The 288,358-nt window shown below is 41.2% G+C and overlaps 2 protein-coding genes across 2 annotated transcripts; one reads left to right on the top strand and one right to left on the bottom strand.

Moving 5' to 3' along the window:
• Window positions 1-56,602: 56,602 nt before the first annotated feature.
• On the top strand, window positions 56,603-86,810 carry LOC132999816 (band 4.1-like protein 1). The gene is made up of 18 exons (XM_061069591.1): window positions 56,603-56,730; window positions 57,788-57,955; window positions 61,643-61,747; window positions 65,898-65,940; window positions 66,130-66,205; window positions 66,632-66,850; window positions 67,259-67,346; window positions 67,471-67,623; window positions 69,290-69,387; window positions 70,321-70,496; window positions 71,085-71,305; window positions 74,231-74,380; window positions 81,014-81,142; window positions 84,282-84,341; window positions 85,267-85,362; window positions 85,773-85,853; window positions 85,972-86,088; window positions 86,637-86,810. The coding sequence occupies exons 1-18, from the start codon at window positions 56,686-56,688 to the stop codon at window positions 86,640-86,642; spliced, it is 2,031 nt and encodes a 676-aa protein (XP_060925574.1). The 5' UTR covers window positions 56,603-56,685; the 3' UTR covers window positions 86,643-86,810.
• A 5,571-nt stretch (window positions 86,811-92,381) lies between these two features.
• cntn4 (contactin 4) lies at window positions 92,382-239,032 on the bottom strand. The gene is made up of 22 exons (XM_061070085.1): window positions 238,978-239,032; window positions 204,495-204,627; window positions 190,913-191,088; window positions 174,629-174,724; window positions 154,315-154,518; window positions 151,034-151,136; window positions 149,731-149,915; window positions 143,591-143,730; window positions 138,423-138,552; window positions 137,191-137,341; window positions 118,188-118,315; window positions 101,854-102,029; window positions 99,372-99,492; window positions 98,768-98,926; window positions 97,838-97,987; window positions 96,825-96,895; window positions 95,120-95,354; window positions 94,737-94,852; window positions 93,666-93,852; window positions 93,462-93,574; window positions 93,202-93,370; window positions 92,382-92,473 (listed from the first exon to the last, which is right to left on the bottom strand). Exons 1-22 carry the CDS (start codon window positions 239,030-239,032, stop codon window positions 92,382-92,384), a joined length of 3,090 nt encoding a protein of 1,029 aa, XP_060926068.1.
• Window positions 239,033-288,358: the final 49,326 nt, after the last annotated feature.

Here is a 288,358-nt window from a genome sequence, read left to right as displayed (position 1 = left end):
TATTATTATTTATGCTGCACTTTATGCACACACAAAGTCGCAAAGTGCTTTACATGAATAAATAATGTTTAAGAAATTTTATGTAAAAGTCAAATAAATTCAGGCAATTACAAAAATACAGAAAATCTGATGGAATAAACCACCAACAGTAAAAACCATAACAATAGATAAGAAACAAAGACAAAGAAAATGAAGAAAGAAGCCAACAATATTAATTAAATAACAATAGAACAAATAAGACATGTTGGCAATCCAACATTGTGCTAGAATTAATAAACGGCTTCTTTAAAAAAGATATGTTTAAGAAGTGATTTATAGAATGTCACTGATTCTGAAGTCTCAGATTGTCCGGCAGTGAGTTGCAGAGCGGAGGGGGCCTGACTGCAGAACCCCGGTCACCTTCAGTATTGAGTCAAGAAGACTTAGGAACAGCCAGGAAATGCCCGACCTGAGGATCTGAGGCTGAAATCTGGCTCACAGAGTAGCAGCAAATCTGCAATGTAGCTGAGGGTTGACCCATGAAGGGCTTTAAAGGTAATCAGTAAAATCAATTTTAAAACTGAATGGTAACCAGTGAAGAGAGGCTAAATGTTTGATGCAGTATTTTGTCTCAACCCTGAATACAGCGAATTACAATTATCTAAAGGAATTGGAAAAAAAAAACTAAATCAGGCCGAGAGAAAAGACCCGAACTTTAAAATTCTTCTCAACTGATAAAAACATGAAGACACCACATGAGGGATTTGTTTGTCAAATGATCTTTCAAAAAAGACATTCAGAAAATGCAGCATATTCTGATGGACTTACAGAAAAACTTACATCAACCCAAGGGCAATTTTCTTTCTTCTGCTGTCAACCTTTTCCAAAATTGGGTAAGTTTGTACATTTTGGGAGAGGTATAGTGCGTACATGTAGACAATAGTCACAGATCAATAGAGAAAAACAAATAAATGAATAAAAACAACCCGAACAAAAAACAACAACATGTTAGGGGGTGACTTCAGAGAGAATGGGATAGAGGTCGGTGAGGCTTGCTAAATCAAGTCAACATTACAGGGTCATTCATTGAATACCTCCACAAAGTCTGGCCTTAGGGGTTTTACATATCTCACCTCTGATGGACTCTTAATGAATATGAGGAAGAGAGAACATACTACATTGGTTACTGCATTGTATGCTTATATTTTTTTTAATTTATCTTTTGTCTACTAGCAGGTTTATACAAAGCTCTCAATGGTTTGGGGGAAGCTCTTACATCATGTATTCTCTTGTGTGTGTGTGTGTGTGTGTGTGTGTATGTGTGTGTGTGTGTGCACTTATCAGGAATGGAGCTGCATTTGAGGTTTTTGCCAGTGAATCATCAGACCACGTATATTTCCATCCATCAGCCACTCAGTGCACACTGGTCGACAGTATCCTCAAGTGCAGACTGTACCCTGAACAAAATGTCTCAGTACAGAGTGCACTTTGCTAAAAATTCACATCAAACACTTTGCATTTTTGTTTGTGAGTGCATTTCATTTATGTTTTGTAACAAAACAAAAATCTAAGAATATAATGTAAAGTTTGAATTTTTACAAATCTTTCACAGAATTTTCATACATTCCAGGTAAATTATTGTATTTTCATCATACAACACAATAAAAGGTTTGTTAAATGAGTAGTGTTTGTAATAGATAATTCAGTCTTAAATTTGCGACTATTGAGATAACCATTCATTGTGTAGATATCGTTGGCACCTTAACAGATCCAGCAGTGACCATATGTGGTATTCCACAGGGATCACGTTTTAGGAACCTTACCTTTCCTTCTATGTAAATGAAATCAGAATTGCAGTTTGTGTTGTTTTGTATGCTGACCATTCCGCTGTGTTTGTGAGAACACAATGTGCCAGAAAACCAGCTTAGTCAAGAAATATTGAAATTAAGTAGTGTGCAGTCTAGCTACATCTGAGTATCTCGATCAAAAGAAAGAGTTAGGCCTTTCTTCCTTAGCCTGTAATTGGGAAACATGAGCACATTCCATTTCGTTGCTTAACCTAAGAAATCCTATCTGTTCAAAAGTTAAAAAGGCAGCAGGCCAAAAAGTCACTGTAAAACATTTTTTTTTTTTTAACATCAAGTTTTTTTCAGAGCATGACAGTTGTTTGCAATGTGGCACGCACACAAGACAATCAAGGGAAGATCCCTTCCAACCGAGGTATGTAGCAGATTAAGATCAAAATATTGTTATAAGAAAATGTTAAGAAAAAAAACATCATTAAGGCCGGTGTGAATCATAGCATCAAGCCTTTAATTCCAAGACATCTGGCTTTGGGAAATGCAAGTTGGAATATCACCTCCTCTGATGAGGTCTCCTGTTTCAAAGGGAGTGAAACGAAGGGCAGATGGTAAAATGGCTGCACCTCATGGTCCTAATGTTTTCTTCTGATTGCTCTTCTCTGCTAAGAGACAGAAACAGGCCTTCGTGGCTCTTTTTGGTTTGTGCCATATGTAGACTCACTGCAAGGGCAGACCCCATGTAGACTTTATTTGTAGAGCTGCAATTTTTGAAATGGCCATTTGAAATCTTTTTGTTTAAATGGATGTTTAAAGCTCTTACACTTGTAGATTTGATTACATTGATTGCGTTGATTACATTGCTATGTCCACATGTGACTTTATATTTTAAAGAAGTGACACAACATGAAAGTTAAGGCTTCCGGAAATATTAAACTAATGGTCTCTGAGGGAGAGGGGTCTTCTGTAAGAGAACACAGGAGGATATTTACAAATCTCTTGGAGCAAATTCTCCACAAAGTGACAATTCTTCAGTAACCTCATCAGGTGGTAACTACATAGTTATAATACTGTCCATACGCATAATCCCATAACTAAAACATTTGTTAATTGTGCAGTAACATTAATACTGACCTGTTTGAAAACCTTTAATATTTATATATTAACCTAATGCTTATACTCTACACTATAACTTAATGCATTGTAACTTAATTCAATTGACATATAGAGGATATATGGCTGATTGCATTAGGTATTGTGGTTAAAATATAATATGCTTACATATTGAGTATTTTTGTGTCTGCCTACTTCAAGCCGTTTTGTGTTTTTATCAAGTGTGCTTTATATGTAAGATACAGATGTAAGATTAAGATACATTTATTTGTCCCAAACACATGCACAGACAATCACACAAGCACACTCATGCAAGGAGGGAAATTTAACCTCTGCTTTTAACCCATCTGGTGCCAGACACAGATGTTAGGGGAGTAAGGTGCCTTGCTCAGGGGCACTAGACAGGGTAGGGAGAATCCTCTTGGATTTTTGGACAGATCAATCCAGGTACGTCTTTTTGTTGTTTCTCCGTGGAGTCTAACCAGAGACGAACCAGAGACCTTTTCTGCCCATAGTCCAAATTTCTGCCACTAGTCCACCGCCTCTCCCTGAGAAATGTCTTTCTTAACCCTTCAAAGGAAGCCCTTGACTGATAAGAATAAAGATCATGGTACAGCCTTCGTGTTTTATATCAAATTACACTCTTGACTCTTTATTAAACAGGTCACAAATGTTTTTTAATTCATGGGAATATTAAAAAGATTAACATTAACCTCGTCAAAGTCTGTACCCACTGGAGTATTTTTCATTTTGTCAGCCAGATGACTTAGAGATGCCCGAGTGTTGATATTTTCTATTTATTTGTGAGAGTCAAATTATCAGCATTTGTATTCCTCTGCCATCTGAGGAATGGTTTAGTTTATTTTAAATCACATTAAAAACAACCAGAGGTGACCAAAGTGCTGTACATATACATATACATATACATACACATATACATATAAATATACATATACAAATAAAGTATATATGTTTTATATGATGTTGATTTATTATGGTCCTTCTGCTTTTTTTTCATACAATCTTCTGTCTGATTAATATGAAATATTTGTTTTCTTCTGGTGCCTCGTGATGCCCCTTGATAGTGAAGATGTTGTGTGAGTTCATGTCAGGGAGCTGTTTTTGTTATTGTTGTGATGACCAGATGTGGGCAGGGTATGTGAAGCCCAGGATGACACGGCTGGTTTCCTGTGCAGCTGTAAGGGAGCCGTGCTGCCATCTGCAATCATTGAAGCTGTCTGGGCAGCACATGCATGGCGGAGCTTGACAGGTGGGTTCCCTTCTGACCCCTAGCATGTAAGATAGGGCTACAGATGGCAGAGGAATACAAATGCTGATAATTTGACTCTCACAAATAAATAGAAAATATCAACACTCGGGCATCTCTAAGTCGTCTGGCTGACAAGATGAAAGATACTCCAGTGGGTACAGACTTTGACAAGGTTAATGTTAATCTTTTTAATATTCCCATGAATTAAAAAACATTCGTGACCTGTTTAATAAAGAGTCAAGAGTGTAATTTGATGTAAAACACGAAGGATGTACCGTGATCTTTATTCTTATCAGTCAAGGGCTTCCTTTGAAGGGGTTAAGAAAAAAATTTCTCATTTGTTTTAATATTATGTCATCAATCCTTATGAATGAGCCCCACCTTCTTTCTTTGTTTAAAACCCTTAAACCCTCTTTAAACACAATCCATCGACACTTAAGTCCCATTACTAGCTTTTTGGGTTTTACTCCGTTTTGATTCTGCAGGGGTTGCAGTTAAAATTTTAGCGTCTTAAAGTTTGCATTTTAGCCGTAGCACCTTCCACCGCCACAAAGAAAGGTCATGTGGTGGTGGAACAAATGAAGAGAAGGAAATAGCCATGTCCTGGCCAATAGAAAAAAAGGGGGGGGGGGGGGGGAGATCAGACAGGGAAGAGACAGGATACTGCAGCTCTCCTCTGAGTCTATTCATAAACAGTGTAAATAACTTGGACGGGCCCACTTTATCATTTCACGCCAGACTTTGTCACATAGGGAGGAAAAATTGTTTGGAATGTGACTGTTTTTCATAAACAGATGGACTAAGCGCTAAATGTTGGTAGCGAGAATGATAGAAAAAAATGGGATATTTTCCCAGGTGCTGCTGAAAACACAGCTCTTTTATGGCTTGTTCTGCATGAATAAATACTCAAGGGGAGTTAATACACTGTCGAGATGAAGCTGTTCAAGAGGGGCACGGTGGCTCAGTGGAGAGTGCAGCAGATTTAATTCCTGGCCTGCGCAGACACCTGATAAAAAGCAAAACAAATTTTGCCTTCAGGGAGAAAAAACTGGCGGATATGGGAAAAAGCTCAATTGAAAAGTTTATTGATTTTATTTAACATTATTTCAATTTGGCATTCATCAGATAGTCCAAACAACAGAGCGGAAAAGACTGAAGAAAGAGAAATACTCAACAACCTTCCCAGCAGCCTTCACCATGTACTCCAGAGATGAATGCAAGCTCAAATTGTTTTTAAATAAATATATAATATGAAATAAATAATTGCATGACTACATTGTACAAAATGTATGAATAAACAGAAATTTGTTTTAAAATATTAAGGAAATCTTCCAATTCTTCTTCAGTTATTAAATCAGTAATGGAAAAGTTAATTTTCATGTTTCATGAATCTTCCACAGGAAGGCCATTATTTCATGGCCACTTTTAATAACTTTTTTTCCCCAACAGCTTTATTCATTGATGACTTGCATAACATATGTAGTGACACAGGAACACATAATGAACCGACAACCCAATGTTCCAACTGCAGCTAAGAACTGAAAAGCTATATTTAAGGCTGTAGTTTGTAGCTTGTGAGTCTGGCATGTTTATATGCAGTGCAATGAATTTGTTTTGCTCATCATATGGTTTATTTATGTATTTACTGTCCATCAATGTTTAATGTTAATGAGATATCCTTGTAACCTAATCAGATGGGCTTTGTTTCAGCCTCCTGGCTGCTTTCAGACAGATTGTGTTGTCAGGAAAGTGAAGAATTAATTCACTGCACGCTTTAAAAAAAACATTTAATAATGAAATTGAAAATGTTTAGTCTCGGAGGACATCAAATAGTACTACCTGAAAACAGTCTGAACAGCTGGATAGAAAAACACTGATGCAAAACACACACGCACCACACACGACATGAAGGGCTCACAAATTAAAAAGTGTCTCAGCAGATTGCAGGTGGTCGGGTTCATCCTTCATCAATATGCACCATGCATGGGCTACTACAGTTTGGAGATGTTCACCGGCTCTATCAGACTGGCAGTATAATGGCAAATCTCTTTTTTTTCAAGAAAGGGATGTGTGATTCATACATCTGCAGCTAATATTTTCTCTTTATACTTGTAGAGTTTCTGGACCTGGGTTTTTTAATATTCTTCTCCTGCAGCACAGCTGTCAGTCCCAGCCCCTCCCTTTGTCTGGGTGTTGCCCGAGGACTTCAATTCACCTCTAAGCTATAGATGTTGTTGTTACTTCACTGGTTGCTCAACCAATAATTCTTCTGCAGGGGAAAAATATAGCATCATCTCATGAGCGCTGGCTGGAGGATGTAATGGCACATCAGTTAAAGTAAACCATTCAAGGCTGATCCCAAAACTTTTATAAGATCACTACGAATCATTTCTTTCCCAAAAAAGGACCTGTTTCCATATTTAAGATAGAGCTAAAAGTAAAATCATTGTCCAGTTTGCCAGTCAAATCTGAAATCATACTATATGGATGTAAGTTTCCTATTCCCTCAAAGTAAATCTCATGTTCGGTTCAGTATTTCTCAAGTCGGTCTAAAGACTCAGTGACTCACTGCAGTGTCCTTCAGTATGAATGTGTGCATCTGTCTCTTTGTGTTTGCTGTGTGGTGCACTACCCACTTGTGCTTCCCTGCCTTCCACCCACTGCCTGCTGGGAAAGAAAACATGTGCAGGTGAGGAGGGAGATGAGGTGGATGAAATAATTATGATATTCCATCCTACTTAAAAACATCCCCGTAAGCAGCACATCCCAGACAACATGCAGTGGTCACGCTGTCCTTGATTAGAAACCTGCAGGTAATAGCAAATGCCAGCAGAATTACAAAAAGTCCAAAGCATCTCTCATAGATTATCCATCAGTTCTGAGATTTAGGAAACATGGAAACAAGCTGGCCTGAAGCTGAGTGAAAGATGGATTAAATGTGTAATAACAGAGTAGATGATGCGTGACTGGTATTTATGTGGTTTCAGCTGTTTCTGTTGTCCGCAGTGCGTCCACTGTCCTGCCAAGTGAGTGTTCACCTGGAGCCAAAGAAATCCTGCTTCATCCTGAGTCATAAACAGACAATTAGTTCCAAATACAGCATCATTGAAACGGATGCTATAGTTTTGTGGCCTAAAAATGTTACCATAAATTGGTGTCGAACCTTATTGGAGGACATGACAGCTCTCCAAAAGTGAAGCCAAGTCATCTTGATCGGCCCCCTGGGGACTGGCTGCTTTATTGGATCAGACATGGATCCAAGTACACAATAAATAAATGTTTCTTTAAAGACAGTGTCGGTTATTTTTGCGGTTTCTTATCACACAGATGTGTGTTCAGTAGTTTGTTTTTTTCCAGTTAGTTTGGTTTTCATGCTTAACAGTTGAGACTGACCTGTGATTGGTGGAGGGCATGTATCAGTGAGACCTAGATGCCATAGCTCCACACCATAAGTCCTACTGTGCAGACTCAGGCTCTTAATGAGGGCAAGATGGCAGCAGCCATATATGGGATAGTCTAGCTTCATTTTTGTTGGGGAAGTCCATCTTGATATACAATCTATGGGTTGAATGTTTCAAGCCTCTGGGTGTGGTGGTGTGTGGCCAGAGTTGTGCTGCACCCCTAACCAGACCCAACAATGACAGTTTAAAAAAGATGAGTGGGTGAAATCTATTAATACTTATATACTCAAGACTCTAAAGCCACAATAATAATAGAATGTATGTTCCACCTTGACGCCACCTTGTGGTAGAATCCCAAAGGGTAACTGTGGCAGGCACAACTGACCTGACCTTAAGGTGTGGGGATATGGGTTAATACTTCAAGTATTCACATTTTGTTGGCTTAAATAGCATTGAGCATTTTGAATATCGATCGTGCTGCCATAGAAAAATGTCAAGAGCAAAACAGGAATAATTCTACTTCAATACACGTATGTCCTTGGAGTAGAAGTGCTATAAAGGCACAAAGCTGCTGTATTTTTTCAGTTCAATAAGCCCCTTAAAGTGATAAGAATAATGTGAGGAAATTATACAAATTAAATATTTGTCTTATTTAAATAACTTGTCTGGGGGAAAATAATCACAAATGGACAGGTCAGTGCAGATTGCAGGTTTAAAAAGTCAAAGAAAAACCCAGAATAAATGCGTGAACAGGGATGAGCAAAGTACATACACCTTATGTATTTTGAAATAAACTACCATATACTGTAAATTATTAGTGTATCAAAATATATATAGTGTTGTATATATATATATATGCACTATATATATATAAATATGTTTGTAATGTTTCAGAAGTGCAGCAAACTTACACCAGCTCAACTCCCTAACCTCTTCTCATCTTCATCTGTGTTCTTACTCATGTCTCTCTCTCCTTGAGGCGTGCACCCACGCAGTCTTGTTCAATAGCACAGAGTTATAAAACAGCCCCCACTAAGTTATACACTTAGAAGTTGTGAGCTACAACAAACAGCAGTGCTGGATGGAATAACAACCTGTTGTTTCATGGCTTTGCAGCACAACGTTATTAATGTCGATAAGGCACAAAACACATTTGCGTTTCCAAACCATCTTGTGGCATAGTAACGTAATGTTGTACAACAACTCTGAAACTGTTTACAGTTCTTCTCTGTGCACAACGGACGAAAGATTAATACAGGCTGAAAGTATCAAGGTAGCATTAACTGTGAGAGCTGCTAATGTTACTAGTAAGCTAGAACACTCCTATGATACTTAAACAAACACAAAAACCTAACAGGAACTGTTAAGAAATGTAGCAATTTATGCAAAAAATCGATGCAAAGCTGGGAAGCAACACATTTCTCACCTTGTGTTTCTTCCTCTTTGGCTCTCGCTTCGTGCTGGATCATTAATTTTCAGAACCTCAATGTTCCGATCTCAATAAGCCTTGGAAAATAACTGAGCAGATACCAATTTATTTTTAAGTGCACATCTCAAAGAAAGTATTTTACAGCATTTATAAACTACAAAAATACCAAACACTTTTGACACAAAATATGTCATAAATACTTCCCATCCGTGTGCAATGCAGATGCTTCAGCACAGTGCAGCAGAGGTCACTGAATGGATGTGCAGCTGGGTTGACTGAGCCCCAGGATGTTCGATTTTCCTTCATTTTGTCATCCATGTGTAGATTAGAAGCTACGTTCCTTCCACCTCCTCTGGAGTGAGAACAGTTTTTCCTCACTTGGATATGACCTGACCCTGGTTTTACTGAGTTGTATTCAGTGTTGGGAAAGTTGATTTAACATTTTTATCAATTTATTCATACTTTTCGATGGAGCTGCCTCAAAGGTGCTATAAAACACCTCCACAACCACATATCACATATTCAGTTTTTAATACAGGCAGAAACAGAAAAATCATAAACCTTGGATTTCAACAGGCTGCTGCTTGGAGTATTTACTGATCATTAACAGCAAGCCTTGCCCCAGGCCCATAAACTGGTCCACCATTGACCTCTGAACAAAACTACCTGATTTCTGAATGTATCCTGTAGTTAAAGTTCCTAATAAATAAAAAATGATCAGGGGTCATATTTCTACTGGTTTGATAGAGGCTAACTGCCTGGCAGCACCTTCAGACACACTTGGTGCAAACAGTTTAAACAAAGCATTATGGGGAGTTCTTCTACTCATGAATGAATGGAAAGTAATCACATTACAGTAACAATAGCCTTGTACATTGCCCAGCACTGGTGGTATGTTTGTTAAACTTGCAATTACTGACTTTCTAGACAATATATAGCTTATGAATACAACACTGGAATCCGGGGATCTGGAATCTGGTCACTTCAGCTGCTATGAAGAGGATATGGTGTGAACATTTTGTATCATGATTATAGTGACCAAAATGATCACGGTATTCATTTTCGTGGTATTGTTAAAAATGTTTGAAACAGTTCAAAATGTATGGATGCACGAACTGAAATAATTTCATTAACTTTGTATGTAGCTAATACATTTATTATTGATATAATATGAAAGCACCAGCACTATATCAAAATTGCAACGAACATTAATGAAGGAAGGACGGCTTTAGCTTCCTCAACAAGCTTTTTGTTTTATCATGAAGACCTGTAATGCCGGTTTAAATGAAACCTTAAAGATCCATTGTATAAGATTTAGGGGAAAGGGATCTATTGGCAGAAATTGAATATAAAATAATCCTAGTGGTGTAATTACTACTGTATTTCATCTAAATTGTACTAATATTGTTTTCTTTTCACTAGAATGAGCCCATTACATTGAAATACGTTATATTTACATCGGGAGGTGGTCCTTTCTGCGGAGACCACCAAGTTTTTTACAGAAGCCCAAACTGGACAAACTAAACACCTTGTGAGTTGTTATGACAAATGAATGCTAACACAGGTTCTCTCTCATGTTTTGAAGCAAGCGGAAGGTGAGGTGAACTGACAGCTCAGGCTGTTACAACAACAACCAAATCACCCCGGTAATTATGGTCATTAAATGGTACAACTAACCATCAGGGGGAAAAGCACGGTTCACTGTGAAACTAGTGACGTGACATTCCATTTTAGCAAAAACACAAAGTAGTTGACTCACAATAAGCCTAAAGCTTCTGAGGGCCCTGGAGCTCTGGTTATCCATACATTGTATATATAGGCCTGCTTTACTAATAAAATGACATTGTCTTATCATGCGGTGCTAACAGTAATGTGACCTTCTGTGTTTTGTATAGAGGCTTTGGGTAATTACTGTACAGCTTTATCACACATAAAGCCCCGCTTTTGTGAGGCACTGACACGTTTTAACACAATCAACAACAGAAACCCCTGATCAGTGAAATAATTATATCAAACCCAGCGTGCCTTTCAAAATAATAGGCCACCTTGTCTCTCTCACAGGCACAATGGGGGGAACTGATACCTCCCCATTATTGCTCTCCACACAGGAGTTCCCATCATTTGTGTTTGCAGCCGTGCTGCGACACAGGGTGGGCTGGCCTTTGTGCCAGTAAATCCCATCAGCTCTGTGTATGCTGAGGTGAGGGGGGGGCAAGGGCCGTGTGTTGTTAAAAGACCGGACTTGAAGTGATGAAATCAAAGGGATTGTGCCACCCTGACGACACTGGAGGAAATAACATCCTCTCTGATGTAGTTGCAGGGCTCTTTAAATATTGCATTACAAAAATCAGGAGAGAGGGAAGCTGGCCTTCAGGATGCTGTGTTTTCACTTTGCTCACCAACATTGTGAAAGCATTTTGATGGTGGTGATTGTGTTATCGGTCTCATCTCATATCTACTGTTTTGCATTTTGCATTTCACTTTTACTTCACTTTTAATATCTTTTATATATTTTTATTACTGCCATTATTACTATATACTGCTATATATACTGTACTATTTTTATATACTGTCTAACAATAACATTACCATCGTATCATCAGTACTATTACCATCATCTTGCCACTGCACCTTATCTACCTATTTTATTTTATTTTGTGCTTCTGTTTTTTTATTCTTTCTACCTCAATATTTATTATTTTATTCTATTGTATTGTATTTTATTGTATTCAAATATACCGGCTGCTATGACAACTTAATTTCCCTTCGGGGATGAATAAAGTACTCTATCTATCTATCTATCTATCTACCTATATATTGTTTTTTATTATTTTTCTTATGTGTGTTGTATTTATTGTGTTGTTTATATGTTTTTATGTTCATTGTATGCACCAACAACCAGATCAAATTCCAGGTATAGGTTTAAACCTACTTGGCAATAAATACCTTCTGATTCTGATTCTGATGTTGTTGCCTTATTTCATGACACAACAGTCCCTGACACATGGGCCTAACGCAGTTGCTGTGGAAACACTGAAGGATTGTGTCACCTTGTTGGCATTTCCCCTGCATGTGTGTATTTATGTTGACAACTTGTTGACGGACAGGGACATTTTTGCAGGACACCGACACCAGCTTTTGTGTTTTGTTGTCTGGCTTTTACGCATTCATCCCTCCCCCGGAACACGCTGACTGTACGCGTGCATGTGCGTCTTCCTCCTCCTGCCTCCCTGCATCTGACAGCGTCCCTCCCTCTTTCTCTCGCTCCCTCTCTCTCTCTTCCTCCTTCTCCTCCCTGTGTCATTAGGCTTTTCGCCGGCTCTACACACCGACACACACTCCCTTCCCCTTAAACCCGGAGAATAAACACGGAGCGGCGGCAGGAGCAGGACTAACCTCCCCCCCCGCCACCCCCCCTCGGTGCGCACCATCCATGGTCCTCTCCTGCGAGCCTGTCTGACAGGAGGGTATGTTGAGATATTCATATTGTCTTCCTCCCAGTGCCAGTTTGCTGCTGTCGGAACCAGCGCAGCATCGACTATGTCAAAGGATTTGTTGAATGTGGGGGTTTTAATTGTCGAGGTATTTTATCATTTTTACGCGTAATAATTCGTCTCTGATTGCGGCGCGTTGATCTTATTCCCTCTGTGCGTTTGGCTGCTGCAGTGAGCGGAGCTGGTACGTGTTCGAGCTGCAGCTCCTCGGCACACCATCATTTTATATGTGGACTTTGCCCACTTGCTTGCCGACCTCTACCGGGGGAGGACTCACACTGTGGGACTGGAGCAGGAGCGAGGTTTTGTGGCCCAGTGGTTCCAGTGGCTCCAGTGGTTCCAGTCAGGGTTTGACAGCAGAGATCTGTAGACCTGCAGCCAGGCGGTCAGACCTCCTCCTGCTCCCTCTCTTACAAACAGGATCTTATCTCTACACAGCAACACTTGCATCTGGGAATTCCCAGGTGCCTCAAAGTTGTGGTTTTAGATATCCTCTGTTTGGTGTCTATATGTGTGTGTGTGTGTGTGTGTGTGTGTGTGTGTGTGTGTGTGTGTGTGTCAGGGTGCTGTCAGGGCAAACTGGATGCCATTAGCCTAGTCACTGTATCCACACACACCCATCACTGTAATTATGCAACGGCCACACTGAGTGATACACACCAACATGAGGACTTGCACAATGCTGCCATCGTCACACCCTCTCTCCAGCAGCTCCTCTGGCACAAAGTGGTCGAGCTTTTGCTTTTGTCCCAAACTCAAGCGGATTTGTAGTTTACGTTTTTTTTTGTAAACTCACTGTGACTCAGGCTGTCGGTGTAAAGGTTGTGAAAATACAGACTTCAGCTGAGGGCTGCGGAGATATTTAGCAGCAGAGGTGAAGCAGCAGTGTTGTCGTTTTTTGTCCTGCATGCTCAGACATGCTTTCCACTAGTTTTGTGGAATTACATACGGTACTGAAGAGCAACGTGTCTGTCAACTTCAGGATGCTTTGCTACCACTGTTCTCTGTGGCTGTGCATCAAGTTTGCCCCAACTTTATTTCAACCGGAAATGTCTCTTTAGCTGCTGTCAGTCATGCATTGAACTATTCTCTGACATTCTGTGGAGGGGCTTTATGTGAAAACACAAATCATCAAGTCAGTTGTTAAGGACATTCTCCGGAGTTTCTCCAGCAAGTCCCCTAATAATGTCCGAATGAGCCCATGTGAGGATATATCCTATATTTGTCTTTTTGTCGCCTGCATGCTCAGAAAGGTCCATGTATGGAAATGGTTTCACCTTTGCTCCCCTCCTGGCAACAGCCAGGATCCATCCTCTGGAGGCCGCAGGTGAGTGGGCGCGTTGATTACGCTTCTAACACACAGCAGATGCAATACTGTAGAACACAAAAAGGAGACAAAACTTAGGATAAAGAAGTGAAGCCATGCAAAGAGACGACACAGACAAATATGTCAACTTGAATGGACAACAAGATTTGTGATTCTGTTGGTTATAAAGTCAGGCGCTAATGCAAGAGTACATCATCTCTGCAGCGAAATGTACACGTCAGTTATGTCCGGCTTCCTGGATGCTGCACCACAGAAACATTTCTTGTGTCGTCTCCTGAGGATGTGAAAGGCAAACTTAGGAGAAGGTCCAGAGGAAACATTATCCGGAGTTCGTGCTGTTGAGTTCGAGGAAAGTCCTACAAAGAGTTATCCTAAAAATGTCTTTGGACATGTCTGACTCTTAACACAGCCGACCATGACACATTTGTATTTGTTTGTGAAGGTGCCAGCATTGGCTCAGCACCTCTGCAGCGTACTGGTCTTCGATCTGTGGGCTCGTGATACTTGGTCACACTCTTCGCCCAGGGTACACACTTCATCAGCCTCAGCTGTCACACTGCATCAGTGTCGTCAACATAGGACACACTCCTGAGCCTGCTGTGTCAGCGAGCCATCCCGCTGACTATGACCTGATGCTTCTTCCCCCTCCTAACAGCCAGGAAGCCATTACATCATCTCAGCACGAGCATCAGTTTCCCCCCCCACTGTTTGCTCATCAGTGCTTCGGCACAAATTTGTGATCCCACAGAGTTCAGACACACTGAAGTGATTCAAAGTTAAAGATTCTGTACGGCTTCGATCATTGTAGTCTAGCCCATACTGTATGAACACAAAGTCTCGCTGCTGTAGCGTGTATATGTTAGTGTTTGTGCGTGACTTCCGATGCCCCAGGGTGCTGCTGGGATTTCAGAGCCCAGCATGCTGCGTACCACCATTTGCAATTCAAATGAGCATGCATGAGGCTTCTATTGAAGCTGAGCAGCCCTCCTCCTCTGTGTCTCATTGGAGCCAATCACTGCCTGTACTTGCAAGTTGACTCAACCATTTCTTATTGACTCTTTCGCCGAAAAATCCGAGCAGTTGTTGCTTAATTTCATGACACAGGACGAGAGGAGAAGCATATTTTGTCATCTTGTCATTGGCATGGAATAATGCAAATATGTGTTGGATGACCCTGATGTTGCAGAGGCATGCAACAGGCACTGTGTGTGTGCGCGTGTGTGTGTGTGTGTGTTTGTGTGGGTGTGTGCGTGTGTCTGCGTGCGCGTCTGCATATGCTGCTGTCAGAGCTGAATGTTCTTTGACCCGTCATGTTTTTGTAGCTTGGTGACCATGGTCACATCACTTCCTGTCTGCTGAACTCCACTCGAGTCACCAAAAAATGACGCACACAAAGACACACCGACACAAACCGACACACACACCAACACACACACACACACACACCGACACACACACAAACACACGTGCTTCTTTACTAATGTGGACCTTCACTGATACAATGCATTCCCTATCTCCTTACCCAAGGCATTACCCTTTTTTAAACAAAATTATGTGTGCCTTTATTTCACTGTCAGTTGTTTTTTCCTCTTTTAAATCGTACTTGGGATATTCTCCAGCTTGTCCTATGTTCTATAATGGGAAAGTGTGTAGTTTAAAAAGGCGAATAGGTAATGATGTCTGATCTACTGAGCGGGCCACAAGGCTTTCATAGGACTGCCATACAAGCCAGTAGCCAGTCAGATTTACCTTTAGCCTCAGGTTCGGCCTGTATCATTGACTACAAGGGTGAAAAACTTGATGACGCTATGGTGCACAACTGAGGTTCAATCCTCTGATGCCATGAACCTGTTTCACTGTATTAGAACACAACTACTCTCACCACCAGCAACCACGGGTCTTGCTGGATGCAAGACTGAAATCTTTGAGGGCTTGATTTGCTGTTGCACCACACAGAGCAAACTGCTATGGCTAACATATCCTGACTGCTAGTTCCTATCATAAGTAGAGCTTCAGAAATGCTGGTTCTTATATTTACTATAATGCATTTGAGTTGTTCTTTTTTTGGGACCTTCCCTTCCGGGTGAATGCCCTCATCTCAATCCACCATTCCACCATGTGGTGACAGGGCTTTTTCAGGTGCTTCTCCTTCTCCACCATGGCTCGACGGTTGTTCCCCTTGTTGCTGTCGTCCGGGCTGATTGCCGGGCTGTATCCAAGGGAGTAGGGGCTGTACGTGGAGCCATTAGGACTGGTTGTGAAGTGTGTGGGTGATGTGGCTGGATGGATGCATGGTTGAGGTTGTGGAGCAAGTTGGGAAAGGATATCTTAAACCCTTAAACCAGCACCAAGTCCAAAATGTAACCTGTCTTCTGAATGATACAAGTAGAGAAGGACGTCCCGAGGGTTTGCCGTGGACCACACATGTATCATTTTATATATACATTTTGACACAGACACCTTGGTATTTACAACTTTTCATAAGCAAATGGATTGTTTACACACCATCCCTCATAACTGAAAGCTGATCACTTGCGAGCAGCCCTGTGATATTGATTGTCGGCTGATACAGCTGTGATCGCCGCTCTCCAGTGGCCCAGTGCACTGCAGCGTTATGTTTGTTTACCCGATGAACAGAGACCTAATCTTATTCTGTTTTACACGCTCTCTTTTCATGAGCTTTGTTTAGAATGACCAAAAGAGGATCACACAACATTACAGCAGCTCAGTCCAGCGACAGCTCTCATTGTGGCCGATGTGCTTTTGTTTTGTGTGGATTGTGCTGAGCCTCGATGGGATGCTGCAGCCACTGCAGTCCTGTCAAATCTTGTTACAGTGCAGGCTCAAACATCATATTGCCTCTGTGCTTCAATAGTGAGTGGGGCCACTGCCAGCAGCAATGTCCATAGTTATCTGGTCCACCACCCTCCTTCTATTGAGGATCTCTTCCCAAACCAGTTGCAATCCTGTTGCCGTCTGTCTGATCAGTGCTTTATTTTTAGCTTTGGTTTTTACTCACACAGCTTTGGGCGATTTGTTGCCTTCCTCACATTGCATCATTCTGTCTGCACTCGGTTGTGAGAGGAGAGAAAGAGAAGCCATTCGTTTGCCATGAGACGGTTTTATTCCACTGTTCTGTTTCCCACTTTCAGTCGTAAAGCTTTCACCTGACGGGAAGCATCACTTTGTCCTTTCCGAAGGGGAGACACAGAGCTTTTTCCACGAGCAGCGGCTCAGCTTGCCTCAGCCTCATGATAACAGTGAGTCAGCAGGTTCTCTCTTTCTTCCTCCCTCCTTTGCATACCTACACTCGTCTCCCTCGCTCCCTCTTGCTTTCTGCCTTCTTTGAACAAATCCCCTGACTCTCACAGATGAGACCCATCATGTTGTTGTCTGGCTTTGATCTGGCGCAGGGATACCCATAGTGCCACTCTTCTTTCTTTTCTTTTTTTTCGCTCCCCACAGAAAAGCAGAATCTATATTTTTCAGGCAAAGTTGGTTCATGTGGGGAAAGAGAACACTTCTTTTCAGGCTGATGGGGAAATACTTCACTCCTGCTATTATGCTGCAGTCTTCCAAAAACCCAAGCCAGCAGCTATTGTTTTCTTTTGGCCACTTAGCATTGAGCAGCATTAATTAGAGCCTCTGAATTCAACAGTTGTGGAGGAAGGCTAATTCCATTGTTGATCTGTGCCCATTTCCCCGTCGATTGCAGAGCGCAATTGGCTGAGTCTCTCAAACTGGAAAAAGCTGGTGGATTGAGGAAAATATTCGTATGTAAGGTTGATCTTAGTGCAGATTGTTTATAATTACATAAAATAAGACACAAAAATGGGATTTGGAGAGATTAGTCTTGCAGAAAAGCAACAAAACAACAACAGTACTATGCCTCCTTCTGCAGGATAAATTGAGTTGTTCAAAAGGGTTATTACTGCCTGATGCAGGTAAAGTGAAACTGACTCTGGCCTTTCAGGGTGATGCTACACGTTGAGCCATGACATTTACTCCTGCTGCTGTGTGGTTAGTATGAAAATGTGTTTTTGGCAAAGGTCTGATGAGAACACGCACAAAGTACTCCCAATCCCCTTGGGCCTGTCGTTTGGCTTCTAAACTGGTCAGACAGGTTGGAAGGCAGATCCAGACACAGCCTCAGTCATTGGTCCACACTTTGTGCACTCACTCTAGGTGTGTGTGTGTTTGCTGTTCTCAGTTATGATCTGTGGAAGCACGTGACACCCGTCTTGTTTGTTTACTGTGTGGCTCATGCTTATCAGTTGTTGCACCAACTCGTTTGTTGCTTTGTCTTGCCACACAAGCATACACACACACACACATATACACACACACACACACACACACACACACACACACACACACACACACACACACACACACACACACACACACACACACACACACACACACACACACACACACACAGTCTCCATGACATTACATTGACTTCAGCTGTGTTTCCACTGCAGGAACTTTCCCCAGGAACCAGGAACCTATGCAGGAACTCTGTTTTTCCACCACAGGGACCAGAGTCTGAATTATGTCCCCTCAAAAAGGGGTTCAGTCAACTCACAGTCAATCTCTTCATAAGCTCTAAATCCTTACTTTATGTTTATCGTTTTGGGTGTTTTGAATTCCCTTTTGTCACTAGTGGAAAAGATAAATCTCTGAAGACTTTCTTTTAGCTCCTTGAAAAAGGTTCCTGTGTTGCAGATACATTTGTTCGAAACACAGCTTTCCATAAATTTCCTCCAACCTTAACCATAAATTAAAAAAAAAGAACCTTAACCTTCAATCATCTTCACCTTTAGATTTAAAATGTAGTAATTTTTCATGAATAGTAAATAAAATCAGGTTATAAAGACTAAAACCTTGTTTCTATAGATAATCCATCAGAGGGATAATTCAGGTATGGTTGCATCATGGTTTTTCGCTGGGATTAAGGGATCATGTAAGTGCATTAAATGCTGAAGTTGTTAAAGTACAGTTAGTAAAGTGCTGTGGGGGCGAATGGGAGGCAAAGCAGCTATTTGAAGAGTTGAGTCAGACAGGCTGAGGCACTGAGGAAAAACTGTGCATATCCAGATCCACTGACAAGGGCCAAACCACCATGGCACGTGTCAAATCACTAGAAGTGTATGGTTACACATCAAAAAACATAGGTGTGGGTGTTTTGATGGGTGCCTTATGCCACTGTGGTCGACCTGCCCTTTGGCAAAATCCTGAAAATTCGATGGTGCATTCACGTGTTGTTCAGAGCACTAGATACTTTAATATCTGCTCAGAAAACATTTTGGTGCAAGAAACTTTCTGGCTGTTGTTCCGAAAGTGGTGCAGGCCACGTGTTTGGAAGGTTTGTGGTGCAATCCCTGAAACCTCCAGTCTGCATACTGAAGTGTCCTTGTGCAAAAGGTTTCAAACCATTTCAAACCATCATCCCTAATGGTTGCATAGTCGGTGTTTGAGTGAGTGTGTGTGTGTATGGATGAATGCCATGAAGTGTAAAGTGGTATTATCGATTAGACTAAAGGCCTAATAAAGATAGATAAGTGCAGTCCATTCACCATATAAAAATCTGTTTACGAGTCCCATACCTCAAAACAGCATTGCTTACTAGTTCAGTTCATTCAGGGTTTGACTCTCAGTGCAGATAGTGAGGTTTGTGAGCACGAATATACACTTTCATCTGCACTTTCATGCAATCATAACAGCATTTAAAAATACATTTCATTCAAATAAGTATTACACTGAGGGTACAGATATAAATATCATCCATTATCTGTACTGCTTGTCCATTGAGGGTGGCTGGAGAGCTGGAGCCAATCCCAGCTGACGTTGGGGCGAGAGGCGGGGCACAGATTGCCTCCGAGTGAACCATGTTAACTCACATTCATAGCTATAAGTCTCCAATTAGACTAATTCCTCTATCTGCATATAGATACAAACAGAAAGACCCCAGTCGAACGGGTTTTCAAACCGGGAACCTTCCTGTTGCATTTATGTTGGTCGTAGCTGAATCAGCTGCTGCTCTGGTGTTCCTCTCTCTGCCGTGTTCCTCAGTGAGCTAATCTGTGTCCTCACCTCATTAATAAGGCTGTTGATTTATAATCCGAGCAGGTGCTCTCTTCTGCAGCAGGTCTCTTTGAAGCCATACACTGGTGTTGTTACAGCGATGTCACAGTGTGTGTACCCTGCTCCAGTTTGTGTCAATAGTAAAACTACTACAAATCCCAGTCCTGCTGTTCAACACAGCAGTAGTGGTTTGTAACAGAAATGTATCGCTGTTGCATCTTTGGGGGGGGGGCTGGTCCACTGGTGACTGAAACCTCGGTGTGTTTGCGGTTGATCACTCATGCATGTGTGTGTGTTTGTGTGTGTTTGTGTGTGTGTGTGTGTGCGGTGTCACGTCCCAGCACACTCTCACTTCTCTCCCTCACCTGCACTCAGAGAAGTTGGAAGGATGTATGGCAGCTCTTCAGTAACGCACTCGTTCTTCTGCCGTCAGCAGCTCCCCCTGTGATTGTCAGATGTTTGTGCCGCAGGCTTTTTCTCTAATTGTTTCGCAGTTTTTTAAGAGCTTTTCCCTTGGTTCGCCGTTTTCACTCAAGGCACGTGCCGATCATTCATGGCCTCTCTGTCACGCATTGATTACTTTTTCTCTCTTTTGTTTTTGGGGTTGGCAGCGATAATGCGCAGCTCCTTTATAATTCATGCTGTGATTGATGTCCCTCCGGTTGCAGTTTTCATGCTGCAATCTCACCAGACACTTTTACCCCAGCAGCACTGATCGCTGCCAAACACACCACAGTCCACAGATTAAGATGCTTGGTGTCGGCTTCCGGCTGCCATTCAAAAAACCACACACTGTTGTCCGCAGCAGCAGCGGCGGTGCTTGGCAAGTGACCGATCCTGCTCAGAAAAGTTGAAAAGACAAGTTGCTGGGCGGCAATTGAAAACCTTTACAGCCTCCTTCTTTCTCTGGGCCTGTTGCTGTCTATACCTAAACAAATACTTCTTTAGCATCTTTACAAATCCTCTGACACTGACACCAATAACACAGAGAGCTCCAATAGCTTCCTTTCAGCCCCCAACACTGATCCTAATAAGGAGATGAATGGCTCTGTACAAACAGTCGAGTTGAGCTGGGGACTGGATGTATGCCCACGGCTTCTCTCTCTCTCTCTCTCTCTGCGTGATGTGTGTGAAATCCTGTTTCAGTCTCCTCTCGTCTGCCTCTGGTCCTCTGATGAGTTCCTTCAGAGGTGAGTTCAGGTGTGGACAGACACGACAGCTCCCACCCGTTCTGGACTGGTGAAAGTTAGGAGTTCACTACACATGAAAGCCTGAAAATAACACTTGAATAAAGCTTGGTTTGTTTAAGAATAGAGTGGACGTAGGGATGCACCGATTTGAGAGTGATATCCGATATTGGTCCGTTACTGACTCAAATATCTGGATTTGGGTATTGGTTTGTGTTGGGTACAGAGAGTAGTCCAGTTTGCCTTAGCAATAAAAAGCCTCTCTCCATTGTCAGCTCATCGTTCTGTGCTTTTTTAAAAAGGGAAAAGTATCAGTTCTGGCAATGGAACCGTTTAAAAAGTATCTATTTGGCACCTGTATATGATACATCCCAAACAATATCCAACCTAGTATTGTTGACAATAGGGCAGCTGATCTCTATGATTCAGTTCTATAGTTGTACTATGTTTTATTCCATGTGCATGTGCTACATCATGCGTAGCTGCTCTGCCACTGCTTTGTTCTGTATTCTTGGGAAATATCACAGTGAGATGAGCTGCTGACAGCACTAATCACACACATACCTGAGGACCTACTCACCATCTGTGTGTGTTCTGTTTATGTGTCGAAATATGGATACTTGCAACATAAAATAAATGTTCCTCTCAGAATTGATACACCAATATGAGAGGAAATTTGTGAATTCCAATTTGAAAAAAAAGGATCAAGCAGAAGACTGTTCCATATGCTTGTGTATGTGGGCCTAAGATAAAGGTCTGCAACATTGCCACATGAATAATTGATGTGGAATAATAAGACAGAAAAAGTCACCTCTACTGTAAGTTATGCAAATGCAAAACGCTTTAATGCAAAAATAGGTAACAGAACTTTTCATAACTCCTTTGCCAATTTACACCAGCATTGTGGAAGAGCAATGAAACTACTAACCTTCTTTAATGTGTAGATGTCGAATATGCTGTATTGTATAATTTAAATGCATATCGGATTATATCGAATAATAATAGAGTATGCTGGTGTATAATAAAAAAAGGGATTGATTTGATCCAATTGTTCAGATTAAATCAGCAGGGAGGGTGAAAGGGAAAGAAAAAGCCTAATTGAATTCTCCAAAAGTCAGAGTGCAGTAATGAAACAGATTTATTGACTGTATGGACATCATGCCACACCCTCAGCTCTTTGTTTTTCATACACAGTGAAAAACTAAATTCGAATCCCAGCACTGGATGCTATAAAAGTTCTGTAAAGATGAGCTGTGCAGGAAAGGAGATTTTGTACCAACATACGACAGGAGACAAGGCCATTGTTGGAAATATTTTCTTTGCACGAATTTGAAATTGGTGTGCAATAGAAAGCCTCAAAATGCTTTAAGCCACCGTCTCAGCTCTTGTTTATTCCTCAGCAGAGAGTGGGAGGCTCTCACCATAAACATTTACCTTGTACATATGCACATGTTGTGTAACAGATAGGAAAATGTGGGAGTGAAATGGAGCACCGTTACAACATTTCTGAGATTATATGTATTTTTGTTGTTCCTTGGTAGCAGGCAGGAGTGCATTTTATTTTTTTTAACCAGCTTATCTTCACACTCTACACTTTAATTTGACACAAAGACTATAAATTAGCTGTGAAATGTAGCCAAAGAAATAGAAGAAGTCTCTCCCACGGGGCCGGGTTTACACAGAAAGACTTCTTAGGGCTGTAAAATGTGTAACTGTTTCATTGAATTTGGCATTTTCCTATAATGTGTTAGTCTTTCACACATTACAAAGGCCGCCCAGGCTAATGTGTGTTTACAGAGAATTTACTGCAAGGATGGAGAAGGGCTTGTGGTCACTCACTGTTTAGCCTGAGACCAGAATGGAATTTTTCCTCTACACCTGAGTCATCACCGCTCACCATTACTCAGGTATTTGCTTATAAACCGTGTCATAACAGCAGCCTTATTTTAGCCTCTGGCTGTTTCGTGGATTATTTTCATGGCCAGACTGTCCTGCAGCTAAACCGTCTGTTCACAACAACGCAGCCACAATTATTTCTGCCTGCTTTCGCTCAACTGCAGAGACAACAAAATTACAGCAGACAATCCGAAGGATGCAGCTCCTGAATTGAGTCAGAGTTATAGCTGTGCTGTCTTTTGTAATGGTTTACTAGTGCCTAACTGTAGATAATTGTGCCACCAACTGCTTATATTGATGGGCTCAACTCATTTTATCCACATAAATAGAACTGGACGAAAATGAACATTAATAAAAAAAATGTTTTGCCAAATCTGGCTGAAATGTTGGATACAACGACCTTTTCCAGGGTGCACCCCTCAAAAGGGGCAGCTGTATAGATAATGGATGGGATGGATGGATTGACGTATGGATGGATATGCATCAATGATAAGCAGGTTTCGTTACTTTTGGACAGAGCCAGGCTAGCAGTTTCCACCTGTTTCCATTGTTTGTGCTAAGCTAAACTGTCTGTCGGCTTTGGCCTGATATTTGGCATGCTTATACTCTTTTATGAATATACTAATCAGCTGTACAGCATTGCAACTATCAGCCCTTTATGTGAGGTTCACATCTCATGTAATGACACTTGAACACCTGCTCTATACTGGCAGAGCCCCAGCCGCCCCTTATATGTGACAGACGTGTTTATTGAATGTTCCTTTATGCTGTAAATGCTGATTCTCGTAAAAAGAGGATTTGTGCAGTTGCTCTTCCAAATGCCTCCACACAGTCTCGGCCCAGATGAGCTGCAACGCTGCCATCTGAATTCCAAAACAGGTAAACAACAAGGCAAATTAGATAACTCCAACACTGTCTCAATGACACATTGGACATTTCAGTGCGATTGATATGCCATTGCTGTGACTACAGTTGCATGAGCCCATTAACCAATGTATCCTACATTGATGGGTGGAGCAGGGCGGAACTAAAATCAGTCACTTCCCTGTGGTGCTTTGTGTCATCACTTCATACCTCACACTCAACCTGAAATCCATATTTATTACATCCAGGTTTTTAAATATTTCATGTTCAGGGGACCATTTCTCACTTATTGTAACAATCCATCTTAATTTGAAGTGTTGGCATTTAACTTCTCTGCATTAAGAGATTCTTTTGATTCCGGGTGAAACACAGATGGATTTCATCAGGAAGACCCACTGTTTAGATGTTTGAATAACCCAAATTAATATTCACATTCAGTCGTCAGTCTGGACTGTCCCCTGGAAATAGATACTACTCCAGAGAATGAGCATCAAGCCAACCATCAGTCGCACATTCAGGCTACATCCACACTGCTATGTTTTCATTTGAAAACAGCGCTTTACATCTCTGTCCACTCAAGGCTAATTTTTCTGTATCAGTTTTAATCCCCGTCCATATTAACATGTCTGAAAACTCACATCATGGGCCCACTCGTGTACTCTGGACAGGTGAAGACTTTAGCGTCCTGCTGGACCCAGGAACTGTCACAGATTGCTTGAATAACATCTCGCCTACCACACTATACAAACAGTTGTGTCATTGTAAAATGCAGAATTTAACTATACAGCAGCTGTTAGCAATGACAGCATAGTCAGCAACACTTATAATTGATTATACATTTTAGAGGTATAAAAAGACTGGAGTAGTGTGGACACCAGGCGTATCAGCAGCAAAGTGGCCTCAGTCCAGCCGCACACATCTTGAATTTGGTGCTTTACTCCCACTTCCACCAACCCCATGTCCTACCAGTGCTGCCTGCTGCCTGTGGAAGCTCCCTTAGATTCACAGCCTCGGCGATGGCGTAAGGATTAATAAAGCTGCACCCCTGTAACTCTAGTCCATTGTCATGTCTTAACAGCTATGAGCTCCCTTCCCTCCAGGACACTGTTCCACCTGCTACTGACCAGCCTCCACACATGATCCCCTTTCACGGACCCTCACAACTGCAGCAAGTGTGAAGTGCTCCATTTTGACATAGATTTAACACATCTCATTCAACAGTTCCACTTTAGGTCAGATAGACTAACGTAAAAGGACATGCAAATTTGCTGTACGCATTTCAAATTTACAACACTGCAACCTGTGTCCATTTAGCTCTTAATTTACTGAGGCAGCAGCTCATTATGCAGTCAGAGCCTGGGACTGAGCTCCGGGCCCGATCTCCGTATGAGGGAGAGAACAGTAGTCGGGAAATGGGATTCGTCCCAGATTACCAAACTCTGGGAAAAAGAAATGATAATGTGAGGTGGAGATACTAATGAAGCAGCTAAAGATTCACGAAAGAGACGCTGAAGCTGAGAGCAGAGCAGGTGGAGGGTGGAGATGGTGTTGACACGGTTGATGTCTCACCAGATGACTCAGGGAGATATACAGCCACAGTTCACCGAACGTCATGCTCAAGCTAAAAATTTAGAAACACAAAACAATTTGCAGCCCCACCGTCCCTTGTTTTTGTTGGGTTGTGACAATCTTAATCATTCTTTGTCTTTTTGATGCAGTTTAGTTTGCTTCCCCTGCTCTAGAGCTGTCATTGCAAAATTGGCCTTAAAATATTTTCTTTGAGCCTGAGTGCAAAATCCATTATTTCAAATCATTTAGCGTGATCATTTCTCAAATGCATCTGCAGCAGGAAGAGATGTGTGACTCACTGCTGACATGCAGACACACAGTAGGCGGTGCCAGAGCTTTTTTCCTCACTGGGACAACATGGGGGCTAAATCATTTATAGGCAACACCAGAGGATCTACTGCGGCATGCCATCGGTGGTCTCCTGTTGTCATACTTCTTTTCTTCCACTTTCTTATAGATTCTGGTTGACATTGACAAGTTGGTGACGATGCATTTTCACCATTCTGCTGTAACACCAAAACAAGCGTGTTTGTGTGTCTTTCAGTTGTGTATCTTAGCTTAACATCTGGTTCTGAACATGTGACATACGGTTGGTTTATGAGAGATTTTTCACTGAAACAGCGGCCTGCTTGAAATGATGCTATTAACAGCAGTGAGACCCAATCCCAGCAGTTCAGTTATGAGCTGCACAGCCAAAGCAGTGTGTCAGAGAGAAGCTGGGAAGCTCTGTAGAGCTGAAGGGGAAGTGGAGTCTGGTGATAATCCTCAGTTGGTTCTTCTACTATAGGCTACCCTTTCCACTTGACAAAAAGTAGAGTGATCCATTAATAATATGAAAAATATTGATTGTAGGGACTTAAAGTAAACATGAGCAATGTGAACTCGCCTTAAGTGACTCAAGTGCAGAAGAGGGCGTTACTGGATTGAGTGAACTGAGGAATTAAAGGAGCAGCAGCAGAGTTAAAGTAAATGAGACTGGGTTTGTCAAGCGTCGGTTAATTTCCCTGTTTGGCTTCAATAGAGCTGTGTAATTCTTGGTAAGGCTACAGCCGCGCCCGCCCCGCCCTAGTGCTGCCTGTTCATGCAGAATGAGCCTCAAATATTCAGTGGAATGAAATATTTTTCAGTTGCAAATCTGTTTTTTCCCCAGTAACTGTGAGTTTTGTTTTGTCAGTGGAAAATATTTGCAGCTCTGTGTTTTCGAGGGCCTTACCGTAGCCTTTGGCCACATAGTCCTAGACTCAGCCAACAGGGCAACATCCTTTCATTTGAATTCTTCAACTGGTAAACAACTGGAATATGAAATGTTTTTGTTGGGACACATCACACGCCAGCACCATGCACTGCAGGATGGTAGAAGACGAATGAGCTCCGCTGGGCATTCACCTCTCTGTCTGGACTTTATGTACATCATTTATTCCCTTATCAGTGTTTATCACGCCCACATTCATAATTCATGCTTATTACACGTTCTGCTTGTGCATATTTTATGTTTCAGGGTGATTATCCATTTTTCAACGACTCCTGTCCAGTGTGGGTTTGTTGCCTGTTTGAATATTTAATATGTGGGGATGGAGGGTACACAGGCTGCAGCACATTAAATGTTGTCATTCACATGATTAATGATAAGAGGGGAAACAGCAGCATTTCGTTAGTGCGGATTTGTTCTGTTTTTGCCTTTGAGCGATGTTCAGCACAGAATGAAGTACAAGCTATTTATCTAATTCATATTATCATATCCATGAAATTATTCCGTCAGAAGTTCAGAAAGTTGCAGTGTGTATACGTGTGCATGTGTGCATGCGCTATCAAAGATTATTGTTCTCCAAATCTGTTAGATTTGTTGAAAGAACATTTGGCTCCATTTTAGACTCATAGCCATTTCTTTACCGATTCTAAATTCATTTCTGGTATAGTTAGTACAAGTGCGGAAACGTTCAAGTTTAGTTATTTATAATTTAAGTGTCAAACATTTCCCATACTGGCTATAGAGTGACGACATGCAGAATAATCTATGCATAAAGCAAAAGATTGGCCCGTTTTTAATCTCTTAAATCTCTTCTCATAAAAAGCAGACTTTTCTTATTAATCTGATACTTTTCAGTTTTTCAGGATGTAAAACCTCCCAAGTTCGCGTGACATGTCATTGGTTCAACATCTTATATCCTGTGTGTGGTGATTCATAATCTCTGCCAGCTTTTTCGAGAAACTTTGATGAATGCTGCCACACTGCAAGTGTCCCTATCACACAAGTGTACAATTTGTACTTTGTGTCTTCACACTCCATATTAAAAGTATTTGACCCATTAGAGTGTAAACCATGAGAGCAGACAGACAGTGAGGCGATAGTGTCTGAACACAAAGAAGTTCAGTTATCCTTGAATACCAAATAACAGAAGCTGGGTCAAATAGACGAGTCTCAGATGAAAAGTACGAAAATGTGAACTTTAAACAAACTAATACATGACACATCATAAATGTCACATTATTTGTCATTGTTTGTGCTTTGACTGTTGCCCTTTCAGTTACACCATCTTATTGCACCTTCCTGTCCTGCAGTGGATTAATAGGATTGTGCCATCAGCTGTTTTTCTTGATCCGCCCAACTCCTAGCATGGAAAATGCAAGCAGATACATAGATGTCAGTCAGTCTTAAGTTGTCAGACATGACTTTTACATATAAAGTTAGCAGTAGGACATTGTCCGGGTCAGACACATATACAGCAACAGTAAATGTGTTCACATTAACCACTAACCTCTAAAGGAACAGAATGAGTTTGCAGGAGGCAGGACATTTGTTTAAAGCACATCACTACCAGCAAGTGCTCTTGAATCTTCCATGGCTTCTCTTTTGCATCCAGAGACATTTGTAATCTTCTCGTTTTATTTTCATTTTGCATCGGCCACGTGTTAGAATCGTCTTCAACATGCCCACTTGCTCGCTGTGAATCTTTCTGGACTTTATCCTGAAGCATACTCACATGGGCTCACTCGGAGGTTATCTGGACATTTTACTAGGAGGCTGGAAGGAAATATCTGAAGCAGCTGACCTGGACATTTATTTTCTCACATATAGCCTCTTTTCCTTGGTTTCCCCATTTTGGTTCAAAATTGTATTAATGGGAAATAGATTTCCAATATAACCTTTAATTTGCACTTAAAGCACTTTCATATTAAAACGCAAACTTAGTTGACTCTAAATCAGGCCTACATTTATAATTGTAAACGCTTTAACCTTTATTGATGAATGCTGACAAGATGTTTGTCCAGTATTGGATTCTGGCCTTTGTTGTGTTACTGAACCATCAAGAATTTAAACATATTGAACTGAGAATAAATAAATCTGGAAGTCGGGTTGCAAAGGAATGACTCAGCACTAATAGATTAAATAAAAGATTTAGCTCCTAAAAAACAGCAACAACACTGGACACTTCTCTGTTTAAATCAGCCATGCCAGTTGCACTAATTTTAAGGATACTTCATTCAACCACTCCTGGTCTGTTTTGTCTCTTGGCGTTCGTCCCTCTTTACTGCATTTTCCACTCTGAGCTCTCTCTGGGCAGAATCCCACTTCAGGTCAGCCTGCCAACCTTCTTCCCATGATTTCTCCTGTTGATGTGATGTGGGCATCTTGGCCAGACGTGGAGGGTGCATTGATTAAACAGGGCAACAGGTTATAAGACATCTCTTCTGTTTACACAGCTGAACAGACCTCAGCCCAAGTCGAGGGCAGGAAGCTGAGCGAAGATCAATGTCAGATATCTAGCGAGGCCTTTTTATCACGCCGCATCAATCACAGGTGTCTGCAACTGAGTCATCCTTCATACTTATTTGATAGAAGCTCAATTTAGCCATCTTCTCAAGGTTATTACTATACCTCCGCAAACAGCCAGCGGCTTGCAAGCTTCTAGTAAAAATGTTAAACTGCTTCCAATTGTCAGCGGCTCATATGTGTCAGAGCTGTTTATTTAGTTCAGAATGAGCTGAAGGCTGATTGCTGATCTTATTTGCCAGTTGGAAAAAGTTTACTTTTTGACACTTGTGGGTTAAAGTCGTCCTCTGCATCTGAATCACCCCAACTTCCCAGCAGCAGAGGTCAAACATTCTGCTATTCAGCCAGGGGAGGAAGTCCAATTCAAGGCCTGAGCCAATAGCAATGGTAGCATTATTTTTAATTTCAAGCATGTAGGACTCATGGTGTGGGAGGAGACCAGGGCAACCAGAGGAAACCCACACAGACTCAGTCCAACTCCAGACTGACATGGCTGGGGTGTGACCCTAGGCCTGAAAAAACAGCAACCCACACACCCAACATGCTGTCGAATAATACAATACAGCTTTATTTATATTTACCTATGGTACTGTGCAAGGGTGTAAGGCAATGAAGATGATTACATTCTTAATTTTGTTTTTGTATTCATTCAGCACGTCAGTGACCCCAAACATTCAGACAGTGCCAGAACAATCTTCACAGACAAGACAAACAAATAGTCTTGCAGCAGATGCAGGACTGGTCTCTGGAATGAAGAGACCAGGTCGAAGCTACCCACCCTGTAGTTAAAAAAACAACAAATGTTTTCCGTGTAGAACTGGTGCTTTTTTAAAAGGGAGGGTCGTCACTCAACTTTGAGTGTCTTAATCCTTTGCACAGTTACTGTATGTCTCCGTAGCCGTGTTAGAAAATGGTCTCAGACCTGTGGAACCAGCTGTGTATTTCCTAGGAGTTGTTAGTCCAGGAGTTGTGGGACAGAGAGTGAAAATTACATATTGGACATTTAGTAATTAGCAAGAAACACAATATAAAGTTATTGCAACGATTACTGGATGTTCAAATAAGTTCCAAAAAGGACAGTATTTAAACATTATATGCCAAAACTTGTGTCACACACATTGTTTTGTCTATTATTAAAATAACCGCGACTGAGCTTTATTGTCTTTTTAATTGAAAGATGACTGATAACAAGAGCATTTGAATATGTTAATCCATTTCCACTGAGGACCTACATTCTTGAGTAAAATGCACGAGTTGTATTCCTACAGGGGATCTTTCAATTAATTTCGGTGCAAAGTATTTCGGTAACTAGCATCGTCTGTGTCTCGGCTCTTTTAAGTGCCTGTGCACTGAATTCAAATTGAGCAGTTGTTGATGTTAATGTGTGAGTGAATAAATTAATATAGGATTTTCATTCCTCAGGTATTTTAGCTGGCTTTGTGTCTTTTTTGTCTCTTGTTAAATTATTCTTTGTGTCTTAGTTAGTTTTTAATTGATATTTTGTTCAGAATTAGCCTCACAGCTATTGATTACATGTCTGGATTTTTTTATTATTGTTGTCCTCTGTCGGATTCTGACTGATTTCTTCCCTTAGTGTTTCCGTCTGCACACGTTCACTCCGAGGCTTCTGAATGTGACTTTGAATTGAAACTTATGCTTACAGAGCACTTTTTGTGCCATAGACAGTCAAAGTCAATATATCATTGAGTTTTCCCCACTTTGTTATCTGACTAGTATCGGAATTCTGGTTACTTCACAACAAGGTTTTATTGTTTACTTCAGATTCTTGTTTAACTGGAAAACACAAACAATCTGAAAACAGAATGTCAGACCATCATGTGACACTCAAACTAGCAGAACTCACTGTTCTTTTAATGGCCTGGCTGTTCTTTGAGTTGGACTGAGGCGGTTTGACAGACTGACAAACAGCCTGCTGGTTAAATATTCCTTCATGCCACATTATAATAATTCCTCTAGTTGGCCTTCTGCAATAAAAGCAATTGGAATAACAACATATCAGGGTGTAATTCTCGGTTAATTGTTCACAAGTCATAGGATTAGGCTGGAGGTTGATTGATATTCCCCGAACTGTGTGAGAAGAAAGCATAATTAAAATGCAAAGACCAGTCGAATTTGCAAACGGTTGTGTTGGTCTGTGCTTAATTTATACAACAGTCATGCAGCTTCGCTTCTGTTTCATCAGTGGGGCAGACTGCGCCTGGAGGAAAGTCTGGCTAAAATATTGTTTGGGGAAAAACGTCCACTTAGGTGATTATGTTTGCATTTCTCTCTGCCAGGCCCAATGATCTACACAGCTAATACTCAAGGACCCACTATCGAACAGCGTTTTGTCCGCATAGGAGTGTGCGCTATTGTGTACGTGTAGGAGAGAGTGAGAGTGTGTACCAGCGGTCAATCCTCTCCACGGACGAGGCTGACAGGACAGATAACCATTTACATGCAGAGTGCCTGGTCAGCGGATTCAGCCTCTCCCATTTCAAGTGGGCCGGCTGCCAGCCATCCAGTGGAAAGGAGGAAGGAGAGAATTGTAAGGCGTTTTTGTTTTGGTGTGCTGCTGCCTCTTCTCACCGTGCCAGACCCAGTATTTCCAGGTGATTTACAGTCAGCTTTTGTTAGCTGGCGCCCTGGGCTGACAGAGATGACTACTGACCTAGTGCTGCAATATTAATGAAAACTGTTGATTTTAACTCCAAAGTAGCAAGGCCGCTTGTTAAAATTTGAAGTCTTCTGGTTGTAGCCTTGCATTGTTTTTCAGTTAATTTATGTGGAAAACCTCCGGTGCAGATGGAGCCTGGAGGGAAGTGATGTCTAAATCATGATCCGCACCTCTGACTGGTTAAATGCTGAGTCAGTCGTTGCAAATTAATCTCATCTGTTGCTGCTGACGATGCCCTGAAGCCCAGACCGGTTTTTCTAACGAGCTCAGTGAAATGCGTGTTTGCTTTGAAAGGCTGCGTGTATCAGATACAGTCTACACATTTAGATTATTCCTCTCACGTGACACCATTGTGAAAACCAAAAATCAGCATGGTGTGGGGTTGTGGCACATGTATATCCCCTTGTTATCTGAACACCAGCAGCTGTCACTTTTGGCATCGATGGTGGAGAATCAGTTCCACAGCCATATGTCTGTTGTGAAAGACTTGACTGCGTGAGTTCAAGTCAAGGTGTAGTATTTATCTTTAAGTTTCTTGTTCTTTTTATTTCTTGGCTTCAATACCGTTAGCAGCATCAATATACTTGTTTCTGAGATAGAAAAGACACAAATTATTAAAGGTCCAGAAGATTAATTCATGGTTTTATTGATGGTTAGTAATTCAATGACTGATGCTACATCAGTTCCAAGCCACTATTGAGAATAGGCTTTGGGATTCTTTATCATTCTGCCTTTGCTTTGCTTCACTTGACCCCGTACAGTTGTAAAAACCCTGTATCAATGACATTTATAACATTTAACATTTGCTGTCCTTTTGAAATACACCTGCATATTTGTTTATTACTACTTATGAATGACTGACAAACAAGATGGTGACTTCTAAGAAGGGCCTGCATTGAAGGCTTTCTATGTTGCTTGAAGTATATGAGAGGCCTCATTGCAAACATGCATTCGAGACGTGGCTGCTACATTTAACACGTGTTGCATCCTCTAAAAATATCATTGAGCTCTGTCATTTTGATATGGCTCCCGTTTGATGACAGACTCAAAGTTTTGGTCGAGATGGGGGGCCAATTGTCTTCCATAAGACACAGAAGTTTCTTTTAGTTGAAGGATGCATTATTCAGCAGGGTGCACACGGGAATAAGGAGGGGAATCATAACCAGCTAAGGAGCCGGTGATCGGCACATCCTCTGATAGCTCCTAATAAACAGGGACAGAAATCAGCATGAGTGTGGAACATCAGTGCACGCATAAGGGACTAGAGCATCAACAAGTCGCATCACATGATAAGTAGCTTCTTCTGCCGCTGAGAATTATTGCAGATAATTTATGGAATTATGGATAGTGTGCTTGTGGTGCTCAGACCCTCCTTCCCTCCTCATTTATTCATCCACTCAGGTTCCAGGTCAGCCTTTTGTTTAGCACAGACTGATAGATTTTTATAACTGGCAGGTTTTTACTTAAGGTTCCAATTATTTTCTGCTGCTCAGGACAAGCATGTTAAACAGGAGATTATGTGTGAAGCTTTCTGCTATTGATCCATGAGGGTCTCTGAGGTTTCAGACCGTGTGTCGACCCGTTCTTCCCCTGCACTCACACACTCACACACACACACACACACTGACACACACAGAGAAAAGATGTCGGGCTCAAATTTTTGCCGAGGGCATGGTTTATGGTGCATTAGAGATAACCACCCACCTTCAGGTCAACCTAATTGAACATCGTGGGATTTCTATCTTCAGCAGACTGTGGCCCAGACCCTGTGTGTTTTAGATATAGGCTCTTTAAGGTTGTACATTTATGCAACAAAAAGTTTTCATTGTTTTTCTTTCCCTCAAGCTACAAGTTATAAAGCTTGTTCAGTTTTTTCAATGACTCTTGGGAATTTTAAATAGCTGGTTTGCAATTTCTTTGTATGTGTTGTTTTCGTTCTCACAATTTCGCAGTTCCTATTATTGTACAATCTGCAAAGAACCACCTTGACAAACCAAAGTCAATATTTGAGTCTTTATGGAAGAGAACCCCCAAATTTGAAATGAATTAATAGTTGTTATTGGCACCAGCTCCCCTGTGACCCTCAAGGAATATGCAGTATAGATAATGAATGGATGGATAATGATATTCTTATTATTATAATAAAACAAACAATAAACAACTGCATTAATACTAACACATTATGCCTTTATTTATTGAGCACCTTTCATACAAGAAGCTCATACTGCTTTACGGTAAAGAAATGTCAGGCATGTGCTTCACATGAAAACACACAATGTGACCACTGACATGCATATACAGTACATAAACCAGTTTAAGTTGATGTGTCAAACTGAAACTGGTTAGTGAGCATTTGTGAATTTATACATCTTGTAATTACAGAGGAAAATAATAATTTGGAGTTGTAGTGAATGTTAAGCCCATATTCAGTCACTGGTATGTTTTTTTTTACCAACTCCATTAAGATAGATATGAGGCTCCCCAGCTGCTAAATGCTCCTATGTTCACCAGCTGCTCTCTAAGTGTGTCAGTCGGCTGTTTGGGGCTGAGCAGGTATTGGACATTGGGCTTTTTAAATAAAGTAGTAATGTTGTGGGCTTCAAAACATGAGATGATAAGCTGAAACTAACTCAAGCTGAGAGGAGCTGCAGGTTGAGATGATAATTCTCTGCAGGTTAATTGTTATGAGCGACCCCTCTCGCATTGTTGTCACATCCTCATTTGATGCCCTGCTATTATAAATATGGCTCAAAACGACTTTAAGCTGTTGCACTAAAGGCTCATAATAATTAATACTAATTATAATATAATTTGAAACAAGAGCCGCAATTGAATTATATGTTATTATTACCAATGTATTCACAAGGTGATACTTATATATATTTAACACCTTAGATACACTGTAAAACCTCCTATAACCTGAGGGTTTTTGCAAACACTTCACTAGGACCTTTATTTCTCTGCCTCTCTAGCAGAAAGTTGCATGCACATGAAAACCATTTAAAGCTTAAACCTTTGCCTTGTTAACCATTGTTTTTGTCATGCACCTGGATATGGCTAAAAACAACAAGGGCATTTGTCAAGTTCAGTTCATTTTTTTGTTTAGGTTATTATGTGTGTTTCTTTTTTTTTTAATATAATTTACAACTCACTATAAAAGCGAAAAGAAAACCCCAAACCAAACACATTTCCCATTGTGCTTTTCGCCCTTCCAGAGTGAATTTCAGTGAATCATTATGCATTTAATGGATCACATATCTTAAAAAGGGAGAAGCACTCCTCTCTTATTGAGAGCTGCACACTTACATTACATCTGGCCTTGACAGGATATTGACGAACAATAATATTTCCAGCTACAATGGCGTCTGTGGAGGGAAAATATAATAATCTGTAGTTGAGAAGCATGGCTTCTGTTAGTTAGCTTCACAACAGAATGAAACTGCTAAATGGTTAGTATGCTCTGTGTGTGTGCGTTTTATCGTCCGCTCTGGTGACTGGGTAAACAATGGGGTTTGTCCAGAAAGAAATGCCAGCTGTGCTGAGTTAGTGATTGTGAATGGTTCATAACAACATGTTTAACACTAGAACTGCAGATCACTAAAACAAGTGAAGACTGTTTAATGGAGTGGCATTTACATAATATGTATTAACCTAGTGTTTCACTCTATCTGCACAGAATGACAGGTTTATATGCTCTGTGCTTTTTTGTTATTGGCTCTGATGCTGAACTTGTCAATCATTGGGCTGCTTGACATCAAGTACACACCTACGCACACACACACACACACACACACACACAAGCGCACACACACACACTGATGCAGTAAGCTTCCTGTGCCGCAGTGGCTCTTGACGTGCCCTTAGTGGGAGGATAGCAGAGATTGGATGAGCATTTGTGCCTTCATATAAACACAATGCAGGAAGCAGCTGACGTGTGAGTGTGTGTGTGTGTGTGTGTGTGTGTGTGTGTGTGTGTGTGATCTGCAGTATAAAGGTTATGCTAGCCCAAGTGCGGTTGCCTACACTGATGTGTTGTTTGTGTGTGTGTTTGGACAAAATCTGGATATTTAATTGTTTCAGCTTCAGAACACGGTTGTGCTGTGTGTATATTTTCTGTTTTACTCTGGGTGTGTTTGTGAACACCTCCCTTGTGTCATTTCCCAGTGGACATGCATGCTCATGGCAACAGTGGAGAGTCTGTCCCAGTGTGAACCGAGTTTCTGGAGTAACTTCATGTTGCATAACTGTGTCACGCCGTGGATTATTTCTCCTTCTGGGTTCACACTCATACTGTTGCTTCTCTCTTCCTCAGTCTGTAAAGTGTGGGACAATAGAACACTTCTTCAGATGACGTGGCGATGGGAAGTGAAACATGGTCAGAATAGGACAAGATTGTTTGGAGAGAGTGTGGCTGGAGCTTTGGCAGAAGTAAGTGCAGGGCCAACCTCGGTGGTGAATACAGTGAAGAGACTTAAGGCTGCTCGGAAATCCTGCATAAAGGGGATTGGGATGTGAGTGTGGGGAGAATTCTCCCCGTTCCGTCTTAACTTGTCAGCCTGTAGCATTTGCAGTGTGAACATCTAACGCTGCAGATAATAATAAGAGTCAGTGAACGCAGCATCACATCGCTCAGTAAATGTCTCACAGCTTGTGCGAGGACGCCTCGCTCACTCAACAACATTTTTTTTATTTTTATTGTACAGTATTTGAAGGGCTCATGAACGCTGCTGGCTCAAAGCAGAACAAGATTAGTCATGTGACAGCCAAGTATTAAGTTTCTGAATATGAGTGTGTTGTGATAGTGGTTAATTAACTGGAGTTAAATTGATACATGGACCTTTTAGATAGCTTTCAATTATGTTATTAGATGTTATTGTTTGAAACTAGACAGAATATTCATCCACCAGAACAATATCAAATCAGAACGTTGCTGCTCAGTGAGGTGTTCCTTTCATCACAAAGAGACGCTTTGTTCTTTCAGCAACTTCCACGCATGTTGTGTTCCCATCTCCCACATTTAAAACAAGACTTCTTCCAGTGATTTTTAAAAATCATACTGAAGAGACTTCACCCCTATAATAATTATTAGCATTTATCCATTATCAAAGTAACGGTAACATCCTGACTCTGGGCTGGACTTTTTTCAGATTTCATATGTGAAGTGCAAATGACAAAACACAACAGAAAATCATAAAACATAATGACATGGTACCTGCTCTCAACAAGGCTCGTCCTCTATTGGATGGCTGATATGTTCAAATTGTTTGTTTTTGCTGTTGTTTTGGGAATTCCCATTGTATTTTGTTGTCGTGTTTTCTTATTTGCCATTGTGTGTTGTGTTAACTTGTTTGCAGTTGTTTTGTTGTGTTTTCCTATTTGCAGTATTTTTTTTTTTTTGCTCTTTTCTTTTTTTTTTGCCATTTTGTTTTGTTGATGTGTTGTTGCGTTTTAGGATTTGCTGTTGTTAATTGCACATCAGGGTCACCGTACTTTCGGCATTATTTGTACCTAAACAATGCAGACACTCTTTTCCATGAGCACCGTCCTGTGTTTCCAGTGTGAGATCATTGCAGTGCACAAGGCTGAACCTGCCTTGAGGTCTGCATGGTTGTAAATCTGAGGCTGAGCTGTGAAAAATCGTAAATCCAGTAAGTGCAGGAGTGTGTCTTTCACAGGAAGGAGTAAAAGCACCTCTTCACTGTCATAACAACACCACTGTTCTGGATTCACTCATCTCTGGTGTTCTCCATGAGCCACACGCCTCTTGCACTGCACACATTTCACTCATTCCGGATGAATACCACCTCAGTGTGCGAGCTGACAACTGTACGGGTTGGTTTCCTTAACATGCTGCACACAATAGATGGATGAATCTCTGTGATGGATAGTTTCGGTCAGCTTGTTACAGTTAGATTAATTTTCATGCAGCATTTTAGACTTTGTGTCTCATTCTGGACACTGCAGAGAGACACCAGCTTTCTTTCTTTATCTTGATACAAATAGATGAAGGTAGTAGTGCAGGGTTGACTTTGAATTTGAGCTGCCTTGGTCTTTGTCTCTGTTATAACCAGGCTGCATACTTACAGAAGGAAATAAAAGGTTAGGTTTGGAATGGAGAGTAGAAGACCCAGAACGCAGAAGCTAGGTGAAGGAGAAAAAACAAAAAGTGTCCTTTAATATGGGCAAAGGTATCACAACACAAAATTCAAAATAATGTACACTTCAAAAACAAAGTAAAGAAATATACTATGCTATACTATACTACCAAGATTATCAGGGAAACCACAATGAACCAACGAAGCGTGACAAGGTGACAAGACGAGCTGACCAGGACAAAGAGACTTATATACTCAAGGGAGGCAGGATGAACACAGGTGAAACACATTGGGAACAGGTGCAGACCATCACAGGGGCGAGAAACAGGACAAAGACAGGAAGTTCAGCTACAGACACACAATGAACTTGATTTCAAAATAAAAGAGGAAGTGGAAAACACAAACCTAAACACATTGAAACCCCGGTAAAAGTCAATAAACCAAAGAGTCCATAAAACAGAACAAAATAGTATATCAGTCTTATTTCAAAAGATAGTGGAAGCCAGGGAAGAATCATGACATGAATGGGTTGTGGCATCAGTCTCGTCTTAAATTTGCAAAAAGAGATGCGAACAAACATCTAAATGAGACGTGCAACAGTCTCTTCTCTGTCCTCTCTCCACAATACCCGTTTTCCACCTCTGAGGTTCTTCTGAACAATGACCAAGATGCGGTTTAGTCAACCATGAAACATAACAGTGGCTCAGCTGCTCTTTCCCTGCAGCAACAGAAAATTCACCTCTTTACAATTTTGCTAATTGATTAATATTTTGAGTCATCTGTCAGCCAGTAATCCCAAACATTTCCTTCTCGACTCCTTCTTAAAAAATAAAGATTTTCAGTTCTTGTGTTTTGACACTTAAGTCAGTCAGTCACAAACTAAAAAGATTATGAATTGGCTTGGGAAATAATACTTGCAGACTTAAAGTAGGATTAGTGTTTAATAGCCACATAATTACCCACGCCATACTGCTTCTTTGAATTAATGTTTTCAAATTGCATGTCTGCTGAAAGCTACTGATGTTACATTCTTCTTTACGGTCATTGCGATTCCATAATGCTAAAAGACATCTTCATGTAAAATACACCCAAAGATAAATCCTTCTGACAGACAGGATTCCTCTCGACTGAGTTAGCCTGGTGTGGAATTGCTGTTGGTCCTGCAGCAGTTTATGAGGCTCCTATCCTCTGACTTCAGTGTGTAACCTTGTGGAAAAAATGCTCAGCCCCTGCTGGCAGATTGGGCCACAGATGTTGTACAGGGCTGCCGGCTGCACAGAACCTCCTCTGTGTTGCTTTTTAAGGACAAGCAGCAGAGGACACGTTGAGGAGGACAGATCGATGACAGCAAACAGAGTGCTGTGGCGAATCTCACACCACAGAGAGCAAACAAAGGCTCAGTAAAAGAGTAAAACACACACACAGACACACACATGCCCTTTTTGATCTGTATTTATAAAGCTATGCCTTTTTTTAATTTGGTTTGATTCAGCTTCTTGTTATGACTTCTCCTCTGTGACTAAAACAACATAATGCTTTAGATCAGTGGTTCTCAACCTGGGGCCAAACTCCAAGGGGTTCACGGCATAATTTCCAGGGGACACAATGGTGGTTGTGGAGAAAAATGTCAAGTGGCTTTGCAGTGTTGGGCTGTGCTGAATAGAAAAGTTGGATGAAGTATCAACATGGTTAACTAAGGCTGTCCCCTGAAAGTTGAAGATTCAAACCTCCCTTAGAGACCCGTTAGTCAACTGAGCTCCTCAAGTTTTTTTTATTTTTTTCATCAGTCAGTAGCTGCAGACTGAGCGCTCCTCACTTTTATGCTCCAGGGTCAAATCATTCCAGTACTGTCAGATCGCCCTCTCCGCTTGGTGAAGGTGTCGACCGGTGCAGTCTGTCGCAGACATGGAGTCAGGGTGAGTCTGAGTGAGATGGAGGCAGCTGCTCGGTCAGGCTCGGAGTCAAGGAGTGACTAGTTGACCTGTCGTCAGCATAGTCAGTACATTAGCTGAGAGGAGTAGCTGCTTACTGCAACTCACTAAAGTGTTGCTCAATAGTTTATACACAAAAACTGTGTGGAAATTAATTTTCTAATATTTGTATCGAACTGCCAAATCTGATCTGGTTTTGGTAATTGTAAATGGTTTTGTATTTATATAGCGCTTTTCTAGTCTTGATGACCACTCAAAGCACTCTACAGTACAGTTTTTACATTCACCCATTCACACACACATTCATACAGTGCATCTATTAGCAGCACTTTTGTTGTTCTATGATTTGAACACTTAAAATTCACAGAGGGGTACCAGCCTAAAAAATAACATTGACTGAAAAAGGTTTTGAATTAAGGACCGAGATTGTTATCTGTTTGTCTTCGTTCTTTTGCATTTTTTAAATTAAAATGGTCTTTTTATAAGAAGCATGGGTGGATCTGCTGATAATCCAAAGGGAGGAGAGAAAGCTGAAGAAAACCTCTATGGAGTAATAGTGTATCCCTATCTGCAAGCCTATTTGGTATATCATGATATTATTATCCACCCTTGTTGATTCAGCAAAGCTTTCAGTTACGTGATAATAAGCAAAGGTGTTTAAATACTACAGCAAACACTGGGTGAAGAGCTTCAACAGAGTAGAGCTGATGTGTTTAATTGTCATTGTACTTTAATGAAGAAGACAGTCAACAATAGTTTTGCGTTCAGGGTCTGATTTGTGTCAAACACCTTGTGTTAACTGGAACTGCTTCACACTGAAGCCCTGGTGTCGGTCGGCTGATCTGTTTTAATGTAAAGCTGCAGCAGGAGGATGTCTCATTAACATTCACAGTGAACTTAATACAGCTCTAACTTAATTAAACTTCCTGTGAATCCCTTGTGCTTGAGTAGGGACTCAGGAAGGCTGGACTCCATCACTACCAATAGAAACTACTGTATGGAGAAATATGAACTTCTGCCAAGAAGTTTATCTTTTCCATCTATTGATTGGTTTGTTTTTTGCAAGATTACAAAATATACTTTTGGGATTACCATGAAACATGGTGGAAAGATGGGGTATTGATCAGGGAAGAACCCGTCAAATGCTTGGATCTGGATCCAGATCAGGATTTTCTTTTACGTTCTTTTACACCGAGAGATTTTCAACATTTTCATTGATTTCTCAGAGAATGATTCATGGATCTTGTGAGTGTTTCATGTTTCTTATTCTTGTTTCTGTATACAAATAAAATGGATGTTCAAAAAAGTAGAGCCATAAGCAGTATCCCGGTTATCAATACAGCTGACAGACAGACCTCAGAGCAGAGCAGGTGAAGGGCGGGGTATCTGTTGATACGGTTGATCCCACAGTAGAAGATAAACGTAGCCCAATGCAAACTGTAAATGTCTTATCTTCCGAGTGCAACCAGAGCCTGCAGTGATTTCACAGTTCACTGAACATCTCCTTCAAGTTGAATTTTAATGAAGACCAACCACGACTCCCCCCGTGCCCCCGCTTGTTTGCTTCAATGAAATATGCAGATACTGCCTTGTCATTCACTCTCATTGCTTATTTTCACTTTAGTCGTTTTGTTTCAGTCATGTATTTTGGGATTGAACAGACGCAGTGCAGCTCCCTCAGTACTTCTGCAGCGTGCCCGCTCGTCGTCTGTTGTTGTTTACTGAAGTGTTCTGTGAAAATTCAGAAAAGCATTTGTACATTGTGGCCCATCTGTCTGCAGTCCAAAAAGATTTTTAGAACCAACAAAATCAACAGAAAAGACCTATTTTTGTAAATTGAAAAATGAAACTCGATAGAAGAGACCCCGAGCCGAAGTAAATGTTCTAATCACCATCCAAGTTTGTTTAATTCCGCAATAAAAAAAAAAACTTGAATTCCCTTTTCTCTCGTGCCTACCCATGGAGAAACCGAATGCTGACGGCAAAGTCATGTATTAAATATTACTTTGAAAAACCGCTTAGGGTGATCACATTTGTCCCAGCCTAAAATGACCACTATAAGCTATTGATTCTTGTAACCGCATTGTGTAGCTTCTGTATGACAGTCCCGGAACTTGAGGTAAAGGTTATACAAGCACACACACAGACTGTGACTCTGCTGCTCTCTCTCTCTCTCTCTCTCTCTCTCTCTCTCTCTCTCTCTCTCTCTCTCTCTCTCTCTCTCTCACGCTCTCTCTCTCTCTCTCTCTCTCTCTCTCTCTCTCTCTCTCTCTCTCTCTTTCTGTGTGTGTGTGTGAGGGAAAACAACATCCAAGTCCAGTCGATAACAGAGTCAACCACCCCCTAATGAAGGCCTTATCACCGCAACCTTAATATAAATGCAAAACACGCCGGAGCTAATTTTAGGACTTGACGTTCTGATCATTTTCTTAATGCCACTCTCAGCCTCGGCACATGATAATTACGTGTCATTGTGGCGGCTTCCACTGTTATTACAGAGCGCCGCTGCTGGGTCGCACCTGCTGCGATCTCTGCAGCTTTATCTGCATGCTGTAATGGAGCTGTTAGCAGATAACACGCTAACTGCTTATTATTCCAGGCCTATCAGATCACAAAGGGCACTGGTGTAGAAACAGGCAGAAAGTGCAGGGAAGAAAAAGAGAGATAGCAAGTAACAGTCTGAAACATGCTCTTTTTAGACCTCGCGTCTTCATCTGCAGTCAAGACCGGCCGCCATCTGTTAGGGCGGGATGCCGTCGTGCATATTTGAGACGGCTGGTAAAGGTGCAGTGTGGTGCAAGTGTCTTTGTCCCACTTAAGAAGAAAACCTCCCGGATCACAGAGGCATTAATTAGTCTGATGGACAGTAGCCTTGCTTTCACAGCTCTGCTCTCCTCTGGTATGATGCAGCCCGACACATAGAATACCATATGGTGTGGCCTGGTGCCACCTTCTCCCATTGGCACTGAGGGAATGAGCTTCAAATGGGCCATGACAGGGACAGTGAGTGATGCTGCTGGGCGCTCTTGTTGTCATGTTTTTGGTGTGAAATAATATCTCGGTTGTGTGTGTGTCCGATTATTTCTCACAGAGGCACCGCACACGTTGTCTCCGCTCCTTTTTGTCCCTGTGAGTCCTCTGCTCGCACCGCCGTTGCACTGCGGTATTTTGCATGCATGTGGAAGAGCCTCAGATAGCCACGCCACGGCTCCATTCTCTGCATCCTGGCATGGAGGCTCTGAGTCGGCCTGTAGCCAAAATATTTTGGAGTGTGCCCCGCTCTCCTTGGAATATGGAGAAGCTCGGGCCCAGAGAGTGTTTGTGTGCATATGTGTGTGTGTGTGTGTGTGTTGTGAAGAAACGGTGGGGAGGAGGCAGGCAAGCAAATAAACGCTCCCACACTGACTCTCTGGGTCCAGCCGCTGCCTCTCTGTGTGGCGACAGTCTGCACCTGCAGCACGCCAGCCATTGCACAGGCCCGCACTGTCCCTCCGTCTCTTCTCACTTTAAGCAGTCCATTAGCCAACAGCGGCTGATTGCAGCTCTAGCTCGCTGGGCAGCAGCAGGATGTGTTCAGCCGGCAGACAGTGCTGCCACTGGGAGCCAGCGGGAGGCCCATTTGTGCCGAAATAACGTGCGCTCAGCAGCACTCTTAAGTTTCCTGAATTGTTCATAGCACACTGCAGTCGTACTGGTGAGTTTTTATTTCTTAAGGAAAGCCTGCACTCATTAAGAGATATACATAATTTATGTTCCTACGATGCAACTAGCAGCTTTTATCTTTCCATTTAAGTCATTAAGAGGTATAAGGTGTCCTCTGAAACCTGAGGGTTTTCTGAAAAACAAGACATTCACTGGGACCTTTATTTCCCCGTTAAATGTTTGTATCGTTGGTAGATGGGTTTATAAAAAATATTAATCAATTTAGTGTAGTGTAGATTAAGGCATGATTTTTAGCGACACAATGATTAGTTCTCGGCTATACTCTAGCCTGCCCTGCAGGTAGGAGTTCTGGTCGGAGCCTCTCTTTGCATACAGCTGTACACAACTGAGTAACACATTCACGCTTTCATGCAAGTTTTTGGGGTCTGACAGTGAACATTTGCAGATTCACTGCACTCAAGTTGGAGTAAAACAGTAGGATAGCAAGCTAAGAAGCTAACAAAGCAAGCAAGTAGCCAATGCGGTTATTGATGACTGAGCTTGATGTGTATTATCACATAGAATTATTTGGCTAACTCGCTAAACCTCTTTTGAAATGGGTTTACCTGGATTCTGATCGCAAACTAGTGACTTGACAACATCACACAGCCCAATGTCAAGCAGGAGAACCCGAGATGTAGCAAACAAGCAAAAGTAATGGCCAATAAAAGCAATGCCAGGTTGGCGCCTGTTGTGCATTCTTTGGTCTTTTTAGTTTAGCTCTAACCAACAAGTAAAATCTGCTCTGGTATTCACTCTTGTTCAGTTTCTTACTCGGTGGCTTTGCCTTTTCCTTCTCTTCGTTTCCTGTGACAACGTCCTCTTCAGTTTCCTGGATGGCCCTGCCAGGCAGACACACTGTAAATGCCGAGCTAGTTGTGTCTATAGCTAGCTGCTAGCTGCAGGTTTGGCTGTTTTTTGTTGTAAAGCAGGTGGTAATGCACCAACACTCTACACAAGAGCTACACACTGCAGTTCCAGGCTTTTAGGGAGTGCTATGGCTATGACGAATATACCAGTTGCCCATTATGAGTTTGTGTACCATCAAAAATATTTTTAAGCTGTTGTTTAAAGGCGTTAACAAGACCTAGTGGTCATGCAGTTAAAGCCAAAGGTTTAAGCTCTCGAATGATTTTCATTTCATGTTCCTCTCTGCTTCGGAGGTGGAGAAATAAAGGGTTTATTGACTCTGTAAGGGTGCTGCATCAGGACAATCTTAACCTCTGGCTTGCAGTGATAATGGGTCTTTCTCTCCTCCTCCTCCTCCTCCTCTTCCTCCTCCTCCTCCTCAACCACCTCAGCCTCGGCGAGCAGCTCAGCAGGGACGTCAAAGTCTGTTTCTAAACCTTCTTAAGCCGTAAATGACGTCATCGTATAAAGTGTGCGTATGTGTCATCCGGCTCTAATGTGAGAAGCACACATTCGTTGAGCCAGGTCTTAAAGGGAGATACATGCACGTGTTACATCTGCTCCTACTGCAGAGAACAATGAGAGATAATTTTCTCCCTGCATTATGAGTCATTGTCTCCCACAGTAATTCATTCACAGAAAGGTCAACAGAAGATGAAAACTTTTCTAATTATCTGTTGTGTAAAATACAGACAGAGTCAATTAATTCAACACTGATCTCACACAAAAAAAAATGCTCCTGACTTGCTCATGGGAATTCCAGCATACCTGCATTGTACCTGTGTCCTGCCATCTGATCCATCTCTATCCTCGGAGATAAAACATAAAGCATGCACTGTAGCGCCTTCTACAAATGTAATACTTTAATATGCCGTTGCTGTTTTGTACAAAAGGTATGAACGTGGAATGGCAACAGCGGAGATCGAAGAGCCAAATCAACATCTGAGCAAAAAGGAGAGATGCTGATGCTAATGTGTTACACGTCATGCCTCTGTTTCCAGAATGCAGTCATGCCATCTAGGGACAGACACATGGGCGGCATCATGTCGGCAGTAAAGAGGTACAGGCAGCACAATGAGGGGCCTTCTTAACGGCAATATAGCGGGATCTCTATATGAAATTGGCTCATAATTCAAGTCCACCTGTGAAAAGATGAGTCCAGCTGTGAGGCCACCTGACATCCACAATTTTCCTGTTGATTTATGGCGTTCTCTACGACTTCTAAGGGCGAGAGGAAATTGGAAAAACCACCTCCGAGGTGACTGCTTTGTATAAACGGCAGCTCGGTGTTAGGAAGCCGTTTGTTGTGTCCTTCCTGCGAAAGATAACTGAGGCTCGTGGCTGTGTTGTTCTCTCTGGATTTATTCCCACAGACGACAGCTCTCTCTAATGAACTCGGTTACAAGGGCATGAGCTTGCAGAAGGCAGTGGAGCGTGACCATTTGCATAATATTATGTATATGAAGGTTGACACAAGGTTTTGTTGTCACCTTCTCGTGGTGGAAAGAGAGGGCACTAATTTCTGCACTGTGTAAAAGCAGTAGAAGTTGAGTACAGTTGTGGACAAAGATTTGACCTTGAAGACACTAAACGTCACACCACATCATGAAAGATGACATAGGATTCTTTTCTTTATTGGAAACCATATCATGTGTGCTGTTTTCTACTGCAGAGGAAAACTAATCTGAGAATTGCACCAGCGTGGCTTGTAGGAAACAAAGCAGGGTTTGTGTCAGTGCTTACAACAGGGTCATGAGGCAAGACTCGCTACTTCCCAGTTGGAAAGGGATGGATTTCCCAACAGACTTATGCAGCTGTTATTATGGACCTGAGAGATGTAAATTACAAACTGACGGTTTATGCTCCAAACAGAGTTATCGAAGAGCAGTTAAATGGCATCAATAGATGACTGTGCTGTATGTGATAAGTTAATACTTACTCACCTAAAATGTATGATTCTTACTAATGGATTACGCCAACTCAGTTCATTTGCCAAAAATAACATAACGTCCTTTTAAGACTTATACTATGTGTTTAATATTAGTGCTGGCTCTTTGTTAGGCAAATACACGGTGGCTGTCGCTTAGATCAATATTAGTTTTGGCCTCGTTCAGAGAGGACATTGTTTTTAGAAAGAGCCTTACTGTTCACATGATATTTGACACCACTGCTAAAGGTTGTTGGAAAATAACAATATCAAGGAAGTAGACAGTTCTCAGTAGTCTCACTGCACATTAAACATTAACGTTTGCATTAAAGATGCATGTATCAAAGTTTCTATATGGAGAAAAGGTCATAGGGTCACTCATAATGATGAACCCACATATTATTTCACACCTCAGCATTTCACCTCAGATCTAAGAAGCTCTTTTAGTGTCTCACCACTTGTTGTTTTGGATTTGTGACCTTTAAACTCTAATGAACCAGCTGTATGCTAACTGCCTATCACCAAAACACTGATAAAGTTAGCAAACATGATGAACGTAGGAGTGTTTAAAGGGTGAGATATTTATTGTTGTGGGTGCAGAGCAAACAAAGCAAAAAGAAGACAGAGTGTTGGATTTAGAAACCGACACGACGCCAACTTAATGCTAGTGTTGCTACATGTCGACTGGAGGTTTAATTATGCAATATGTTGGTCATATAGATATTTAGTGATACTATGTCAATGCCGTTTTGTGTTAATGACTTGTTCAATTGCCCCCAAGTGGCCACAGGAATCAATACATTCAGGTTCAATATAAAGGTGGTTGGAGCTCAAAGACACACACACACACACACACACACACACACACACACACACACACACACACACACACACGCACACACACACACACACACACACACACACACACAAACTCAGTGCTTGCTTCAATGTAATCAATGTGTCAATTAGAAGTATGAAGGGACGAAAATGTCACAGAAACTTGACAATGTTGTGATATTTGCATCACAAAGTATGTTTGAAAAGGGATTGAATTGTGGTTTATGTTGTCAGTAAAAATAAACATATTAGCGAAGGCACAGTAAACAGTTTAAAATTGTGCAGATGAGGTAAGAAAAACGGCAGGTTTTTAGATTAAAAATAAAATGTGTCGAAAACATTGTAATAAATACACGTTAAACATGAGAACAAAAAGAAAAATACATTTATATAGACATAATGCCGAAAAAAGCTAAATCAAAAGGAAAAAATGAAAGTGTGTGTGTGTGCGTGTTTGTGTGTTCTTCTTCAAAGGGAAAGGCTAAATGAGGGTGGGACTAACTGCATGCACTGTGCTGAGGCAAAGCTTCAGGCAGTTTGGGTCATCTGACGCGTTGTGTTTGAAGTGATTGAAAGATATGGATTTGTTGACATCGTGTCTTGAGCCTGTCGGACGAGCCTGTCTTCATCTAATGGAGAACAGACAGCAGCTTGTCTGGGACTGGGAAGTTGTAGGCTGCCAGAGCATCGTGTGTTACAGGTCCGGACACGTGAACTGGATACAGTCATGTCGTACATTTGAAAAAAGGAATTTTAAATTGATGTCTATATTCCTAAATAACACATTTTATGAGTCTCCCTGCTGACAGATGCTAGGCTCTCAAGTTATATTGTCAACAGTGCGTATCCTTGTATATTATCAAATTACCTTTAACTCTGCTGTGCTAAACAGTAAAAACGTTTGCGACCGCAGTTTCGTCCAGGTTGTAAAACGACTGAAGACGACATTATCCAAACCTGTTTGCCGCCTTTATGTCATCAGCACTTCGACAGAAGAGAACAACAAAAGGAGGCTGTGATTGTGTTTCTCGGCTACAGGAAACAATTTTCCTAGCTCAGAGATTATAGTGGTGGAGAATCTGGTTTGGGAAGTGCAACCATTTGTGACAGTCTCTCATTATCTGTAGCACAGCGGAGGCTTCGCACCAAGACAATTACACACTGGTCTTTGTGACAGCACTTTTTGACACCAACTGATACAACAGGAGGCCAAGATGCTTAAATCAGAAAGTGTGAAACTGAATTTGCATGCAACATACAAGGGCTTACAAGCAGAACAAAGTGCATATTTTTGGCATGAGAACAAACGTATCTTCAATCATTTATATTTGTTGAAGACAATGAGCTTTTACTGTGAAGTAATAACTGTGCGGACATAAAGGGGAGGCTGTGAGACAAACTTTAACAAATTGCAGCCTGAACCCTCCCGAGATACACAAGGGGCTATCTCAAAGAGAAGCATTTGAAGTGGGATGCCTTTAGGAAGCAGAGATCTGTGCCGTATTTATGCTTCTCAGAATTTAGCCCAGTTTTGACAGCAAGCTTATAAGCAAACAAGCCTTGTCTTGTCGCCATGTGTCTCCCTGCCCCCGAGGCTCGTGGTGATGCCCGTTGAAACCGCCCATGTGCTCCCACGCCCATGTCCTTGTTTCCCAGCTCTAAACTGCTGTTAGCATGCTCTCAAACTGCCGCTGCCTGTGCTCATTTATCACAGGATCAGCTCTGAGAGAGAGACTGATAAAGAGGGTGTGGGGGGGGGGTACTTTGCATTGGTCTCAGCAGTGTGCGGCGTCTGGCAGCTTCAGGGACGGGTCCGTCGGCAGCGAGGCGTCCCTCCTCCTGCACGCACCAGTGGTCTCCTGCGCAGCGTGAGAAAGGTCAACTTCCATTAGATACTGTGTGACAGAATGACGTCTCTGCAGCAATTCATACCAAGCTTGCTGCTGCCTGCTGGTGATTTCCTCCCTTCAATAACCACAACTCTGTCGGTTGATATTCATCTCAGAGCGAGCACCTTTGATTTATAAAGTGCCAAACTTTGTGCTGCTTTGCATTCAGATAACCGCTCTGCCGAGAGGATGGCAACCATTTGTTTTTGGGAAACCTTGTCCTCTTTCGTCTTTTCTGCTGTGGGGAAGATTCCAGGCGTATTGCAGGAATGTGAAGGCCTCACCTAGCTGCTAGGACTGTGAGATTACACTGGCTACAAGAAGTGTTTTCAGGTTGCATCATCATCTTAGGAAAAGGATACCACCAGAACGGAAGAACACACTGTATCTCTCAACTCGCCTTCCTCTGTGAGTGGCTCCCATCAATGTCACGCTCGTCGGCAGTGCTTATGATCGGTCCTGTGTTTATGTTGGGTGTCGGTGAATGAGCAGAGTCCTTGAGCCCCCCCATCTTTCTTTCTGAGTGATCGCACAGACTCTCACTCTGACATGCTGCAGTGTGCTCTGGATCAGTGAGGCCCAGACATGCCTGGCAGAAGCTCTGCTGTGTTTTTAGGAGGAAGATCCAGAGTGGTTGACAACACGATGAGGTGTTGACCTTCTACTAACCAGTGCTGTTTGCTGATGCCCAGTGACTAACATTGTGGAAGAAAGCACGGGTATCACATTTTGGATTTGCAGAGACACCTGGGCCAACACCATGGATGGATGTGCAAAGATGCTGGTCTAATATTTTTCCACGGACAGATTTCCAATTTGGGATCCCTTGTTTTGTCTGTTAATGCCACTAGGAAGTACTGGTTTGTTTTTTGAGTGAAATGTTTCAACAGCTGTCGGATGGATTACTATGAACTGGTACAGATATTAATGGCACCTTGACTGAATAGAGGGTAAAAGTGAACCACCTCAATTTTAATCTATCACAATAGTTTTATAAAATTGAATCTGTCTACCACTAGTACAAATAACATATTCCCGTGCTTGCATGCTAAACTAAACGGGGAACATGGTTAACATACCTGTTAAACATCAATATGTCATGTGAGCATGTAAGCATGCTCATTTATTGTGTATTAGAGCTCTACATTCTTAAGTTGCTGTCATACAGGGACAGTTTCAGGTTTGTCTTCAGGCTATACGTGGCTCTTTGCTGCTTCATTCACAGGTTTTGATGGTAAAACCTGTTGTTACAACTAGAATTTACTCTGAGTTTACACTGAAAGCCACAGAAAACATACAGTAACAGATATGGCTTTTCTGAGTTCACTGACTGAATACAAATAAAGTTATTATTGTTATATTAAGCAGAGAACAGACAGATCAATGAATGTTGGTCTGTGAACAACATCCGCTGCACTCGCAACAGTTTCATATTGCAAACCATTTCCCCCCATGTTGAGTTACAGCCCACTGTCTTTAGCTAAACTGAAATGGTAATGTATAAGTCAGTGGTAAACAGGCTGGTGGGGTCATGAGTGAGGGCAGCAGCAACATTGAATGTTGCCAGGCAGCAGCAGTGGCAGCGTCTTAACCTACTTTCATCATTTACAAGCAATCCTCCAAGTGTTTGCTTCACCTCACTGCACTGAGATGATGCTGACCTTTAAACGGAAGGTCAGCACCTGAATATTCCAGGAGTAAAAGCACAAATCAACTACTCTTGTGACTCTTTTTCAAAAGTGAAATGTACTTTAACACGATGAAGAATTTGAGCAGTTTGGTGCGGATTTCTGTTTTTCTACAGAAGTTGCAATGATTTTAAATAGAATTTTGGGGAAATTGAAAATTGTCACTGTGCTTTTTCATGTATGTTGTTCATTCACATGGCTTTTTTGGCTGTGATGGCAGATTCCTCCACTGTAAAGCTTAATCCGCTTATTAATCATTATGTAATAGTAATTTATGATATGTTGTAATGCAAATGATTCGCAAGCATAGGGGATACATTTTAGCTACTGTACTGTGTCCTTTTCTTTTACCAATGCACTGCTCCTTGGGATTACTCAACTGCATTGTGCGCTCGGTGCATGCTAATGCATGGAGCCCTGGGTTGTACAATGGGATTAGAGTTGTGTATCGGCCAAACAGTGATGACTGTGCACTTTGAGGGCTCAGGATGTGGAGCAGGCCATGCTTTGTAGAAAACAGGTGAGGGAGGTTAGCAGCAGCTAACCTCCCTCACCTGTGTCGCTCCCTGTGTGCAGCTCCTCCACTGCTGACCGGAGGGGAGGCTGCTTGACATTTCCTTTGAGTAGCGGTGCCACATCAGCTTCTTTCCTCCCTCTTGTCGTTCTTATCTTTCCCGCTTATCCTTGATCCCTGTGTCTTCCTGGCTGCCTCATATTTTGGCCTCTCATCTTCCCTCCTGCACCGGCTCCTCTTTCTGTTTCTCCGTCACTCCTGCGAGGAGAGAGAGAGACGACCGGGTGTGAAAAAAAAAAAGAAAGAAGAATACTCTATGCTGTTACCATGGCAACTGCATCTCGGAGCCGAGCCAGTCCTCCTCCACAGACATGCGTCCTCCCTCTCTCACTCTCCCCTCTGCTCGCCTGACTTAGATTACAGCGTAGCTCTGATGAGAATGAAGAGAAGGAGAAAGAGGCAGGAGGAACAAGGGACAAGGCTGCACTTGTTAGGGAAGAGTAGCGTTTCATAACCCTCCAAGGAAACGAGGTGCTTTTCGCTGTGATGAATTATTATTACTGATGGCAGATATCAAAGACAGACATTGTCAGTGAACCACGCAGAGTGCCTAACAAAGGAAACACACACGGTGCATGCGGCACTTATAGGTGCTTTCTTCCTCTCTGCACAGGTCTCAGGCGCTGGCTTAATGGAGGCGATTGTGGTTAATGGCCTGTAACAGGAAATTAATGCATTTGCAGGGCTCTACTGCTTCACTCTACGACATCAATTTGTGTTGATTCGACAATCAATCTGATTGCATGAGACAATGTCTCTATAATGGATCACATTTACCGTTAACTAACTTTGGATCATGTAATTTGTATTCTCAATTTTAAATATGAGCCCTCACTGGTGCGCCTGTTGTCCTCTGAGGGTTTTTTTCATTATTGGTTGCCGCGTGTGGCACAAATCTTTTAGGGCCACTTCAAAGCAACAGTAACTATTGATCAGGGTATGGTTAGAAAATGTGTCATGGTGGGCTGTTTGCTCGTTAATGTCACCAGAAAAAGAAGAATGTGCACAGTGGGGGATCAGAAGTGGTTTCGACTGGAGCTGTACGAGGCAGTCGGTTGCTGGGAACACACCACACTGGAGGTGGTTGATGAATATGTCGTGTCAGGGAGCCCAGATGGATGTTAAGTGAGGTTGGACGTCAGCGTGTGTTGACTTTGACAGAATGAAAGAGTGTGCACCTGTAACGCACACGGGGGGGGGGAGACGTTCCTTATTTTCAGCTTGACGGATTCGGACTGGGAGGTGTACATGTGAAAGCAGATAGACATGGGCGACGCTGGATGTCCTCTTCCTCCGCCATCAGAACCTGACAGCCAAATGAGCTTCTCCTCCCCAATCAGGGATTTACTCCGCTGGCATATCCACGATTCAACCAGTGAGAAAAACAATTGATTAAGCAACTTACAGTAGAGCACAGAGCCCTGCTGGATCAGACAGGGAGGGGGGGAAATGAGGCCTAGATCGGACATATCACTCCACGCTTCATGTCTGTCCCAAAAAAGGGGAATTCATTTCTGTCAGAACGCTGTGATTGTAAGTAATGGGACAATTGTTATAGCACAGCAGAGGAAGAGCAGCAGTGAGGAGGGAGGGGTGTCACGCCCCTTTAACACGCGCAATATGTCAAGACCTTCCGGGCTGGGAGCTGAACCAGTGTGAACCGGTTGTGTTCTTGCCTTAGGGTGACAGCCATGATCACCCACAGGTGCATTATGCTGATGTGATTTGCTGCAGCGACTTCCAGGGTCACACAGAGACTGAGTTATATACAAGGTCTCGAGTGAATCCTATAATACACACACATTATTCTTACACGCGGCGCTGAGCAGATCCCACTGAGGATATGTTCACACATTATGTGCTTTGCCTTCCTTTTATAAAAGGTCAATGAAGAACGTGTTCCAGGGTCATGAGCATCTTCTCGTCAGGGCTTTAACAAAATCTGCCTCACGTCACGAAAACATTTGTCCGCAGGATGAGAAGGAAGCTTCTTTTTCCGCCAAAAATGTAGATTGTTATCATAGCGGCAGGAAATTTTCCGCTCTCAGTATCACTCAAAGTGGATGTCAGGTGTTTGTCTTCACACTCACAGAGCAAAGGCTTGTTTTCCTAAATTCAACACTTCACTCTGACAATCAACAATCGTACAGGGAGAAACCCAATGTGGTGCGAGGCAGAGCTGTTGGCAAGATGACAGCCTAGTGCACACACTGTATTTTTCACTTCTGCATCGTGCACTTGAAAGTACCCAGCCCACGTGGGCTCATAAGACGTCAACATGTAAAGTTGAAGCGCCGACCAGACCTACCAGAAAAGATTATAAATTATGACACAACAATTCTGCAATGTGAACAAAGCACTTTTTCTGTGTTTAAGTTTTCCTGCACTCTTCAAACTAAATCTGACATCAAACAGTTCCTTTCCCAAAAGATATGAGATCTTGCAACAGAGTTAATATGTTTATGTGTCATTATTTAAGTTGTACACTGTATAGAAAACTGTTTGACATTTTAGGAAATACACTCACCTATTTTTTTGTGAGATCATGAAGCAGAACTTTAATGATACTTGATGCATGATTCTTTGCTATAGGACGTACTGTAGGTAAGAGCCTCTTGCAACATGTGAGTCTGGAGTTGTTTTGAGCACTCAGCTGTACTTCTGTGGCTCTCATCTGTAGACTGTCTCTGGACTGTTTGACATTAATCTTGTGTAAGAGGGGAAAGAGGTCAGTGGTGTTTGAGTCTGTTGTGGGGACAGATCTGCGACTGCGGCAAGTACGGTTTTCTGGTGTCAGACTTTTTAATTCTTAACCAGGTCTATGACTAGCCCGACCTTTAAGGTACAAGCTCATCATTTGGTCTCAGAGTCTTTCGTTCATGCTCCTCTGTGTTTTTTTGTTTTCACCGCTGTTGGTTTGTTTGTTATTTGCTTGCAAAATTCAAACAAAAACCAAAAGACCAGGGAATAATTCATGGGAGAAAAAAAATCTAACACATTTAGGGTGTTGACATCTATGAGTGTTTGAAATTTGGTGCCGCTTGATTGAATTTACGAAGGACTGTTGGGAGGTATGTTTTCTTCAGGCAAATTTCTTCATCCGTGCTGTGGTAAAGAATAAAAAGCATTGTTCAAATGTAAAGAGCTATATGTGATGTCACAATATAATTAAAAAAACATATAGCATAAAATGTGACAATAAATGTTAATGATATATATTGATAATATATGTTATATCACACAGCCTTAAAATGTACAAGTAGCAGATTTAAATGCTATTATTACTCTAACAAATTCCTCAAACATAGTGTTTCCCTCGGCCAAGGTTATGTTTTCACCGCTGTTGGTTTGTTTGTTATTTGCTTGCAAAATAACACAAAAAACGAAAGAACAGTGAATAATTCATGGAAGGAAAAAATCTAACACATTTAGGGTGTTGACATCTATGAGTGTTTGAAATTTGACTGTTGGGCCTTGGTGGAGGTATGTTCTCTTCTGAGTGCCTTCAGGCAAATTACTTCATCCGCGCTGTGTTAAAGAACAAAAAGCATTGTTCAAATGCTGAAACACATTGTAAAGAGCTACATGTGACGTCACAATATAATTTAAAAAATATATAGCATCAAATTGAACAATAAATGTTAATGATATATATTGATAATATATATATCTTGTTTTATCACACAGCCTTAACATGTATAAGTAGCAGATTTAAATGCTATTATTTCTTTAACATGTTCCTCAGACTGTTTGGGGAATATACAATATCACTATTTTGATGTAACATTTTTTCTAGTGAACCTCTATTTAGATGATTGTTCTGTCCACTTAGGCCGGCATCATAACCTGTGACTGAAGTATCAACTGATTCCCAGGAAAATATGCAAAGTGTCATAGAAGCAGATGAATTGTGCTGTGAGGAAGTGATCAAGACCGTGATAACACCTCAAGCACCTGCACTACTCTGTACACATCTTTGTGCAATTGCATTTTCATTAGCATGTAACCTTCTTTTAATTTGTTCAATGAGGACCATACACGAACATGTATCATGGTACATGATATGCATTCTTGGCAATTAAATAGTCCATTCCACCATAAAGCAATACAGACTGGAGCATTACACAAATTCATACCTGCTCATGGAAGAGTGATAAGGCTCTTTATCAGGTTTTTTGGTTGAATACCTTTGTGATGATAGAAATGCTCTATTATAGCTGTGAGTTCAAGGCCTAATTCACTAATTAATTGTTTTTGGGGTAATTGTCATCTTATTGCCAGAGCGTGTCTTGCTTAAAGGATAATCCTTATCTGGCTCAGTGAGGAATTTGATAATTAAAGTAAATGTCCTTGACGGGAAGGTGAGTTATCTTTGTGAAAACGGAAACTTGAAGAAAATACTGCTTTCAGAATATTTAGTTAAGGCGAGCAAGGTGCCAGTGCTGGATTGTTATCTTAGTGTGAATGAATTCGTGTTTTGAATTATTACACAGGTTTCAGCCCCTGCTATAATCTTAGCTCTATTGATTCTTAGAGAAAGCATGTCTAAAATTCGGGTTGGTAAGAGGTTTCTGAAGCACCTTCTATCTTATTTGTTAAAATCCTTTTTCTGTCCCAATGGCCATCAGTAAATAGAGTCATCTGAAAAGTTGTCTGTGGCCTTACTAGTCATTTCAATCTAAATTAGCCAAAGATGTGAATGTGAGTAACCCAATGTCTAATGGGATTTGTTCCTGCCCCACCTGTGACCCTAAAGGACAGTTTAGATAATGGATGAATGGCAGTGGCAGAAATGGAATATCATATTAATGATTACATTTTCTTTAGTGTGCGTTTTTGTTACATTAGAAAAATACCTTTTTATCTACATTGGCATTGAATCCTGTGCCATGTTGTATGGTACTATTTCTACAGTAGCCCAGGAAAGACAAGCCAAACACTGGCTCCAGACATATTGTTTTGTATTTTCATGTTTCCTGAATTCTCTGAACTGAATATTCTCCTACATCCTAGGAAGAGGAGGGTGAAACAAAGGACTTTCACTAAACTTTACTGTTAGATGCCACACACACAGAACCTTTACGGTTTTGACATGGTTTTATGAAGTCGGTGCTCTACTCTGTTGAGATGGTTCTTAAAACGTTTCTTTGTTCATGTCTTTTTTCAGGTTGGCGTTACTTTGCTGAAGCGACAGAGGCAGGCCCTAAGTCAGAGGTGAAGAAAGCAAGACAGGAGTCCTCCCAGACAGCAGGGGGCAGCAGCAGCAGGCATGCAGGACTCCACCTCAGACAGCATGCTGGCGATGGCCAAACAGGTCAGCATTGCACAAAATGATAAAGCCACAGACCTCCAAGTGGCTTTGTTAAGTCTTTATTTCGGCCTTTGTAAGGTTTTGCTCGTTACTTATTAAACCAATGTTTTCCTCAACCAGTTTTCCTCAAACAGGTCAACCATTAAAACGTCGAAAATGTTCTTTAACTACCAGCTTAAGTGTCCCTGATGTTCCTGTTATTATACAAAATAATAATAGAGAAAATAAGGACAGATTGGATAAAGGAATTGTATAACAAGGATGTCATCTGGAGACTAGTTTCTCTCTGCTCTCTATCATAATTTTATTCGAAATCTCGAATGCACAGCATATCTCGATAATGCATTAGTCTTGCTTGGACTGAAGCAAAGCTGTCAGGTCTGGAGAGGCTGTAATACGCAGTGATGGCATCAGTTATGGTTGGTGTGACAGTATAACGAATGTCTGAAACATCGACTGTATATAAAAGATCGACGACATGACAGCTCCCAAAAGTGAGGCCAAGTCATCTTGATCACCACCCTGTGTAATGGGACATGTAAGGGCCTAAATCTAAGTGCACAGTAAATACATTTTTCTCAATGATGGTCTCTTTCAATTTAATAAGTGTTTATTTTAACAATACATTTGTAATATGTGTTTATCATACCATTAAAAACTGGGTGAAACTACGCGATTGAGAGCTGAAACTGAGACTCTGGCTTCAAATTCTCTCTAAAGCGTGAGATGATGGCTCCTGTATCTGTGGTATTCTGTGTTCATTTTTGTACATTGTGAGAAAGTGGAGACGTGTCATCTTTCTCTATGTCCAGTCTATGGCCGTACCAGAGTTTCACATATTTCACACTATGACCAAGATCTACTCAAGCAACTTGCTAACTACACTTCTGACTTGGACTGAGGCCAAATCAACCAAACATTGTGATGTTTGTATTGTAGTTAAAACTTAATATTGGTAAAAAAACCTAATCTCAAGGCGCTATCCTTATTCTGGCAGGTAAAAGTATTTTGACACATCAGATCCTTTACATTGCACTGTCTTTTTTAAATGTTTGTAAAGGAACAGAACTCCAAGCATCTGGACGAACACAGAGAAACAGACGAAATGTCTGAGAAGACGTCGCCAAACAAGAACCTCAAATCCCCCCAGAAAGGCTCCAAGCGACTGAAAACGGCCCCCTTCAAAATGACGCTGCTGGACACTTCTGACTTTGAAGGAGAAATCGAGGTATGCCAAACATCATAGGGTTTGTTGAAATACATTTTGTAGAAAATGCTTAAAATGCTGAACAAACTGGAAAGCAGCACTCTTTATTCCCCCTTGTTATTATTTTTACTGTGTGGGTAGATGTGTGTGTTGTACAGTGCTGCACAGAATGCATAAAGCAGGCAGAGAGAACAAAAGAATAAAAGACAGAGTGCCATGCTGTGAGCTCGGCAGGAGGGTGAAACCGAGGAAATGTCGCACATTTCTGTATAATGTAGTGTAATAATTCATAACCAATTACCTGACCCAATATTTTAGGCTATTTCTTGAAAAGGCTCAACTTTCTATTCCCCTCACTAAGAATTTACATACATGCATGAACCATGAGGTGTCTGCCTGGCACCATTGCCTCTGCACCTGATGAGATCTGTCTGGGCACATTGATGGCGTCCAGTCCAGTTCATCACCGCTGTATTTCTTAAACTAGACGTCTGCGTGATCCAGCAGAGTGACTGTATTGTACATGCTCGTTAATATGACTATGGATATTGAAGCTTCAGGACTTAGTGAGCACCAACAGAAATGTTTTTCTAGAGCACTGTGTCTCAAAAAGTATTAAAAGAGGATATAGGTTTGTCTGTGTCGTCCAACGCCAATTTACAAGTGACCGTTACAAAAATGGATGCACATCATAGAGTTTAGCTTGTATTTATATACAACACTTTTTATTGCTGCCTATCTTGACAAGGATTCTTTGGCAGAAAAGATATTGTATCACTTTGGAAAAATAATGGTAAATGTTGAATTTGACATTTAGAGTTTTAACTTTTCTCCAACAGAAAGATACCACACAGCATAATGTTTACAAGGTATGGATATGAAGGGATTTATTGATTTATACTTTGTCTGGAAGATTTTATCTTTTTGAGATATTTTTCGGCATTTCGCCTTAATTTATACGACAGTGAGCGTGAAATGGGCAAAAAGAATTGGGATGGAACTAAACCTGCAGCTGCTACATGGAAATTCAAGCCTCTGTATATTTGCTGATTAAAAGAACAACAGCTGTTCTCTATTACTGAGGGGAATATTACAACTCCAGCTAACTGTGATAGAACCATATGATCTGCTCTCTCAAGTTCGGTGGGTATTGTGGGTAGATGTGTCATCTCCTGATGACTGTTCTATTTCATAGACACATTATCAGGATCATCTTGTCAGATATTGGGAAACTTCCCCAACAACACAGAATACAATTGAACTGTTTTCATCTAAATCAAGTAGTGACCTTGTCAGAAGCTGGTGGCTCTTCACAAAATCTTAATCCTTTCATAGTTTGCTACGCTGTATTTTGTTTAGTGAAGTTTTTTTAAATTTCATTGATTAAAGATTAAAAAAGTATTGTTTTTGCAAAACTACTCAAACTTAGATTTCGTTTTTGGCATTCATATAAACAACCTTCAAGTTAATTCTGTCCAATAAAAGCCCCGGGCACAAGCTGCTAACTGGGTGTTAGGAAATCCATAGTTATTACATGTTTGCAAGCCAGGCGCAGCCAAGGAGAAAATAGAAGAGCGATGTTATTATGGGCCACCTGCAGGATACTTGTGCACAAGGGCATGCAACTTTGTGTGTGATGTGCTGGGGTTGGGGCTGAGGCGGCTTATATCTGCGAGTGTGTGTGTGTGTGAGGTGAGAGGATCAGGAATTCTACGCTTGTCGACCAATCTCTCAGCACTGAAAAAATATCCTGAAATACCTCTGGGCCTTTTCCACATCACAAGAATAGATTGCATTACGGTGATAAAGCTTGTGTCTTAAGTGCTTCCTGAACATTCATCTGCTCTCTGCAGTCATTGCCAGAGATGCATGTACAACGCAGCCTCTTCTCAGCCTATGTGTTGTTTTTTTATTCTCGTACAGTATGTTGAGAGCCTCAGACCTCCGGGTCATGGATGAGCTTGCTCCTGCTTTGTGACTGTAATTGCAGGGTTGGAACTTTGTCCCTGCTTCCAGGAGCTGGTAATAACAGTGTTGCAAGGAGGCAGGCCACACTTAGGGGATGGCTCTCCCCAGAGGGGGCGCTGCATGCACGAGTTAATGAAGTCTCTTGTCATGGACGCATGGCTTCACATCCCTGTGGTCCTTGGGCAGGAGAGGAGACACCCCGCCTTTACCCACTCTTACCCCTGCAATTTCAATATGAAGCCTGGCTGAGCTGATGTCTACAACACAGCTATTTATTGTAAAATTGATTGTGATCTTTATACGCTGCCAATGTTCTTTCCTTGGATTTCCCACGTCAGGTGGCAGAAATGCTGAGATCATTATTGTGCAGCCAAATAATTAATTGTTCCAGAGTAGAGAGGAAATAGGCTGATTCACCTCAGTCATGGCCTATTAAAATTCCACATGCCTATTCATTTATTTAATATTACTGGTTGCATCGGATGTCATTAGCATGCTCTTCAAAGTGTTGCTCCACCATCCTTTCTCCTTTAATAAGGCAAAGGTGAAACACTCTTTAAAGTCCGGTAGCCGTGAGATATTAAGCACAACACAGCAGAGGGATAACACTGCATCTGTTGTCCTGGCAACTGCTTGCTTCATTCTCGCTGTCGCCTCACCTAGGCATTGTGTGTGTGTGTGTGTGTGTGTGTGTGTGTGTGTGTGTGTGTGTGTGTGTGTGTGTGTGTGTGTGTGTGTGTGTGTGTGTGTGTGTGTGTGTGTGTGTGTGTGTGTGTGTGTGTGTGTGTGTGTGTGTGTGTGTGTGTGTGTGTGTGTGTGTGTGTGTGTGTGTGCGTCCATAAGGTCTAAACACTACCACACTTCTTTGTTCAATATTTGACAGTGGCAGATGAGCTCTTGCGTGAATTGATGTTGCATTGTCAATATTTCAAACACTACAAAAAATGCCTGAAATTGAAGTGAAAACATTTTAGGTGTGATTATTTACGGCTTGAAATAAACAAGTTTAGCTGCGGGTGCCTTGAGAGATTTTCAAGATCTCTTCAAATAATCCATACTAATCTTTATAATGTAATGTTGTGGATATAATTTTCATCAGACCACTGTGAAATCCAAACTAGTCGATTTATTTTCTAAATAGAAGAATATCTCACTTACTTATAAATAAAGTACTTACTTTGTCATACTTTTCTCTCAGATGTCACAATTCTTCAGGTTGAACTGTTTCCTTCTCCACTTCTCTACTTAGGTACATTACTTTAACACAGGCTATTCACGGTCTCCACAAATCCTGGTGTAAGCACAGTCAGCCAAAACGTTCATTTATACATTCTGATGTTTACTTGTCAAAGATATCGAACAAACTGTACTTGAATGTGAAAAACAAACTTGTCTCTTGAATCTCAAAGCAAAAGTTGATGTGATGCTCACGCTGTCAATGGCAGAGGAAATCCTACATGCAGTGCAAAGAGAAGCAATTCACAATCCATTTTCACTGGCAAGTGTTTGATGCACTCTGGTTGGGACTTAACACCACATGACTGAGCTGTTTTCTCTGAACCAGAGAACAGGAAAGCAGTCTTGAGAATAACAGTTGTCTTTGGGTCTTATGTTTGCCCTGATAAACTGAGCTTTAATGGCAACTTATGCATAATACTTCAGAAACATCGTGGAAAATCTCTCTTCTGCTTTCTTTTGTCATTCTTACCACAGCTGTGTCCTTCATCTTTGTCTTGACAGAAACACTCAAGAGGACAGACCCTGATTGACATGGTGTGTGAGCACCTCAACCTACTGGAGAAGGACTACTTTGGCCTGACCTTTGCTGACACAGACACCCAGAAGGTCAGTGAATTGTGTACCGCAATAACCTTGTGGGATGTTTCACTGCATAAACACGCTGCTCACGGAACAATCTGTATTCCTCTCACTTGTTGGCTGGGTCAGCTCTCTGAGGGGTGCACTATCCATCATTCAAAGAATGAATGAAAAATGGAAATTTCCATTCTAACGCTGCGTCTCGACAAAAGGCAATTGAAAAACTTGTGCAGTAGGGGAGAAGATTAAAAAAAAAAGTCTCATCTACTCTTTGCAACGTGCATATATGAAATGTCGTTAGAGAAATATTTCTCAAACGCATAGATGTTCTGGAAGCAGAAATAAAAATCTGCCCCCAGAGGTTGAGTTAAACCTCTGGAGGCAGAAGCCAAGAGCCAGAGTTTATCAGAGAAATTTGAATAGATAAGAAGTAAAGTTTGGTCAGAATAGTTTGCTAACTCCTTTTTGTCTTTCTTATGTAACCATAGCAACTTCAAGCCTGTGGCAATAGATGAGGCTCCACTTTATGATCAGACAGAATAAATTGCTCATTGCCTCAATATGGCTAAAATGCATTCTTTAGTTTGTTGTGAAAGTGCTGGTGGGTTTGAGACATGCATGGACTCACAACATGAGGAGATGTGATCGTTTGAGGCAGTCTTCAGACCTGCTGTTAACATCCGTCCTGAGAAATCCGATCAGAAATGGTCAGCGTTAAGTACGTGTGTTCACACCTTAAATTCAAATTCCTCCTATTGGGTCTCCTGTGATCATTTTTGATCAGAGCTCACTTCCCCGCTCTGTATGCAAATACACGTTTCGTCATTTCTGTTCTCTAAGACCCAATAGTTTTTACCCAGTCTGAGTTTGTAGATGAATCTATGTGTCTGTGTGTCTGTTTGTGTCAACCCGAGTGAGCGAGAGAAAGGCAATAAGAGAGAGAGTTGTCAGGCGGGGCTTAATGAATCTCGAGCAGCTGCATTGTGAATAAAGATTTGACAGATTTAGCAAAAGTAGCAGTCATTATGTATTGATCAGTGTTGATATTGTGGCGGTGGCCACACAAGAATCAACGTATTGGCACTGAGAAATAGAAAATGCTAAAAGTATGTGCACTTCATTGTGAAACTGCAGCAGGTCAGAGGTCATCAGCTGAGTAAGAGGTCCTTCATATGAATGTGGTCACGTTTGTCACATGTGTCACGGAACACCTCAGAATGGGATCTTACTGATCTGATCTCTGAGGACATATTCAGGACGCATTTAGGTGTGTTAGGCCTGAACTAGCTGACCACTCGTGATTACCATGCAGGTCTTAACAGAGTGAACAGCTTCATCGCAGTAAACAGTTGCTCAATAGCTGATTGCTATGACTAGCAACAATGCTGATGAGAGCAATTAGAGTGAACTACAACAGTAAAGCAAACAAAGAGCTGGAAGCTGTTGTACTGCAGATTTTGGTGAGACTACATGTTGTAAATTGTACTATTCGTTAACTGCAACACTGCAACAAGAAACCATGTCTTGATTAGTATTGAAAAAATCTACTACCCTAACTTTTTACGAAAGAAATAGTCCTTCATGAAAATTGCAGACAGTTCTGCACCAAGCCTGTTTCAGAAAACAGATCACAGCCTGCAATTCTGGGCACGTCGACTCCAATAAGCTAATTTCAAATAGAAAGTCCAGGTCTGTTTCCCTCTGATCTCTTTCTAATTGCTGTAAGGTGCACAGACCAGGTTTATGATCATATAATCATGTGACTGACACTGAACTGCGTTCACATGACAGCTCTTTGTTGGGTGTGGGTTTGCGGGTTTGATTGACGTGAGATGCCCCAAGGGCAGGTAGGCTGCACAACAAGCTACAGAGGAACCCTCTGCTGTTTGAAGATAGGGAAGATGACAAGACTAAGTCTCTTTTAACATTTGGAGCATTAACTCACCATCATCAGCTTTTGCATGCTTTGTTAGCTCACATGTCGTGACTTGACATGTGCCTGATGACTTCAGCTTTAGATTGAGCATTATCTCGGCCCGAAGTGGACAGGTTAGCAGGTGCGTTTAAGAGGTAAACAGGCTTCAAATGTTTTCCTCCCTCTGAGTTTAGGAAAGGCTGCAGCTCAGAAGCCGGGCTTATCAGAGTGCAGCTTGAAGCTGCCGTCTGGGGTCATCGCTGCTTAGTGGACCAAAAAAGCCGGAGAATTGAAATGTTATTTCTGATGCCCTTTCTCTGTCTCAGCTGGGGGGGAGGAAAGAGGTTTTTATCTTTTGCTCTTCAGTGGAACATTTATTCTGTGTGATTGCTGTATGAACTGATCCTGCAAACGCAGAAGTAAAGCCTTGATCAGTTAGTGATTAAAAGTTCCTTCTGCTTTTCTGCAGAGAAAAGCAAAGCGACAGAGGAAGTGCCTTACTAATTGAGTGCTCTTTGGCCCTGGCTGATATAAGGGGGGGGGGGGGGGGCTCATTAAAGTCTTTAGCAGCATGATTAAACACTGAAGGTGTGTGTGTGTGTGTTTGTGTACGTCAGTGTGTGTGTGTACGGGAAGGCACAGCTCAATGTTGCCAGAGAGGCTTGAAGTTTGCCCAACAAGACCACAGGAGTGTACTGTGCTGTGTCAACCTTTCATACTCCTGATTCCACTCTGACTGATGTGATACCAGCTGGCTAAAATACTGTCAGCATTAATAAGCAGCTGCTGTGTGGTATTCAGGCTAGTGAGGATCACTGTCAGCTCTCTGCACCACAGGCAGCACCCAACTACGTTGCCTCCTGCAAACACCTGTTTATGTATATGTGCAGGGAATAAAGCAGCAAATGGTATCGGCCCCCACCACTGTGTGCAAGCCTATGTGTCGGCCTGTATTTATTTTTGTTTGTGTGATTGGATTTAAATGTCCTTAGACGACCTGTCAGTGTGGCTCTGCGGATGGCAGAGCCTGTTGGCTGGTCCATCACTTTGCTCTTGACTGTAATATCTAGACAATTGCTGGTTCACACAATGAGACCAGACAACAGTGATGCTGACATTGGCGATCCTCTGCTTTTTCATCCAGGTCAAATATGTAGTAGTGGATGAATTGCCACATCTATTTTTCACCCATGTCTAGGGGACAGCCTGAACTTTAGTTTTCCACCACCATGAAGTTGACATTTGTTTCCAAATTGGAATGTTTCAAAATAAATGATTTGCAATGTGTTTTTTACCTAGCGCCATCATCGGTTCAAAATATTAAAACCATCCAGTTCTTTGGTTTATTATCAAACTCCTGCTTAACTAATAACATTCATCCGCTTTCTCAGTTTGTTTTGTAGCAAAGGTTTCCTGCCAACACATTAAACTAAGATGGGGAACATGCCACACATCAACATACTGGCATTGTCACTGCGAGCATAGAAGCATGTGGAGCATTTAGCTTAAGGCACCACTGTACGGCTGCTGGCATTTAGACATTTCATCATGGAGTACAGTTTAGATGAAGTACTCATATCCAATAATTGGATTGATCTACAACTAATGTGACAGGGGTTCTATCTGTCTACACTATGTCGCTACTTTTTAATAATTGCAAGGGTTACACATGGAAGTATCGGATGTAATCAATAGTTTATTAAGAGGATACAAATTATTCCATCGAGATTAACATAAACATCCAGAAGGTCAAAAAGAGGTTTGATGAAGCTAGTAAAGTAAAAGGTGGATAATGAATGTTCTTTTGTATATCAAGAGATTTTTCATGGAATATTGTGCTTTAATTTGTAAGCAGTTACAAATGATTATTGAATATTTTCTCTCTTCATCGTTGAACTTCCAATCGTAACGATCCACAATTCCTGTAACAAGAGAGACAGTATCCACTGAACCACTGATGAGATGCTCTCATAGCAAAATCAGAAATAGGGTCCCCATAGGTGAAGCGGTTCACTGCATGATTGGATGTGATGAGATCAGAAAGGTAACTGGCTGCCAATGATTTTGCAACACAATGAACACAACAGATGCTTGATTTAAATCTGGAACGCTTCAGCTGGAGATGGCTCACTTGCTTTATTCAACCATATGGAGCGGCTTTCATTAGGAACATCGACAGCAATTAGAGCGGAGTGCGACACCGGGGTGTGCATTAACCATGTTTCCAGCTGCCCTCTGTGAATTCTGCCTTCTGTCTTTTAGAACTGGTTGGACCCCTCCAAGGAGATCAAGAAGCAGATGCGCAGTGAGTGTCTTTTCCAAGTCCCTCACACGCTATTAAATTAAATTGGTAAAGTCGTATTTGTAGGCAAATGAAGTGATACACATTTTTATGTTAACCTATTACATACATTTCTGTTATTGACTTTTAATTATAATGTTGTGCAAAACGTCTCAAGACAAACATATTATTGAACATCCATGTACTCCTCAGACTCTCCGTGGAACTTTGCTTTCTCAGTCAAGTTCTACCCTCCAGACCCCTCCCAGCTCACTGAGGATATCACCAGGTAGAACACACACACACACACACACACACACACACACACACACACACACACACACACACACACACACACACACACACACACACACACACACACACACACACACATATTGTCAACAGTTGTAACTCCTCTGTCTGTGCTGCCAGATGCTCTTCACAGTTCAATGAAAGCAGACATCGTTGACATATGTCAGGGGCACCTTTTTAATTTGCCTAAAGATAAGTGTTTACATGCAAGCATTGTAACAATTTACGTGGCATATTTGCCCTTCTGTCAAAGCAGCCCAAATCCCTCTCTCCTTTTGAAGGATTTGACCTGGAATGCTACTAACTGCCGTGGATAATCTATACTGAATACTTGTTGGAGCTTGCCTTGGCTCGGGCTTGTTTGACTGCCAACACCCTCCTCCCCTTTTGTTTCATCTGACAGATACTACCTATGTCTGCAGCTGAGGGATGACATGCTGTCAGGTCGACTGCCTTGCTCGTTCGTCACTCATGCCCTTCTGGGCTCCTACTCCGTTCAAGCCGAGCTGGGAGACTATGACCAGGATGACCACGGCTCGGACTATGTCAGCGATTTCCGCTTTGCCCCCAATCAGACTCGCGAGCTGGAGGAGAGGGTTATGGAGCTCCATCGGAACTACAAGTACTGGACTTACTGTTGTTAGAATCAGATTTTCATCAGTGAACAAATCTCCTGGGTTTATGGGTTGATGAGATTTCCGTTGTTTTGAAACATATCCTCAAGCACATGGCAGATAGATGCCGCCACATTACTGCACAATCTGTCATTGGGACGTTAACAGTGCGAGTCTTGACAGTGTGAGAACACCTTCACTCAGTTAGAGGGTTTCCACGATGCTCTTCTTTAGCTTTGCTTTTTGGCATGCGACCAAACAAAAATGCTTAGGGGAACGGATGCAACGAATTAAGAAGTGAATATATCAAGCATATTACCGAGATAATTCTGCTCCCGCTGTGCAAGATTATGGGCTTATTATTTGAGAGGGCCTGTTGATGTTGGTTACAGATATTATCGTTATTCTGCTCGCAGGGGGATGACTCCAGCAGAGGCTGAAATTAACTTCTTGGAGAATGCGAAGAAACTGTCCATGTACGGTGTGGACCTCCACCATGCTAAGGTCGACTCTTCCTCAAGTTGTTTCATATCATGTTATTTTCATGAGATTACAATAGTTTTCTAGGATGCATCCAGTGTTTCTCATGAATAATTTCTGTCTGTGTGCTGCCCCATGTTTGCTGCAGGATTCTGAAGGGATTGACATAATGCTGGGGGTCTGTGCCAACGGTCTGCTGATTTACAGAGATAGGCTGAGAATCAACCGCTTTGCCTGGCCAAAGATCCTAAAGATCTCTTATAAGAGGAGCAACTTCTACATCAAGATACGACCTGGAGAGGTATGCAGTGTGGGGAAGGATGATAAAAAGGGACACTATATATCGATTTCACACATTATGGTTCATTTATTATTCGTAAGTGCTGTTCAATAAAACAGGTAATGCAAACCAAAGTGTTAAAGGAGCTTTCTCATCGTCTCAGCTTGCAAAAATAAGCTGCACGATCATCATAATGACGGCCTTACAGTGACGTTTTCTTGGGTATCTGGCCTGAAAACGAATAATTTATATCAGAACGCCTGTGGTGCCAACTGTGGGTATGGTACTAAAAGTTATGATCGATACCACTCTCAATTCTATATGCAAGAACCATAGCTTAGTTTATCTTGAAGACATGACAAGGTGTGATTTTTCTGGCCTCCTGTCGCCACTGGTTGCCTGGCAACCTTAAAGCGATGACTCTAAGTAGTCACTGCACAAGGCCAAGACAAATGTATATGTTGCCATAGAAAATCCTTGATAGAACGTAAATGTTCATGAAGGGAGCTTTAGAGCTGCTTGTAGGCAGTTTTAGTTTCCTTCGGACTGACCCAGGCTAGCTGTTTCCTACCCTTTATCTAATAGTTGTGCTAAGCGTGGTGCATTTCTGAACATATTAAACTATTTCTTTTCCTTCAGCCGTATAATTCCAAACAGCACTCTTACTTACACTTAAAAGCTACTACAGAAATGAACGTGCAGTCAGTTATGCAAAGCAGAAGACTGTAAATCCTCTTTCCTACACTTCTAGCATTCTGCACGGTCAGGATCCTTGATAGAATAAATGACAAATTACATGTTACATTGTGAGTGTTAGAGCTGCTTATGGGCAGATCTGGTTAACTTTGGACTGAACCAGGTTTCTAGTCTTAATGCGGATCTAAAATCCTGGCTCCAGCTACAAATCTAACAGTAGACTGGGAATGAGAATAAGCACATTTCCCAAAATCTTGAACCATTCCTTTACCAGTGCAGCATTATCTCAGACAACAATAGCGAATGTTAAGCTGTTGTGTCTGAAAGGCACAACGGAAATGAATTTGTGGTCAGTTTTCAAGACAGCAGACTGTAAATCCTCCTTCTTATACCTCCAGCGTTGCTCCTCTGCACGATCAGGCTCCGTACTCTCGTCCTCCTCATTGTCCTGTGCGGCGCTGAAGCTTATCCTCCATGCTGAGCCTCAGTGCGACAGGCCGTCTGGGCCAGACCCAGTCAAGTGACAGAGCCGCACAGTGAGCCTGTGATGGAGCCAAATAAAGAGCCCCTTTACCAGAGCTGCTGCAGCTGCAGTCAGAATAGTGGGATAGAGGGTGTAAATATAGAGCCATGAAACACTTATCATCTCAAATGCTCCCAGTGTCTGAACATTGGATGCTTAATTGACTTTATCTACTCTTTTTGACGAGTCGGCAAAATCCACGTTTTAATTTTCTAAATGTGTTTGCTCATATATTGACATGCCTATTATGCTAGTTGTCTGCTTCACTGACTGAGGTCAGTGTTCATGCTGGAATGAGATATAAAGTAACACAACCTGGATTTTTCATGAATGTAATCGATTGGCCTAAGCTTAGGTCAAGCTCGAAGTACTTGTGGCTTTCAGAAAACTGCTCTCCAACACACACACACACACACACACACACTTTCTCACTTCTCTCTGTCTCCCTGTTCCCTCTCTCCCCTCCAGTACGAGCAGTTTGAAAGTACAATCGGTTTTAAGCTTCCCAACCACAGAGCTGCCAAGAGGCTGTGGAAGGTCTGCATTGAGCATCACACTTTCTTCCGGTAAGTATGGGGCGGTGTGGCCTAGGGGGTACAGTGGGCGTTCTCCAACAAGAAGGTTGCTGGTTCAATCCCCACTCTTCCCCATCTGCATGCCGAAGTGTCCTTGGCAAGATACTGAACCCCTAAATGGCCCCTCATAAATGTTGAGTGTACTAAAAATGTAAGTCGCTTTGGACAAAAGCGTCAGCTAAATGACATGTAATGTAATGTAATGTAATGTATTGATCTGCCCTCATGGTTGGAGTGTTTCCTGTTCAATGAGTATCAAGGCAAAGAAATACATTTCCATTCAATCGGCTTTCACCAGGTGCAAGCACACTCAACTTCATTGTACAGTGGTCTGTGAAACATGCGTTGGCCTTTCTGCAGCGCATGTTTCTTTCATGGAAACCTTGACGTTGCTAAATGATCCTGATTCCGCTTCACAAGAAGCTCAGGAGGTACAAGATGACATGTCACAGATGAATAGTTTCAGGGATACAGCATTGCAGCCAAATCCAATACAATTGAGGTAAATGGTGACTCCATTTCTAAACCCAGAAACAGGGAAAAAAACAATTGTGGACATTTCATTTTTTTTTGGTCTTGGTTCCTCATTGTTTTTTAATTTTAATTACATTTTTTCTCTAGTTCAGGTTGTTTTTTTTATTTCACTACTCAATGTCAATTTGATTGTCTAACCTGTGCCAAAACATTTGTGAAGATTTTGGTAATTGCAAAAATCTAATAAATTGTTGATTAACATATCTCCTCTAAACCACACATTCGACCCTGAAGCGAAGAAACAGCTTGTCAAAAATAGTGCTAATGTATCCAATAAAAAAAATGTATCCACGGAAGTTAGCTTGAAATCCACTGTCAATAAAGCACATAAATAGTATGATTGAGTATGTGGTCAAGAATGTTCAACCATTGCCATTGTTGTTTCTACAGGCTGGTATCTCCAGAGCCTCCACCTAAGGGCTTCTTGGTTATGGGTTCAAAGTTCAGATACAGCGGACGGACACAGGCTCAAACCAGACAGGCCAGCGCGCTCATCGACCGGCCTGCTCCACACTTTGAACGCTCCACCAGCAAGAGGTACCTGCTGTCCAGGAGCTTGGATGGAGGTGAGAACCAGGTGGTGCATCCAATCCATGTGCACATGTTTGGTCTAAAGATTGGATTGGATTTCTAAACTGGTATTTAAGCCCAGTGCACCGACATTTAAGGACAAAAACATGAACATTGAGGGAAATACACATTTTGCTTCCCTGCTTTCTTGCAGTGTTGGTTAGCTTAGCCTAGCTTAAAGACTAGAGATGGGAAACAGCTGGTTTAAGTCAGGAAAAAAAAAAGCCACCTACGAGTAAAGCTCACAAGTTTTTGTCATATGTCCTTTGTTTAAGATATGCAAAAACTAATGTGGAAGAAAACAGGTTGTGGTCTTTGTGGTGAAAGAAGTCACAGCCGAGAGTACATTTTGGTTTGTAGTTTTTGGTCGAGCCAGGCTTTTCAACTTTTACACCATATCCACTGGCTAGATGCTAAGCTAAAGGTAACGGTCTGCAGCTTCTTTTTTAAGAGACAGATATGAGAGTAATGTCAATCTTCCCACCTTTTTCTCAACATGACAGACACTGAGTGTACTTCCGAAAATGTCAAACTTTGACTCTCAAAGCCCGAAATCAAATGAACTCACCTGTTCTTCCTCGCAGAGTTCTCGCGGCCAGCCTCAGCCATGTGTGAGAACCACGACGGCCTGTCCCACCGCAGCGCCGGCGAACAGCGTCACCTCCACAGCCCCTCCATGGACGAGCAGGAGACCGAGCTGGAGCCCAGCATGGAGCAGGACGAGGACCCAGACCAGGGCACGGAGTCGGAGCAGGAAAAAGACTTCGATGGCAACGTCAGTCCAAGCCGAAAGAAGGAGATCATGGTAGTAAAGATTTCCTGACAGAATGTGACTTTTTCTATGGATTTCCATTGTGCTAATCTTTATGAACAATGTAAAGAGCTTCAGTATAATTGAAGACAACTCCAAACCAGGACTGCAGGGGTGCTGATGTAAACAGATGCAGTGCTATCTCCTATAGGCCAAGCTTCCCCAACAGGGGCATAACGCTGTGGTGGCTTTGGTGGATTTAGCGTTTACTAACTCTTCTCCTTTCACTCCTATTCACTCAGGCTTATATGCTTAAACTGCACTGCTCATAAATCCCGCTAACGGCTTTACAGTCTTTAACCCTTTTTCATTATGCTGAGAGATGCACACTCCAGCCTAGCTCTCGTTTGCTAACATTCTATTTCTTATTGTATTTTTCAACTCTTGCTGGCGATAAGGAGGAAGCTGGGTCACCAGCTGACAGTAAACAGGAGGTATTTGGTGTCTGGTGATTTGGTCTCTGTCTGTCTGCCTGTCTGTTGTTCTCTCTCTCTCTGTCTGTCTGTCTGACTATCTGTCTTAATTGTTTCCCACTCTCTCCACTGGGTCTGTCTCGTTTACTCGTAGCTGTCATCTCAGTTATCATCAAAAAAAGCTGTGCCGCACCGCACCACATAAACAAGTGATACTTTGAAGGTTGTGCCTGAACTCATTTGTCATGGCTGAGCATCCCAGCGAACATTTGACAGACAGGATGATTAGCACAGTGGGGACAGGGTTGAAGTGAAGCACTGATAAAAAAGGGGAAAATCTTTACAAAGCCATAGAAATGGATTTAGTTGACAAACAGACGCCTCAACTTTTATTTTGACAGGATGTTTGCATTCCTTATCAAGTCCAAAATGTCTACTGGGATGTATTTTCAGTCCATTTCCAAAGATGTTTTGGCATGGTTTGAAATGGCCAAATGTAGCCTTGCAGTCTGTCTGTCTGTCTGTCTGCCTGCCTCCCTTACTGACTCACCTTCTACCATCCTTTCTCTGAACCTGACCTCCTTCCTGCACTCTCTTATCCCTGCACTCGTCACCTCTGACCCCTCTCGTGCTCGCCCGCACACCTGCCCCAACTCAGCTCTCTCAGTTGGACCGGGAGACCACTCCTCGGCACAAACAGGAGGTACAGGTTCCTGCCTTGGGCCTTTGTGCTTTTCTTCTTGTGTGACGCTGTCCCTGTGCACCTCTACTCCACAGAGGCTTTTACAGATTGACATTTGCCTGCTCGGATCAAGGGATTTTCCCTATAGGCTATTTCTTCTGTGAAATGTCACAGATTAACTTTTCATGTGGCAGCAATGGGCGCAGTACACTTTGAAGCTTTAAAAGTCTCCAGTGCAATACATGTCTGTGTAGAGCCCTTCTTCCCTAGAAGCATGCATGTTCCCCATTCTGCTTTAGCCAGTGGTGGAATAAGTACTCAAATAATTTAGTAACTAAAAATAAGAGTATTAAAGCAAGTTTGAACAATATTCAACTATATAAATTTACTAAAAGTATACAAAATCTAAAATAATTGTGGTTAAATGGGTTAAAGACTCTGTTTAGAGTGAATCTTAATATCTCTGACTACATATACTTGAAAATGTATATTTAAACAGCAATTTCACAATATCTGCTTCACACAAATGGAGCTTGTTGCCAACCAGAGTCATGAAGAACATTTGAGTTCAGTACTTCCAATTCATTTGTGTATGCACATTCTACCAAACTCTCTTTTATTTTATTTTTAAATGGTCTTAGGTGAATTAAGATTGGCTTGGGGTTTGACATGATCAAGTCATGTCAAGTCAGATTTATTTTCATAGCACATTAAATCAACAGGAGCTGAAGCAAAGTGCTTTACAACCACAGTAAAGGAAGGCAGCACAAACATGGATACAATGTTAGAAATATAATTTGTAGAAAAATATATACACAGTAAAAGGCAGAGAAGATTAGCTAAAGAGACATGCAGTAAAATAGTGATAAGGCATTAACAGAGTCATAAGACAGACCCAAGCTGAATTACAATCGAAAGGAAAGAGGTGGCACTTTCAATTCAATTAAAAAATATGATTAGACCTGATGCGGAAAGGGAGGCTGTAGCAGAGTTGTATCAGAACAGTTTGGGTTTGCTCCACTTCATTGGTTTGAAATGCGCAGGACTGATGGGATACAGTGATGTCATGTATTCCTGTGCACCCATAGGATTTAGCCAGATGTGAATCTAAATTCAGTCTTATATTCGACATAATAGATAAGGAAGTTTTTACCCCTCAACTTTAACTCTTACTCATTAATGATAATTATTTAATGTAATGTAAATACTTAGGAGTTTTTTTAACTTTAAGACACTTTACCTCATTAGATACAAAATAGCACTGTTAGAATATTAGATTCTGATGCATCAAATCTTAGACCACATGACTGCTGTGGCTGGTCGAGACAGAGCTAGCTGTACTTTAAGTAGATCAGTGTTTCCTGCCATTCCAAATGGTCGTGAGATAAGTCTTATACACAATAACTAAAGTGGCTTCGTGATTTGCTTTTTTCTTGAAAAATATTTTTAGCTTTTAAATTAGGTCTTGAACATATTATATCAACTATAGATCCGATAATTGAATAATATGAGGAAATAAGTACTGTACGTGGGTAAATTATTGTAGTTACTTTCCACCACTGACTGTCATCATTTCAAAAACAAACAAAAGCAGATTTTGTGCAGATTTTGTGTTCATATGTGTCTTGACAAATACTGCAATTACAGTTGTTCTTTAGCAGTTCCCATGACGTGTCCTCTCCTGTGTATATGTAGTACTATTGTACCTCACATTTTGTTTGTTAATCCATATGAGATGAAAAGGTAAAACGTGCTAAGGAAAAGGATGTTGATGCCCTGCTAATAGCTGCATTTTCTCTTTCCCTCATGTTTTTCCTTCTCCAGTTCCTGGACAAGTCTCAGGACGTCTTGCTGAAGCACCAGGCCAGCATCAATGAGCTGAAGAGAGCCCTGAGGGAACCCAACAGCAAGTTGATGACCCGTGAGCAGCGTCTGTCTGGAAGCTCCCCGACCAGCACACCAGAGAAGAAGGCTGTGAGTGTGGAGGGCTGGGGGTTGGAGTGGGGTTGGGGGTCTGTGGGCTTCAAGGTTCACTATTTCCAAAATCTATAATCTAGAAACCTCTGATGCTTGACATTCCATTAAAGGTCATCAATGTTTCCGTCTGGCCACTGACATTTTGGAGTTCCTCTTTTTGCTGCTTCACTTGAGCAAAACTGTTTTTTTTGTCACAGAAAGATCTCTTATTTTGTAAAATATTTTGTATCCTCTAATTATTGTCTATAAGAATGTCAATCTTAAAGAAACATTGTAATGATAAAAAAGTAGTTTTGGTGTTTTCTTATAAGCAGCTCAAACAGATAACCTCCTGTGCAAACATAATGCTGGAACAGGAACAAACATAAAAACCTGCAGTTTATTTTAAGATGCGTTTGTAATGATGTGTGTCCTCCGTCTCCCTGGAGCGCAATAACAAGTCTGACAATTTCTCAGAGGAACGTGAGGATGACTGACAAGTAGCGCAGAAGAAAACATCTCAATGAGATAATTTTCAAGAATTTTCTTTTTAAGATCCACTCAGTGTGAGTTACTTGAAGAATGATTATCAGTTTTTCTTTTTTCCCCCAACTCCTCGATACCTAGCAGTGACACAGTCTTCTTTTTTCCAGATCATGAAAGGTCTCAGCTTTTGATCACATTTTGGTAATTAGGATATTGATATAGGATCTAGAGTTTAGTGACTTTGTTGGTGCTCAAGTTGTCTGCAGACATTCTCTTATCCACTGTTGGTGATGATAGATTATTAGATTATCTCCATAGTCTGTCAAACTTTGTTTGCATCAGAAAAGACAATCTGCTGTGTGTCTCATTCCAGAGAGAGTGTTCGAGGGGGGGCGTTATTCTGTTTGACTAACAATCAGAGTCTTGGTGTTTGTGACTATTTTCCTAGGCATTCACACAAACCCGGTTCTTTGATGTAGCAACAGAAAAAATATTATATTTGCATTGCAAATGCATGCTGATTTGGTTCTGTGGATCTGGTGGCTGTCAGGTACACGGGCCTGCATGTTCACAGTTTGAAGTTCATTAAAAAGTTTTTTACTGAATAACTCTGTAAAGTCCCGTCGGTGCTGATTCTTACTGCTGTTCTTCTTTTTCCTCTTTGCATGAAGTTGTTCATCTCACTAATTCACTCTTTCAGATTGAGTCTGACTTCTAACACCTGTACTTCCTTCTCTCTTAAACCCTCTCCTCTGCGTCGTGTCGGCCAGTTGGATGGTCGATCAGTTGGGCAGGACCCTGTCAACAGCCTGTCTGTTGAGGGTTTCGTCCAGAAGACTGTGGTGACTTCACCTGAGGTTGCAAATCTCTCACTCTTCCTTTTTCATGATGCAGTTACCTTCTAAATGCAAATGCATGTTTACCAGAATACCCCTTTTCTGTGATTCAAATGATTCTGTAGATTTCATTATCTGCCGCAGCAGTGCCTGGCATATCTAACTGTGTTTAATCTATACCAACATGTAGGGCTCTGAGGAGTGGGTATTGATTGAAAAACAAGAAACTTATCAACCAGACCCTGACTGGAACACAGAAGAAAAGAACAAATCTCTCACATTGGATTCCTCGTGGGAGAAAAAGGAGCTGGAAAAAGAGATAGATGTTGCCAAGATGATAAATAAAGAGGTGACAGGGTATGACAGAAAAGGAATGAAAAGCCATATCGATGAAGCAAAGTTGTCGAATGAGGCAGATGTATGCTCGGAATCTTGGACGACCAACAAAGGTCGCTTTGTGATTCAGTTATCTGAGAATGCAGACTCGTTTCAAGACAAATCTCAAAGTAAACCATCTCACGCCTTGGACCCTGAGGCAAGCAGCGATGGGGCCCCGGGCTCGCGCCAGATAAAGGAACGCACAGCTTCTAAACAAAGGAAAAAGAGGAGACCCCAGAGCTTAAACCTGGGAATGCCTGTGGAGCTCATCTACGGGAAAGGAGGCAGTGATTCTAGTGAAGAAGAAAATGAAGGCGCCAACTCGGACATTAGTCCCGACAAAATGTTTCAAACAGGAAATCATTGTGAATCATCCCCGGTGGTGGTGAAGAAAGAGAATCAGGGATCAGGAAAGAATCAGTCAGTCAGGGTCTATAAAGATACTAAACTGGAGGAAATCTTAATAGAAGAAAGCACAGAGGTCTCTACTGAAGACGAAGAGCAGGTAAATAGAGAAAAAGTGAATCAGGTCGGAGCAACAGATATTGAGGCAGGTTGGGTGAACGGACCTGGAAAGATAGAACATGATAGTTCATTTGCAGGTGTTAAAGGAGAATGTGTGATGAAGGTGCGAGGGAAGGGCCTTATTGACAATAAAGAGCTAGCAGAGGTAAAGCTGCGACAGGTCAGGACACACGAGAGGAAGATCAGTTCTGGGGCAGAGGATATTGAAGGGTTCCTTGGAGAGAAAGGTCAGAGGACATCTCTCCACCGACTGTCAGGCAGCAGCTACCAGTCGGAAATCACCAGGATTGTTCCTCTTAAGCCAGAGCGGTCAAAGAGCATAGCATGTAAGGATGAAAGGGACAGAACAGGACAGGATGAACTGACCCGGGTCACCAGAAGAGAATACCGCTGGTCGGTCGGCTCTCCGGAGGGATCCACAGACCTCAACTGGGCTGATCTCTCCACCCACCATTCAGCATTTGCAGCAGATCTGGAGGGTACTACTAAAACAGATCAACATGATGATAGCTATCAGTTCGGTAGAGGGCCCACCGAGAGTCAGTCGTTCGGCTCTAAGATTTCAGCGCTTCCCAAAATGGCTCCCCCAGCCCCGCCAGTGAAAACACAGAAGGCCAGGGAGTCCGGACTGATACTGCGGAACAGTCGGAATGCTGGCAGGGAGCCGGGCCTGGATGCAGCCAAGAAGAGACACTCGGTAACGCTGCTAGGCATCTGCTATTCAGTCATTGGAAGTAAAGCATCGCATGAGCTTCAGACAGACTCGCACGCCATTATTCTTTTTTTTCTACGTTTTCAGTGACTATAAACTCTCATCCATCTTAACTGTTCGTGCCTGTGTGAAGAGCAGGCGGAGCAGTACTTTAGCTCCGTCCTGTGGCAAAAATCTATCAAAGAGTTTGGACATTTCTCTCAATGGCAACCTCAATGTCTCCCCTCCTATTGCCCTTAACGTGCATCTCACTGTCTTGCAAATCTGTACAGAAAGATACAAAAAAAAAAGACAAAAATCAATATCTCATGTTTTGGTCGTTGGTTTGTCTTCACTTTCTCTAACGTGTGAGCTGCAAATTTCCTTCCAGCTCACGTTTCTCTCTGTCGGAGTGTGGCAAGGAAAGAGGGCTCACACATCATCATCGCTCTGATGATTTTTGCCAGTCTCCATGTCATTTCCAAACTGAAAATATGAGACAGATTTATTGCATGCTAATGCTACAAATCAAATCACTCATCTGAGGAATAAAAGGTGGACATATTCTGCAATCCATTACTGTCTTACAGACGGCTATGATCGTTATCATAATAATAATAATCAATCATAATAGAGTGTAGAATTGGATTGCGCTCGAATTATTGAGAAACTCATTCAATCTGATCTACTGTCATCAACATAATTTACATAGTGTCACTTGATTCTTCAGATTGGTGATAATAAATCATAAATCAGTTACATTATTCTACCCCAATTCCACCTGGATAGAAAGCTAGGCGGTGTTGGAAACACACTGGTTCCCCTTACTGTGAAACCCCCATCAGGCAATGAGCGGCCACACACCACAGCTCAGAGCCTGACAGTCAGATTTGCTTCTTTCATTTCACTGTTGGTATCATTAGCACGCCTGCACGCGTTGGGTCCTGGAATGAAAGGAATTTCAACTGAATAGACGCAACAGCTTTCATCATTTCTCACCTTTTCATCTGAGTCAAGCTCTTGCTTATATTGGATTAAACAGGCATGACAGGGGGTGTTGCGTAGCTCTCAGTGTGTGAATGTACCTCACTGGCGAATAACAATCATATCAAGATCTGATTGAACTTGGTGAGTGTGGGAAAAAATATTAGCCGGCTCCAAACATGGGGACCCGCTTTGGCAGGCTCTGAAACCCATCTTTTATTGGACATTTAACAACATTATTCCACAACTTTTAAATACATTCTTGTTGAAATTCACGGTGTTTAGAGTTGCAACGCACTCTTAGTTGGTCAATGGATGGCTGCCGCTATGCTGAAAACCTTCTCATCATACAAATTGCATGATTCTCTTGTCCTGCCACCGCTAATTCTAACAAATGAACCTGGCTCTATATGTTGTTTTCGTTGAAGTAAGCTCACCTCTTTGCTGTCTTGTTGCTGTAAGCTACTTGGCTGTAGAGTGGTGCTTGAAATCTGGGCCTGACTTCATTGGGACCTGACAAGATCTCAACATCTGTTGACTTGTGTGTCAGTTATTACAACATTGAAAATCCTGATTATGAGCCACTTTGAGCAAATTGTTAGCACATTTTGGCTTTACTCATATTTGGACTCTCACCGAGCAGTACACCAGGATCCCAGTTTGTACTGAGAACAAACTAAGCTCATGTTTTCTAGGCCTGTTTCAAGCTCTGCTGCCTTGATTTCTGTCTGTGTGCTGGCCTGTTAGTCCACTGCCCACATCAGCTTGTTTTAACCCTCAGACGCTCTTTCTGCCCTCTCCTCTGCTTCCCTCTGCAGGAGCCTGTCTCCACTCCTGCCATTTATGAAGAGCCGTTTGCTGATTTCAAGGTTATTCATTTGTATTTGAACCCCGCCTTCCTCCTCTCCAAACCATCAACTCCTTACCCCTGTGCATCCCTCAGGGTTATGGTTATGGTTAGGGTTAGGTTTAGGGTTATGCCATTTGCTGAGGTCAAGGTTTTTCATTTGCATTCAAACCCACCTCCTCTCTACACCATCAAATATTTAGCCCTGTGCATGTCTCACAGTACGGGTTTGAAGCATTTGCTGATTTTAAGGTTATTATTTTGTATTTAAACCACCTCCTCTTCTCCACTCCATCATCTATTTTCCTCACTGCATGCCTCCTCACTGCCTGCACCAGCTTCTCCTGACAAGGTATACAAAGAAGTAGCCAAAAGCCATAAAGGATGGAGTGCTACTTTTTACTGGCTACTCAGTGGCCCTCATCCATCACCATGATGAATTTGAAGTGAATGTGTGGGTTGAAAAACAGAATCCCGTGTGCTTGGCTGTAGCTGGCATGGTCCAGTTTTTACTCTGATCTAATTAGCAAGTGTACTTGTAATTAATGTAAGTGGTTTTGCTGTCGACCGGATGCCTCAGTGGCTTCATTGTAATTCAATGGCTCCCAACTCTTTTTGGCTCATGCCCCTTTAAAACCGAGTTGGATATTTCAAACTTGCTTTTTTACCGTGTTTCATTTTATGAAATTCTATAGTCACGTTGCCTACAGAGGCAGAAGTGACTAGAGCAAAGAAGTTGAGCTGAATGGATTAAAGTTTTCAGGCTGGCTTGTGACAACCTAACAGATAGAAAGGTTTTCAATATAATGAATTTCATGCTTTGTAGGTTGGTTGTCCCTCTACTCATCATCCCAGTCCCTCATGACTGCATGCCATTTCTATTGTTTTGGATACATTTCATATATAATGCAACGTCTTTCATTTTGGATCCACCAAGAAACCCAGCGATCACACTTCCTGTAAACATAAGGATAATGTTTTCATCCTGGTCAATTAACCATCTTCATCCTCCATCCATCTACAGTCATGTTAGATTTGTAATCCTGTGTCTGTACCCAGAGGGAATATGGGGACAGGAGGCCCCAGCCGGGCACAGTCCCCGATGAAGAGCTGGAGCGTGACACTGTGGCCTGCATGAGGGAGAGCCACCTGGGCATTGAGCGGAAGTGCTCGAGCATGACGGTCAGCTCCACCTCCAGCTTTGAGGCTGAGGTTGACTTCACCATCATCACAGATCTCCACTCTGGCGTGGAGGACTTCTCTAAAGGCATGTCGGAGCTGGGGGAGAGGGAGCGACAACCCGAGGTGGGCCGGGAGGACTTTGAGGAGACCTCCAGGTTCTACTCTGCCCGTCTGATGGGCTCCCGCGACAAGTCTCCCATAGAGGACAGGCTTCCTGAGGCGGCAACACATCATGAGGTAGACAGATGAACATGCTCCTTCATCATCACCATCATCCCCTGGATTCACCCTGCTTGGTTGGACCTGATGCCATAACTCCCTCCTTTTTATTTTTTATTTTTTATTTCCTTATCTTTTTCCTTGGACCATTTCCCATTGTTGGAATTCACTTGTATTTCGTTCATGTTTTCTTTTGTTGACATTTCTTTTATTCTCTGTTGATGCATATGTTTTAATTCTTCACCCATTTTCATATTTGTCAGTTGCACAATTGTTTCATTGAATTCCCCTGCAGCTGCTGCACTATTTGCATTTTGTCATAAACTGGAACAATCCAATAAAAAAATGATGTCAGCATTTGTTTCTTTCAAGTCAGTAGGATTCAATTGCTTTTATTTTGAAGAATATGCTCATACATAACATGTCTAGTTATTCCGAGGTCTTGCTGTGAAAAACAAGTTTGATGCTGTTTGACGTTACTGTACTGTCTGTGTCTCTCACAGCCTCCTGTGGCGAGGAAAGACGCCAGTGCTGTGAATGCAGCCCATATCCTGAAGAGGACCGACTCCAAGAGTGAAACACAAACTAATGGATCTGAGCTCCATCCCAACACCGTCAACATCTCCTCACAGGTACACAAAATCAATATCTATGAAATTAGAAATATATTCTAGATAGGATTGTCTTAAACATATAATAAAGATTACACACATTAAGTACCCATTCATTAAAAAAAACACTGTGGAAAGGACCCCCGTAGAAAGGACCCCCTCCCGATGTAAAAATAAAAGGGCCCCTTCTTACTCAAAGAAAACAACTATTCGTACAATTCAGATGATTTCAAAGTAGTGGAAACTGTGTGGTGTTGGTTAGTGTATTGAGCTTTCTTTGGACAGTAACAGGCTAGCTCTTTCCCCTTGTTTCTACTCTTTATGCTAAGCTAAGTTAACTAGCTGAGTAGTATTAGTTTATTTGTCTAACTCTCCCAAAATGTCCAACTTATTTATTATGTATCTTGATCATTTTAAAATCTTTAATACACTTTTAGATTTGTTATATACATTACCCCTCTATGTTGGTGATTCGCCTGTTTCTTTGAGTCTCAGTCCGAGTCTTATGAATCGATCAGTTTTTATCTTGACTGAAATTGGTAGAAAAGTCAACTGAGGACACCACTCATCACAGGATCAGTCCCATCAGCCACTCATCAATTGACTAACTGTGAAGACGTTAATATCCCTAGAGAGCTCTGGACTTAGTCTTGATTAGAGGAGAAAGCTATTTCTATTGGCTTCAGTGACACCTCGGCCATTTCCCCCAGACGCAGATGACATAATTGCATCATAATGGAGTGATTTAAGTATTGACAGTGAATTAATGAGGATGATGAAAGCAGGTGTGAGTTACATTCATCTTCGCAGGAAAAGATTTGAGTGCTTTCGGGCTGTCCCACAGGTGCCTTATTAAAATGTAATCATGGCTGGACTCTTCAGCCGCTCAGCTAATGGTGCGGGTGAACCCAATCAATGATGTAGGGAGGAGGCCTTTGAAGTGCCAGAGCAGTGTTGAGTCGAATTTTCACAGATGTCAGTGCGAGAGCCACAGTGGTGTGTGTGTGTGTGTGTGTGTGTGTGTGTGTGTGTGTGTGCCGTCTTGATATTATAGTATTACTGTGGTTGGATGTCTTCCTTATGGAGACAAAGAGCAAGTCGTCATAATGTAAATCATACCGTTTTAAGGTAAAGACATGTTTTATGGTTTGGGCAAGGTTAGTTTTTGTTTAGGTTTAGTTAAGGAGAAGTAAGGTTAGGTTTGGGTCACTGCTGCTAACCCTGTCAGGCAAGTATAAGTGATGGTGTCCGGGAAATGTGAGTCGGAAGTTGTGTCCTAATTTAGCGCATGCCTTTGAAGACTGATTGGGTCACAGCGATTGACTAGGCTGTCCCATTTAGAAGGCTTCTTCAAGTCGGGCCGACAAATGCATCCTTTTAACAAAGCAGCAAAGGCTTTAATGAATGTTAAACTGTCTTTATTTATATACCACTTTTCTAGTCTTGATGACCACACCAAGACCTTTACTGTGCAGTTTTTCCATTCACCCATTCCACGCACATTCATACAGTGCATCCATGTGCAGCACTTTTTCTAGCACACATCACTCACTCACTGCCAGTTCTGCAGTCAGGGGCAAGTATTTAGCACAAGGACACTTTGGGACGTGGAATGTTAGAGACTGGGAACAAACTCCCAACCTTCTGGTGAGTGGACCACCCGCTCAGCCTCCTGAGTTGTAGAAGTGGATCCCTCTGAGGAAAACCTATCCCAGGATTCATACAGGTAGCCTACTTTTGCGTTGTGTCCAACTGCAGCTCTGTTGCTAGGTGACAGCAGTAAGGGCGGGGCAAGCTGGTGACACAAAACCAAAAATCCTCTGTTGACCAGATTGTCTCATTTTGGTTCGGCCTTCACGGTCAATGCAGCCCACTGCTCCTGAGCTGGGACACAACTAATGTAGTGTCCTCTGAAGTCATGCAGGCACAGTGTGTGTGTGTGTATGTGTGTGTTTGTATGTGTGTGTGGGTGGGGGTCCAGTACCAATATATTTGTGAGGACTATTTTAGGCATAGATCCTACAGAGTGAAAGTGAGGACATTTTGACCGTTCCTTAGTTTTTCAAAAGGCTGTTTCTAGGGTTAAGACTTTGTTAGAGGTAGGTTGAGGTTTAGATTTAGATTAGGGTTGGTGTGTGTGTGTGGTCTTGATATTACTAGTATTACTGTTGTGGGGACCTGACTATGTTTACACTGTCACATATGGACTAACAGCAAATCATAATAATGTCAATCATTACATTTCAAGTTGAAGACAGTGGGTCAGGGTAAGACTAAGTTAAAGGGAGTGGGTGTGTGTGTGTGTGTGTGTGTGTCTGTATGTGTGTGTTTGTGTTTGTGTGTGTGTACAGTAAATGGAGGATTACGTCATCTTTAAGCAGACAAAGATCTCAGCACTTTCCTCGTTTGTCCAGCAGAGGGCGACATATTACATCTGTTGAATGTCTGTAACTGCATTACCCTAACCCCTAACCCTAATTCACCATGATCATGAAGGGTTTTAACAGAAATAATCCACTTCCCTTCCCTAACCTTAATAATGTAAATTCTGACTGACTTTTAAATGGTAGTAGATAAAGGTGATATCATGATCCAATAATAATTCTGAAATAATAATACTAATAATAAATATGAGAATTGATCAAAGCTCAAAAATACGTGTGATTAAATGTCACGGCAATGTGACCAAGTTTGACTAAAGTAAGAGTTCATACATCAAATATATTTTAAATAATCCTTCTATGTAGCCTGTAGTGTTTCTTTAAAACACTGACATACTGCCAACTTATGAGCTGCCTTCATCTGGAGTTGTGACCCTTAATAATTGTAATTCTAAATGCACAACTATATTCACCAGCTTGTATTATATTTATTAAATTCCTTCAAAGTCCAAACTACATTTATCATATGAGTCTGGACAGAAATGGAGATTAACTACAGCTTGACCGGTTGGCTGAGGCATTTAACTATTTCTATGGAGCTCGACTGAAATGCAATATATCTTGGCATTTTCTTTGATTATTCGTAAACTTTTTTTTATATCTTTCTTTTGTGAGTCCCCCAAAGTATTCTTTCTTTATATACACATACTTACTTAATATTTTAAAATGTTCAAAGACTAAGAGCATAAATCTCAATACTGTTTCTCTTTGTTCTTCAGAACTTTGGAGCCGTCAGCCCACTGGAGGCTCCTGCTGCCCTTAAAGAAAATGGCTCCCCTGTAAGTGTCTATATTGAGGGAATAGATCAGTCTGACAGTGTGGGTGGCGGTGGTGGCAGAATAAGAAACTCCAGTCATTGTGCTGTCCTCGCTCTTCTTCTCCAGCATTGACCTTTACTTGCTATCCCTCAGGAAAAGCATGAAAATTACTATTGGTAGAGAGGACTGTATCTGCAGGCTGATCCATCTGTGTGGGCAAAATGCTGAAATGATTTAATCGCCCCAATACTGACATTCAGTGATAATGACTCACTTTTAGAAAACAAACAATGTCTGAACGAGAAGATGAATACATACACCTTTATTTCAGCTGTCAGCAGGTGAAATTAAATGTTTAAAGAAAAAAATCCACATTATAAACTGCAAAAGGGTATTCAAGAAAAAGTTGGAATATGACCTATACCCTATGGAGTTACCCTTTAGTGGAGGGGTAGTTGTATCTGTCTTTTCTTCTTGGTGTATAATGAGTGAGGAAGTGTCCGACACACATCATGTTAGTGAATTATTGTGTCCAAGGCTTTCTACCACATTGCACGGGCTCAGTCCCAATGCCGAAGTGTCCTTGGGCAAGACATTGCTCCTGACAGCTGTGCCTACAGTGTGTGAATGGTGTGCAACAGAATAACTATCAAACATAGTATGAATGGTCGGTGGATAAGATGAGAAAAGCACTATATAAAAAGCATTACCAATACAAATATAAAGCAATATTTCTTAAAGGGCCAGTCCCCTATCACCCCCTCGCTATAGCTGTGTGTTTGTGAACCTGAAAACCTTTATCATGTTGACAGAGAGAAACAAGCTGATTGTCCAGAGTGATGCTAACAACCGTGTTTACACACACATTCCCATTTGTAGGCATCAGACTAAACCACATGCTGTGCCTGTTCATGTGTGTGACTCCGCTCTAATAATTGCGCTGCAGGTCAAAGCCAGCACCCAGGGGAGGGAGTCTGTCGTGTCCCCGGTGACCATCACCGCTGAGAACGTCACCTCGGCAACCACAACTCAAGTTACCAAGGTAACAGTTTAACTGTTCTCATGCTTACAGTTTCATACCAGGGTATTGGAGTCACCACATGTGTTAGACGATATTTATTTAATGTGAATAGATAAACGCAAATAAAAGGGACTCATAAATAATACATTTGAATACATTTTACATTTATTTGCCGCACAGTGTAATGTGGTAATCTTAGAAATGCCAGCAGGCTTTGCATGAGTACCAATACAATTCTGTAAATACAACTTCACTGAGAAATGATCTTGTGCACAAAATATGAATTTGATGCTTCTAAAAGAGGCACCACAGTCAAAAGGTCCTTGAAACGAAGTTAGAAATAAGAAGATAATTAAAATTACAGAATTGTTAATGTTAGAAGATAATCTCATGAGTCCTTCAGTTGATACGTTTCTCTGTGTGTTCTGCAGACTGTGAAAGGAGGCTACTCAGAGACCAGAATCGAGAAAAGGATTATCATCACAGGAGACGATGACGTGGACCAACATCAGGTGAGAGGAGCAGCACAGAAACACTGCAGCACAGCCTCTGTATGTACAGTAATCCATTAAACACGAGGAGCTAATGTGTAAGGTTAATGAGCCGTGTGCGGATGCTTCGTGTCCCCAGGCCCTCGCCATGGCGATCCAGGAGGCCAAGCAGCAGCACCCCGACATGCTGGTGACGAAAGCAGTGGTCATCAGGGAAACAGAGTCGCCCACCGAGGATGTGCAGCAGAAGGCAGAGGTGTGTCTGTCTGGTCATGTGATCAGTGCTGGTTACAAGATTTCTCTGCTTTTGCTATATTTGCAGGGATATTACAAAAACAACTAAGACTTAAAACGCCTGCAAAGAGATACAACACTACTGAGGATGGATTTTGCATCATAGAGAAGCAAATCCGTGCATGTTTATGTGTGATTGATTCAAGATTCAAGATTCAAGATTTGTATTATCAAATGCACAACAATTACATTAAGCAGTCGCTGGCAATGAAAAGCTTGAGTCACAGGCTCTCTTCTAGCAATGCTCAATAATTACAACCAAAAAAATTAAATAGAAATAGTATAAAATAGAATAAAATAGAATATCAAAAATTTTAAATAGAAAATAAAATGTGTATATCTAAAAAGATATATATACAGCTCAAGAGACGAACCAGAGACCTTTTCTGACCATAGTCCAAGTTTCTGCACCTAGTCTAACGTCTCTCCTTAGGCCCTATGAGGGAAACTGTGGTTTGTGAATATTGGCTATAAGATTTTATTGATTGATGACTGTTCTATGTATTGCAGTCCTGATCGGTAAAGATGGCCCCTGAGACGGGGAGACACAAGAGGGATCCTCCAGCTGTGTGTGTCACCTGCCCCCCCCTTGCAGTACGCCACCAAGAGGACTATCTACTGAGAACAGACTGCGTTCCACGAGGCAGTCAGCTTCACTCCTGTCCCTTTAGACAAACCAACTGTGACCTGGCCTCCTGGCCTCCTGGCCCCCCCCCCCGTCCCCTCCCTCCACCTCCCTACAGCACAGGAAACGTCTTCTACTGGATAGTTTACGACTCGGAGCGATGGAGGACTGAAAGAGAAACACCATTCACAGCTGTAACCGGTTGATTTAACCTCTATTTAGAGTCATTGTATGGAACCTTACTTGCATATTATTTAATCTAACACGTTTTTTGACTCATGTGAATCCTCAGGATCATTTTAAATAATTTGACTTTTTACCCCTAAACTCCATGGCCCCCCTTTTCCTTCCCTTAAAAAAAAGGTCTTTCTATTTTAAAGTCAAATTTCTTCTCTGTGCTACTGTCACATATGAAATGTATATATACGAGCAGAGAATGATTGGGTGAAAGTATAGGGGGGGGGCAGTGCTGGTGATGGGGGGTGTGCTGCTGAGGATGGTGCCGAGTGGCAAATGGCAGCCTTTTAGCTCGACGTAGCCACCTCTTGGCTGTGACACCTTCAATATAATCAACAGCTGTCTTATTGGCTTTTTACATTTTTATCTATAGAGAATCTAATTTATGTCCAGTGTTTGCTTGTTTATGAAATATGTATAATACCAGATGATTATAATCTGCATGATTCAATACAGAAAATAGCTGAGGGAATGAAAAAAAAAAATACACGGACACTGCTCTGACGTGACGAGCATCTGGGGAGACACTGTCCTAACATAAAATGCTGGTGGACACAGGACTCATGTTGACGGACTTCACTGAGGAACATGAGGACGGATCAGTTGGCAGCTGGAACTCCTCTCCAGGCTCCGCCTCCGACACACAAACATCACTGTCCTCGCTCCCTTTTTCCCGCCACCTCTCCGTTACAGTTTTCATCACTGTGCCAACTCGCCATCAACATAAAGAAACGCTGGGCGCACGTTTTGGGCACAGCCATAACGATTTGTAGAGACATTCTAATATGAATAATGTTTCATCTGATAAGTTTCCGAAATGTGATAATATGTTTTCTTACTTGATTTCACTGACTTCCACCATGAAACAGAGTTTTTGTTTTACTTGTGGTTTTGGACGTTTCAGTCGTCACGTGTGAACCTGAGGGACAACATCGCTCTACTGATAACTCAATAACAACTTTGCAAGAAGTCAATTGAAACCGGGCAAAGTCATTCCAGTTTGTTATATTGTAAGATTGTGATGCATCTAAGATAAATCCAGTGAATTAGAGGACTAACTTCTGGGCACGTTGCTGTGCCTGAAGTATGTGGAATCTGTGGGTTGATTCCAAATCTTACTGATATCCTTATCAATAATCAACACTAGAATCATTACCATCCCTGGAATCTGGTATAATTAGATGTTTGCCCACTTGCCCACCTGGATCAGCATCTGTTTAGCAAACCATGAATAAAACAAGATATTCTCCACTTTTCGATGTGCATGTTCACAAACACTTCCTGAAACGTTCAATACCACAAGATTAACATGGGATATTGTTTTGTTGTTGTTCTGTTGGATGAACCCTTTTTAAGTTATGCTGTATGAGTTTGTAATTGTATTTATAGGAGTGGTGAGTGTGAGGCCTGTGCTTTTCCTCCTCGTTTTTCCTCGCAGACAAAGCCCAGACTCCAAACAGAAATCCACAGGACCCACCGTCGGTCCCATATATCCTGGATGACCTTTAATACTCTACTATGCATCACTTGTCATACATGGGAATCCCTGTGATGGAGCCTGTTAGCCGTGTTGCTGTCATTGTTAACTTTGTGCTACTGTTAACCCCCCCGGAGCAGTGAGGCGCACTGCTTGTGAGAATTGCAATAAGCAGCCATTACTCTTATCCCGAGTCCTCTGAAGGGAGGAAACTGTGAACTTGTCATGCGAACCCGAAGGCGTAACCAAAACCTATAACAGACTTAGTGATATTCAAAGGAGCTTCTCCAACACTTGGCTTTCCATGGCTTTGTCGCCCTCCTCTCCTACCCCCCCCCCCACTCCACCCACACATCCCCTGACTTGAAACTGTCGACCTGCTGTGGATGTGTCCGCGGGAAACAAGAGATTCCCACACTGATGTATATTCTATTTTTTGCTCTGTTTTATTTCATCTGGTCTTATGACACTGGACTGTTGCGAGGGCACTAGCTTGCCGTGATAGCAGCACATATACTGTAAACTGTTGGGGGGGGGGTTTTCAAAATAAAAACGGCCTATCTTCCCTGCAGTACAGGACATACATTTGAAGAGAAACACTTGTAGCCAGCAGGAGAGACGTGGTGCACTGTGGGTGAGGTGGTGAGTTGAAGGATGGAGGACCTGTACTTATACACATTTATATATAAATATCCATACTTGTGTGTGCTATTCTGTAAAGTTTGTAGAAACCGTTAGGGAGCAGGGATGCGTTGGGAGGTTCAAGGGACGAGGCAGTGAAAGTAGAAAAGCGAAGGACAGCAGAGCAATAGAAACGTCACATGAGCGGGTGCCTTATGTTGGGAGTGGTGTTTCTGGGAGAGTCGCAGTTGTCAGTGCTCGGCTGAAAGGGCTGTTAATCACCGTGAGGCAGATGTGGAGACGACCTCTGCTGTCAGTCCGAGGTGAGGAGGTGATTTAGAGTCTGGTGGAGAAAGTGACACTGAGTGCAGTGGAGGAGTCGACTCTCTGAATCTGGACTGCTCCTCCACCGTGAGATGAAAACATTTATCGGCCCCATTAACGTAGAAAACCAGCACAGTGCCCATAGAGCTTAATTTATTTCTTTTTTAATGTTTTTATTTGAGTTTTTAATTTTCTGTGAAGAGCATCAAACTGCTCCGCTGTTTAACCTCCACCTTCAACTCTCCACTGCCTTTTGCTCTACATTCCCCTAGTGCTTGGTGGTGTGTATTTGCTGTATTTGCATTCAGCCTAAATGGAAAAACATACATGCATAAATAAATGTCTCAGTATGATTCAAACACTGTCTTGGATTCTGTGGGATTTCATGTTGAATGCTAAAATACAATGAGGAGGGAAACTTTGGGAAATGTTGGTTCAATCCGTTTTATTTGTAATGAAACATTTTCATACACTGATGATAATTCATCACAGGAAAGAATATGTTTCCTCTGATGGAGTAATGAGTTGTGTTGCTGCACTGCCATCTCGTGGTAGAATTCAGTATGTGCCACTAAGGTACTCATGGTATGTGTGTGCTGTTAGCGCCACCTAGTGCATTTCCTAAAGCAACTGTTTCACTCAACATATCAAAATTATTTTACACTGAAATTCTTATTTTACCCACAATGAGATGTGGGTGCTTTCCAAGCATAAAATATCTGTCAAATTGAATTAAGCTTGAAATGTAAGTTTAGGGATTTTGGAGCTTGAACCATAAAGTGGCCAGAAATCTAGATAACTCTGCCAATGATGCTTAGATTTTGACTAATCAGTTTTTTTTTGTTGCGCAAAACTATAACAATATGAACATGCACCTTTTAACGTACATTCACCCTTCATATGGTGCACAGGTAACATCTAACATGACATACTACCACAGCTCAGCAATAACTTATACCAAAAAAAGATGTGTGTCAGGGTGATATTAATCTAACTTTATATAAACTAAAGAAGCTTGAAGTGATGTTGCGTGTACCTAATAAAGTGGGCAATGAGTGTATTTGGACTGCTACACAAGACGTTCATGTTCTGAGAAGGACCAGCAGAGTTCTGCGTCGTTGTATAAATCAATAATCTTTATTAACACAGTATAAACAACAAACAGCAACAGAGGAGACCCTAATGAAGAGCATATATGGACAGTAGGCCTAGTGCATCTGAGAGGAGCTGACTGAGACAGAAGCAAAGACACAGGGCTGACTATGGGTCAGTTTCATGGTGCACACACAGTATACACAGATCGGACTGATGAACCTGGCATGTTCCCGAAGCCATTCAGTTGGTTTGCATGATGGACAGAGGAGAGAGGGCAAGTACAGTCATGCTGAGCAACAGTTACAGCTACTGTGTGAAACAAGAGTTGTTACATAAAAACCAAGTAAATCATCTCTTTAGAAAGGTTCTTTTATATAAATGATTTGAAGTGTACAAAACAGTATATTACACGCTTCTTGATGCATGATTCCGAGCAAGACCCAGTAGCCTACAGTACACTTCCCTTCAAAGTACTACAAACTACTACAGCAGTCCCACATGGCATCAGGACACTATGGAAAAAGGAAAAAAGAGCAGCAGCATTGTCTTTTTATTAAGAACACACACCTATAAAAATGCTCCAGGCCTCATATATCACCAACTTCCCATGCGGAACAACAGAACGCCATTAAGACTAATCTTAGGATGATGCCCCATCCCCCCACCCTCCCACCCAAGCCTGACCACGGACAGTTTCTATCGACACAGCAGCATGTAAACATCACAGCGGCTGCTTCGCAAGTCTACGCTTCAAATGTTTTTTTGATTTACATATGATAAGTTAAGGCTCTTGAAGGACCTGAGGATTTTGAACATATGATGAGGCACACAGAAGGCAAAGAATAGCTCCAGACGCAGGGCTAACCGAAAAAGAATGAGGAGCATGATGCGGCCACGTGGGTCCGGCCGGCCACTAGTGCAGTTCCACAGCTAAGGTAGAGGAACCAAGAGGGGGACGCTCTCCATCGACAGCATGGGGCTATTTCTGGTTAAAAGGTTCGGTGGCGAACGCATTAGTGGCTTTCAGGACTTCATCAACTTTTTGGGGATGTCTTCCTCAACTTACCCAAGAGGACTGGCGCCAGATATACGGCATCCTAACGCGTTGACATAATCAAAACAGACAAATATTGTTTTTTTGCTGCATTTTCTGTAGATACACGACACATAAAAGGGAAAACAAAACTTCCCAGAAACTTTGGCTGCCTGACTAACATTAGCATGGGCCGCCTGGAGACGGGAATTAAGATGCTTATCCTCTTTTCACATGAGACGAGCGATGATGACAAACCCTCAACATGTCAGTGCAGTCCTTTGAGTGATATATTGCAGAAACAGAAATGCAGAGGTGTAACATGAAAAAACAAAAACGAGGAAAACTACTCTGGTTTTACAGCCAAAGGTACAAGTCTAAACTCACTGTGTTAGACAAAAGATTCACTGTCAAATCACATTCTTAAGCTCCCGACTGGAAAGGTGCGCCTAACTGTTCTCGTCCCCATGGGCCCAGACTGACTTAAAATGTATAAAGAAAAACAAAATCTATAAAAGCTCAACATGTCATACAAAAAGATGCATATAAGACATTTTTTCTCTTTACCTTTTTTCTTATGAAAGCTGCTTTGGTAACAACATAGTCACAACATGGGCCGATTTTCCTTTACTTAGCCTGGCTGCTGAAGGGGACTCCTTCCCTGACATCTCAACGGCAACTTTTTTTCTCATATTTTTTTCTTTTTCGTTTTTTATCATCAGCATCTTCCTTCTGCCTCTAAAATCTAAATGAATGGATCCAGTCACACCAGAGTGGGCCGTGTGTGCATTCCGCTGAGGAGCTGTCTCCACATCAGAAGCCAAGCCTGCTGGGAGCCGTTTGTCATAAAGATGTCCGGGCTGTGAAAGACAGTGCTATTGTACTGAGCGCTGACAGAGTGGAGACCTTGGACGCTGAGCCGACTGCGTTGGGGCCTGAAAAGTTATTGAAAAGAACAAGGCTGTTAGTCGGATTGCTGTGAAAAGAAACCGGGAGAAAATAAAGCATCACGCGGCATTTCATTTCATTAATCAACTGCCTCTCCAGTCTGCTTTAATGATCACGAGCTGCACAACATGCAATTCAAAAAATATTTCAGAGTCACTACTCGAGCTGTGGAATTAAGATACGATTAAGGTACATTTATTTGTCCCAAACACATGCACAGACATGCACAAGCACACTCATGCAAGGAGGGAAATTTAACCTCTGCTTTTAACCCATCTGGTGCAGGACACACAGAGCAGTGAGCAGCCATGTACGGCACCCGGGGAGCAGATGTTGGGGGAGTAAGGTGCCTTGCTCAGGGGCACTAGACAGGGTAGGGAGAATCCTCTTGGATTTTTGGACAGATCAATCCAGGTTCGTCTTTTTGTTGTTTCTCCGTGGAGTCGAACCAGTGACGAACCAGAGACCTTTTCTGCCCATAGTCCAAGTTTTCATAGAATTGTAAATAATTTTGATCCACCGTTTATCCAATGCCTTACATTGCAGTGTCACATAAAGGCCATAATTGCACCAATGCTTCATGTAGCACATTATTTTCCTTCTCTCCCTGTTCCTTTGGTGATAATGATGGCTAATCTGTTCAGGCAAGACAGCAGCAGGGGAGTGGATTATTCCGCTCAGCCACAGGGGAGGCACTAACTAGCTCTCCACTGACCTGGTATCCTTGGGATGGTGATCTGCCTGCTACTGCTGCCTTCCCCTCCCTCTCCAAATGGTTTTATCTGGACGATATAATCCTCATCAGTGGGCAGGGCGAGCTCCACGGACGTGGTGTTGGTTTCCATGACACTGGGGCGGCTGTGTCGGTTCTTCTTGTAGAGCACCTGAGGAAGAATGTTGCAGGTTGAGTCAGGATTCAGACACAGGAGGCGCCAAACACAATTTTCTGATAAAGCCTTGCGACTCGGTGCTTACTTTGTAACCAGTGATCTCTGACTCATTCGCCAGGGCTTTGACCTGCTCCCAGTTCAATATAATCTTGGAGTTTAATGTGCTCCACATGACTTTACCTGGTGGCTGACTGGGTGCTGAGAGGAGAAAAGACATTATTCACCTTAGACAAAAGCTGAACACTGGCAGAGAGCAACTGATACACTTATAATTACATCCGATACTTACGTGGTTTTTTAGTGGTAACGTTGACAGAAGCGCTGGGAGGCCCTGTTCCAGCAGTGTTATACGCCCTCACTGAGATGTAATATGTGGTGCTGCCTTTCACCCCGTGGATAATAGTAGAGGTTTGATTTCCCACCGTCCTTTGCAAGCTGGCCGTGTCTTCCCTTTCACTTCTATTCCAGTACCTCAGCTGGAAGGCGACAGGGCAGAACCACAGACGTGAGAGTGGAAAACACGACGGACACCTTAAAAGCTTTACACCCACCATGAAGTGCAAACTGGAAACGGGGAGATGTGAACTCAACTGGATGGAAGATGTGAACTGGTCTGAAAACAAGCTTTAGCAGCAGCATGTCACCTCATGTACCCTTCGCTCACAGAGACATACAGTACAGTTTCATGGTAAAGAAGGAGGTCAAATATGCAGCGGAGGAAACAAAGGAAAACAAAGAAAGGGAAGAAGAGAATCCTCAAAAATCCCCTGCCATCAACTTCCACTGATAACAGATTTTCTCTGTCACCCTGCTTGTCAGGGCTGAAACAGCTGTCACGCTTGACAGCACAGTTATAATTTGTCTTTCCTCCCAGGGATGGTTTGCTCAGGCCGAGCAGGGCCTCTGTTGACTTTCAGTGGTCAACTATTTATAATTCTGGCACTTTATGCAATGCAAGGATGAAAACTGTGCTTTTGTTTCCCATCTTTGATTTCAGTAATGAGCGGAATTAAAACTACAAGAACTAACTGAGTGCAAAGCCACTGTCTCAAACTGCCTTCCTGTGTGGATTAGCAGCTAAATGCTCTATCCCTTGGAGTATTGCATCAGTAATCAGGGTGGTTACAGTACTTAGGTAAGCAACAAGAGAAACACAACTAAACCCACAGGCAAGGGACTGGGCTGGACCATTATGCATGCAAGTAAGCTATTATCTCCTATGCCCAAGGTGCATAAGCCTGAAAAACCCATCAATAATAGAGGAAAACAAGATTCAATCGCATTAGTTGCCATGTGCTCCCACAAACAGATTTGCATCTAGCGAAGTCGCACACAAACAAGACCTTTCAGTGAAGCTCACCTCGTAGCCCAGCACTCTCTTCTTGCTGGTGTTCCAGGGCAGAGCTTTCCACGTAACTTCCACCTCGGACGCGGAGAGGCTCTTGGCACGAACTCTGGTGGGCGCCCGGCCAGGCTCTGGAGTAAATGTATTAAGACTCAGAATGATTTTTCAGAAGTAACACAGAGCTTTTGATGACCTCCTCAAAGCAGGAACATCAAAACTGCTTCAAAGTCATTTCTTTCATCTTAACAACACAGGGAGGGAAGTGTGAGGGAAGACATCTGCAAGTTCTGATAAAAAGAGCGCTGGCTTCAGGATGACTTGTAGCTCATGCGTTAATACAATCTCTGTGTGGAGAGCTGGTCCACAACATGGTGTGTGAGACATGACATCACACCCACCTTCTTCAGCAGAGTAGATAGTGGTAACGGGTCCAAAGGGACCTTCCCCCTCGTTGTTGTAAACCCCGACCTTAACATGGAAAGGCGAGAAGGGTTGGATGCTCTCGTTTTTAAAGACGTATCTGGACGCCTCGGCCGAAGGTACGGCCGCCTGCATCCATCCCGTTGCACCGTGGGGTCGGAAAGCAACAACATAGCCGAACCCTGGGCCGTTCTGCAGCTCCTCTGGAACAGGCTGCAGGACGACACGATGTTAAGACGTCAGTTAGTTACTTTCTGCACAGGACAGCTTGGTTGTCTTGTTACTTGTCATGCATGTGAATAAAAACACAAGCCTTTTTGAAAGCTTAAAATGAACATGCCCAAATGTAACAGAGTATATATTTCTGCTACCACAGGGTCTATATAAATAATCTTGGTATCCATGTAAAGGTAACACTTCTGTTACTAGATTAATGTAAATGAAAATGGAACAAAACATAAATTAAAGATATCATGACCAACTAAAACTATAGAGAATATCCCAAATGAATTAAAGCGGATGAAGCCCAAAACCTCTAGCAACCCACAGCACAACACCTGAACCCTGTCGGTCACTAATTGTGTTTCAATAAAGTGAAGCAGATAGAAAGTTAGAGAGGTTTAAGCAGAGATAGAAATTTACTTTGCTCTTTGTTGCTGCTGGTTCAGTGAGTTTTCATCATAGAAAGATAAGAAACATACCGGTGGAATTTGTATTCCATATGCAGCTTGTGTTGTTAGCATGATTGTGAGGAGCAGCTTTGTGGATATGTACAGTTGGTGTGTTTTTCAACATGCTCATTTAGTTGCTTGGTGTCTGTATTGTGTTTAGGTGAGACTGGTTGCCATGGGGGTTTAGCCAAGCTTCTACCCATTCTAATGATGTATAGCTTGTCCATATCGTCAAAAATGGATTTTGAATATGTTATCTCATTGGTATCTGTAATGTCCACCTTGTCGCCGGCAACCCAATGGGTTTTAAGAGGTTAAGTGATTTTTAACAAAAATACATTCACCCTCTGGGCAAAAGCAACATTTCCAGCCCCACTACAACTAAAAACACAGAGAGCAACGACTCACCAGCATCCGGTTTATACTTTTATTCTAGTTTTCAACCTCAGATCTGGAAGTAAGCTGTGAGTTACCCCTGCCTTGCCAGTAGAAATTGGTCTACATACAATACAATTCTTTAAGCATTCTATCCATTCTTTTATTTCCACAGAAAATTGCCTGAGCACTTTGCAGGGCTTTGTTAGGAACAAGTTAGACTTTAATTGAACTTGTGCATATTGAAACATCAACAGCGATTCTCTGAAACGCTTCACAGCAGGGGATGATGATTTAGAGCCGCCTGAATAAATACAAATGTTTCTTGATTGATAGGCGGTCAAAGAAAGAAAGAAAGAAAGAAAAGAAAGAAAGAAAGAATGAAAGAAAGAAACAAAGCAATTCGAAAAAAAGTTGGGACTTGGAAGGAGCCATTGAGTTTAATTATCTTATTGAAACCTCAAAAGCATTTTTCTCTCCCCCTGGGTGACAGCAGCAGTTATTGCCTCTCTGTTCTTAAAAATGAAATGCCATACATTAAGCTGTTCAGCTGTTATTAATGAAACAGGGGCCCACATCCACAGAGAATAATGACGTCTGGCTCCCTCCTCCATGGGTCCTGAGCGAGCTTGCTTACCTCCCATGCGATGACTAATTCCGAGCGACTGCCACCGCCTCCGCTCACATTAGCCGATGTGACCTTCGGAGCTGGAGGGAGAAGACAGATCTGCTTAGCTCCGTTGACTTGAACACAACGCTGAGGAGGCACATGTAATCACCTTCCATGTGGCGACTCCCAAATGGCGGAGAGGCAACTTCTTTTTGACATGTTTGAAATTCAGTGTCCAGGACTCCTGTTAGATATCAGCTTAGCCCTTACAGCTGAGTCAGATGTGACAAAAAGACACACAGGAAGGATCTAACCTCGGTGAAACCCGCTGTCTCTGGGTAGACTGGGGGCTGCTACTTTTTTTGACATGGTTTGTATTTTCCTCTTTAGGTCCAAATTGATAGGAACTGTATAGAGAACCCAACACCACAATACATGGCACCTACAATCAAGTCCTTGTTCGACATTTTGGGATCATTTGCCTCTGGGTTAAACCTTGCTGTCAAGAGTTAGAGGAAAAGATTTACCAACTCTCAAAAACAAACATGAATTAACAGTTAGGACATATTTCCAGTATTATGGTAAATTAAGCTATATCCAGAGGAAACCAAATTCAATTAAAATCCAATTAACATGTCACACAACCCCAAAGTGTAAAACAAGTTGTGGATAAGGTTATGTGCTAGAAGTAGTTTGAAAAACAATGTATATTTAACTTGCATCTGAGGGGGATTTTGTCATCTTAGCACTGAGCTAGCTGCTAGCCCCGCTTTCCAGTCTTTATGCTTAACTAATTTCTCCAGGATGTAGGATAACATTTTACAGAGGCAGATGAGAGTATAAATCTTGTCATTTGACTCAGTTTGAGCTTGAGGAAAATACTTAGGTAAGGTTTGCCTTTAAAAGAACTTTGCAAGAAAACAAACAGGTCTGTTCCTCAAAAATACTCAAACATCACAGTTATTTTATACGGAAAGAACAAGAATAACGTGATTTGCAAGAGGCATAAGGAAGCATCTTTCTGCTCGTGCAGTACATACAGGTCCCCTTCGTCCTTGCTTGTTTGGATGGCTTGCTGGGCTCGCCTGTCCCGATGGTGTTGCTTGCCAGAACTCGAAACTCATACTCCACCCAGGGGCTCAGGTCTATTACGGTAGCTGTCAGCCGGTTGCCCCCCACCACCTCTGGAACTGGCATAAAACACACAGAGCCCCCTTCAGTGTAGAGACAAAACTTTGCGTGTGTCTGTGTGTATCAGACTGTCCTCCAGGATGACAGGCCTGGTAGGACTCCACCACAGGTACATGGTACATGTGTAATCCCTCACAAGCACACACAATCTCATAAAACAGAAACACAATCATGTGAAAAGAAGTGCACTGAGAACTTATTTCTTCTTTTGGCAGTGTCGGTTGCCATTGCCATTACCACTTTTTGGACCATGCACAAAATATAGGAAACAAAGGTAGCTGGTCTATCTAAAAAATAAAAAAATAAAAGACTATGTCCTCTTTAGAAGAAGGTCGTTGTGTAGGTCTGTTTAAAGTGTATGATCTTGACAAAGTAAATCAATAAAAGCAGTAAAACTATCTCACATCAAACTTCCCTTAATTCACAGAAATATCAATAGAACAGGGTATACAGTGCAGGATAAAAGCACATTATACCAATCATGCATGAAGGCTTAGGGCCCCATTAAGGAGGATGTGGGGGAAAATTACACCGATGCTATCACTTAACAGCACTATCAAATTACAGCCCTGGCAACTAGCTTCATCATCAGGCCGGGATCCATGTTTCAGGATTCCCAGGAGTCTGATAACATGGCGGTCAACGGTCACGCTGCAATTGCATACCATTTGGGGCTGCGGTAAAAATGACATCTCTAATATTCTCACAGGCGAGGCAGAGTGGAGAGTGGCCCCCTCCGTGTGATTGGAGGAGGCCACGCCTGGTTGGAGAGAGCTTACCTGTGGTGACAGCCTGCCACCCGAGGGAAAATGGTGTCCTGGCCTGGATTGTATATGCCGTAATTGGACTGTGATTATCAGGACCAAGCCTCCAGGACAGAGAAGCTGTGGTATCACTGATTTCTTCTACCTGGATGCTGGTGGGAGGCCCCGGGGGACCTGATGGATGGCATAGCCAGGCAGGAGGAGGAGAGAGAAGAGATGGAGAGACAGACGGAGGAGGCAAGAAGAAGAGGGAGAAGGAGGGGGAGGGTATGTAAATGAGGAGGAGATGGAAATATGGTGGAGAGAGTGGCGGAGGTTTTAGCACCTGCGGCTAATGTAGTCGGTTCAGTGTGTGTGAAACCTTTGGGAGCTATTCGGTCTAATTAGACACTGAATTTCCCTTCAACTTTCAGGAGAGGAAATTCTATTTGCCTCCATTTTCATTCTATTCCTTTATTTCTTCATCACCGAGGCTTAGCCAATTCAATTCAATTTTATTTGTAAAGCACCAAATCATAATATACATTCCACTCACAGTAAACATGAATTTTGGAAGCTTTCTGAAACGCTGTATTTTGAAAGCATGCACGTCTATGAGACGTTCACTGTTGGAACTTACCTCTGACGACCAAGTCAACGGCGATGGAAATACTGTCCACCTTCGTTTGCACGGCGCATGTGTACTTCCCAGCATGCCTCAGCTGGATGTTCCGAATCATAATGTCTCCTGCTGAATGCTGCTGTTGTTTAACAAACACACATACACACACACAAACACACACACACACATACAAGGTGAGCCTCCAGCTATTGTAATTCAAGAACAATACTGACTTTCCAGCCACATGGGAACAAAACCAGCTGAACAGAAAGCTCATTTTCTTGTATGTGTATGTGTTGAAAAGTAAATCCATATTTTCCCCAAGCAGCCTTTTCTTCCATATTCAAAAAAAAGAGCAATGACTCTGTGTCTTGGCCACACTCCATGCTTGTATGTTGTTCCTGTAAATACAGAAGTGTGCTTGCTGAAATGGCTTAATTCAGATCAGGTGCAGGTTTTTATTTCATCTATAATTGCAATTCCCACTCCTGCATTATCATTCCATTAGAGTCGAGCACAGCAGGTTCTGTAATAAATTGAACTTGGCAAAAAAGCTGGGGCACAATGACGGTAAAAAATCTGTGGAGTGGCTGCCGGCTTAATCAATGTAAGTGTAGATGTAAAGCAATTTATTTGGAAGATGAGACTGTAAATTATGGCACAAGAAGCACCTAACTCATAAAAAAAACCAGGAAGGACCCCTCTGCTTTTTTTTCTCTTCATGTCGGCACTTCTCGAAGAAGCCTTGAATATCTCCTGGGTGAAAACTAAGCCTGCGTAACACGTGCTGAGTTGTAAGCTGGGAACCTTTTAAAAGTATACAGCGGCTGACTGAGACTGGTTGCAGGGTGTGTATGTAAATTTCGTTTTAAAATAAACCACAGGCAGCAATTTTCTGGCCATAAATAATACACTTGATACAAACATTCCCCCTGCACTGCGGCTGAATGTATTATGACCCTGCGAAAGGAAGAAGTACAACACTGACGTATCAATGAATCTTCAGAGTCACCTCTTGACCTTTATTCAATAAAATCTCTGAAGGGGGCGGCGAAATAAATCAATGTCTAAAGAGCACAGAGGCGCTAATAAAAATGAGCCTTCGACAACACACTGCAACAAGGCCAGTCGCATTATGACTTATCATGTAATACAGGCCATCTGAGAAATGGTGATGTAAACGCACCTCAGAGGGTTTCTGAATGACAACACTGGGAGATGAGCACATGTGCTAGAAGACAATCGGTACTGAGTGAGAACTCCAGCGGATATCAATTGAAGGTGTTGTGGGAATCGCAACAGTAATATGTGAAAACTGTGATGTAAAAATGTGAATACATTATTCCGAGAAGGAAATCCCATTAGCTCACACAGCATAGTCACTCGTAGCATATGAATTTAATAAGGTGATGGACAATTATGTATTGAAACTGGGAAGGGGGAGAAACACCAGATGTAAGATATAAGGCAGCTCAGAATTGATGCACATATTGTATATTACAAAGAATTGTGTGTACAATCACACAACCTGCATCCCTATCATTATGTTGCATATCAGAAAAAGCCTTATGTATAATTCACTTAATTCAGAGGGTCAAGACCTTAATATTATATAGAAACCCATCAGGTCCCACAATGAACAGCACTTTGGGGACTGTGGAGAGAAAAACTGGAAGAAACCTCTAGAACCAGACTCAATGTGGGCGGCCATCTTTCTCGACCGGTATACTTAGTATCTCCATTTTATTGTAAAAAGTATTTCTATTGTTATTACATTTTTCCTTTTGTGCTAATATGTATTATCTTATCTTGTCTTGTCTTATTTTTCAATGTTATGTTACTTGTATTATAAGCCTCTGATCAATACACTCTGTTGTTGGTTTGAGACACAGTTCAATTCTCTGTAGAACTTACTTTGTGTTGTCCCAGTCATTCTTCTCACCATTTGCTAGATTTTCTCACTGCAAATGTGCAAATCATTTCGTTTTACATTGAGTTGCTTAAAAATACAACAAATAACTTCGGCCACTAGGGCTCTCTCAAGCAAAATCATTGCAAAAGACTTGGTTGTGAAGCTGCTTCGGATCATGGGAGTTGTTCTCTTTGTACAATTGCAGATGAAAATTTACCTGAATCAAACGGGTAGATATCAGGAGTATATGACATAATTAAAAGACGTCAAAAATGAAAAAATGTTGTTACCTTGAATAAAATTGGCTATTTCTCTGGGTTTGAACATTGTTGGAAACACTTTTAGATGGTTTTGGACATTTTAAATACATTTTTTTACATGTTATTCTTTTAATCTCTAAATAGTGAAAATTCTATTCGTAAATCATGACACAGAGACAATGTGTAGGGCTGTATGCACATCTCTGACTCTCAGTGATAACTCTGTGCTTCTCTCACAACACGACAGCTGCATGGTTTACAAATCTGATACACTCATTACATTCTCAGAAATCATGAGGAATTATTATTATTATTATTAGGTACTTACGCCTCCCACTTTTTCAAAAAATCCACCATGGTTCCCAAAGTGGATGAGCTGCTCGTTGAAGAACCAGGTGAACTTGAGCTCCAGAGACGGGTCGTGATTCACTTGACAGGGCAGGACCACGCTCTCTCCCACGGTGATGTCCAGCGTGGACGGCTGGGTGGTGATGATGGTCGGCTCTGAAACACACGTTCACATCCATCCACATTTGATCAAACACACTGTTCTGCTCCCCTTTGCCAGGCATTATAATTCAGTACAGGAAATGGCTTTGCAAAAAACCAAGCCCTTCCATCATCCTTATGGATATGTCAGACTCAGTTAATAGAAGGATATACGGGACAGAGCACACAGCAAACTAGGGCGCACAGCTACAATAACTGGTATTAGTTTCGGCCTGAGCTCGTCTCTGCGGGGACTCGGAGACGTGTCTCTCCTGCATCCTGAGAAGCCTCCATGTGTCACTGTCAGCTCTGCCTTCAGCCTGGAACTCGCCCCAATAGGCCGAAAATTCCCAAAACGCACCAGCAGGAAAACAGTAAACAGCAGTGAGCACTTCTTCCAGTCACTACTCTCTTTTCAAGCCTGCAGCGCATTACAATGGCATCACATGGGAATCAGGCAGGCGCCCCTTATCTGCACTTGTGTGTGAGCAGCGGACGAGAGGAGGGTGGAAGGACACGAGACGGGCGAAATGAGAGGCAGAGGCTTTGTTCTCAGAGTGTGCAGCACCTATCTCCCTCTTGGGGGTGCTATGATTACTTGGTTGAAATTGCCTCTCTGTGCACACAGACTAAATTAACCATGGCAAATGATTCCTGGACAGACATAGATTCATGTAGAAAGTGCCGGCAGTGCAGTCTTAATCCAGAGTGAATTCGATACCTTCATTGTATTGGCCCCTCTCCTCCCTGAAAACACACACACTGATCCACTACCTCCAAAAAAATGCTCCCCATGGAATTTATCTCGTCATTTTTCAGATATCAAGCCGGAATGCTATCTGCTGCTGGGTTTTGTCATGTACACAATGAAAGTGTGTCTGAAAGGCCCATTCCTCTATTGCTGGGGTTAAATGGTTAGCGATCACAGGGCAGTAAAAACATTGTTATACCACACAGGAGGTATTCAAGGGTCTGTGTCTCCTCTCACTGCTCTGTTTCTAAAGGTGGGCTCCACCTTGTAGAACAAGTGCAGGAGGAAATAGGAATCATGAAAAATTTAAAGGATAACAAAAAAAACAACACTCTTTTCTAAAAAAAACGCCAGGGCTGTTTTGCAGTGGTTTTCACGGCGAGAGAGTCGCTCTAAATGATGTGAGGAGAAGGAAGTCTGAGAAAACAAAAGGGCGAAGAAGGATCTACAGGAAAATTCTTACGTGGACCCGCAGTCAAAAATATATGCTTCTGCATCTCTTGCAAGATGGAGACCCACCATAAACATTTATTTCCTTTCTTATTTCTCCAGCAGGGTTGGTGTATTTTCGAACATGAACTCCTCCTCCTGCCGATACTGCCCAGGCTCGTGTTGCCTCCAGGGATTCACTCAGACAATGAGTGTGGAAACACGCTCCCTTATTACCCTCCTCTGTCATCATTTGTGACAGATTATATGGACAAGCAAGGCTGGTTACACAACCACACACTGGGCTCTTGACCATAATTTGATTGCTTTCCATCTTGTATAAAGGCCTTGTTACCTACTGCCACTGTAAACAAGAGGATAGGAACCTTCTCACTTAGCGGGTCAATCAGAGACATGACGGAGCGTGTGTTAACGTGCTCGGACAGACCGGATAGCATCTCCGGGAGTGCTGCTGAGGTGGGTCAAACCCGTATTGGCATTTTTTAGTTTCTACTTACAAGGCAAAACATTTTCAAAAGCGCTCTCTCCACAGACGCCCGCATTTCAACGTTGAATGTCAATAACCGACCATCAATGAATCATGAACTAAATAATCATGCAATTTTGCATTTGTACATGATAAAGATTTGCTCCCTCGCTGAGGCTGTAACTGCCATGTCTGAATCTGTAATCTCTGAAATTCATTTATGTTAACTCTCATGAAAAATGAACTGTCCACAGAGATGAAGTGATTAGAAGCAGCAAAATTACCTCAGAGGAAAATCTTTTCAAAGCAGATTATATTTTGAGTGGTTGTGCTTCATTGTATATCACGTTTGTGTGCAGATCATCACTCTACAATACATAAAAACAAGCCAAAGAAGAATAAATATGGTATGTAAAACCCATTTATCAACCTGTTTTCAACAATCTCTGAGCTATTGGCTATTATCTATCATAAATTACCCCCTAGTGTCGACGGCCAATATTTTGGGGTTTCTGTAGTCTGACAGTTGATATCAGGGCCAAGACTGTCTTCTTTTATCCATCATCTGTTCACCGTACATTGTTTACATTCCTGATAGACTACTTTCTTTTTATTGCAGGAGTCGAATGTTTCTCCACATAAAACACAATTTTGGTTAATCTCTATTAACAGATATCTGCGTATGAATCACAGTCTATGGTATGAATGCACGGGTTTCCTGTAGCCAACCAAAACCTGTACAAACGGGATTGAACAAACTAGATTGGGAAACCAGAAGCTTGTAGTCCTAAAATCTACAGAATCTGTAACATCATGACTTTGATTTCCCTGAGAATGTATTTCACATGAGAACAAGTTCTTATTCAAGTTCTTCTTATGTTCAGGCAACAAAGTGGTTAAGATTTGTTAAAGATCGTGGTGAAAGGCAAAGAATATTACCATGTTAGCGACGTTCTACATTTTACTCAACAAATACCATATCAGTGCCTTTGGCCATTTATTAATACTTTCTGACATCCCTTCAAAGTCTGTGGCCCTCAGCCACTCCTCGCAATACAGCCTCAGTACTTTGTGACACTGATCCCACAGAATGTTCAGCGATGGCAACACAATTGAAAACGAATTCACGTTTAGGTCAGCTGATGTGTGGTCATTTCAATTAGACATTTGATGTTCCTGGACAACAAGACAATAATAGAAACTCTTCTAAAGAAGTGACTTCGCTTTGTCCAAATTTTACTAGATTTGTCATTAGCTTCTTTTTCTCATAAAACAGTCATGAAACTGGTCTAAAAGACGCTATGTTGGTAACACTCCCTATTAATGTCCCCACGATTGGGAATAAACCTGTTTGCACCAATTCATTTTGAAAGAGCAACAACGAATGAGGACAATCCAACACTCGGCTGGCCGACCACTTATCAGTCAGTCAAGCGGCACTCAGCTGACGACTGGTAACTTAATCTCTCAGTCAATCTGTCAAACACTCAGTCAGTGACATTTGAGTTTATTGGGCTGCACTCGAGCCAAAACAAGACAAATAGTGCATTTGCTGAGGACTATTTTTAGTTGTTGCAGATTTGATGTGCTGGTGACATGAGCACAGTGGGAATTAATCAAAATACAGCATAATTAACATTTTCATTATTGATGTGTTTTGTACAAGAGAAGTCTTTAGCACAGAGAGTAAACTATACCATGCTGTGAATATACACACAGAACTATTTAACATTTATAAATCAGAGCAGTTAGTAAGATCAGTTATATTCATTACCTGGGTTGAACATGATGAAAAAAGACCTATAGGCAACTAAAAGGCCTTGCTTCAGGTCAGAGGCAGCTGGTCGTCATGGGTAAGGTTGGAAGAAGGATGTCTCCTGTGTTTTAGATTCACATGATTTGTTGAGCCTCCTCTCTAATAAATGTTGCAATCACATAGTAACTATACCTAGGTATTGAAAATACTGTTATGTATGTGTACATGACTCATACAGCAGTCAGATGTCATTAGCCAGGAACATGTACATATAGATGTTCAAACTAACAACTGATTAGGATTATTGTGGTGCATGAGAACAATGAAAAAACAATATACGGTCTGCTGGATGTTTGTTGCAGATCCTGGATGAATCTTTTATTGTTTATACAACCATCTAGTCGGACCTCTGCTGTTAAACAGCAACAGCAATCACAGCACTACACACCCTATTAGAGCAAAGGCACTGAGGGAAGAGTGGGGCCACAGACCTGTAATGAAGCCAATCGGGTGACTTACCGACACAGGTTCACAGTGGGAACACTCAGACACGCTGTGCAACAGGAAAATATGGCTGACCAGAGAGGAGAGCAGGCTAACGGTTACAGTTTGCCAGTTTCACCAGTCTTCCCACAAACATCAGCCATCATGAATAATGCTTACCCTCTTCCTCCCCCAAAATCCCTGAGGACAATCCCTTCCAGCTTTAATGGTCTAAAGCTGTAATGTGTAAGTGTGTATTCTCCTTGAGTGTATGTACACTATAGATTTTCACACAAGGTGAGTGATGGGTGCTTGAATAATGCATAGAGGAGGGCATGGAACAGCCACAGGCCACGTGATCCAGGAATTTTAACCAAATTTACCAGAGAAAAGTCTCACCCTTGAAATCCTTCAAACTGAGACTCATGTAGGTTCAAGACAAATGCAAACCTCTAAAGGAAATGTTTGTTTTCTCTGGCAGGTCAAAAGCCTTTTCTTAAAAGGATTCCACAGAATCTGATGGGGCACATTGGGCTAAGGTTCATGCCAAATTTCTGAAGGTAACCTCATGCATGTCATTCCACGTTGCTGAAAGAGCTCTTCTATTCTCGGTGCAATCTCTCAGGTCATTTCGGAAGAAAAATGTGGAGAACGTTATGAAAAGAAATCATTCCACTATACCAATTTACCTTCCCTTGCTTTCAAATCAACAAACCAGGAAGAATGATTTCATCAGCACATCTCAAGCTCCTCTGACACCTCTTTTAAAAATCTATTTCCTGAAAGAAAAAAATCAAAGGCCTCACAAGGACAGACCTCAATAGCAGAAAAAAGCTTGTTTACATCCCTCAACAGATACATGCTCTCGATACTGTATTTATATGCTGTGCAGTGGCACATGTGTAGCTACCTGCTGGTTATCACTGGCAGATAGAGGCTCATTATTTTCTATATGGCTTTCAGGCGCTGCACATTGCATTTATTTCACATATAGTCGGTTCCATTCGACATGGACAAAAGGGCCTGCTTGGAAAAAGACCTCCCAGAGCTTGGTATAAAAGATTTCCATGACTATATCTCTGCTCTGCAGTGGCGAGTGAACACCTCCAAAAGTAAAAAAACTGTCCAAAGGATTGATCGGCGCCACCTTCTTTAGACTGACTCCAAATCTCCTGTGATCACAGAGAATCCTGCTCATTTAACAAATCTAACACCCGGGCCACACCAGCCAAAGTTGCTACGAGGAATGGCTTAATGTCGCAGTGTGGCGTGCACTCATGGGTGTGTCCTCTCACCCAGTGGGTTGATGGGAAATGTAAAGGCTGAAGCTATATATACTTCCCGTATGGGGAACATGTGCTGGTTCTTCCTGTCTACTTAATAAACAACAGTAAGCAGTACCTGCGTCTCTGCCTTTCCTTGTCCTGCCACATTGGTGACCCCGTTTTTTGGACATGTTCGAGGTAGAGGAGGATTGTGTCCCTTCCTCATCGGGAGAAGACGTGTTTTCTTCCCCGGCTCCCGTGGACCGTGTTTCCACAACGACCATGGCGCAGCAGCTTCCGCGAGCGACCAGCTCCGCGGGGCACGTTAAACTGCCGGAGTTTTGGCAGAACGACCCCGCGCCGTGGTTTCAGCACATCGAGGCTCTCTTCCATCTGCGAGGAGTAACGGCAGACGACTCCAGGTATTTTTTGGTGGTCGCGGCTTTGGACCAGCAATCCACCCGGCGCGTGATGCAGCTCCTGCGAGCCCCGCCGCTGCGGGGAAAGTACACCGCCATCAAGCAGCTTCTCCTCTGGCGCTACAGCTTGTCAGCCGCGGAGAGAGCGGACAAGCTACTATCGCTTCCCGGTTTGGGTGATGGTTCGGCAGTGGACCTGATGGACGAGATGCTGTCGTTGCTGGGCTCCGAGGATGAGGGTTTCCTGTTCCCGCACATCTTTCTGCGCCAGCTCCCGCTGCAGGTGCGCGCAGCCCTCGCCAACTCTTCTTGCTTGGCGGCCGGCGACTTCCGTGGATTAGCTGAGGAGGCGGACCGGATCCTGCTGACTTCGAGGAACGTCTCCGTGCAGAGTGTGGCCGTGGAGTCCTCCCAGTTGACGTTGGAGAACGAGGTTCCGGCAGTGACGGCTGCAGTCTCCAACCGCACACAGCGCGGCCAGCTGTGTTTCTTCCATCAGCGCTTCGGCAGCAAGGCGCGCCACTGCGTTCCTCCGTGCGCGTTCGAGGCACCGGGAAATGGAAGAGCCGGCGCTCGGTAGCAGCCGTGGGCGCTGGTGATCAAGAGGAGCTGCTGTTCGTTCGTGACTCCATATCAGGTAATCACTTCCTGGTGGACCTCGCGTTTGTTTTCGTCTATTTGGACGACATCTTGGTGGCCAGCCCGTCGGCTGATGAGCATTTGTCGCACCTTAGGCAGGTTTTCCAGCGCCTTGATGGGCATGGTCTCATTGTTAACACAGCCAAGTGCCAGTTTGGGCTGTCTGTCATAGACTTTTTGGGCCATCGCATTTCGTCGCAGGGTGCGGTTCCTTTGCCCTCGAAGGTGCATGCAGTTGCGGATTTTCCCCGTCCGGTCTCGGTCAGGTCGCTACAGGAGTTTTTGGGCATGGTAAACTTTTACAATCGTTTCTTGCCTCGTGCGGCCCAACTCCTGCAACCATTGTATGGTGCTTTGAAGCTTAAGAAAGCCAAGGACCAGGTTGACTGGACCCCTGTGAGGATCCAGGCTTTTGAGGGGGCTAAGGCTGCCCTGGCTAACGCGGCGCTTCTGGCGCACCCCGCGTCTCGGGCGCCCATCGCCCTCACGACCGATGCTTCAGATGTGGCTGTTGGTGTAGTTGTTGAACAGCGTGTTGCGGGTGCGTGGCAGCCCCTTGCATTTTTTAGCCGCGGTTTGCGAGACAGTGAGCGAAAATACAGTGTGTTTGACCGGGAACTGTTAGCGTTGTACCTGGCTACGCGTCATTTCCGTTTCCTGCTGGAAGGCCGCCCTTTCACAGCCTATGTTGACCACAAACCATTGACGTTTGCTATGGCGAAGGTGACAGAGCCATGGTCTGCTCGCCAGCAGCGCCATCTAGCGGCGATCTCCGAATTCACAACGGACATCCAACATGTGGCGGGTAAAGCGAACCCGGTTGCAGACTGCCTGTCGCGGGTGCTGGTGTGCCCTGTGCATCTTGGGGTTGATTTTTCCGCACTGGCTGCCGATCAACCTGGGGACCCGGGTATCGTTGCACTGAGAGCTGCGAGTACCGGTCTGGAGCTGGAGGAGGCAGTTGTGCAAAATGGTGGGCCTGCCCTCCTTTGCGACGTCTCCACGGGCCGCCCCCGGCCGGTGGTGCCGGTTGCTTGGCGCCGTCGGGTCTTTGATATGGTGCACTCTCTTTCTCATCCGGGTGTCCGGGCGTCGGTGAAGTTGGTGTCTTCGAAGTTTGTGTGGCCTGGCCTTAGCAAAGAGGTCAAGGAGTGGGCGGCCACGTGTGTAGCGTGTCAGCGCGCTAAAGTTCACCAGCACACTAGGGCGCCCCTCGAGCCATCTTTGATTCCAGCCAGGCGTTTTGATCATGTGCATATCGACCTTGTGGGGCCTCTTCCCCCTTCCCAGGGTTTTACACATCTCCTTACCATGGTAGATCGGACCACTAGGTGGCCAGAGGCGGTTCCTCTGTCTTCCACGACATCTGCGGACGTGGCACGCGCTTTTCTTTCAGCTTGGGTCTCACGTTTTGGTGCACCGTCTGATATCACCTCTGACAGAGGCCCGCAGTTCATTTCGGAGCTCTGGTCAGCGCTAGCAAAGTCTTTGGGCACACAGGTTCACCGTACCACTGCCTACCACCCCCAGGCTAACGGTTTGTGTGAACGTTTTCACCGGTCGCTTAAGGCGTCATTGCGGGCTGCGCTCTCAGATGCAAACTGGTTGGATCGGTTGCCGTGGGTGATGCTCGGGTTGCGCTCGGCTCCTAAGGCTGACCTGGATGCCTCGCCTGCGGAGTTGGTACTCGGTCAGCCGCTCCGCGTCCCAGGGGAGTTTCTGCCTGAAAGCTGGGCCCCCTTTCCGCGTCCTGCGTCACAGGCCCCTTGTGCACCGGTGCCCGTGCATCATTTTTCTCCTCGGTCTTTCGTGCCAACGGATCTCGCGACCGCTCGGTTTGTTTTCGTGCGTCACGATGCTCACCGGTTTCCCCTCCAGCCCCCGTATGACGGCCCGTTTAGGGTGTTAGAGGCGGGTTCTAAAAGTTTCATTCTCTCAGGTCATTTCGGAAGAAAAATGTGGAGAACGTTATGAAAAGAAATCATTCCACTATACCAATTTACCTTCCCTTGCTTTCAAATCAACAAACCAGGAAGAATGATTTCATCAGCACATCTCAAGCTCCTCTGACACCTCTTTTAAAAATCTATTTCCTGAAAGAAAAAAATCAAAGGCCTCACAAGGACAGACCTCAATAGCAGAAAAAAGCTTGTTTACATCCCTCAACAGATACATGCTCTCGATACTGTATTTATATGCTGTGCAGTGGCACATGTGTAGCTACCTGCTGGTTATCACTGGCAGATAGAGGCTCATTATTTTCTATATGGCTTTCAGGCGCTGCACATTGCATTTATTTCACATATAGTCGGTTCCATTCGACATGGACAAAAGGGCCTGCTTGGAAAAAGACCTCCCAGAGCTTGGTATAAAAGATTTCCATGACTATATCTCTGCTCTGCAGTGGCGAGTGAACACCTCCAAAAGTAAAAAAACTGTCCAAAGGATTGATCGGCGCCACCTTCTTTAGACTGACTCCAAATCTCCTGTGATCACAGAGAATCCTGCTCATTTAACAAATCTAACACCCGGGCCACACCAGCCAAAGTTGCTACGAGGAATGGCTTAATGTCGCAGTGTGGCGTGCACTCATGGGTGTGTCCTCTCACCCAGTGGGTTGATGGGAAATGTAAAGGCTGAAGCTATATATACTTCCCGTATGGGGAACATGTGCTGGTTCTTCCTGTCTACTTAATAAACAACAGTAAGCAGTACCTGCGTCTCTGCCTTTCCTTGTCCTGCCACATTGGTGACCCCGTTTTTTGGACATGTTCGAGGTAGAGGAGGATTGTGTCCCTTCCTCATCGGGAGAAGACGTGTTTTCTTCCCCGGCTCCCGTGGACCGTGTTTCCACAACGACCATGGCGCAGCAGCTTCCGCGAGCGACCAGCTCCGCGGGGCACGTTAAACTGCCGGAGTTTTGGCAGAACGACCCCGCGCCGTGGTTTCAGCACATCGAGGCTCTCTTCCATCTGCGAGGAGTAACGGCAGACGACTCCAGGTATTTTTTGGTGGTCGCGGCTTTGGACCAGCAATCCACCCGGCGCGTGATGCAGCTCCTGCGAGCCCCGCCGCTGCGGGGAAAGTACACCGCCATCAAGCAGCTTCTCCTCTGGCGCTACAGCTTGTCAGCCGCGGAGAGAGCGGACAAGCTACTATCGCTTCCCGGTTTGGGTGATGGTTCGGCAGTGGACCTGATGGACGAGATGCTGTCGTTGCTGGGCTCCGAGGATGAGGGTTTCCTGTTCCCGCACATCTTTCTGCGCCAGCTCCCGCTGCAGGTGCGCGCAGCCCTCGCCAACTCTTCTTGCTTGGCGGCCGGCGACTTCCGTGGATTAGCTGAGGAGGCGGACCGGATCCTGCTGACTTCGAGGAACGTCTCCGTGCAGAGTGTGGCCGTGGAGTCCTCCCAGTTGACGTTGGAGAACGAGGTTCCGGCAGTGACGGCTGCAGTCTCCAACCGCACACAGCGCGGCCAGCTGTGTTTCTTCCATCAGCGCTTCGGCAGCAAGGCGCGCCACTGCGTTCCTCCGTGCGCGTTCGAGGCACCGGGAAATGGAAGAGCCGGCGCTCGGTAGCAGCCGTGGGCGCTGGTGATCAAGAGGAGCTGCTGTTCGTTCGTGACTCCATATCAGGTAATCACTTCCTGGTGGACCTCGCGTTTGTTTTCGTCTATTTGGACGACATCTTGGTGGCCAGCCCGTCGGCTGATGAGCATTTGTCGCACCTTAGGCAGGTTTTCCAGCGCCTTGATGGGCATGGTCTCATTGTTAACACAGCCAAGTGCCAGTTTGGGCTGTCTGTCATAGACTTTTTGGGCCATCGCATTTCGTCGCAGGGTGCGGTTCCTTTGCCCTCGAAGGTGCATGCAGTTGCGGATTTTCCCCGTCCGGTCTCGGTCAGGTCGCTACAGGAGTTTTTGGGCATGGTAAACTTTTACAATCGTTTCTTGCCTCGTGCGGCCCAACTCCTGCAACCATTGTATGGTGCTTTGAAGCTTAAGAAAGCCAAGGACCAGGTTGACTGGACCCCTGTGAGGATCCAGGCTTTTGAGGGGGCTAAGGCTGCCCTGGCTAACGCGGCGCTTCTGGCGCACCCCGCGTCTCGGGCGCCCATCGCCCTCACGACCGATGCTTCAGATGTGGCTGTTGGTGTAGTTGTTGAACAGCGTGTTGCGGGTGCGTGGCAGCCCCTTGCATTTTTTAGCCGCGGTTTGCGAGACAGTGAGCGAAAATACAGTGTGTTTGACCGGGAACTGTTAGCGTTGTACCTGGCTACGCGTCATTTCCGTTTCCTGCTGGAAGGCCGCCCTTTCACAGCCTATGTTGACCACAAACCATTGACGTTTGCTATGGCGAAGGTGACAGAGCCATGGTCTGCTCGCCAGCAGCGCCATCTAGCGGCGATCTCCGAATTCACAACGGACATCCAACATGTGGCGGGTAAAGCGAACCCGGTTGCAGACTGCCTGTCGCGGGTGCTGGTGTGCCCTGTGCATCTTGGGGTTGATTTTTCCGCACTGGCTGCCGATCAACCTGGGGACCCGGGTATCGTTGCACTGAGAGCTGCGAGTACCGGTCTGGAGCTGGAGGAGGCAGTTGTGCAAAATGGTGGGCCTGCCCTCCTTTGCGACGTCTCCACGGGCCGCCCCCGGCCGGTGGTGCCGGTTGCTTGGCGCCGTCGGGTCTTTGATATGGTGCACTCTCTTTCTCATCCGGGTGTCCGGGCGTCGGTGAAGTTGGTGTCTTCGAAGTTTGTGTGGCCTGGCCTTAGCAAAGAGGTCAAGGAGTGGGCGGCCACGTGTGTAGCGTGTCAGCGCGCTAAAGTTCACCAGCACACTAGGGCGCCCCTCGAGCCATCTTTGATTCCAGCCAGGCGTTTTGATCATGTGCATATCGACCTTGTGGGGCCTCTTCCCCCTTCCCAGGGTTTTACACATCTCCTTACCATGGTAGATCGGACCACTAGGTGGCCAGAGGCGGTTCCTCTGTCTTCCACGACATCTGCGGACGTGGCACGCGCTTTTCTTTCAGCTTGGGTCTCACGTTTTGGTGCACCGTCTGATATCACCTCTGACAGAGGCCCGCAGTTCATTTCGGAGCTCTGGTCAGCGCTAGCAAAGTCTTTGGGCACACAGGTTCACCGTACCACTGCCTACCACCCCCAGGCTAACGGTTTGTGTGAACGTTTTCACCGGTCGCTTAAGGCGTCATTGCGGGCTGCGCTCTCAGATGCAAACTGGTTGGATCGGTTGCCGTGGGTGATGCTCGGGTTGCGCTCGGCTCCTAAGGCTGACCTGGATGCCTCGCCTGCGGAGTTGGTACTCGGTCAGCCGCTCCGCGTCCCAGGGGAGTTTCTGCCTGAAAGCTGGGCCCCCTTTCCGCGTCCTGCGTCACAGGCCCCTTGTGCACCGGTGCCCGTGCATCATTTTTCTCCTCGGTCTTTCGTGCCAACGGATCTCGCGACCGCTCGGTTTGTTTTCGTGCGTCACGATGCTCACCGGTTTCCCCTCCAGCCCCCGTATGACGGCCCGTTTAGGGTGTTAGAGGCGGGTTCTAAAAGTTTCATTCTGGACATGGGCGGGCGCAGGGAGCGTGTTTCGTTAGACAGACTTAAGCCAGCTCATCTGTTGGCCGGCGAAGAGGTGCTACCGGCCCGGGTTCCCCGTCGTGGTCGCCCCCCTTCTAAGACCCCTGTGTTGTTTTCTCCAGTTGTGCCTCCTGATCCTGTGCCTGTTGTAAATGATGTCCCTTCTGCTTGTTCCACCCCTGCGTTTGCGGACGGGGATCGGCGTAACCGTTATGGTCGCCTCGTTAAACCCCCTGAGAGGTACTGACTTTTGTCCCATTTTGTATTTTTCCCTCTGGGTGTTCGGGGGGGGGGCTGTGTGGCGTGCACTCATGGGTGTGTCCTCTCACCCAGTGGGTTGATGGGAAATGTAAAGGCTGAAGCTATATATACTTCCCGTATGGGGAACATGTGCTGGTTCTTCCTGTCTACTTAATAAACAACAGTAAGCAGTACCTGCGTCTCTGCCTTTCCTTGTCCTGCCACAGCAGATGTATTTTCCTTAAATGTAGTCCTAGGTAGTCAAATAAATACCAGTACTATACAGAAAGAATCCGTGCATCTACCATTGCTGCAAATATTTCACAATAAAAGCCTTTTAAAACTCATAAAATCTTCGTACGGATCCAAATCAGGCGGCAGATCCAGGGTTTTCTTTTTTCACTTTCTTTAAGACTGCGATATAGGGTGTTAACTATAAAAGTTTGCAACTGTTGGGCCTTGGCAGAGGTATGCGCTCTACTGAGAATAAATATCACCTGTTGATCATGTTCAACATCTTAAGTATATGTACAACAACAGCGATAGTGTCAGTTTAATGCATGTCAATTGCATGAGTGGATTTGAGTCCTAATATCAGTCTGTTCATCACTTTGTGTTCATAATATCAGATCGTTTCCTGGTGAAATGCAGCTCAAGAATGTGAAAAAAAAATGTCTGAAAGTAAGTAGATACTCGACAGCAGCCCCGATCATCCATCATTACAGTTCCACTTTATGCTCTGTAAATCTTTCTTATTGAGTCTCAAAAACATATTTTTCCTTTCACCTCCATCCTGTGTGTGTAAAAGTGTGCCTGTGGGTTATTTTTCCCTGAACCTTCGAAATTGTCATTCACAAAATGTAATTTCATGCTATATTCGACGTTTTTCAAAATTGGTCCTAAACGTTTGCACAAAATGTCCTCAATTTTGCCACGGGTCACGAGACATTTTTCAGTATCCAAAGTACAATCTAGGATGATGATGAATAAAGATTTTGCCATATTTCAGAGTTGCCAAAATACACCAAAATTCCCACAGTGACCTTAGCATAGTTTCATTATCTAATTAGCTCTAAACCATAAGTACGTCTGAGGCAATATATGGTCATAAAGCAGATTTAAATTTTGACCTGATGATGACACTAAAAAAGTAAAGGGAGGATCCAAGTTGTTACAATTCATGCTCTGTGGATCATTAATGTCGGAAGAAAATGTCAGGGCAGTCAGTCCAGTAGTTGCTCAGATATTTCAGGCGGGACTAAAATGGAGGACAAAGGCATTGTCATCTCTAGAATCCTGCTGCTATTGTTGCATGGGTAAGCGTCAAATATCTTAAATGCCAGATGATACAAAAGCCTCTTGGACAAAACGCTCCTGTCTTGTGTTCCACACACTCCTCAGAGCTGTGTCACAGCACTGGAAGATGAATTGCCCTCAGGGTTTTCCAGAGGAAACCAGAAGTGAACGCGTTCTGATGTCAGAAGTTCTGAGCCTGCTGACCATCTGTAATGATCGGAGGCAAGTAGGCAACCCTAATTGTAACGGCTCATCTCCAGTTTAATCAAAATTCAGGGAGCTTGTCTATAATCAAGTGCAATTAAACTGCTAATATCCCCCCAGTGTTGTAATAATAGAGACATTACCAGGGCTCATCTGCGGTGACTGCGCCTTGGTTGTTTGCTAGGTGGCATTTTCTACAGCGGGAGGTGCTGAATGCTTTTTGACAGGTATTTTTCAGCATTCATATCACCAAAGTCGATTTATATAAACTACTGTCATCTCCCATAAGAACAGCTCGCGCTACACACATTTCTCGATGCTAAACAGGCTCCCAATCCTCAATGAGATAGTGCATGTAAATTACCCCATCCTATTTCCAAACAGTATTGACTGTGACAAAAAGGCACAAGATCATACACGGGCATATTTGTACATCAGCTGCAGAAAACAGCTTTAACTTATGATGATGGAAAGGACGCGAGCGAGAGAGGGTGTCAAATAAAACCCGTTTTCCCTTTCACCAGAATAATAAGTAGATAACGGCGTCGTCTATTTATGCTGAGAGGACATATGAGGGTGTGTTTCCTTGCAGCTTGATTGGAAAATCACATACAGGCCATCGACCTGAACATACAGTGAGAGCTGCAGGTTTCCCCAGACCCCCCACTCACTCTGATTGGCTGGGGGGAGGGAGGGGGGCTCTGTACCATTTTCATTTCACAGTTTGTGATAAATGGGCAACAGGGGGGGCTCCAGAGTGCAACTGGCTAGCGAGATGTGCTATTCGTTTTAGCCTTGAAGTCGAGCTCTGTGCTTAAAATTAACACAAACACGAGCAAAAATACAAAATGCAAAGGTTACTGGTTATCTGTGTAGAAAGCCAGAGTTGTCAATGGGATGCAGATTGAGGATTCAGCATAAATCAGCATCGAGGTGCACTTTGAGACCTGCCCACATTCTGGACTGATGCTGACTTTCAAGCATTCATAATAGATGGAATCTGTCTTTTATAATTTAACAGAAAAAGGAAACATGCCTCGATAGTGATTTACAGAAGAGAGAGCAGGTCCAATTTATTCCAATATGTGATGGGTTTACTGGTGGAAAAAGGAATTACTGCGCAGATACACGCGAGGACATTTCTCTTAGTGTTATTCACATTGACATTCATCGATGTTTTGCAAAGTATTCAATCAAAAACTCGCCTGCAGGGCTAAATAAACGTCAATTAATCCAGGTTTCTACAGCAACCTCTCGAAAAAACTTCCAACTTGTATTTTTGCAGACTGCTGTTCTGTTGACACGACATTTCAAGGGATTTTACAGATCGCTACTTTGTAGAAGTAAGACAATTAAATGGATTGAACTTTTGAGCAAAAATCATACACTGGAGAAGGAGAAGGAGAAGCTCCATCTTCCAGAGAAAATGATTTCACTTCAGAGAGTTGTGGAGAACATACAGCGTTTCTCATCATGTAGTCTGGGGTACTGGAAGGATTTTGGTATTACTTTATTAGTTTCTTTTTTGAACTGTCTAGCTCATTCCCTGCAAGGTGAGGGATTCACACAAGCACAGGCAAATGAAGACAGTGTGCTGCACGGTCACATGTGGCTACACTGAGGCAGGTGAGAACAAGTTCTGAGTGAATTTGCGCAGCACGACCCTGCCCACAGGGTGTGCCTTACCATCCCAGAATATGCTGCTTGAAGTGACACTGAAGGAATCCACTGGCAGCCGATTTTATTTGTCTAAAAAGGTTGGATGTGACGGCCCCAAAAATCGATAATATACAGTGCATGTAAATCTATACTAAACCGTTTGAAATATGAGGCATGAATTTCGCCTCCTTTAAGAGCAATATGGAGGAGATCAATGATTCCATAAATCTACACAAGCGAGCCCACAAGGAAGATCAAGGCAGAATAAATAACAATAACACAAATGAACCATGTAACCTCTTTGAAAGGGAGGGGGGGGGGGGGTCACAGCAAGGGTATAGTTCGCTGGATATGTCAGCAAATACACCAGGAAGGTGGTGAGAACACTATCCCCTGTGGAAACAGGACAGAGAAACAGCAGTGTGCACAGAATAAAGTCACTCAATGCACAGCAATTTATACCCAGCTCACATTCATTTTTAATGAAGTATAATAAGTCACAGCGCCAGGGCAGAAATGCAATCGCCGGCCCAGATGATCTAACAACACTAGACCTTTCTCACAGAGCAGATCCTCTGACAGTGCGGGAGTGTTTTCAACACCTCTGAAAAAACAGACATATATCCAAGGTGTCTGTGTCTGTCTGGTAATAACAGGACAGAGAAAAAAATATAAAAAAAACCTGCTGCTCATAACTTACCAAACCACGCAGCAATGTGGCCGGATGCTTTAAAATCGGTGTCCTTCTTCTCAATGTTGGTCATTTTTTATTCATGAAATTGAGCATCACAGGTTGGTTTTTGATAGAGCAGAATGAAATATCAATCAAGTCTACATGCTGCCGGAGTGAAAAACCTGCATTTGAAAAAGGTGTCCGGCACTTTGCTGGTCAGGGTCCCTGCTGACTGAGCTGTAAAGGAGACAGTGATGAAATGTAAAGAGGGAACAGGAAATACCTTTAACTGTGACGCTCCCTGTGCTGCTCGCCACGCCAAACTGGTTTCTCGCCACACAAGTGTAGAGGCCTGCATCGGATTTGGTTGCGTTCCATACCCGAAGGTTCCCGTTTTCCAGAATGGAGACCCTGTAGTTAAAATAAAATAAAATAAATACTTGTAACAGAAAGATTCAAGTGTGCATGCAGTGTACAAGTTTAACTAGGTGGCATGGGACTGATTTAGCAGCAAAATGACTAATACAGAGCAGAGACCATTTCTCAGTTTCTCTAATTAAGTCATGGGTCTTTGCAGATGAGAACAGTGTGGAATGTGATTGTATTTTCAGGGATGATTAATTCAGCACGTGACTTCCAAGATATCTGGGACAACAGTGGAAACGTGCCCTTTATACAATGACCACAAGTGCTTCAAAAAAAGGTCAAAAGGCCTTAAAAAACCTTGACATTTCTAAATAACAAGCAAAAATGGAAATTGTGCCCTTGAAACCAAGGTACTGTGGGAAATCAAGGGGGGACTGCACATTAAAGTATGCTGAATTTTAATTATCTGAAATGCTCTGCTGAATCTGCAGACTGTAAATATGAAACAGCGTCAGCCTGATTGTGAGTGGAGAGAATGATGTGTGGCCGGTAAATTGCTCCGTTCATCTATGGATGAGTTCACCACTGAGTCAAAGGAGTCACAGTGAGCACCCACCGTTAGATGGTACGGAGCATTTTAGAGATTCAAGCAACTAAAGAATTAACTAAAGGGAAGATATTTTTTTCTTCAATTACAGTTCTTTATACACCTACAAAAACAAAGGCTCTTACTCTTACAAGGTGATAAAACCACAAATACTAATAACAAAACTTATTAGAAATTCATATATCATTCAGCTAATCTTGTTGGTTTGGTAATTGTGTTGGAGGCCCACTACTTCTCTGATTAGTCCACTATTCACTCCCTTTTCGGACAAAGTTAGTGATGATCTCATCGATACATGGAGCATTTAGCAGCTAAAGAGCCTTATATTCTCCTTATGGGTTGGAGGAGACCAAAATAGAGCCACAAGGAGATTTAATAGTTAACATTCATGATGTGACCGGAAATGCAACTACAAAGAAGTGCTAGTGTTGCTCCATGTCTGCAGCATGATTAAAATACTACTGTAGGTAACTGCTTGAGTATGAGATTTACAGCCATCCAGCTGACAGATCATTGGTTACTCCTTTAACCCCTGTTCTCAGTGCAAAGCACAATTTAAAACCTTCTGGAGCTACCTTTTTCAGATTTTTCTGACAGGGGCAAAAATGTTACATCACATGAAGCTCTACTGCTTCAAGTTGATTGAGCTGCTAGTGGACAGTGAATGGATGATGCAGTCCGAGCTCAAACAGAGGAGTTCAAAAGTCCGGGTGGAAGTTTAAATGTCAAATGGTGCAGAAAACAGTTCATCAGTTTTCGCTGTTATGTTATGTGAGCAAAGCATTTTCCTGTTTGCACCAGTAATGCGTTTAAATGAAGCTCGCGCAAGTTCAGTGAGGAAGACTTAAGCTGCACACGGTCAGCTGATCTACGGAGCACCTAACCTGCAAAGTGATCAGCTGATCGTGGGCGTTTCTAAATGCCCAATCAAGTCTGGCGCGGGCTTTACAGCCAATCATTCAGCACCTGGCAAACTTTAAAAATCCCTTCTGTTCTCTTCCGCAGTCAGGCGTCCTTCAGCGACGCGCATAACCCCTCCTCCACCCCAATCTCCTCCAGTCCCCAGTAGGATATTCATCGACCTCAACCGACTACATGCCTAATCTCACATGCTGGCAGAGATCATGGACCTTGATGACGGATCCCAAGACTGTCAGCGGATCGTGATTACGGCGGCACCCGATCACGGTGGGAGCTGATCGCGGACTAAAAAGGCAACAACCTGCCGACAATATACCTAGTACTCGTGGCATCCATTGCACTTCTGTCCGTCCTGGAAGAGGGATCCCTCGCATGCGGCTCTTCCTGAGGTTTCTACGTTTTTCCTTTAAGAAGGTTTTGTAGTTTTTCCTTAGTCTTGTGAGGGTTAAGGGCAGAGGATGTCACAATTGGTGAAGTCCAATAGGACAATTCTCACGGACATGGGCCATCCAAAACTATCGCTTGACTGATGAACCACCACCAGTGTCTAGACCCCGGGGGGGTGTTCCTGTTTACAAAATAAATATTGTAAAGTAAAAACCAAGTCTCTCCTCATTGAACTGGGTCTACTTGAGGAGTGCGGCTGACTCAGTCTGACACAGTGTTATATTCTCCCAGTGCTTCCCTGTCTTCATCAAGCCCTTTTTCAAGTGGTGGAAGTGATAAGAAAGTGCAGAGACAGTACAAGGAAATCTGCTTTTAAAACCACATGGTGCTGCTGAGTGGAGACTTCTCGGTTTATATGAGGCTGAGATTTAAGAAAAAAAAAAGTGCTGAATGCAAAGTTGCCAACAACCACCATCAGTTACATGAGGGGCATATCGCTGTGTGGGATGGCCCGCAGTTAATGACATAAAAACCTGGAGGCAGATAAATTTCAGGAAAATGGCCCATTTAATGGCACCACAGTCCTACAACAGACCATAACCCTGAGCAGAGTAAGCACAATTAAAACAACCACTATAAGTTAATTACATTGCATCGCTGGTTATCTGTGTATACAGCCGAGGTTGTCTGATGAATCACATTGTCTACAGGAGAATGTGAATGTAATAGTTTTTCATTACTGTAAGCTTTTATCATTTATTGAATTATAATTTTTTTACCACATACGCAGTTCTTATTCTAGTAGAGTGACAATAAGTCAAGGGCAAACCTCTGCCCAGGTCAAGCAGTCCTGTGCATGTCAACATTATCTGGATCTGCACCAAATTGTACAAATGCATTGATGGCAACCGCATAAATATATATATATTTGCACATCATTTCCTGAGAGACTGACAAAAAGCCACTTTAAATTAAATGGATGGATTCTTCCCTGGCCAATGCTACCAAGTTTGGTGCAGAAGCGTTCAGTACTTTTTTGCGTCATCCTGCCGACAAATAAAGAAACAAACACGTCAACATGGGTGGAGGTAGTTAACTGGTATTATCAAAGTGAAACAGATGGGAAGACCTATTTCAACAAGAACAAGCTCTGACCCAGTTCAAGTCAGACAGCACAAGCCATACCTCATCATAACTAAATACCTGCATTTGTGCACCATGTTTCGTACATCCACAATCCCCTTTTCCCCAGGGACAAAATAGCTGTCATGTGACTCGCGGGCCATGCATCTTGAAGGAGGAAGCTCTGCACAGAGCGAACAAGTGGTGTTGCACATGAGCACAATAGCTCTTAGAGAGAGTTAAATCCTCTGCAGCCCTCCTGTGGAGCCAAGACAGTTCTCTGCAGTTCACTGCACTGTCTCCCTTCTTTGAACCTTCATGTAAAGACTGCGGAGACACTTCCATTTCACCTACACCACAGGAAGACCGGGCGTCAGGGCGAGTTTTCATCATTTTAGTCTGAAGCTAATGGAAGCGCAGCTGAGGTCGAACACAGCAGAAGTCAACTGAGGCATGGCAGTGGTGAATAAGAGATGGAGGCGTACTATTAACAAATTTCAGTTTTGCTCCTGTCTTCCCCGCCACAGCCCAGACAACATGTCTGCGCGGTGTGCCCATTATGTGAGGAGACATTTCCCACCTCCATCCCGGGAAGCCGGCAGAGGGGCAGGTATCAAATATTCACAGGTGAGCTGAACACAAGTGCCACTCCTTTCATCCGTGCCTCACACGGCTTTAATGGACATGGCAATAATTCCCCTAAAAGGGGGGCAATTATTTTGAACACAGCGAGATGGCCAAATGCACTCGTGTAATCCTAAAAAACACAGGTGTGTATTTTGGGTGAGATCAAGCCTCTGAGGATGGGGGGGGGGGGGGGGGGGGCTGCGCAATGTTGATCCTCTCGCTCTGTGACAAGATGAAAGAGACAAATAACATCTGTCACGGAGCAGCTATCACGGGCACTGTGAAGTGGAAATCGCAGGAAAGAGCCTAGTCCAAAGTAGAAGCCTGTTTTTTGTTATTTCCTTACATTCTCTTTGAGACACTGTTAACAGATGCAGACATTGCCTTTTTGTAAGCTTCCTCACAATCAAAAAGCCACTTGAAAGCCCGCTTTTGATGTTTCATTCAGACATATTTTGTCTTTGATCTGTTTGATAAATTCAACATTGGGAGAGGAAACTGTCACAATCCAAATAATGAGTCACGGGAAAAAAAAGGCAAGAAAATTGTGCGTTGAGAGCAGCGGCTTTGAACTAAGTGTGGGCCCGGGCTGTGGAGCGACTTTCTAATGGCAGCAGCGGGAGCCTCATGCTCAAATAGTGAAATGTTAGCTCTCTTTCTACACGTACACACGAACCGACTGATGCCGTCAAAGAATCGGGGGGGGGGGCACTCATACAAATTCAACATGCAAACAATATGCGTAATCATAGATCAGGTTCTGATTTGAGGGTTCTAAACAGGGCCGATCGTGAATACTCAGCGACTGTCAGCTGGCTGATTGGTAGCATGACTGCAGGGGTGGCAGCGTGTATGCGTCTCTACTTAATTAATAGGGTAAATAAAACGGCTTGTGAAAAACAGGGGTTAAGATTCTATCAGTGGAATTACTCAGCCATGCGACCACAGGAAGAGAGATCGTGCCAAGCTTATGGTGATTCCGCCAAATAATTAGTCTCAGCTAAAGCTTTCTATACACAAAGATTATTGCCTCGGTGCACAGACAGCTCAACTCACCACTGCAGCAGACAACCCACTCCCAAAGACCAGTTCACTTATTGGGAGAGGCAAGTGTGAAAAAAAGTACTGCTGGGGATGTGTTTGATATTGTGTTTGCCCGCCGCTGTGAGCTCACAGATAAGGTGAGCTGTGTGTGTACGTGCGTGTTACTATTTCCGATCCGCGCTGACCATCATCGACCTACCTGCAGGTGATGTTTCTAATCATAATTGTATCAAAACGACAGTGTTGCTGCTAACAGCGCTGGAGGCGAAGGGGCTGTAATGTGGCGAGCTGGCGGAGAAAGAGGCGAGGTCACCACATCCTCTGATTCAGGACAAGGGGGGCGGGACTCGACTTCAGGTGTAGATCTATGCTCTCGACTGCTTTTAAAAACCCTGAAGTGCTGCAGGGGGTGGGAGGAGGGGCTGCCTGAGATAAATCGAAAGGCTGTCCCTCCTGAGGTTCCCCACCGTGCGCTGCGCTGGAGAGAAACGGCCTTGTCAGCGGCATAAATCAAGCCCAGCTGTGCGGCGTGGAGCCGTGACGCTAAAAGCTGCCGAGCGCAATGCAACTGCAGTGGGAACTTCTCGGATGCCGTTATGCGGCGTTATGACTAAACAAATGCACCTGCAATTTTCCTTGTGTAGGTGTCAATGGCGAAGGGTAACGGGCAATTAGAGACAACAAAGCATACGGTCTTTTGTTGTTGTTCTTTTCGGAAAAACAAATTGATTGGTTGACGCTGGTGAAATACGGACACCTGGGCATTTACTTTTTGACAATTCTCCAATAAAGGTGTAATTGATATTGATTTTTGCTGTACGCAGACCTGTACCATTAACTCTCACCTTGTCACATGGATCATTAGCTGCAGCAAATGATCAGAGCTATACTGCATGGTCTTATGATCGGTTATGATTAGCTGATTTGAGATTTGAACGCTGTTACAGAGAAAACTAACTCAAACCGTTCATTAAAACTGTATCAACATTCAGCTACATTAGCTTAGCTGTATTCAGATGATTCCTTTTAATGTTTATTTTGTAGTCAATTGGTCCACCAATTACGACACCCTGAAAAAGACTGTTGTCAATGTCAATATTAGCATGTTGATATTAGAAACTAGCTAAAACCACCATAGGTTCTCAGCACAACTGTAGAGGTGCTAGCTCTGGCTGTAGACTTAGCATGTACCAAAGGTGATTAAAGCCGCTTAACTACATGTCTGCTGTGCATCCATCCAAACTAAATGCCTAACTTTAACCCTAAACCTAACCTTAACTTAATTCCAACCCCCAAACAGTCCATTAAAGGAGGGTCACAAAGTAAGGACCAGCCAAAAGGTCCTCACTTTCCCAAAATGTCCGCACTCCTTAGGTGGTAGGCTGGTCCTCACAAAGATATCTGCACACACACACACACACACACAAACACACAAATACACAGAAACAAACACACACACACACACACACACACACACACAAACACACACTATGACAAGGTAAAAACAATGCCAGCCCTGCTGTCATGTCTGGTAACAAGCTGTGTCAAGACACTTTGTATTATATTATATGTATTAATATTACAGTTAGTCCATACCTGGTAACTATAACAATTAATTTACAAAAACTATGTAGACAGGAATCTTCAGGAACTAGATGCACACGTCCAAAAGTGGAACTAAATAAATGACTGCAGTTTCATAAAACTGTATAAGACAAGATGATTCTCTTTAAATCAGACTGCTGATGTCTTAATGCAGAGTGAGCACCCAATGTGTAGGGTGGGTTAGGTTAAAAGTTTGCAGAGAAAAGAAAGAAAGAAAATGAAAAGATGGGCTGTGCTTCACATTTGTTTGTTTGTTCAGTGTGATCACACAGGCGATTCCTAGCAGCCAAAATAAGAAATACACATCACTCCCTCAGTGTGAGAAGTTATTAGGGAGCTCACTTACAGTTTACTCCACCAGTCTTTGAGTGGTGAGAAAGTACCGCACCTTGTAGACAATTACCATCAACCATGTAGAAAATGCCCGTCTGACAGGAATCTTCGGGCGGCATCAATCAAAGCTCAACAACAACATAACAAGTGCCTTTTGAGACGAATCTTGAACTCTTGCTTTAAGACAGCACAAATGATTAGGAATGATTGACAGAATATATGCGCTCATTCTCCCAGGATCAACAAAGGCCACCTCTGCAGCACGGATCAGGATCATGTGCCGTTTCCGTCTATTATGCTCCACTACCAGTGGAGTAAGTTGCAGACGATACTTGAAATGACTCTCCTTTTGGTTCCTTGTGTATTGACACTTGTCTCCAAGGCACCAGCCAGCACTAAAGCCTCCTCGGCAATATGGTTGTTTTATAAAAACACGGCCGGGGGCCAGGGGTGCTGGGCCGCGACGCACGTATTAATCTCTTACTCTATGAAATGCACACTACCGCGACTGCTTCAGTGTGTCTCCAGTGTGTATTTCCATAATGTAAGCAGGGAAATGACAAGTTCTTCCCGGTAGCCCTAACAGCTAGGATGTATTACTTTTTTTTGTAATATTATTATTATTTTTTGATAGGCGCAACCAGCATTATACACTCTGTTACTGCATTATAATATGAACAGTCCATGGTACAGTTTGTTAGCCCATTTGAATATTGGATTTTCCATTCCAGGAATTGGGCACCAGATTTATTTTGTAAATAAAAAGAAAGGTTTAACCTCAATATTCATAATGCTGAGATAAATGAAATTAAATGAACAACACATTTTGTTATCTGGTCTCACTTCAGCAATAAAGTGAAAAAGTGCTCAGGATGACATAATGTCCCGAGGCATGAGGATATTGTTATGCCTATAATGAGAAAATAAGCATAAAAAATTGTTTTTGTCCCTCTCCCTCCCTCACACTCTCTCCCACACACACAGACACACACACCCACACACGCATGCATGCACACTGATACACACACACAGTCTGCTGTCTAAGGACCTTGGTGCAAATGAACCCTCTCAGAATTAATGTTATGTAAATGTGCATTTTTTATAGGAAGGTGTCTTAATGAAGCAGGCTGATTGAGAACATCTTAACTCCCGTCTGTGGAACATGATGTGATTGTGTTGGTAATTGCATTGCGCTGAGAGGGAATTTATCGGCCTGGACCACACAGGGGCTTGTGTATGTACTTCCAGAAGGATTCCTTTAATCACAAATTGCTCCCCTGGTTTATCCCCCTTCCAGAGATATTCATCTCTTCCCCTGTGCTGAGGTATCCCTTCAGGAATAAAGAGCACACACATGTTCCACAGGAAATTGTCAGAGGAACCAAGATGGATTACTCATGCTGCGCTGGCAGATTCTCACTTTGAAAAATGATATCTGCTACAGTCTTAGAGATAAAAATAATCCTGGAATGCAGTACATGGGATGCGGACGAGTAAAGAGGGTTCTGACCTAATCTCAGCAAACATCTCAGAATTTACTTTATCTCTTGTCTGAGATTTATTTGAGTTGAGTCAGTCAGCACTAGATTCTTTCAGAAACGGGTTTTACAACCCGCTCCCCTCCTCCTGCTCCTGAGAAGGGAAAACGGATAATTAAGCAAACGTAGAGTCTGACTGATGGAAAATTTATAGCAGCACGTGATGTGAAGTCTTAATGGATTGAAGGATATAGCTGTCTGTGAGTGATGCGATGGGAGGGGTACAGCCAAAATAGCTGGAAGGTGAATTGATCTGCTAATCATTTTGATGGTCTCTAAATGCAACAACAAAATCAATGAATGCCTCTGATCGTGACCTGTCAAGCAAAGGTCAATGTACTGTAAAGTCAGTCCATCAGCACTCGGTCCTTGAACATGGGGCACTATAGGACCAGGAGGAAACAGGCATCAGACACATGGTAAAATACAAAATATAGAATTTAATCGAATTACATTTTTCAACTTTTTAAACCTATTGATCACTGGTGGATAAAAAAATCCAAAGAATGCAATCACACCCTTTAGGCCATTTGAGAAAATAAAGTTACTATATTGTATTTCAAAACCAGATGTCCAGCCTAATAATCAACTGATCACTAATCAGTTTATGTACAGTAAAGCTAATTAAACTATGTTAGCAATCAAAGCATCAACACTTTGATTAAAGTATTGGCTCTGGTTGAATTAGCAACGATTCAAAGTTACTTCAAAAAACGAGCCAAATATACACAATAACCATGTATCATATTGTGCCACAAAACTGAGAATGAAACAAATGAGTTACAGGTGAATTAGCCATTGCTGATTCGTTACTGTCCGATCACATGACTTTCTTACGGAAGAAAACAACTGGCATTAGCCTCGGCTACCAGTGTAGAATGCATCATGGATAATCAAGTTAATACAATCCCTGGTCTTACTTTTGCCATTGCTCTTTCTTTCTGTAAAGTGTAAAACGCCATGTGCATACCCAGTGTATGTGTATGTGTTAGAGGGGACCGGGATTCAAATCTGTCGAGGAGCAAAAATTCTCATGTGGATAGATATCATTATATTTGGAAAAGACCTTCCAAAATTGTATGGATGTAGATTAAGAATTCAAGTAATAGACATGGAAATAAATTAGCACTGTTCTTGTACTGTAGTGTAGAGCTAGTTGGTCTCAGTATTATAAGTATGACGAGGAAAACTGTAATATCAGATAGATAATCTGTCCTAAAGTAAAGAAAACGTTTAGCTTGGTAATACGTTTGGTAAAGCAAGAAGAAACGTGACCAGCTGTCCCAGACCACATCCAAATCTGGTGTGAGTGTCGAGATACCTCAAATGCGTTGTGTTGTATCTTTGTTTTGCTGGACTCACAACTATATTAAGAACGATCCACATTTGATCACATCATGTTAGATGGATGTTATTGCCATGTCTGAACATTGTGACTCATAACATCTTGAAATTCTAAAACATCTTTCACAAATTGTTGAACTAATCCATATTTAAAAAATCTACCAGCATTTATTGCATAAAATAAAACATAAAATGTAATTTTGGAAGGTGAAATAAATGCCAATCACCTATTGCCCAATACAGGCACATTCCTATAATGCATCCCTGAAACTCCACAGAAAGCAATGTGAATCATGGGCTTGTTGTTCATCTAATCTAAATGTATCTGATGATCACATCACGTCAGAAACACGGTGCAGCGCCCCATCCCCTGCTTAGAGCAACAAATATCAAACTCGTGATTCATATTCATCTGAAGGGAAGTGACATTCTGGGCACAATAAGCCAAGGCTTGGATACATCATAAAAAAGGACAAGGAGGGAGAAAAAGCTACTGTTATGAATCTTTTGAATATTGCTAGGATATAATCAAATCATTTTAGGTCATCTGAGTAAGCCAGTTAGTTGTAGCTGCTCTGGGATGTTCATATGAGTCCTTCTTGGCATAAGTAGGCAATTCTGAATGCCATAGTCATGGATGAATAATACAAATATCATTTTTCCTCATTAAAACACTGTATTACTTTGATTTCTAAACAAGCTGTTATCTAGACCTCCCTCCAAAATAAAGTTAGGACTTGGTCCCTGCCCTCTGAGGTTTGACCCAACCAATGAGATTTATCCCCCCCCCAATGAGCAGCAGACATGTTTTTATAAACACAATGTTTAATCTGCGATGCGCATGTGTGTGCTCATAGGCACCTCTGAACAGTGTGTTGTCTGCCGCTGTCAGGATCAGCAAAGCCTTAATCCTCAGTTTGCTCTCATTCCTGGCGAGGGGGGGGGGACTCTTTCATGTGGCTTTTCTTTAAGCAAAAGCCTGGGTGGAGAGGTGCAGGCAAAAGACAAAATGAAAAGCGCCAGTCAGCTGTCCACGGCAGCCTTGTCAGGTCATAAACCTTTCCTCAAGGCAAAGTAATGAAATAAGCCCTTCTGGGCACATTAGCTCTCAGTATCCAGGCCTGGCACGGCTAACCTCCACAAAGAGTCAGGGCTCCACTTCACAAGCAGATGTTCAATTAGAGGCAAATGAGGTAAGCGGAGATCTGATGGGAAAGTGTGAAGTGACATTTACACGTGATAAACAATGTTTTTAATAAGTATAACAGCATGCAGCCAAAGAATGAGGCGACTGAAATAGCAACACAGGGCCATTCGCTCGCTCAGATCGTTTAATCAGCACCTTTATTAATACACCTGTTTCCATACAGAGCTTATTAATTCCAAGTCTTCACAAAATTAAGCCCAGAGACATTTGACGAGACTCTTATTAAAATCCCCTTGAAACAGAACAAAGGCGTCGTGGAAAGATAGGGAGATATGCGATAAGTAAATTAATGCAAAGTTGGCTGCTGTGCCTCCTCTGCAGTTTTTGGCGCTCTCCTGACACTGGTTCTTTCTGGAGTGTGTCTGGCAGAGCAGATGGGCCTATAAATGGAGATCACTCTGCGAGACATCTCTTCATTTACGTGACATCCATGCTTATTTGCTCTGCCAGCATAGGAGGGACATATATATATATATATATATATATATATATATATATATATATATATATATATATATATATATATATATATATATAATATGCAAGAGGGACAGTTGTACCAGTGGGTGGTGATTACACACAGAATCTGGCCAATCCAGCGGCGGCTCCATCTCCATAGACTAATGGACTAATCAACATACACGACACATGCAGCAAGCCTCGTGCGTCGCGTTGTGAGCCACTCAAACATCTGTCGTGTTAAGCTCACACCTACAGCTCCGATATTAACAGACACCACTTAAGGCTGTAAACACACCTAGCAGATTATTTGAAAAGTGCTCCAGGCAACTGAGTCAGGGCCACATCCCGCGATGGTAATTTCTCACGCTGACTGATTCATACGGCACGCTCGCTACATCAACGTCTGTGTCAATAGTTTGGCAAAAGTAAAAAGCAGAATTAAAGAGCTCAATTCATGACGAGCGATGAAATAAGAAATACGGAAGGAGGCAGGGGCTGACGATCGAGCCAATTCCGCACCGGCTTTTGATTTCTCAAAGTAAATTGTGCCCATTTGGAAACCATTGGCCAATTAGTGTGTCAAGCTGCACGGATGTGACCATTTTGAGGTTTGATAGTGTTTTCTTTATGACATGGGTAAGTGTCATTTTGACATAGTAAAACGTGAAATCATTCGGCAATGAGTGTTGCAGCTGAAAGAATGACGGCTATTGTTATTTCATCAACTTTTAGGTAGGATTGGATCGGAAAACAAGTCTTTAAGTCTGGTCTCTGCTTTATTTGTGTTTCAGGTACATTTACAAATGCTATAAGAAGACGAAGACACAATCTATTCTATGTTAATCTTGAAATCACATATTCAACATGAACCTTCTCTGGATATTAAGTTGCAGATATCTTTCACTTATTCCAAACATTTTTCCCACTGGATAGAATACCACTTTAACAATGTGGTTCATACCCACATAGAAGAGCATTACGCATTCTATGTAGCGTATACAATTTTTCGTTTATTTACAATTTAAAGTTTGTTTATATTGTGACGTCCTGAATTGCTCAGCCCTAAAAGTGTTGAGTTAGCCAACTGAGCAGCAGCAGTTTCTGAAAGATCCTGCGACTTGCTTTTTTTTTGGAGGAAATTAATTCCTGATGAGTGGAAATCAACGGATGTCATCTTTACTACAGGAACAGGCCAAGGAAAAATTCATCACTCAACCAGCCAAGAATCCCCAGTGTCACAGATGAAACAGAGAGACTGAAAAAAAAAACCCCACAACAATTGAAAACACGGTGTAAAGGAAAAAAACGAATCTATAACTCTAAGAAAAATGAACTCTGACCACGTTCAAGGGCCAGGACGTAGGAGACTGATAAAACCACTGATTTATACTCGTTTTAGACCTATACTCAATATATTTCATGTTTCACTTTTTTATGAGAGAAAAGGTTTCAAGGATAAGGACTGTCTACTCTTTGGACTAATGCTATTTCTACAGGAGCCGGAAATGTTTCTGTTTTTCAAAAAAACAAGTTCTGGATAAAGGGAGTTCACCATGTCAGGGTCATCTTATATAAGGGCCCGTGTCATCCGCCTACTTGGGCTCCTAAGGTACAAAAGACCTAGTCCACATTGTTTGGACACTGACAGGCGACAAGAATAGATAGAAAAGGTACTAGTGAGAATTACTGTTAAGTATCGAAGGAAACATAAAAAGTCTTACAAGTAAAAAATCTCCCAAACCTTTAGTTGTATTGCAGCCTCATGGGTCCAAACAAACTAATAAATGACACCTTATAAGTAAAATTGGTTTCAACAAGTTACTTTTAGAATAATCATTTTTGTGATAATAATAACCAGTGACACCAAAAGACAATCCTGACATCTGGTCAGAAGATGGTGGCGTAAACTCTTGAGTAAAAAAATGTATTTGATTTCATATGACAGGTGATATTGGTGGAAGAAATATTATTGACTTGTTCAGAGTCAGTGCATGCAGTGTAATACTAAAGCTCTTAATAGAGGCTCCATTGTGTGATCAAGTGAAACACTTCACCTCTCATCCAAGGCTTCTTTGTGTTCTCAGTAAGGAACAGAATTTTATATTGTGGCCACCGTAACACTAAAATGTGGCCACGAGTTATTAATCTCATTCACGCGACTTGATGATGCTTCATTAAAACGCAATTGTTAAAATCCAACAATGAAAGAACCACACAATAAAACATGAACACGAAGTTGGAAAACCACACAGTAGAGGACTAGACATTTTCCAGTTTGAACGTATAACTTTTTAAAGATGTCCTCAGAGACGGCAGATCTTACGTCCATAGGAGGAGTGCTCCATGGTGTCGGAGCCGCGGCTTCAACTCACATTTTGTTTTGTATTAAATTGGAGGGATAACTACTAAGCCCTGGTCAGGGACCTATAGTGACCTGCTGGCGCCAGTAGCAGCAGGTCAGAGCTGTGCACATGTGGCTGACCACGGAGTGCTCTATAGGTTGGAATGGACTTTAAAAAGGACTCCTCAATATAATTGGAATCCAATGTAAAGGTTATAGGATGTGGGTCATCTTGCAGGATCCTTGCGAAAGTGTTCTAGACCATTTTAGATGCTCCAGAGACGACCTGGTGAGGCAGGTGAAGAGGAAGTTGAGTGGTGGAGTCTGGATCATACACTAAAGTATAAATTATCATCTTCAGTTCAGGTTGTAATGAAACTTTTTCAGTTTTTTTGGGACAGATAAGAACTGGTTAAGTATCTGATGTGTTGCTTGAAATCCATCGCTCGATCAAAACGACACCAAGATTTATAAGAGTAAATTTATCAGCTAGAGAAAGAAATACAACACTGAGAAGAAGTGATGCTATCTGCCATGTCAGTTGAATTTGAGTCTAAAAACCACTGAAGAATGAGGTGTTCTCCTACAAGATAATCCTTTCTGTCTTATCATTTCACAACCAACCCAACCAATAAAAGGTATTTCTGAACAGAGGCCAAGCAGGACACTGAGATGAAAGTTGCTGTAAGGTCTCTTGGCAGCAATGAGCACAAAGAAAGACAGAAAATAAGTAGATGTTTATGCATCAGGACCTACCTCATGCTTAATGAAAAAGGCGATCAAATATGTGACTCTGACTTCTTCACTTCAAATTGATCATTTCAACCTTCCTCTCTCTCTTTTTCATGTAATCAGAATTGTAGAAGAATCACACACCAATCACAAGATATAGCTGTAGTTCTATTCTAATTTTAAATCAGGAGCAAACTGTATAAACTTACGATGTCTGCATTTCAACAGTTTTACACTACTCTTCCTCTACGTTTCTCCTCCATGTGCTGTGGGGCTGCACGACTGTAGTTGTTTTGAAACCGCTAATCTGGGGTAAGAAAAGGAGGTGAAAAAACTTTGAACAGTTGTTACCTTGGCAACAAGCCTCCTGTACTCAGCTTGTTCAAAGATGTCACTCAAACAGTTACACTCCCAAGTGCACAGTGACTGCTACGGCTAACACCGGTGCAGCGTTTCAAACAGTTCCCAGTTTCAGTGGATTCGTAACAGCAGTAGTTTCCGCCTTATTCGAATAGGGAATGTAGATTTTCTCATTGAATAATACATTCTTTTTGATTCAAGAATTATTAAGAAGAAGAGTCCTTCTGCAGCCACAGGTGCAGAACACACAAAAGCCATGTTTCAGTTTCCGTACGGCCATTTGGGGCCGAAGTAAAAATATGAAGATCTGAGAATATTATCTGGTAGTTTTCTGTGTGATGCTGACTATAGTGCGACCCGGGACAAAGGTTCTGTCTGACAGCAACCAAGGCTGAGAGAACACTAACTGAGCCCGACCAGAACCCGACAGGCATTGTGTCTTGTGTCCAAATCCAAACACTTTGTCTGCTTACAGGCACGAGCAGGGTAAAAGATGATAGTCCTGCCAACATGACCGAACACAACCCAAAGCAGAATATCATAACAACATTTTTATACTAACCTGGCCTGACGTGGCCCACATGGGTTGTGGGTCCAAACTCAGAACCAGAAATGCCTCATATGAAATGTAACTAGTGAAAGAGCGAACAGCTGGCCATGAGCTATTCATGAGTTATTAATGAATCGGAAATTTGTTTTGATAAATATCATTATACTATAAAGTAAGCAATTCTTTTCAATTAGTTTGCATATTTGGGATGTTCAATAAATAAAATCAATACATAAAACAAATTTCAAACAGATTGTACATTGGTGTTATGCACTTAGCCACACAGCATGAGCCCCAATGGCATTTTGACTGGGCAGCAGTTTGCCAGGCACATTTTGTTCTAAGAGTCTGTCTCCTCTCAGCAATTATAATAAACATAAAGGACTCGATTCTACCTCCCCAGGAATCCAGCCCACAGCAGGGTTCATCATTTCCCCCATTCTAAACACCTTATTTGAAAAATATGATGCATAACCCAGGGAGAAAAAAGTCACACATTATAATAACAGAAAAAATAAAATTTTAGCATTTTTAGAATTCATTTATTCTGGGTGTGTGACCTTTAAGATTGTGCTTACTCAAAGGAATTGCCATGGATACCTAAGTCATGCTGAACTTGTGACTGTCATCAACAACATAAAACTAAAGCATTATACCCTCTCGTTTTTATACACTACAGTTTGCACCAAAACAAACGACAAAGCAACATGTATCCGCTGTGCAATTGAGAAAACACTGCAGCATCAGAGCGCCTGAAAACAAGAGTGGGGGGGATTTGTCGCAGCCCCACCCAAACACCTTCTTCAAGGGATTGAAAAGATCCAGCGCAAATATTTGCATGACTGCCAAAGCCGATCGAGATAAACACTCAAGGTCTTGAGCATTTGAGTGAGGAGGGAACAACATGGGGAAGTCAGCACATCCCGCCGTGGCTCATGAGAGGACAGTTGATTGAGTACGTCTGGCGTGAGCGGCCTAACAAACTTGATCTCTTTGTGCCATTGACATATTGAAATGGCGTGTTTTTTTTCTTTTTTTGAGGCTGCTCTCCCTGGCTGGCACGGCACACTTTACACTCTCATCAGCAGGACCTGCTCTGCTCTGCGCTCTCAGCTGCTTTGTTCCAGCTGATGTCATCTAAACCTCGTCCCTGCAGGGTTGTCTGGGGTAGATAAGACATCCCCTCCCTCCACTGGCCTCCTGCAGGAAAAAAAAAACGGGGGCTGCTGCTATGAAGATGGATTACACAGCTGGTGACACCAGTTCCCTTCCTGCTGAAGCCACGGTGGAGTGCTAACGCAATTAAGGCAATTAATCTTCAACAAAAGGGGTTCACAGCTACCTCCTATAGATTTACACCTTTCCGTACAGGTGCAAAACCAAACCGACATGCTCAGACATGCATCCAAACCGCGTACACACATACAAATGCTAAAGCTGTTTCTGGACTTCATATATATATACTGTATTATATATTTATATATATATATATATATACAACAAAAATCTATTAAAATTAACAAGCAAGAAACTTGACTCTTTTGCTGATCACAGAGTTAATGTGTGAGACCAGGATGTTATTATAGGGCCGGCATATAAAGACAACTGTTCTAATGATGTCCACAGCAGATGCTGAGCATTTGTATTTTGTGGCCTGCAACACTGGGGTGTATGCGCCGACGTTACAGACAAGAGTAAAAAGGGAGACAACAATAAAGAGAGTAAGGGGGGAGCTGTAATAAGCTCATTTAAAGGCTATGCTGTTAGTTTTATAACTCTGTAAACAGTCACTCAACTTAGTAACCGGCAGTACATTCCAGTATCATGGCAAAAAAAAAAAATAGAAGATTCTCTTTCTTCTTCATTGTGGAGAAGCAGCACAGATGGTCAGAGCCAAATATCATTTATTGAGATCAAATAGAAGCATTTTAACATATTTCTGAACATCAAACAGACTTTCACAACCACCAAGATAAAGGCAGCGTTTAAGAAATGCATCTCCTAATTGACCATAATCAAAAAACTCTTTATTCAGAAGCAGTAAATCAAATCTTCAAGTTACAGCCGCAACTCAAACAATTATTCCATGATTTGATTTTCAAGTAATTTATGTGTAGGAGTAAAACAATTTGATTCCTGAATCATTCGTTAATTGTCAAAGCAGCTGGTCATAATGTCATTTATAATTGAGGGAGAACACTGCAGGACAAGTTAAAAAAAAACCTCCACAGCGGTTAACGCTGCCATTTCATCCGTCGATTCGAGAAGGACGTCGAGACAAATGTGAAATCAATCTGAATCACGAATTCAAAACAACAGGGTCAGAATGATCTGGGCACGGTGAGGTTGAAAAAGCGTGATGGGAGCGGCGCAGGGCAAGTGAAGGGCACCAGCAGCGGAACCACTATGCAAATTCCCCCGCCACTTTGTTTGACAAGCAGCAACACCGCTTTGTATATATGCAAAGCCTGGCAAGACACTGTGCACACAGGTCTGCTAGAGCCGAGTCATGCTAGAGTGGTGACACCCGATGGCTGACCCCTGTCTGCCACGAGGCCGCTGGGCCAGTCTGCACACGCACAGACCGACACACGCAATAACTGACAAAAGTTACGACATGGGGCACGTCTCTTATCTCAGGGGTCAAAGGTGGCAGGACGATACGATTGTTCCTGAAAAAGTTGTGTCAGAAGTTGGATAATTTCATTTCTGGAGCCTATAAAACCTACTTCATTAGCACTTTGAATTGGCTGAGTCTCGTTGGCCAACACTAATCAGCAGGAGGTAAAATGTGGCAAATCCAATCAACCATCACTCAGTTTGATTCCATGGTGCCTTTCCTCTCAGCTGGTCTGTGAGTGCTCCCACCGCATCTGAGGACTTATCATGAAAATCTCTCTACGGACGAACAGAAGTCAAACAACAATGTGTTTGAGCTATACTACTCTAACTGTCGAATACGAATATAGTAGATAGAAACCGATCATCTCAGTCCAATTTCAATATACTGAAAGATATTCTGAAAGTCTTGAAATTGGGAGACAACTGATAGGGCGACCAAACAACGGCTTCATGTGCAACATTTATTTGGCCTCGGAGATGAATTAGAAAATAAAAATGGTACTACTGAGCTGCTTTGGGTCTATTGTCTTTGGGTTTCACTCCATCTGGATCTGAAATCTTAAACCAATCTAATTTTGAAACCAATCAAGTTTCAAAACTATAAACCTCACACAGACGTTACCAGACCTGCAGTCGACAAATACCAATCATTTCCTCCTACACGGAAACTATTATGTGTGGTTGTTCTCTTCAAAATGTCCTGATACTTGGTAATATGGTGTTGATGAGCCAAAGTAATGAGTATTATGTTATTTGTGAAACTCTAAATATATAAAGTATAATGTTCTGATATTCTCCCTGTAAATGAGACGTAGCATAAAATATGACGGTCTTCTCTTAAATATAAAAAACACTTCTTTCTTGAAATCTGAGCCTTTTCTTTAACATGGCCCTGATACTCAGATGTGTTTGTCAATCTACAAGTCTAATGTGAACAAGACGTTGCATCTGGAAATAGCATGTGTTGCTCAAAATAAAGACGTGTCTGTATTAACACATATGAACAGGACCTTCGGGGATCGGTGCACGGCTCAAAGCAATCAGAGCACATGCAGGTAAAAGCCCTGCAGTCCTCACAGTGTGGCACAAAGCAGAGCAAAATGTGTAAAATGTGATACCTGTTATTTTCTCGGAGTGGTTCGCTGCCCTTCCGCCAAGAGATCACACCCCAAGGAGACATCTTCGGCCGGCACTCGATGAGCACATCTCCTCCCACCTTCACCAGCGTCTGGCTCCTCAGTTGATTGTGAGTGAAATCTGGGGCAACGGCTGAGACAAGAGCAGCATATTAAAGACAGCGTTTGTAAAAGCCTCACATCTCCTAGCCTCAAAAATGTACTAATTAACCTCTGTTCATTTATCAGATATCAAATTCATGTCCTTTTCCAAATGTTAAAAACTCAAAATAGGATCATAAAAACCGTATAGTGCATTATCGCCTTGGATAATTAAAAGAAACCAGGTTACATTATTTCCAATCTGAAAAATGAGAAATGAGGAATCTAAGTAGTAAAACCTGCAGTTGATATAGAGGATTTGATGTGGAGATCAGTGTAACTTATTATTATTCTCGGTTAGACTTCATGGGATTCTTTGATTCATTTTCAAAGCACAGACGGTGATATTTTCTTCTTTAGTGTTTCACCGAGTGATTATTCCAAAGTAATAACTTTCACAGACTGGAAGCCACACTACGGCCTTATCAAAAAAAAGGGTGACTTTGTGACTCAGTAACTTGACGTTCTCTTTTTGAATCCCGCCCCCTTGAGTCTGAGTTTCTCGGTTCCCTCAGCGTCAGTGAGACTGATCCGTCGGAGGTTGAACAGTGAGAGCTGCTGCCAGCCCAAGAGTGGAGAGTGACAGGCTCGACAGGGCAGATGGGCGAGGCTGGTGAACAGAGCAGCTCTGGCATACATCACTGTCAGCCGGACGCATTCCTCTTATAATTAATGCCTTTCAATTAGTGGCCAATAACAGAGGGGCCGGAGGTCACCTGCCACCGCTGAGCACAGGAGGGAGAGACGGAGGAAACTTGAAAACAAACACGGACAAACGCGTGCACACGGACACGTGCACGGACAGTGTGGGCCCACAAGGGCAGCTGTGGCTCAGGTGGTAGAACGGTTCGATCCCAGTACACCAGTGGGCCGAAGTGTCCTTGGGTGATTGCTGTGTGTTAGAGAAAATGCTGCACAAAGATGCACTGTATGAGTGTGTGTGTGTGTGTGTGTGTGTGTGTGTGTGTGTGTGTGAATGAGTGAATGTCACAATGTGAAGCACTTTGATTGGTCGTCGTGACAAGATAATAAAAATAAATCCAGACCATTTACCATTATAGCCGGTGACTCACCTATAACTCGTAGCTCTGTGTTGGAGAAGACCTCGCCGTGCTTGTTCCCAGCCACACACTGGTACATCCCCGTGTCGGACAGGGTCAGGCGGGTGATTGTCAATGCCCCATTGGCGACCTGTATGCGCTCCTGTTGACATAGGGACATAATACGCCTTATTCCCAGCACTCATCTACATAAAAACAGCCGGCCAGTGGGCAAGTGAATTATGGTCTGCAAGTGACAGACGTGGCAATAAATCTAGGTTTTCATCACTAATGGAGGGAAAGGCTTGGGTGGATGGAGGCAGGCTAGCAGAAAATGACCCTAATCAATCTGCATGTTTATGAGAGTGAAATAAAACCGTGCCCTATTTATATCTCTAACTGCACCACAGGGCCTGTTTCCCCTTCAGCAGGAGGAGGGGATAAGGAGGGGGGAAGGAATATCGTAACATCTGAGGTGTACTGCATTGTGAAAATTGCTTTTCCGATAGGTATGCCCTATACATACTAAATGCTTTGTACATGGTCATGCTGTACCGCCTCTTCATCTGTTAGGACTATCTTTTTTTTGTGCCTGCCTGCGTGGGAAAACTTGCTCGTCACCGAGCCATCAAATTAAGATCTATTTAAGGACGCCTGGGCCTGATGAACTCACAAACCCAGTTGGATCAGAGCATGAGTTGCTCATTTAATCCGCACTATACGTTTATCTCTCTGAACTCGGCTTCTCACTCAACTCTGTCACCATGGTATTAAATCCTTGAGCAGTTTTTATACATCTCTGTGCAGCTGTGTCAGGTTCTGCCACCTCGTGCCCTTCATCTCCTGTGTTTTCCTCAGGCTCGCCCGTAATGTCATTAGAGCCCATTTCCACGGGGGCGTCTCAGCGGCCTGAACCCCAGTCACAGGGGGATTAAGGTAGAGTCGCATGAAAAGAGAGACTGTCCTCAATGAAAGATCACAAACTAATCCTGTGTTTGAGCAGGTTTTGCCAGAATTTCCATAATGCTTGGAAGCCGTGGATGTGCGGGGACGAATATCCCTCCTGGCAAGGAAGGCAAATGGTGGCGCATATCAGTCTGCACATGGGAAGCGCCCCTGTTTACGGCTGCTATTAATTAAGCATGACGTTCCACTCAAATCAGCAGTTTTTCATGCAGGGACCTGGGGGGACCATCTGCCCGCCTTATGCTGAATGGAGATGATTGGCAATGTCATTCCCCAACAACACTGGTTTGATTCATTTGATATGAAACTGAGAAAAGCAGGTAGAAAAATGGACGGCATGAAGGAGACGACTTCTACGGTTTTCTAGAAGGGAGCATCTTGAATGTGATTGCTGTCTGTAGCGACGCTCCTCGGAAATACTAATTACTGGAAGCCTTCGTGAGGACGAAGCCAAACAGCTGTACAATTTAAACAAGAAACGTAGTATAATGCAGCATCAATCCACTACTGTGGCTTAAAAGAGAAAAGGAGGAAAATAATCATATTACTTCTGCTTCAAATACCAACTGGATTTTTTTGTATCTCAAACGTTGATCTCATTAACAATGAAAATAAATGAAAAAAACGACAAGTAATTATCGGTGCTCGCCGGGGCAGAACTGTGGAAGAAATTTGAGAACTCTATTGATAGAAATGTGATTGATTAATGCTGACTATGAAAAAATACATGGACTCGGCTTTGCAACAGAGAGAACAGAAGCTCAGCCTGTTTGCTCCACTTGAGCTTGAATTATTGGGGAAGGCAGGGAATTTAAACCCTCTCATCAGAAAGTATACTAGCAAATGTCACTTAAATTACATTATTCATTCCCCTTAATGACGTATGTCGCGAATTCGCCTCAAACCCCTTCCGGTCTGAGTGCCGCCGAGGTGGTGATTGTATCCCACTAATGCCTGATGGTGCAGATACTACACATACCTAGGAAGGTATTGGATAGCACTCTATCACTCTCTAGTGGTTGGAGTGGATAATACATCCGGTGGAGGAAACCGGAAGTGCAGCTCCGGAGACTGTGTAGATTTAGCCTGCTACATGTGGGGATTTGAGCAAATTTGAGTAAGTTGTGCTAAAATAAAAAATACATACCAGCTCATTGGTTGCTTATTATGCTAATATATATTGAAATAGACTTCATGAGATGAAAATTGATGATGTAATTAGCAGACATTTTTTGAAGAATATAAGTATCCTTATATGATTGTAAATCTGATGTTTGGTTCATCGAATATATATAATATATATAATAATGTATAATACCCAGGGACTACAGATGAAAATTGGATTATAGCTTACTCTGGTACTGCTAAGGAGCTGTGCATTGTCCTTATCAAACCAAAATAAATATAACTTTGCAGATATACAGACTATGTACAACGGTTTGTGCAGAGTAAGTGTGCAACATTGAATTATGTGCAAAACAGAATACAAATATAATGCTATGATATAAATGCAATTTCCGCCCTTTATTGTCGGCAGAACTAAATGGACGCATCAACGTTCTACGGGAAGCAAGGTTTAGGGTTATATGATGGAACAGCAATGATTGTACAGAAACATGTTGTTATTCAATTTCAAGCAAAAGCAGCATCAATATAATAATCTACATACCAGAGACTGGAAAATTTGTTAGCAACATTATGCCTAATGTCGCTTATTTGCCTCATACCTAAATTTATATCTACTGTATATGCTATATTGAAATTAACAATCTCCACTTAATTAAGCATCTCTATGACAGCCAAAAACACAAATAATAATTTTTTTATATAATTGGAAATTAATTCAGGCAATAAGGGGTTACATTTAAGAATGCCTCTGACGTTAGAGTCCTTCAGGGGATAAACTCAGTTCAAGTACACTAGAGTAAGACATTAGTATGGTGGTCCCGTTCCCCTTTAAATGGACTAAATCCTGTTTCACGCTAGAGTTTGTCTTTAATTGCACAGACACTTAATCCTGAAGCCATTGTCAATAAAGTAGCAGAGAGAAGATGAAAACAACCATGAGAAATGAAGCATTCCAATAAACCATTGCTATTTCAGCAGCGTCGTGGCAAAAAGCAGCATCATGAGTCTTCTATTCTGTGGGTTCTGACTCAGAAAACAGTCACACAGCATCATGCTCACTGTCCGTCCAGTGATGGTGACGTCAGATTATACGTTTTCCCATCATTCATTTTTGTGCTGCTAAAAGCTGTTTTTGGTCGTTTGCCCTAAATATAGTAAAGAGGATGTCTCACCCTGTACAGATTGTGAAGCCCTATGAGGCTTGAATAGATTTTTCAAAGTTGGGCAATGACATTAACTATTGCACGTACTCTGAGACGTCTCACACAAGCATAAACTGAAAAGAAGAATGCAAAATCCACTCAATGGACACACAACCACAATGGACGTGAGTGACATTGAAGCAAGCTGAGTTACTGCCGTCAAGTCATGGATGTATGTGAGGCTTCATTTGCCAGGTGAAAATCTGGACAAGCCAGTCGCTGCTTAAAATGAGATGCTTGTCTATTTAAGGTGTTACGGTATAGGTGCTTGGATGACCCAAAAAGGTAAATGTAAAACTGTTTGCATTCCTGCTACCGTAACACTCCAAATAGAAAAGCATCTATAAGCGGTGACGGATTTTTCTTTGGCATTTGTGTTTGCCGTAAATGAGACATCTCAGCCACCGTCAGTATACATCCAAAGCTAAAAGAAATCTACTGCTGGATCTAATATCGAATTAGTCCTAATGAGAGATATGACCCATACCTTATGTTTTTGTTGTTTCTACAGACTTAATTTCTGTTGCTCGAAGTTAGAAAACTGTCAGCAAGAATACGTTTCACGCCACTGCGATTTCAGAAAGGTCTCATTTGATTCACTGTAATAAATAAAAACAAATGGTGCATCCTCTCCCCGGCGCTCCTTACATCACTGACCTTTCCCTCTTCCACTCATTAAGCCACTGTGGTTAATGGTGGCATTTGAGACAATGCAACACCTTCACTGATTAATCCATCCACCCAAGCACCCTGCATATATCCATTCATTACGTCTATCTTAAGGGGGAATCTGTTGCACAAAAAAAACAACACAGTCATGGTTGGGATAAATCAAACAATGAATCCAGATGGCTGAGTGGGTTGAGGTGTTTTTGCAGGATAATTTTAAGGCGCTTTGATTTGAATTTATTCATTTCACAATGAAATGAGGGGAAGTAGGAAGGTCTGATTATCAAAACAAGTACTTAATTTTTACAGATGGGTTGTCTTGTTTAGTCCACAAGAAACTCAGGAGTCGTACCTCAAAATATCTTCTTTGACACAAGCCTATTCTGCCTTTTTTTATTTTTTTGTTGTGCAGAGTTTCCTCCGCTAATATAACAACAGACCGGGCTCATTCCGACGACATGTATTTCAAGTACTGATCGATAACCCCTGGTGTGTCTGTGGCCTGTTTTGCATAATGAGGCAAATTAACATAACGCCTATTTATTTATCAGGTGCAAGCTGTGCCTGAGTGTCCAATCAATCTTTTCCACAACAACCTGGCGAAAGCATCCAAAATAATAATCCATTACCATGAGGGACGAGAGCAGAGCCGGGTTCAGTTAAAGTTAGAAGTCGGATGTTTGGAGCCATCAGAGACTCGTGGCAGTGCTCATGTTGGAGATTCAGCGAGCACGGGGAGCAAAAACAAAAGTGGGATACACAGTGCTGTCATCGCGGATCTCACTTTTTCCTTCTTGGTGGCACAGGATTAATAACCACACTCGAGATTTAACAGAAGATTAGGGTAGCTCTTACATCACTGTGCTTTCCAGTCTAGCATGAAATACTGAACCCGTTTACAGTTCAGTCTGTTAGCGCAGCAGACACACTCGGATTCCTTTCAAATAAATGTTGCAGTGCAGAATTGAGCCTTATAATGTATTGCGCCGCAGGAGGCACTGTGTTGTAATGAAGGAGACGATGATATGCGGCAATTAGTCAGTAATACTTGAACAAGAAACACAATAAAGCTCTGGAAATGCGGTACATGGTAGCTCCCATTCTTTATTCAGATGAGGCAGCAGCAGCATAGTATGCAGGAAACATCTGTGCCGGAGCTGCTGTCGCATGGCTCACCTTGGAAGCTGAAGTGTATCTTCAGTTCAAAAGACATGCAAGTGCTTGGCGGGTTCTCACCTCAGCAGAATCCAGGCTCTCTCCATTTTTCATCCACCTGTAAGAAGGCTTCGGCTTCCCAGTGGCTTTACACTCCCACACCAGCGAGTCATCAATGAGCTTCTGCACATCTTCAGGTTTTTCAATGAGATGAGGGGGAGCTGGAAACAATAAACAAAGTGTTAGTCAATGAGAGAGTAAAGACAAAGCAAGTCGGCTGTAAGGACGTGATGAATGAGCAAAAAGTATCATTTACACTGCAACTACAAAAACATCTTTGATTTTACATTTTCAGTCTGATTCGGTATTTGACTGTACAGCTTCTAGAATCCAGATGAAAGAGTGGCTACAATATTTATTAAATGATATTATATTTATTTTCCCCTGCTAACTGCAGTTACAGCCATGTGAGCAGGACTTTGGAAGGACAGGAAGGTGCATTGCAGCAAGGTAGGCATATATGCAATTGCCGTGGGACCTAAACTGAGATGGGGCCCCGAAAAAACGCTGATTAAAACCGAATATCACCAAAAGACTTTTCACCAGTGTGTACACGCTATATGTTTTCCTCATGATGCTATGAAGCGTTTTGAACTTCCACGTGTTGTAACGCAAATGTTTGTGCGCTTACTCTTTTTTCATATTTTAGGAATCATGTGTAACAGCATTACTTTTCTTCGTACCCTGCAAGATGAGAGGCAGGGTACGGCAGTGAGGTGAGAGAGATTCTCAGCTTGTGTGTGACATGGAACATGATTCAATGGTCAAGAAAGACAGAGTGGTTTAAAAAAAAAAAGTCTACCCACTTATTTTGGTGTACAACAGTTATGTGTTAGTTCACAGCAACAATAATTATGTTAGAACCACAAGACTGCAATGTCAGCATGGTCTGAGACTCCCTAACAAGGTCCCATGCCAATACATATATTTCTCTTTGTGCCAAAATATTCCAAATGTTTGGTTGAAGACTAGAAGTTCAGAATGTGTGTCTATGATAATTAAAGAATCAAGGAGCGGGTCGGTTTCATTCGTCCTTTGAAAATCTCCAGCTGACTTTCTGTTGTGCATGCAGCCTCACAGGAGGACTGCACACACTGGTCCATCTCCTCTGCTTGTTTTGCAGTTTAAAAAAACAGTTTTTTTATTTACAACATTCTCGAAGATTGAATTGCACTCCGATCAGAGATAATGCAGTGAAGGACAATGCTCTTGATGGAGGGAAATTCAATTTAACACAAACTATCCGGTCTCTCTAAAGAGAAGCAAACAGTAAACAGCATGATTCATTCATACATTAAGTTGCTTTCCTGTGTGAGTCAGTTTGTTTAATACCTGTGAAATGATTTAGTTTTAGTATCAGGGCTGTGAATACCACATTTTTTTTGTTTTTAGCTGTTTTCATAGTTTCCCGGTGCATTCTCTCTAGAACAAAAATGAGGAAAACAACATTCATATACTTTAAGTTGGCGGCTGGTGCCATTAAATCCTCTGCTCGATACAATCTGAGTAAATGATGGTATAATTACATAGGGGCAGAATTGATTCCTGCTGTGTCACGCAAGTAACTCAAGGCTAGTTAATGATGAAGCCAAAGAAGAAGTGGAACATAAAACGGGATGTGTAAAGCTCTCTCTGTGTAATGCTCTGTACGCTCTGAATGATGTGTAGGTCAAGCTACTATCATTCTATATCACACAAGGCCAGTGGCAGGACAAGAGTAATAGCTGACCGCACTTTTCCATTCCACAGAGCTCACCTAATGCCACTCTCAAGGACTGACCTTTGTGAAGGCCTTTCAGGAAAAGTACAAATCCAACTCTAATTGGCTTCTTCTATACAGTATTCTGTTTTGGAGTAAGGGCACGGGAACACAGTGAGAATTTCAGTTTCTGCAAATGTATCCCTACACTAAGACACTGTGCATTGTGACTTCAGCGTGTAGCCGATGTGTGAGCGAGAGTGTGTGCATACGTGGGTGTTCAGAAACAGAAAGGAGACTGATATAAAGAGGAGGAGGTAGAGAATGGAGAGGTGGTTTTGTGTATTTATGTCAGAGAACTGGACAGCGGATCATGTGTGCTGCTGCAGGTCTCTAACATTAGTGTCACACCGCCTTCATGAGACACACGTCTCAGGCATGTGAGCTTCTCCTATAGAGAGACATATTTCCTCCGCCAGGCGCTAACGGTTAACAGCAAAATAGACAGTGAAAATTATCTTTCACAACAGTTCCAAAGTCTATCTGTCGCATATGTAACAAATATAAATATGTATGTGAATATTTGCATCACTTAAATTGTCCTTTTCTTTAAAAAAGCTCGAAAAATATCAGTTATTTATACGACTGGGGAGAGGACACATTTATTCTCTCATGTATGATGTAACATCCACTCTAGTCTGACTCAATGTATAGACTGTAGGTATAACTCTGCCATCGGGCACCTATTGCAGATAGCATCTGCTAATCCTGCAACCGGCGCTCTGAAAATAGCAACAATTAACGAAGATTCGGATCGGGCATTCACACATTCGACATCGGTGATTGTTCTTTTTGGGATCCCCACATGCACATGTTGCACACTATCTTTCAGGGGCACGGTTGCTGCATCCTTTGGTTCGTTGATGAAACTAAATGATGAGCTGACACAGTGGAGACAGCGCTGTGTGCAGAACACATCTAATCAAGCCTGTCTTTTTAATCAATGTTAGCCATTGCAAACATGTCAAATACATTTAAAAAAAAACAACTGTTTCTGTCATTTCTTATCTCACTCTGATGGTTTTCTAAATGTACCTCTTTCTGGTCACGTTCGGGTTTTTAAATTAGTTATGTGATGCTAAAATATGGGGTGAAATGTCATGATTGACAGCCGTCACTGACTGATTGGTCGAGCTCATGTATCGACACAACCTCGCTTCTGCAGCTCCGTCCCCCCATTGTCACTGACAGACTCTGGCTCCACCTGTGCAGGATGGCAGTATTTGTATCAGGGAAATTTTCACTTCATGTCTGGTTATTAAAGATGCCTCGTCCAGCTAAATATATACAGTCTGTGGTTTGGACATGGACTCCACTAGCATGGATGAGAGAAAATTGCTTGAGGGGACTTGAGCATCACGCGTTATTTAGCATTAAATCCATTCGAGCTATCGCAGTCCTCCATCCGAGCCTGGCTGAGCTGCCCCACCCACAGCACCTTTCAACACTGCATTGTTGTTGTGACTGTTTTATTTTTTTCTCCTCGCTGTCAAGGTCCCTCGCTCCATCCCTCACCTGCTGGGAACGTATCGACTCTCAGTCAACGCTTACCAAATTAAAGCAGGCAGCCCATCTCTGCCTGCACCGGGCCAGACGCGCATACAATCAGGCCAGACGTCAAGTGGCTCAAGCAGAGGAAAGATGGGAATTTGCCTTATCAGTGAAATCGCAGGGAGATAATGCAGCGGTAAGTCTGCAGAAACACAAATGTGAATACAACAGGGAAACTAACCTGTCACGGCTCCGCTTTTACTCTCGCTCTGAGTAATATCAACATCAACGAGCCGGCGAGTGGCCGTTTCTTTTCAAAGCTTCTCAGGGATGGAAATTTAACAACTCGTCTTCGGCGAGTGGAAGACACACAGGTTTGTCAGTGGTCAGAGATTGGAGGCTGAGGGAAACTGCCTTGAGTACAGAGATTAATGATAAGTAGGGAGAGAGATGGAGGCTAAATTACCTCTTTTTTTAAATTTATTTTAATTTAAGGGTTAAAACCACAAATGTGATTCTAAGCCCTAAGTACAGTTAATGAATTCCCATTTTCAGGTATTATGTTATTTATATTTATTCATATTATAATTATATTAATTAGAATATCTAAAATCTGAAAAAAAAAGAAAAAACATCTTGGAAATTGGAAATACGGCTCCTTTCTATCCAGATCAATCAAAAAGACACTTTAAACACAGAAGCTCTACTGTAAACACTGATGTAAGACTTACATCAAGGCATATTAACATAGACATACAACAATAAGCAAACTACCACTGTGAACTAACACCTTAATTTCTTCCTGTCGGACGCAAAGCCCAGCTCTCTCTCCACTGACGTCCGCCTGCATGTACAAGAGATACCCTTATCGATTCCCCCATTGGCTTACACTGCTGACGAATGTCTCAAAGGCTTAATTCAAAGGGAGCTCAAAATAAGATTACTGATTATTATCACTTGGCTGCAGACAGCAGGAGAGACACAGAGAGAGAGAAAGTGACTAAACACATTAAAACTGAGAGAGGACCAGCAGCTCAAATGGACAAATCAAGCACTGGTGGATCACAGCTTGCTCCTGGGCTGTTAAAGTCAATTCAGCTAAGAGCTACCAGGGCTATTGTAAAGAATGACAAATTGTTTAATGCCCCAAATGAGTTATTTGTGGAAGCTGACACAGCCCGGCTAGACGGGGGCAAATCCAACAGAAGAACAGGGAGACTGGCAGAGGTGGGAGGAAAATCCATAGATTGTTCAAACACAAGTTAACAGCCGGGCAAACCTTAACAGAAAATAAAATATCCTGCAAAAATGTTAATTAAACGTTGATAATCGGCATAATTTAGCTTTTAATTTATCAATTAGTTCTCACATGATTGATGCATATTTTAGTATATCTGCTATAAGTGTTTTAGACTTGTACTGCCTTAACTGTCAATAACATAAGCATCAATCTTGTTAAATTATTCGCATTAAGCTCCACTGATTCTGTCCCATTCTTATGGTGCTTTCAGGTACTTGGTCTCGGTCTCAGTTTCATACTAACTAATTTGCAGCATAGTCATTTAGATGCATGCAAAAGATAATGCATGTGTAGTCAGATATCAACCGACCAAGGAATTAACAATCAAGTGTCTACTGGAAAAACATGAAAACACAAGTTACTTTTTGTTTTCCAACGTCTTCCTGGAACTGCATCACATTGTGGGAGAACAGTGAACACAAGCTCTACCTTGCAAAATTTTTTTCATGATCTATTCAATTTTAATGCTGCTATGGCCAAATCATGCTTTATATTAAAAAAATAATAATTTATGAACCATATAAGATATTTAATTATTGTTGGAGTTTCTTTTATTATTAATGCAGAAAGCAAATAAATGTAAGGCAAACACAGCACAGACACACAGCCCCATTGTAATATGGGCTAAAAGAAGAGTGGACACGTGTGCATCTTGTCAGTATAAATAAGAGTCAGTCATGGGACAGAAACAGAAATCTCTGAGGATCTTTCTCTTCTTGGATGTGTTAAGGATCAAACCTACTTGCATTAGACTTACACTTAAAGACAAATATTTATTTTAGAATTTCCAATAAATCAAAATTATTTATTGCAAATAAAATTCAATTAAACATCACACCTCTGTATTGGAGAATATTTTGAAATGCTGATGATCTGCGTTATTACAGAACTTAACTTCCCACATAACAAGTTTATCAGTATTTATCTAAAATGTAAAAAATGAAGCTGAAAAATGCAATTTAAAATGTTTAAATTAGACAAATAGTTTATAAAATACTCAAGAGAAAACTTATTGAAATGTGTACAGGGTCATTTTGTAAGAGCACATTCCTTTTTCTGACTGTGGAGGTTTTACTTTGGAGTGAAATGATGACTGCACATCCCAGCCGGTCGTTATCATGACTACCAGTACGTGAAGTCAGTAGGTGAGAATCTAACCACGGCACTATTAACAACAATGCGTCAATCTAGTAACTCGCATCCTGCCCATCCAGATGCTGCCGTGCAGATTATGTCCCTGACATATGTGCCACTGCTCTATGTATAGTACATTTAACAGCTTTGATCTCAAGTCAAGTTGGATGTCAATCATGATGCCATCTGGTGGAACCCAATACATGGCTCACCAACAAGGTCGTATCCAAGGGCTCAGCCTCATCCGCATCACTCCTTTAATCTGGATCAAAATATTAGAGGCATCATGGCTGACAGCCTTTAATCATTTTGATGTGCCGTTAAAACGAGCCTCTCTCCTCGTGTGTGCCACGCGCTGACGGCCACTGACAGCTTTATAGGACCAGTTGTGTCTGTTTTTTCTGCCTCTCAGTCTGAGCAGCTCTGACAGATGTGGTGCACGCTGGTCAAATATTAATGCACGACAGGATCACCTACCGTAGAAAGAGAGCTTTCCTTTCACTGTGTTCATTCCTCTGGAGTTCTCGGCCACGCACTCGTACGTGCCCGCATCCTCCTGCTGGAAGTACGGGATCTCCAGGACACCGCTGGATTTCCTCATGTCCACTTTCCTGGGGAACGGTACGCCGTCCACTCTCCTCCAGTTTATAGAAGGAACTGGGCTGTGAGAGCGGAGAAGTGTACAACTCTGAAGTCACAGCTTTCCATTTTTTAGAATAAACAATATGTCACTAGCAGGAAGATGCAGTCATCTCTATATATTCTAAAAATTAAATTCAAGTTTGTGCAGTAAACAAGACGTTCCACAATCTCAAACACACCCAGGATTTATATTTAAATTGATTATATTTTGTCAGACAAAGAATTGAAATAAAACAAAAGTTAACCAAAAGTTACTTTTCTCTACATAGACCAGACATGTAAATGGTTAAACATGCCAAACCAAAATATTGGTAGATTGTCTTTTAAATAGACTAAAATTGCTTACTTATCCCATTTTTATTATGCAACTGGTGAGCAATAATATAACTTACAACCCCTTTTTTTAATTTATTGTCTCACATCTCCCTAAATGCACAAAATATCATAAAAGCACAATGGGGTCACTGAGATTATTCACTATTACTACATTATGACCGCCTCACCTTCTCTATATTCCTGAAGGTTAATTTCGGTGTATAGACACCAAACAGCATCTTATCCTTGTTCTGAGACTGGTAGAAGTTTTAAGGGGATTGTACGAGTAGAGGAGCACTCAGAGAGCGCACACCTCCACCAAATTTAATGTTGAATCTCAGCTCATATATTAAAATGAAAAAAATATATAAAAAATAGATCTGTTTATCCAAAATCTTGCCCCTCCCCTCCACTGAATTTCATTTAAAATCAGTTACATTGTTTTTGAGTCCTGCTGACTGACAGACAAACAGATATTAAAAGGTAATTAAATGGATTAATTCTCTGATTAGAATCTGTCAGAAAAAAGCCTACCTCAGAGTGAGGAGCAATACACCTGCTCAGTATTCAAACTTTAGGCAGTGTTTCCTCGTCTGGTACTCTAGGCTTCAGAACACTGTGTCACCAAATACGAACACCTGAACTGACTCTCGCACCACAAAATGTGCCCTGTAATTTCTTGGGTGTGCAGCCTGGCTTGAAACACACGAGGATTGTGGCAAAGAAGTGGAACACATGAAAAAAATATCTCGGCATTTTTCTTCAAACATTTTTTCCTCTAAATGCTATTCGGCATGTTGAGCCTGACTCAGAGTGGGCTTACTTTCCCAGAGCGAAGCATTCCAGCTTGACGGTGGATCCTTTGGAGACGTGAACCACCTCTGGAAACTGAACTTCAATCTTTGGCTCATATTCACCCATCACACCTGGGAGAGAAATGCAAATGACAGTCAGTAGTACCGCAAAGAAATGTTTTTTCTTTTTGATTCAACTTAAACAGCACAAACAAAATAACTATTTGTGCAAACTGCTGTTACTCCACAGCGACTGAAAACCTTTTTCAAGTATCCGTCTTTTTTTTACCATAAACTGAAATGTTTTTCAACTTCCAAAGCCGTGCGATCTGAGCATCAGAACCTCGCTCTGCTCTCAGCGCTGCCACACAATGTGCTCCCATTTAAAATAATGAGAGAAAGAAGGCTATAGTCTCCAGTGGACATGCAACACACTGATGTTGTAGAAAAGAAAAAAAAAACAACTTTGAGAACTGATAGACGGTTTGAGCTTTTACATCCAGATGAGTTTCATCTTGTTGTAGTGCTAACAGCTGTGAACCAGAAAATGGGCCAATAAAATCCCCCTGGGTTCTGCCACTGTGTCTACAAAGCATCCCATTCACTGTCGATGAGGCAGCTCTGGTGGATTATAATATTGCTGCTGTGCATGCTGAAATCCTCTGGATAAGGCCACGATGAGGATCCGGGCTCCCTGGTATTCTCCCCTTGGGAAAAACTTAAAGCGTAAAGTGTGGAGTGTCTTGCATCACTTGAAAAACACACGTGTGTGTGTGTGTGTGTGTGTGTTTTTCTCCTTAAATGACACCAAGGTGAGTCAAATCAGTGAATTTCTAATCGGAGCTACTTTCACTTCTCCTGCCAGTTCTCTGCCTGGGTGCACAATATGGTATTCTAAGCCACTCTCTTCCAGCGGTGTAACAATAGGTCCCCGTCCCCCCCCCCGTTGCTGTAATTCAGGCTGTGTTGCACAAATAGCTCTAGAGACGGAGGAAACGGGCCAATTTCATCTGGTTGATTTGGTGAGACGTGTGTTATCAGGCCGGCTCCCTGAGTGACTGTGAAGGCTAATTCAGATCCTTATCCACACTGTCTCATATTGGAATGTGACCACAACACTATCACCCATGTTAAAGCAGACAGGTGGAAGTGGACGGGTAATTGTCTCATACCATAACCTTTTGTAGGGGACACCTGTTTAACGTGCCCGTATGCCCCCCGCCCCTCCCCCATCAACACCCCCGTGTCTATGACCGTGAGCTAGGGCTGATGTTTGGTGGCTGCAATAAACCTGAAATATGGGAGTGAAAACAGAAAGGAAGGAAGTGATCTGGAATAAAAATATATATTCATTTGCTTTATAAAGCAAGTAAAATCAATCCTCTCTCTTTGAGAATTTATCTATTTTATACTCATATTATTTCAATTACTTTTAACACGGAAAGCAGAGTATAGGTGGTATTCGTAGAACCTTTAGTTAAGAAATTACTGTCCTAACGTCACATACTTAGGTTAAATTTTGACGTACTCTAGCACCATGATTTACAATATTTAGTTTGGCTTCCTGTGATAACATTTTGTATCATCATGTAGACATGAATCATTCTATCTACTACCAATACTAAAAGTATTAATGCTAATGCTAATACCAGTATGGTTACCGGCAATATTATAATCTACAAGCAGTAAAGCGATTACTAAGCAGAATAATGATCTTCTAGGAAGATGTTTCTTATTTTTTCTTATAAATGTAAACAGTCCCTTATAAAATTCTTACAAAGACTATACTATTTGTTATTAGTAAATGTTTATTTATCATATATAGTTATATTTAATCATGTTAATCATATTGGCTTATACATTGTAACCAGTTTTAACCATGTTTTTTAAATATTTTAAGTATGAAAATAGTGTCCATCTTGGCAATCCAAAATCATTATGGAGAGATCAGATTTAATGTCCTCATGAGTTAAATCAATTTTATAATCAGTTTGCCTGCCTATAAGAGACTTGAACAAAATGTATAAATAATTAATAATTGTCATGTGAGGACTGGTGTTAATTGAGTCAGGATGTTTCACAGCAGAGGCTATTATTGATATAATATATAAACATTTGTTTATAACCACATATAGATCTTTCAAAATGGGTTAAAATATAAAGCAGAAAATGTATAAATATAAAGCTAAATTGTTTCACAGCCTAGCAAAGCTATTTGATAAGAAAAGGATAGAAAGAGAGAGAAAGGATTATGTGTCTTGTTATATGATATTGGCCATAATTATTGTTAAAAACCCACATAAATGTCACAAAGGACATTTCTAGAGAAAATGATATTCAGCTTCATATTTCCTCCCCTGCATTACATTAGAAATGGTAAGGAACACGCTTCTGGGAAGGAAGTTTACAATTGGATTACTTGATGACATTGACCTTTCCTCCGGAGTGGCTTGATAAGGCCAGCCTAAAGCATCAGATCCACATGTTAAAGGACATGCTGAAATTAGCAAACAATGGGATAATTAACCTTTGCATTTCATTTGTATTCTTTAAAGCCACATGTCCTACTTTCAGGTACCAGTGAAACAAGTCCGGCTGCACGACAAGGTCTGATACTTATTTTTCAGCCCTGCTGCAATAAATCATCCCAGCAGATCCTGTCACAGAAGAAGTGGCATTGTGCAAACAACATATACTGTAACATTTGGAAAAGGGAAACCATCTGGAAAAGTCTGCATTTGATTAAATCAATTCAGTACAATTAAGAGGCAACATTAGCATCCAAAGAAACACCCCATTGACAGCAGACTCATTTATAATGATTACCAGTGTAATATGCAGCAAAGTTACCTGAAGAAACTTCTTCACTAACTTAAGCTGGACATACATTGTGTGATTTTAGAAAATGTTGTTGTTATATTCCACCTTGAAGTCAGCTCCTTCAAACCAGCTCAGAACTGGTTTGTTCGTCAAAGTAGAAGACGAGTTTGTTAACACTGCTAGCGACAAACACCCTAACACATTAAGGAATAAGATGCTGAGGTTGTGGAATCGGTTTGTGACACAACACTTCAACTGTGCGAGAGCCTGATAATTGCCAACCAAGTGAGATATCCATCCGACGACAGTTAGGAGCATCTGATCGCTCCTCACCGCACGACAAACGGCACATGACAAAGCTGAAAATCAGTCTGACTCCAACACAAGTCCTGCAACTGAATCGTACAGTGTATGCCCAGCCTAACCAGCAGTCCTATATACTGGGGTTGATAATATTTACATCAGAGTAATTAGTGTTGTAAGGACTCACCATCACTGCGGAGCACCAGAGGAGTGGGTGGACCCTGGACTCTGGTCTTTGTGACGGAGTTGGTCACCACACAGGTGTAGTTTCCGACATCTGAGGGCTCCACCTTGGCGATGTACAGATTCCCCGTCTCCTGTGAGATGAAGCGACGCGTGTCCTGCTTCACAAATGTTGGGTATTCGTTGAAGATCCAGGAAAATATCAGATCTATGGATGAAGAAGAGAAAAACATTTCTGAATTAAACTCCAAACTGTGTTTTTCTTTTTCTTGCTTTTGTGGATGGATCAGTCAACAGGGTGGAGAGAAGTGAGATATGTGGGTCACATTTGGTGAAGGCCGCGACAAAGCTTTATCACATGAGGCTGAGAATTGAGGATCTGTGAGAGGTTACAAACGTATGTGTTGACAATTCCAGAATCAGCACCAAAGGAGGTTTCTGACCACAACCCAAAAACTGCAGAATAAAGTACCAATGAACCTATAAACAACTAGAGGGACATTTAAAGAGCCCATACATCCACCAATGAAAACGTCCTAACTCACAATGTTAAAGAAACAGATCTCGTCATGTTGAAGAGAGTGAAAAGAAAATCATTGCTCTGTCCTTAAATCTGGATCCAAACCAAAATACAACCGCTTCTTCCTTCTTGGTGTCAGCAGTTTTTGTTTAGGCTAATCATGGTTAAAAGAAATTGAGAACACAACCTCCTTGGTAAAGGTAGCAAGTAATGGAACGATAGTTAACGATACTGTTATTATTATTTTTCCGCAGATATTAGTCGACATGCTACCCTGACAAAAAAAGTTAAGACTTGAATAACCAGCAAATGAATAGAGAACACATCTATGTGACAAATCATCAGCATGACTTCTTTAACTAACAGCTAAGATTAAAAACTACCTCAACTTAGCACTAAGCTAATGCTAATCACATTTTTGTTGCAGCAAATATATTCCAGGAATCCATTCTGTTACATACATTTTCCTTTTTGATAATTTTTCAAAAGGTCGAATGCTCTGTCTTCATCCATAATTTACATGTAATAAAAAAGTAATCATGTGCCCTTAATAACCTACTTTTCATGATGCATCCACGAAATAACACAGCAATAATAAGTTATTGCTTATGTGCCATTTAGCACATTGCTGATTTGCACTAAATCAGGAATGATTTAATATATGCAGTAATTATGCTGCCTCGCAGATACTGCACATAGAAATATCCAGAAGCTCGTTTCCACTTATATCACATTACCTCCTATCTAATCCCTTTTTTTATGAAAGATTCACCAAGTCCTGGTAAGTATGACTTACTGATCTGCTCCAAATTAAATCTTTGGATCTTAGTTATTATGTTAATTGCTAAACATTTAATATCCATTACATGTTATGAGGGTGCTTGATGACCTGGTGTTCTTGAGCAGATGGTGCATGATGTAAAAAAAGGATGAAACACATTCGTCATTCATTATCCCTGTGTGATCCACTATGTGACATTCTGCACGGCTCATAATCCAAAACCGGTCCGCTTTTTTTTTCTGTTTCGAACATTCACAAATCTGAGGGTTGTGTCGACATGCTGTTATGAAACCAAACAAAGGTGTGACTTTTCTCTAACAGGAAGTGGGCCATCGAGCTGCCAAGTACCTGTCACACTGCTGAAATCAATGAACATTGTGGGAGTTTAAATGTCACTTTCCCCAGTGTCACCTCATTGTGCTGGAGTATTTCACAATGAGCAAAACACACAGACTTTAGGACCAAGTTACACGGGATCTTTATTTCTTTTCTTTCCTTCCTTTCTTCCGTTCTTCAACAAATGTGTAAAATTCAATCTTAGCTTGTGTCAATTTTCAAGAACTTTTTACAATTTTCTTTAGGAGCCAACCAAGACATACGATTTAGTTCACTGACCTACAGGATCATTAGTCTTCTAGTTTGACACCATGATATACTTTTAAAACAGAGAAGTAAAAATCTATGACTCGAGAAGTATTGATGACTTGATAAAGTCATAACAATTATGTGGTTACTATGTAATAATAATTAATGACTAACTGTTAAAGTAATCATAACTTCATTAACCTGGCCAATAATCCAATTTACAAGGGAAACAGTGTATAAATTGAAATAAATGTTCAGCCGAAAATTTTGAGCAATGAGGGTCTTTAACAACACAATGTAATTAATGAAAATTAAATTCATAACCACCTACTTTAAATCACTTTATCAGCAATACCAGTCATAACACTGAAATTGGAATTGCAGCAAGAGAATTGCAGAGCATATAAAACACTGGATGTTTTAATATTTATAATATTTATAATAGTTTTAATAGCTCCATTTATCTTCCAGTAGCCGTGTTGAATGAATTGGATAAAGTGTTTCAGTAATCGTTGTCAGGCTCGTTCATATGAGGTTGACTAATACTGTGAAAGGTCTTTACAATGACAATGCTGACTCTTCCCATCTGAAACGGTGTGACGTAGACTGCTGCTCTGGAGTTTTGCTGCCACTCAAACTGACAGGCGCGGTTTATTTTCCTTCAGAGCCAAATCAAACCCAACTACTTGTTAGCAGACTAGCAATTAAACCAAACCGTCCTCCAGTCCTCTCCCCCTCGCTGCTGGGCCATTTATCACAGCGTGGTCCCGTCCTCCCGCTGGCTGAAAGGAGCAGGTACTGTACCGATCAGCAGCATTTGGGGCTTTGGGCTCAGGGCTTGGCTATGCTGTATGTGTGGGGCTAAACACAGAGTAATGGCACAGTGGGGGTCCGCGGGGACTGGGGACACTTCAAGGCAGGATAAGGCATGTTGTTTGTTTGTTTCCTCTCCAGTGCTCTTGGACTATGGCTGCACCTGCTCTCGTTCTATGTTTAAAGCCCATATGCCTGCACTGCACAACATGAGCTGAAGAATACCACAGAGAGCAAAAAAAAACATAATGGGATGTCTCACACAGCTGGCCAAATGGTTTTTGCAAAAATCATCCAGGGCATTGATTTTATGGGTTACACAATTCTCTCATGTATAAAACCAGGACATCTCTTTGACAAATTGAAGAAGAAATCCAGCTGCCCAGGGAAGCAGCATAATACTCACTGCCCTGATATCAGGACAGCAGCCTTACTTTGTATGAGCACAACAGCAGACTCTGAACATGAGCTCCAAATAACAAATGAAGTGGCAAAGGTAAAAATACGCAATAATTCCGGTATTACAGTCTTTGCAAAAGTTTTTAATTTCATGGTCTATTTAGAAAAATAGGTATATTAAAAGGTGTTCCATTGGAGAGAGGGCTGCAGGAGTCCCTGAAGAGCTCTTTGTGGTTTCCGTCTAGGTTAAAGATCACTTTGCAGAAGTCACAATGAATAAAGCTGCTTCACACACAGAAGGAGACGCAGGGGCAGCTTCAAAGGACGAGCCTCGCTGAATATTCAAAGGCTGAACAAGACGTGCAAGTCAAACATGACCGTACCCTCGCTCTGCTAACACCAGGCATGGACTGAATGGATTTAATGTAAAGATGGAGAGCGGAGATAGAGGAGGAGGGCTGTAATCCCACAGCCGGCCTCTCATTCTTCATGACAACCTGGAGAGGAAACATCTTTATCAACCTAGGACACCCGTGGACGGACACACATGCAATTATGAGTTTATACTGTACTGCTCCACACAGGCAGAAGGCAGTTAAATGATCACAAACAAAAATGAATTACTGAGATACATAATATAAATGATTAAAAATAAAGCTCCTTATGACATGAATATTTAAACCAGTCCCATTGTTGTACAATATTCTTTTATCTGAGAGTAGGCTCCTTCGTTTTAGAAGAGAACCCTTTTAAAGGCTTTTCTGTCCTTTCACCAGTGAATACACTGAGAATTTTTTATTTATAGTAACATAACTTTATTTATATATCATGTAAAGACAAGCTGAGAGAACCAGTGGAAAGCAGTGATTTGAGGCCTTCACATAGCATCTCAGCTTCACGCCATTTTTTGGACTTTCAATATTTTACATTTTCAAACAGATTTAAAAAGGCAATAGATAAGAAAATATACGCTAAGATAAAAAAAAACTACAGTGATCCCACACCAGGGAAATTCACAGCAAAAAGTCAGAGTGAGGTGGACCAGAGAAAAAAAAAGGCAACAGAATAGAAAGAGAAAATTAAATAAAAATGCAGATTATGTAAAATGAAATATTGAAATTAGAAATATCCATCTATGTTACATTTTGAGTGATGTTGTAGTCAGCAGTGGGAATGAAGCATCTACAGAAGTGTACTTTTTGCACAGTGGGTGCCGCAGTCTGCTGTTGAAAGAGGTTATCCATAATGGAGTTCAGCTTAGTTAACAACATGTAAATATAAACTGATACATTTAGATCTGTTTTTGTGTGGATAAATAGTGACAATATGTTTTATTCCAACTTTGAACTGTAATGATTACCGTAGTGATTACCCATTAAAAATTTGCAAAGTACAGGAACTTGCATCACTTTTTTTTAATTTGTAGTTTAGAAATAGAATCACACACTAATGAAATAATTGGTCCATAAAATGTCTGAAAATATCAAAAGCTGAAGGTCAGCGTTAAGAGGTAAAGATACAGGTGTAAAGTATATAAGTATCCAGCACACTCTATAGTCAGTCAACATTAAGACTCAATAGTGCTAAAAACCTCCAGTGTATGTGTTTGCTGCTACGTAAATCGAATCAATACACACCACAAGAGCTGCGAAGGTGAGTGCTTGTACTTTTATTTAAGGAATTCAACAACAGTTTGGTATTCCTCAGGGGCTTGTGTAAGGAAGGGGGTGGGGGGAACAGAATGGTCAAAACAGATGTAGGAAAGGCCAAAATATCTTGTCAGACGAGTGCAAGATCCTGTTCTTTCCATAATGCTCCCCATCTTTGGAACACAGGCGTCCTGTTTAAAATAGCTACAGATAACATTCTACAAGTGATTACACAAGCTGAGTTGTGCTCCCTATGATGTGTAAACTGACCATAATAGACCTTCAATGTCACTACGCACACAACCTGTTTCATATGCTCGGTAAAATAAATCAACCTGATGGCTTCAGGACTTCAATTAGAGGATGTATGCAAGGTGAACGCTGCCACGCTGACTCTGTTAACACGGCATCATCCAGGTCGACAATGGAAAGATGAGCACTGCCTAGTCAGCTTGCAGCTGATTAGAGGTGCTGTTGATAAACAAAATGCAGCAGACGCCACCTCAACAAAGTCATTGTTGAGTGGAGCACAAAATTACACGTGCAGCCCTCATGTGTCTATAGTCACTGACGTCAGCCAGCAGTGGACAAAGCAGCCAAATGTTTATTCTTTTCTTTTTTCTGTGTAATGTGATTAATTTCTGCAACAACACAAGCCCTGGCCTGCTTCTCCTCCTGCTGCTGCAGCCTCACAGCAGAACCAGCCACTGACACTGTCCCTAGGGCCGACTGCCCCCCCTGCTTGAAGCAATACATATTCATTTAGACGCAGACAACATTTATGACAAGCATTAACAACAACACATTTTAATTTTTTTTTTGCCAGTAAACAAAGCTGCCATCTGTCAATACAAACAGAAGTCTGCAGTTTTACTGGGGTGGTCTGGCATCATAATGTATTATCAGCATCCGCTGCCTCATCTCTTGATATTAATAATACATGTAAGAGCACACTGTGACAACAATATGCATTTTTAATCACCCAATTATAAAGCAGTAGGATGTGAGAATGCTGCAAAACGCACAAATTTACAACAAAACGGAGCACACGAGCCCTTTCCAGGGCCCAATAATACTCTGATTGCAGGATTCAGCGGTGTCAACCAGGATAAAGCACTTTGATGTGGTACAATGTGAACTACTTTCCCTCATGCAGCCCAACAACATGGCCAGACACTCACAATTTGGTCCTATTAGAATCTACACGCTCACCAATTTAGGGGAGCATCTTTGAAAGGCTGCGTCTTTGCACAGAAACAAACAGAGAGAGCAACTCAGAAAACCCCTCCTCATATAAACGACTGTCAGCCCACATTGTGTTATTGACTGCTGCACTCCCGTATCTGCTCCAGGCTGCAGGAATCCTCTGTTCTACTGTTTAACTTACAGGAGAGGACAGGACGCACATGCCCCGTGCTTTTAAAGCCCCGGGTGGGAGCACAAACAGGGTCAACGGAGCAGGGATGCACAGAAACCATTTCAGTCTTGAGTGCCCCTTGAAGGTCTCTCCCTATTAGAAGACAGAGGTCAGCAGCATTAGGTCCACAGCTAAACTCAGTAATCTTGTAGTGCAGAGAGTGCGGCTGGGTCACAGTGGCAGCCCATTAATGCCGTTGGCTCAGAGAAAGACCCAAAGTGACAGCTCCTCTCGCTGCCTCCGATCCACAATAAGAGACAGGGGGTGAACTGCAGAGCACATGTGGGAGAAAACAACATTTCGGAGGCAGCTCGGTTTCAAAAACATGACGCAAGTTGTAACCAGGTTGTGTTAATCCATCCCCGCTCCTTGGACTCTACAGATTGTAATTACCATATATTTCTGGCATGCTCATAACACTGGCCTGTCAGCTGGCGAGTGAGTATGTGGATGCAGCGGGGAGGCAGCACCCCCGCTCTGCCTCTGTGCTGGGATCTGGCCTGGCAGGGTGTGTTAGGCCGGATCTGCACTCAGACTCTTCTCTCTGTCCCTCAGGTACAGCTCTCTGACGGCACAGAGGCACATCGGACGACATCAGTGCTGTAGGTCAGTAAGTTCACTGGTGGGTGATTACGCTGCAAATAATGTTTTATTAGTTATCCACCGTGATGTGTTCATTTTTGTTATATACGCGTAGAATATGGAAAAGTCTGACTTTGACGCAGGCAAGTTGCGTAACACACACCGCATTTAATTTTACCTGGATTTTCAAATTCTATTAAAACTGAACAAACTAAAGTTGCCATCAAAATGATGAGGAATTCTTTTGACCTTATTGCAACCAAAAAATTATAAAAATGATCCAACTCATGTTTACTAATATAATTCTATTCAATTACTTTTATTTCAATTTTCTTCAGACTATTCATTTTAGCCCTAATAAGTGAACTCTTCTTTTGAAAAGTCTCACAATATGTCAAGGTGTTTTTGTTTGGCAGGCTGTGGTATTCACTGAGAGCAACGTGATGTTGAATGCCCCGACTGAGGACAATAGAAAGAGCAAGGTGCTTCCATAAAGCACACAAACAGCCGCACTGCTTTGTAATGCTGAGGTAGCTGACCTGCTCAAAGTTTTAAATCACATCCATCAGCTTCCACGGAACACTGCACTATGCTTCGTTGTTAATCCTGAGCATCCTTAACTTGTTTAATTGATGAGTCATACAAGTGTAAATGGGGACACTGGGACAGAAAAGATTAGTTTAGGGAAAATTCTGTTTTTTTTCTTTCTTTTTCTTTAGTCAGTCTTTATTTTTCGCCCGACAAAGAACTTGTGAAAGCTTTGTTTGTGAAAGGGTGTTTTAAGAAGTCAAAGATAAATATACATGACTTACTGGTCTGCAACCCTAGAGAAACAAATTCGTTAAGTAAAAAAACTAAATTATTCGATTTACGATTCAAAGAACCAAGTTTAAAATCATATTATCCTTAGCGCATTGAAATAAATTGCATTGTGTCACGCTAAATGAAATGTTGCATTAGCAGTGCAGCAGTGGTGAATTGTATGTTGTCTCATAAGTAGTCACTTCACATGTATCTGTTATGTATCTTTTGTGAACTTCATTAACCTCAGTATTGGAGATCGCTACTACCGCTACAATAGGAACCAAAATCAAATAAGAAATTACACTTTAGTCTATAGAGAATAAATATATACATAATTATAGAGACCTGGAACTGCAAAAAGTAAATTGAACAACAAATGTGTGGCCTCGCTTTGTCCTGAAGACTATAATCATTGAATTGAAACATGTTGTTGTGCAGCTTAATATGTTGAGGTTGTATTTGCACTTAAGGTGGCCAGTGAATGGAAAGTGAGAGTAAAAAAAGACTATTTTTATAAATTGTAATATTTCTTTTGAAGAAAAACAAAAAAACAAAACGGCGAATTTTGCTTTTTCTGCATGAATGAATAAACGATAAAGCTCTCAGCCAAATTATTAAAATGTTGCAGATGATTGTCTCTGTGTATAAACAGTGTACGAGTGCGACAAAGGTAGGATTTTCCCATTCCCCGTGTTTTTGATCCACACATGACAGAGATAGCTTTCTTATTCTGACATATCTCCTATGTCTTATGTTTCTGGGGCTTTGTCATCCTGGTGCTGATATGTCTCTGTTATCAGTAATATGTGTCAGTAAGAGTGGGAGTTGAGACGGTGTGTTGTGAAAGAAGCATTCATTTGTGTAGATCATGATACTCGTGTTATCAACAGAGGTATAAAATAAAACTTCAAAAAACTCTCCAAATTCCCTTTTTTGAATCTTGAGCAAACGTAACAACTGAGCTGATATGAAAGGGTTTTACAATGACAACATATGATCAAATCTAAATTATGTGTGGGAGTCCTATCAGTGCATTAAATTAACCATCACTGCACATACGTAAAAATGGATAAGTGATTGTGAAATGTGGAGAGAAGATACACGTTTAAGTGAATTATAATCTACCACTGGTGCATTAATCCTCTGGCCCCTGATCCTCCAACCTGGTACCAACTGTAATTGGATTTAAATCTAACTCACTCAGCAAACACCTTCTAATTCATGCTATTATCCAATCAGCCACATCAAACATCAGAAGGGCTTAAAGAAGACGTAACTCATCAGCCCAACTGTGGTATGATTGATTGTGCAAGACATGGTGGTTTGAATGTTTCTTGTGCATTAAACAAAATGCATCTCTTCCCGACTGGAGTGGGCAGAATGGCATATTGAACCTATGAGTGGATGCACAGCAACAGCAGAACATCAGGTTCCACTTCTCTCGGTCTAGAACAGACATCTGAGGCTGAGGACTCACCAACACTGGATGGAGACTGGGAAAAGGCAACGTGGTCTGATGAGTCTCAACAGCTTGAATCCATGGACCCAACCTGCCTTGTGTCTACAGGTGGTGGTGTCATGGAGGGGGGACCATTGCTTTGACACACTTACTGGCCAATTAACACCAATCAATCACGGTTTGAATGTCACAGTCTCCCTGAGTATTGTTGCTAATCGTGTTCATCACTCCAAAGCTACAGCTTACAAATCTTATAATGGCTTCCTCCTGCAGGATAGTGCTCCATGTCCAGAAGTAAGACCTCTCAAACTGCTTTCATGAATGTAACAATGACCTTTGAAATGTGGCAAAACATGATTTCGTCAACATGAATGTGCAGTTGACGAATCAACAGAAATTCTGGGATGCGGTTATGTTGACATGGACCTGACTCTCAGATGAAGGATTCCAACTTATTGTGGAATTAAACGGATAGTTCACCGAATGTCGAAGAAGTGGTCCCCAGTTACTTCAATTGTTTGGGATTTGACTGCAACGCTGTTAACCTCTGAAACTCAAAAAGTGTTTTGTGGATTCGAAATCACCCTCTCCTCCATCGGGATAGTGGTGAGTAGATAAAGAGTGATTACATTTTTCTGTGAACTATTCCTTTAATGCCACAGTGTCACTAGTAAAGTGAGTCTGGATTGCATCAGCACTCGTGCCAATGAGAAGTCCAAATTGTAATGGCTCTTACTTCTGTTCCCTGAAGGAGAAATACGAGACGGCAAAACATGATCTGATATAGCTTCAGCTCTGGCTCTGGCTTGCATCATTCTTTCAACAGGTAAAGCTGAGTGCCCTGGGATATGTGGGACAACATCAATCCTCAGGGGTCCTGTACACATGAGACTCCCGGTGACTGTGGTACAGCCACATGGAAGCTGAAGGTCAAGTCACTACATCAACATTGCACTTCAACAGCAAAACCAGAGAATCCTGTCTTTATCCCACATATTCTTCATAAAAACCTGGTGCCTGCAGTTTCCACAATGCAACGACAATGCAAGTCAGAGATGTGGGTGTGTTATGCTAGGAGGGACTAATGTAGCCTTGAGCTGTCGCCTCAAGCAGAGATGAGGAGCAGGGTACTGAGCTCTCTTATTCCCAACTCCACAGTTTTCATTTAAAATTAGTTTTCTTCAACCCAACCAATGCCCAAATCAAATGATTTTATTAGGGGGATTTTACAGAATTTACAGAAAGCACCATCTAGAGCCACAAAAGGCTTTATAGATATTTTAAATTACATATCCAGCAGTTCCCTAAGACCAGAAACAGACCTCAGACATGTGGGGTTTTTCTTTACTGCTGATATTTTGGTGCTAACTGCTAACTTCTATGGTATTTTGACATTTTCAGCTACCGAGTTTAATTGACAATTCCAGCAAACTCAAATGTGATGATTTGCTGTTTAAATATCTTTTTAAAATCCCTATCACTGGATTTTGGATTGCTACCAAAACAAACACAAAACAAAGATTGGCAATTCTATACTAATTTCTGACATTTTGCAGACGAGGCAATTCAAACAACTTCTTTGGGTGTTTTGGACACAAACAAGAAAATAAAGCAATTCAAATAAACCTGGTTTGTTCAGCGTAAATCTCACAGTGGGAGCTGTGTGACAGCAGAGTCCCACAAATTGAGCTGAACTCCCTGCACCATCAGATGCAGTAATATAGTGGTTAAAGCTATACCCAGCAATCTGGTATTATGGATTCAACTTCAAACTGCAGTCCAGTGCTCTGCTAAGCAAGCCAGGTGCTGTGGACGGTGCTGTCATGTTTTCAACAATTGTTATTTTCCCCTTGCACAGCAGGTGACAGCGCATTTCTCCTAGGATGAAATCCCAGCGGGCACCGGGGGATTTGTGTTTATGTGGCAACACCAAGGAGCCTAAGGACATGACGTGTGACTGTCGCCCAGCAGAGAGGATGGAGGAGCTTACACACCAGTAACTTCAAAGAAAAGGATATAGGAAAGTTTGCTTTAAGTTCGTCACATAGAATCAGATGAGCATGCAAACTGTACACGTAAACCTACAGCACGCTCCACACCCTTTGATAACGACCTCCTTCTTTTTGTCCTTCATACCCCACAAACAGTCATGTACACACTTCAAAGGCAACTATAACAACAGCTGTGTGTACTGCAAGGTTTAAGGAGCTTAAAAGGAGATTTAGGAAGCATGTCATTCACAAACGTCTTCTGGGAAATGTGCGCGCGTTACACTCAGACTCCTCTGTGACCTTTCATACGTGATTAGAAACTCCAATCAAGTCAGAGTGTCACTCTCAGCAAGTACAGCATATCTCATTTCATGCTGCTGTCATGTTGTTGGCTGCTCGTGACTAAAGTTTGTCTCCAGCCTAAAGTAACCACTACATTAAGTCAAATCTGGAAGGGTTTGGAGAAAAGGCTCTGTGAGCTTGTATGGATTTTGTGACAGTGACATGTGATATAATATCAGGGAGCTGAAGTCATCAGAATGATGAAGGGGTGGGGGGAATGACTGAATACGGGATTATGAAAGGAGATTACTCATGGAGATTGTGAAATGTGTCGTCTGCTAATCAGATTAAGAGCAGAATAATCCCTGAGAAACGACTAAATATGAGTCATGTACAGTATCATCTGCAAATACCACTGGAATAAACGTGTTCTTAATCATAGCATGGAGAGATTAGACAGACTGTGATGCTTATGGTGCCTTCAAAGGGAACTCAATGACTCCTTTTTTCTTTGACATTGAAAGTCATATTTTGCTGGATATTCAAGTTACTTGAATACTGCTAGCAGGCAATAGGCAAAAAAAGGAATGTTGCCTTGTTCCCTTTTGTAAAAGTAATGATTTAGTTCTTTCTTTCTTTCATGAATTTCTACAATGTGTTCAAATGCCTTTTTAAAAATGAGGAAAATGAATAGGAGTTATCAGAAAATTACCTTATAGCCCACTCACAGAGTTGTGAATACCACATCTATGGCCTCTACAAAATGATTTGCATAAGTCCTATTACTCTCTAATATGACATGTTCAAATGATCATTCTGAGCATTTCACAGCTTCAAATTTCAGAGGTGACAGATTAAAGGGACAAAGAATAAAGGGCTGGTGTCATGCTATCAAGTGGCACAAGTAAATTAATTTGCCAGTCCTCACAAATTATTATTATTAACTATTATATTTGGCCTCGATGGGTAAAATCGTGACTAGTAGAAATTTTACAAAGCAAAGTACTGTAGCTGGTGAACTAGCTGTTTTTTCATCATTAAATTAGACACAATTGTTGGCTGGCTTGCTAACGTCTGATTGGGAACTAATGGGACAACTAGTTCACACAGTTATATCAGGAAATGCATGTTTGATGTCCTTTCAACACAATTTCATAATTCATGTTTTAATCATAAACACACGTGATATAGACATAGAACTGTATTAACAAGGTTAAGTAGTGTTATACGATTTGACACAAATATGATGATAAGTTTTATCGGATATGACTTGCTGACCTATGACTTGTTCTGCATTATATTTAGGCTACCGTAAGTACACTATAGATATAATAGTGGTTCCGCTTAGTTTTACCAGGATAATAAATGTTTTCACACAACATAAAGGATCTTTCACTCAATATTTTTCACTGTTGCTGAATTGGAGCGCTGTGTACAGCACTTTTACTTGAAGGTCGCTTGCTCTCTCTCACTTGCTCTCACACAAATACACTGACTATTGACAGCACTGGGACAAATGTCTACTAAAACATCCATAAGGTTTTTACCATCCTCTGCAGACAGGCAGGATTCCTAACGCATGTCCCCCCCACAAAGACGAGCTGTACAACGTATTCATCCAGAGACAGCTTCCTCCAGATGATTTATCAGGTCAGCTTCTGGCCTGCATCCTTTTCCCTACTTTAGCTCCAGCCAACGAGTAAATGCTATCACAGCTTGTCTTGTTCTAAACTGTCGGGCTCCCTCAGTAATCACCACTGATGGTGACTCGACTGTGTAACACAAATCTGCCTGTCAGAATTCACCCAATCCGACCTCCACATGTGAAAGATTTGCAGGGATCTACTTAGTCCCCATGAGTCAATCCACTGTTTACAGCAATGCTACTAAAATAAACTCACTTTACAGCAGAACTGGGCCTTAAATGAGAGAGGGGAAACATATTAAATGCATTCTAATACATATTTATAATCACACACAGAGCTTTTGGAGCAACGAGTTACATTAGATACCACATCCCCCATCACTCTGAAGAATACTGTTCATCTGTCCAACAGAGTTCTACACAGTTGCTGAATCTGACTGACGGTGAAAAGTGCATATATCTAAGGCACTGTGGCCTCTACTTTCACAGCGTCTGCAAACACAGTGGAGTGACATAAATCTCATCACAATTACAAACTAAAACTGTGTAATCGCACCACAGATCAATCAGCTTCCAAACAAACAAACATTTAGCTCACAGAAATCTGGCAATAAGCAGCCACAAAGCATCACCTAAAATACAGAAATGTGTCCACTCAATAAGTTCAGCAGGTACCAATTTTTATTAATGAACCTGAAATTTGTTATTGATTATGCCTTATATATATTGAATATACAATTAGACAGCAATTAAAAAATTCAGCAGGAATGCATGAAAAATAAAGACATTATGCAGTTGAGGAAACACAAATGACTCAACTGCACTGAATCAAAAAATGTAGTTATTTTTCCTTTTCTGGCCATGCATAATATTTCTAGAATATCTCAACTGAGACTTTAACACACCTTAGGAAAAATAAAAAGTACAATTTCTTGCTGTCATCAGATGTATTAATACATCAAAACTTTCTCTGCATTTATCTGTTTTATTTTAAAATAAAGTAACTCTGCAATGTTCTAGCAACTCAACTGTGAGTATAACGTTTTTCCTAAAGTACCCATAATATCGAAGGATCTCATGGCTATGAGGGAGACTAGGTGCCATATTCATAACACCCTCAAATCAGGTTCAATGATACCACTATTTCACCCTGTGTAACTAGAGCAACAATATGCTGTTTTTCTTGTAATGTGTTACCCTCACCTGTATGGGGCATGTTACACCATTCCCAAACGTTTATTTTTTTCAACTGTTTAGCCGTTGGTTACACCTCATTTATACGTAAGAAAATCAATAATCAGGCTCTTGAAATTTTCTTGAACTCTGCAATCCATTAAAGTAAATATGTGGTCTGCATTCATCAGTAGGTAACATAATTTTTATCAAATAAAGTGATAGGGACATTTCAAAATCAATATGCATTTAACTGCATTTTCAAGCAATAAGAGCAGAATGTGCTATAGTTGCTAATGATTTTTGATATTGCAGAGAAATGAATGGTTGTTTTTAGATGTTTGGATGGAAATTAATAAGTTTACATTTATAAAACGCAGCAGGATGGGCAGCATGGCAGAGCAGTCAGCTGCAATGTATGCATGGTTTGTTCATGTGGTAACTGTACATTATAAATTAGTTATACATTAGTTTGATGAATTTCACTTCTCATTTCATTATGAACACCTCAGTGAAGATTTATTTTGAGACTTCTCATAATCTATTAGGGACAAGAGTTCAGGAAGCACCTCAGTCATAAGTTGTGTTATTATTTTATAGCAAATCTTTTCGGCGATAAAGTTTTTTCCAAGTAATTTGATGGAAACAAGATAAACATTAAGGGAAATGGCCAAATACAACACCATTTATGAGAGAATGTGCTCAGGGTGTGAGGAAATATACAAATCACCAGCGGGCCATAAAAGGGTATGAGAGGTGATGCTGATAACAAAACAACATTTATATTCATGAAATATATATTTTGTTCTTCTTAGGGCTGGACTCAACTGCCCTGAAATTGTACAATTGATCAAAACAAATTGGAAAGTTTGCGTTACGATGTTTGTTTGCGTCAGTGACAATGCCCTGATATGGATGACGGCCATTACAAGGTCATATTTCACAGCCAGTTTCCCAGCTTTTGAACAGAGAGGCTATTGGACAGGTTCATGTTGCATTAGGCAGCTTTGAGCAGGTATAGAGAAGCACAGCGACCCTGCCTCAAAGCCACTAACTACATATGAGAAAAGAAAGCATGAAAAAGGATGAGGATACATATTCAGTGCTTATATTGCACCGTTGCCTGCTTGGACTTAGAAATCTTTTATATGTTCTGTCATACGCAGTCCCTATTTCATGACATTCCTTTTGGAATAGGGGTGATGTATCTCAGTGTGGCATCAGCAGCCTGACAGCCAATAACAAGACAATAATGACTGTCAGGCCAACTTAACCACCTTCCCCCTCTCACAAGGACCTCATTGCATTTTAATCAAATTCTGCATGTGGGTGGCACATTCAAGGAAAAGCCCGACACATCCCTATTCAGTGCCATATGTTTGTAGACCTTCCCGTACTGCATGCACGAGGTGCTGGTGGGCTTCCACCTGCCAGAGGGGGCTCTCAGAGGACACATTATGCATGGCAGGCAGCTGTCCCTGCCCCCTGTATGCAAGCATGAGCTCGGCCATGCAGAAAGACGTGTTGGACAGAAGAAAGAGCATGAGAAAATGGGTGGGGATGGTGATAGAGGGAGAGACGTTTCAAGGGAATATGGAAGTATGACAGTGTGTTAGTGTTCTGCTGGTAGAAAGAGCTCGCATCTGCTGTACAACCTGAGAATACCCATCATATGGTGTAGCAGGGTTCAGTGCATGTTCAGGAGTAAAATGTATTCATATGTTGCTGCTGACAATTGTGTAAACCACACGGCTGTGGTCAATTTATTTTACTATAAAGATCATCAGTTTCTGTACTATAAAAAGACCAGCATCAACTACAAAATCCATTTTTATTATTTAAATGCCTGGCAATGAAGTGAAATCAGTGACTAAATTTATGTATTTATTAGTAATATCCTCAGCCAAAATATGGGGTATTAACAAAATATAGTTAGAAGAGTTCGCTTAAAAAATCACAGGAAAGCTGAACTGGAGCACCCAAGCCCACTCGTACTTCCAGAAGACAAGAATCTTAAAAAAAAAAGAGGTCATGCATTTATGGTTTTTAAAAAAAAAGAGGGGTCAGTAATGACCTAAAACAGTGGGCCAGTGTAGCTCCAACTGCACTTCATTCAAACACGAGTAAATGGGGCATTTATTAGGGACTACTTTCAGCAGCAGATTAATCCACATTTGGTGCTTAATAGAGTAATTCAGCAGCAGGACAGAATGTGTGGGACTGGCTCAGGACACATCGTGTGCTCATGGAATCTGTTGTCCAGTGCAACAATGGAGCTCACTGATGAATCTTTGATATATTTGGACAACAATCTAGCTCTGTGGCTCAGTGGAATACGATATATCAGGTTCTGTGTTTAGAAATATTTTAGATTTTTTCTTATCCTTTATGGAGCTAAATTTGGCAACGACAACAACAAAAAAGCATTTTAAAAAGAATGATTTGCAGGAAGCCCTTCAAAATTGAAACTATTGTCTAAAAAATATGAGATGGATACAATAAAGGATTCCAGAAATTACAGACTAGCATGTACAGTGCAATGCATTTCCACTAATACCTAGTGACAGGCCATAGCCTGACAACCACGAGCAGTAAAATATTGACTACTTTCACAGAGTATACAATTACCAACTGTAATTTAGTTTAATAAGACATATTCTAATTAAATATAATTGATCATTGTTTCCTTTCCACATAAGAACAATTTAAATGACTTAAAAATACAAAATGAAACTGCAGTGGCCTGATTGATGACAGAGCTTTCTGGTCATCCGATATCTTATCCTCCATCCTAAAGGCAATCACCTCGGTTTCAACCTGAAATCTATGTTGCCAGATTACCGGTACTATTTCCTGCCACGGGCAGAGTGAAGGGCCATTTTAAAATGTAACAAAAGCAACACATCAGGTCAAGCTCGAAAACTGGTGCTGGCACAAGAAACTAAACAAAACACTTAGCTCTTTGCCTGCTGACTGATTGCCTCTCATTGTTGCCATTTTGAATACTCTGATGGCCTTACCATCAGCATGGCTGTGTGTTTGTGTGTGCGTGTGTGTGTGCGTGTGTGTGTGTGTTTAGTGCCGAGAGCCTGGCTTGGAGGTGTTGGGGGGCCTGTTGAATCTGTCTGTTGTTTAATATTCTATTCTGAATGAATGAATGAAATAATGCTGATATGTAAGTGAAGCTGGATGTATTGTTATAGACTGATGAATAGCAGCCTGTCCCAATTAACACTGGTTGCCTGCTACACACTGTATTGAGTTTAATGTTATACCTATCACTTTTTTGGCAATAAATGGCTCTAAACTACACAAAGAATTATTAATCCACTATGTGTCTGGATCCAGTTCAGTCTGTAGATAGAGCCGTGCTGGTTATTCCCAGATCACGGCAAGTGACGAAGGGTGACTTTTGAGATCAGACAGGCAACATCCTCAGAATCTTTTTAAACTCTTCGTATAATACATATTTTATTAGAATTCTTTCATGAATGTTTGATGTATATTTATTTACAGTTTATGTGTGTCATTATAACCATTTTTACAGCACATTGATTTATGTGTTGTGTGAATTATGTGATGTGTGTGTCTTTTTTTATCTAATATATTATATTAGGAATACTTATATTTATACTTTTGTTTTTAAGATAGGAAATGTATATATTTTTGGGAATTTCTCTTTTATTCTTTGCTCTGTAATGTGTGGATCCACCCATCAGTCTGTTGTGTTCTGTTTTTGTGTTTAGCTTTTTTTTTTTCTTGTGTGTAACTTTTTTCTATCTGACTTATCTTGTTATTGTTTTAATGGATGTTCCTATATTGTCACTTTTCTCTATCCATTTTATTGGTACAATATATGTTATGGAGTGTGCTGAAACATGCAGGTACATGTTTCTCATTAAAGGTCTAAAACATAAAAGCAAATATGTATGTTTGACACATTTCGAAGCAAAATCTTAAACATTGTATGTCAGGCGTTTCTAGGCCGGTCGAGCCAGTGCAAACTGAAGACACATTAACGCTGAGATTACTGCATCTGCTTAATGCAAAAAGGATCACACAACAACCACCAAGTGACAAGTGATAGTGGCCTCTATTTCACCTGAGAGACATAACTCAGTAAAATGGACTTCTAATTGACAGCTTGTATTGGCTCTGTATATTAGTGGGGAGACAAGTGTCTTGAGGGGGCTTTTCATGTGCCTGAAGAAGCCTGACATGTTGGAATTATTTCCCCGTTGGTCTTAAAAACCAAACCTTAATTGGATTACTTCAGCACAAACTGTCAGATATAAAAAGAGTCGGCGAAGCAACTGTATGGAGAGCGATCAAATGCCGGCACGCCAGCTGAACTATTTGCAAATAAATCTCAAACTCCAGATTGCAACTGAGCTTGCCAAGCTTTCACCAGATAAACCCCCCAAAAGGATACAAGCTCCAAACAATTACAGTCAATTCCAGACTAGCGTAATTTTTAACCATAGCAGACCAGTGCATGAATCAGTGATATCTGTTAGGTGGATGTCAGTCGGGGGGGATGTAATCCAAGCAGCTGTCGTGTTCCCAGTAAGAGAAGAGTCAGAGCAATGAAAGGACACATCTGCTGCAATTACACCGAAAATGAAGAAGGTTGCTTGAAGTTTTAATGCAGATATTCATACAAGCCATTTGGCACATCCATTTCCTGCCACATGTTCCTCAAATATCACTGGAGTGTGTAGCAGCTGAAGAGGAAATAGGCTCCCAATTTGCAATGCACAGTTACCTTTGCAGTGATTTACAATAATAGCTTGACACTTATTTACACTTATTTGCTTTCTTGCCGAGAGTTTGACAAGGATGTTGATAGCATACTCACGTCTGTTTGTTAAATATAGAGCTACGGCATGAAACTGTTAGCTTACAGGCACAACGACTGGATGCAAGAGGGAAATGCCAGTCTGGCTACCCGGCTCTGTCCAATGCAAGCTGAAAAACCACGACTTACTGTTTTAAAACTTTGGTTTCTGTGTTAAATACAATTTCCCTAATTAAATAAGAAAACATAAATTAAATAAGGAGTGTTTCTTTCTGGCTTATTCTAATTTGTCACATCACAGTTTCCGTTTTTAAATTTGTTTTTATTACGCTTCTCATAATAACAAAGAGATCTCTAACTTGTTTCACTCCGTTGCTGCACTGCACGGCTGTATGCAGTGCTGTTTGTGGTATTATTCGTCACATATTCACTCGGGCTATTGTCCATAAAGTTTTTACCGTTCTACCAGTCAAACGACGCTAGTGCGTGTGCACCCCAGTTTTGTTGAGTGAATTCATTCTGTGGGAAACGCTGAGTGGAGATCTGTTGATGACTCATCTTGAACTCATCTGCATGATTTGGGATTTGGTGCAGTTAACTTATCACAAAATATAACACACCATCAACCTTTAGCTTTTTGGTACAAACAGCTAGCAGAGCGATCTAAAAATATGCCTTTTTTAAATTTTCTGTCTGGAAAACCGTTGCTAGGATTAAGAGCTAGGTTGAAGTCTGATTTCATCTTTTCTCCCTCGCATATTACCTGATATTACAGTGCCGGTGTGGGAGGTTATGGCTAAGTCAGCTCCCTTGCTCCAGATTTGATTTAAATGCTTCTTGTAGCTACACCCTGCCCACATTTCACTGTGAAATATGTCACACAGCGGAAGGAAAAAGTCTTATTTTACAACGTATATAATTCATCCAGGGTGTTGTTTGCCCTCAGCTTGAGAAACAACGGTGATGAATTGCGGCTGCACAACAGTTAAAACTCAGCTGACATTGAAATCAGGCAGCAAATTAAGGCAGGAATCAAAGCAGCCTCAGCTGGAGGCGTCTGACAGCAAGGCTGTCGCACTTCTCATGGCCTGACCACGACTCATCACGCCTGAACTGAGCAAAACTCACTTGGAAATCTCTCGGTCCCCCATAGCAACAGATGTAACGTGTTGACTACCAAATCAAAGGTGTGTCTGAAACAGCTGGATCTTAAACAGCACCGGCCCGACTGAACACTGAGAGCCTCAGAATGAATCCACCCATCTGAAAACGTGTCAAACATTACGATCTCATTCCCATTTCGTTCCTCACTCAGCCAGCTCCTAATTACCAGTTTAAAACAGACATCTGTTAGCTCGCTTGCCAACAGAGATGAACAGTCGATACAAAAACAAACAAAAACGAGAGTGCAGTGTTTTACCTCCGGAGTGCGGGGGAGGGCCACACAGCAGAACCACTCCTTGACCTTCACGCACCGATACAGAGCTTCTTCTGTGGGTCTTGAAGTCTTCCAAGTCTGAAAAAAAAGAAAAAGAGCAGTCAGCAAAATATCCCCACAGGTCTGATAGAAAAATGCTATCATGAACAAATGACTGTGTTGTCCTATGTTTTTCCAACCTCCTTGTTTCTTTTTGAGTCTTAGTTCTATTCAAGGTCACAGCCTACGGAGCCTAAAGCGGCTCACAGCAGGCGGGCAAACACAACAGGTCGCCAGTTTATTATAGAGCTCACACTCAGAAGGTTCCCGGCCTATCGTTCTTTGTACTGAGGCTTAAGCCTGACAAATTGCATCACTTTAAACTCCATGGGCCAAGGTTCAAACCAACATAGTGTGTGAGACAGCAGACCGAACCTCCCTCATCAATTAAATACAATTACCCCAACATTATTATCTTCTGTGTCTTTACAAGTGTTCGGAACCGTTTTTTGGTGGTAAACAGCCTTTGGCTTTGCTTCAGGCCAAATCAGCCCCTGTGTGCGTCTGTGTATATTGTGGATTTCCACGGCTGATTGTGATGCTAACAGGTATCAGATAGAAATAAATTAAAGGGTCCTGGTTGGGACGTGCGCCACACTGTACTGGCACATATATGGATTTTATGGAAATAAACCAGCACACCAAATGTATCAGTATATGGGACATCCTAGATGACATATGTATATATGCAATTTGTAAGTGTATTTGGGGTCAAATTACTTTATCAAAATCATAGTATATAACTTTACACAATATATAAAGTTAGCAATGGAAGGTTGAATTCATAATAAGAACAAATGCTAATGTATTTATATGAATTTTGTAGAGGACAATCAAAACAATTCCAGTAGTTCCTTTAAAAGATCACTTTTTTGAGAACAATCACAACTTGTATTCCTCAACACTTTTCCCTTTATATATTCTTGATCATTCTAATTATTTATGGAGCATCAGCATTAACCTACTTGCTGTAAACTGCAGTGGAACGTGTCTACTTCAACACTGCATTTGCGGGGTTATGACATCTGGGTGAAAATCAGTTTGAAATGATCTCATTTAAAAAGCTTTTCTTATGGAAAACAATAAAAACACTGAAGCTGATGAGCCTTGAGAGAGCTTCGATATGCCAAATGAGACAAACATCATATTTTATGATTCAAATGTCCACAGGAGACTGAATTAAAAAAAAACAACCTTCTGTGGAATTTTGGACAATAAAGTCAAGTTTCCATCCAAATTGAAAAGCATAATTTAACCAGGTTTTCAGAAAGTTTGTGAATGAAAATGCTAATTGTTGCACATTTCCATTTACTACTGTGAATAATAGGAGATCTGTGGTGTTGCAAATTCCTCAAATATAAGTGGGTTTCAATTTTTTAACTGAGAAAAAACAACAATGAAAACATGGTCAAAATGTGATATTTATGACTCAGGATACGTCAGTGTGTGTTGTTTGTCAAATTTGTGTTGCATCCCTGTAATGCCTGCTGGCTGATTGCTTCTCATTGTTGCCAGTTTGAATACTCTGATGGCTTTACCAACAGCTTGGCCGAACGTGTGTGTGTGTGTGTGTGGCCTCCTACAACATACAATATAGATATTATCCTGCTAAATAATTGCACACTTTAGTCAAGAGTATAACTGTACCCTGTATCCTGCACTAGTAAATATATGTTGCAAATTATTAATGGAAGTCCTGCATGAAATACATTTTTTAGGGGGGAAAAAAAATAATAGAAATCCATTGTGACACACATCCACTGATATGTGCAGAGCAGCAATTTGCCCCCCCTCTGCTAAGCAAAGAGGGTTGCAGTGGCGGGTCACACATGAGGGATTTTAATAGCTTCGGTGGTAATCAGGCTACCTTTCATTCATCACGCCTACCAACACTGAACATTACAAAACTATTGCTGGTATTGTTTTGACAACAAAGTACTAAAGTGAGCTAATTTTCATCCGACAGTTGACGGAAACAATCGCAGGTCATAACCACTTCCAATGATTGCCTACACTAATTGTGTATATCCTGTTGGAGCTGTGTAAATGTAATTCATACATCACATGGTGGCTTCACGTCTGCACTCATCACCGAGTCAGTGGGGGGGAGGGGATTCATATTTTCCAATTGGGGCTACTTCAATTTGAAAATGGCTTGTTCGGCAGTTTTAAAATACACAAAAACTATCAGTTTTTTTTGATTGTCTAGACCAATTTATTTAATTTTTTCAATAATTAAGTTTCAAACAAAATAACTATCCAAACTAAATTAACATAGGAAGACGACTGATTAAGCAGATTAATTAACCTTAATCAACCTCGCTCTATAACATGCCAGCTTACACTCTGAAATCAGTGTGAGCGGTGGCGAGGACCCGAGCGCTCCCTCTGCAGACCTGCTCGCTGCAAAACAGCAACCGATCCACTTTTGGAATGAGATTACTGATTAGTGCAGCTCCAAGTGATCTAAATGTAAAATTACTGGGCTCACTGATTTATGAAGAGGACTATAAGGTCAGTTAATGTATGTCATATTGGCTGCAGGACAAGTCAATTAAGAAGCAGCCTTTAATTCTTTCTTTAAAAAGAAATCTCTTTTTAACCCACAAGCACAGTCAGACTAATAGCTATTTAAGACTCTAAAGCTCTATTAAGGAAGCCGTACCTGAGCACTTTTCTTAAAATTAATGCCAGATATGGGTCAAATGGATGAGTCCACTAAGTGTCCATAAGCCATATGTGTGTGTCACCTTTAAAACATAAACCACGATGGAATTGCCTGGAATTAATTTATTTCAAAATGTTTTCATAGAGTGCTGCACTTCGAGAAAGACCATCAATTTTTTTCGACCTTGCCTCACGTGACCTCTGCTCGGGTCGGATGGCGGCACGACTGGCCGTGTCAGTGCGAGTGCGAGCCCCCAGGAGCTGGTGGTACGTGGCAGTGTTTGTGCTCCAGTTGCTGCCCACCTGCTGCGGCAGAAACAGAGACCCCGCGCCACAGTGGGTTTCACGGAGGATTGGTTGTGTTTGTGTGACAGCGAAGGACTCCAATCTCTATCAGATAAACTGAAAGATGGCAGGAGAGAGACACTCACACACTGCTGGGAGGGTGCTTTGGTGATGTGGTGTCCTCCGCACCAACTTGACAAAGTTTTGAAAGTTTATCCGTCAGTCAACCACAACAACTGTGAAGTGTATATAAAACATCTTATTTCTAGCAATAACCTGGACAAATATTTGTGTACGTTGTGCAAGATCAGCTTTATTACATTTTATTGACTTCTGTAACTGATGTGTTTGCCTGATAAGCGTCGACTGCTTTTCTTTTCTTTTCTGACCTGTTAAGAGATCTGTTTACTTTCATCTCTCTGTCTGAATCATGAATCATGACAGCACTGAGAATATGAAAACATTCTTGTTTGTTGTATTCTTTCCAGTGTGAGGCAGATTTACTCGGTTTTCCCACCACATTTCCCCAGGTTGGGTCAGCTCCACAGTTTGAGAAGCATTTGAGTTTCCTAACCTGAGGAGACTGACATATTTGGATAAATAGGCTGTAGCATTGAGCAGTGCTGAAAAGTAACAGGTAGAAAAAAACTGCACCAAACTGCACTTGATATAATTAAACTGCACTAAATTACGCACATAATAATAAAGATTTTTTAAAATTTAGGTAATTAGTATAAATTAAGAAAAAGAAATAGCCCCATCTCTCGATATTAAAGAAAAAGAAAATAAAATCGTAGATCAGCCTACTGTCCGTATGTACAACAAGATGTAATGGGTTCTTCCGCGACACATTCTACATCTCTACAGGGTTTTTTTTGTGTGTAATCTTGCTCATAAACAAACAAATACACCATAACCTCCTTGGCAGAGATAATAATTTACCCAATTATTGTGACCAACTTTAATAGAGAGTTGAGGGAACTGTATTTGACACAGATTTATATTGTATGCTAGTTTTTACTTCAACCCCACCAAATTTCAAAGGTCAATGAATTATATTTTATATTTTCATTCATCATCTGGGCATTTTCAAGCCTTTCCATACAAAATCGATCATTATTTGATTATAGAAGCTCCGTTTATTTATTTATTTTTGTATTGATGAACCTACAGAGAATAATGAGCTGAATCTGCACTTCCCCTCAGCTTTAGCACCTTCTCAGCCTTCCACCGCTCCTCCTGCCTCCCTGTTCTCTGTCTCGCCTACATATTTAACGGTAAAACAATTGAAGAATGCTCAGGATTATTAATGACTCCTCCGGGAGTCTTGATGAGAATTGGCTAGTGACAGCAGCAAAGATGAGTGAAAGTGCTTGAGAACAGTTTTGAAAGAATGTGTCAATCCAAATATAAAATGATCAGACAAATTCTGTAATAATACAGGCACACGGCCTCTACCGATGTTTACCAAAGCTAAGATGTTAGAAACAATGCAGGCTAGACTCGTCCCTGATATTCTCATCGACGTAAATCACGGCAGTTGCATCATGAACTTTTATTCCAGTGCACTAGTAGATCTGTTTCTTATGTCTAGAATCTAAAATGTGAATTATTTCCACATCATCAAGTGGTACAAGAAGAAACTACTCATAAAACTCAAACCTGCTCGCTTGATATATGTTCTTGTTTGTCTGAGTTCCTCATTGGAAAAACAACACCGAACACGCTGTCTATACACGCCCGAATAATTGAGCATCTGAGTGCGGTCCATAGACGTGATGACAAATTTGCTGTCTAAACTAATTTTTACTCTGCAAATCACTGTCCCTCCCAATTATATCTTGTGGGCTGTGAAATCCTGGCTCGACATGGCGGGGTGGTGACCAAGTCGTTTAAAGTGCTTAGAACCGAGAGACAGAGCAAAGGCGTCTGAAGATGTGGATTTAAGATGCTTTCTCGTAGCTTTATGATGTGTGGGGAATTCAATCTGGTCCCTGCGCTTAAATTACTGTAGGTGATTTATTTTTTACAGCTTGTCATATTTTACAAATTGCCACTTTTCAGTGTCTTTTAAAGGAAGGCTGGCTGTCTGGTTATTTCTTAACTGTCAGTCAAAGGTGATTAATGTTACAGCGAGGCTAATTGACTTCCCTGTTGTCGGTGGGCTTCATCTCTGACTGGCGAGACGTCAGAGATCCCTGTTGAAGACTCGTAGCGGAAATATCTACTCTGCCTTTTCTTCAGATTTTCTTTTGGTTAAAGGATTTATTTTGGTTAGTCCCTCAACCACTCTTGGAGGGACACAAAAAACAACAATAAAGGGAAATAGTATTTTCAAAATCAATGAACTTGAATTGATGGAAAAAAAACATTATTTTGAGATTTTGAGTTGAAATAATGGCGATAGAAGCTTTTTTCTTTTTGAATAGCCCCGCCACTTACTTTCATCTGAAGGCACGATAGAAGGTTAGATAAAAGCACCCAAGCCTCCCTAAAATACAAGCCTAGAACAAAGTGGACACGAGCGAGAGATATCTGAGGTAGTGAATTTATTCCCAAAAAGTCTTTTTGACACTATTTTGGGCTGAGATCAAAGCTGTTGTGATTTGTGAAGTGGTGATGTCTACTCCACTAAAACCACTGATTACCCTTGTCCACATCCACAGACATGGCCTGGCTCGTGCTGAAAGCATGCTGCAATAGTGGTAAAATCGCTCCCCATCTATCTACGCTGAACACCCCCCCCCCAAAAAAAAGCAAAAGAAGCATTGTTGTGAAAAGGGCACAAGGAGAGCAGAGAAAAGCATCATTTACAATATGGTACGGCCGATGCCTTCAGATGCAGTGGGGACTTGGAGGCCACCAAAGGCATGCTTTTCTGAGCGCACACAGCTGTGCAGAGTTCAAAAGAAACCGCACACAGTTTGCCTGCGAGGAACATTTCAAACAACATATCTATTCAAGCAGTCACACAAAGGAACAGCAGAACACGCAACTGCTTTAAAAGATATTCATTAAAAAGTAAAACATGCTAATGTTTTCTGCATTGAATTACACATAATCTTCAGAGTCATTTTCAAAGGGGAAGCAGCTAACAATGATTAATGGCCTCAGAACGCGTGAACGCGATGTCCCATCTAGACACATTAGCGTCGCACATTACAAAACCTGGGCTGGTGTTTCACGGTGAAATGATCTAGATGAGGCAGATGATCACATCCCAGACGTACGTGCTCGTCTAAAACCAGCGTAACTTCATCATACTTCAACGAGCCTGTCTGACCATCACTGTGAAATGTATCACAAGCTGCGACTCCTCAAGGATCCTCCTTGTCTTCTAGTAGGGGGGGGGGGGGGGGGTAATATGGGTGTCACAGCTCAAGTTTTTTGTTATAGTATATACAGTAAATGATATGGAAATGTTTGCTTTCACTGAAAGCATTTTGGGTGGTTTTAATTACACTGAATTTAATTTCAATTATCTTTAATGAAGCTCATTTCAGGTATCTTTTATAACTTTAAAAAATTGACTGATGCAGCTGAACCATGCTTGTATACATTTGTATATACTTTAATCTATATTATATGCTGCAAACACATGTATGGTGGGTTAAATGGAAAATCTATAAAAATTGTGAAAATGAAGACTTGTAACATTCACATCACTTTCTCTGTGCGCATTTCATTAAATATTGTTAAACCGTTGAATCGAACGATTTGTTAAGCATCTTTAACCCCAACCCTCAAGTATAAAAGGTAGACCAAATGTTATAAAACTTCTCCGTAGGAATGAACACAAACCACAGAGTGGAAAGTTAAGTCCACACTTCTTGACAATTTCAAAAACGTTACCTCATTACTTAATAATGGCATGACTTGTTGCAGGACTTGTATTAGACTGAATTAGAACCGGTGCACCTAAAAAAAGAAGAAACTGAGTGTAATTCTTGCTTCTCTTTCTCTACACGCAACAAGCAGCAGGAGTTAATGAGGTGTAAATAGCAGTATTCACTATTCAGCTGAAATCCATTTAATACACGTCATTCCTTCCTCGAGGGGCCGTTGGAGACCAGCTAGTTTTGACAACAAAGAGTTCAGTTACACACATAAAAACAATGGGGAATATATTAAATACGTTCATGTGAAGATAAAGAAATGCAGAGTTCGGCCCAGAAATAACCCAGGTGAAATCACCAGGGTTATTTCCTCAGTAATAACCCCTCCTCCAGGGTCCCACAAGATTATTTACATGCTGCTTCCAGGGTGGTCAGTGTGGATGGTTGGTCAACATCGTGTAGGACTTAGTCTAAAAAACAGGCTGCACATCCGTCTCCCAACAAAAAACCTTTAGTTCAAGTGGGCTAAGGATTGTGGCTTTGGTTCAGTGTGAATAATGTAAACTCATTGTTGGTTGTGCCTATTGATGACTTTGTCAGTATTGAGGTAAGACAAAGCTTTAACTCACCTTTAGTGCCTAAATGTGATCATAAAAACAGACATGCTTTATTGGTGTAAGCGGCTACATGTTGAACAGGACTTTGAATATTGGCCAATAACAAGTACAGATTCAAACCCAGTGCATGTACTTTCAGCTTTATGATACTAACACTGTGATGATTGATGTAATTGTTATATGGCCAGGCTCAGGTGAAACCCTTTAATGAATGCCACAGAACTTATTTTATTGTCTAAGTAATTGGACAAGGAAAACTCTGACGTTTTACTTATGAGACTTTCCGGGGTGATATATTGCCAAATTACTGACTTCTTAGCTACAGCTCTGTCGGACAGCACAGTGCCACAAATCACGTCTTTGCCATTCAAAATACAGAACTTGTCAGTGGCAGTAAACCACAACTGCTTTTTAGGAGCAGCAGTGAAAAAGTGATTTCCGGTGAAAGAAAATTTCAGTTTTATCAGGGTGAAACTAATATACATTAAAGATGTGGTATCTGATCTGTAGATAAGCATACTTTCAGATGTTCAATGCAAAATGTTCAGCAATATGTGAGGAATTTCAGATGCTAGTATCTGTATCAGAACATCTCTATAAAGATATACAGTCTATTTAAACATTGTCATGACTTGACTCAGAATAAAATCCTTAACTTTACCAAGTTAAGTCAACGAGTAATATATAGGAAGCAGAGCTGAACCATGAACATCCTTCCCTCTTACAACAAACTGTAATCACATCTTGTCTTTTAGGGATGTACATTAAATCGGTGAATAGATTGAAGAGTTCAAATACTTTAAAGAAAGAAGGTATAAAATACTGTTCAGATTAAACTGGCATCACAGATGATGCTGACACTTTTTTAAAAGCATCTGTATTATCTCTGTTCTCCCATTTCCCCAAGTCTCAGACACAGCCACCATTTATCTTTCGGCCTGGATGGTTCTCAGAGAGTGGAAAACCGTAAATCCTGGGAATGTTATGCCACCTTATAGCAGGTTCTCAAGAGTGATAGCTTGATAGTGTACCGCCGATAAAAAATAAAAGCCAGAGTACACCCATTAGCTATTTACGCCTCATTAACTAAGTCAATATACTCACTCCACATTATCACAACAGATGAGAGGAGTCTGGAGGATTATTTGCATTTAAATGAGGTGTTCATGTGCCCCCTCAAGGCTTTTAGGCCTACACTGGTGACATCAGGAATTCTACCCCTGATATGCTTGGCAAAATATTAGCTTGTCTAACACTGATTTGACACCGCATTAGCCGCTGAATACAAACTCCTACACAATACAGGAAGTGTTTCAAGCCAAGCTTTTTTTTTTTTAACTTGCACCTTCTTTACGTCTCTGGTCGTGCAGCGGTAAACTTCAATGCTGAATAAGCTCCGCATTGCATTCAAAGCACAGCCCTGATCGGCGCCATCCATATAAGAGGCCCACGCAGTGATTCCCATATTGAATGTACGGCCTTTTCATCAGTATGAATTATGGGTGTACATCTTTTACATAATCACTGATACAGAATCAATAGACATACTAATCAAGGGCAGCCAGTATTGAGTGGGAGCGCCCACTGCCCATCAGTTATCCTTGCCTCAGGAGGTAGACAGCCACAACCCCTGAGAGGAGTAGCATCATCCATCAAAAGTTTGTGACACGGAGAGGGATGCTGACGCTTTTGGAGTACTGCCAATCTCAAAGAATAACCTTGAGGGCATTGTGGAGTATGTTCACTAAGGATTGTTCGCCCGAAAGACAGAATTTTGCAGAAGAACTTTGTCTTATTGTCCTATGTGTCTGCTCTGGACTGCAGAATATATAATCGGTACAAGTTCAGGATACTGAGCACAGACACAACTTCACCCTCACTGTGCTGTGAAAATTCAATGTGACTTCAGCCACACCAATAATGGGTTTTGGAAAGATTACTCACTAGGAACGAAATGAAGACACCAGCAATGTGGATTTAATTAAAGAAAAGGGAGAAATCCTTCACACCAATCACTGAATGACTCAATTAGAATGCACAGCATGTTCAATGGGCTACAACCTGGAAACTCCTGCTCCCAGTGACTCACTATCTGGATTTCTTCATCAGATGTTGCCTAGTTCCTTCGAGATGAGTCAAAACAATTACCAAGAGTACTGACTTGTTTGGTATTTTTCAAAAAACGTCTTTGGGTTTGCATGCTCTAAGATTTGGCGCAATACTACAAAGAAAAATACTATGTTCTCAGGACTCGACCTTTGCATGTACATGCAATAAATTAATGACAACAACTGTTGAAAGATTCCAATTAGTGCATGAGCTCTGCAGTTATTACTGATTCAGACACACACCAAGGGGCGGCTGCTTTGACACGTTGAATGTCACTGCTTTAAGGTTGTTTAAGGTGTTCAAGTGCTACTCAAACCTCACTTAATCGGTGTCTTTGTAGTTAGTAGGGCTACAATGTACAATATTTTCTGAGCACTGTATAGCTTGTAAATAGACGTTGAGTGGATTTGTCAAAATGTAGTATCTGCAATCCACTACACTTATTTTCAGAGTAATACATAAGAAAAGGCTGTGCAGGGTTAAAGCTGTCTTTCACTTATTTCATTTGTAGTTTCGGCCACTCAAGGACATAATTCCACAGCAAGATGAACACTGTATACACATCTGACTTATTGTGGTGCCGTATTCATAGGGCTGTCGTACTAGAGTCGAAAGGCTCTGCAAACACAGAGCCACAGGTTGTTTTTTCTGGTCACCTGTAGAATGTAACCCACTGTAACTGCTTTGTTCTCCAACAACCCCACAAAATACACCCATGCTCAACATACATGTAAGGCTAGTCCAGACCAATACCTTGGGGTTATCAGGGTTTTTTCACTTGATATAACTGTGTGCTTTTACTGGAAATGACTCAGATGAGAGCGACGAGACTGAATCAAAAGAGTAAACCAAAATAATAAGCTTGGGTATTAAAAGAGCAACAATACAAAAACAAACAAAGGTATTATAAAATAAACAATTGTATGAAACAGTATTAAAAGATGAGTACAAAAAAGCTCTGTCGAATTGAAGGAAACTGTGAAGTGGGTACAATTCTCTGCGGTTTGTCATTACGGGAGAAACTAATGCACATTTCATTTCATTTAAGTATGGATAGCATGACAATGCAGTGTTCATCATTTTCTGGTACAGACACTAATCAAATTGATTTAAACTAATTCACCTCTTTGCTAGCTCAAATATCAGCTTTCCTGACACAATAAAGGTTGTGTATTCTGGGTCCTTTTTCACAGTATACCTCAACTGTACTGTACCTCTAATGTATTCAGCTCAATATATATTGGACCGGTAGTATCTATCTTATTTAGTCTCCTACAATGACTATGTAACACCAGTGGCCCCCACTCTCTATAGTCTATATGGACAATATATATTTTGTTCTGTTTGCCCCAGGGGAGAGATTGTGTAGGTGTGTGCTGTACAGGACTGACCAAAAGAGACAGTGCTCATGTTAACATACTCACGGCCAGATCGTACAGAAACAAATATGCCACTGTACTTCTGAGACTGTGTATTTTTCAGCAACACTGTAGACTACTCACATGATCAAGTATAAGAAGAATAAGGAATGTTTGTCATATTTTGTGACTATAAACCTTTGCCGCTTCCTTTATCAGGCTTTGGCTACACAGACAAAATTTGTTAGGGAGATCAATTCATGGTAGTTGTTTGTCTCTTTATGTAAGACATACATTTTGTGGCATTAAAAAAACTAAACACTTGTCCTGTCCTTCAACAACAGACAAAAACAATCATTTTCTTGTTCTGCTTTTACATCAAAAACACATTTCTCTTAGGATTAGATGCAAATCACAAGAAATTCCCCCATAAAGTAGAACTAACACATATTTTAACAATCCCATCCCTCTATGCTTCAAACAAATACACCCTCAGATGCTCTCCCTGCATCACGTCCCACTGGATCTAAAAGGAAAAACATCAATTACAGGAAATAAGAAAATCTCAGGACAGTACAAAATTAGATCTAAGACTTGAGAATCTCTAAAATGTCTTGACTTTTGAACTTTTCAGGTGTAGCTGACGTGCGTTTTTATAGCTGCAGATGATTACTCCCATTCTGGCTCTTTGACAGCTGTTATTACCACTGGGCTTATTAGAGGTATGAATAGGCTCAAAGTCTGTCTGGTGTTAAAATCTCAGCCAAATTACGTATAAAACTAATTACCACCAAAAGGTCAGAACCTTTACCGGAGAGAAATGTGATAGGTGTTGAAACACCACTTGCACATGAAGTGTGCACGGAGTGTATTTGGCGGAAAGTCTGAGTTTAAGGAGCCAAGTATCTCTGCCCCCGCCCCCCCCCCCCTCCCTGATGGATAGAAAGAACCGAAGCACTTTATTTTCTTGAAATTTCTATGAAGAATTACATGACACTTTCCAGTAACACCAGATGACCTTTAAATTATTCGCTTGAACCTTCACCGTTCAATCATGATGTGGAGTTAATTAAGCTACAACAAGAGTAATAAAGAAGATAGATGACACCCGGTCATACATGCACTTCCCCACTCTGACAACTGAAGGCTGGTAAGGTCAGAGCCTAACAATTGATTGAACCGTCATCTTATCAATGTGGAAATCCACCAGCAGAATCTGATTATGGATTGACTCGCCACTGGTCCGGGGGAGCCAAACAAATGGCCTGAGACATATTGGTGGCCTCGTCTCCAAACGCTAAACCTCAGAATCTAATCTGAGCAACCGATCACTCCGTAGCTGCTAATGTCATCATTTATGCCCGTCCGATAGCGGCTCACACAGACAGCACTTATTGACTTCCTCCTGCTATAGGAATATGAAGCTCAGTGGCTGTCAGTTCGACTCATACGTCAAACCATCTATGATCATAATGGTCGGAAATCACTTAAAAAAGAATCATTATAGACATTAATCTAAAGAGCTGATGGTGCTGACATTGCAATTCGAAAAGTTCAATCTGTTTATAACCAATACCTAAATATCACTGAGGAACTGTATATATAAATCAGGTAAGTAGACACTGAAGTACAGAGGTGGAAGGCACAGTTTTAAAGCACTATTGGCTACATACGATTTTATGGTGTGTTACATTTAATGTACAGCAATGGTTGCAAGTTCCATTGCAGAGTAGGGCTGCAACTAACAATTATTTATGATAATCGATTAATCTGTCGATTACTCTTTTGATAAATCGATAATGATCGGATAAAAAGACAAAAGCTACATTTGACCCTTTCCAGGAGATTATTCATGAAGCAACTTTATTTTCGTGTACAATGCTGTTTTTATATTCATTATAGACATCTGCAAACTTAATTATGATGATAATTCTGGATTCAGATATCTACAATTTAATTCTGACTTGTCATAATTCAAGGTCAAGGTTAAATTCACCAACACAAACTTGTATTATGAAAAGTAAGAAATAAATTGTAGATTTCTTAAAGTGGAATGAAATTATAATTTATTATAATAGAATTTAATAGAATATAATATAACAATTCAACTGAATTGTATTCTATGATGATAAACCACACAAACAAATGACAAAAGTGTTTTTTTCATTTAAAAAATGAATACATTTTAGTACTTAAAACTGAGTTAATGATATTGTTTTGTCAGAATGATGTAACATGTCTTACATGAAATAAGTATTACTAATCAAAACAAGTTTGAAGATATTTTATTGTTCATTCTGGAGAGCCAAACTTGTTTAAGAAAAGTTAAACGCTGTCTAAGTGATGGGTTGTGTGTCTGTTGCTCATAGCTGCACTGACCTGAACTCACATCTGTATTTATGTAAAACTAAGCAATGCAATATCGTCCAGCAGGGTGTTTTGTGCTTTAGTTTGTGTTTTGTTTCACTGCTTTGTGTTGGTTATCAGCGCTCTCTCTCCTCGTTCATCATATAGGCCTCTCTCTCTCCTCTTGAGTCAGGGGAAGCAACAGTCGTTAAAAATGTGTGAACACTTTACGTTTAAACCTCAAAGAAAACTTGTACAAAGCTGGTTTCACATGAAACAGCAACACAACATTACTGTAATGTGAACATAAGGTTGTAAGCGACCCTTTCAGTAAACTGAGAGATGAAGTAGAAGAAGAAGAAGAAGAAGAAGAATGGCTCCCAACAGTTTTCTTTTCAGGTTCATACCAAAGTGATGTTGTGCTGCTGTTCCAAGAGAAGTCAGCTTGACACAGTTTGCAGCTAACAATCCAAGATGGCTTTAATAAAAGGTGTTCTCACACTTGTGACGACTTTTCTCTGTGTCTTTGTGTTTCTTTGTGTTTGTGTCTGCCGTCTACGGTGTCGTCACGTGACCAAATCAAGGCACAGGATTGGCTGATTTAATGCCCCTACCCCGGCAGATGCTGCCACAGTGTGTTTCGTGCATTATAAGAAACCCTTCTTATCGATTACTAAATTAGTAACCAACTATATTTATAATCAATTACAATCGATAAGCCCTATTGCAGATACACATAAACATACAATCAGCTGATTAAAAGTGTTGGACCACTTATAAGTAATGGTCCACTAACCACAAGGTTGGTGGTCCAATCCCCGGCTCCTCCGTCCCCGATAGCTGTGCTAACAGTGTGTGAGTGACGTATTTGAGAAAGTGCTGCACATAGATGCACTGTATGAATGTGTGTGTTAATGGGTGAGAGGTATAAATGGACTGTAAAACACTTTGAGTAGTCATCAAAACTAGGAAAGTGCTATATAGTGTAAATATAGACCAATTTCCATACTAGATTAAACTACCCATCAGTGTAGAAAGTAATTAAAACAAGCTCCATTTGGAGCCACTATAGGCTAATACCATAATGTAACACTCAAAGATTATGATCAATGAATAATGAATAATATTCACTTTAAATGCTTTGTACACTTTGCTTTGATTACTTCTCGACCGCTGTTTAAAGCAGTGCTGCACTGTTTTCAACCTCTTTGGGAAGCAAAAAAAAACTTTAATCCCCTTATGAAGTTGATTTGGCAAACATGTTCGCAAATACATATTTACATACCCTACCCTTCAGTCAGTCATATTTGTGTATAATGTATGTAAGTCAATCTAATATTTACTCCTTTTTAAGCTCCAGTTTGGATCTCCTCTAGTTTTACCATCTAACTCCTGACCCTGTCTGTGTGATGACTAGGGATGGGTATCGTTTGGTTTTTATCCGATACCGGTTCCTAACCGATACTTTTAAAACGATACCGGTGCCTAAACGGTGCCTGAACCGATACTTTTTACAAAAAAGTGCACAAAACGATGCTTGACCAAGAAAGGCTTTTTTTATTGCCAAATATATTAACTGTTTAAAGTAGATTATAAATATAAATAAATACAAAACCCTTTTTAACTTAAAACTATGAATAACATACGAACTGTTAACAAAAGTTTACACTATACTTAAATAAATAAAAATAAATACAAAACACACACACTCTGACTCGTGACTCTGACTCCGGTGCCTGAGCACTCAGAGACCCCCGTGTCTCCGCGGCTGGGGCTGTCGCAGGCAGGCTTCGGCCCACCGCCTTCGTCCCCCTAAAATGCGGACGCTTTTATGAAACATTTCTCGGCGTGGTCTTCGTTCCTCCCGCCCCGAGCCTTTCCAAGCCGACCCGGAGCCGGTCGCGGCGCACCGCCAAGGAGGAAATGCGCCCGGCGGAGGGGAGAGGTCCCGCGAGGAGATCCTCCCCCCCCACCACCTGCACGGAAGCCCTGACGCACGCGGGGCGCGGGCAGCGCGGAGACAAGAGTCTGTCCACCGGCAGCCGCGGCCGACATCCGTGAAGGAAGGAGCGGAAGTGTGAGGAGGCGGGACGAGCGGAGACCTCAGGCTTTGATTGGCTCAGGTACCGAAATGAGGCACCGAAATCTCCGTTGCATTTCGGTCCGGGTAGGTATCGGTTGTATTGGAACCGGTTCCATATTGGAACCGGTTCTCGGTACCCAACCCTAGTGATGACTGGTGGTGTTTATCTGGAAATGAGGTAGAGGTAAATGAGTTGCACGCCATGAAACCTAAACAAGGAGCTAAGGTACAATGCTCCTTAGATGGTGAACTTTTGATCAAACTGTTGCTTATTTACTAATGCAGCAACATTGACAGTCATCTGGAGTCATTTACTCTGTTTCAGCTCTGTTTTCCATCTCTACCAGTTCCTGAGGGATCTATCTGGCGCTCTGGTGGCTAAATGCCTCACCGTGTTCACCAGCTAGTTTTAATAAATCTGTGCCTGTTGTTTAGTGCTGAGCCAGTTGTCTTCAATGCCTTCTGTGCTTGCTGTGGCTGACAAACGACCCTGTGAGAGCAGTGAGAGTGACCCAAAGACCTGTTGGCTGGACAGCTGGACAATGGGCTGGAATACAATAAACAGCGCCATGAAGCCGAGGGCCAACTGATTCAGATGGATGTTTTCTGCAGCTTTTTTTCACCTCTGATGTGGTGTAACTATAAAAAAAGTCCTGAACATTGTAGCTTCAAGTAGAAGAATACATCTCTTACCACTTGCTCAGTAACAGAGTTCTATTATTTACCATAAGAGTTTCATTTTAATTGGATTTTTGTCGGATATATTTGATCTGCAGTGATGAATCAGATTAAAATGTAGTCACCACACACTGGGACTTAATAATTCCCCCAAAAAAGCAGAAGCTGCAATGTCATCCTGGAGTATAACTGGAAACCACCAATATTTGCCTACAGAGAGAAGATTGAAAAAATGTAAAAAGACTCACATGCAAAGGTTAGACTGGCCTCCCGGCTCACGATGGTCCCAAAAGAGTTGGAGGCGAGGCACTGATACGTTCCAGCGTCCTGGTCCTTGTTGAGACGGTTGATTCTGAGGTTGCCTCCAGAGAGGCTGTAGTGAGATCCAGATTTGGGACTGATTTCTGTGCCGTTCAGTTTCCACCTGATGAAAAAAAACATGATAAAAATGAACAAGTGGAGAAACCCTCAGATGTAAATATCAAATTAAAAATTGTTCCGTGTAGACTGGGACAATGGAAGTGTTCCAAAGAAGAAGAAGAAGAAGAATAGGGTGACTGTAAATTTGAGGAAAGAAAGAGAATGTGGAGAGGGCCCTAAAATCATGCCCTCCAGCTTAGTGTTAATTTAAGCAATGGTTAAACCTCCAAGGTGCCAAGCACTTGACTCTCGGAGAATAGATAGCATTGCAGGCCATCCATCTTGGCAGGCCCCAGTCAAACCGCATAAACACACTGCTTAATCATGATGGTGCAACAATTAAAACAAATGCCTGCAACCATGCCTCCACACTTGTGCATTCCAGCCACATGATTATCGTTGGTGTTAGGGGTGATCAACGAAGGGTATAATTCACTTAAAATGGCAACCGACTCTCCAATCTCTCCACACAGATGCACATTATTAGGAAGAAACAGAGGTGGGAGGAACAATCCTTTCAAGCCATAACTTATTTACAGCCAGTGCAGACAAATTTTTATGTTGTTTGTTATCAAGGATGTACAACCATAAAAGCAATAAAAGGTACCACACAGATAAACAAGCACAAAAGTAGCATTTTATGCCGTATTCGAAAATGGACAATGCATAATTGATTAGGGCCCGAGGTGATTCTGCAGTTGATTATTTCTTTATTGAGAAGTTGTGTACCTCATTGTGCTTTGATTTTTTTTTTTTTTTTAAGATATTCACTCAATAATTTCAGCCTGAGCCGGGGAAAACAGCGCATTGTTTCAGTTGGAAAGGAAAAGACTCTTTGATGTGAAAAAAAGGGGCTTTGCTAAAGCCCTTTGGTACAGTAAACAGAAGTTGTGCAAAGCTGTTTTGTGCCCTGCTATCTTAACTCCCCCTTGCCGTGCCAATTTGGTGCCTTTGAGGCATAAGAAGACCCTTTTTGAATAAAACAGTGACATTGCTGTTGTGTTATCACTGTCGTATTTTCTTGTAATATTACATCTTTTATAGTATAATGCCATATACAACAGACTCATTGGCGCATTTCGTTGCAGAAAATCCATGTTCGATGCCCTGACCAGTGTTGTTGGTGCTGGATTATCGCATAATACACAAGTAGGAGCTGATTACATGAAAAACAATGTCAGACTGTGTTGCTTACCCGCCTACCCACAGACTGAAGTGTCTCACCAGCAGCAGGGTATTTGTGGGTTGGATGCTGCAGCACTCACAACCTGCCTCTACAGACTTATTTTTTTCTTTTAATAGACAAAATGTGGAGCACAATGGTCTTTCATGGCCTTTCTCCAGTTCAGTCATAAGTAAGTGCACACTCTCTGGAGCCTTATTGCTACACACAATAGAGAACAGCCTGAGGGGGGATGGAGGGGGGTCGTGGTGGCTGTGGTCTCACAGGGCTACAGCAGCCATTCATTTGCAGCTGAAACTTACAAAAATCAAAATTTTCAAAAAGTACTTTACGGCCAAGGATCATCTTGGACTTGAATGAAAAAAGGCAGAGTGGGCCAGAGAGCAGGAGAGAAGGGGGGGGGAGATGCTCGTAACCTCACTTCCCGACTAAGAAAGTGGCTTTTTTCCTTTCTAAAAAAGGATCCCATCAATAATAAACGCAGCCTTTTCATGGTCATAATTGCAACGCCAAACTCTGAAAACCCCAAATTCAAAATGGTTTAATCAGGTGACAGCATGAAAACATTGTTTGTAAAAAGGTTTTCTCAGACAGTTGTTGATTCGCTGCTTTATCTGAGCCGTACCCTGGAAAGTTAATTGAGCCCGCACATTTTTTTGATGTATTGAGTCAGTAATCACGTCCCGCAAAGAAAAGGAAGAAGAATTACCCCAGCAGGAAGGAAGATATTCCGAATCCCTAGATGTGCCACATTGTTCATGTGTGTGGGGTTGTTAAACATAGTGGTACTTTAAGATAATTACCGACCCAGCGCTGCAATTTCTCTTTGGTGACAAATTGAATTCCCTCAGACAACTCTTGGTGCTTTAAGCCAATTAGATAACAACTTTAAAGCAGCTAAGTGACAGATATTCAAATGTCTGTGAAACGCTCTAACAGCAGATAAATTGAGACTGGTGCAGGAACAGAGACAGAACGAGGTTGGATCCAAAAATCGTGCATATCCGCGCATTGGAGCAACAGATTCCATCAAACACGTGTAAACGAGATTATTTAATAATTCTATTTACAGTGATTTATGCTGGCAAGCAGGCCAGAACAGCAGTTCCATTTGTTAGGCACATGCTTTATGCAATCATGTAACAACAGGCAGCGTACACAGTGGCATAATACCACACCATCTGGTTTGTGAGGCTGTGATTGTTAGGCGGTCTGCTCCTTTTCTTAGGCCTGGTGCCTTAATGTGTTAATAAAAATACTAGTTTGGGTTTTACCCATTTGCCCCCGCCCCAGTTAGTTACAGTTAAAGCTCTGGGTTCAGTGAAGTTTAAAACCATTCATGTTACTGTTTCCTTTTGAACCGTTTGTCCCATGAGCCAAGAGACTCCATTTGTGTTGGCAAACAGGTTCATAAGGCTGAATATCAGAGGTGGTGACAGTCAATTGCTTCACGAGAAAAGAGGCTTCATTTGTGTGTAACCAAACTCAGTCATTTTTTGAGTTGGTGAAACAAATTGCTTTTTTTAAGTGGAAGAATAGTTGTTTCTGCTGAATGGAAAAACGATACACTAAGGGATTGTTTCTGCAGGTCCACACTGAAACTGTGGAGTTTTATCTCTTTTTAGATGATGCTACCAGACTTCATTGAGCACAGCAACCCAATATTTAACTAGACTGCGGAAGATTGACATAGATTCGACTCATCTTTCTTCCTCTTATCACATAATAAATTCTTTGGTGGTTATATTTGCCATCTGTTTGACAGCACTCTGAGGAGAGATGATAGAGAGACAGAGATTGAGAAAGGGCAGGATGAACAGAGGGAAAGAGAGCAAGAACCAGGTGAGAAAGTAAACAGGTGGTCGAGTCCACATAAATCCATGTTAGTCGTGGTCTTGCCCACAGTCTTAACAGTGATCTCTTTGTATATTGTTATCAAATGTGGCTTCTCCCCAACCTCTTCTTACATTTATTTACATCATAGATATTGTGTTTGCTTTTTTTATGACCGGATTACCAGTACATACCTCTTTTCTATTTTCATACAATATGTCTATGTGTTATTACCAGTGCAAAGAGGGAGAGGAGAGAGAGAAGGATGGAGAGGAGAAGAACTAGGTAAGGAAGTGGACAGGTAGTCAAGACCACATCAGCCATGTAAGCTACTGTTTCCCCTTTCCTTAGTTAACAACATATGATATTTGTTTCTTTTCAAAATTCAAGGAGAAAGAGAAGAACATGGAGAGCCTCTGACATATGAGAGTGAGAGGGCAGACGAGAGAGACAAAGAGACAGAAAGAGAGCTGGAGACCAAGCTGCAGCAGAGAGGGCTCAAGATGACTTATTTGATTCAGGGGATAAGGACACGGTCCAAAAGAGTTACAGCTGTCTTAGTACCCACACAATCAGGTTGGTACCCAAAACAGAGACTTCAAACAAAAACTGTATTAATCTGTTTGTGCTGTTTGTTAGCCTTGGGATTTGTACTGCTTATTTCTATCATGCTATGTCTTGTATGATATAAAAACAACGTAGGAATGCACATAGCATAACAGCCATCTGAAGGTTGTCAGCCTCTTATTTTCCCCGGCCTGTTTTGTATACATGCGACCTTCTCATAGGAGATGAGCACCCCAACACGTGTGATCTAAGAATTGTCCCTGTCCAAAGGTCTTTCTTTTAGAGGTGTGGAAACACAACCAGTCAAGTAAACCAAAGCGCCGCATTTCATAATGTGTAAAAATGTAGCCTTTATGCTGAATCTTTATCAGTTATCCAATGAAAGCTAGACACATAGGTGTTAGCCTTTAAAGAGAGATTTCAGTTCTAATAACATTCTTTGAGGCCCAGGCTAAATTATTGAACACATATCACACTAAACTCTGGAAAGAGGTTTTGGCTGCAACTGCTTCACTTTGACTTGATGTCAGATTGCATCTATGATGAGGATGCTCCTCGCAGCAGGTTTTTTTCAGGTTTGGGACAGTCAGTGCTGAGTGGAGCTGAATCTTTGTAAGAGTCCGTTTGAAAAGAGGTGCTCTGAGCAGCTGGTTGCCCCGAACAGAGACTTCGGTGCATGTCTCCTCAGGTTGAGAAATCCTTGGGACGTGCCTACAGTTTATAGAGCTCGAGCAGAGGGAGGTTGTTGTTCTTCCCTTTGAGCTTGCTGTTGCTTTGCTGCATGATTATTTCATGTTAAGGTTTGTCAAGCACAACAGCTGGTTCCACGTTATACAACCTAATCAACACTTTCAGTTCCTTTTTATTAATTTTTCATATCCTGAAACCTCTCGCCGAATGCCTGAATGAGTTTTGCAAACTCACCAGCATTTTCAGAGGTCATAGGAGGCTTTTGTTCTTGCAGAATAAGAAAGTGCAGTGTTTGCACACAATGCTCAGTCTTACTTTGTCCGGAGCAAGCAGCTCTGCAGCGGCAACAAGATACTTACACTTTGCAAATTCTCTTTGTGAATGAAGTTTCCGCTTCTTAGCTTTTAGCTTGCTCACCATAAAACTTGCCTGCGTAACACTGTCTCTGTCTGAATGTGACCCCAACAAGCAGAGGATTTAAGCTCATTGTTAAAATAGTCACCCAAAATGTATGTTGGCCCAATTTTACTGTCAATAAACTACTATTCTACTGTGTTATGTTCATTTTTCACATGGAATTGCTGACATTTTTGGGGATTCATGAGTTTTTCCCCCTCCATCCATCCCTCTATTATCTGTACTGTTAATCCTCTTGAGGGTCGCGGAATGTCCCAGCTGACATTGGGCGAGAGGTGGTGAAAACCTAGGACAGGTTACTTGTGTATCACAGGGTCATCATCATACAGAAAAAAACAACCAATCACTCTAACGTTCAAACCTACAGTCAATTCAGTCTTCATTCAACCTAATCCCCAATCTACACGTCTCTTTGGACTTCGGGAAGACGCTTGACAAAACCCATGAGGACACAGGGAGAACATGCAAACTCCAAACAGAAGCTGCTTCCAGACTTGAACTGAACTCCACAGTTCCTCAGTATTTTTTCCAGAGGAGGAACATGTGTGAAGGCAAATGTCCAAGTGAGTTGCTCTGCAGTTTCCACTGACTTTCACCACCTGGCCTCTTGGTATAATGTCAGTAGAAATCCAGGAGAAGTTGATTTGTGAACACAGCAGGGGATCCCCTGATGAATTCACCACAAGCGAGTGGGTGGTTTATTTCACTTCTAACGAGCGAAGGAAAAAAATATCTCCTGCTGAAAAATGTTGACAGACACATATAAGTCACTGACGGAAATGTCAAGAGAGGCTGCGGTAATAAGACCTGATATCGGTGTCTATTTGTTTTCAAGAAGATCATGTGATCTCCGGGGCGTGGTTAATACGTCACTTCCTGCCTCTGTCTGCTGCACCTTGCTGCTCCACCTCTCACCTCATTAATGCAGAGGATCTGATGCTGTTGTAAACGTGTCTGTGCAGAAAACCTCACGTTGCATGTGTGAGAGGAAAAATCTGAGTAAACTCCATAGCCGATTCTCCAGATTTTACCAGCAGGTCATATCTGAAAACAGTTTGTCCAGTAACAGGAACCTTCTTGTCATTTATTATTTTATGTATTTACGAATCTTCTTGGGGGCCTGATCCAATTGTCTCACAGGCCGTTTTTGGCCCAGAGGCCAGACTTAGCTTTAAGAGTTTCTGCATCTTCCAATGAATCAAAATGAATCCGATCTTAAAACAAAACATAGCTTACAGTCTCAAAGCTTTTTCACAGTGTGAGCACTTTTAAATCGTCACCCAGGTGTATTTGTGTTTTAGTTTGTTGTGTACTTTTGAAGAGCATTCTTTGCTTGCTGACAATCCACCGTATTTGTCTGCCTCTAATTGGATAAGTGATCCGGCTTCAACCATGGGCTGTAGTTTCCACACATTCTGTAAATCAACTGATATAGCTCGTGTTGCTGAGTTGTACTTTTCACTTTTGTCACCTTATTTTTAACGGGCACTCATGAGAGCAGCATCGGTCTTTTCATGTGACTCTTGCAGGAACACAAATAAGCAGATTTGCCAAAATGTGGAACCATTCCTCTGACACCGTTGTGCAGAATTAGACTGCTTATTGGTTTGGGGATGTAGTGTGTCAAACACCCTAAAGACGAAAAGTCTGCTGATGCATGTTGGTTTATACAGCTTCAGTATAAACGTTAAAAAAAAAGTCCATATTTATTATAGGATTTTTAACAAGCCACTTCAGTGCCTGGAATTGATATTTTCATGCAACCTTCCAATTTTCTTACACTTGTTAAAATGTAAAGAAATCCCCTATGTTTTCCCTTATCTGGGTTCGGCGCAGACAATATCTCTGTTGGTGACATTTAATGTAAACACTGCAGCTCAAGCCGTCACAGTTCATTGCTGTGCGATTGGCAATTAGTAAACTTTTGAGCGTGACTTAGCTGTTGCAACAGATCTCTCGAAGGCGTTGGCTGCTCTGTCAGGACCGCGCAGCGACCTTGACAGGAAACAGCAATTTAGGTCATCCTCTAAACTGGCCCAATCCCCAGTACTAAATGTACCAATCCTTTCAAATCTTACTCAAGCAATTTCAGTCAGCAAACATGATTGATTTTAACTTTTACCTGCCAGAAATGCCCCCACACAACACCACACCCTTTCAATAGACTAATGGTCCATGAGAGATAGGAGGAAAGTGAAGAAAAAAAAAGAGAAAGGAGAAACAACTGCTCTTTGAACTCTGCGGGGGGAAATAAAAAGAAAGATGCTGGAGCAAGGTGCATGCAGAGCTTAGCATGCATTCCCAGACTACACACAGACAAGACACGATTCCAGCAGGGACTTGTAGAGAAAATCCACCAGGAAATAGAATTCATGTAATAGATTCCTATGATCCTGATCAGCTCAGGCTTGACTTGTGAGGATGAACAAGTCTTTTCCAAAGCTAGAGACAACGGAGCCAAGACTCTTGTTAATGCATAAGGAGACAAATCCTGGGGCTGTTACATCCGGGATGAATGGAAGAGTGAATCTGAGGACACCATACAATACCCAGGGTTACAGAATATAGACACGGTCTCCGCTTTGTAACTGTTAGGACAACATTGACTTGGGACCTCCCATTTCCAACTTAAAGCCCTAAATACAACTGAGACAAAAACAGTCTCTATCTAGCTTAATTCTCTATCTAGCTTAATTAATATTATTGTTATTTTTATTAATATCTGAGTGTCAGGGAGGCAGCTTCAGGCTCTGTCAGATTAGAAACTTGGTGGTTTCTACATTTAGAACAGAAGTGTCATGCAGAGTGTGTGGATTAAAGCGTCAGATCAGAGGAGCTATATGTGATCTCTGTTACGGTTCATCGAGTCGGCTGGCGGCGGAACAACGAGAAAGCTGCAAATCCATAATTCTGTAATTACCTTGTATTTTGATGGTGCTATCAAGAATCACACCGATGAAACATTCCTAAAGATTGTGAAGCTTGTACACAACACTTTACTTATTTTAAGACCTCTTAAAGAATACTGGTTTGATTTTTCTTCATAAAACGTTGATAAAATAGCAGGGAGATTTGCATACTTGCTTCTCAAACATTGAATCTGTGCAGCATGTCCATAGATAGAATATCTTCAAATACAAATGCCATACATATAGTCATTGGATATTTCATGCCCAATACTGTCAGAAATATTACTGATGTAGAGCAAAACAAAATAAAAAAAGTTCATGGATTGTGTAACTCCTGTGTAATTTCTGTTTGTGATGAGTATTTCCTCAGCTTGGTGCCAATATAAGGTTATGGGAGTCAATGATTGACATGTGGATTAAACCGGATATGCTTTTTAAGCTTACATTTGTTGACAGTTTGATGAATGTGAATCACAAAGTCAATCTGCATTAGCTGCTGGCAGTTCCTGTTTGCAAGTGAATTACTTGTGATACTGAAGAAAATATAAAATGATGGTGACCCAAGATTGCCTATACAATTAAATCCTTTAATATCAAAATAGTTTTTTAGTTTGTCACTCCATACATTCCACTTCAGCTCAGTACTCCAAGTCCATACTTTCCCAAAAAGATGCATGGCTTCAGAAACAGATTTAAAGAAATTATGAGAGATCTAAGAAAACCCTAAGATACCTGGGCAGTGTAGAACATTATAAATGTTTAACTTTTGTAGAAAACGTAAAAAGGTATATTCCTACATGTATTGGAGACTAATTTCCGCTGCGGATTAATACACATTCAGTGTTCTCCTACCATTTTTCAGCAGCAGGACTGTATATTTGTGACAGCTTCTAAATAAACTACAGTGGCCATGTTCAATTACTCTGGTGCAACTGTGTGGCTCACTGATGTCTGTTCAGTAGTTTTACTGAACACTGGTTCTTCATGGCAAAGATAAACTATTTAATGGGAGCATACCTCCACCAAAGAGGTAATATTTAATTTGCTATTACTTAAAAATGCACTGATTTCCAACATTTGGAGGAGGGGAGCGGCTAAATGAAGAGCCCATTACACTGTGAAGCAGATCCAGATACTTGAATGGATCCAAGATATTCTTTCACTTTCCTTAACATAGATAGTTACAATGTACAATGGAATAATTAGGGCCCGAGCACAGACATCAAAGGTGTCTGGTGAGACCCTATTGAAATTGTAAGGATTATTATTATTATTATTATTAGGGCCCGAGCACAGACATCAAAGGTGTCTGGTGAGACCCTATTGAAATTGTAAGGATTATTATTATTATTCAGGCAAATTAATTGGCTTTTTGAGGGCTTTACCATGCTCAACTTCTTACAAAAATTTGCAGAAAGTTAGAAAGTGGTGAAAATTTACGTATTCTGAAGGAATTTTCAATGGGCGACGCAAAATGGCTCAACGGTGCCCCCCGAGACCCCTGAAACGTGTTCACATTGACCGGTCTTCACAAAAATCAATATACAGGTGTATCATGACCAGACAAACAAAAAAGTCTTTAGGTGTAATTGGAAAAACACAACAGGAAGCCTGCTATTTTGCATTTAGTGGCCATTTTGGCCATATTCCACATTTTTTGTTTGATGCACTTGTACCAGGGTTTTCATCGGATCAACTTTAAATTGAGATGAGTTTCATCACAACAAGATGGAGATAAAAACTGACTGACAGATTTTTTTTTAATCACACGGTGTGACTGTGGCGTGGCGTCAAAGTTTGATTACACGCCATTAAAACACGATGTTCCATGGACCATGAATCCTTTGATTTCAGTCTTCCTAGATCAAAGGAAACTTTATTTTATTTTTGTTTTTTCAGGCAAGAAGCATGCAACACTTCAAAATGCATGTGCTCGGGCCCAGCCAGTGCTGCTTTGCAGCCCTAGAAATTTGTATTTATTAATTATTATTATTATTATTATTATTATTATTCAGGCAAATGAATTGGCTTTTTGAGGGCTTTAACATGCTCAACTTCTTACAAAAATTTGCAGAAAGTTAGAAAGTGGTGAAAATTTACGTATTCTGAAGGAATTTTTAATGGGCTTCGCAAAATGGCTCAACGGTGCCCCCTGAGACCCCCCGAGACCCCCGGAAGGTGTTCCCATTGACCTATCTTCACAAAAATCGATATACAGGTGTATCATGACCAAACAAACAAAAAAGTCTCTGGGTGCAATTGTAAAAACAAAACAGAAAGCCTGATATTTTGTATTTAGTGGCCATTTTGGCCATATTCCACATTTTTTCTTTGATACACTTGTACCAGGGTTTTCATCGGATCAACTTCAAATTGAGATGAGTGTCATCACAACAAGATGGAGATAAAAACTGACTGACGGATTTTTTATTATTATTATTATTATTATTAGGGCCCGAGCACAGACATCAAAGGTGTCTGGTGAGACCCTATTGAAATTGTAAGGATTATTATTATTATTATTATTATTATTTATTTATTATTAGGGCCCGAGCACAGACATCAAAGGTGTCTGGTGAGACCCTATTGAAATTGTAAGGATTATTATTATTATTATTCAGGCAAATGAATTGGCTTTTTGAGGGCTTTAACATGCTCAACTTCTTACCAAAATTTGCAGAAAGTTAGAAAGTGGTGAAAATTTACGTATTCTGAAGGAATTTTCAATGGGCGTCGCAAAATGGCTCAACGGTGCCCCCCGAGACCCCCGAGACCCCCGGAAGGTGTTCCCATTGACCTATCTTCACAAAAATCGATATACAGGTGTATCATGACCAAACAAACAAAAAAGTCTCTGGGTGCAATTGTAAAAACAAATCAGGAAGCCTGATATTTTGTATTTAGTGGCCATTTTGGCCATATTCCACATTTTTTCTTTGATACACTTGTACCAGGGTTTTCATCGAATCAACTTCAAATTGAGATGAGTGTCATTACAACAAGATGGAGATAAAAACTGACTGACGGATTTTTTTTTAATCACACGGTGTGACCGTGGCGTGGCGTCAAAATTTGATTACACGCCATTAAAACACGATGTTCTGTAACGCGGACATACATGGACCATGAATCCTTTGATTTCAGTCTTCCTAGATCAAAGGAAACTTTTTGTCTTGCAAAGGTCACGTCTCTTTCTCTCTCAGAACTGGTTATTTTTGTTTTTTCAGACAAAAAGCATGCAACGCTTCAAAATGGATGTGCTCGGGCCCACCCAGTGCTGCTTTGCAGCCCTAAAAATTTTAGTTATTATTATTATTATTATTATTATTATTCAGGCAAATGAATTGGCTTTTTGAGGGCTTTAACATGCTCAACTTCTTACCAAAATTTGCAGAAAGTTAGAAAGTGGTGAAAATTTACGTATTCTGAAGGAATTTTCAATGGGCGTCGCAAAATGGCTCAACGGTACCCCCCGAGACCCCCCGAGACCCCCCGAGACCCCCGGAAGGTGTTCCCATTGACCTATCTTTATTATTATTATTATTATTCAGGCAAATGAATTGGCTTTTTGAGGGCTTTAACAAGCTCAACTTCTTACCAAAATTTGCAGAAAGTTAGAAAGTGGTGAAAATTTACGTATTCTGAAGGAATTTTCAATGGGCGTCGCAAAATGGCTCAACGGTGCCCCCCGAGACAGCCCGAGACCCCCGGAAGGTGTTCCCATTGACCTATCTTCACAAAAATCGATATACAGGTGTATCATGACCAGACAAACAAAAAAGTCTCTTGGTGCAATTGGAAAAACACAACAGGAAGCCTGCTATTTTGCATTTAGTGGCCATTTTGGCCATATTCCACATTTTTTCTTTGATACACTTGTACCAGGGTTTTCATCGGATCAACTTCAAATTGAGATGAGTGTCATCACAACAAGATGGAGATAAAAACTGACTGACAGATTTTTTTTTAATCACACGGTATGACCGTGGCGTGGTGTCAAAGTTTGATTACGCGCCATTAAAACACGATGTTCTGTAACGCGGACTTACATGGACCATGAATCCTTTGATTTCAGTCTTCCTAGATCAAAGGAAACTTTATGTCTTGCAAAGGTTACGTCTCTTTCTCTCTCAGAACTGGTTATTTTTGTTTTTTCAGACAAAAAGCATGCAACGCTTCAAAATGGATGTGCTCGGGCCCACCCAGTGCTGCTTTGCAGCCCTAAAAATTTTATTTATTATTATTATTATTATTATTATTCCGGCAAATGAATTGGCTTTTTGAGGGCTTTAACATGCTCAACTTCTTACCAAAATTTGCAGAAAGTTAGAAAGTGGTGAAAATGTACGTATTCTGAAGGAATTTTCAATGGGCGTCGCAAAATGGCTCAACGGTGCCCCTCGAGACAGCCCAAGACCCCCGGAAGGTGTTCCCATTGACCTATCTTCACAAAAATCGATATACAGGTGTATCATGACCAGACAAACAAAAAAGTCCCTTGGTGCAATTGGAAAAACACAACAGGAAGCCTGCTATTTTGCATTTATTATTATTATTATTATTATTATTATTATTATTATTATTATTATTATTATTATTCAGGCAAATGAATTGGCTTTTTGAGGGCTTTAACATGCTCAACTTCTTACCAAAATTTGCAGAAAGTTAGAAAGTGGTGAAAATTTACGTATTCTGAAGGAATTTTCAATGGGCGTCGCAAAATGGCTCAACGGTGCCCCCCGAGACAGCCCGAGACCCCCGGAAGGTGTTCCCATTGACCTATCTTCACAAAAATCGATATACATGTATCATGACCAGACAAACAAAAAAGTCACTGGGTGCAATTGGAAAAACACAACAGGAAGCCTGCTATATTGCATTTAGTGGCCATTTTGGCCATATTCCACATTTTTTCTTTGATACACTTGTACCAGGGTTTTCATCGGATCAACTTCAAATTGAGATGAGTGTCATCACGACAAGATGGAGATAAAAACTGACTGATGGATTTTTTTTTAATCACACAGTGTGACCGTGGCGTGGCGTCAAAGTTTGATTACACGCCATTAAAACATGATGTTCTGTAACGCGGACATACATGGACCATGAATCCTTTGATTTCAGTCTTCCTAGATCAAAGGAAACTTTATGTCTTGCAAAGGTTACGTCTCTCTCTCTCTCAGAACTGGTTATTTTTGTTTTTTCAGACAAAAAGCATGCAACGCTTCAAAATGGATGTGCTCGGGCCCACCCAGTGCTGCTTTGCAGCCCTAAAAATGTTATATTTATTATTATTATTATTATTATTATTATTATTATTCAGGCAAATGAATTGGCTTTTTGAGGGCTTTAACATGCTCAACTTCTTACCAAAATTTGCAGAAAGTTAGAAAGTGGTGAAAATTTACTTACAATATATATTTATCAAGGGATTTGTGTTGATTTCAGCAGTATGTATGAAAAGCTTCCATTTGAAAGACTGAAGACAACTTTTAACATGTAACTCACATGCTATCGGTTGTTAGGTGCAGATACATGTGAGGTATGAAGCTTCACTTATTGGCTGAGTCATTAAAAAGTTCACCACATGATTTATGGCTAGTGCAGAGTTTTCTCCATTGGCATTCAGAGCTGGCAAAAAGCGACACTGTTGAAGAAAAGAGGAGGCGTTTGCAAGTGATAGGGTTGTTTGAGTCTGAAGGATGTTGACATCGTCAGCTGTATTAGAGCAAGCAGAATCAGTGGAGAGGAGAAATGTAGAGAGGGGTGGAGAGGGGGGGGACAGATACAGCGCTGCAGTCGCACACTCACCGGTACATGGGAGGTGGGCTTCCCTGGGCTTCGCAGCTGAACACCACCTCCCTGCTCCTCTCCAGCGTTTCCACAGGATACACGATGCTGCCGGGCTGCTTGGAGAAGACGGGACTCTGCAGGACACTGCTCTCTGTAGGATGACAAGCAAAGAGGACACAGCTGAGCACAAAGACAAAGAGCACGTCTGTGAAACAGCCAATTATTCACCGGCAGAGATTGGGTGAGGCTGTTTCCAAGAGCAAAACCACAAGCAGACACAACATATCAATTTAAACGGCCTGTCATGACGCCACAAGCACCGAGGTTGCCGACTGATTTAAAGCGAGACGTGTCTTCACCACCTATTTAGGCGGTAATTGGATATAGAGCATGATTTGTGTTGAACAACTGTCTGGACAAATGCTTTCATTTACTTCTGTCAAGCTGCTTTCATTTGTGAATTTATATATTTATTTATTTGCCCAGCCATGGTGGGATTATGTGTCCAGGCAGAGGTGTAATCAGTTGGTTTCATGTGGTTAGAGCTGTTGGTTGTAAATGACACATCACAGGTCTCAGTTACTCCATTAAAGCAGCCAATAACACGGTGTGCTCGTCCTGCATGGTACGAGGGAAGCTTATGAGACGAGGAACAAGCAACAGCTTTTCACTGTTCAGTTATTTTCTTATTCTGTTAAGATAAAAAAAAAACAGAGAAAGTCAATGTTACATGAATTCCCTTTTCATGTGAAGGAGCCCAATGTTTTGTGTTTACAGTTGTATCCCATTGGATTTTCTGTAACAAATGTGAAATCTGAATCTAAACTATGTTTTACTGTTCACCTCAGCCTATCAGTCAGGTTTAAGGGAATATTGTCACAACCTTCCCTTTGGTAACTGAGATATGGCTTGAAATGTGTATTTGCTGAATATTTGGATTATTCCAGGAGACATTTGTTACCTCTGCCAAGCAGGTTATGTTGACACCTGTTTGTTGGTTTTGTTTGTGAGCAAAATTATGCACAAAATACTGGATGGATTGGCAAGAGACTTCAGATTCATTTTTTTTTTAGATTTTCACTGTTTCCCACAGAATAAAAGGATCCTGATTGGAAAATCTGCCATACTTAGGGGACTGATTTCTATGAATTTGTCAAATGAATTTGGTGCAGCTTCATTAAATTTGAGGGGACTTTTGGGCCTTGGCAATGGTATGGACTCTACTGTATGACATTCTAGGTTGCTATTTGGTCAGAACTATGAATTTTTGTATTAAGGCCCAAAATGATGAAACTCCCTTGAGGCCTTATTGAGACATTGTCATCACGAGAGAGGGACGTATGGAAAAACCCTCAAAAATAGAATCACTCTAGCCACAACTGTCTCCAGTGCAACGGCATTCACATGAAAAAGAAGACATACAGAACAAGAAGAACCAGAAGAGGACATATTAGAATTTCCTTCAATCTGAACAGCATTACTGATGGTACAGTAGTCGAAGGAGTTTCAGGGGGAAAAAACATCATCATTGTCACAATACAACAAAGCTACAGATATAATGCAGACTCAAACAATGGCGCATGTGTCCCAACATACAGGCATAGAGATGTCATATAACAATATAAAATCACAGTGTGGGAGGCTAGAAGTTCATCGAGTTTGTCAAGTGTGAGGTAGAATGTGGTGTTGTATGTGAGGTGTCGTCAGGGGACGTATTTATGCACTGCATGTATTAATACTGTGTGCGAGTTAGAGGATTAACAAGTTATGCAAAGGAACAAGACAAAAAGAAAGAATCAAAAAAATATCATCTGAGACTCTAATGAAAGAAAAGGGGACGATGTCCAATAAGCCACAGTCAACTCTGGTGTTTATATTTAAGCAAATCAAAGTAAAAAAATATGTCACTTGCATGTAGCACTTTGTAGTTTGGCTTTTTTAATACTTGATTCTGGTGTTCTGGGTTTGTACCCTCATGGTTAAATGCACCTATTTTGAGTCGATTTGGATGAAAGCGTCAGCTAAATGAAATGTAAATAAATATTCTTTTTGGTTCAACTGTGCACACTGCAGACAAACTTTTACAAAGGAATAAAATGAAATATGAATTTAATGTGACAATATGTTTGAATATTAGAAATATGCTTTTGACCTGCCAGATATTCGTGCAGTCTAGATTATCAAAATTATAACTATATAGCAATATTAAATTAGTGACAGGTGGTGCATGTTTCAGCAGTGAAATTAGGGGATCAGATATTAATAAGTGGGATCATGAGGAACAGAGAACGTCTCAACCTATTGTAGACTATAGGAGAAACCTGCCATCTGACTGTAGAGTGGATAATCAGCTCTATAAGTCTTCACCCAGGTTGTGACGCACAGAGTCATGGTCTGAAAGTATGTGTCTGGATTTTCTTTCATTCATTTCCCGAGTCATTTCACGTTCATATTTGGTAAAGCTTCTCCCTCAAAACTCGCCCTGTCTCTCAAACAGCTCCTGCCCGTGTGCAGATTGGCTCTGGTCCTGCTCCAAACTGTTAGTCTGCACTCAGAAGCACCGTTTTTATACAAACGCATCTGTACTTCAGTTTGATTTCTTCCTCTCGTTCTCAGGCTGCTTCTGTGCGCTCGCTTCTCCTCTCAGATTTCTGCTCTCACTTTTTGATGTTTATGAAATGACCCAGTCAAAATTTCGCAACCAATACAAATCCAGGTATAATGTTTACCACTGAAGTCATTGCTCCCTCTTTGTGGATGTGGTCACTTTCCTTCGTATAGCGTTTCAAGGAGGAGAAGTGCAGCTTGCAACTCATCTCATCAAGGAAACCTCCTCCCAATCCAAGCTCTACCAACCTTCAATGCAGCGACGGGAGTGCCTGCCTTAGAACCAACAAGAGCTGCATCTCACAGCAGAACCACAAAAGACAGGAGCCACGAACCAACAAGACAACTTCACTGGACTTCGAACAGCATATCAACTTTTTTTTTCGCTTTCCATGGACGGTTAACAAAACTGGGCTTAATAATTATACTAGGCTAAGCAAAGACTGTTTGATTTGTGTTGCTGTGATAATTGGCACCAACACACAGACACATATCTCATATCTCAGCACCCATCTCTCTGACCCCCGCTACATGTTGTAATCATTCCAAAGGGGGGGGGGGCATTATCTTTGGAGTGACCAGCTGCCATTTCGGAAGCCTGCTCAATCACACAGACACACACACGCATACTCACATACACATCTTTATATAGTAAGTACACCGTTAGTAATTTGTTTTTTAATACTTTATTATCTCCAAAATAAATGTTTTTCTTTCACAAATGTTTTTTCATTATTGTTGCATAAGTGAATTTTTCAAACCTATACACTGTCAAGAGCTCTATATCCTTCAATTGAGCTAACTATCTTTATGATAATTTTGTTTATAGTTATTAAATGAATTGTTAATCAGAGTTCCAAATTTGTAGTTAGTACTTTTATGAAACTTAATCAATGAGCTGGCTATATTTTCCCTTCCTTTGAACGGTGGTGCCCCGAGGTGACTTTAATCAATTAAAGTTATTATCAAATATTCCGATTTTTAATATTAATATTCAATATTTTACTTTGATAACCTTATTTATTGAATGCTGAAAGGCACAGCATCTTATGGTATCACGTTTAATGCATAATTGCACAACACACTTAATAATGCAAACACTGTTACTTGGCAACTAACAACCAAATGAACGCCAACATGTTATCTGCAAGTGAGTGTTTATGAATTGGAAAATTACCAACAGTAAAGGTAACTTTGAATATGAATCCAATTGTTTCAGTTAATGCTACAGTGAGATTATCGGAGATGATGATACACATGTAGCTGCTCATTTATTGTCCTTGCTAGGACTATCTAGAATAAAACATGTAACATATGAACATGCAGCTTCATGGTATTCATGAGTTAGGACCGTATGGTGAACTCACTCTATTTGTTTCAATATCATGCAGGATTTACATAAATTATGTAACATGAAACTCCATTTACATCGATCAGCCACAACATTAAAACCGGTAACTGATTTTAATGTTGAGGCTGATGACTTTAAGCCGGATGATGACATTAATATATTATTACCAGGAAGCCCCCTAAGTATCCAGGATTGTCCAAGGGATGCAGAACTGTCGTAATGGAGCTTCTCTTGTCAGAGTGGAGCAGAACCTCAGGTTACATTAAAGTATCAAATTGTTAAGTTTTTTAATCACAATAGTTAAAACGTTATTACAATAATATGCTGATATATTTCTACGTCCGCAAAGTAAGTTATATTTGTTAGCAGATTTACCCAATGAAAGGAGACAGCATTTTGGTGTCGATACGGATCCAGTAATTAGTAATAAAAAATAGCTACGGGATCTTGATGAAAAACAGGTATGTTTCAGGAGACTGAGATGTATGCAATTTGGTTCAGATCAAAATATAAATGTGGATCTAGTGAATTTAGATGTTTTGTCCACTTGTGTTTATTTGATACTTTTAGCAGGATAATGCAAAAACGACGGATGGAGCCTCGAAACATACTGAGATCTTAATGAAACTTAATCTGGCATATTCAGCCAATGGATATTTATGTGCGCGTAATTTGGTTTTGGCTGAATTGCAGGAGTGTTGGGCATTGGTGGAGGGATGTGCTCTCATAGTAACACTCTACTTTTTTTTTTATTCATTAGAAAGGTGATGTTAAAACTACTGGACAAATTATCAAAGAAACTTAGTGAATTTGGGTATAGTTCGGGGAGAAACCTTTAGTCAAGTATTGGTGCAGATCCAGATTAGGAGGCAGATCTAGGATTTCTTTAACCAAATGAGATAGGTGTTTTTTTAGTTTTTCTTGGTTGAACTTGTGGACCTTGAACAAATAACATAGGGCATATTTAAGGGGCTTACATTTATGTGTGTGCAATTTGGTGCCAATCCAAATAAAACTCAAGATCAAGTGACTTTAAATGTGGTTTCATAAGGGGACTGTTGAGCCTTGGCGGGGGAATGCACTCTATATAATTCTAGTTACTGCTATTTCCATTTTAATAGAAACATAATCATCGCACTTTTGCAGTAAAGTCTATCAAAAAAAAACCTTTAGAGACACACCCAACATTTAAACATCTCATCTCCTCCAGCATCTTTAAAACCTTAGTTTAATCCTACACCTCACACACCTGTGTAAACCTTGGACTGCAGAACAGCTCCTGGTCTTGGAAACCAGATATTTGTAGCCTCAGGATGAAAGCTTCTAATGATTAAGTTGACCCCTTGACCCTTTATATAACACTCATCTGTCTCATCTGAATTTCCTATTGACAAAGGCTTTGGTGCTTGACAAGCTCCTTCCACATCTAATAATAGGATTCCTATGAAATTTGCAGTTGATATTTAAGTCCCCCCTCAGGGAGGAAACCTCCCATTAAGATCCTCTGACCTTTTCTTTATCACCTCCATCAGACTAAAACTTCGACCTGCACACACTCGTTAAACTAAACACCAATCGGATGATCCTGCACAACCTCGTTACAGGGTCTTTACCGATGCCTGGCAGTGGTGGATTCTACCTCCATGATGGGATTGCAACCATGTATTCTGCCTTTAAACCACAGGTGGCAGACCTATGCATAGCTGTACAGAACGGCATGTACAGGGTAATGCATAATTCAATAGGCAATTCAAGGAAATGTCTCCCTGCACACATCACATTGTAAAGCAACAAGGTATGTTTCAAATCCCTAAGTAGCATTCAAACATATTTTAGTTTGGGGGTAGGGTATTCTTTCATCAAGTAAAACTGATGTTAAATGTTAAATGTCTCACTTCTGACCTTCAATCTGTAAAAGTCTGGAGAGTGATATCTACCTATCCCTATACCTATTCCACTAATGTCTGTCTGTATTTGGGTTGAATATCTCACTAGAAAGTTCATCTTATCCACGTCACACCTGGCATTTGTATTTATAATGACCCAGGGAACTAAGTGGTAAGTTTTGTGCGATTTTGGCACGTTACTTTCAATATTAATGAAAATTGAAGGAACAGGCGACTAGCGCTCTGTAGCAGTCAATGGGGGCAGAACAGTGTGCTATGTCCTCTGATAAACTACAGCAGTGGTCACTAACTGGGTCAAAATGGCCACCAGATCATTTTGATTAATTGATATTTTATTTCACCATATGTGACTGACAAACATTCACTGATGCTGTAGGTGCTAATCTTTGTCATGGAAACAACATTGATATAATCACTTCCTGTTTGTCCAATTGTCTTTGAAGTAAAAGCACAACGTCCGTTTTGTTACTGAAATGCTTTATATCAAGCAGAACTACAAAGCTTTTATTTTGAAAAGTTGTGAAAAAGGGTCTGAAAATTGTGTCACTTGCTTAACAGACCACTGAAATAGCTGATAATTAATGTAAACAAAATATCAGTAGTTTATTGTAGAAGACTTTGAGGAGGACTCATTAATGATAAGGAATAATTCTGATGTAGCTCTGGAGCTTAAACACAGTCCAAGAGAAAAGGCAGATTTAGAACGGCACTGTACTAGTTATAACAAAAACAAGTTTGCAAAGCATTTTGTAATTTTAAGCAGATCATTTATATTTTAAATTGTGATGATGACTACAAGTGCTCGGTGTAGAAAGAGCAGAATGCTGCTTAGCTTACTCAGAGAAGCAATTCAGCCATTTACTAACATCCCTTTCAAAAAGAAGGTTTAAAACAATACAGTGACAAGCTCGCTCATCTTTTTCCCTTCTAATTATTTCTGGCATGAGTGCCTTTTTTCCCGATCATCCACTAGAAATCACTCAGGTCCTTCAAGGACACGATGAGCCTTATCTGGCAAACAACTTCTCAATATTTTGGCTACAAACAGCCCAGTGTATCTGATATAACCTCGTATATTCTTGGGCAAAATAAATTGCCTGTGTGTTCATTGCCAACAGGCAACACTGCTCCATTTGCAGCAGGAAGATAATACTGACTGTCCCACAACAGCCAGCGTACGGCTGTGTAGAATGGTCTTTTTTTGGGACTGCAATTTAGAGCGAGTCTTTTCTACTGTGATGCACTTAACAAACCATGTTGTGTATCTGCCATCAGCTGGAATTACAAGAATAATTTAAACCTTAAGAAGTAGGAAAAGGCAGCGAATGTTGCTTGTTTATAATGTTTCTCTGTATTATCTGTTGTTACTCACTAAAATATGAATGAATGTGGCAGTGAGGTCCAAAATGAATAAATAAAGAAATATAAATATAATAAAAGAAACGCAGCTGTGAAAACCCCCCGGCAAGCGACAATGTCCCCATTAATCCACACATGTCAGAAATAAACACAATGCTTTGTGTCAGCTGATAAATTGACAGAAACATCACATCACTCAATTTTATATTCCGTGAAGATTAATATGTTTATTACTCATAAATCATCAGAGCTATTTTCAGTGGGACTGGTGTGAAACTATCTGTGAAATCATCTGCACAGATATGGCAGCAGCACTGCTTTTTGTGGTTATTTGCCAAATTGAAAATGTCATGCGCTAAATAAACAAATGCAGTATATATATATATATATCCTCATACACATGAATTTTTTCACTATTACACACATTTATCTTAATCCAGCAGTTCTATTGGGCATTATCCTCACTATTGCTCTCGTTGGTGCCATGCCCTTCCTCACAGAGTAACAGCAGTAAATATGCTGGCTGCTTACACTGTGGAGATACAATGCACCTACTGTTTGTTTGATTCCCAAAAATCTGCATTTGGGTTCAATTCAGAAATGGGTGTGGCGTTTAATGGAAGTTAAAAATTGATTCTTCTTCTTAGATCTAAAGAGCCTCTCTCATGTCATTGTGCATGTCTTTTTGATAAGAAACTTTCTCATCCAAGAAGAACAGTGCAAGTCAAGTAGTGACCTTTAGAATGGCCTGTTTACATTGAATTGACACAGTATGACAGGAGCAACAAAGACATTTTAGAGATGTCATTTTAACGTTAAAAAGTCCATGTAGGGATGAGGTCAGCGTTAAGTGAAAGCCATTTTCTACAGTCAACGTCCATTATGTTTACATGCTATTATACATATTAACATGAAACAGTTACCCCTCTCATGCATTTCACAAACTTTTGCTTTGTGTGCTGTCAGACCGCTGCACACTCACTGTCTTTGTCTCTCTCTCAACTTTGCCTGTTCACACAATCAGTCTGGCACTGCATTACATTGAAGCTACAATATATATATATTTATATATATATATATAGATATTTTCTACAATGTGTTTGTACCTAACCCCAGCTTCGTTCCAGTTCTTTGTGAACACAACTTACGGTTTATCATGTCCTTGTGCTGAACAGAGCAGAAATGGGTCAGCATTGAAAACCTAACCCTGCGTTTCTCTTTTGTTCAGGTACAGTTACCAGGCTTCCCAGTCAGCCTTGCACACCTGCGTCAGGCTGTTCCTTCAGCCCGATTCATCTGCATGTGACCCTGTGGGAGAAACATGTCTTCCCACAGCACCGGGTTACTGCCACAGGGAATACCGCCAGTGCTCCTGATATTGGCTGTTGCCTACGTTATGGTGACATTCAGTGATTTTTAAATTTTAAATGAGGTGAAAAAATATGTACAGAAGTAGGAGCAGTCTTTGATCTCTTCCCTCCTCGCTTTTACTTCTGCCACTCTGAGAATTCTCTCTCTCATTTAAATGTGTGGCGTTCAACTTCTGAAACATTAACAAGGTGCAAAAAGCTCTATGTTAGGGACTTCATTTCACAGAGGAAAAACTTTGTTTTGCAAACTATCCACTTTAGTGTGGACGGGGCATCAGCCCTCCCATCTCAACCATCAACTCTCCGGTTTCGACCGAGTGAACGCACTTGTGTCTTCTGTTTGTGTGTGTGTGTCCCGTATGAAAAACAGCTGGTTTCTACTGCATTCAGAGCGGTTTGGATCACACTTCACATTCAGTCCTCAAAGCACACACTATATAGGCACATGGTAGTTTTAAGTTACCAAGGTAGCAGGCTTTCCCTAAACTGCTTCCAGTTGACGGTAGACTAATAACTGAAGCTGAGTGATTAAATCTCAAATATAAAACAAAAAAATGAATCAAATGCAGAATCAGTTTTAAAATGCAGAGTATGGTATAATTAAAGTCTATCTCTATTATTATTGGATCACATCATGTACTATCCAGCTCATTAATCTCCTTACATTCTGCTTTTCCTTTACTCAGACTCATCTCTATCCATACTTGGACTTAGACTTGGTTTTGACTGCTGCCCTGACAATGTGCACATTGATTTCTTCCTTAAGATAGTATAATAATTTAAGGACTATATATATGGATACAAGAAATTATTTTTTAACTGAAATGAAAAATCTTTGTGCTGAACTCAAAGATTTGCGAGAAGTAATCAAAAGGGAAGTCTTGATAGTGTAGGGGAACATCATTTCATTTTCCTATGGAGCTGTCGAAGGGACACGGCTTCATACCCTTCCATGTTGTGTGGTTAAAGTGCATCATTCTAACCATGATGTCCAAAAGAATCTGTGTCACAAATATTGCCCTCCAACCCCCCGGTGCTCATAGAGCCCCACTGCTTTGCTCTCTGCTGAAGCCCTGTGCGTGCCGGGTCTCTGAAGTGAATCCAGTCCACTAAGGGCTAGCAGGTTTTAATGTCGCCACAGTTCCACAATCAAACAGCTACTCAGATGGTATCAGCAGCGATCTTCTAAGAGCGGGAGGGACGATATTTTTGGACAGACCACGCTCTCTCTTGCTTGAGCCATAAAGGAGCCGACTAGCGGCCTGAGAATGGTTCTGACTTGGCCGTCCTGAACTCTCTCTGTGCTCTGACTCTGACCTGTTTGGAAAAGTTTTGTTTCTCACTTGGAACCACAACAGAACATCAACAGAGATAAGGCACAAACTATTCTGGTACAGGAAAAAAATGTTTCAGGACGTCCAAGTTAAAAGTTCGTCATGTGTGAAATGTGAATTTTAGTTGGATGTGTTTTTATTGTTGGCTAAGTTTCCCCATAACTGTGGTCAGAGGGTCTGAATGGAAGCATTGTCACATTTGGGTCGAGGGGTTTGACTGAGAAGAATGCTTTTTTAAATTATTTGTACATTTTGATTAGCAGTTTTTTTCTTTAACCTTCAGAAATCTGTATTTAGCATTACAGAGACAAGATGAATGTATTTTAATATTCCTGCAGCAGAATTAAATACAATGGAAAATAAACTCCTGACTCATTGCTTCTGGTCTAAGCCCTGTAAGTACTGTTTGTGCTTTGGAACGAAATGACAGACTTTTTGTTTGTGTTGTCCACCACCATGCCAACACTATTAGGCATGCTGTAAATTTATTGTGCATGGTTAGTGAACAGCATGGCACTCTAATGTGGCCATTTTAAAGCCTTACTGCAGTGCACACGCTAAGCCCTTCAAAGTTACAGGTAAACTGCACCAACATATTGTACATGAAGAGGTTTGTTGAGACAGAAATAAATCCAATTTCTCCTTCCATCTCCCTCTAATTACAATGCATCTGAGCAGAATAATTGCACTGATGTTTTTTTTGTTCCACTCAGTCAGACACGTAGTCTCGGTCCTCACTAGGGTGACTATATTCCCCAGGGACGTGACAAATGAGTGTACAAGTCTTAGCAAGTGTGATGCAACACCTGTATAGCACCCAGGCAGCGACGCCAAGCATTAAACGGCCTCAGCTCAACAACAAGACACTACACATTTATAACCGAGTCTCTAACCTTAACCCACAGCAGCTCCGCCTGTGCCCTTAGGGTGCTGCGCTTAACCCTGATCTCCCCCAGCAGCTAAACATTACCCTAAGACTACTGCTGTTTGCATTGCTTAGCATTCAGTCTGAAACTAGGCTAGCACCGCTCTGGCCAAGTGTGACAAAGTCTGTGAAATAAAACCAGTGGATTAGGTGATACTGTTGGGCAGATTTTATTTTTATCAATTTTTTTATTTGGACAAAGAAGGCAGCTATCTGGGGTTGTCGGGAAGACTGATGTTACTGGTCCCAGTCAGGACCATAAAACCCTCAAAATGTGAAACTAATCACCTCTGGGTTTGGTAAGTATTGGATGAAGATGGCACACTTTGATTATTTACCATGCAGGTGTAAGAGTGGTATCAGTCTTCAAAAACAGCAACATGTCACACTATTCACTTTTGGTTTGGGAACCTTTGATATTGTAGCTAAAATTAAAAAAAACGACTTAGATAAAGTTAGAAAATCACAACACTGACTGTCAGTAGGAAAAGGGAACAAACAGCACTCTCCAGTATCAAAGTCTAATGATTAGATGACCCATCCTTCCACCCAGACTTTTTCTCTCTGTGAACTTGGAATCTCAGTAACAGAGTCACAGTACTTTCTTCTTTGCTGCAGACAAACCAATGTCATAAACCCTGCAGTTATTTGTCACCCAGTGATAAGCTTTCTTGTTTTGGGGGCATTTGCCAAATAACTGATGCTGTTGTTTTTCCTCTGGCAGTGGAAAAGGGTTAGGGTTGGGGTTAGAGTGGCCATTTCAAAAGATAAATCTTATTGGAGGGTTTAATTTGAACTTTGGTCCTTAAAAAAGAAGAATGAGTTAAAATATTATGCACTCTGTGTTAAATATGTATAATAGGTCTTTACTTCTGTTAACATGCATTTAATGCTTCTTCCGTAAATTGTTTAAGAGAAATTGTTTGGCAGCATGCATAGTTTGTAATATCGTTGTGCTGCAGTTCAATCTCAATGATATAGATATCTTTTTTTTACACTGTAAAAAAACCTGAAAACTGTGTACATACACACCTTTAGTTTATCGCAGTACACTCAGGTTGGCTGTGGCAAAACTATGGATACCTACTGTCTGCAAGATAGCGTGGCATTCTGAGGGTCATTCTCTACTAAACTACTGCTCTGTATCTTCAGTTATAAGGAAGTAAAAGTAATTCTGAGACCCGTATTCCTTTATACCTGCCGTTCTTAAATCTAAGTTATTATGTTCTTTAAAGTCTTCAATTTAACTTGTAGAAACCTGCAGACACCTTGTACGACTTCTCCCTGGCATGGATGATGTTCATAGGATGCAAATTGGGTCTTCTCTTGGTGGAAATCATTATTGATACCGACAAAATCGTAACTCTACTTTTATGGTTGCAGGCAGAGACTCTTAATGAGTAACCCTGCATATAGAGTCCCATTAGAGTCCAAAGCCCGCATTGGAGCAGGAGTGTGTGTTCAATCAGATAGGCCTATCTGATAATCAGATAATTGGGGAGAGTTTGAATTGGCTTGCATAATGCACTGCAATAGTCACACACTGGCTGATTTCACAGATATTGCCTCGACCACGGTGGGATCTTGAGATTTAATAAATGCTGACATGATTGCAATGAAAGGACATTTTAATTAAACTTGGCATCTTTAGTAGTATGATTAACATTAAGCCTGTTAGGACGCGGGTAGCAAACCCCTCCAGCTCACCCGCTCTCCTCTGTCCAAACACTTTTCCAGCCACTCAATTGGAATTGCAGTCGTGCTATAAAACCCCATAAGCTGATGCAAAACTTAAAGAATGGTGTGGGATGTACAGTCTGAGTTGTTCGGCACCTTCAAAGTGACACTCGCATAAATCATTCATTTCTTTGGGTTGCATGGGAGTGAGGCGGCGTCACAAAATTGGCTTTGAAAATGGCAAACTCATCCGCACACGCTCGTGGCAAACACTTTGGTGCCTACAACAGCACGGTGATCTTGACTGATTTTAATCCAAACCGCCATGAATAAAACATGTATTGATATGCATATCAAAAGGCAGAGTTGACAAAGCAAAACAGAGACAAACAAAGATGTAGGGGCAGCGGAGAGAGGAGAGGAGAGAGCCTCCCTTGAACCTGCTTTGAATCCCTAACACAGCCAATTAGCAGGGGCTTGGCTCGGAGGCCATCTGGGGATGCCCCCACGCCCCCCCTGCTCCCCTCCCCCCTTCTTCATCTTGACATAATTGCTCCTCCTGAGGAAGAGCAGGTGAGTGCACATAGAGACGCCTGCTCCAGGTTAGCTAGACATGCTCTCCAATTTCATGGGCTGCGGCTGAGCTCTCACTAATACTGTCATCAAGCAGATCTCAACTCTAATGAAAGCTTAATAGGCCGGAGAGCAGTGTTAAAAAACGATGAAAACCTCAGTGAATCAAATTGTTGAAATTGCAGAGTTCCGAGGTCATGTTATGAGGTACAATTTTGCTAAAAATGTGACCAGCTTTTTTCCACTGTGATGCAGTTGCCTGCTTAGGCAGCGCTGCAGATTAGATGATCAAACCCACCTCTCAGGGCAATCTACTCCTAATCAGCACATAATGAAGTGGGGACAGCTGGGCCGGTTTGGAGGTGTGCATGGCCGCGGACTTGGGGGCAAAGGATCACGGAGTCTGCCTAGCAGCATGGCTCAGCTGGCCTGGCACCGGTGGGCTCACTGCAGGCTGCTCACTCAGTTAAATGACAAAGGTCAATGTTCATCCCGTCGCTGTGAAATGGCCCGGAGAGATCAGGGCAGCACTACCAGAGAAGTCCTTGACATACAGTATGAGGCCATCTGACATGCACGTCAACCTAAGGAATGCCCTTCATGGGCATTGGGCATGATTATGGAGACACATTAGGAGTGCATCATTCTGGATGGCAGTTATTGCAACATCCAGGGGCACTGCTGCGATGACAGATGCTACCAACAGGCTTTAGTTAGTCAACAAAGTTAGAGCACATAACAGATAGAAGAGAACATATTTATAAGCGAGCATCAGGCAGACTATAACTAAGGTTAATTCCAGCTGATGTTAGCATCTACTTCTCATACGAGTTTCAAACTGCTTGATTATGAGAGATAAATATATTGAATGAACTGTTTGTATGAATTCATTTTTTTGAATGATACTGCAGCATTTGACATTTTTGAGATTCTCTTCCCATCCGCCACAGTAACTGATTTTTCTTTTATTTCATGACATTTCAAACTTAATTTGTGGAATCTAAACATCCCTGAGACACGTCATCCATCACAGCAAACACCCTGTCGGCTTTTGCTGGTTAAATTATGATTGTTGGGTGAAAATGCGGAATGATTTGAAAAGTCTTCACAGCGTTACCACACAACAATAATCTGATACAAATAAAAAGCTGACATCGTATTCAAAGTGATGGATCACCGACAGTATATCTTCAGATAATTTCTATTATTTCTATACCACAGCCTGCAGAACTGAGGGGAAACTAGTGGCGGAAGAAAAGGTGTAAAAAGACACTCAGAAATGTAAAATGTTTGGCAGGACTCACTGCATATGCGACTTGGAGTGAATGTCCTTTATGTGACATTGTCCTCTTTGAGACGTCTGGGTGGCTGACACCTTCTCTGAGCCTGCCAGCAGTGAGCTAATCGTGACTCAGGTCCACTCAGGCATGGTGCAGCCAAACGTGTGGGGCTGTGCCATGCTTCTATTGAAGACATATTTTACCATTTTCTATTTGTATTTGCTGGATGACAAAGTGCATCTTAACAGCTAATTTCAAATCAATTGTAAAATTAGCTATTTCTTAGAAGCCTATTAGATGCCAGTTGGTGAGGGGAGGCAAACAAGAACTGACTTAAATGAGTGAATCGGAAGTTGCAGGGATCTTGAACATATCGTTGGCCCCTCAGTGTAAATTGTGGCCCCTTTACAGCCCCCCGATCCTAGATCTCTCTCATCTACACAAGTTAACAGCTTCAGCGCAGTTATGAAAATCTGCAGAAAGTGTTCAATTTGTCCCAGGTGATGAATATGAAACATGCTTTATTTGTGAGGTAATAATTAAGAAAAAACGTTAACCAAGAGGCCACTTAAGTCCTCCTGCAGAGTTTAATGCAGCCCAATACATCCACTCTGCTTCTACTTTTACCAAGCACATGCTCACGTTTTGTTGACACCATGAGAGTAATGTGAATTGAGCAATAGCTTATTATTGCAGTTTGTGGTGACTTTGTACTGGACTACATTATGTTCAGAGTTTTCACTGCTGTTTTAACGCCTCCCTCATGTGCATTAGAAGCACCCCTGAAACAAACCAGACCATAATAAGCTTTGTAAAAGGTAGATTTTATGGCAGAGATATTATATTGCATTATATTACAGTCTGCAGATGTACATTTTATTCTATTACCACTAGTTATTGCTGCCAAGTTTCAGAACACTTACTTTAGCCAACACTTTATGCAGCAGTACAGTATACTGATGTATTTATCCCTCAGTGTGGGCCGGGGCTTGCAGCAAGTGTAACTCTTCCATCAAGAAGGGATTATAATGATAGATCACTGGCTGAGGAAACGAGGCACAGTGCCACATGGCTAATTGTGAAGTGGAAATGAAGCTGATTAACTATTGGGCGACTTAAGGCACCAGCAGTCTGTGGGAATCTGTAATCTTACAAGTTTACTGTAAACTAAACTCTGCATGTAGAGGGCTCTCATTAACTTGGTGCAACATCAAGTTTGAGGTAAGTTGAGACTATGATGACAACACCTACTGAATCTAAGGCTGTGACGCAAGTCGACAAGAACTAAATATCATTGGTGGGCATCCTTCATGTGCGCCACCATAGCAATACACAATTCAGCTAAGCAAGAATTAACCTCTTTCAAGAGTGGCATCTATGTGAATGTAAAAAATCCAAAGAGGATAATGAGGAGGAGAATCTGGACTCAATCAACGCAAGAGAAAGGAGGCATGATTAATTTAGTGTGTTATTCCAGTCCACATTTTTACTGTATGTAGCAGCTGTCACATTGTAGAATAGTCATTCTAAAGTTCTGGCAATGTCCGAATTTTCTCTCAATCATTAGATCTCTCTCTCACACTGCCTATCTTTCAGGTTGGTCAACATTCGTCTGCACCTCCTAAACAGTAAAGAATGAAGATAAGCAAGAAAATTGTGCGCTTGCAATAGTTGCGTTTATGTGTAAGATTCTGAACATGGTCATGACCAGACAAAGGTGCTGTCATTTCATACTGGTACTTTGTAGAATAAGGTTTCATTGTGAGATACTCCTCCTAAATTGTAGCCAACATTTTGTCCCACACTGTCTTTCCTCGCAAAGATCACGACAATGGAAGCTCGTTGAATCTCTCTTCCACTGCTTTTCTTTAAAGGTAAGTGGAACAAACCAAAAATCACAGCGTGTATATCTGCCATTAGAGGGGCCTACAGTCAAGCCCACTCAATTCGACGTGTGTGCCTAAAAAACTTAAAGATTATTCCCAAAAATATAGAAAGTCAATTCCAAAGCATTGTATTAGGTGTTAAAAAATGATTCCCACATTAATTAATTCAATATATTTTTTGGAATGGTAATGTCTGGCTCTTGTTCCATTTCAGTGACATAGTAAATCAATGATCCAGAATGCATCACGCAGCATTTATAAATCCCACTAATATATTCAAACGCCTTTGTCTTTCTGTCCCCGAGTTCATCCAATTGACTTTAAACTTGATGATATTCTACAGAGACCTTGGGAAATGCAGTGTTTAGTGTGAAATGGTTTTGATGAATCCTGTCATTACCCCACCATGTCTGCCATGAAAAAGTCTACTCTTCTATCTCTCTTTACTTCAGTGTGAGCTTTCCATTATTTGAATTTCACTGTAAATTCAACACAAATTACATTACTCCAGAATAAAATGTTCAACGCAAACACAAATAATAACTGAGCACACTGGCAGAGGAGGGACTCTTTGATATGCTAAAGAGGACCATCTGCTGCCATCAATTACTTAATGCATTGAGTAGATCGCACTATCTGGCTTCATTACTTTCCAAGCTGGTTTAGAAGAACAGGCAATGATTCCCCTTTTGCTCATAACCCTTCCCCAACACAAACAGGAAGCGACTGCCTGTTACTGAACCTGTAATTTCACATTTTTGATATCACACGAAGATAGTTCCCATTTTTGTGGGAGCCCAGCGGAAGTGTGAATCATGGTGTTGTGCATGGATTCAACCCCTGAAGTTTTATCTTATCAAATGTGCAGCCGTTTCATAATTTGCTTTCAGGCCAAATGGAGCAGCGTTCTCATTGCACGCCTGAGCAAAAGCTGCCATAACACCTCCAAAGAGATATCTGTAATGAAATGTTGTCATTAGGCCTAGTTATCTATCCGTCTGTACCAATAACTCACTATATAAGTTCAGTCTATGAGCATACGTGTAATCATGGTCTAACGTTAAAAAAAAGCTATTACAACACAAATATTATTAAATTAATCAATTAATTTGGGTTGTTTTAGGTTTTAAGTTGACAAATGCGTGTGAAAACGGTGATTTTTTTCATCATGCAACACCAGTTTGTCCTTTGCCAGGATGCCTGCAATCTCAACACAGATCACTCCAGGCAAGGATGACGCGGGCCATGTACTTGAGGAATATGCATGCATGGATAAATGTGACCGCAGGACATGGTTGTACTCTACAGGAATGTGCATTTTTCACATTTGCACTTGTTACATAGAGCTACTGTTTGCAGAGTTGTGCTTTGTTGGACTGAGCTGTAGACATGTGCACTGCACTGCGTACTCTTCAATATCCTTGTGTAGTAAAAGTGTTTTTACAACTTGAAAAATGTATGGTGCAGTCCACAATGTAGGATTTTACTTCTGTGTTGCATCTGTATGTACAGTTGCCTTTATACAATGCAGTGTATTATCTGGATAGTTGTATTCTTTTACTGCCCTTCAGGGTAAAATACGTTGAAAAGAATTAAATGAATAAATCTAAACAGATATTTTCCTGATAACAAGGGAGCTTGGAAACTTGATCACACGACCGAGAACAAGATTCCCCGTCGTGTACGTAGCATATGAGCGATAATAAAAAACAGTTGTAACCTTGTTTTTAAATGTCAGCATTCTGCAGCCCTTTTCCACAAGTTTAGCAGTTTGTCCTATTTTTCCTATTTGCGATGGAAGTCGGCTTGCAGTGGTCAAAAGCGCACTGTGTTGTGCTCAGGGCAGGCGATGACTCACTTAGTGAATCCAGTCTTGGGGTGACACATGGCTAAATGGCAGCACAGCCCCCCCAGCTATGTGTCTGTCACTGACTAGAGCTGCTGCTAAGCTGCTCACTGAGCATTTTCAGATGAATAGTTGCATTGGTTGCACCTCTGACACAGTCGCAGGATAGTTGTGAAATGCTGAAACACGCTTTATGAACTGGGGCCACAAATAATGCGACGAATCCGACGATAACTGGCATACAATTTTGACATGTTTTTCATATTATTAATGTGGATGAATGTAAAATAAACATGATTCAGATCGGTTTCAGCTTGCACGTGTAGGCTGGGACAGACTGATTGAAAAGCCGTGCTAGTATATTTGCTAATATGAGCTCTTAGCAGATATATACATGTCATCTGATAAGTACAGTCACTACAAATTGCAGAAAGGCCAATCAAGGATTGTACTTTTCTCAATCCTGAGATATTTTGGTCACAAGAAAAAAAAGACTAAAATCTAATTGTTTTCAGAAAATTACTTTTGCTTGACATTTCATTATCAGCATCTGCCCTGATATTCCTAATGATATTAAAGGCCCCTTAAACTTAAGAGTTGAGTTTGGGATGATCAAAAGAAACTATTAACAATGACCTACTCTACCACAATAAAATGTGTACCACATCTGTATTAAACAATTGAAACCAGCTAATTGTTTGGTTGAATGGCAACTTTTCATAATCATGTTTGTGAGGTTAATAATTTTCATGTAACAAATTCTCAGTCTGATTATTTCCAAGGCAGGTTCACTGCAGTAGTGGACAGTAGTCATACTAGTTGCTCTACAAATAGTAAATTGGTCCTAATTAAGGGCTAAAATTTAGATCTGTCCACTTTGTATGTGGGAAGATGACAGTGAATCATTATGATACTGTCACTCCTTAACAAAACCTTTCCTCATTACAGTCATTTTTAATGTGCTAAAATAGAGTACAATGAGCTGCACCAGCTAACTGTAACCTGGTTACCATTTACCTACAATCGTCCAATGTTAAATCAGGTCAATCAGTTTATCTGTGTGCTACTGTGATCTATTTATTGTGTGGTCTTTGTCAGGAAATCATCTAAAAATAGCATGTGCAGTAATCCAAAATCTGCCTAAACTGACAGGCAAGGGTTACAAATAAGAGGATATCAGTTTTTTCTATTCATCTCCCTGCTCCCACTCTCCAGCTGATATTCACAGCAGAGCTGCTTTGGTCTGTCAAAGAGCACTTTTTGTGCTGACAAGTGAAATCTAAAAAAAAAAAAAACACACAAAAGAAAAACCCTGGTCCAATTTAGGTGACAGTATATGAATTCATACATCGTGGTCGGCATAAATAAGAAACATAAGTTGGCTGGAGAAGCACCTAATTGAGTCCACTTATTCATCAACACAATTTAGCTTTCACATACACAGGCTGCCTTTAAAATGAAAGCAAAGGATAGCACATCTTCTGAGCCTCTTTGTGGAATTAATTAGAGATGGTGTCCTCTGTGATACACAAGGCTCTGCTCAGCTCTGGAACAGATACAGCAGATACAAAACATGAACCTTGAAGATACTGTGTATGTGCATGTATGTGTGTGTGTGAGGAGAGGGGGAGGGAGGGGGGGAGGCTTTATCTGAACAACCTGCAAGGACGTAATGTATTCATAAATGGTTCAAGGTGACGAGAGAGGAGGATATCTGCATGGATCTCTCGTGCTTCCTCTAAACTATCAGAATAGATAGTTCTGTCACAGCACATAAGTAGTTCACTGGGCTGGAAATATTCATTTTCTATAGCCAGGACACTGATATATGGAATGTGTTTTAACAGCAACGGTCCAGTTCACACCCACTGGTCTCGTAAAAGAAGAGCGAATGAAAACCAAACCTAATAGGATAATAATGGAGTTGAAAAGAAATAAACCGCAGTTACTTTGTCATGGTCTTGGTTTAGAAAGAACATTATTTACCCTGAATTATAAAATCATTAAACTCTTATTGTTTTTCCTCTTAGATGATGGGAACTTTTAATTCAAATGAAACTACTGGGGTTTCGGATTCAGTCTCAGAACACCATGTAGTTCCACACGTCACAAACTAAATGGACCTTGTCTCCCTGCATTTTAATGAACTAGTGCATTGCCAGTTCTTAACCTGCCTGTTTGGAATGGGCTGTTTGTTCGGCCTGTGGTGAGGCTGGTTGCAGCTTTCTGTCTGCATAACCCTGAACTGGAATATATGTAATTAACGTACCCATTGTTGTGAACGTGCTGCTGTAATGATGAATAAACATAGGTGAAGCTGTTTGTCGACTTTGTACAATGCAAGCTGTGGGCTCACCTGCTGTGCACATACAAATTGTCATGACATGCAATTTGTTCAAATAACTTGATTTTCAGATCACTGTTGATGGTTCCCTACCGAGTTACAGAACACTGGTCCTCTGTTTATTCAGATGTATTAATATTGAGCATATAACTTATCCAAATTCTACAGAATTTTACATTGCACTTCCTCTGGCCCTTAAAAAGACACCCGCAACGTGTGAAGTGTCAAGTGGAATTATTCGATAGATGAGCATGTAACAGGGACAACAAGTTATTTTTCTTTCTCAAATATGCTTGAACATATTTGTGTCCTCACGTAAAAAAGTTGACTCCAGTATGCTAATAGTATGATAATAAATATGCAATATAACCAACAGAATTTTATTTTCTCTCTTTTCCATGACCTACTTTTGCTTACCATAATAATTAACTGTACAATGATTCTGATTAGTGATATTTCACTTCTTGTTTTTATTTTGACAGCCCTCTCCCCTTTTCACTTTTGATCAGACTCAATAATCAGCAGCAATATTCAAATCCTCATGTATGCTTTATTTATTCAAGAACTTAGCTATTAATGTTTTTCTGTTATCTATAAGAGGGAGAGTGTTGTTCGGCACACTCAGCCTGTGATATACATATTGCAGGTAACCAAGATGCACAGCATATAATAAATTCCCGTGGTTGGAGTCATTAAGTGTTCCATCTACTGACACAGATGGAACATGTGGAGCTCTGTCCAACTGCAAGGAAGACTCTCATGTGACGGAACAATACAATGAGTGGGACATCAATGTGTGGGCTGTCTGAAGGTCTTCGTAGAGAACAGATAATGTAGTGGCCCTCAGATGAATATAATCAATCTGTGGCTCTCGATCGGAGACAATAAGGGATAGGACACAACTTCGGGCAGCGTTTGGCTGCTCACTCGGACTGCAGAGGTTTTGCAATACCCATCAATAAGATTCCTTCCAGCCCAATTTTTCTTCCAGTTCTCCACAAATTGAAAAATGACACTTAAAAAGACGTCAACATTGTCTTTACAGACACAATGTCCTGTTTACTTGGAATAATCCTCAGACCTCTCCGTCAATTGCTTTAATTGGCACAGCTTTGTACGTCTGAAACAGTACAAATAGGACTCCACAGTGAGGTCTGTGGATTAAACTCAGAAACCGGGACACTGTTCGGGAAAAGACTGTTGCTGTAGAGCTTTCCAAATGTTGTTTATTTCAAATGTAATTTTGCAGTGTTTGGAGCATCACAAATGAATTCCCTTCAGCTTCATTGTGTTGAGGAGGGCGACTGAAAACAGGTTTGAGAACGCTCAGTTTTTCTATGCAAATTACTTTCTAAAGCATTATCATAATGTTTTTGTCAGGTAGAAAATAAACTTAACTCTTATTGTGTTAGCTGTGGAAGATGTACTATACCAGATTTAACAAAATACATAAAATACAAATATATAAAGTGAAGTTAATATTCTCCTGCTGGAGAAGCTTAACTTTATGTTAAACTATGTAATATATTGTATCCTTTGGATTAAGACCGAAGACATAAACCTCATATGCGTTGTGGGTGACTATGTTTAATCTTATACTGACTTTTAAACCTATTCATAGAATAGCCTACAATAAGAACGATAGTTAACGTTAATAAAATTCACCATAAACGCTAGAACATCAGCTTCCAAAATGCTAAGTATCAAGTTGGATACTAATTAATTTTCTTCCACATCTCGCTCACCATAAAATGCTGATAATAGCTGCAAACTGCTTTATAACAGACAAAAGACCAATCTGCTCAGTAATACCAGAACATTTTACTTTTCAGCTCCTTGGCTTTCTGGGGTAAATCGGTTAAATTTTATTTGTAGCATACTTCTATCCATACATAAACAACACTATGTGTCGTTACTCTCTTATTTTGAAAAGTAGTTAAATCAACATCAAAAAACAGAGCCTATTTGGTCTTTCTACCTTTCGTGCAGAATAAGAAATGATGAACTCTACACTTGCTTCTTATAGGCTCACAGATCTGGGGTCTATATAAATGAGATTTGCTGGTGGACCCTCTTTACAGGTGGATATCTCACTATCTGCATGAATAACAGTGTTTGTATGTAGTGTGCACCCAATTTTTTGGGTGAGATCATCTTTTAAAACCTATGTGTGATGTTATGTATCCAATATAGCATTTTTTTTCACAAGTTTATATAAGTTTTTATTCATTTTTTATTTTTTAACCTATGTATAACAATACCTATTATCATTAACCATCATGAAGCTATCGGATTTAGGACTGTCTCTTCTATGCAAATACAATGTGGATTGTAATCTCTCTAATATCCTTAATTTTTTGTTGTATTTATTCCATTCAAGTGGTTGTTAATTTAAACTGCATTTTGTTCACTTCTGTTCAATGTAAAATCCTCACCAGGACTCTATAGTCTTATTTCTCTTATATTCTTTGTCTTTCTTCCTTCTTACTTGTGAAGTACTGCAAAGTGTTTATTTAGCTGTTACATCAGCAATAATACCTTTCCTCGGCTCCATAAAACAATGCCTGTGATCCACTGGATACCACAGATGGGAGATGTGTATCGGCGGACGCTCTTACTTCAGCGGAAGATGCTTATGAACTGATTCAATCTCCACACACACGCACGCACACACACACACACACATACTTCTCTCAGCACCTACACTCGAGCTGCTTGGTGGCTAACAGCACACGCAGATTTGATCATGCTGTGGCAATTCCCAGGAGAGATTGTGAGTATGAGCATAAATCATTGAAAAAATGCTCGGCAAACAATCCTCAGGTGAATAACGCTCGTGGAGGAAAGAAGATACATGATCCTGATATGATCTCCTTTAATGAATATTCAAACAGATAAATTAAAATTATAATGAATATTTAATAATGTATAGCAGAATGGAAGCTGTTATATTAGCATACTTATTCATACCAGCAGTGAAAATTCTGACAAGTTGTGTTTACAAAAGTAGATATGACCAGCTTAATTGGCCTATTTGTTAGTCACTAGATTAGTAACACACACATTAGGGTAAATGATGTGTTACATGATTGATTCTTTAAAATGTATAAGTCTATACATAAAACTGATGCTCCTGCTATGGCAGTGTTTTTGTCTGTGTGGAAGGTGGGCAGCTGTACTCCCTATTTTGTTATCATGTTTTAATGGATGTATTATGTTTCAGGGAAAGCGATTTAATAAGCTGTTCATGCAGTGTTCAGAAATACTGTTTACGCTGATGTTGTCCACCAGGCCAAGATAAACTAGGCTGGAATAAGCAGCTGTAATGTGTTTGCTTCCATAGAGCTACGGAGGTGGATCATGTAAATAAGAGATTTTTATGTGATTAATTTGCTTCTTATGGATCGTTATCTTGAGCTATATCTGATCTACAGACATTCTGAAAAAAATGCGAGACCGCAAATGTCTTAGAGGCTTCTCACTTTCTCTGTCCAGCCCCTAGTTAAAAATCTGGATGATGAAGAAAACAAACAGTGGAAAACAAACATCTCAGGATTGAACAGCGGTGTCATACGCACAGAAGTTGTGCGTATGACGACAAAGTTGTCAAGAGAGTCTATGTTGCAATATAAAGATTCCTAATGTATGTCTTCTATGTTGTGCAAAGCAAGGGACACAGGTTATTGCAATGGCACTAGTACTAGGAAGCTAGCATTAGATCAGATGAGCCTAGAGTCCCCGTTCACCAGACAGTTACAGAGAATAGCCAGCATCATCGCTAAAGATGACTCGCATCCTCTACACAGAGAATTTCAGCTTCTACCCTCTGGTCGAAGGCTCATTGTCCCCAAGGGTAAAACAAAACCTAGCAATAGTTTTGTTCCAGCTGGAATCTTTCATTGGAACAGGTTATAGCGATGTTTGCACATTTGGCCTTTTTCCGATTTTCTATTGATAGCAAAGCATTTTAGCACTTTTTGTGGTCTTGTCTTCTGTCTGTGTGTTATAGTTTTGAACTGTGTTTCTCTTTTTTTGCTGCAAAACAGGTCTAACTACAGGTACGAATAAAGTAGCCTAACCTATTCTACCAGCCAGAGCCTGTTTGGACGATTCCCATATTCTATACAGACAACAAATAGGGGCAGTGTCATGTTTTGACTTCATGTCACAACTCACAGCCGGCATGTTGCATATAAAACAAGGTTTCGTTTTGTGTATTCCGTGCAGATCTACATATGTTGGTCTGTGTAATATGACTGAAATCTGATATCCATATTAATCATTTCATATCCGGATAACCACACATATTGTTATTTTTCTGGAACGTGTAAACTGGGGCCATGTCTTTGCAGATGTTAAATTGCAACAGCAGCTGTTATCTTCTTCCAGCTCAGTGCTTCTTTGCCAAATGTTGTGTCACAGGCAAAAGCCTTCTGCCTCTGTGTTTCACTTTTAGCACTTGACTGTAATTTTGTGCCTCTGAGCCGTCGACTCTCTCGTTTTGACTTTTATGTGAGGGAAAGAGGATAGTGGTGAGTCCACTATGTTGGGGGGATCAGTTTGTGGAATCATTTGACCTCAACTGACTCAGGACATTGTGTCCTCTGCTCCTACCCAACAGGTTAAGAAGCCAAGGTAGATTGGCTGTTGTTTGGTTAGCTCTCCACTGTGATAACTGCGTGTGAGAAAAGGGACGCTGAGTTACTGTTGACGTTCTAAATGATATAATAATTATTTGATAATTAATACAAAATAATGAGCAGTACAAAATAAAGAGGAGCAATAATGACAGAAATGTGAGAAACAAACAAGGACAAAAAACTGTAATTCAAAGACAAGTTAAAAAAAAGGCGAGTTCAAAGCCTGATGATAAGATGATACAATCATCCACTCTCATCTCCACACAGTCTGGACACCCTGATGTCAAAAAGTGAAGTTTGCAGGGTGGGGGATGGTTAAGATCTTGTCTTTCAAGCTACTGCATTTAGCACAAACTGCAGGCATGAGAGGGATTTTTAACAGAGGCAGAGAAACAGAACGTAGCTGTAGTCTTAATGATAAGACCACGGGTGACTTCTCCTTTATTCTGTTCTTTATATATTTTCAGATCTCAAAAGGATAAAAACAGCTTAAATTTCATCAGGTTTTTTTTTTAAACACAGGAACGGGTCATGGAAAGTTGAGCGTCATATCGTTTCCACTGCATTAACAAACAGGCAGCGTGGCGGTGAATAATGAATATAGTAAACAATGCAAAACAATGTTATTTAAAGGTAGCTCATGTTGCGAAGGTGGGAAACCATGTGTTTAGGTGGAATTTATTGAGTCGCCTTTTCAGATACTTCATCAAACACTTAAGCGTTTAGACAGAAGGCAGATAAAACTGAGCTGTGTGAAAGTGCAGAAATGTTTTAAGTATAGGAGAAACTCTAGTTTCTAAAAGGGTCAATTAAAGAGCCAGGCTTCAGTAGGAAGCTGAATCAAGGCTAACACAGGAGTGCATGTATCTCAGATTGGAGATGTCATGCTGTTCGCTGAAAGGAAAGCCTTGATGGTGCATTAGTGCCCAAAACTATCCAAGAGAATTCACAACATGTCGTCCTCTAAAGACACCTCAGCAATGTTGGGTAACCCTGAACCGCTACAGCAGTGTCTCATTAGCTGCTGAGGTCATCCAGTCTGAGCCCGTGTTCAAAACCAACTCTTTTAACTGCCTTTATTGTTATTTAGGATAATCAAAACAATGTTCAAAATGCAGATTATGATTGGTGAATACAAACTGGAGGAAATCACTGAAGTAATGATCACTATAGGTTTGGACAATGTTCTACCTACAGCTGCTTTCAGACCTGCACTGAACTCCGGAAAACCTCCTGAAGTTATTTTGAGGTCATGTGAGAACAAAGCAGAAGATCCTCCGGGGGAAACAAAAACACACGATCTTGGCAGTGGATTTTTTAGGTTTCATTCTGCATCTGAATGCTGCACCACCTCTGACCTGAACGCCGGAGAAATATTTGTTTTGTTGTGAACGCGTGTCTGACAGGAAAATCTCCTGCTTTGTTTTTTATGGAAAGTGTGAAACCAATTGTCATTATCCGGAGTTGATGTCTGAATGAAGAGTTGGTGTGTGTGTGTGAATGTGTGTGAATGTGTTTGCATGTTAAGCTCAGCCTCTCACTGAACTCACCAGGAACACAGTCTTTTTCTGTTACTTTCCCCAAGTCTCCATTTTTGCTCTCGCCTCTGTAGTTTAGAAGGTAGATTCATAAAGTGCGGGACTGAGAGCCAAATTCTTCCACTTCCAATTCAACACTTTTAGTGCACTGACACGTCTTTGCTTCAATGTTCTGCAGCGCCGCAGGAACCGGGAGCTTGAGAAAACAGTGTGCCAGACTCTATCCAAAGTTTAGAAAACCTGTCAGAAAGCTCCTTTATTTGTTTTCTATTAATTAAGACATTACATTTGCATCTAGTTTAATTTGCAGAGGGACAAAAAAAATAAAATAAATATGGTTCACCTCATCAGTTAGACGTTAATTGCGAGCACAGAGAAAACGTCCATGTCAGACTCTGAGTAGCAGTCATTGGGAATTACTGCAATGAGGTGACAACAACTATAGAAATCTCCACAAAACACTGGCAAATTGGCTGCTGCCTGGAACATCTAAATAAATATCCCTTTGTGTTCCCCAAAATGTCAAACTGTTCTTTAAAAGTAAGGCTGAGGCAGTTGTTGTAAAATGGAGAAAACTTTCAGTAATATATTATAATTTTCAATTATCATCCGTGACTCTTTTTTAAATGAAGCTCAACATGATTCATACTTACTGCAGCTATTTACGTGTTAAAATGACTTCCTGTTTCCTGGTTGTGTTTCCTTGTCAGAATCCTTCTGTTGTGGGAAAAACCAATCCTCACTTTTCACGCACAGGGCACAGAGCTTATTTGCATTTTACGACACAGTGGCCATTTGAGAAAAACATTGTGGAAGCCAGGGTCTTTCGCTAACCAAGCAAAAACATGCATATGTCCAATGCGTGTGTGTGTGTGTGTATGTGTGTGTGTATGTGTGTGTGTGTGTGAATAGCCGCCCCCTTTAATCTGCTCCACAGAAACTCTCAGGGTGAAGAAATCAACCGGTTTTGAAACAGGTCCCAAAAATCAGAGCCAAAAAAATAAATAAACACAGCTCAGTGGAAAATGTGCAAGAGGGTGTGAACAGAAAGGTCGCTTGCTGCTATTATCATGGTAGAATAAGCCGGGGCAACGAGCAGGGAATTAAGATTCCCGATGCATGGGGAGTGTGGTGAGGAGAAGGGAGGAATGATTCACAGAGTACACAGAGGAAAAAAAAAATAAGAAAAATAACCTTAGACATGTACAGATACTACATCACCTCCCTATCGGCACAACCCCCCCACCCACCTAATCTACTTCTTCAGAGTTGGCTCACACACAACACATCAGCATCCTTAATGAGTAATGGTTGGGCAACAAAAGAAAGGCACGGTGCGGTCAGTCAATGATTTGTCTTTTAAAGTTTTAACAACTATACAACAAAGAGAGATAGTTTTAAAACTGCATTCAGAACATGAAGTGAAATGTTAATATTACCAAACAGTGACATGTAACCCTGATCCAGAAGTCAGACATTGAAGTTTGATGATGCATTCACACAATTTGTAGATCCTGTAACTTAAGCAATTCTCGCCACAGGATAATTTGTGTTTTAAGGATAAACACAACCCTTGGGACTTAATTTTATGTAACACTTAATGTAGCCCACCTGTTTCAAAATAAAAGCAATCCAGCATTTCTGTTGACTAAATCCATTAATTTGATTTTAAAAGGTTTCAATTGTGAAATATTTGCATGAGCTGAAGATGCACAGCTTCATAATGTATAGTACTAGTACTTAGTTATTACCTAGACCTACTTTAATACGAGTAAATACAGTAGCTCCATCAGAAACATCAAAAAAACTATAGTTAATAATAATAATAATAATAATAATAATAATAATAATAACTTTATGTACATAAGTTCACCGGCACGAGAGACAAACATTTCATCTTTGCATTTTATGTGATCTCATCAAACAAAGAATTTCCTGCAGTCATGAGACTGGTGATACTGTATATTTGTTAAATTTGTCACAAATCCAATGAAACCACATTTTTCAAAAAAATAATCTGTCTCTTGGAATCATTCCCAGTGTGAGTCAAAAGGAAGACAACAATTTATGAAAAAGTCGTGACAAGTATCATGTTTCTGTTACTGCCCAGGCAGGGAGCACACAAACATGGACACACGGGCAGGCAGGCTGAGGGCGTGCAGGCCAAGGGCTAGTCCAACTGGGAGGAAGACTGGAGGCTAGCCCACTGAGAGACTGGCTGAGAGCAGGGGGGTTAGTAAAGTCCTTAAGCCATTCAGACAATGAACTCTTAAGCCACATATTTTGAGATATTTCCTTTGGTGCCATCCTCAAAGCTGCTTCACCGCTCTTAGGCCTCTTCCTTTCACCATGAATACACACCAGTGTAACAGGATTTCAGGACCCATTTGCAGACAAACAGGAAGACAGGTCGGTGCAGTGAAGATACTTCAATAAATCAAAAAGGGTTTACAGACTGACAGGTGGGGGGGGGGGGGAATTACCATAGGAAAGCAAAGAATAAACATACTGTACATCAAGCTTTACCTACACAGGCATTATAAGTGTTATTAGGATAAAGTCATCACTTGTTTCATGGGATTTGCGAACAATGTATAAAACTATCTTCAATTACACTCCTAAATGGAACATGCGTTTTCAACATGCTTATTCTAACTGTGAAGATTGATCATGATGTTCACCATTCCTGTGGATGAAACATTCAAACCCTTTACAGCTTTCAAAGGAAAAAAGGAAAACATGACCAAAAGCAGAAAGAATCAAATCAATTTGAACAGAAATCATCTCCTACACTTGACACTGAGTCCCAGCGCAAACAAATGATTCCCTAGAAACGCCTGCAGTCACCGGGGTGAACTGCTCAGCATAGTTCCAAGAACCGATCTTCAGACGCCAGGCACATATTTCAGTCTTTTGGTGCTTTTTACTCTCTACTACCCTGGAACTCAGACCCTTTTGAAAATTCTTCTCCACATATTTTACAGAAAACTGCAGGTTGTCTTTTAGGTTTGTGTGTGTTAGCGGTTTGTGCTTCTTCATCATTCTACCACAAATCAGCTTATTCTCAAATATCTATAACAGAGGTAGTGAGCAAAGATATCATGACCAATATTAACAATGGTAAAATGTATGAATAACAACAAGATTAACAAATGCTGGGTGTCTTCCTCTAATTTCTCCAAGGTAATGTGTATGCCACGCTACAGAAATGGAGCAAAGGCCTGTCGTCCTACTGTTGCCTGTTGTTGCCGTACAGTCCGGGAGTGAACAGGCAGGTGACTAATTCAAAAATGTAATTGGATTTTTAGTTTCAACCGGCACGTGTGATATTATCGCCCTTTTTATTCATTTCGGCATGAAAAACAAATCAACTTATAACTCCCCAGGCTGAGCAGTGTAACTAAAGCTGCAATAAACATCTGTACAATTCCTTTACCCCAAGCCTACATGAGGTTCACTCCACTTGCAAATCCATTCATCCGCCCTGCAGCATAAAGCCATGCCAGACTGTGTATAGTTTTCACTAGTCACTTTTTCAGCAACCTCTCCAATCCATATCAAGGCCATACCGTCCTTTGTAAAGTGAGTTTGGGTTCAAACTGAGTAGCGGGAGGTTTACCGATACCAATGACTAGTAATAAAACTGCTTGAGCATATAATAAAGTTTCACAAATTGCGCCAAGATGTTAATTTCCAGCTCAGCTTAAATCACATAAGAACTGTATATCCTACCCAGAAAGATTGTTCATAGCAAATGTTCAATTCTGGTGAATTTCGCAAGGAGGATAAAGCAGTTTTAGTCGAAGGGCTAGCCTTTTCACAGCTGTGGTTCATGGGTGTTCTCAGCGGGATTTCCTGCACACACTGCTCTCACTCTGCACTTTAAAAATGAAGGAAGTCTGTCCTCATTAACCCTGGTTTTCCATGATGTAAATGTGCATACAGTGCTCTCCCTCTTCCATCGAGCTGTCTGAGGTTAGGAGACAAATATTCACGATCAAATCATTGTAGAGATCTGAATAAAACTTAAACGTCTCCAAATGGGTGGAGTTCTAGCTACAGAACATCTAACAGAATCCGAGGCATCACCTTGCATCAGCTGATGTTTGTGCAAATATGTAAGCTGATGTGCCAAAGAAATCCTTTTCTGAGGAGTTGGCACAGGTCAGATCAACAGTGTGTTGAGTGGTGCAGTCTATATGTCTCGGTAATGAATGTGATATTTGACAAAACAACAACAAATCAAATAGTTGTTTAGTCTATATATATTCTTTATTGGTTTTAAAGGCCTTTAATGAACAATATTTCCCACGAGCCCCGCACCAATGTGGATTAAGAAAGAGTCTAAGAGTGAGAAAAGGGCAAACAGCTGTTAAAACAGCTGTTTGCCTTTTTTTATACAGCAAAGATTACAGCTAAAAAAGTTCAAATTAATTTCAGGAACAGGGTCCACATCAAATTACATTGATGGTGGTCAATGTTCAACCTGTATTTTTAAAATTTATTTACAGAGTACTTTTTGCAAATCATAGATGTTAATTACCCAGAGTACTGTAGTGGATGCTTAGGCCTACTTTTATTTTTTAAATAAAAAATAATGAAAGAAATGCTAGGGTCTCTGCACAGAGTTAGAGAAGGCTATTGCCCGAGCACGACTTCAAAGCACAAATATTCCACTAACAATGCGACCAGCTGTTAAAAAAAGTTGAATTTATCCAGAGATTGATAATCTTCAGGTAATTTAAAAGGAAAGATACACATTTTTGTGCAATTCAATTACTTAATAACGGCATCTTCAGACACACAACATGATCAGGAACTTACAATACTGAACATTATGATGGTTTGTGTTCTCATGGTTTAAGAGGCTCGAAGACATGTCTCAGTCCGAAGGAATGGACTGGAATAGTTTGAAAGGGATGAACTGTTCGTTCTTGCTCTTAACCATATTACATCATATATAATACATCCTATATGAAAGGATTACTGAAAGGACAAAGCATTTACTGGTAATAGTCAAATGCCATCGGAACTATATACTCTCTTACTGTGAGTGTAATCCAAAAGGTTTTCTTCCATATGTTCCCCCTTAATGCTTTTCTCTATCACTGAAATGACCTCCATGATGCATTATCTCCACCAGGGCTCAGCTATACCTCATACTGTGCTGGTCAATTATCACCAGCTGTCGCCTGTGAGATCGTGATGGACCCACTTTAAGATGAGTAACCATATACACACACACACACACACACACACACACACACACACACACACACACACACACACACACACACACACACACATATATATTTTGAACTATACTACTTCAAAACAGAGAAGTTGAAAGATCACTTGAACAAATGTGATAATTTAACGTGCAGAAGAGGGCAGAGGGTTCACATCAGGCCTAATGTGCTGAGTAATGAGACGGGGGGGTCTCACCAGGACGCAGACCTCAATAAAACCCTTTCTTCATCTTGAGTCACCTAATACCTGTTGATTAAACACTCTGAGTGATGCAGCTGATGCTCTCAGGCGACCCCTCCTATTTGTAAAGGAGACAAATTAAAGTCCTCCATCAAAATGTGATCAATGCCACAGAGCCTCTGGCTGGAATGGGCACCACGGCATAATGAAGCTATAATTCAACTTTACAGCGCAGTAAATGAATGATGGACATTTGAAAGAACCCACAGAGGATTTCCTGTTTACTTGCTTCTCAGTCTGAGAATTGAACCTTACTAAACGTACTTTCCAGTATTTATTTATGTTTGATTAATTCATTTATTCGCTCACTCACTCACTCACTACCACTTTTTCATTTGAAAACACATAAACCCTGTGATGGATATGCCTGGTGTTCACACTACGATCTGCTAAAACAGAGAAGTTTAGAATCACTAGTGACACCTTAATAGTTTGAAAACTCTGGGGCTGCATTTTAGTCTGGAGGGGCTAGAACGGATATGTCTGGAACCGATGACACAGACATTTACTGACACTTGTTCATTGGGTCTTTTCAGTCACAAAGTCGCCCTCCCTGATTAGTGAGGCCAATATTAAATGACCCCCTTTCTGGATGAAAACAACCAGCATTAGCCTAAGCTACCAGTGTAGAACACAACATTGATCATCAACTATAAAAGTAGCTAAACCCTGTGGTCGTTGCTAAAAGCTGTTTCTAAATTCTGTATTTTACAATAATAAAACTGCTTACATGTGTAAGAAGTGATATATTATTAAAGCAATCTGCAAGAACTCATGGACGTGCATGCCTTTCTCATGACCAGTGTAAATCAGTGATAAGTGTTTACAAGCATGGGAGTATGCACTGTATTAAAAGTATAAAATATCCGATTGCAGAGCCAAACATTTTGTGTGAACAGAGATAATTTTAGTTTCATGTCGTGTGGATGTAGCCTCACTCGTCATTATGATTACATTCTCTATTTACTGTACCTTAAATACGCTACATGTTCTAAGAGACTTTATCAATGCAGATAACTCTGCACTGCTTGGCATGAGACACATTTGAACCAGATCATTAGGAGCCTGAAACAAATCTCTGACTGGATTCATTTTGTTGCCCATGGAATAGGAACAAATATTTTCATGTGCAGCTCTGAAAATCCAACCTCACTCTGTACAATAATTCGATTTCTCTTTTTGGCAAACAGGCCAGCATCTTCCCGAGCCAGTGAACCAAATATTTTGTTACATCTATGAGCAGCCTCCAGCAGCAGCAGCAGCAGCAGCAGCAGCAGCAGCAGCAGCAGCAGCAGCAGCAGCAGTGGATGTCTATTGCAGAGCTCACTCCTATTTACAACCAATCCCCTAACACCTGTGAGCCAAACACACTTTAACCAATCACACGACTGCTGTGTGCCGATGGTGGTGGTTGTGGTAATCAAAAGTCATTAAAACCATAAACAGCACATGAGAAGCTAAAAAACAATCTCTGCTGAATTTGTACTATTCATATACAGGAGTGATATGAAACTGAGTGATGTTCTTATTCAGAGTAGACAGTCACTCATATAAACATTGCTTCACAGCACAACTGGTGGTCAAAACTCCAAATTACAACTTTGATCAGTGGGGGATCCGTTGTTTTTTTTTCTAAATCGGGGCCATAAAGGGGCAACAGTTTACACAGAGGGGCCAATTTTATGTCCAACATCCATGCATGATTCCTAAATCAGTAAGATGCACATTTAAGTAATTCCTTGTTTATCATTTACTCCATAGCTTTGGGCAAAGCCACACATCATTGAATAAATTGTCCCTTCTTCAAGCACATTGTGTAAAATATAAATTCTTAACACATTTTTGCAGATGCAGGGAAGGGGCCATTGACACCCTGACCCCACCCCTGGATCTGCCCCTACCTTTAATGTGTGAACATTAATTTGTTTTTCATTCATATAATTATTTAAATACATTAGATTAAGGGAAGTTTTCTGATAAAATCTTATTTGTGATCAGGGTAACGAAGTGGAACTGAATATTTTCTTGACATAATGCATTCCCCTTCACAATCACATTGATATTGATAACCTTTTTTAAGAGCCAGATTCAACACTAGGGCAAAGCCGAAATGCAATATTGCCTCTGATTGAAAGTCTTTAGCAGACAATGGTTTACTTTTACAATAATTTCCTTGTTGAATGGAGTCTAGATTCTTATTATTTCATATCAATAGGAGGAAAATATGTTTTCTCATGACTAATCTTCTTGAGATTGCTCCTTTCCAAACTACGGCTTTCATTCTGTCACCTGCCCCAAATACATATGAATAAGGACTCAGACTTCACAAAGGCAGCTTTGGCATGCATCAAAAGTTCTTAATAAGATACTTTACCTGCAAGGCACCCCATAAGTGACTGCAGCACCAGCAGTTTCCATAGCAACATCATCTTCAATTTTGTTGGGTCAAAGTAGGCTCACATTCAATCATAAACGTATGGAATCCGATTTAGACCTGTCGATAGAAAGAGAAAAGAAGGTTAGATTAGTGCGATGGTAAGGTTCCAATTAGCAGCACATTTTCTCTTTTACTTGCTCAACATGCTCTCCTTACAAGGTGTGAAACAGAGAGCAGAAACGTGTAGTAATTATTAATGGTAGAAATCCTAGTAGCCGTACACTTGTTGTGTTAAGTTGTTAAGCTTGATAAGTGTGACATCGCTTGTGGCATATTATCCCTATCCGAGTCAAAATCTTTAAGGCGCAATCAAACAACAATAGCCACACCTGTGAATCTATTCACAATAACATCCATATTTATGAGACATCAATTATGGTTAGAAAGGAACTAGATTCACATAAGGTTCCAGCGTTCCCAACAAAATGAAGTCAATATATTGCTGTAATGGGGGTGCACATGCACCAAGGTCACTCTCACCTGCAATAGATTCCCAGTGACATGTATACAGACTAAGAGTGAAAGGCATTTTGCGTATGGGAGACAGAATTGCATTGCATCACACAACTGCAGCTAAGACAATGAGGTCTGACTGTCTGTGTGGACGGTAACAACATTATGGACCGCAAGTACACAGCACTTTGTGGTAGTGCGAGCGAGCATGCGGTAGATAGTGCCTCGTACAACAAGTTAGAGATCTCTTATTTTATAATGAGAGGTATAAACAAAAGTTTGGTTTCATTATGCAACTGCAACTGTAATCACAGCGAGAGACACAGCACTGCGGGACCTTGAACATAACAGAGCTTGGATCTGACAACAGTTATCACATTGACACGACTTAACAACAAATTACCATAACGTAAGGCTGTGACTTCCCCCCCAATTAGAGGGTTTTACAGAAAACCTACCATAACTTTCAAAAACCAGAAGACTTCAGTGTTTGGCACATGAACGCAAAGTATCTCATATACATTCACTTCCACATCTACAGCAGCTGCAGGGACAGTCGATATGAAAGCAAAGTCATTCCTGTCAGATCTCCTAGCATTGTTCCGACATGAAGCCTCATGGCTTTAATGCTCGTGAAAGTGCAGAGCCAAAAGATGAAAAACCCCTGTAACATCCAGAGGAGATCACAACAGTCTTGGGGCTCTTCCTCACAGGCATTATCTCCCCGCAGTGAGAATTAAAACTCCAGAGTGAGTTGAGTGTTAGGGAGGCAGGACTTCTCAGTGTCTTAAACCTCTGCGACAGGGAGGAAAGTGAAGGTATGTACGACACTGAGTAAAAGTCTGCTTTGTTTTTTGTCACAGAGGAAAAGCCAAACATTATGACATTGTTTTTGTTAGGGACACAGTATTCACTGATACATGACAGTTTTTGACACATTCATTATCTGGATTCAGTGCATGCTGTGCTGAGTACAAAAGAGGATTTACAGAGACTCATCTCCCTTGTCAGCGGCCCGCTTTAAAAACAGATTAAGTTACACAAAAACTTACAAATTGGGTTTTGCAGAGTTCTTACCACGTAACTGTTTATCATTTAAACCGTCTGCTGGTTTTGTTTACTGTTGCCTTGCCTTATTTTGGCAGTTTTGGCCATTTGACTACATATCTTGTGGGCATAGCATTTAATGTGAACATCAAGTTAGGTTTGGTATGTGAATGAATGAATGGTATTATACATGTACTTGGACACATTTTACGACAAGAAAAGTGGTTATTAAATTAAAATTGGTTTAATTAGTAAAGTAAAAAGTATTGATGGAATAATACTTTAGATTTTGTTAATTTAATAATTAATTTAAGGAATTTCCCTCTTTATCTGTGCAATAACTCACTTCTGTACTTTGTGTTGAATACACTGTAAAGTTAGCATGGAATCAGTGTGTTAAGTGGTCTACACAACTAGAACTAAATATTCTGAAACTTGTATTGTCTCTGAGTAGAGGCTTTTGATCAGAATTTATGGTTTTGCATTGCAGCAAAGATTTTGTGAACTATCCAGCGTTTAGCCAATATCGATTTGATGTTATACAAAAATATATGTTTGAGGAGAATAATTAAAGGTCTGAGTACAAGAGGAAAATATTACAAGTAGCATTGTTTACACTATGAACAAGGAAAAACTATACAATCAAGAGGTAAGCAGTAGATACTTAGTTAATGTAACAAGGGAATCTAATCAAAGATAAAATCATAATTTTGTGTTCCTGCAAAAGCTGAGATTGTTCACCTTTTTTGCTACACAGACACACAGAAAGACTGGATCCATTCAAATGAACAGGAAGTTGCTTTCTCATAGGACTTAAGTCAGCCTAAACACGACCTACGACTTTAGCAGATGTTTCCCATTGTAATGCTTATGATGTCTGCGTGGAACACAACCTTCACTGTGACCAGATTTATAGACCTTGAGCAGGTATAGTCCATAGAAGCTTGGTTTCATGCGGCTGTTTTGTTGCATATGTGAAGATGAACTCAGGGTGTGCCCCAGGATGCAATGTGCTCCAATTTGATGTTTATCACTGAATATGTGGTGACTGTGTAGTGCATAATGGCTATAATATGGCTGGCAGAAGACTCAGATTGTTGCCTGTGTTGTTGAGTTGAGGTAAATGCCTGTCCATTAATATGTTTATCCTGTCCTCTCTCAAAACAGGACAGTGACTAAATGATGTCTTTAGTGGCTGCTTTTCCAATCGATTGGAGCTCAAAAGCAAAGTCAATTCATTAATCATACTTTAAAACTAGACCAAAAGCTGTACTTGCTGTTGTGCACCCTGATCATTTAATAGCATGTCTTATCTCCACCTGTTTATTCATTAGTGAAGCTGCAAGAAGAGTCGTCCTTCATCTGACGCCATGTGACTCTTTTTCAAGTGGTTTCGGACAGCTGTTCAGGCTTTACAACTCATTGCTTATCAAAGATTGGCGGTTGCTGGACTGATGGTGGCCAGCTAGAACATTTGAACATGGTCCAACCCCACTGCCTGGTGTCATTAGTCGGGTGTATATGTCTCTATCAAGGTATTATGTCTGTCTATGGTAGCAAACCGGTTTTCCCCTCTGAGATCAATAAACATCCTGTCTTATCCTAAGAATAAAAGCAAAACAACCAGTTAAAAGAAGTCTCTGTCCCTTTGTGAAGCTCCTGCAGGTAACAAGCACTATCAATCGAACATCTCCTGGGTAAAAATATATTTAGAATAGAGGCATTGTTTAACAAAAGCCTCGGCAAAATTACAACTATTTGTGTAATGTTGCCATTACAAAGAAGCACAGGAAAAACTCTGTAATTCCACCCTGCTGTGATTCGGTACAGACAGCACAAAGTATCCCAACACAGAGAGCAAGAGTGAGACAAAACCCCTGCAAAACATGAAAAGGCACAAGAAAATGTTTGAATAGGCCACGTTCTCATTAATCTCACATTCTCAACCTTCCAGCTCAGTCTCCTGTCTCCAACTACAGAAAAGAGCCCTTTTATCTCCATACATCATATAGAAAGTTGTCAGAATCGTGTCTTGGAGAAATCTATGGTGCACGTCTCTGCCTTGCTCTTAGAGAGACGTTTTATCCTTTTTTAAGTGTGTCTGGTGAAAATCTGTAGACACTGTGTCGGTTTTGTTTCCTTTTCAAATGTTACACCAGTCTTAATTTGATAGATGAATTTGAACAAAACTTTTATGATGAACAGGCACAAGACAGCATGTGCTGTAATAATGATACCTTTAACCACAGGGGCAATAATCAACAAAGGGATCAGCCATATTGCTGAATCCAACACATTTCAAAATTGCAAATGCATATATCAGGAATAATATAGACTGGATTATGCATCAACTAAAACTGAAAACGGCTAATTATGATTGCATTATCGTCACTATCTAAGTCAGTCCAAGTTTCTATAGATCCTATTTCCTAATTAATTATATGACAAGTTAAACTGATTTAAAGCTCACTGTTTTCAGCAGAAAGACGATTGTAGCTCACTTAACACCACCTGATGATCAACAAACAGCTTCAAGACAAAGGTAGCAACGAACTGGTTAACATTTAGCTTCACAGCTGGATACTGGGGAAGACCAACATTGACAATATGAACGTATTCCTAACTGTCCCCTACATATAACTTGTTTTATCTAAGTCCTTTTAGATGCTCCCTATCAAAACCTTAACAGAACACATGCTATAAAGAGCTGAGAAGAATAATTTTATATGGGTCTATGATCGATTGACGGTTTGGAACTTAGCTGACCAATTGGCAAATTATGTTCCCCAACGGACTCTGCAGTTTGTCAGTTATGTTTACTTATACCAGAATTCTTGTTTATTCTGAACATAGAGTTAATCTCAAAACCCAGACCTCACCACAGGACAGAGACTCTTATGTAATACAATATTATTTTGGTGTGAGGAATCTTTGGAAGATGGTGCCACCCCTGTATCCACCCCTCCTAACTCTACACCAGTTGTTCCCTTGTTCTGAGTTTGGCGAGTTCAAGGAGAGCTACTATATAACTGTAGTTCTTCAATAATGTATAGATCTTGAGTCCATCTGATTTGGCAGTAACATATGAATCTATATTGTGTGTGCCCTGGTGGTGCCTCATCAGACCTTACTCATAGAACTGTAGTTATTCTTGGTGACTATTTTTCTTCACTTCCTTAAGATCTGGTTTTTTTCCCGACAGTATCAAGAGTTTTTCTTTGGTCCCTCCACTCCTTTCTGCTCGACTTGATAAAGTACCCCTGCAGCTAGAAGATAACACACTAGTGAACAACTCACAAACTTGCTCTAGCCTATTGCTGCTGTAATCTATTTAGTTACTAAATGCCAAGAAAATGGATGTTGATAAATGTTCTGGCTACACAGACCATATCCAGCTGTTCCTTGTTAACATAATATTCTGGCCAGGTTCATAGGGTTTACCAGTGCTTGTAATGTCATGACGATGACTCTCTAAATGACACATTACTCTAATTCATTTGCAAAGACACATTAACAAAAATTGTGGTGATACATTGACCCACAAATAACTGCATGCATAATCTTTAAAAAGTACTATTGACTGAATAGTTGGAGATACAATAAAACAATGAGTGATTGTCTTGAATGTATTCCCAACCTCCCATTAACATTGTAGCATTGAAAAAAAAACACTACTACAATTACTACTGCCGCCACTATTTCCACCGGTGCTTAAAATGATACAATTGCCACTATATTGCTGACAATAGACAGCTACTATAATCAATGCATATCATACATTTTTTGTAATGCTGATATTCCCTGATTTCCCTCCATAATTTACAGATTGACAACCTCACACTGCTACTCAACCGTATGCAATATAACCAAGCTGCATTACTTTAAGGGAAATGACTGGTGATGCAATGGGGCACAAGAGTGGGCGATAACTAATGTATGTAGTCAGTAATAAACAACCAAAAAATTGAAAGGTAGACATCGTGCTTAAATTGCTCATGTGAAAAACAGGACAATAACCACACATTAACAATCACACCTTGAGGTAAAATAGAAGTCCAAAGGTCAGTTTGCCTGATGCATTCTGAGGAATTCTACAAATCTGACAATACATCGGCTTCTAGGGTATTTTTTTTTCTTTAACATCATTAAACTGTTTATGCTAAAATATTCTCGGTAACCATAGTAATAATATTAGGCTGAGCAAATACATTTTACTGGAAAGCTTCAAAATAATAAACTGTGAGTGGGTAATTAAAGACGTGCAGGTACAGGTGTACGAGTGTATGCATTAGAAAAGAATTTCTACATTGTCAACCACCTGAAATAACGGTCTGTGCAAAAGAAGGATAAAAGTGTTTTGAAAAAACACAATGATCTCCTCGAATCACGACACTGCTGACAGAGTGGCACGACCATGAATTCACTTGTTTTATTCCCCTTGGAGTCAGTGCACTGTTTGCCACCCCCCAAAATATGGTAATGCAAGAAACAGCCCAGAATAAATTCTATTACAAAACCTCGTTCCAAGAAGAGACTGATATCTTTGTGCAGGAGGTGCAGAATCGCAACTTGAACTAAATTAGCTTGGGAAGAGATAACACGTTTGGTTAATGTACTGCGCGGGGCCTAAGAGATCCATCGTCCAGTGTTCTGTGATATTGGGGCAGAGAGCCAAACCCAGCCGAGCAGCGATGGAGGGAAAAATTCAGGTTTAAGAAAGGTGCATCTTACACTCAGTTTCTAACATCTATACAGGATGCAGGGACTCTGGAGTTATTTCAGGAGTCTCTGTGATTCAAGTCAAACTGGCCAGCATTCAATATAAGTAGGGGGGGGAAGCTTTTTGATGAAATTTGTTTATGCTCACACGCTGTGCAAATAGTCTGACCTGTCCTGACAACACTGGCAAGGCGCATGCAAACACCTACTGCTGTTCTCTGCCAGTCAAGAACAAAAACAAAGAACTCCACGTGATCATCTTTCTACACATATGTTGCTGTTTTTGAGCAGACCATGCTATTGTGACTGGATTTTAAAAAGTATTAGCAGATATCATTAGGACTTGACTGTTATTTTCTTTATCAGCCATATATTCAGTATCAATCATTTATTTTGTATTAATTATTTAGTGCACAAAAATTACGATTCATAATTTCACATTCACATCAGTCTCAATTAGCTCATTTATTTTGGTTACCTGACAATAGACTCCAATGAATTTATTTCGGAATGGTAGAAAAGGAATGCAGATTTATACTTGTGAAACAAGTGATCAATAATCAACATAGCCACTGTTTATTTTTTGTGTTGATCCATAAATGTGTTATTCTGTTTTTCTATTGATCATTTCAGCTACAGAAATCTTTTCAAGAGCAACATGTCAGCTCCTCTAGCTTCATACACTGGGTTGTAGTCGGAGATGCAGAATTCATAAAGAAAACAGTGCACAAGGTCTAGTATGTATTTGGTCTAAGGAAAATCGTTACATTTGAGTGCCAGTTAGTAAAAGGTCCATGGTCTATGGAGCAGAACCCAGACAGATGATGTGAATCCTTCTTCTGTAACTTTTCTCTGTATAGAGTTGGGGAAACCACAAAACCTTCAAATTTATGTTAAGTCTTTGATCTTTATATTTTGGTTATTGAAATAAATCGCACTGATTAATATGTCAACCACACTTTAAACAAGTATAATATACATACTAACCATAACCCTAACCTAACACTTGTAACACCAAATATGTTAAACCCCAAACGGATTAGTGTACACATGTAATGATGTAATAATAACTATTGTGTACTCATGTAATAAAGTAGTAGTGACTGTTGAGTACTCATGTAATAATGTCGTAATGACTTAGGGCTGGGCATTATGACTTTAAATCAATATCACAAATATTTCAAACTTTCAGCTCGATCATGATAAATGAATGATTATTTGACTCCAGCAGAGGTGTGCGTGCCCTGTACATGCAGCAGGGTAATACGGCTCAAGGCACCATGGTTGTAGTGACTACTAAGTACTTGTGTAATATTGTAGTAAACGTTATTGAGTACTCATAAAGTATTGTATTAATGGTTACTGAGTACTCATGGAATAATGAGGAGTACATTTTGTAATAATGTTAAGATTATGTTGACGGAATGGCTGCAGATGTGATTCCATAACAACACAGAGTATAGTTACTGTTTATGATGTTTATTATGAATAGCTGTAGTCACACTTAAACTTTTGTAGAGAAGCTGTCTCTTTGCTGCTGTTTCATTAAGCAAAAAGGACTGAATTTAATTGCCTTCTACTGTCATCTCCATACGGTCACCATCCATGTCCCCAGCTGTACGGTTACTGTGTAACAGGTCTCGCTGCAGTAGGGTTAGCATACATGGGCAGCAGCACCTATGTTTTGAAATCATTTACATATGCCATGGGCCTGAGGCTTAATTTTAGACTCCATGCTGCTATGTTGAGCTCTGTGTACAGCTGCGGTGCGGCTAAAGCCAAGCAGTGACAGCCCTGTGAAACCACTCGCTGCTGTGCATCCAACTCACTGACGATGTGGGTGGCACATTCGGATAGCTTGGCACTGGAGAATGACGTTCGCAGGCTCTGTGGCCCGGACACATCTCAAGTGCCGGCCCAGAAAAACGCTGAGGAATGTATTTTAAGAGAGAGAGAGAGAGAGAGGTGGAAAAAGATGAATTTGACCACTGTAGACAAAACACAGTAACATGCTGGTTATCCATAAGATTAAATGATCTTTCCAAGCCGTATTTAAAGTTACATTTGACTTATTAGGACTATATGCAAATAGATTTAATTAAGTTATCCACCAATTAATTAAATTTAAAAAATGTAAAAAAGAAGAAGCCCAGATCTTGCTGTGTGGGATTTGCATGTTCTCCCTTGGTCTGCGTGGGTTTTCCCTGGATGCTCCAGCTTCCTCCCTTGAAATTGCCCGTAGGTGTGAATGTCAGTGTGGATGGTTGTTTGTATTAGTATGTCGGATGTATCCCACCTCTTGTCCACTTGTCAGCAGGGATTGTCTCCTGCCACCCTCTGCAACCCTCTTAGGATAAGTGGTATAGATAAACAGATGGGTGCAATAAAGAAGAATTTTGGGGGTTTGGCCCGTTAGAAATCAATAACAAAGACCTCAGAAGTTAAAGTATATATCAGAAATTTTGGATGAATGGATGGAGGGACTGATCTAAGGTCAAGTAATATCTTTTTTAGAAAGGTATATTTGAGGAAGAAGAGGTGTGTCTCCAGCTCAAACTATAGAAACGCAGTGGCAACATAATGACCACATTAAGGCCGTGGAGAGAGGACTTAAATTACCTTATCACAATATGTGGACCTGGCTTTCAACTTGGCTGACACACATTAACAACATTCTGAGGTTGAATGGATCTGAACTTGTCATCTAATTCATGCCATTCCAGCAAATGCAGATAGGCGTCAGTTTGTAATTTTTCCTAGTTGTCCTTGGTTTAAATGGATGATCCAGCTAATTGCTCTGGGATACAAAAACTATAGAATCTCATTTATCTGAACCACAGACATCTGAAATGCTCCACTAAACAAACAGTGCCTCTTAGGAATGCCTAATTATTTCATTTGAGGAACAGATGATATTTTGAATACCTGCACGTTGCATAGTCTGCAGTTCTGTTCAAACATATTCCACATTAACAACAAGGATGCTTCGCTAGATGTAAAAATATTCATTAAAGAATTATTTTTCTCCGGATACAAAAGCTAAACAAAATAACATTTTCTAGAGGGACTGCAGTAAAATGCAAGAAATGATAATGACCAGAGATGTCACATCATATTTTCCTTGAACAATTACGAAATATACTGTCCAGCTGCAACATGTGTCCATCTACTAATAGGCATATCTACAACAAGACATTCATGTGGTACACTTAACTGTCTGTGAATGAAGGAGCCTCACTATGTAAAGCTAACTAAATATTGTTTCATTTAAAGGCCACTGTGTAAATATCAACATAGCTGATAATGTACTATACTAGCAGCTCACGTGTGTGACACAGGGTATTTCCGAGAAATATCAAAAAAATTGATTTTCCTAATCATGTTGTGATTGGGAATCCTGTCTGTATTACGTAGATCCACAGGAGTCGAGGGAGGTGAAAAGGCTGGATATTGAGTGAATAAGCTGCAGGATGTTGGATGGACTCCATGGTTCACTTCCTGAGTCCCAAGCTTAGTTATAGTGTTACACAAATCTCTTTAACTTTACATTTTGTAATCAAAAGTTGTAGTTTTTGTCTGAATAAACAGCATATTTTATGTGTGAAGCCACTGTGGACCTCTGTGGGCCTGTATTAAACCAAGAAGACTATTGTCTTTGCAAACACAACAGAATGCGGTGGCACAAAACAAAAGGAATAGCACATTGCACTTTTTAACTGTGGTATATCAGTGGTAAGCTCCCACTCAAGTAAAAATAATAATATACACAAAATAACTTTGAATAATTGAGGTTGGAACATTTCCTGGCAAGTAGTTGGTTCCAGTGAATTTCTTCTATTCATCATGGACTTATGATAATGGAATTATTATTTTGCAATAAATCCTGCAAAAGTAATCCAGGGGAAAATATCACGTTCAAAGTTCCATTTTAAATTACAAGTGATTTTTTTTTAAATTGTAATCAGGTTTCTTTTGAATCCACTTATATAAAATCTTTTTTTTTGAATGATAAGTAATAATTAATCATCACTAACTTAAAACATAATAGTGACCCTGCTTTCATACTCTAATTTCCATCTCATATTCTAATTAACTGCTTTCACTCAAATTAATCCTGTTCTTTTGATGCAATCAAGACTCACTGTTTAGTCTCATGCTCCACTTTTCAGTTCCTCAACGCTTTTTTAAACTCAGCTGCTGACAAGGTAGAAGCACAAAGACTCCGGCTACAGAGGAAATACAAGAACGAACAATGCGTTTGTGTCTTGAGGTATTTTGATGGTCTTACGGAAAGTACAGTAAATTAAGGTCTGATGCTACACGTCCTCACAGGGCATTGTGTGAGCTTAGAAAACATCTAACTGTTTTCTCAGGGTAAACTTCACAGGAAGAATGTGTTTCAGGAAAGTGCCGCCGAGTTCAACAATACCTTGATGCCACGAGTCTGGTTTAAAATAGCCAGTTTATTTAATTTTTTTAATTTAAGCAGCATGATTCCACCCAAGCCGGCGAAAAGATCAGGGGCAAAAAGCGATTCTCCTTGTTTTTTATAGACAGACATCAGGAAAGACGGTGTTCAGTTCCGATTTAAAAAAACGTCTTTTGAGTCAACCCAGCTGCTCCATTCAGTCCTCTAATCTCGACGCAGACAAAGAACATAACAATGCCCTGTGGGGAACGCAGCTTTATCGAGTGCTTACATTGTGGCGGATGAGGGAGGAAAAGATGGCTCTGACACAGCAGCCACACCCAGCGGAGCACAACACACCTCTTCTGGAAATGTGCTCTCGTGGATCTTCACGTGAATACGGCCCTGCACTCAAGTGAAGTGTATCATCAAGACGCTGGCTCCGTCCCGAGACTACTTGTAAGAGAGATGTTTGCAGGCCTTATATAAGTACATTTAATAATGCAACAGTCCCAGTACTCAGACCGCCCCACCGCCCCCCCTCTCTCCTCTAAAGTCGGTTGCTGTCTGGCATTGCCCTTACTAAGCACTCAATTAAAGCCGTTCCCAAGGAGAGGCAGTGTGTAGCAGTGTTTGAATCAGGGAAATGTTGCGGGCGCAGACAGTCTTGTGAGGTCCAACCCCAAAGGACAGCTGGGCCTCGAAAAACCAAAGGCCTGACAGAGCATCGTATAAAGCGTGGATATTATTCTATTATTCTAATACAATTGGATTACAAATAGGGCATTTATAGAAACCAGCGAGACTAGATAAATAGAGCAGGAAATGGAGCGGCCTCATTGGATCTTTTACTTTTCATTCTTAACATTAAAAGATGAACAGCGAGTTTGGAGGAGGTGAGGAACAGTGAGCAGCTCTGCCATATGATCGTCAAGTGCACTCCTTCCTGACAGTTGTGTGCCCCCAATTCACACAAGTGTGCGCACAACCACTTCATCTATGGGGATGAAGGGACATATTTTTGTGCAAAGTACTCTCAGATGTGGGCGCTTCGACAGGAGTAATAGTGTGGCGGTAGGAGGGAGAATTTATACGTATGTAAGCCGATGGATTTACATCCAGTCTTTGCCGCGCAGAAAGAAAGAGTATTATTTGGGGGGAAATTCTATTTTTCAACGAAAAGTAGCTCCCAAAAAGAAGATCGGAAAACTGGAGAAACGAGTGGATAAAGTGACTTCTCTTCATTTCCTTCCACGCCGCCTCAAAAGGCTACAGTCAATGTCATACAGTGAAAATCCAATTCATCTTTTTTGTGCCTGCTCGATGGCATGTGCTGGAACACAGCCTAATCACAAGTATCACACCTTTTTTCCAGGTTTGGCGAAGGAAGAAATGTCTAATTTCCCTGCACTGTGCTTGACGGGCAAGATTTCCCTCACGACTCGTATCTCAGCTCGTCAAACAACCCTCTAATGCCAGATTAATGCACGGAATGCGTGGCGTACATTAAACCAAACCACACGAGAAGCATCAGGGGCCCACAGCCTCCTTATCCTTTATGGTGCTGTGGAAAATCTCACTGCACTCTTCCCTTTCAAAATCTAGGCGGGTGAGGGGAAAGAAAAGATGCAGCAGCAGCAGAGCCAAATACCTGACACCATTTGTTTTTATTTGCTGCTGGTTACTGCGTTACCAATCACTCAGGGGGCTCATAAAAATATACACCTGTCAGATATTACATTGTCTTCTAAAGTGTTTGTATGAAAGCGACATGAGGTCAGATGTGGAGGATGGACACTAAATATTAGTGTTTCGCAACCTAGGGTCTGGGACTTGTTTATTTTTTTACTTGTATCTATTTTCATCATTTCCCTTATCTAAGATTATTAAAATGTTGTTTACACACTGTCCAAAACAAATGCTAACTAAAAAATTCTCCCAGAGAAGGAGATTCAATTTAGATCTACAAAGATTTGTTGATTAAACAAATGGTTGATTGATACCCAATTGAAAGTAGGTTTTTTTTTTAAACATTGATTCATTATTTATATAATCATTGAATATTTTGAAAGTTCCAGGGTCTCAAATGTGAGTATATGTTGCCTTTATTTGTCTTAAACATGGAATATATTTGGTACTTTCCTGAGACATTTGAAGACGGTAAGAAAACAGACCGGTTGATTAAATGGTCGGTTTTCTATTAATATTTATTTCATACATTACTTTCTCCTGACATCATCTTGTCCATCGGTAAAGTGGATGCTGGAAGTGTGTAGGAGCCTAATACCATCTTGTTAATGTGCTAATAAAATAGTACGACACTAACCTCAAACCAGATTGTTGAACCTGCTTTCTGATGCCTGGAGATAAAAATGCACCTAACCACACATCGTTGTAAGACCAACACACATACTCGTGGGTGAAGATGCATTTGCTGTTCAAACAAAGGGCGCTGGATTGGAAATTAATGGTCCAAAACTAGCAAAAAGACACCATTTGTGTTTGGTGTAAGATACGGCCCAAAGACATTCAATTTGTGCCAGGGGGAAAATACCACTTCGAAATAACTGGGAACAATCAGAAAAGATTTGTGAAATATAGAGAAAGAACCACATTTGGATTCAATGAAAGTTGATAGTTGTAGTTCATTAGCAAACAGGTCAAGATGAAAATAAAGGTGTAAAACAGGGGAAAGCATTCAGGGCGGAAGGCGAAGCAACAAGTTTCATGACTCCCAGCCTGCCTCTGTGCAGCCTAAGCCGCTGACAGTCTGATGACACTATCATGATTAATATAAAGAGCCCATGCGGCTGTAACAGCAGCACTTATAGGATATCATGTGACAAAACAAGTCAATGGGATTAGAGGAAGTGCAGCTATACTATGCCAAGGAGGAGACATGCAGCCGCACACTGAATGTTCTCCATCACATCACAACACTTTGCACAGAACCCACACGTTCTACATTTCTCCTGCTCCTTCGGCTAGTTGTCCTGGAGAGACATTAAATAAAAATGACCTCCATGACATTTCTTCGATACTTCCTTCCGGGAAGCGTGCGATGGCATTTTTATGCCGCGCCTCTAAATGCACCTATCCCAGGGTATTTTTAATGTCACTTCGGCGCTCCGTCACTTCTGACAGGGTTGCTGGCTACCAGGACGCTGAGTGCCATTAAAATGAGGCTGGTTTTCCTGTGAGGATGCAATCACACAGCCACGGGACACCATTGACAAAAAAAATCTACAAACAAAACAGACGCCTTTAGTAATCATCACTGACATTTATGTGGCATGGATTTTGCAGTTAATTAAGCTTCTGTGGGTCTGCAGCATCTTGATTTGACATCTTTGCTGGAGAATAATCTGACCCCATCTGAGGTGAAGCCTGGTCTTGTTTCCCCCTCGCTGAGGATAAGTCCAGCTCATGTCAGTGTCAGATGAGGAGTGTATGAAACAGATCACACACACACACACACACACACACACACACACACACACACACACACACACACACACACAGTCACAGTGGCTGCTCCTCAGACTTAATGCTGAATGAACACTATATCATCAGACGGGTACACTGCAGCACATGGTCTGCTCTGACTGGTCTCATCATCGGGCTGACACATTTTCATTCGGCCGTACACGCCATGCAGGCTTTTCAGAGCTTCACAATTCCACAGGCTTTACTTTTCAGATGTGTTTTGATTGAGCAGTTTAAGCAGGAGTTGGCACATTAGACGGGCAGAGGCTGCACAGATGCTCATATCTATTAAACACATTAAAAATGGGCTTATAAAGCACTGGCTGACCATCAGACCCCAGGCCCAACACAGGCTATACCACTGACAGATTACATAGTGACTGGCAGATGCACTGATTAACACCATTAGAGCAGTGATACAGTGACACACAGGCTGATTCATCCTGAGCTCCACTTATGGGCATCATAAAGCAATATAATAACTCCAATTCTACACCAGTTTGGCGGTAACTTTTTAAGCCCTAAATCGAGGTGGGTTCACTCTCCATCGTTCAGGAATCAAAGTGAGGCGTGTGTAGATTTTTTTGTAGCGTTGGAGCTGTGTTTATTTCCTCTAGTTTCCTGGACAAGACGAATCCCCGTGGCCGAGGGTGGTGGTCAGCAGTATAATAATCAACAAAATCCGCAGGGATTATTCAAGGGAGGGTCACTACACATCTGTCTAGATACACACACACACACACACACACTCACACATTCTCGGATTACTTTGCTTCCACCACGATAGTCCCACAACAAAGTAGACACAAGCAAATGAGATCAGCAGGGGGTTAAAATTCAGCGAAGGCAATCCTGGATGCAAACTTCCAACCTGCAGCCACAGCGTCAGGGTGCTAATGTCGTGCGCGGAAAGTTGGGACGCACAGTGCGCTTTCCATTGTGTGTCTGCGCCTGCTGAAGTTATTATACGGTAAAATAATTGAACACTGATAATTACGCGCTAATAGGAGTATTAACGTCTGTCTCACCTGTCCTGGCAGCGGGGACGTCTCCGAGGGGATTCGCAGCCTCAGATTAAATCCGTGTCCTGTCACTAAATGGAATTGTGGACGCGCACACGCACCAGCATCACTGTGGAGCCGCCGCGACGCTCCGGGACCGAACAACAATATCCGTGTCTCACTTGTGCGTAAAGATGCTGCTGCTCGCTCTTTTGTGTGGCGCTGCATTCATGCATGGGCTGTGCTGTGCCGAGCTGTGCTGCACCGCCACTACTGCCTCTCCATCCCTCTCTCTCTCTCTCTCTTTACTCTCTCTCTCTTCACTCTCTCTCTCTCTCTCTCTCTCTCTGACTCCCTCTCTATGTGTGTGTGTGTGTGTTAGTAGCTGACGGCGGTGCGCCTCGCAGGTTGCATATTGGAAAGCGGAGCCCTCCGTGTGCTCCTCTCACTCGCTCGGATGCGTCAAGCCTCTCTCTCCCGCCTTCTCTCCCCCCCTTTCTCTCTCTCTCTTTCTCTCTCTCTGTCTCTCTCCCTACTCGAGCCGTGCAGGAGCGGAGCGGGACGCACACGCGGCCGGCGGAGGAAAGACAGGGAGAGACACCGACCCACCCCTCCCTCAGCCATGCATCCTTCCTCACTGCTGGGTCCATCCAAGCGGAACAGACTCCCTCCCCCTCCTCCTCCTCTTCCTCCTCCTCCTCCTCCTCCAACGACTCCTTCCTCACCTCCTCCCCGTCCTGCTGGTCCTGGGATGTCCAAGATTCTTTGAGGTGGATGGAACAAATAGCTCTCAGCTCAGTTGGGAAGTGTTTTTGTGATAATACAAAAACTTGTTGATGTGAGAATATATTTGTTTCAAACCTAAAGTACTATTTGGACTACACCTCATTTTCAACTCAAGAACATACTGGACCACATTAACCAGTTTTCTGATGAAATAAATAAATTAGAGGTAGTTTGGAGTAACAAAGAAGCCCCCTCCTCATCTTCAATTGAGTGTTGAGGTGTCAAGTTGCTGCTAATTGCACAACAGACCTGAATATCCACTGTGAGTTTTGTTGGCGCCCCAACTATTTCCTCTGAGATGTTTTCAGACTTGGATATTGTCATTGTCAGACTTGTTCACAATAACAGTAAAATGTCTAGAAGAACATTCAAGTTGTGGGGGGGGCACCTGATTAGAGCATGCAGGAGATGGGATATAAGCTGTGAATTCCGCTGTGAAAGTCACAGCTGTATTTCCCGATTGACATCTTTGTCTGCGTCTTCTTCCGGAATGCCTCCTCTTTTTCATCCTGAGATTTGTGTCTTGTTATTGTTCTTCTCAGTTTTGTGTCTGTCACATGTTTGAAATGTCACCGACACGCCAACTTGCCCGCTGTGAATTGCCTTGACATTTGCCTGAGGTTTTCTCACATGGGCTCACATTTTTGGGACATTTCACTTGGCAGGAAAAGTTCAGGAAAAACAACCGGACTTCAGTGTCGGACAGCAGCTCTAAGAAACGTAATATACTACTAAACAGCTTTACATAGTGGTGGCAATGCTATAGCCACCTGGATCTTAGACGCAGGTGCACCTTCACAGATATGAGCCTGTGTATGTTCGAGCAACGGTCTACTCTGCCCATGAAGAAGGCAGTCTGGTCTAGAAAGGATTTATAGTCGCTTGCTACTTGGAAAATGGTTAATCACTAAAGTACAATTAATCCAAGGATAGGTTGGGAAGAGAAAGATCCAACCATTGCGTTTTTTCTAGGAGGTGGAAGGATTTGTTTGTCGGCAGCATTTGAAGCAGCCTTCAAAATGGGACAGCCCATGTGGCGCCATTGTGACACAATCGGTCTTAAAGGATGTGGCCCCTGAATTGAGACAGAGCTATGGTTTGGTCAGGTTTGGACACAACTACTTGATTAGGTTTAGACAAGGCCGAGGTCTTGGATAAAATTTGTGGTTCCTCAAGGTTAAGAACTTTGTTGGTATGATTACAATAAAAACAAACCAAAAGGTCACAGGTTAAGAAATAATGTGTCTTACTAAGAAGCTTGGACTCCTTTTTTCTCCCCTGTAAATCTCTACCTAGCCTTATACCTCCCAGTGTTCCCATTACAGCTAATGAAGAACCAGCTAATCAAACGTTTCTCTCCTCATGTGGCTAAAGTCCCAATCACCATCATCATTCATCACCTTCTCTGACTATTCACTGAGAAAAAAAGGGGCTTCCTCCAGCTCAATTGAGGCCGATTTGCCTGGAAGAATCTTTATTTCCAACCGATATTGAGCGAGGATGCAGGGGCAGGAGGTCAAACTGGTCCATCACCTCCCTGGATCTCCACCTTAATCAATAAACTGATTTCTATTAACACCTGTGAATCTGCCAGTCTTCACAGATTCCAGTCAACACTACATGGGCGGTCATAAATGTGTGTTTGTGAAAGCTGAACCACGGATATTTACATAATCACACAGGCTGTCAGAGCTGAGAGTGCAGCGTAACAGCACGATATGCAAGCATCGGCAAAGGGGAGTCTCAGTGAGGTTTGGTTAACAATGTCTGAAAAGCTTTAAGGGGTGATGCTCAGCAGCTTTGACAGATCGTTCTTACACTGCGTCCTTCTTTCCACAACAGTTCATATTGAACCTCTGACCACTATTCAGCATTTCTCTTTCACCATTGAGACATTTGGTTCAACGATTTCATGCTGAATCAGAGCTCACGAAGGAGAGCAGCTTCTTTCAAAACACAACTTCGGATGTCTCCAAATCTATTTCTAAGAAGAATCTTTTATATCACAAGTAGGTTTACACACACAGGAAATTTGACCTCTGCATTTAACACACACACTCGGGGCAGTGTGAGGGGATCAGGGATTCAAACTAGCAACGTTCTTGTACCAAGCCTGCTCATTACTCTAGCTTCTTGGCCATGGCTGTCCACAAAGATAACTTCATATCTTATAAGCAAACACACGCACACGCACACGCACACGCACACGCACACACACACACACACACACACTCACACACACCCACACACACATAAAACATTGTTTTGTTCATATCAGTAAAGGGTAACGCTTCATTGATTTGAAAATTAATTCCCTAAAGACTTTCCTTAACCATAATGAAGATACAAACTTTTTTAGCTAAAGCTAAATGCGGTTGCAGAAAAAATAATGCAGACACATATTATGTTTCCATAGTTAGGGTATATACAACTTTGCACTGGTTCATAGTGACAAAAAAGTGACATAGCACACAACATGCAAATATAAACACACACACACACACACACACACGCACACACACACACACACACACACACACACACACACACACACACACAGTGCCTAAACCCCATTTGGCAATGTTATGCTTATTTCAGAGGTGTGACTGTGTAGGGAAGTTGTCTCAGTGTACCATAATTTATTCCCTAAGGAAACTGTATTTATAATGATTTCACCCCCCTCATTTGGTTGTAATAAATATATTTATGAGTCCCTGTTTTTTTTTTTGGAGCCACATAGCACCAGCACATCTTTAAAGAGGTGCAGGTTTTCAACGAGCAGGGAGATTATGTGTTTACATCAGATGGTTTGTACAGTTGTAAAAAAAATCATTAAACACAGTTGTAAGGTGACCGGCCGAGGCAGCTTAAACCACAGGTAACTGTGGAAAGCAGTCAAAATATCCTATACAACTTCAGAATGTTTTGCAATACCAGCAGCATTTGTATGATTAAAAAAAGCAAAAATGATATTCTCTAATTGGCTGATTTTTAGATGGTTTGATTGTATGCATTTAATATAGAGCTACAGCCAGCAGCTGCTTAGCTCAGTTTAGCATATAGAACAGAAACAAGAAAACACCTTTCATCATCAAAACTGTCCATTAAGGTCAATAGGAAACTAATTTAAAGGTTATCCCCAGTTTAGCGTAAGTAGTCCAACCAATCCTACTTTCATGCTAGCAGATATTTGAGGCTGTACTCTTCACAGTGGTGCTCTGAGCTAAATGCTATTATCAGTATGCTATAAATTATCCAGATGACAATGCTAACATAATGATGTTTAGCAAACACATTTTTTGCAACGTTCACCAGCATCTTAGTCGAAGACGCTAAATTATTATCTTTGTTTGCTAGTAAGCACCACAGATTAGGCTGAACATTAGTTTGCAGGTATTTGCTCATAACACAAACTACTCGATGACTAACTGCTATTTTGATATCTTACAAACAAACAGAGTTACATCCATTTCAAACACAGTGTAGACTCAAGAGTTTCCAACAACAAACATGGCAACAGCGAAGGACATGGAGATAATTTACCTTTTAAGAAAGTCTCCCTGTGCCCAAATGAAATAAAATCACACAGATGCCTGTAGTTTTTCCTACCAACTTAAATTATTGCCCACGAATTCCTGTAGTAAGGCTGCGACTCATCTGCTTTGTCACTATCCATAAGCTTTCAGAAGAAACTCACAAATATGGACCAAATAAACCCAGGGATTTATACTTTGCATGTTACACATGTCTGCTCAAATCTTTATAGCGATCTATCCAGTAGCTATTAAGATATTTCAGTCAGGACAAAAGAGGTGCATGTCAGTATTATTATTAACATGGATAAACATATTCTCTGCACATGTTTATTTGTGTCATGAATCCTGGTAGAGACACCACTATGTGGCAATGGTCTCAAGAGAGTTGCCACTTTAACAACATATTAAGGATATGAAAGATGAACTCAACTTTTGAATAGGTTTATTCTTGTCAGACATCTCGTGAGTAACTCAGGGTTTCTTTCCTTAAGTCGAGTCTTCACTCTCAGTACCTGAATTACAAGCTCGAGCCTGCAATTAATTCAACCTTTGATCCACCATTTTCCCATTATCCCAATTTAAGCCTTAATTACAGTGAGAGGGATTTAAGAAGATCTACTCCATAAAAAATCCATTTATATGCTAGACAAGTGGTAATTAGAGCAAATGTATGGAGGATATTCCTAGCTGACCCACAAAAGAGCATAAAAAGAGGGGCGATGGAGAAGCCGGCGTATTAACGGGGGAAATCTCCCCACATGCTGGACTTAATAACCCAACGATACACACCGACGCTCTGGTTGGTCAGCAGGCTCAACACTCACCTCCCACTGTGCACAGGGAGCACCACAGACCTGCAACTGACTCTCAATGTTTGCTCCTTCATCTCCACTCTCATCTTTCCTGTGCGCACCATCCCTCGAAGCAGAAGAGCCATTAAGAACGCGTTTCATGACACTTCCTTGCAAGGCAAAGAGTGCATTGTGGCTCTATTGTGTCCACTTAGATCCTTAGCTTGCTAATGAGTGCTTTGCTAACCTCCACCAGATCCGTCTTCTCTCTAAAGGACAGTAAAGCCTCTGAACCATGAAACAGAGCCAGATTATTTCTCAACAATTAATTGAATTTTTCTTTCGCAACGTAAAGCACAAGAACAAAAATCAACTAATGGATTGATCAATTACAGCATTAATTAGCGAAGCGGGTGGAATGATGAACTGAATCTGAAACGCTGATGATGTTATTTTGATGTATGCTTAGGGCCAATGTGAACCTCCCTCAAACATTTATCCCAGTTGACTGCATGCGTAAAATGACTACTCCTGCATTTCCCTTAAGAGTGCAAGAGACAGAACCAGAGGAGTGAAAATTGAATTTCTCATTACTGTCTCTGTGATATCTGAGGTTATTTTCAGTTTTTTTTCACAAGCACTGTGTGTGTCTGAAAGGCAACTCATGCTGAGGTTTCATAGCCCCCACCACCACCTCTCAAACTGCCACCCCAGAACCACAGAGCAGCATATGATATAGAGCAGAGCTGTCATCCTCTGCAGCCTGTGTCTCATTACTCAGGACGTATTTATCCTTCCATGCTCAGGAAGTCTGCGTTTATCAGGCCTTTTTATCGATGGCCGTCGGGGTCATTACTAGGGATGAACAGTATTTCCTGTGCAGTCATAATTAAGTCATAGTGCTGCAGTCATTCATCAGTAAGTTTATAGTTTGACTTAAAGCTGTAAACGCCCTTATGGCCAGCTTTTCTTAACAGTGCTATGAAGAATTTCAAAATCACAAATGCCTTTCATCTTTTTTAACGAGGCCTTGTCAGGGGACCTTGTGTTAATTGAGTGGTCAGCCCGCACATACAGAAACACACACGTGCACACAAGTATGCATGATTTGTGGAACCCTGGTGTGTGTGTTTAACAAAAATCCCATCCTTCCACATATATTAACATCATGTTGTTATCTGGTAGACTTAAGTCATCATGTATTCGACCCCTGAGGTTAGGATCTGAGTTACAGCAGTGCTAGCAGGTGGGAGAATTACAGCGCATGGACTAACTTGAATAATGGTGAGAGCTCAGCATTTTAAAGCTAATTTCAGCATTACTGTCAGATGGATTTCTGCTGCTACGATCCAGTGTTTGGCCTATTCGGGAAGAAGATGCAGAATATGCAAGACCAGGGAGGTGAAATGGTAGGAAACGCAGGTTCTTGTTAAACATGATATAAATACATGAGATTGCTGTCAACATGCAGAATGCATGGGTGCTGCACATAATGGGTACAAAAACACAGCAAACAAGTGACAAAGTCAACAGAGACCCTCTTCGAGCAAAGTGTAAATGTTGCTGCGAGACGATAAACATAAAAGACAGTTAAACCTCTATCCATCCCTTGATAAAGGAGAAAAACCTTGTTTTATGGGCTGTGCCACAAAGCAGAAAATTAGTTCCTGAAAAAGTCATTAGCAACTTGGTTGTTTTATGGGGTGACATGCCCTCTTGTGACCAATACTGTGCATTTTTCCTCTGTAGAAGCCTTTATCTGTCAGATTCTTAAACACAGGAGAAAGCTCTGAGTGGAAAATACTTACAGACACGTCCAAAGAGTAAATTAGTTTGGCACTCGTCTGTGAAAGTATTTATTGTAAACATTTGGTTGAACATGAACATGCTGTTATTTGCACATAACAGCAGGATATAGTTATATGAAATTAATAGGCTAGATAATGATATCCATAAATATAGACAGTATACATTATATATGTTTTTATACATTCTGTCTGTATATTAATTCCTGTCTACATGTTATTGTTGAGTTGCCTCTGATATGATGTATGTTACATTATATTTTTTCAGCCATCCTGCAGTACAAGAGACGTGCAACGTGATTTTCTAAACTTAACTACATTTTCAAACCAAGTTAATCAAGGTACCAAATAATTGGAGCAATCAAAACTCCTGGCCAAGGCAAATATGTTTGAATACAACACTTACATATAATGAACAGTTGTATTTCTACACATCCTGGAACATTAGGATTTATTTGGAGTTGTTTTACTGACCACGTCATGAATGAGTGACGGTACATCTGTAAAGATTTGGGCTGCAGCTAACTATAAAAATCAGTAGACCTGGGGCAAGAGTGGAGCTGAGCTTCCACGTACTTTTCACATGTTATAAGATAAATAAATAAATGTTGCTCATAGTGGCTTTAGATTATAGTCTATAGACATTTTAATTCTGTGATAATTTCTGAATTTTCTCTCCTGTCATCATATCATCAATACCACCCTCACATGTGCACACAAAAAATGAAGCTTACCATAAAGTAAAAAAGATGAGAAAATTCACATCCAAGTACCTCTCCAACATCTCTCTCTACCATGTTACATGTTGCTTGTTTGCTTAGACCAATTTCTAATTCAAGCAAATATTTGATTTCATACAAATATTTTTTGTACAAATAACTCAACACACAATACAGTCAGTATTAAGAAACTATGAATTAACAGGCCAGTGCTCTGTAGCAGCAGCGGCTGCAACTAAGTAACGTTGTCGATCATGACAAAAGCGCGTTCACGACGACAGCAGCTGTTGATGTACGGTTCTGCGTACTGAACTTTGAATAAACAGATGAACAGCTCTTTGTGCAGCAGCAGTGGTGCAGCTTCAGGGTTCTGTGGTCTTGCAGCTGGTCTTTCCTTCCAGTGGCTCAGGTCACTTCTACAGTTTCAGAAAGAAAATTGCAACCAGCATCACTACAGGCAAGGCAGACAGCCCGGACAGGAACGTATATGGGCACTGCTCTAATCTTAATTCTCAATAACAGGTAGGAGCAAGAATAAAATATCAAAAATGACCCACCGTTAGTTTACTCATTCATTTCCATGTGCTCCTTAAATCAGATGGTCTTAACCTTCTATGTAATAGCAGGGACATTTTCTCAAACTGACATAACGACTTCTTGAAATATTCAGAATGTCAGGATCTCTCTTCAAGATCCAGGCAGGGAGATGTCTTGTCAAAATAGGAAAATATGAATTCATTGAAGAAAATTACACCTTCAGAAGTCATGAAGCCTCTGCGTGATGCTCATCCTGCAGTATGCTGCTCAAAAACAAGCATGAAATGTTTGTTTAATGTTCACTGCATAAACTAAGACCTAAGAAAACTGATATTTTTTCTCTCTCAGACTTTTCTGTACAATCCTTATCCACCTTCAGATACATACTTAAACTCACATGGGAAAAACAGAACCGGTGGAATAATATGTGAATGGCCTCGTCCTCATGTGTTCTTCCATATGAAAAAGCATTTCCTTAAAAATTAGCTTTTTCCCAGTGCAAACACGTTTGAGTGGATATGACTACTTGTTAAGCTCTCACGCTATCCCGGATCATTGTTCATTAACTGTTAATGAACAGTGGCGGAATGAGCAGGGATATTACAGAAACAATTAGACAGGCACTCAAACGGAGGCTGCACGGGTCAAAGTGCAGAAGATTAATCGCCTCTGTCACGTACGAATGAAAATTAAAATTGCAGGAGAAAGCACGCTGGCAAAGCTGTCGAATTTTATCCCAAGCCATTTGCAGGCGAAACAAGAAGATGATCTGAAGATGAATGTCTTTGATTGTAGAGCAGGTGAGAACGCCTGCAACATACAATACATCCTGGAAATACAATGTAGCTGCAGTAAAAGAATACTTTTTTAAATCTTTACTCCCAGACTGCAAAAAAGATTATAAACAGAGTAAGAGAGTATAAGGAGGCAGAGGGAGAAGTGTAGTGTTTTAAGGCGTGCCACCCCATCACCCACGAGTGACATACTGATCTTCATTTCCCTGCTCAGTGTAGCACATCTCATCTTATCACGCCTTTCCAGGTGCCGCCTTTTGAGCAGTTCCCTAGTGTCACAGGCCCTGGAGGACATGCTAACAAGGATACGTGGAGGGTACTCTGTGCTCACAGTGCACAGCGGGGACATGCGATAATGTGGAACATAGTTAGACTCAAGATCAAGTTAAGCTCATTCACACACACTCCAAGTGTTCACCCATACAGGGTTACATGACAAGATTACATGATGTGCAAAGTGTTGTTTCAGTAGGAATCGCTCTTTCAATAATCTCCCCAACGTGCAGACTCTTGGCTCTTTCTGTATTCAGGGGAGGTATTGCGTGAACATATCATATTTGCAAACCACCATTAAATTCTAGTATAAGTGTATCGTCAGAGTGTTATCATTGTAAAGACCATGGGCAGGGCCCACCTTTTTGCCTGTTCATAAAAGGACGGAGACAAATGGCAGGGAAAAGATAATTCTGTAGTCACAAATAACCATGAAGGATAAATTATATTATTCACAAAGCTGGTGAGCTATTTAAAGTTACATCACATCCCTACAAAGGTCACACGGCTCACAAAAAGTCAACAAGAAAGCTGATTCATCCCCGGAGAAAGAAATGTCTCAATGACCTTCGCAGCGCCCCTGCTTTCATTCATTGCCCTCTGATTACGAGGCAGGCATGCATGTGTTAGAATGTTCCATGACGACTTTAAACAGAAAATGTTCCCCTTAAACATGCATTATTTGTTTGAGCAAAAACAATTAATAAAGAAAATCAAATGATATTTTAAAGCTGATTAGTGTGTTCATCCCGTAGGCATGGACCTATATTAAAATTCATTTATTGCTGTCCTAATGGCTCTCTGATTAATACAAGTTAAATATCCACTTTTCCTTGGCTCCGTTTTGGTCCAAAACCAGGAAATATCAAGCTAGAGGACAAAAAGCACCACTATGTTTACCGGCTAGCCACACAGCCAAACAGTGAAGTTCCAGGCCAAACCAACGAAAAAAATTAGCTGAAAGGTGCTTTACCTCTCCATAGAGCTCTGCAGAGCCAGGTGTTAAATCGATGTATGTTCGCCATTACAAGTGACACCTTGATATAAAAGTGTATCATGATTAATTCCCTCTGAGGCTAAAATCATTAAGACTCCCAGGGCCGCATTGAGTGTGTGACTCATGAAATTAACACAGGTCTCAATCTCAGACCATACCGGCGGGCTTTCATGTTAATTGATGTTTTTATGTAAAAAGATAGATTTTTTAATCAACAGAAAAGCAGTTTGTGCCCCAACAAATGATGGTGATGTGCAATATAATGGAGCATCGAATCACTGAACACGAGTGGAGCAAGGCTGGACAAAACCAGACTCATTTAACTGAATGACGATATGTGTCATAGCAAGGTTGGGATCAAATGCATAATGTTGGGTGTTGGTTGTACCTGTGTTAAGTTGTGGAGCTGCGATATGTAGAGGTTAGTTAATATCGCAGCATTTATTTACATCACTATGCTTGAATCAATGACACAACTTAAAGCAGACATGATTTCCTTGTTCTTCTTCTCTCTAATTTGAGGGTTCCATCTATAAAGTTCTATCGCCACTTGACAAGGAAATGTCCCTCTATGATCAATAATCTCATAATTTATGTGTTTTGTTTTCAGAGAAGTTATTTTGTTCTTCTCTGTATTTGAGGCCTGTCGCAGGGAAAAAAGATTTGCAATATTTCTCATTTGTTTTTTTGGGGGGGACAAAGTAACACAGAAGATATGAGCGCCCCTACTTTCCTTCACCATGATCTGCATAAAGAGCCAAATACAATCATTCTTTCAGCAAGAAAACGTGTCACCTCATTTTGATCGATAAACCTATAAATCAGGTTTTCACAGTTGCATTTTGCAGGAAACTTCTTGAGGAAGGTCAAAAGTATTTGCATGATACTGGACTGCTGTATTACAAGCAGAATAAAGCAGGGGAAAACAGAGGGTCTTAGTTTATTTGATAGGCCAACTGTATCCTAAAACTTGACTTTTCTCACACCTTTCATGGTTTCCTGCTTCCTTAGTCAGCTCATTGGCAGAGATAAGAGGCGAAAAGCCTGTTTTGAACCTCAGCACAAAAAAAGCCCTAATGGTCTTAGATCATGTTCCCTCTCTGACACACCATTAAGTGCTAAATGTTAGGAATTGCATTACTGCAGCTTCTAAGATTAAGAGTGATAAGGAAACGCTGTTATTCCTATCCTCTGTACTCACCAGCACAGGCCATAGCTTTCTGCAATGAATAATTCACACAGCCAAATCACTGGCCACAAAAGATAAAGGCCCTCCAACCACTCCTCGAGTGTATTGATTTTTGTTCTCCTTGTAGGTTGGACTGAAGAGTGTCAACTGGATAATGGAAGCACAAACTGTAAAAGGAAAAAAAAAGTCATAAGCACTTTCAATAACTAGGATTTTTTCTTCTGACACGCCAAGGACAGAAAAAGTCAAGAAAGGTTAATTGAATGTCTGTAAGTTGTTTCTGATAAAAGCACACCATTTCTGTACACCCTTTGTTTAATTGTAGCTGTAATATCTAAAGCATATTTATAGTGCTATACACTGACATTGAGGTCAACACACATTTACTCTCTGATCTTTACTCATTATGAATTCTTCTGACAGTCTAAGTCGGATTCAAACATACCGATGACAACTTTTTGAGGGGATTTCTTTGAAAGTTAACTTTATTCAACTACAATAAGTCTCCTCTGCAGTTAAAGGAGGCCTGAAGGGGCCAGCTCACCTCGTCACAACTGCCTAGCCCCACAAACCACCACCACCACACCATTTTGATGATAGATGTGACGGCATTTGTTGGAACATTTCCGTAACCGTCTGACATTTACACCCTCTTTACCCACTGATTGGCTCACTGAACCGAGAGAAACAAAGCCACAACATTACGCAACTATTTGGGGTATTTTTTGGTTTGTATAACTAAGAGCAATACAATTATTCTCCTCTAGAGTCTTAAAATGATTTGAAATTGAAATGCATGCGCTTGATGACAAATGATAACATGTGTTATCAGGGATGTCAGCTTCCCATCACACATTCAAGAGTGGACTTTTGGACAGCCGGTTGTGCACACAATTCTTTTTTTCTGTGTCCCCTTATGGGATTGAATTTGTGTTGTCTGTCCAGATCTGCAAAGGTCCATGCAGCTACCTGTGTGGAAGTGTGCATGTAAGCATATGGAAAAGGACCACTTTTGTCAAAATGTATTTGATTTCCACTATTGCATTAAGTTATATTTGGCGGCTTGGTTCTGTTGTGGCACCTCCCTGCCCTTCCTGGTGCTAACATGGAGAACAAAGAACAGAGCAGCATCAACAACAACCATGTTAGATTCAGGGTGAAAAGCAGGAGTCGGGGTGGGAGCAGGGAGAGGGGGCAGCCAGAGCAGCTTAGAGTAAGCAACATGAACTTTGCTAATTGAATGCATTGGAGGGGATCAGCTGAGCGATCAGCTGATGTGGGCTGACATTGATCTGTTGCTGATGCACTGGGTATGTGGCTGAGCTTGACTTCGTAACTTGCCCGAACTAAGCTATGCTCAATGATGTTTTGACGCACTGTGTGTGTGTGTGTGTATGTGTGTGTGTGTGTGTACCCTTGACTTTCTCTTTGGTCCTATTCTCGATTAGTGGTTGGACACACTAATGACAGAGGAGATCTTGTATCTGTCAGAGGGTTGAAATCATGCTTTTGTAGAGCCTGTGTGTGTGTGTGTATGTGTGTGTGTATGTGCGTGTGTGTGTGCGTGTGCATGTGCGTGTGTGTGTGTGTGTGTGTGTGTGTGTGTGTGTGTGGGTGAGAATGTGCACACATCCGTTGTGGGGTATGATTTCAATTGATAACCAATTTATTTTGTTTATCAGGAAGAGATGTGGTTTGGAGATGTAGTAGGGATGTAAAAAGTTTGTTGCTTCACTTATTATCTCACACATGCAAAAAGCACAGAAGGTCAATCACCACACGTGTGAGGAGAATTTTTTTTTTTTTAACCATCACTCTCTTCCAGCTGCGGTGCACCCTTTAAAAAAAAACTGCCTCCCGTTGCATTTGCCTATGCTGCCTGTTCCAGCAGCCGGCACTGTGTTCATGTTTGTAGATAAGGGAACATTAGTTGGAAAAAAAATAACCGTTGCAGTTCACAGCCTGTGGCTCTGTTGAGTCTGTGGTGGAGGCTGCTGCCTAGCTGTCACTGTGATGATATACAAGTAACAGAATGGAGACAGACGCCGCTTTACACAGTTCAGTTTTAAATTAAAAGTTTTGATTAGCTATTTGCAAGGGGCTATCTGATACATTGACAATTAAAAAACTTTGGTAAATTTCTAAAAAGCTATTTATTGGTAATATTTAGCTCAGAAAGCTGTCTGAAGGCTCGACACTATTTTAAAGATACTTTGTTCAATCTGAGGTGCATCTGTGCTCAACTCAGAAAATGTCCTCCAATTCAGTTTGCTGTCATCCATTGCAAAATATCAGTTCATCCAAACCCGATGCATATAAATGCAAAGTGAGATAAGCCAATGTAATTGTTTCTGCTGTGCCTCCTAATTTTAAAAGACAATTCTAATGTCAACCTGTAAAGACCGGCTCCGAGGCCAATACTCAGCTTAATGAGACATGGATTGAATAGAAGGTTCTAAAGAGACATTGGCCCTCTCTTTACGTCAATACACCTGCTCTGCCATTTGGTTCCTTAAAGCTCAATAAATACATTGCTTATGTGACATTTCCATCACTGCACCTCCATTCAAAATGTCCCAGATGGACCCCTGCAGGCCTGGGCCACAGAAGCCCCTTTAGAAAGACGGCATTAATGAGAAATTGCATGGCATCCATCTTCGGGTCTAATGGGAACAGAATTGGGAGGAAAAGTTTGCCATTAAGAACTTTATCCTTTTAACTTCACAGAGAGTTTGCACAAGTCTACAACAAGAGGAGACGAGTGATGCAGCGAAACATTGAAAGGAAGCGAGGAACCCTTTCTTGGCTTTGTCGACAGAGAGAAAATGTGTCATTGATGGAATAGACGGGGTCTCGTAAATTTATTCGCTCTCATGTGCAGAGGAAGAGATTATTGGAATGCACACTCGAAGTACACAAGCTCGGCTAATAACCTACGTACATGACATAGTATATCAGATATTTCAGGGATAACACGGGTGTACTGCAATATTGTGTTACATTTTTTAACTGTCAAAAACACAGGGCCATACAGGTGCACAAAGCATCACAACCAAAACTAGCACTGATGGGCCCGAGCACCCGCACGCTGAAGCCTGTTGCGGTCGGTGTAGAGAGCGATCGATGACCAAGCGCACGTCTCCATGTTGCATGCGTTTGTGGATTTACAAAGTACTTCCTGTTTCATGGCGAATCAGTAGTTGGCGCTCTTACACTGAGGAAATATTGACACATAGAGCTGTTCAGGCTTAGCCCCTTATTGCCTGAATTAATTTCCAATATATAAAACAAATATTAGTGCTTCTACACGTTAATTTGGGTAACTGGCATGTCTACCGTACCAAAAACTCTGGAAAAAAACAACTCCCGCGATTTTGTTGTGGTTGCTCTCTGTCAGACACGCTACGCTAGAGTGCGTCCAATGGAATTATGGGCTTTTCCGACGTCACACTTGGTCTGTTTACATGGCAAAGCTGGCATAGTTGCAGCAGTGTTAGCCTCCAAAGCTATAGTCTGTGTGTGTGTCTGTGTGTGTGTCTGTGTGTGTGTGTGAGTGTGTGTGCGTGCGCTCAGAATATATGCCCTGTATGAATAAATATACACATACAATAATATACTGTATACACACATATCTAATGCATGTATTTAAATAAATGTACATCTTTATCAGAAGGTGTAGTAGTTTGAAAATTGTAGCTTCAATGAAGAAACACAACAAACGAATACAGAAATATATGTGTAGGACAGTGACTTAAAATTATTTTAACAACCTTAAATATGCTAAGGAGAGATTTAAGACGTGAAAGTGGATGTGTGTGTGTGTGTGTGTCTGTGTGTGTGTGTGCGTGTTTGTGTGCGCGCGCTCAGAATAGAAGCCCTGTATGAATAAATATACACATACAATTATATACTGTATACACACATATCTAATGCATGTATTTAAATAAATGTACATCTTTATCAGAAGGTGTAGTAGTTTGAAAATTGTAGCTTCAATGAAGAAACACAACAAACGAATACAGAAATATATGTGTAGGACAGTGACTTAAAATTATTTTAACAACCTCAAATATGCTAAGGAGAGATTTAAGACGTGAAAGTGGATGTGTGTGTGTGAGTGGGAGGGGGGGGGCGGTGAGAGAGGGGGGGGGGCACTCAAAACAGGTCAATCTGAGGAGGGCGGTTTTAGACAGGGTAAAAAGGCAACTGTTTTAAATGATCCTTGTGGTATTTTGACCAAAAAATGTTACAGACATTTCATTAAGACCCCAAGGAACCATATCAACTTGTGGTAAAACGGGCATAATATGTCTCCTTTAACATAACATATAGAGGGATGGTGAACATGGGAAAAATATCTGCTCAGAATCAGTATGCTAGCATTGTCATGGTGAGCATGCTAGCATTACGCTCAAAGTCGCTGGATAACATTAAAAAGGATGAAAACATTTCAACCCCGATTATGTCCTTTTCTTTTTCCTTCCATGCAGATTACACTGCAACATCGTGAATGCTCCATCCAGTATCTGCAGGGTCCTGTATATAGAAAGTTGCTGTGTTATCTCTACAAAATGCTTACTCAGAGGAGACACAAACTCCCTAGATCACTGGATCCTCATTTTAAACATATAACAAGTGTCTGCTGAGGATGATAAGTGACTATAATCATGGTCCATTAAGCACACGCCACTGAATGTTCCATAGAGACAATTTAGAGTACAAATGGGCCATACAGCAAGACAAAATGTCTACCACTATGGTAGATATTACTGTTGTTGAAGAGCAAATGCCCTTGCCACATCCAATCAACCTATTGTAATGTTTAATATGGGAATGCGAGTACAGGAGGAGTTAAGAGGCAATAAAAAAAAAACTGCAAATGCTTGGATTGGCAAGGCCCGCCAAACAGTGCTACCTCATTAGGCTTTGTTTTGAAGAGGTCCTTGTTTACCACTACTAATCTGCAGCTCCCCTCTTTTTTTTTTTTCTCAAAGAAAAGTTTATCACTTACGACAACATTTGCCTTTCACTGAATTCTCCCTTATTGTGCAGTAACAGTATCCCGACTGTGCAGATCCAAGAATACAATCACACTATATTAAATAGGAGCTGGACAAGCAGGTAGAAAATAAAGCCTCCCTATGCTGTTACCTGATAATGTCGGTGTTCATTTGTCGCCACACTTGATTCACAATAAGGGTTCTCCTTCAAATCTGTGTGTGGTTGTGGCCAAATAATATTTCCAATTGTTAAAGGTTGACTAAGGAGAGCAAAAACAGGGAAAAAGACGACTTGAGGAGGACAACAATCTCCCACGATAAGAAGAAGAAAAATGTTAGTCTGCCCCAAAACCACTCAATAATATAGAAAACGCCAGCTCAATAACTTCTGAATCAAAAATGTATGGCTCTCTGGCCAAGAGGTACACCACAGGACATTGCTCTCTTACCGAGACTGTCTTTGAGTAGGAGAGAATGCGATGTCAAAGTCCTTCACAAACTAAAACTTGTATTTGAGTATAAAGATTTTGCAAGTGTATGCCTGTGCCCTTTTTCTTCGCAGTTAACCTTTACATGGTCAAACTGAGGATTTTAATGCTAACAGTGATGATCTGAGGAAGCATGAGGTGATTTTTAAACAGCCTGGCAGCCATTTATAGCTCAATATTCCCTCTACATGTAGACCAGTAAATCCCAGCAGAGAGCGAAGCTGTCCACCAAAGCATCCACTGGTCAGGAATTACACTTTATGGACATATAAAATTGTTAGAGGTGTCACTTTGCCATGCAAGGACACTATGTGGTTTGGCTGTGAAAAAGCAGATGTGTATGGCCATTTCTGGTCTGGACTACTTATGTCAATCTATAGTTACAGTGTGTGAAAAGAAACATTTCAAGGAGGTTAAGACACATACACTCATTGTGACGTCCTCCCTTGTGGAATTTTTTTCACAACCAAGTGGTCCACTTTACAAAATACTGACCATTTAAATAAACAGATATTCACCTTTTATGCCTTGGACAACCAAAACACCCCCAACGACAGGTAAAATTGAGATTGAGATGTATTCTAGCCGGGTTCCGTTCAATTGTATTTAATTATTGTAAAGACCAATGTTGCCTGGGGAAAGCAAAATGGACTACATTCAGATTTGTGATGTGGCCAACAGAAACACATAATGTATTTGGCTATTTAAAGTTAGAACCAAAGTGTCTTAGGTCTGGATGCATCTGAACATGTGGAATAGGGTAATTGAGGACAACTCAACCAATTAGAAGATCTAAGAACAATAATGTCACTGCTCATTGAACAGCTTTGTCACAATTATCACAGCACACAGGTGACAACAACCACCAATATCTGTCTATTATCATTCCACAAAGGCACTGGCAGTATAACTTAGTGTGTATATCCCTTTACAGGAGGTGTTACTGTCCCCCACAGTGGGCCTCCTGATGGAAGTCATGGGTTGTGGTTGATACACATGCTTGATCAGTCACGACTCAGTTGTCAATCAAACTGTTTACCCCATATTTATAGCATAAAATAAGTAATTAAAACCAAAATTGCTTGACCAATTATCCCTTATACATACACCAGTGTGATAAGAACAACCTAAAATGACAGAAACCATCTTTGAGAAGAATTCTTTTAATTTGTATTTTATAAAGTTCGTCCCATCTACTAACATAGAGGCCTGGGTGGGATTAACATGATTTGGCTTCACTTTTGTCGTCCATCTCTAAATACAGTCCAGAACTTTTGACTTTTGCCTGTAAAGATTAGACCATTTATCTGCATTTTAGTCTGAATCATCTGCCAATGTCACACTTACCTTACATTATGCAGTTGTACTGTATCGTTTGATGGACACTAATGTAAGTGTAAATGTGGTAACATATAGTCCGTGATTGCTGCAACTGGCCACAAGTGCTGATTATAGGAGAATGCTAAAACTAGGACCCAACTACGAGGCTGGGTAAGTTAAGTGTACTAATGAGTGCAAGAGAATATTTCATTTCTGATGAATTTTTAAATCCTCACTTTAAAAGCACACATGGAACCTGGCACCTCTGTTGCCCCATTTTGCAGGTTTTGCTGTACAACTATTCATCTGCTGTTATAGCTGATTGTGATTGTTAGCGAGGCACTTGATGTGTTGTGGCAGATCTAAACTGCCTCTACAGCATGAACAAAAACCCACAATTCATAACGCAGAGCAACACTGCACACAGTAGATGCGTGCTCCTGTCATGAGTAGTGACTCTGCGCTGCTTAAGCACAATTCTTTATCCTGCCATTTTCTGGTGTATCAGCTATGGAGGCATATTATACACACAGTTTTTCAGAGTGAATTGTGTGTTCATTTAGAGATAAAAATAAATAAACACATTTAAAGATTTGGAAGACTATCTACATGTCACTGTTCAAACCTCCTTTTGGAGAAAAACAAAATTCCCACAAGATCGTCTTGCCTCAGGAATGCCCCTAGCTCTCAGGGAAATGGGCCTTTTGAGAAGTTATTTTTATAGACATTCTGCTTTATAAGATGATCCACAGTGAACATTGACAGTGTGGTGGAGAGATGGCAGCTGACAAAACACAAAGGTTTCAGACCTCTGCAGTTAGATATTACGGCATCTGGAGGTTTCTACTTGTTTTTTTGAATCAATCTTTCACCAGTCAAGCTTTACAATGTGGGACTAACTCAATTCACTACATTATGCAGCAGAGACCCACAGGATGCACGAGTCAATCCTTACCTGCCAACTAGAACCATTCATTGAACATTCACCAGATCTCAAACTAATCCCGACATGAAGAGCAACCAGAATCAGCCATGGTGACTCTTTCATGAGAGTTTATAAAATCATTCAGCACAAATGAAAGAGCCATTATTGTCCTGGAATTTTCAAATTGAGAAGCCATCATCAAACTCATTTGTAAATCAGTGTTGCTAAAGTATTAATGAAATGGCTAAACACACAAGGCTGTACTTCATAGTTAATTACAGAAAGAATGAGTAAGATGCAAACGTCGGATAAAAGTCTAAACAAATTAGATTTTGAAAAAAGATAACAGCAAATCCCACTGCTAAAAAACTCTGATGCAACAAGCTGTACGATTTCTAAACACACACATTACCTGTCATTGTTATTTAAAATAGAAATAACAAGAGTTTTCAAATATGGGATATGTAACGTTTACAGGTTCAAAGCCTATGCCTTTTAGGTTTTCAGCACATCTCTAGGCATATATATATATATATATATATATATACAAATACATACATTTTTCTGTCAAAATAGTTAAATGTAATACTGTCCAGTAGATCAAGGAGAGGACTTGGTCTCTTTTTGTATGCCCAGCTTGCCAAATATTTCATGTGTTACAAAGAAAAGCAAAACAATTTTGTATCTGAGACGCTGGAAGACAAATTTAAAAAAAAATAAGATTTCCATCATAACATTGTTGCTGATTAATTTTCTCTCAAATGATCCATTAATCAACTAATCGTTGCAGCTCTGCAGCTCATTATTCAGATATCCCATTACAGCTCTGTTCAAACAGAACAAGACCCTCAGAGAAGGAGCTTGCAGGATATTTGCTTTCTGGTGGCAACACCACCAACAGCTGGAAGAGGGCTCGGTGATTGGACATTTCATTTAGAAATCCATCCTATATATTAGTCCAGTAACTTGTCTGTACTGAACAACTCAGAGCCAATGAAGAAAAGTTGTATTAGGGACCAAAGTTTACCTCTCATCAGAGACCTGCTGTAACATCCATGTATTTATCAGACCAGCCATCTTTTCCTAAACCATATTTTATAACTGAGCCTCCCCTAAACCCTTAATGTGCTACCATGTACAGATATGGTGGAAATGGGTAAAATGTTGGTGTCATACCCACTGATGATATATTAGGGCAGAAGTAAAGTAGCTGTGCAAAGTGGCAATAAACAAAGCAAATATATTCTGTTTATATATGGAGCGACGCATGCGAGATAATTCAGGCGGCCAACTCGAGCTGCGCTGCTCCAATCATGTGACATAGATCATGTGACATGCCTCACGCTCCACAACCATCTATAATACACACTCACCTTATCAGGTGGTCAATTTGAGCAGAGAGACATTTCCCATCATCCCCTTTGCTCGCACAGCTGCAGCAGTATCGCAGCCAGTTACTTCAGCCCCTCCATCACCCCAGCATCCAGCTGTAGGGTCCGAGAGGGGGGAGTTGCAAGTATTTGCTCATCACTCCTATCATTCCTGTGAAATCATATGGGGGAGTGATTAAGTTGGAGCCTAGACGCCAAACACTAAATCTGTTCTACTGCTGGAATAAACGTTTGAATGTGAGTTGCCTGACTAAAATAAGGTAACTGACCCAGTTATGTAGTGAGGAACTCTTGATCATTAAAGGAAATGATCCAGGTTTTCTAAATCTCTAAACAGCTAGAATTATATTCTATAATATAAATCTCCTGAATCATTTATTGAGTACAGTGCAAGTCCAGATACATTTACAATACAGGGGAAGCAGGTTTTTTAATTCAATATGTTCCAGGTTACTATGGCAACTTACACTCTGAAGTTGTCTTAGTAATTACAAATGGAGGTTTAGAAAACCAGTGCAGCTTGGCACCCTGGTAAAGTGTTTCATGGGACCACTCACTGTTTTATTATTTAGTAAATTTGTGATAAAAAAGATCCAGAATATAAAGTTTCAACTTTCTGAAAAGAATAACAGAAAGCACATTATCAGGCTTTCATCAGCCATAAAGAAGCTTACATGAATAGTGCTAATTACTGTGCAGGTACACTACAGGCGACTATTGTCCTTCAAAAGGTTTACAAAAGCTAATGTTCTGCAGCTAATTACCATCTCTGCACAGCGAAGATGATGTGACTCAGCCAAAATGATAATTAGTGATGAAGCCAGGTTCTGCCCCCAGCCCGTGGATTTACTGAGTCTATACTGGGCAACAGATTTGCAAATGAATAAATTCTGTATAAACATGGTCTCATTTTGAAACTAGAACTAGAACCCCCTCAAATTCAATCAAGCTGCACCAAATCTCACACACTCTGAGATATCAGTCACTTAAATAGGTCAGTTTTTTTATCAAGATACACAAACTAATCCCAGGACAATTGAAAGAAACTATCTTGCAATGTTTAAGAAATTTAATTCCTGGTTCAACCCCCTGATCCACACCATAATGTAATGGGTTCTCGTGTGATGCCGACCACACCACACCCATGGAGGTGGCTCAGAGAACCACCAGGCAAACCAGGGAGAGTTGATTGTCACAGTGTTGGAGTAGTTGGCCAATTAGCTCTCCCTGGATTTAAAAGGCAACAACAGAGCTGCCACGGGAGGAGTCACATGAAGAGAGACACAAGGAGACAACGAGCCGAGCCGAGAAGCCAAGACGCCGGCAAAAATTGCTGTAGATTTAAGTTAATTCATCTCTTAGGTACCCACTCGCCTTTAAATGCAGTAGTTGTACTTTAAGCTCAGTCTTGTTTCATCTGTCATCCGCAGCCTCATGTCGGTTATCTGGAGATTCACTTTCTCAGTTTCCAAGTGGTCATTACAAAGCTCTTCTACAGGCAGGTAGAAGAACAAGAGGGAAACTTGACATGCTAATTTATTTTAACATAGCAGCTCAAAATAAACAGCATCTTACATCGTACAGTTATACTGTGTAATAGGATGGATGCACTGTCAGACGACAACAACATGCGAGGGCTAATGTGGAACAACATGATCAGCGATTGCTAACTACGATACCTTGTAAACTATTGCATCTATGACCATAAGTGATGATTACAGGACGGTAGGTTAACTTCTGTTTCAAAAGCAAAGCTCGGGATCACACTAAAAGTTAGTGCGCTTCTCAAGATACAGAACAATGTCTGGCTAAGGTTTAAAAAAAGTAGTTTTAGCATTAGCTACCATCAGCAAACAGGCACACACAGTAAGGTAAAGTGATACATGTGAGGCTGTACAAGAATAGCCTGTGAATGTGCTCATCAGTTCACGTGTGAATACATTTACACTTGTACACTCGTACACTTGTCATATTAAAACACATATGGAGGCTGGCACCACACCCCTCCATCGGCAAAGTTGTGAGTAGTTGAGGGAATTTAGATTCTGGGGTGAGCAGTCACACTGGCTGGCTTCATGGCATGACATCCACATTGATACTCTTCAGACTACTATAGGGCAGCGGGAAGAAGTTGTGGTGGAGTTTATATTAATAAACAGTGGCTTATTCACACATCTAAACATACTTACACATGCACATTCAACCATGAGTTTGTTTATGCAATGGTTTACAAAACTGCCTTCATCCATTTTCAGTCATGAACTACAGTCAGGTGCTTTCTTATCAACATAAATCTCTGGGAGATTCCGGTGAGGGGTGGCCGCATGCAGCAGATATAGATTCAGCTGAGATCACATATTTTTGTTTACGGCACATTAACAATGGCGTCGGCCCTTATCACCAAAAGTTCATGAATCTCAACATCCTTCTAGGTCAACATCTTTGTCCGTGTCTTCTATGTGTATGCCTGACCTTTTTATTAGGATATATTTGTATTCTTTTTGTGTATTTCAGTTTGGCATATGTGTTTGAACATTATCCACTTGTGGATCTCTTGTTGTGTCTCCCAGACAGTATCCAGAGTTTTTACTCATAGCCCTTCTGGATAACTTTAGGAGATTATCCTGAGATGAGTGCATGTCTGAAAGCAGCTTAAGTTATATTCCCACTGTTTTTACTGACATTATACTTAATTTTAGCCCAATGTGCCCAATACCAGATATTGATAATTACCTTGGTGAGTAGAGTATCATTATAACCCATATGAATAATGGGCAAAACTACCAACTATGAATGCACTGTTTTGGGCTGCATTTGTGGTACTTCTCTCATCTGTGTTCCCTGCTTGATATTTACCAATGTCTTCTCAATTTAACTCACTTTTTGTTGTGATGCTGCTTTTACTGCTTTGTCTATTTTTCCTTTTCTTAGATGCCAAACACAATCTGCAGCCCCACAATGCTGCCACACATTCTGTCGAACATGCAAATATCAAAAAGTTGACATCTGCGTAACACAAACAGGTGGTGTTGAAGGGGGACCCAGAGAGCCACTGAATGGGTTTAGTTTTCCCTTCAGTTACACTCTCAGTATTATAAAACCAGCAGCAATGAGTCAGTGCTGAGTGAATGCAGATCTACAGATCATTGTTAGGCTCTGCCCCTGAAGCCCTTCCATTCTAGTATGTACAATATACCAACATTAAAAACCTGTGACAGTTGAGAAATAAACACAAAATGTTTCTACAAAGAAAAAGTTTTGGATAGCTCAGAATTTCAAACAAAGTATGATGATCTCTAGTAGTGAAAGCAAACAAGGTAAATAATTCATAGAAGGGAGAAATATCCTAGGCGCTCTTCTGGCCAAAAGTTTTTTTAAAGCCTTTATTCATACGGTTATTTCATGGTGAAATCCATAAAAACATGACCATACATGTTAAAAATGAGCTGTGTAAAAAGGCTGAAGACTGTTTGTGCTGCTCTTCTATGAAATAGCCATCTGAATAAAAGCTTTTTGGCAGAGGGGTGCCTTGGATCTTTCTTCCTATTTCCACATTTTTTCCACATTTCTCCTTCAATGATCCAGAAGCAGAGAAATCTCTTCTACTTTTTTCCTTGTAGTCTAAATTACCTGTGTGTCTGCTGTGTGGAGATAGGCTGCTAGCTTATATCAAATATGTTGACAAGTCGCAGCATGGTCCGTGGGGCAGATCCAATGAGGTGGCATATCTTGAAGCGTGCGGCTCTCTGCTGCGTTGATGATTCTGAATGCAGTTTATCTAGTTTAACTTCTGCTTGGTGCTTGTTTTTACCATGTAAGCAGTGTTGCTGTGCTCAGTTGGGTCTTTGTCAGAGATTCAGTAGAGTCATAGTTAGAGACTGCCTGGTGAACACAGCGACGCATGCAGCAACACAAGAGTCAAATACCTTTGCATTCTGAAACTAGATGCTAAGAGACATGATTCAAAATGAATGTTAATTGTTCATTGTCTATTCTATGTATAGGGAGGAAAGCTACATGTTGATTTCTAGTATAGTTTAAACTACATCTGTGTCATGGTTTCAAAAAATACTGAACTTAGTCTCTGTACTTCATCATCAGGAGTGTTCATCAGTTTATTCCAAAAATAATTCAGGCAAAGTGGGTAAAGGGGAATGGTGAGGAGTGATATCAGCAGACAAGCAGAGGTTGGCAACATGCCGGCTACAAACCAGAAAGTGGAGGATAAAAGGAGGGTCAGCCAGTATGTGAAAACCAAATTGACACATCTACATCGGAGGTGGACTGGTGTGTGAGCCATGGTGTTAGTGGAGGAATGGGTGGGCAGGTGACAGGGGGAGGTGGTTGGGTTACCATAGGCCTGGGAGTTAGTGAAAAGGAAAAGTAGAATGACTGAATGGTGAAACAGATTTAAATGGATATGAACGATATGTGACCCAATTAGCATAAAGGCAGCACAGTTAACTTGTGGTGATATTTAAGTATTATGTTCACACTTTGCATTTCCTGCCCCCAGGTAGCAATCAAAAAGTATTGTTGTTATCCAGGTGGTATAACAATAACATGCAGCAATACACCAACAAAAGAAGAGGACTGTAAGCAAGGAAACCACATGTTAACAATACAGACTATGAATGTTTTATGAGGATAGAACTGTTCTCAGCATGTACACCAAACCTCAGGCAATTAATATTTCATTTTAATATAACCAAGAGAACTACATTTTACCTTTGGACATTATAATGAATTACACTACAAATTAAACAGACTAATAATTTACTCAAAAGTAACATTATAATGATGATGCTTTTAAAGAAAAATACCCAACAGTAATAAAATAACAGTGCATTTAAAGAAATGTTTCCTCATGGATCCTTTTCCTATTCCTTGATATATCTGAGTCACACTGCCAGCTTGTTGCTTTGCTAGCTACAGTTTCAAAAATGCAGCTTAAAAACAACGACGGATCCAAGAAAAACAAACTGTAAGATACAGTATTGATATCACAATTATTCCATCCACTTGTCCTTGATTGTCTCAGATAGAAGAGAGACAACTGTTAAATTTAGAGATGGTTAACTCATTATCACAGAGAGCATTTCAAGTGAGAATACGAACTGAATTGAATATAACATCTAATTAAATTACACTGACAGTGGTGTGAGCATGTTGAAACATATCAGTGTCTATGAAGTGCATCCAACACTTTTCTTTGTTTGATTGTCTATTTGAATCAACGTAAGAAATATTTTTTTCAACCTGTAGGAAAGCAGACACAGGTAATTTCCCAATATTTTCTTTTACAGATATTTTGCATTCCACTTTGCATACCCCACGATGCCAACCCTTAAATATATTCACTGAATGATTTCATCACAGTTTTGCCAGCTGGGATGTTGATGACACTGCAGACTGCCTTACATAACATTTACACTCACAAAAGTTTGGTTGGGTTTAAACACATCAGTGGGGAAATTGTGAGGGTGCAAGCGGCTTGTTCGTTAGAGCTGCTGTTGACACTGCAACACAAGGAGCTCTGGTTTCAAGTGTTAATGGGAGTGCATGTTCTCGTATGGCATATATTGTATGTGTGAAAGCTCAAAAGCGACAGACATGGGAACCGCATTTGGCTTGCTAACAGGCACATCTGACAACCGCATTCAATTAACAATTTAGTTAAGACAGAAATAGTCGCCCTTATACTTTTTTATGAAACCAGCAGTTGGCTTGCAAACAACCGTTGTGTTTTTTAAACTGCATTTTAAATAATTCCAGACAATAGACTCACGTTTTCTTGTAGGCATTTCCAAGTGGTGTAGGTGTTGGCGCTGCTGTTGAGAAGATGGTTCCCTCTCTCCGATTTATCATCTTCCTAATCGTAACAACATGTAGTAAGTTTCCCCACTGCTAATTTGAGAAAGACCAACACTTTAAATGTGTTCTTTGCGCAGATGATTTGCTAGCAGTAGGATCATGGCTATCAGTCTGGCTACTGTCCAACACATAAAACCATTACACTCCAAATTTGAAGTTTAGATCCTGAACTCAGTGCTTGTATAAAAGCAGAATATTACACCTGGTTGAATAAACAAGTAGAATAGTTTTTCTTTTTAACCGATCTAGTAGAAATAATGGCAACTGAATCTGTCAAATGCCAGAGCTCTCGCTTTCTTTAGACAGGCCATCAGGACTACAGGAACGAATCCTGGTGGGCTACTGCATTGTTCAGCAGGTGGACAGATGAGAGGTCTGTAGAGTTGAGACACTGCTCGCTGCAGAGCCAAGTGGACGGAGCTTAACATTGTCCAGCCCCTCCTCCACGTCCAGCGCCTCCTCAGCTCCTGCCTCTCTGATGTTTCAACATAGTGAGCTCTGTGCCGGAAGTTTGAAGCTTTTGAAATGGAAATTAACACCACTATCTCAATAACAGACTGAAAAAGTTCGAAGTTGAAGTAAACTCTATTATACCTGACAAACAATCAGAACTGTATAATACAGTTTGTTTGTATAGCCCTGGTAGAAATGTTATTATGGGTCCTTGAATTGTGGATATTGAAACATTGTCCATGGAAATGTGTGGGAGAGCAGATATGGTCACTTAGGTCTGACATTATTACATTAATTCATCCGATATTATCAAATTGTATTCATAATTCAGAATTTGTCCATATCCCACTGCAGAAGGCACTAGTGCAAATATAGTAATCTCTCACCATTGCCCCACTTGTAGATTTAGTCACATAGTTTGTTACGGAAGTGATGCTGAACATGATGGTGGTGTCATAAAAGATATGATTTAAAGTTCCATGCAAGACTAATAGTATCTTACTCTGACACAGACATTTTAAAATTAATTAGTTTCATCTGCAAAATCAAACTCTGCTCTTCAATGTTGTGTTGTTGCCTTTAGATACACTTTAGAGGAGTAGAGCTTGACTTGGTCCGGTGAGGTGGAGGTGTAAACTATGAAATTAAAACATATTCTTATGAATGTCAATTTTGAATAATGCCATTATGAAAATTAACTCCATGAATAAATTGTGACATGAGAAGAATAACTAATTATATTATCCTTATTATGAAATATAAATAGAATTTAGATATAAATTATATTATACATGAAGTATTTCAAAAATTAATACTTCAGCATTTAATTATATATTCTACACAATTTATTTGTGTAATTGTTTAATTCATATTTATTTATTTATTATTTCATTTTCACTTAAGGTCTCAATAGTTTTAATTACTGATCTCTGCAGTGTATTCTGCAAACTATAAATTATCCACCAGCATGATAAGATGCATGCAGAGACACCAATAGATAACTCTCTGCCTTCCTCCTTTTACAGGATACTGGTGCACTAACACTCTAAAGGTCCTACAGAGCTCTCCATGAGACATCCTGGCTATAGATCACACTGGCCCGACCTGCCATCCAACACGGGTGAGCAATGAGCAGTAAGAGACTCAGGCAGTCACATGCTGCTCTTTTTTTAGCTGGAGAGAAGATGAAATAACTTGATCCACACACAGCTTCATCCATAACACACACCAGGTCGACTTCGGCACATTTGATTCATTTATTCCCCAAATAATACAACTTGGTGATTTTAATCAATTTTTTTAAAGTCTTGATATAATCCCCAGGATCTGAATCAGGAAGCAGCCACATGTAATTGTTTTATTGCATCCGTCTGGGCAAAAGAGCTTGGGCCATCAAGTTGTCACATTGTTAGCTGGCCTTCCCACATTCTGTATACGAGCAGAAAAGCCATTAACAGGTCAATGCAGCACTGTGACATGGACTAAAATGTCGAGCGGCTGGAAGATTGGCCCCAGGTGACAGGGCCATATTTTTCCCAGCAGCAGGTGGCTGAAATCTATAATGGAGGACTTGTCAGGGCTCTAAAGAGGATTCATAATGATATCTTTGACAATAGACTGCACTGACTGCCAATGAGCCCTTGCCTGTCAGGGGAGTGGAACCAAATTTAATATAGGTGCAAAAACTTCCTCCTTCCTGGGAAACAATACAAACTTGAAATAAGCACAGAAACATTTTTACTCCAAACTCTTAGCTGTGCCAAGTTAAAAAAACAGGAGGGTTGACTATTCCCTTGAAATATTGGATTTGACAATCTTGACAGTAAAAAGAAAAAGTCTTTAGTCATCTCATTCAATCATTCTTTTTTTCTTCTTCTTTTTTTTGCCCTAGAGATGTATAATAACTCTGCACTGCCTACCTTGTGATAACACACTTCAAGTTCATGGCTCTTCCTTGACATTATTATTACACAGTGCCAAATTGGAAGCGTCTCAGGAGGTAAAGATGACATTCAAATATCCCAGCCGGCTCTATTCATTATGGCCGCTGTGAGTGTTCCCCCAAATGGTGAGCCAGGTGAGCATCTCTTCTCTCAACTCTTCTCTAATCAGCTCCCCGGAGACATCAGGTTTCCATCGAGATGCTGCTGTTGTATGGCTCAATTTTTGTATTATTTTCAGTCACTAAGGTCAAACACGTCAAAGAAGAAGAATGCGTTTTGACCCTAATACTTTGTACAAAGTCCACAAACAGTCAGTAACATATCTGCAGGCTATTCTGAGTTTTTTTTAATGCTCTTTCCATTATACTTTCAATAAAAATAGGAGCTACTGACAGCTATTCAATAAATATCCACTTATGTTTTTTTCAGGTGGTGTGATATTACCCCAAGGTGCAATAGCAGTTGTGCAAGTTATTGACTCTGTTTAACAGAAGTGCTTTCTTCCGCCGCTCATGTCCCCTAAAACTATATTATGTAAACTTGGAAACATGGATGAAATTTCATTTTTTTTTAAAGAGTACACTTCATATGTCGCTATGTCGTGTCATCCAATTAATTACCTCAGGTAATGTGGATCCATTTTTAGGTTTTTAGTTGCCTTGAAGCAAAATCCCAAAGTGGATTCACTATAAACTCATGTGTCCAAATTAGCGTGTCCTTTTTTGAACACAGAAAGGCACACCGGGAAGTAAAACACAAGATTAACCCGAGGAATTATTGGAGCGTATCCCACTGGCTGCCGGTGTAAGTGGGCTGAGACATGTACTAACAATGGTGACAGAGGGGAGAAAAAAAGATGTGTAATTTTAAAAAGAGAACTACTTTGACCTCTGATGTCCTGATCGGAAAAGAGGCGACGTGCAGGTAGGTCCCTTTAATGAGAAATACTGTGTCTGTAGCAGAGCAATTTTTTCCTGAGGTCCACTTAAATGAACAAAATGACAATGTCGCCCCCAGTTTTATCTATAGATTTACATCATGTGAAGCAGGAGTGTTCATAAATGTCTGATATTGTTCCGATGCAATAAATGTGTAAAATCATTTACATGTCCCGTTTAGCTGTGCAGAAAGGTATATTAGCATTCACAGTGTGTGAAGTACATGGATATGTTCATATTATATGATGAAGTGTAAATCGGGTAAGCTATACATTATTAAGTTCTCTTAGATCTAAAATGTTGTTTACATTTTGTAATATATATATATATAAGTATATGTAATTACATTCAAATCCTTTATCTTTTCTATTGATTTACCTATTTATTCATCTACTTCTCTATTCTCTATTTATTCTGATATGATTTGAGATTTATCCTGAAATGCCCCTAAGCATTATATTATTCGGTTCTATTGGAACATTTTCTTGATTTGAAAATGTTGCAAACTGTCAGAGGCAATTTCAAATGTGATGATTTGACTTAATTACATTGACATACATGTCTGCTTCTCCTACTACTGTTCCTGTCATTTACAAAATTTTAATCAAAGGTTATCACAAATATTTTTTTTGTTCTGTTGTCAGAAGTCAGACACAACTTAACTGCCAATGACAATCTGGAGAAAAGCATTTAACATTAATAAGAAAATTATTTTTCATACAGTTTTGGATTGTTTGGCCTCGTAGGAGACATTACCTGACTATTAATAAAGACAAGACTGGCACTACAAACTTAACTAAATAGTGAGCAGTTAACAGAGATTATGGACTTTTACTATTCCTCATTATTTAATATTTCATGTCACTGTCAGTTGTGACATTACCACTCTTGCTCCAGTGTGTTTGAGAGATAAATATACATTTCAAATTGAAAATGCATGCTTAGCTTATAAAATATGACACATGGTGAAAGATTAAGCAATCCACAAATATGCATGCAATGTGTTGGAGCTTGTGTTGTCATTCAGTTTGGGTTTATCCTCAATAGACAAGACACCTTGGTTTTACAACAGAAAAATAACACGGTCCTTGTCACCATATGACAACCAGGATGTGCAGCATGAAATGTCATAAGGATTACCCCCAGGGCCCACAAGACATGCAGCTGCACATGCCCTGGACATTACCTCAATTTTCTACATGTTCATCAAACCAGCCTTTCGAAAAAATGTGGAGGTTTTCTATGAATGTGGGAAGAGATGGATGAGGTGGACCTAAGTGCCTTAATAGGGTTGCTAATTTGTTGTGTATAGGTCCTGAGGAGACGCTACAACAGTGTCTCAGATCTATCAGTCAATCACTTATTTGTATAGCCCATATTTACCTCACTGGGTTTGAAGAATCTGCTCAAAATCCGACATCCTCTGCCCTCAACCCTCGACAGTAAGGAAAAACAAAAACAACATCTTAACAGTGTAAGGGGATGTTGTGATTTCATAACCATGAGTCAAGGCCTGCATGACGTGTGGGTGACAAACAGCAGTCTGGGAGAAGTTGGTGGAAGCTCTGCAATACATGTACAGCCCTGGACCAGAATAGTAGACGAGCATCTGGTTCCATTAGGAGGTAAATACTATTTTTCACATCAGTATTGATACCTATTTTTACTGTATATTGTGCTCGCTTTCTCTGCACTAGCCTTGCTTTATGTTATTTATGTGTTTACTAATTCCTGAAGGTAATATCTCACATCAAAAGGTTGCTGCCGGCAAACCATGGACAGATATGTGACCTGTAATGCAGAGTCAGCTACACTCGGAAGATGCAAGTCTAATTGGCTGACAAGTGGAGACCTGAAGAAGAACCAGGGGATGCGGGTTGTTCTTGGTGTGATGGTTGGACTGATGGGGCACAGGGTCATCTGTGACAGTTTCTCCACCTCTCAATGGACTCAACCAACACTCCTACAAAATAAAATCACCATGGTTGGCATAGTTAGAGAGAACAAGTCAGAACTGAGGGAGAAGAACGTGTTCCTCCTGGGCACACTGCACAGAATGGCTGAGGTCAGTGATCATCAGGACAGAAAGTCAGTCATCATGCTGGACAACCACAAAGGAAGCGTGGCCAACCTGGACAAGGTAATTGGAAGTTTCAGCTGCAGGAGGACGACAGCCCGCTGGCCCCTGCCCATCGACCACAACACCACTGACCTGTCCTCATATGTTGTCTTCTTGATATGGAACCAGATCAACCATTATATTGAATGCATGATGAGCAAAAGCAAGAGGAGGGTGTTCCTGGAGCAGCTGGAAAAGGCACTCGTAACCCGGCACATTCAAAGGAGCGAGCGTCTCTCCCAGCAGCGGATGCAGCACTTTTCAAAGCTGCTCAGGGGGAGGATTCTTGTCCTGATCCACCTGAGGCTGCAGGTCGGGAAGACAAGAGTAAGAGATGCCAATAATGCTGCCAAGAGAAGGAGTGTAAAACAAATACACGGGCTGCACATTTGAAAAAATACATCTGCACAGTCCGTACAACACACAAACACATCCATGTACTGTCATACATGTGCTAATTAGAGTTCATGATTGTCATTGTTTCTCCTAAATGTTTAAAGTTATGCAGCACCTTCAGTATTATTTTTAACAAAACAAGAGTAACAGTGACAATTAATTAAGTAATAATAGTAACAATAAAATAAATAATTCAAATGACAATAACAATATAATAAAGTATAATGTAATTAATCTGCCATACATCAATAGAAGATTCATTTCAAATAAAGCCTGCATTATTGGAAAATAAAGTTTTGAATCACAAAACAATAATGATAATAATAATTTACCTTGAAACTGAATGTCATTTTGTATACACATACCAAATATTTTGTTATTTTACATTCAAAACACATTTTGAAAAACAATAATTATGCAATTTAATAAATTGTGATTAATTCCAACATTATTTCCAATGCTAATTTAAACTGTACTGTGTTATTTATGAAATATCGATTGCACAATAAATTATATGAATACTGTATATTATTTTATAATAAGAATAATAAATATTAATATAAAACACTCTGGAATGCTAATTATGACATTGGCGAACACATCTGAGGCTCTGATTGTGAGCAGGAGAGGTGCATCCCTGAGGGAGGTATATCATTGCTTTGCAGATGTCACAGTGGAGCTACACTCAAATTCAAATTACCGGCTACATCCTAACTGTAACATTAAAAAACCTACGGCCGTATTTCCTCTTAACATGGTCCCTGCTAACACTAACCCGGTGGCCCCAGGCATTGTTGTTGATGAAAACAAGCAGCCCGATGTGTCCTCTAAATAAAACTGCTGTGTTGAAATGTGCCCCCGCAGCAGATTCACTCTGCATTTGATGAAACACACACAGAAAACATTTTATATGGGGTCTCAAGGTGATAACAGGATTTGATAAGTATTGATTTACGCAAGTAATTTGAGACCCACCTACATATTGTACATCACAAGTCTTTGACATCACCGTTATTTGTTTGAGATAAGGCCATCCATCATGGCACTCTCAAATATGAAAGCTGGAAAAAAAAGACCTGAGAAAACCTCAGTGTGTCTCTTGAGCTGAAGATTCATTACACTTTGATTCCTATGCAGTTTCCTCCTCTTTTCAGTCTCCGGAGCCTCTATCCTCCGAAGAGCATTTCTGCTGAAGCCGAGTTCTGGTCGGAGCTAAGGAAATGAATCCGAAAAAATCAGCGTATCCACAACAAAAGTGCCTGCAAATAAACACGCTCCCCTCCCCCTCGTCATGCAGCACACCTCTGACACAAACTACAACAACACCACTTAATTCCACATAGTGCCCCACCAAAGGGACCAGCCTATTTCATATTTATACCTAGTGAAGAGATGGTGTACTTCGCTGCACTTTTGAGCGAGAGATTTCCCTTGCCTCTCGCAAAAAACGCTGCCACCCTTTAAACATTCAAGTCATGGTTCAGTAAGGTGCCTGCTGTCAATTTTATTTTTAAACCTCCCTGGCCTGTTCTTTCATTCAGACAGGCTCTCCGCCGCCCCTCCATCCACCTCTCACACACTTCCACAAGAGATGCAGACACCACCTACGAGGCATCCTCAAAGGCCGAGGGTAAACAGGTTCACAACAGCACTTAATGCAATCACTGGCAACGAAACACATGCCTCAGCAACATTGAGCTACGACAACCTGCAAGGTGTTAAGGTGAATAAAATGCCTCGCTACAGCCCGTGGCTGGAGAAGTGTGTATTTCTTCTTAGAGCCACATCTCGGAAATTACCCCCTGCTTCCTCTGCGCAGTGTTTGCCTCTCGCACAGCAGACAGCGAGGCTGCGCGGGCGTGATGACTCCCCAGTTGTGGGTCTGACAATAGGCTGTGATGTTCACAAACCAAAGTGATGGTTCCCTGTG

This window comes from Limanda limanda, chromosome 4 (genome assembly GCF_963576545.1).
Source record: "Limanda limanda chromosome 4, fLimLim1.1, whole genome shotgun sequence".
In the NCBI taxonomy this organism is placed as follows: domain Eukaryota; kingdom Metazoa; phylum Chordata; class Actinopteri; order Pleuronectiformes; family Pleuronectidae; genus Limanda; species Limanda limanda.
Note: the sequence above shows the minus strand (reverse complement) of the source record. Positions and strands in the feature narration are given on the sequence as shown.

Excerpts from the sequence above, each read along its gene's own strand:
- LOC132999816 (XM_061069591.1), top strand. The coding sequence starts at position 56,686 with ATGCAGGACTCCACCTCAGACAGCATGCTGGCGATGGCCAAACAG. Across the intron at positions 66,206-66,631 it reads CTCACTGAGGATATCACCAG|ATACTACCTATGTCTGCAGC; the intron begins GTAGAACACACA and ends TTCATCTGACAG. Across the intron at positions 85,363-85,772 it reads CCACAACTCAAGTTACCAAG|ACTGTGAAAGGAGGCTACTC; the intron begins GTAACAGTTTAA and ends TGTGTTCTGCAG.
- cntn4 (XM_061070085.1), bottom strand. The coding sequence starts at position 239,032 with ATGATGTTGCTATGGAAACTGCTGGTGCTGCAGTCACTTATGGGGTGC. Across the intron at positions 204,628-238,977 it reads ACTTATGGGGTGCCTTGCAG|AGAGCAGTGTCCTGCAGAGT; the intron begins GTAAAGTATCTT and ends GTCATCCTACAG. Across the intron at positions 138,553-143,590 it reads AGAGCCTGGATTCTGCTGAG|GAGCGCATACAGGTCGCCAA; the intron begins GTGAGAACCCGC and ends CTATGTCAACAG.